General features: G+C 38.9%; 13 protein-coding genes across 20 annotated transcripts; 2 read left to right on the forward strand and 11 right to left on the reverse strand.

The window, feature by feature from the left end:
- The first annotated feature begins 10833 nt into the window (after positions 1-10833).
- Positions 10834-37640, forward strand: sema3b (sema domain, immunoglobulin domain (Ig), short basic domain, secreted, (semaphorin) 3B). The gene is made up of 18 exons (XM_079467462.1): positions 10834-11338; positions 25680-25968; positions 26146-26303; positions 26883-26945; positions 30468-30587; positions 30719-30812; positions 30889-31008; positions 31117-31259; positions 31738-31852; positions 31959-32028; positions 32307-32451; positions 32678-32897; positions 32981-33069; positions 33232-33273; positions 33385-33542; positions 34028-34083; positions 34588-34727; positions 34901-37640. The coding sequence occupies exons 2-18, from the start codon at positions 25848-25850 to the stop codon at positions 35381-35383; spliced, it is 2337 nt and encodes a 778-aa protein (XP_079323588.1). The 5' UTR covers positions 10834-11338; positions 25680-25847; the 3' UTR covers positions 35384-37640.
- Positions 37641-39662: 2022 nt separating this feature from the next.
- On the reverse strand, positions 39663-60520 carry sema3bl (sema domain, immunoglobulin domain (Ig), short basic domain, secreted, (semaphorin) 3bl). The gene is made up of 16 exons (XM_079468324.1): positions 60183-60520; positions 53855-54012; positions 50904-50966; positions 48573-48692; positions 47631-47721; positions 46564-46680; positions 46295-46443; positions 45216-45330; positions 45046-45115; positions 44827-44971; positions 44499-44730; positions 44308-44399; positions 44122-44163; positions 43355-43580; positions 42532-42665; positions 39663-41697 (listed from the first exon to the last, which is right to left on the reverse strand). The coding sequence occupies exons 1-16, from the start codon at positions 60397-60399 to the stop codon at positions 41233-41235; spliced, it is 2436 nt and encodes an 811-aa protein (XP_079324450.1). The 5' UTR covers positions 60400-60520; the 3' UTR covers positions 39663-41232.
- Positions 60521-89299: 28779 nt separating this feature from the next.
- Positions 89300-98500, reverse strand: LOC306900432 (acylamino-acid-releasing enzyme). 5 transcript variants are annotated; one of them, XM_079467413.1, is made up of 26 exons: positions 98334-98500; positions 97752-97923; positions 97245-97570; positions 97094-97160; positions 96427-96830; positions 95312-95444; positions 95068-95194; positions 94915-94990; positions 94734-94809; positions 94125-94264; positions 93908-94042; positions 93670-93761; positions 93419-93456; positions 93166-93287; positions 93013-93073; positions 92841-92935; positions 92631-92700; positions 92450-92535; positions 92221-92359; positions 91888-91971; positions 91728-91808; positions 91412-91500; positions 91125-91318; positions 90935-91037; positions 90707-90813; positions 89300-90085 (listed from the first exon to the last, which is right to left on the reverse strand). In XM_079467413.1, exons 1-26 carry the CDS (start codon positions 98379-98381, stop codon positions 89983-89985), a joined length of 3168 nt encoding a protein of 1055 aa, XP_079323539.1. In that variant the 5' UTR covers positions 98382-98500; the 3' UTR covers positions 89300-89982. The 5 variants fall into 5 exon arrangements, with proteins under 5 accessions (XP_079323539.1, XP_079323540.1, XP_079323541.1 ...); XM_079467414.1 differs by lacking the exons at positions 97752-97923; positions 98334-98500 and having other exon boundaries at positions 97094-97153; positions 97245-97324; XM_079467415.1 differs by lacking the exons at positions 97245-97570; positions 97752-97923; positions 98334-98500 and having other exon boundaries at positions 96427-96901; positions 97094-97146.
- Positions 98501-98583: 83 nt separating this feature from the next.
- Positions 98584-105521, reverse strand: ifrd2 (interferon-related developmental regulator 2). The gene is made up of 12 exons (XM_079467418.1): positions 104892-105521; positions 102206-102319; positions 102033-102114; positions 101740-101864; positions 101375-101532; positions 101218-101271; positions 100961-101139; positions 100678-100786; positions 100446-100580; positions 100196-100324; positions 99983-100075; positions 98584-99752 (listed from the first exon to the last, which is right to left on the reverse strand). Exons 1-12 carry the CDS (start codon positions 104938-104940, stop codon positions 99672-99674), a joined length of 1308 nt encoding a protein of 435 aa, XP_079323544.1. The 5' UTR covers positions 104941-105521; the 3' UTR covers positions 98584-99671.
- Positions 105522-105587: 66 nt separating this feature from the next.
- amt (aminomethyltransferase) lies at positions 105588-110349 on the reverse strand. Its single transcript, XM_079468470.1, has 11 exons — positions 110197-110349; positions 109984-110049; positions 109736-109885; positions 108951-109118; positions 108699-108779; positions 108169-108300; positions 107842-107920; positions 107545-107690; positions 107131-107311; positions 106895-107050; positions 105588-106555 (listed from the first exon to the last, which is right to left on the reverse strand). The coding sequence occupies exons 3-11, from the start codon at positions 109844-109846 to the stop codon at positions 106377-106379; spliced, it is 1233 nt and encodes a 410-aa protein (XP_079324596.1). The 5' UTR covers positions 109847-109885; positions 109984-110049; positions 110197-110349; the 3' UTR covers positions 105588-106376.
- Positions 110350-112511: 2162 nt separating this feature from the next.
- hyal3 (hyaluronidase 3) lies at positions 112512-118394 on the reverse strand. The gene is made up of 4 exons (XM_079468471.1): positions 118299-118394; positions 114500-115437; positions 113438-113527; positions 112512-113271 (listed from the first exon to the last, which is right to left on the reverse strand). Exons 2-4 carry the CDS (start codon positions 115433-115435, stop codon positions 113005-113007), a joined length of 1293 nt encoding a protein of 430 aa, XP_079324597.1. The 5' UTR covers positions 115436-115437; positions 118299-118394; the 3' UTR covers positions 112512-113004.
- naa80 (N-alpha-acetyltransferase 80, NatH catalytic subunit) lies at positions 116033-119381 on the reverse strand. The gene is made up of 2 exons (XM_079468472.1): positions 119302-119381; positions 116033-117121 (listed from the first exon to the last, which is right to left on the reverse strand). Coding segments are annotated over exons 1-2 (759 nt in total). The 5' UTR covers positions 119304-119381; the 3' UTR covers positions 116033-116364.
- Positions 119382-119905: 524 nt separating this feature from the next.
- prkar2aa (protein kinase, cAMP-dependent, regulatory, type II, alpha A) lies at positions 119906-137312 on the reverse strand. Its single transcript, XM_079467498.1, has 10 exons — positions 135307-137312; positions 124529-124564; positions 123518-123654; positions 123225-123331; positions 122916-123069; positions 122617-122718; positions 122383-122457; positions 121427-121492; positions 121169-121307; positions 119906-121058 (listed from the first exon to the last, which is right to left on the reverse strand). The coding sequence occupies exons 1-10, from the start codon at positions 135557-135559 to the stop codon at positions 120934-120936; spliced, it is 1194 nt and encodes a 397-aa protein (XP_079323624.1). The 5' UTR covers positions 135560-137312; the 3' UTR covers positions 119906-120933.
- An 820-nt stretch (positions 137313-138132) lies between these two features.
- On the reverse strand, positions 138133-151354 carry mgll (monoglyceride lipase). 2 transcript variants are annotated; one of them, XM_079467410.1, is made up of 8 exons: positions 151155-151354; positions 150325-150469; positions 147760-147866; positions 146579-146715; positions 144778-144888; positions 143284-143373; positions 142737-142952; positions 138133-139946 (listed from the first exon to the last, which is right to left on the reverse strand). In XM_079467410.1, the coding sequence occupies exons 2-8, from the start codon at positions 150447-150449 to the stop codon at positions 139830-139832; spliced, it is 903 nt and encodes a 300-aa protein (XP_079323536.1). In that variant the 5' UTR covers positions 150450-150469; positions 151155-151354; the 3' UTR covers positions 138133-139829. The 2 variants fall into 2 exon arrangements, with proteins under 2 accessions (XP_079323536.1, XP_079323535.1); XM_079467409.1 differs by lacking the exon at positions 151155-151354 and having other exon boundaries at positions 138138-139946; positions 150325-150806.
- A 661-nt stretch (positions 151355-152015) lies between these two features.
- Positions 152016-161429, reverse strand: slc26a6.2 (solute carrier family 26 member 6, tandem duplicate 2). Of its 2 annotated transcripts, XM_079467411.1 has the most exons (19): positions 160959-161408; positions 159910-160049; positions 159553-159663; positions 159248-159423; positions 158957-159121; positions 158177-158329; positions 157757-157839; positions 157494-157641; positions 156944-157057; positions 156774-156851; positions 156585-156680; positions 155714-155820; positions 155117-155186; positions 153861-153953; positions 153443-153589; positions 153084-153302; positions 152935-152989; positions 152654-152772; positions 152016-152520 (listed from the first exon to the last, which is right to left on the reverse strand). In XM_079467411.1, exons 1-19 carry the CDS (start codon positions 161105-161107, stop codon positions 152497-152499), a joined length of 2247 nt encoding a protein of 748 aa, XP_079323537.1. In that variant the 5' UTR covers positions 161108-161408; the 3' UTR covers positions 152016-152496. The 2 variants fall into 2 exon arrangements, with proteins under 2 accessions (XP_079323537.1, XP_079323538.1); XM_079467412.1 differs by lacking the exon at positions 153861-153953 and having other exon boundaries at positions 160959-161429.
- An 8761-nt stretch (positions 161430-170190) lies between these two features.
- On the reverse strand, positions 170191-176704 carry wdr6 (WD repeat domain 6). 2 transcript variants are annotated; one of them, XM_079467485.1, is made up of 7 exons: positions 176635-176704; positions 175375-175481; positions 172392-175032; positions 172085-172162; positions 171545-171661; positions 171364-171458; positions 170191-170845 (listed from the first exon to the last, which is right to left on the reverse strand). In XM_079467485.1, the coding sequence occupies exons 2-7, from the start codon at positions 175454-175456 to the stop codon at positions 170283-170285; spliced, it is 3576 nt and encodes a 1191-aa protein (XP_079323611.1). In that variant the 5' UTR covers positions 175457-175481; positions 176635-176704; the 3' UTR covers positions 170191-170282. The 2 variants fall into 2 exon arrangements, with proteins under 2 accessions (XP_079323611.1, XP_079323610.1); XM_079467484.1 differs by having other exon boundaries at positions 176561-176687.
- An 81-nt stretch (positions 176705-176785) lies between these two features.
- Positions 176786-180111, forward strand: fsbp (fibrinogen silencer binding protein). Its single transcript, XM_079466954.1, has 4 exons — positions 176786-177938; positions 178026-178131; positions 178244-178305; positions 179168-180111. The coding sequence occupies exons 1-4, from the start codon at positions 177642-177644 to the stop codon at positions 179693-179695; spliced, it is 993 nt and encodes a 330-aa protein (XP_079323080.1). The 5' UTR covers positions 176786-177641; the 3' UTR covers positions 179696-180111.
- Positions 180112-182246: 2135 nt separating this feature from the next.
- celsr3 (cadherin, EGF LAG seven-pass G-type receptor 3) lies at positions 182247-219750 on the reverse strand. The gene is made up of 36 exons (XM_079466882.1): positions 214454-219750; positions 207923-208260; positions 207423-207711; positions 202513-202735; positions 201400-201515; positions 201197-201285; positions 200506-200663; positions 200250-200413; positions 199742-199867; positions 199176-199345; positions 198881-199066; positions 198457-198567; positions 197925-198093; positions 196754-196895; positions 196154-196274; positions 194452-194635; positions 194181-194282; positions 194005-194099; positions 193343-193552; positions 193032-193215; positions 192281-192430; positions 192029-192209; positions 191768-191935; positions 190971-191097; positions 190636-190842; positions 188984-189158; positions 188798-188910; positions 188621-188700; positions 188193-188319; positions 187656-187775; positions 187441-187538; positions 187047-187138; positions 186688-186861; positions 185032-185220; positions 184079-184946; positions 182247-183935 (listed from the first exon to the last, which is right to left on the reverse strand). Exons 1-36 carry the CDS (start codon positions 219498-219500, stop codon positions 183908-183910), a joined length of 11121 nt encoding a protein of 3706 aa, XP_079323008.1. The 5' UTR covers positions 219501-219750; the 3' UTR covers positions 182247-183907.
- Between the last annotated feature and the right edge of the window lie 1009 nt (positions 219751-220759).

Raw genomic sequence — 220759 nt, forward strand, 5'->3', positions numbered from 1 at the left:
GCTGCATTCTGAAAAACTCCCTGGGTCTTTTAGTCAGCTGCTCTTACCTCTTTCTTCATTCCTCCATAGATCTATCTGCTCATCCATCAATCACCTAGCTCCCGGCCATCCTGAGGGTACATGCAAAGACCTGTCGCAAAAAAGGCAAGGGTTAGGCAAACACACATGCACACACACACCCTTTCTTCATCACCAGTCATTATTACATTAGCATACTTATTTGTGGATATAATATTTGTATAGGGAGATAATTATGATAAATTGAAATGGTGTGCATCGTTTTCGATATCTCACAGATGTCGAAGGTTTATGCTTGTGCAAGTCTGTCATACACACACAGTAAACGGGTCAAAACGTGTTTACTAGGCCTTGGGTTGGTCTTCAGGGTGTGTCTTACCCTGACCTGGTGAGGAAGACACCTATGAGCTTTAAAATAATAATGTTAACATCTCATTTGGAATAATTTGAATTACAAAACATTGCGTATTTATACAACCTAATGGATCTTGCACGTCTTGTGATTAATATATTTGACATCTAGTCATGGGACACACAAAAACCGATCAGAATTAAAGTTACGATGTGTTCAATATGCACAAAACTTTAATAGCTCTCTTACAAACATTATATCATTTTTATTCAACTGTTTGCAAAGCACATACATCCCATAAAGTATATTCATTACATCTCATCAGCCACTTTTGTCTCAAATGGAAGGAAAATTAAGATTATGACTGACCCACTTATACTGCTCACGCTCTATCCCTGTCACTCTTAATAAAGACAGATCCTTGAAATTCCCTACTAAATTCACTTACATTACAGTTCCCGCATAACTCATACGATTCACGCTTGGCATGTGTGTGTGTCAGGCTGTGTTTGGTCTTGTCCCTTCCTCAGGAACTCTGTTTGCACTCTCTGGACCAGTGACAAACGCAGTATGCACAGTGCCATGTTTGTGGTTGTTTGTTGGTGTGAATGTGGTCTTGACTGAGGTCAAACTTGTTGTGTTAACACCTGAAGCCACTCACTATGCATTATGACCAGTACCTGTTGCATATCCGAACAACATTTCCTGTGTGTGTGTGTGCTGATCTTTTTCCTATAGATGTCACTGAGAGGCCAAATACAAATTCCATAAATAGTAACGAGAAAGGAAGATACGCTTTTAAATTGACCCTGGTCTGTTTACGTGAGCAGATTTTTTTATGATCTGGTGAATGATAAAGCAGACATGAAATTTGCATTGGAAGGACCAAAGTCATAAACAGGTAGAAACATAAGGGACTAGCAGCTATATAGAAGACTATTACAACTTTAGCAGGCTATAGCAACTTTTTTACAATGCACCATATACTGCGGTGGTGCAAACATATTTTTGAGGATAATCTCTGCAATCCAGCGAGTGATAACTGCAACATTTGTCCATCAAAAGCTTACACCACCAGACATCTAATACAGCCAAGTGTACTAATACCCAATACTGCCCGAAACAAGCCGATTATACCATTATTAGATATAAACCTTCTATTATTGGATCAGCTGATGTTAACTCCACCTCTTTCCTTCAGTCAGCCAGGTAATGTAACGTTCTTGTTTAGAATAAGGAATGGTATTACTTACAGTTCAGTCTCCATCTTTCTTGGCCATTTTTCTCGCTTCATCATACTCTTTAGCCCCTCCTCTTTGGCACCCCATTATGCTGTGATTTTTTCTTCCTTTAATTTCTCCCTCCCTCTGTCCATTCTCACACTCTTATGTTAAGACAAAAGGTTGTTAAAAGAATGCTAGTGCTTGAATGCACAATCATTTTGATTGTTTACTGTATTTTGTTGCAAATTCAAATGCCACCTAACAATCAAAGTTTGCAGGCTTGATTCAGGTTAGATGCTGGTTGACCATAACCAGGTCTTAATCTTATTTAATTTCTCCTTTTTTAATGTAATGCAGATATACAGCCATAGGAAAAAATAAGAGACCATTCCAAATTTAAATTTAATGAGCATTTCTAGGTGTTTTGTGGCCATTCCAGTCCAGCATCTGTCGAATTTAAACTAAATTAAACCTCAGGAGTGACATATATTCATCCAACAGCAATGTGAAAGACTGACAGCATGACAAGACACATAAGAACTGTGACAAAAACGTCACAGTTATCACATATTTAAATATTTTCTGTTATTTTTACCTGTTTTTATTTTTAGCAAATAAATGCAAATAGAAGTAATATTTTTGAAACAAATATTTTTAGTAGATCAGAGAACAAAGCAAAATTATTATTTAACCTAAACACATATCTATTAACAGTAAATTCAGAAAAAAATGAAAATGGTCTTTGAAATGTTCTCTTAATTTTTTCCGCGGCTGTATTTTGAATCTGGCTGCAAGAACTGCATGGCAACTTGAATGTTCATTGTTGGATTTATCTTTATACAGTTATCACATTTTAGTGGTGGTTTAGAAAATAAAATAAGGATCATCCTGGAGCGAAACCAGTTGAAAACCGCACATTTGGACACTTTGTGTGCATATATCAGAGTTGTGGAGGCAGGCCCAAACAACAGGGTACCCTGAGGCTTTTTGTTTCCATGTCCTCTTTCCCTCCGTCCTTTCTCTGTGTTTTCTCCCTCTTCCTTTTACTGATATCTTGAGTCATAGATCAGGAATGAAGAGGCAAAATAACAGTGACAGAACGTGGAAGAGTTGTAGGGAAGTGATTCATAAATCAAAAGTTTGAGAATGTGTTTACCATGTGAGAATACAACTTAATTACAGGTTTTGAGTTGTTGGTCCGTAATGTTCTTGGCTGTCTGTGAAGTTGTTGTTCACACAGAAGGTTTTAGCTCAAGCTTCCTTCAGCGATCCGATGAAAATAACCCGACACTAAATGATATGTACTGATATGGGATATGTGAACCACCAAGGAGTGAGACCATTTAAACACCTTTCTCAGTGCTTGTCCTTCACAACAAGCCCACACCTGTTCAGGTGAACAGCAGAAGAGAGAAGCCAAGGTGTGTACATGAGCTATTTCTTTTCTTGCAACTGTTACCATTCATTTCTTGCATTCTTTAGTAACAAATTAGTAATAACCGACCACCCCGAGCACTGTAGCAGCCACCTAACAATCTCCTAGTAACACCCTAGCAACCACTTAGCAACTGCACAGCCATGTCCTGGAAACTGCCTAGTAATGCCATATTTATACCACAATATAGATCTACCTATTAATTCTCTCTCACTTTCACTCGCCTTATTGCTTTCTCCCTCCTTCCGCAGGCATGTCTGCCAGGTTACCTTCAAACCAATCCCTTGCCCACTGTGCACTGTAGTGCTCCATGTTATGAACTCACAATTAATCACAACCACATTTTAATATCCTTCCTGTTGAGCAAAACTCACAGGGCAATGCACACATCCACTTCCAGCCTTATACTTGCACAAACTACACACACTTTTGCAGATGTAACATGGGCCATTGACATTGACTGTAGGACTTTTTCCTTCTCCTTTCTCTGTGTTTCTCTCTGTTGATAAAAGGTGTGTTGTGTTGGTGTCTCTTAATTTGGCACATTGTGTGTTATCTGCGGTTCAGTGCTCATGCATGAGGTAACCTCAGAAGAGAATACACTTAAGCAACATAGAATGATGCTGAAATATGCATTCTGTAAAGGACAGGATGTGTGTTTGTTTGTCTATTACAAACGTACTGTAGTGGTACCACACTGTAGTGAAGGGATATTATCAGATGGTAAAAACCTGAGACCTTTATTTGATTTAGACTTTAGTTAAAGGTCCAGTCTAGATACTAGTGGTGAGGTTTCAACCAACGGCTCACTCCACCTCTCCGAAGCACTATATGGTGGCTGACACAGAACAAAGATGTCGTCGCTTTTTTGCCGGAGGAGATAACATATTTATGAAATGTGCTCTGTAGAGCAGTTTGCCCGTTTAGGGCTACAGTAGAAACAACCTGGCAAATTCCATGCAAGGGGACCCGCGGTGTATGTAGATAGAAATAGCTAGTTCAAAGGTTATAAAAGCATAATGCTTCATTATGTAAGGTCTTTATACACCTCTGAAGTCATAGTAATGTATATTATATTGCATTCTGTCAATAGATCCTCCTAAAAATGACATACCGGACCTTTCATTCAGAGTAGAGTCCCTTTAGCCAAAAAGGAAAGTAATTGCATGACTATTTCTGGCTTAAAGAGGACGTGACCTTTGATGCTGAAATTATACTGGAAAATGTGTAAAGAAAAATATCTGTCCAGAAATAGATTGCGTTTCATTTAGTAGTTTTCTTAGATGCCAGGCAAAGTTTGGCGAAAAAAGTGTGAGAGGACTATGGGTGTGTTGTCCGAAGCCTACATTCAAATTGTAGCAGAACCGTGTAGACTTAATTGTGAATCAAATGAATCTGAAACAAAGTCACGCAGTTCAAAGGCAGGTTAAACAGACAATCCATCATTCTGAACTCCCTCAGACTCTCTCAACACTTCTTTTCTTCCCTTTCTTTTCGTTTAGTGCTTCTTTTCCTCCAGTGACTCAGTCTGTCCCTTTGTGTTTAGTCCTGGAGACACAACACGAGTGTGTGTGGCCAAGGACAGTTCGCATGGAGCTCTTTGTTTTTGTCTGTGTGGCCACTTGGTCCTTGCACACCTCATTAGCTGTTACCACTGCTGGTTACCACAGAAAATGTGTGTCAGTGTGTGAGTGCTGTTCCATTCCCTGATCTTCTAAAATGAGCAGCTCTGAAGGAGAAAGTGAGAGAGGGAGAATAAAAGAAAGAATCGCTGCGACTATTCAAAAGCTCTGTTCCGTTCTCTTAAAGTTGAACCCACAAAATAACATTGTGCACACAAGCACTCTGTAGGTATTTGGTAGTGAGAGAGAGAGAGAGAGAGAGAGAAAGAAAGGGAGAGAGAGAGTGCACGTGAGTCTAGAAGTTCCTTTGAGCATACCGATCTTTTAGCCACATGGCATTTAAGGAAATTCAATATCCTGATGCTTTAGTTTTTTATTTGGATGTGTACTGAGTACTATACTATGCAGTTGGATGCTTTCAAAATAGTTTTAAAATAAAATTGATAAAAATTCACATTCTGTCATTATTTCCCCGGTTTTGTGTCCAAAGTGCATGAATTTACTACCAAATCATGTCCAAGTCATTTAATAGCTTTTGACTTAAAATACATGAATCACTGTCAATCGTACCCTTCCGATAATAATATACAGACAAACAGATCACTTTAATTATAGTTTTTAACTTTAATTATATTATTCTCTGTCTTTTTGAATGCTTGACAGTTCTGTCCACATTACAATTGTACTTCTTACTGATCTCCAAAATCTCTGAAAGGAATGACATGAGGGTAAGAGAATAAATGAATAAACTTAAATAGAATAGTGTAATATAAACATATGATAATGCCATAATGTTGAACACCTCCCTCAAATCAACCCCTATCCCAAACAGATTTCATACAGATCCAACCCTAACCACACTAATGTGGTTATATTCAGTTTACACTCACCTGCAGCCTAAATCTGTCACCACTCATTCTGTTACCCAGAGTTCATAGCAGCTCCACATGTTCAATATGAAATGCTCAGTAATTTTAGTTTCCTTACACACACAGCAGCTCCCACTAATGGAACAGCCAGACAAGCATCTGTTTTACCAATGAAAAACTGAGAAATAAAGGAAGAGCGAGAGAGAAAGGATAGAAGAATAAAGTGAGTTTGGAGTAAGTGGGCAAATGGTTTAGAAAGGAAACGTGTTTCAACGTTTAACAGGGATTTAAAGACAGAGAGGGATTTATATCAGTAAAAGAGGATGAAAGACAGGAAAACTTTGACTAACTAACCTACCACCTGCTCATAGGTCAATAGGACATACAGTTCTATACTGTTGGAAAAGTTATTCTACAATATAAAAGACATAGTCATGTAAGTAAATGTGAGTGTATGTGTATGTGTATGCAGACAGCTACACCAAGAGCATCTGATATCTGTTTGACAGGCTGTTATTTAAGGGCTAATCTCAACGTTTGTGCAAATCTGAGAGTGATGTGTGCAGATTCATTTTTATAGACGTGGCCAGCACATCAAAGGATTTGCAAATAGATCAGAGTGAGTCAGAGACGTTTCAGACGTTATAATAAAAGGGCTGAAAAATTTGAGAAAAAGTTAACCTGTTAAGTTTTTAGAAGCTCAAACTAAATCGACGTTTTTATTACTTTGAACACACAACAGAACACAATTGTTTTGCAGATATGGAGAGAGTTCTAGGAACGGAAAAATAAACATTGAGCCATTAAGCAAGACAAGAAAGGGTAAATTGCAGATGGTAGGATGAAAGGGAAAAAAATGCTTTGAGAGAGAGCACAGACTCTGCTGATATGAAACTCTTTTCTGAGCTCTGAATTGACTGTTCAATTCATTACATTGTTGTAAGAAATATAAATCATCTGATCTGATGAGTATGTGTGTGCAATGAAAGAAAAATTAGCATTTCAATAGATGACAGTATGCAATATGATGTCACAGTGATGTAAAAGGTCAGACTGCATTACAGTAGTCATACCACATTCAGTAATATCCCACTCACCTCCCACTCATTCACTGTGATCTCTTTATTTTTAATAAATCCCAGTCATTTACTTTGTCTGAGCTTTTAAGGACTTTATTTGCTGTTATGCCATATATGTTGACAAAATAAACCTTAAACAGATATACATATTGTTCACAAAATGTTCTATATTTTTCTTTTGCGTTAATGCACCAGAAATACTTGTGACTCATCTTGCATTCAGAGGTGTATGCATTTTTTATACAAAATGTCAAGCCCTTTGCTATATGTCCCTTCCAAGCTTTCTTTCGTCATAAGAAATACGTAAACACAGTAAACTATTTACAATTTAACTAAACTGGAGTTATTTGTACCTCAAAAGTTAGTACTCGGTATGTATTGGAAGAATCTGCTAATGTTTTTTTCTTTAAATATCATTATAAGCACCAAAGTTAAGTTTTGCTGCAATTACCCAGACCCTCACACGTGGCTACAGCATGTGTGTGTGAGTCAGTGTGTGTCAGGGAAAGCCCAAACCCTTTAAAGTGTCTGAATTACAGTGTATGATGGAGCAGAGGGAAGTCCCGGTCTTTGCACCAACTTCTGTAAAACAGCAAATGTGTATCTTTATAACTGCAATAAAGATTAAGTACAAATCGGAGACAGACATCTGTACAAGTGTTGCTTGAACATGAAATCTACGAATTTCTCTTTCAGTTTTTTCCTTGCTTTACTATAATCTGTGGCCTCGTGTAATGTCTTGCATTATTTTTGCACATCATTTTGGCAGTTGTTTGGTGGACAGCATACATTTATGTGTGTTTTGCACGATCCTCTTCTTTTGAGCAATCATGCAAAACACATTTGTGACGGGAAATAGCTCTGTGGCTTATAACAGACAATTAAGGTTGTAAACTGTTAAGTACAAATAGGATTTGAAACCCATTGAAAATACATAAATGATTAAAACAGGAAATGAACAACGTAATTATTTTTAGGTTACAACATCACACCGACAAATAAGTTAACATTTTTGTGAAAAACACTGAATTTAACATAAAACCTTTTTATTCTTCTGCCGTGCATTTGGGTTCTCAACATTACGCTGTAGTCACTGCTAACAAAGAGCTAGCCTACAATTAAATGTTCCTGTTTTATCAATTTCAGGTTTGTGAGGTTAATAAAATTCTTCTTATCGTAACCAGCTTTTAAACAGCTTTCAAAAGATGCAGGCAGTGCCGAAGTCTACATTTAACAATTTAATACCTGGCTTAAATTGCTTAAACATTTTCGCATAATAGTTCACATATGTTTTTTTTTTAAAGTGTCAGGGTTTGGTTATTTTAAACTATTTGTTGTGGTGGCAGTGGTTGTGAACTTTAAAGCTTGACCTCACAGCATGATAAATATCAACAGACTTGTATGCTGTTGATGCACACACACGCTCATACAGTAGATGCACTGTGTCCAACACACATGCATGCATGCACTGTTCTATAGCTTTTGCCAGAAACGATGCTGTTTTTGAATTTTTTTCTCATTAAGAACCCTTCCTCTCTCTCTCTCCTACTCTCTCGTGTCCCATCTGAGCAAGCATTGATTGATAAACTGTTTTCAAGGCTCAGCCACACTGATAGCAAATGCACCGCAATCCCTGCAAAGACCTTGAGTAGTTTGTGTGGTGTGAACACATTCATCAGTTTGCTAATACGCCATGAACTGTCACATTGCGTTATTGTACTCTGCTGGCAGGTAACAAGTCAAGCAGGGTTTAAAGTATTGTCGCCCGACACTGCCATGCACGCTGGCCTACCCAAATGTCCTGTCTACGACTGTAGGGTCAGAGCAGGCGGAGCTACTTGTCAAAGGTCATCCTGACAGGAACAATACTGACCAGACAGACTGCAGTAAAACAACACAGTCACGATATAATGATGCATTTGCTATCTGAGGTTGAGGCAGATGTTTTAAAAGCGAGGGGGCTCGGCTCTGCATTTTGAAACAACATCAAAATTCCGCTACGCTTTGTGTGAGTGGAAGACTTTGGCCGGAATGCCTGAATTCCTCTCAGTCCGTCAGGAATGCAGGCTGAAGCGAATAACAGAGAGAGGCACAGGGATCAAGCTAGGAACATTATGATAAGATTTTTCTGACCGGACACTGGCACTCTGGGTATTAATTGTCAATACTTATTAACACCATCACAGAATCTGTGAAATTAAAGATAAACTACCATTCTGGTGGGTTTGTTCCCCTCTCCTCCTTCCCACACTTTAACCTCAGTTGTGGTTTTTACACATATGATCGTACATATACATAAGCAATATGAAGTACAGACCTATTCTTAATTATCATGATTTAGATGCAACAGTAAAAGCTATTACTGTAAAAGCTCTTTAATACTCAAACATTTAAGTCCTAATGTGATTTATATTGCCAGGGAATGTACTATGATTTGATCTAACAGTGATTTGTGGCAGGGCATAGTTTTTTTCCACATCACTTTATCTTCAAATAACATTAATAGCTGAAAACATTTCACTGTCAAGACTATATAAATTCCAGTTAAATAACAGATCAGTGATATAAAGGATAGACATTAAGCCATAGTCAATGCATAAAGAGCTCCATTATGAGCTATAGCCAAACTTGGCTACCACATCACTTCTACAATTCACAAACATCTGATTTCGTTTAAAACAGAATAACTTATACAATATTTCATTTGGAATAGCTTGACATGTCTCATTCCCACTAAAAAGCATTGCAAAAACAATTTAAAATCTTAATGAATTCTTGTATTTCATCTTTTAATCTTTTTAATGACTGTAATGTTGATGGGCTGTTACTTCAGTATACAACAAAATATTATTTAATAAGCACAACATTTTGAAAAGATTTAATTTAAAGTTGTGAGTGCCAGTAATATTTTAAATAGCTTTATTTAAATTAATTGAATGCCTTTTGTTTGCATATGTTAGTTGTAAAAGATGAAGCATTATACTTACCGTATAGTAAGAGTAGTAGAATCATACTTTTTATGTGCAAAAATAGTTGAAATGGATTATATTAATGTAATCGCTTGTGTGGTAACTGAGGTCACAGGTTTAATCGCAGGTTGGGGCATCCCAAGCTAAAATAACATGATGTCCATCATGTTCCCTCACGACTCTGCCCTTAAGGAAGCCTCCTGACTCAAGGTTGTACAGAAATATACAATATCTGTAATTACAGTACTGTAAGATAAAAGGAAGCGATTCAGAATTTAATGCAAGGTTATATCTGAAGTTAATTCAAGTTTATAGCTCTCAGATATGAGTTGGGTTAAAAGAACACAGGTTATGTCATTTTGTGTTTAGTTCATGTGGGGTGGTCCTGTCCTTCATGGGTTTGACAGCATCAGTCTTGCTACTCCACCTAGGCAAGAACCCACACACATACACGTAAATTATCGAAAGGGGCAGTGTTTGTGTGAGTTTATACGTGTTCACGCACTTTCATATATCCTACTAAATTAAATTATACAGAAAAGAAAGAGGAAAATACGTAATAGCAGATATAAATGTGGAGGTAAAATAGTTAAATGTTATTAAGTTAATGTGTATGTGTGCTTGTGTGTGTATGTTTGTGTGTGCAGGTGAAGCTAATATAAAAAAAGGATTAACGTTATGGGCTTCTGACGACATTAGGTCTCCACGATAGCTCATGGTAATGTATCATATAACATGGGTCATATCTCTCTCTCTCTCTCCCTTTGAGAGTGTTTGATTTTCCAGATTTTCGATACAGTGTTTGCCAAGACCTAGAAATAGACAGTCAGGTGCCTCACAAGAACAATGCAGATTGAAATATACTGTAGATGTGTTTGAGAACTTGATGGAATTATTCGTGATTACTATTGCTTTCTAGAGCGTCTCATTGGCGCTGTAAAGACGCCGCCGAGTCGAAAGTTTGCAGCGTAGCTCACACTGCTTTGTGCTGTTTGAAAGATTAAATTTCATAAAGGCACTAATATAAACAAACAGTTAATGATTTACCTCATTACAGTCCTAAGGTGAAGCGAAATTAAAGGTGCAGTCCAAAGGAGCACAGAGCCAGGAAGCCATCCAGAGCTAATGAAAACATATACATAGCAAAAACACACATTTGATAGTGTACATCATAATAAACCAAACAGAAAGACTTTTACCTCTGACCAGTCTCCACCCATAATAGCCTGCCATCAAGAATGGGAGTGGCTGAGAGAGGGAGGGAAGAGAGAGAGAGAGAGAGAGAGAGAGAGAGAGTGAAAGCTGGAGCAGTCTGCTGTAGCAGTCACCGTAACAGCCAAAGCCGAGAGGGACTGAAAGGAAAGAGAGAGAGAGAGAGAGAGAGAGAGAGAGAGAGAGAGAAGCTTATAGAAAATAAAGTAAGGTAGAAAAGGTAGTAAGTACGTAAGTTCGAAAAATTAAGATTAACTCAAAAGAGAGAAAACAGAGCGAGAAAGCACAACTGGACAACCAGCCCGGGACAGAAGAGACTGAAGGAGAAAAAGAGACACATGAAATAAATGAACTCTTGGATTTGAGACACATGTTCATGCGTGGACTGTCGCTGCTGTGATCTGTCATTCCCCGGCCGTTAAGTGTGTGCTTCAGAAGCTGAGGAGAGAGAGTGTGTGTGAGCCTGTTGTTCCTCTGGAGTCTACGGGACCATGGCACCTGTCAGAAACGGATGAACTTGAAGCTTGAAAGACTCTCAGAAGAAACGGGATAAAAACAGGTGAGTGTGTTTCTTTTTATTAGTAAGTATGCTTGAATGCAGTGTGAGTGTGTTTGACTAAAGGTGAGTGCATTAAAGTCTTACTGTTGTTTTATAGTGTTTAACTCAAAGGCATCTATATTTAACAATATGTGATGTGTTATGCAATATGTTAAATGCTTCTTGTTTAAAGTTTATATGAGTGTGGATAAAATTATAGTGAGTAGGAAGACTTCCACTGCGACAAGCCGTTTGACCCCTTTGTATGTGTGTGTGTGTGTACAACATATTGTGTGGTGTGTGAACAGATTGTGATTTTGGTGTTGTTTTATAGCTATAAACATTGTAGTTTAATTTAATAGGTTGTACAGTGTGTGGTTGAACTAAGGTCGTCTACGTGAAACCTGGTATGTGTGGACTGACCTAACTGGACTGTGTTTTCTTAATATAGAATGATATTAAAAGATTAACAGGTCTGAGAATGAGAAAGGAAGAGAGAGAAAAAAAAGACAATGATAGAGAAAGACATGTTCATTCTGTAAGAGTGTTTCTTTTGAAATATTTACCCTCCTGCAACCCTGACATTTCTAGTGACACATGGAATGATGTTCTCTGGTTCACACAAAGAGCAAAACACTGTTATCATCACTTAATCATAAACATTTAATGATTTTTATAGCAAAACCATCAGATTATTGAAAAGATGTAAGTGTGCAATTTTTATTGGGATGGACCTTTGGCCGGTGGGGGATTTCGGGTTTTACTGTCCTTGCTGGGACGTTCGGTCCCAATAGCATAGGCAAAACCTGACCCGCACCGCACACATACACTTCATACCGTGCGCTACCCAAAATAGTAATTAACCACACACACACGTGCAGTCACACTAAAACACCGCATGCTGTGTTCTTGGTCAGCTGTGTTTTTGGTGAAGGGAAGAATGCTGTGTTGGTTTAGCGGCGACTTCTGAGAGGACATTGTGCATCAGTGACTTCGTGTGAGTGTGCTGGATAAAATCACAAGCCAGGACTCACGCACAACCATGAGGTCCCATGCTGTCCTCTATTGTGCATCTTCAAGTGACTTTCTCAATTTTTTCCTCTGGCTCCTTGATTCTTGCTCTCAGGATTGGGGCGGGTCGCGAGACAGAGTAGGAGAGGAGTAGAGAGAGATTGAGAGAGCAAGAGCTTTTAGCCTGCTGTCTCAGCCGGTGTGGATCGTTAATTGAGCTGCTCCCATAGGGGGGTATCAGACCCCAGATTAATTTGGCTCCCCCTCCTCACACACACTCGCACAGAAATGCGTTTTGCCTCACACACACTTTCAGGGCCCTTTATATCCATCTATTAGAGCACAATTGTCAGATGCCTTGTCACTGCTGGAGTTTCTATTTTGATATAAGTTTGTGTGCGTGTGTGTCAATGATCTGTAGACTTTACACATTACATTGTTTTCAAATCTAAAAGAAATTCTCAGTTGTACTGCAAATATTTTTGAATATATATTTGATTTGCCCTTCATTTTTTACTTTTTTCACAAACTCAACCTACCACGTCAATTGTTTTTTATTATGTCAGTTCATTTGAGGTACAAGTCATACACTTCGCATTTAAAAAAAGCCTAAACTGGTTACATCATCATCTAAACCAGGACTCATTCAAAGTGTATTCATTAAAATAATTTATAAATAATAATTTGAATACAAAAATTGATCAGAACTTTTAAACCGCATATAATGGTTAAGAGGTGGGGTTGTGGAAGGATAGAGGACTGAGGTTAACTGCATTCTGCTGTCCATGTTCCTGTCCACTCGCTGCCTCCTGAACACTTGCTAGAAACATCATGAAATTAACTGCACCAGAGCTACATTCAAAACATAAATCCTACCTGGTCTTCCTGGGCTTGGCAAGAAGAAGAATTTAGATTCAGGGGCTGTTCAGAAGAATTCAGAAGAGTTCTTTCATAGTAGTGATAAATACGATTAATAAAAGAGAAATTATATTTTCGCGCGGTTTGAACTATTTCATTTGCATAATGTCAACCAAAAGATACCTGTATAAATGTTCTTAATATTAATTCTTCATAACAAACACTACGGCAATGAAACTTTTACAATCTCAATGGTAGCTTAAGCTTTCCTGTGGCTCAGTGGTTAGAGCATACCCTGATAGAAATGTATAGTACAATGCGTCTGCCAAATGCGTAAATTAAAAATGTATTTAGGATATTTGAGTTTCTACTCTAACATTTGTGAAACATGTTCATGTGATAGGATGAACTACATGTGTAAACTTAGAAGGAACTTTATACAGCACATAAACTAAAATGACTTCGGTTTGCCTCTGCACCTGTAATATTTGTTGTCTAATTCAATGAACATGTCCACTTTTTAACCGAGGCTTCAGTATCTAAATTCTTATGGAGCAGCAGAAGTCTGTATAAGTTAATAATTTTGAAATAACAGATTTATCTATAATATTTGATATCTTCCTGTTTTTATTATTAAGATATTGACTCTGCTTATGTTGAGTGCCTCTGACACGTTTTGCCCCTCAAAAGAATTCCAGTTAAGGTTGGTTATGAAGAAACACAACTAAGTCACCAAGTACAAAAATGTTATGTATAGGTCAGTTTACCGAAGGAGGGACTCCCACAATTCACTCGATGGAGAGAGAGAGATAAAAGGGAGGAAGAGATGAAGTGATAAGCATAGAATAGATCTGGCAGGATTGGAGAGCAGTGGAGGAGGTTGTTGATGTTTGTAATGATACTTGTATACAGGTGTGTGTGTGTGATGTAAGGGTGTGTGGATGTGTGGATGTGCTGATTAAGGTTATTGTGACAGTCTTTTGTGTTCCTCTTGCCACATTACACACAGACACGCACACACATTTTTTGTAGTATTATTATGGATTTATTTTATTTTATTTGGTTACGTTTTTTATAATTTATCTACACTTTTACGGCAATTTCCTCCCCGTGATTTACATGTGACACATCTCACTGTTTTCTCTATAGATATGTAGAAAAGTGTTAATTTGGAGCTTTTCGACCCCCTTCTCAGGGGAAACAGTGGCTTGTGTGTGTGTATTTCCGGCGAAAGTATTTCTCAGTTGTTCCATGTTTATTTTTTGCTGAGAGCCTATGGAGGTATGATCTCATTAGGCAGTGCCCGCAGAAGTGTAGCGTGTGGGGGGTGTGTGAGTGTACATAACGGTCACCAAAATGACAAAACATTGGTTGATTAAAAAAAGGGAGGCACATGCTTCTCTAGTGCTTTAAAAAGGGAGTGTGTTTGTTTGTGTTGCATATGTATGTTTGTGTTTGTATGTGGCCATGATTAAAGGAACAACAGGAAAATCACGTTGGCCTCAAAGTGAAAGTAGAGGAGGACATAATATGTGAATGTAAGAAAACAGAGAGAGACTCTAAATACTTCAGCATCCCTCCATTTATCCCAATCGGTCTGTCTGACTTTCAGCCTGAATCAGAGGTCACGCGTGTGGATTTAACTCAAGCTGGTTGTAACTGGGGACGGAATACAGTGTGACACCCTTTTTTTACACTGATAGATTTCCTCTTTAATAGAAGTGGACTTAAGTGTGACCGGGCTGAAAGATGCCACTATGTATATATCCAAACAGAGACAGACAGTTCGAGAGAAAGATACATTAAAAAGGCATTAAGGATTATGGGTAATGGAGCAGGGCCGTCAGTGTGGATTAGCTAATGCTCATCAGAGAGTAGAAGAGTATGTGTGTAGATGTGTGTGTCGAAAAGGGGGAGAATGCAGATCTATGTGCACCCCTCAATAGTAAGCTGCTCAAGTCAGCATGTGTATGTGTGTGTGTGCTTATGTTGCATCCTGGCTCATTACTCTGTAGTGGTCAACTAAAGTGTATGTTCAGCAGCAGCCTTTAAATAATGAAAGAAGATCAGACGTGCAAAAAGAGCTGTGCTGTGTTTGAGAGAGAGAGAGAAAGAGTGTGTGCGTGGGTGTGTGTGCGTGCGTGCATGTGTGTGTGTGTGTGTGAAACATGTAGTCCCGAGATGAGATGGGGTTGGTTGCATCCTCTGATTTGGTGCCCACAAACCCCCTAACAAGCTACCTGTGTGAGTGAGAGAGTGTGTGTGTGTGAAAGAGAGAGAATAATCCTCTCTAAACGTATTTAATTTAGTGTGGGACGATGTTTTTGCTGCAATGAGAACGTGTTTACAGTACATATTGTACTGCAGAAGCTCAATATGCAAGAAACTCATGATCAACTTAAATATAATGACAGCTCTTCTTTCTTACTTACTGTGTGTGTGTGTGTTGTTTTGAATGTCCCTTGCCCTTTGAGATTCTGCCCACTAGCAATCTCAGCACTAGTAAATCAATACCTGTCCATCACATAAACACACATACACACACACCTGGCTGCTGTACACACCCTCAATGGTTATTTGCCCCGGGGTACCTCAGAGCAAAGAGTGGGGCAGTTTTGTCTGTGTATGTGTGTGTGAATGAGAAATGTGGGAGTATTTGGTTTTCTTGTTCCTCGTTGGTTTATCGGTTTCTTTATGTAATTATTCATTATTGGGTAATATTTGCATTCCTACATTTTACCGTCAGTGCAGTCACTTTTTTTAATTTGTGTGTAAGGTAGAACCGACCATCTCCTGAGACCCTCTGTCACTGTGTATAGGTATGAAAGTGTGTGTTGTGTAGGTTCCAAAAGAATGCAAGCAGGAATTTGGTTCATTGTCTGAGCTCCCGCCTCACCCCACACACACATCAGCATCTTGAATACTGTACATGTACCTGTACGTCAAATTTTATTGTCACATTTTTTTGGTCTGGGTAACCCACAACACTTAAGTTAAAGAGCATGCAAAGTTAATTTAGTCCATATGTTAATTTTGCTTAACTGGAGTATTTGTGCTTAAGGAAGAGTATGAGAAAGAAAGATTCAATGTCATTTTAATCCCGTAGGATAAATGAGTGGGTTAATATTGTTAAAGGAATCCAAGTGCTTGAATGTCTGTCTAAGGATTAACAGTTTGTGTATGATGACAGACAGTGAGATGTATATTCGTGGCCAAGAACTTACTAATATTGGGAAGAATACCCAGGCATAATTATTTTTAGCCAGCAAACAATGTTTGCATTATTGTTAAATATAATCATTTTATCCTGATGATTGAGACTTTTTAGCTTTTTACCCCTGCATTTTGATAACCAAAAATATTAGCAACCATATTGTATATGAGTTAAAGGCCCAGGTTCTGAACATTTCTAGCGGCGAGGTTGTGAATTGCAACCAATGGGTTACTCCACCACTCCCTTTCGAAGCACTACGGCAGCTGACACAGAACAAAGCTGTCATTACGTTTTCGTTTGAAATAATGTATTTAAGAAACTCACTCTGTAGAGCAGTTTGTACGTTTAGGGCTACTGTAGAAACAACATGGCGAATTCCATGCAAGGGGACCCACTGTGTATGTAGATAGAAAAGCTCATTCTAAGGTAATAAAAACATAATGCTTCATTATGTATGGTCTTTATACACCTCTGAGGACATCGTTGTGTATTACATTGCATTTCTGCCAGTAGATCTTCCAACAAATTACACCACAGACTTTTAAAGTAGTTTTACAATTTGATTTAAATAAGGTTTTATGTTGCAGTTCCCAATAAGATAAATTCTTGCTTTTTTTGTCAGTTGCTCTATTTATATGGCGCTTGTTCTGTGTGAAAGCAGGGAACACTTGTTTGGTTTTTCTGCAGCTGTGCTCATTACTACAATAAATTAAACATTCACCAAAACTAAACACAGAGTCTTAGATCTGCACACATACACGAGACAGCCATGTGTACCAAAGGAGTTGGTCTGGTGGAATTTTGGTGTCTGTTTCCTGCGTCCCTTTCAGTCAAATTTGTTAAACGTGTTTTGTAATAAACCTTTAGCCTGGTACTTGTTTCTTATTTGGTGTGGTTTATTTATATGCTGTGGGTCCACAAGGTAAAGATGGAGTATATGAATGTGATTGGGTGTTCATCTTCTCTGGATGTCATAAAAGATTAGTAACATGTAGTTTTGCTGTGTATGTTGAATCTAATAATTTACATTTACTGAGTGATAATAAGGGCACATATTGTTCCCTGATTCACACATTCACAACATATAACCAATTTGGTAGTCTTTATTTAGAGATTTATTGGTTTTCCTACCCTCAACTTTGTGTCTGTCTCAATCATTCTGTCTTCATCGTAATAAATGGGTTTGGACTATTTGGCTTCAGATGTGGTGAAAAAGCTTTGAGTAGATAGAAAGTGAATCACAAAGGACTACACACGTTTTAATGTTCATGCATTATTGTGTGTGTGTGTGTTTTCCCTTGACCTGTAAAATGAATCTTCCTTTTTGTCTTTCCAAGGGTGATTTCCCAAGTGGGCGTTTTTGTGGTAACCATAAATGGCCCACCAGCATGGCCCAATCGCAGTTTTAACTGACACCTGAGAAACAAGGTGTGTGTGTGTGTTAAAGCCATCTATCATCCTTAACTGGTCTCCCTGCCTTTCAATTACATTTCTAATAGAGGGGATTTCTGCCACTTCTGAGGCACTTCATCCAAAGCTGTGTGTGAGAGAGGGACGGGAAAAGTGAGAGAGACTGACATGGGATTAAATAAAAGGATGGTCTTTCATAAGTACAGTATGTACAGTGTTTGTCTTGCTCTTGGGTTAGACTAAAGATGGGAAAGGACTGTGGGTCGAAAGGCTCAAACTCCAGCGGTGAACTTCCTCTCTCATCCTATCACAGTCACTATAGAACCAGTCAAACCACTGATAATCTCTCCTCATCCCCATCACTGCAGAGGAATAACATTACTGCTGCTTTTGTATGTGGGTACATCATTAGTATTACACCAGAGGCTCTGACAGCTTCTCGACAGTGTGCTGTGACACACACACACTCACTGTCTCTTTATCCCGACTCCAGAACCTCTTCTGACAGCTCTTGATGGGAACAGATCTCCAGTCTCTACAGGGAGTAAGCGCAGGGAAATGTGTGGTGTGTGTTGTGTGAGGGAAGGGTTCGGGATAGGAGAGGGAAAGCGTTATAATCTCCACTTTTTTAAGACTTCCGTCTTTTCTGACTTCTGGGGAGACAAAAGATGCAGAGAGAAAGGGAGAAATCACAATAAGAAAAGGTTTTGAAGTGATACAAATTTTTGTCATTTGAGTTATAAAGCAGCTGTCAATCATCCATAATCCTACCTGGGGAAAGGGCTGGGGATTGACCCTCTCTGTGTGTGTTTGCTGGATTTCCCACTGGTTTCGTACTGCAGCTGTTTTAGGTCAAAGGCCTAATGGAAGCGGCCAGGGACTGATGTTAAATAAGTCTCCTGAGAAAATATGTGTGTTGACAAAAAGCTTGAACAGAACTTAACAGTTATGTGCATAGTTTTCATATAGTTTACTAGGTTTAAAGGAATAGTTAACCTTGAAAATGAAAATTAAGTCATTATTTACATGCCCTATCGTCATTTCAAAACCTTTTCGACTGACTTTCTTCTGCTGAACACAAATTTAAATTCTGTCATCATTTACTCACCCTTTTGTCACTTTAAACCTTTGTAATTTTCTTCCTTCTGCAAAACAAGATGAGAAGAAATGAGAAAAGAAGAATATTTGAAAAATGTTGGCAACAGAAAACCATTGGTCCCCATTTACTTGCATTGGTTTTGTGTCAAAACAATAGAAGTCAATTGGGGACCAACGGTTTTCTGTTACCAAAATGTTTTCAAAATATCTTCTTTTCTTATTTCTTTTCATCTTGTTTTGCAGACGGAAGATTATGACCACATGTTTGAAATGACAAATGAGAGTTATTGATGATAGAATTAAAATGTTATTGGTTGTTGAAAAAATATCTTAAACAAAGTGGTTTAAGGGATCAGGGCTAAATATCATTATCTCTGCATAAACCAGCAAAAGAAAAACACGATAATGGGTGTGTTAACTGTGATACATTCTTGCCCATTTCAAAGAAAGGAAGATTATGGGTAAAACGGTTTATCCTCATGATGATTTCACACTGGGGGAGAGAGAAAAGAATAGTGTACAGTGGAAACAGCACGGCTAATATTCAGTTCGAGAAGAATATGGAATGTGCGCAGGCTTTAATCACAGGTTCAGATGGGAAGTTTCGTGAAGAAAACACAACCATAAGGAACAAAACTCTTAAACTAGGCTTGAGTTGTGGAGCGTGTAATTTCCACCTTCTGAAAGCTGGTGTGCCTTTAGCTTAAATTAGCACATTTAACTGTCAGCTGTGTGAGTTATGATGTGCTCAGTATTGTAAGTTTCAGCCAATTGCAGCGGTTTGCTCCTGGCCAATCATGTTTGAGTTTTATGGTCAGAAACAGAAGTGGGTGATACAGCGACATTGTCCTGGTGACAATCACGCTCTTAGTTCTGGAATTTGTTTTATGTCATGTTGGTGTGTCGGCCACGGTCATGGTGATTAGCTATGGGTCTTACATCTCAAGGAATACTGTCCCAGAATCCAACACGGGTTGAGATGGACTGATATCCCTGTGCTAGACACAAACAAACACACACATAGATTTATATGGTACTAAATTGTTTACATGGCAAAATGGAAGATTCTGTTATTTACATTTCCTATTGGTTTATGGAACTGCCAATCTGCCGTAAACAAAGAAGATTTCATCACAGCTATTGCTAAACATTTTGGTATTTCTCTTTTAGCACTTACTGAAACCTGGATCAATCTATCTCTTTTCTACTCTTTCTATCCTTAAAAAAATGTTTTTTATACTGTGGTAGGCTATGTGAGACCAGTTTTACTGCTCTTATGCTTTTGTCGTCTTTATGTTTCCATTCCTTCCGTTGTTTACCTCATTTGCAAGTCGCTTTGGATAAAAGCATCTGCTAAATAACTAAATGCAAATATAAATGTAAAGAGTCGCTTCTTTTGCTTTTTGAGGAATGTAGGAAAGCACAGTTACAACCATTGTAATTTTTTCAACTCAATGGTGGCCAAGAACTGTTCGGTTACAAGCATTCTTCCAAACATCTTTCTCCGTGACCATCGGAGCAAAGACATTTAAACAGATTTGTAACAACTCGAGGGTGAGTAAATGATGAAAACTTTTTTATTTTGGGTCAACTGTCCGCTAAGACTATAAAACAAAAAGACATAAAGTTGTCGGCATGTGTCATGCTGTAGACATACATGTGCCTTGAGTAAGGAACAGACTGATATTTAGTGTAATTTTCGCTCTAACAATGCTTGACCACCATTGGTCACCGTTTACTTTCATTTTATGGAAAGAGCACCTTGGACCACTTACTGTAAATACCTCTCTAGAAGAAATTAAAAGGGTTCAAAAAACATGAAGCGATGTGCGTGTGCGTGTGTGTGCGCGCGCATGTGTGAGATGAATCAGCTATTATTGACGTCAGTTGGCCATGTTGACGTATTGCTCATTTGTTCAAGTCGTGGGATGTTGTGGTGTGGGACAACAGCTTATAACTCTGAGAATTCCAGGGTGTGTGTTTTACGTGTTTATCTGTGTGCTCTTCCAAATTTACAAGTGAAACACCCTTCATTTATTGCAAAGCCTATTGAAACGACTTCTTCTCCTGTTTTACAGGGTACTTTCTGATAAAACCACACTAAAAGATCTCACCACTGTATTGCCACTCTGCAGCCAACCATTTAAACAAACTCTGCACTGGCAACGATACATTGCATTGTACTGTATGAGCACGCAGACACCTACACTGAAACACAAACTGTTGTCTTTGAATACAGTATAAGAGTGCCACTTAAACTCAAGGGGTTTAAAGTGTTTAATAGACTTTAAAGACTATACAGGAGTACGCACATCAAAAACCAGTGTAACCATGGTAACCAAAAGAGGATCTTTCTGTTTTTCCCATTTTATTCAAAGGTGTTTGCACACTTCCTTGCAACCATGGATCTTTGCTAGATACCCCCCCCCCCCCCCACACACACACATATTATAAATGACAGATATATTGATAATATATGCTATTTACACCAATGATAATGTCTATATTTGTTTTTCTAAAGAAATGCAAGTGGTGTTTGGTATCACAAAGGTTGATACTGAGAAGGTCTAGGCGGTTGCCAGGTGTTGCTACGTGGATGCTACGTTTTTCTGCATTTTGTGGTGCATTGCTGTGCATATATGAAGGACATTTTTAGGTGGTGCACACAGAAGTTTCTTCTGGGTTGTTGCTTTCTGACTTAAGTCAAAACTGAAGTCTTTAAAGGTGCAGTGAATGAAATTTTGCGGCATCTAGCGATGAGGTTTCGAATTGCAACCAACGGCTCATTACACTGCTCGCCCCTCCCTTTCGAAACACTTACATTGGCGACACAGACTAGGCTCTGTAATGCAGTTTATTTGTCTAGGGCTACTGTAGAATCAACATGGCGGATTCTTTACAAGGGGACCCGCCGTGTATGAAATAGCTCATTCTAAGATAAGAAAAACATAACGCTTCATTGTGTAAGGTCTTTATACACATCTGAAGACATAGTTATCCATATTATATTGCATTTCTGTCAATAGATCCTCCAAAAAATTACACATTGGACCTTTAAATCTTTAGGTCCTTTCATATAAGTGTTGGATGAGCATTTTTTGCTTATTTTGCGATCATTGGGCAAAATAATACAATATAATATAATATAATAATAGAAACTTAATTTTAAGCAATCGTAACTGTGATGTCTGCCCTATAGCAAACACCCCTAATAAAATTACACACCCAAGACACACAGACTTCAGTCCAAAGAGGAGCTCAGACGGCTTTAATTTTGATGGAGTGTGAGAGAGAGTGTGTCTGTGTGTGGAAGCATTGTATTCTGTATTATTCTAAATGGACGAAGGGTTTGCGGCTGACCTGAGAGATCACTGCAGTTACACAAATGCACATGCTGAAACTTGCAGTCTCGCTCGCAACGTGGCTGAGAGCTGCCAAATTCACTCTTCGGACTCCATTTGAAAGGATTTGCATGTGTATGTGTCTTTGTTGTGTGTACACACGGTATTATCTCAGACAGCATAGAAGTGGATCTAAAGGAAGAGAGTGTTAGGCAGTTTGATGTTGTGTCACATCTATATGTGTGAGAGATTTGCAAGGAGAGAGAGAGCTCTGGGAAAGACCGCAGAGGGGAGTGTTACTAATGGTAGTGTGCCAGAATGCCCTTGTTAGACCTGCAGAGACCAAAGTCAAGAAGAGAAGTTAGCAAGGTGGGTTGGCTTTTATACAGACAATTTTTAATAAAGAATAATGTTTCTCTGTTTGTCAGTATGTTTGTTTGTCTGTCTGTGTCTCTATTCTATTGGTTACCTGTGGTTTCTCACACTGTTGAAGGATTAGTTCAGCCTAATTCTTTGACTTACCTTCATACCATTTTGAACCTGTGCGACTTTCTTTCAGCTGAACATAAGATAAAAGAACTTTAAAGTATTGGTTGATATTTTCTTTGCAATCACAATTAATGTAGACTGGAGCTGTTTCAGAAAATATAAAAATGCAAAATAGAAATATTTTGTTAGGATTAGCGTAAGTTATTGGTTTCATAAAATTGTAAAGAATATAGAGTAATGTGAACTTTATTTACATTTCTGACTTGAAAGCTTTAGTCCCTTTTCGTTGTACTTGTTTTAAAAAAGACCAACCAACACTTTAAATATTTTATTTCATAGTCAATGTCAAATCAAAGTTATACAGGTTTAGATCAACAAGAGGGCAAGTAAATAATGACGGATGTTTTGTGGATTTTTGAGTGAACTATTCCTTAAAGTGCTACTTCCCCTTGCAAAGGCCTTTCCTTACACTTTTCTTTCATTCATTCTTTCTTTTCTCTTTCACTCCCTTACTGGAGATTCTGACAATTGGTCTCAGTCCAAAGGAACCGCTCAGTGGAACAATCGACTTCTTTCTCCTCCCATCTCTCTCTCTCTCTCTCTCTCTCTCTCTCTCTCTCTCTCTCTCTCTCTCTCTCGCGTTCTCTCTCTGTTCATGTCTCGCAAACACCAAGCGGCATGGACTTAGAAGCTTATGACATTATAATTATGTTCTCTCGCTTTCCACTATATACCTTTTTTGTCTGGTGTTATTGTTTTGGATTTGAGGTCTTAAGGTTAATTATTGTTTGTTTATTTTGGATTTAGAAGCATTTGGTTTTAGGACCTGATTCCTGTGGAGAGGCCTTCCTCTGTGCGTGTGTGTGCGTGTATATGATTGACACATATATGCATAATGGCATGTCAAACAATGTAAACATGGTTTATGTGAACACTTGCTATGTCCAAAATCACTCAAAAACATACTGAATGGGGATTTTTTTTAATTAAAGAATGCAGAAGTTTTCTGTGATGCTTAGGGGGCGCAATACACAGTTTGTACAGTATAAAAACCGTTATGTCTATGGAGAGTCCTCATTAACCACATATGCCAGTGTGTAAAGGCTTACCCAATTTTTAAAATATAGTGAAGAAAAAAACCCATTCACTTTTTCAGAAATTGGCTAAATTATGAAAATGTAATTATGTTAGAAGGTTTGTATGATGGTTGGGTTTTGGGCTAGTGTATTGCATCTTATCGTGAAAACCAATGTGTCTCCAAAAGAGCCCCTTATTACTAAAGCATCTATGGGGTCCGTGTGTATGTGTGTGTTGTAGTTGAGCTATAGCCTTGACTGTAATGATGATGTATGATTTGCTGTGTTGGCACGGCCTCTTTGCTTAAAGAGACGTGAAGGGCAGAGATGCACTTTTCTGCTGTAGTCTTATATAAATCTCTTAGGATTGGGGGAAGGGGGGAACGAGTGAGAATCTACTTGAATGTGTGTGTGTGTGTGTCATACATAGGCTACACATGTGTCTGCAGTAGCTCATATTAACTGTGTATTTATAGTAAATTAGCACAGCTAATCAGGGTGAAAGCACTATAGAGAAAAACTGTATGTGTATGTGTTTCATTATGCGGCTTCTGCTGTCTGACTGTGTGAATAGATCCATTATTCGCAGTGAGAGAAACAGAAAGAGTAGAAAGAACAAAGCTCATTTATGTTTGTATTGGGATGCTACTGTGGTCTAAAACTTAAATAAAAAAATATCAACTAAAATACAACTTTTGTAATACTAAAAGGATCAGTCGAAGTCCACACACATCTTTTTTTCGGGATACATTTAACAAGTGAACTGAAACAGATGTGTTTGTGTGTGTGTGAGTAAAATCTATATTCAGTGGAGTCAGTAGGTCGCCTTTTATCTTACTGCTGCTGCTCGCTACCACTTATTAAAATTCATCACTGCAGCAAATGGGTATATAAAGTATTTGTGTGTGTGTTACTTCGGGGCTATTAGGCATGTATTTTGTTTAATACATTTTATCATCTTTTAACACTCTTCTGTCTAAAACGTAAATACAGCACCATTTTAGTGTCCTACCTGGATAGAAAAAGTATTTTAAGGTGCATTGTTTCGTACTAGACTTGCAATATACAAAAGGAGGATACAGATAAAAGATGACCACACCAATTTCTCTCTATGTGCCTGATTTTGGTCTTATTCTACATTTTCACACAGGTAAAAAGAAGTGTGCTAAATAGTGCTCTCACATTAAGTTTGTACTAAATATACCAAAAATATAGTATTTAGTACTTCTAATGATGGTAAACAGAAAAGTTGTGACACTTAGATCTTTATAAGTTTATCTTAAAAAGTATAATTGTGTTAAAATAAAGCACTTAACATTTAATCTTGCAATAATTCGATTTTGTTGTTCTGAATCAAGAGCTGGATGCTGTTCTGACCCTGTGGATCTTAGCTTTCACTTTGGCCATTCAGTAAACATGGACCGTTTACATTTATGCATTTGGCAGACGCTTTTATCCAAAGCGACTTACATTGCATTATACTATATATTTGTTACTAAGTATGTGCAATCCCTGGGATGGAACCCATGACCTTGGCGTAGTGATCTAACCACTGAGCCGCATGAAACAAGACTGAATGCTAATGTAGATGCGTTAGCATCGAGTTTTGTGTGAATTAATTTGTGTTTGAGAGAGAGATATTAGATCAGATTTTTCTCTCTCTTTAGACAGGACAGTAGCTTTGTACCATATGCCAGTGTTTCTGCATGTGTGTGTATGTATGTATGCGTGTGTGTGGCTGCAGATCGGATATGTTCTGACGATTACAAGACTCGTGCACTGAACAGTATTTCTGTTTAAGAAAGGCTCGAAAGAAAGAAATATATGAAGTTGTCTCACATTTCTTTTGTTGTTTTTATGTTTAGCCTCCAGCATAAAGAAGAAAATTTCACCGTATCACTGTCACAACGAGCACGACAACTAAGAGCTGTCACGGCAACAGCTGCCACGACAACCAGCATCCCGGTCAGCCATCTGTGTGGCAGCTGTCTGAAGTTTACCCTTGACTGAGAAGTTCTGGTGGTCCTCGGAAGATGATGATGACGGTGCCGATGATGTGCAGTTTGTTTGTTCTGCTTGGGATGGTCAGCATCAGCGTTTCATCCAGTGGAAGTTCTTCAGTGGCCTCACCACGTATGAAGCTGTCTTATAAAGGTAATGTATCTTGCTTAAATCATTTTTGTGACTTGTTGTATGGTGGCCATAAAAACCCTTTTAGACGTTTCAGATAAAGTAATCTAGATAGTAATAAAGTCTTTAAGTCTTAAAGATATTTTTTACAACCAGCATCACTTTCCTGAGCTGATTTTTGCATTTTTGTGTGTTTTCTAGATCTTCAACAGTTTAATGGAGTTAAGCGATTTGAGTTAGAACGTTCGTGTTGTTTTGGAGCTCTCCTGTTGGATGAAGAAAGAGGACGTCTTTTTGTTGGCGGTCGTAACTACTTGTTATCGCTCAGTCTTGACAACATCAGCAAACAGGAACACAAGGTACATTTACCCTTTCTCTGTTTTCTTTCCAAATCCTTTCCTAAGTGAAATGTTAACCTTCAAATAAAGTTAAAATAGGGTTATTGACCACTTTTGAATGGTTTGAATAATCACATCACAAAACGTAAGATCCCATTCTCGCTTGCTTTTAGTGCTCTGCACTTCACCCACTAAACAAAATAGATTTTTATGCTTGAAAGAACGTTGGGAAAGTTTTATCATTGAACTTTAAATTAGACTTAAAACTAAAAGACGTATCTGTGATGGTCCAGATCACGTTGCGTCTGATGGAATTATGGTACGATAATCATTATTTTTTTAGGATGGAAAAAAAAGTAATGAAGAGCGAGAGTTCTCAGTCACTGTGTGCCAGCATGAGACTCACACAAGCCCACACAGTTGCTTTTAAGCGATCTTGTGTCCGGATGTATATGTGTGTTGGTTGCCCCTGGTCGTATTTGAATTGTCTCTCTGATGGGGTTCAGCGAGAATGTCCCTCAAGCTACGGGACACGTCTAACCCTGCAGAGGTGATAACCTTTACCCGAACCTGTTTCTAACCTCCGTCTCTTTCTTTCAGATTATCTGGCCAGCGCCTGTTGATTGGAGGGAAGAGTGCAACTGGGCGGGTAAAGACATCAATGTAAGTGTCTGCAGTAGACAGATCCAGTGGTCACCGGCGCACCTGGTTTACAAGCTTATCAGTAAGATCTCCCCAATGAGATGTTTATACACAGAGACGCACTCTCGGATAATTAGCACTGTTATAACAAACAGCACTCGCAAATGACTCCTTCATTTACAGCTGTAAATCACTGTAGATTGGTTTACTGTGCTTACAACATGGGTTTCGCTTTTTTTCATGCCACCGCCACTGAAATAACTTAAGAGACTACAATAAAATAAAAAATTGGATTAACTTTTTATAAGTGTAAGTAAAAACATAAATTATTTCATTCTGTAAACTACTGACAACATTTGTCACATTGACATTGACAACTACTGTCCACATCCGCAAAGATGTCCCTGAAGATTATTTCTGCTAGCAAGTTAAAAATATGTCTAACCGGTATTATTTTGGTTTACCAGTAGAAGAACCATTACATGGCTAAACTAAAAGTTACACAGCCCATTCAACAACAAATTGTTTATGTAATTAAATATGTATTAATATAGAATATTTGTGTATATATTTTTTACTTAATACCGTTATTATACAATAAATAATACATTCATATTTATATCCATTTAATGAAATACAAATATATTATATTATTAGCCTCTAGCCAGACCGATCAACAAACACAGACCAAAAGTTAACTTCGCCAGGCGTGTGCGTCCGGTAAACGTCTATAGTTTTTGTAGTTGCCATTTATTTACAGACATAAAAAACAAACGTAAAAAATGACATGGTTCTGTTTAGTGTTATTGGTTTCTTACAGTGAGGCTTTCTTACTGTTGTAATGTTTATCAGGTTATGGTTCTCATGCATTTCGTGTGTATTTTAGTGTGTATCTTTTATCTGGTGTGTTAAGCGGATGTGTGTGGGATTCTTTTGGACACTTTGTGTCTTTCTGTGTTCACTGACTGTTCTCATTATTGTAGAGGGTGTGTCTAAGATTGTGTTACTGTTGAATGTGTGTGTGTGTGGGTCAGGGGTCCATCCTGCGGTGGGTAGATGACTGAGGTCAGCTGACAATGAGATCTGCCACACACTCACACAGCTTTCACTGACCTGTGAGTTGACCCTCATTTCATCTAGATGTGTACAGGACGGCCGGGACAGAATCAGACCTCAATAACCGAAGCTCTTAAGTTTTTCTCTAAGACTCTCCTTTGACCTTTGTCTCTTCATCAGTCTTAACTCTTATTACTCACGCAACATCGCATATTCAACTAATCCTCGCACAAAGGTGTACAAACACCTGCTTACCAGGATTAGTTCAAAAACTTTTGTTGTGCGTTCTAACATCACAGATTTATATGATGATAGATGTATGTGATGTTAGTCTGAAATCACACACACGCCAACAGGCAGCCTGCATGTATGAATGTGGAAAATCACTGCAGGATTCAATAATCAAGCTAATAAAAGGTCAAAGTTTAAACTTCACCGCAAGCATCTCAGCAGGAAGTTGACACATTCATAGCCTACCGCTTATTTCTCCTGAGAGACATTGTTCATTTTAAAGCTGCTTTTCTTTTGTTCTGTATCTTTCTTTCTCTCTCTTTGTCTTTATTTCTCTCTGTCTTTCTCTCTTTGCCTCATGGGCTCACTTCAAAGACCTCATCAACGCACTTGCACACACCCCTAACACGTCCTGCCCTTATTGAGGGCTGTAAAGCTCTCAAAACAGAAGCCCCAGTGTGTGTACTACGAGAGTGAGAGAGAAAGAGAGAGACCCCTTCCTGTATAAACACAGTTTGTCAGCAACTTAATTGGTCTTCGGTGATTCTATTCCGCCACCCCCAACATACAACTCTCTCTCTCTCTCTCTCTCTCTCTCTCTCTCTCTAACACACACACACACACACTTCACAGGGTGCGTTAAGCTCAAAGAGAGGCCTTTGTTCTCCACAAGACTTGTATGTGCGTGTGTGTGCCTGTCTGTGTGTGTGTGTGCAGGGTTTAGGGCATGGCAGGAGGGCCTGACTATTGGGCATCAAGAAATGTCAGTGAGATCTCTAGAGGTAGTGGAGCGGTTACACAAAACACAAACTCTGATTCAAACTTACAGTAGTGATTCAAGTGAACTGCCTAAACAGCTTTTCAAGAATGTTGTTTCAGAAGGTTGGCAAGTATTACCAAGATAAAATACCAAGAGTACATTCTTACAAGTTCTGATTGCAAGCCCCATTCACGCGACAAAGCCACATGATCCCATTCATTTCAATGGAGGGCTGACGACTTCCGGCAAAATGAGCTGAAGCAACCGTCGGCGGCCGGATGTGCGTGTCTAGCGACAAAGTTGAGAAATTAAAATTTTCATGCAAACGAGGAGCGACTTTTGGGAGCGACAGCCAATAGGATTGAAGATGGGAGTTAACGTGATCCCTCAGCTCCTGCAGTGAGCATCATCAGTCGTGGCTCGTGGGAACGCCCACTAGCGACCATAACCGCCAACCTCTGGCGACTTGCAGTGACAAAGTTGCTTGTAATGAATGGGGCATAAGTAAAGCATGACTCCACTGAAGATGTAAATAAATAGTTTGATTTATTTTGAACTATTATTCTAAAAAATATATAAGTAAAGAATAAATGACCCTAAACTTTTCAATGGTAGTGTACATATATTTAATTTAACACTGAAATATATCAATACAAATAATATTAAAACAGAAGTTTTTTTATATTTCTGTGTACAAATCACACCGACACGTTGTTTACAGGCTTAAAAAATTTTTTATACTTGGGTGAGACCTCCATGAAATGATGGATCATTATAACATTATCCTAGAAATTAGTGGACAGCTGCTTAATATTAAATGTTGCGAGTGTTTTTGAGAACATTTACACAGATGTTCAGTTCAGGGTTCCTTCTGTTGTTGAGCGCACATGTTACTCCGAGAGAGAGAAGATGGAGTGAGACGTAATTACAGTCCATACAGCAGCAACATCTGCTCCTGAAACTGAATAGACCCTGAGAGACCGTCGTCTCTTCTCCTTCTTTTACATCCTGCTTTATTCTCCATCTTCCATGGAATCCGGACATTACAGCTCCCTCATGTTGTTGTAGCGATTCCCGGCGCTCTGGGAAATGTGGCATGCTCCAGCGAGCACACTTACAAAAGGAGGAGAGAAACAGAGGGACTATATGAGCCCATGTGTGTATGTGTCAGTTTAACAGTTGGTGTGGCTTTGTTGTGGTGTGTGAATGAGAGAGCGTGAGAGATTACAGAAAGTTCCGGGATCACAGCGAGTAAGGAAAGGTCGGTGCAAGTGTCAAGCTGTCGTCAAGGATACGTAATACAATGACGTTTCATTTCTGAGCGGCCCATAATGGGTCCCTTAAGGGACAAACAAAATGTGTGTGTTTTGTTTTTGGGTTTGTTTGGGCTACTGATAGTCAATCCAGATGGGGACAGTTTCTGTGTCTGGCAGATTTACCGGTGAAAGTATGTAAAATATGTTCATCGTAAAACTGATTTGTGTGTGTTTTTGCAGACGGACTGCGTCAACTATGTTAAAATTCTTCACCATTATAATCGTACTCACCTGTACACCTGTGGGACGGGTGCATTCCACCCCACATGTGTGTATGTGGAGGTAGGACAGAAGTTGGAGGTATGTTCCTGTAGCTCGCATGACACGAACAATCCCATGTCTAGATAATACAAATCTGCCAGCAGCAAAAATGGAGTGTTATTCAACTGCGCTTTCTGTTTGCCAAAATGCACTTCTTCCTCTCTTTGTAGGATCACATATTTAGAATCGATACTTCTCTGGCAGAAGATGGAAAAGGAAAGAGTCCGTATGACCCAAGGCACACATCAGCATCTGTTTTGATCGGTTAGCTGCCATTCCTCGTTTCAATGATGCTCTTATATCATGACCAATAAGTAACCAGCTTTGTGTCATTATACAGGCGATGAGCTCTATGCGGGCGTGGCTACTGATCTGATGGGGCGGGACTTCACGATATTCCGCAGTATGGGACGTAGGCCCTCCATACGAACAGAACAGCACGATTCACGCTGGCTGAATGGTGTGTGTGTTTGTGTCTGAGAGATGTGTCATGTTTATTTTGATTCATCTTTTACACTATGTGTTTGGATAGTGATAATGAGACGTGATCTGATGATGTGCGTTTCAGAGCCAAAGTTTATAGCGGCGTTTGGTGTTCCCGAGAGTGAGAATCCAGACGATGATAAAGTCTTCTTCTTCTTTAGAGAAACTGCGGTGGAAGCTCAGGGATTCGGGAAGGTTACCTATGCTCGGATTGGTCAGCTCTGCCGGGTTAGGAGCCAGTTTTTTATTTGACACTGCAAAATGTTTTATTTCTTAGCATTTATGTCTTGTTTTGCAATACAAATATCAATTTACTTCAGAAGCAAAATGACCTGAGATATAAAAATAAATAAACACAAAGAAAGATTTTCTATTGGTTTGACACAAAACTGCATTGCATTAAGTGAATGGGGTCCAGTTAACAATTATTCCAAATATCTTCTTTTGTGTTTGACATTTTTCTTTTAAGCATCACTTATTTGAAAAATCATTAAATTTGTATATTTTCCAAGACAATTTAACTGTCAAGTTAATGTATATTGTTTTATCATTTTAATATATTTGTACTGAAGACAATACAAAAGTATTTTTTTCAAATGTATTATTAAAATATTTTTTTTGCAGTCCAGTGTTACACAGTCACTAAACTTATTGGGGTCTGTTTGTTTATCATTTTGATTGGATTGTGTATTTTTGTTTGTCACAGAATGATATGGGAGGGCAACGCAGTCTAGTGAATAAGTGGACGACATTTCTAAAGGCTCGTCTTGTGTGTTCTGTACCAGGCAGCGATGGCACTGAAACACACTTCGATGAACTTAGTAAGAACCGTCTCATAGTGAACACACAAACGCATAATACTGTGTAACACAAAGCTAGCTGCCAGTTGCATTTCATTTACCACTTGACCTTTGTCCTAACCTTTAGGGGATGTGTTCCTGCTGCAGACCCGTGACAAAAAGAATCCACTGATCTATACTGTCTTTACCACTTCCAGGTCAGAGTTCATCAATATATCTTGCATTTTACAGTATTTCGGTCCAAGACAGTTTTTTCTTTTAGTTTCAACTTAGTGGCCCGATTGAAGTTATCGCTTTATTGCTCCCTGAACTCTCTGTTAGTCGCTTTGGATAAAAGCGTCTGCTAAATGATTAAATGTAATTGTAAGTTCAGCCAGTGTGTGTTTCTTTTCTTTCTCTTCTCTAAAATGTGTTTTGAAGCTGTCCTTTAGTTTAATGTGTTAACATTTTGTATGTTTCTATTTTTGTCCCACAGCAGTGTATTTCAAGGCTCTGCAGTGTGTCTTTACACAATGAATGACATTCGGCGGGCGTTTTTAGGGCCTTTTGCTCATAAAGAGGGACCAAATTATCAGTGGGTGCCATTCCAGGGTAAAGTGCCATACCCACGGCCTGGCATGGTGAGACTCGACTCCCTACCAACACAACACAACACAACACACCAATGCCTTATTTTAAATGAATGGTATATAAATGCCACAAAAGTAAAGGTAGATTTAGATTTGAAGTTATTCAGTTGCATGTTGCTGGTTATTGATCTGAACATGCTGACCTGTGTAGATCAGTTACTGTATAACACGGAAATGCATTTCCGGATTCTACAGATATAATCTTTTTCTTCCTCAGTGTCCCAGCAAGACCTTCGGTAGTTTTGAAACCACTAAAGGTTTTCCTGATAACGTAATCCAGTTTGCAAGGCACCATCCGTTAATGTTTAATCCAGTCACTCCACTGGGGGGCCGACCACTGTTTCTGCGTACTGGAATACCATACAGCTTCACACAGATTACCATAGACCGCGTCAATGCGGCTGATGGCCACTATGATGTAATGTTCATCGGCACAGGTAGGGCAGAGGAGACAAGCGTGTGGGCGCCTGTTTGTGTATACACTGAATGTGTCTGTTAAACGTGATGTGTCTCTCTGCAGATGTTGGCTCTGTGCTGAAGGTGATCTCTGTTCCTAGAGGAAGCTGGAGCAACACAGAGCTTCTGCTGGAGGAACTCCAGGTTTTTAAGGTGAGAGAACGTGTGATGTGTGTGTGGGGATTACTAACCTAAACTAAATTATAGTTGTGTATTTTTCATAGATAATAATAATTTCTTGAAAAATTTAATATTAGGGGCAAACAATATTGCCTGAACCATAATTGATATTCTCATACTGTCTTCTCTCTGCAGGATTCATCTTCTATTATTAGCATGCAGATTTCCTCTAAACGGGTAAGAGTGAATCTTTTCTAGAAAGTATCAGCCGCACATAATCAATATTACAGCCACAAGTGCAAGAAGCATTTTACTAAATAGTGTGATTTTTTCTGTCTCTCTCAACAGCAACAGCTGTATGTTGGTTCAGACACAGGTGTGGTCCAGGTGCCTCTGCATCGCTGCAGTATGTACGGCAAAGCTTGTGCCGAATGCTGCCTGGCTCGAGATCCTTACTGCGCCTGGGACGGACACTCATGCACGCGCTACCTGCCAAACACCAAACGGTACACAACAAGGCTTTTTGGTACATTATGTATTTCACATATGTTTAAAGGGACAGTTTATAAAAAATTCTGTCATTTATTCAGCCTAAAGTTGTTCTAAAACGGTTTACATTTCTTTGTACTGATGAACACATCAGAAGATATTTAGAAGAATGCTTGTAACCAAACAGTACTTGGCCACCGTTGACTACCATGGTTGGAAAATTTGATTTATAATTTTCTTTGTTCTGTTGAACACAAAAGAAGACATTTTAAAGAATGTAGGAAAGCAAACCTTTGACTACCATTGTAATTGTTTCTAATATGGTAGTAAATGGTGGGCAAGAATTGTTTGGTTAAAAGCATTCTTTCCAAATATCTTTCTCTGTGTTTACCAGAACAAAGAAATGTATACAGATTTGGAACAACCTCCAAGGTGGTATTTTTGGGTGAACTGTCCCTTTCATATGATGATAATAAATGTTCGTTTGTTTTTGTGTGTGTAGAAGGTTCCGGCGTCAGGATGTGAGGAATGGGGATCCTAATGCTCTCTGCTCTGGAGGTAAAGCTACAGTACCACTCTGATCCACTAGGGGTCAAACCACCCTACTTAAATTTGAAGGAATTTGACACAGTGGGAGTTGACCTACATGGAATGCTGTAATTGACACTTATCCTGATTCGTTTTAGCTAAAAAGGTGAATAATTGGTTTGTAAAGAATGATTCTAGCAACAAAAAGGTCATGAAATTCCCAGGAAACCCACAAACTGATTAAACGTACACCTTAAAGGCACAGTTACAAATATGTATACATTTATTTTTGATAAATAGTGAAAGATATTTGGAAGAATGCTTGTAACCACCTTTGACTACCATATCAAAAGTGCCCCAGAACTGTTTGCTTTCCTATATTCTTCAAAATACCTTCTTTTGTGTTCAACAGAACAAAGAAATGTACAAAGTAATTTTTCTTACTATGGTAGTACAAGAAAGCTTTGGTTTTGCTCTTTTAAAAGAGAACACGCCCTCCACACATGCCCTGCAGTAACTGTCTGTCCTCTACAGATCACCAGAAGCAGCGTGTCCTAGAGAAGAGGTTATATGCTGTGGATGGAAGCAGCTCGTTCCTGGAATGCATCCCTAAATCACTGCTGGCCCAGATTACATGGACCTATCAGAAACATGCGGAAAACCCACGGGAGGAGGTAAGAGAGATAAATAGAGAGAGACAGAGGATTATGAGAAAGACAGAGGATGGAGACATCATTGATAAGACATGATAAATTAATAAATTAATGAGTTTGATTCTCTCTATCAGTACATTTATGTCGGATGCTCAATGACGTAATTCTGTATTTGCGTGTGTGTGTATTTAAAGGTTCGTCTTGATGATCGCATAATGCACACAGAACGAGGTCTGTTGTTTAGACGTGCCCTGCGAAGAGATGCTGGCGTGTATCATTGTCACGCAATGGAACACGGATTTACCCAAACCCTCCTTGCCATCACGTTGGATATCCTGCCTTCGAGTGCCTCGGCACCTGCTGCTGTCAACCCTCGCAGCCCTGGCCACTCCCACGGCCAGTCCACTAATCAAAAGCTGTGGTACCGGGACTTCATGCAGCTGGTGGATCACCCCAACCTGAGCACAGTAGATCAGATCTGCGAGCAGGTTTGGTCCCGCAAGCACAGCCTATCAGGGAAAAGTGCACCAGATCCAGCCAATGAGGCTCCAGGACATGACCCTCTGAACTCTAATCATAAAAAATGGAAGCACCTGAAGGACGTGAGGAAGGGGCGAAATCGCCGAACACATGACGGAAAACTCGCCCCCCGAGCTCCCCGGAGTGCAGGAGAGTAGCGAAGGGTAGCGAGAGAGACCGAGAGACAAAAAAATCAAAAGAGAGATCACTTGGAGATGGACAGATTCCTACGCAGCATCTCATTAAAAGACTGTTTATCACTTAACACGCCTGTTCTGCTTTTTATAACCACCACAACCCAGCCCCCCCGGACACCTTTCTGTTACCCGATCCACACTATCTCTGCCTATTCCTAAAGCCACTACCTGTTATCAGTCTTTATATACTCTGATGTCTTCATCTCTCGTCTAAAGACCCAATCTAGTGCCCCGTGACCCCAATTCCGCCTTTAGCCCCAGCTTCTATTACTCCAGCCTCAGTTTACAGCGCTGTCAGTTCCTAATGATAACCCTGAAGCTCACGCTTAAGGTCATTTACCCGCACAAACAAGACCAAGAAGACTTTGGCCCACTCTCCTGAATTTAAACTGGAGGACAAAGGCATGCATGCACCATCTAGATCAGTAAACGTTAAACAGACATTTAGTAAGTTCATGTGTGTACTTGTGTGTGTGTTTTAACTGTCTGTTGTACAACCTGTGTTGGGTATATTAGATTCTTCTTTAACTTTGGCCTTGAAACAGAGACCGCATAGAAACTCTGACTCACCAGCACCAGATGAACATCCTCGCCTTCTTCCACTTCTTGAAAACATGCATACTTAAACATTTCAAGCAAGCAAAAGACTAAAAAGAAGAAAATGACAAAACGGTTGTAACTAAAGGTGTGCTTTTGGGTGAAAGTTTTTCATGCCACCGTATGTACATACCTAAAGAGGTTAGTGAGCTTTATATTTTGGCATGGGGTCTGCTAAGTTTTCAGTGCTTTATTTCTGATGTTGTGTGTTGTATGAGACTGACCTGGACATACTGTAGCATTTATACAGTATACAGTAGCATTATGGATCAAATGGTCTAACACCTGAGGACGAAATCTACAAAAAACGTTTGTATTTAACTTAAAGCCCTCCATTATCCTGCTGACCTCTAAAAAAGCAAGAGAAGAGAATCTTCTGTTTGTGACAGAAGATTCCTGATTTTATAGAGTTCTACCATATTCCAACAAAATAATTGTATTCACTGTTTATAAGAATACGTGTTCTATAAACATAAAACATCCCAGCGTATTTATAATGTATGTTGTCACGTAATTTAGGAAACAATCCCAGATCATCTCTTAAAACAAATAACAATTACATAATTTCCTCTTTCATATCCTTGATGAATATTTAATATATCTGATATGTGTATCCAATGATCCGAATTTTGAATGCAAATCCAGAAGTGTTGTATTTGTTATTAGCCTAAATGTATGTTTACAAACGTAATGCCAGTTTTCCAAACTTCATTGAAAATGGGCTATATGGGTGCGAACTCAAACTTCAAAAGTACAAATTTGAATCATTCTACTAATTTACATAATCTATAGATTTGACCAGTAGATGCACAAATGTTTTAGGGAGAGGTCTCACAAGTGTGCGCTTATGTGGTGGTGATGTCGAAGGTTAAGAACGCCCTCTTCTGGTGATTGCCAAGAGTTCATCTTGGCACTGTAAAATAATCTATTCCCATTCATTTCAAACAGATAAGATTGTTTCTGGGTGAAACTGGTGGATTATCATGTGGTAGTATTTATATCTGTTTTCGAAAAGGTTTTATTTTTGCATGACTTAGAAACGTCTTGGTGAGCGTGCTTACAATGGAAAACCCATGTTTTAAAACTTTTAGGTTATATGGTGTTTTCATTGTATATTTATAAGACTCGATAAGCTATGTGTTGTGGTAGTTTGTGCTAAAACTGACCTACATGTGTAATGTCCATTTGATAGAGAAATCATGGTTGTGTGTATATTTTGAAATTCCTTTCCCTTCTTTTCAATTCATATTTAAAACTTACACACTACATTTGTCTACAAAGCCACTTGCCAAATAGTCTTTTAAATGTCTCTTCTCAAGAAAAACATCCAAAGCCTTTCCGACTCTTTAATTAGACTCTTCTCAGTTTTTGAGATAGTGTAAGAGTGTATGTGTGTCTCAGTGAAAGAGTGTACGTGTGTCTCAGTGTGAGAGCGATTTTGTGTGTTTATGGCATTAAATATTAGGACTTCTCTAAATGGGGAACAAGAGCGAGTTTCATTTTGTTGACAGGTCGAAGGCCAAAGTTGACGTGAACACTGTATGACTCCCTGAGTTTCTTTCTCTGTGGATTGTTGCATCAGACTGTAATTCATTAACACAATAAAACATGCAGTTACTTCAAAATATTTAAGCAGCAACGCTTTTTGTGATAAACAAATGTGCAAACCATTGCGTGCACGCGCAATTTCACCCCTCAAATTCCTTGTTGTGCAGGCATATTACAAATGGTAAAGTAGATTATAGTTATTAAAGCAGCAGGTATTGTGTAGTAGCACAATTTTACCACTCGATTGCACTGTTGTGCAAGTGTATTACAGCTGGTAGAGTAGATCATTGTTTCTAAAAATTATGAAACGCACTTTCATAGTTTTCACAGGTTTTAAAACTCACAAGACAGATGCTTGCTCTACGACTGATACGACTCATTTTTTTATGTAGCCCTATAACTTACAGCATAAATTAGGTTATTTATACGACTGAACTGACAAAAGGAACATAACTAAAGAGCAAGCCCCTTGCAGAGCCCATAAAGTCCATGAACAATGTTTGCTCTTTGCTTGCTAAGAAAGGCATTGGCTTTTGAAAAAACATTCAGGGCTGCGAATTCCCCATCCCTGTTCTCTTCTGCTTACATTGTGACAGTTGTAATGATAAATGAATCTAATTAGCCCTAGTTAACCCTTCATTAGGCTTCATTAACCTCTCAGACTCTCATTAGAGGTGTTGACTTAAGAAAACAGGGTCTCAGTGTCAACACCTCTTTCTAACCCCTCACTTCTTGCACTCGCCTTCATTCTTTTATTTCTCTTTCACTGGGTCGCTCAGACCAAATCAAACAAGTATTACATTTAAAGCAAAATCACACAAGCTAAAAAAACCATTGAAAGTTCATATTTTGTACGTTTTCAAGATAACTTTCTTCTCTGATTAACTATTGCTTTGTCTGTTTTAGCTAGCGACTGTCTGCAAACACAAACCATAAAAGTGGATTGTCTAGCTGTTAAAATATCAACGTTCTTGAAACCGTTGTCGGCCAAATCTGAGGACCGACGACAACTTGAACTTGCGAGGATCTAAAACACAAGGTCTGTGGGAAACATGAGCAAGAGAGTGCAGAATGTTTGAGAACGTGAGTGAGGATTTAAACCTGTTCAATGGCCTGTAATGAGGCCCCTTGACAATGTGACTCTGAGAGAACAGGTAATGTTTCTCTTCTGTTTTTCCCATTTAGCTTCTTGCATCTACTAACAACATTATACTGTACGGTATCATTATTCTTACCCAGCCGTGTGATGTGTATACAGTATGGGTATGTTTGACTGGTGTTTCTAAACAGGATGATCATAGGGTGTCCGTGAAAAACTCTGGCCTCTGCTACATTTGACTGTTTACGTTGGTAACATACACTTCCTCAGGCTTTAATGTCAGACAACATGCTGTGGAATTTTGATACTTCAATACAATATATCACTTAAACTTCTTGCTAAGTTTGTAAAATGAGGCAGAAGGTAATTGTTTGCCTTCCTTTCCTCATGACGTAGAAGGAAAAGTGTAAAAGGTTATCATAATATTGTGTTGGCCACATGAAGAAAATATATGAAAATGTTTTGCTTTTCCTTTATCCCACTGCCAAAGTAAAGGGGCTTATTGCATTCACAACAAAGTATAAAGAATACTCAAACTTTTTTTACTTTTAGTCAACTACAGGAGATAATATCTTGTTTGTCACTTATGATGCAAACACATCAACCTGCTAACTATACTGTATCACATTTAAACACACATTTGGGTTTTATCTTTGTTGATTTCTGTAACTGTTTTACTGTGATTTGTTCTCTAGCAGATGTATCATAACGCCGGCATATGTTCTGAATGTCAAGCCTCATACTGACTAATGACACTCACATATGACTTCACTTTGAACGGCATCATTTTTTATATTGAACATTGAAATGCTCAGGAGAAAAGGACCTTTCCAGTCCAACATGATAAACCAGCAGAGACACACCGGAGATTTAGTTAAAAGAAACATCTGTAACATTGAACAGTCACACCCAAAGGTCGCTGTGGTTGGGGGTCATTTTGTACTGACCCAATCTCTCTCTGTGGACCATATGTGAAGCACAAACCCATAAAACCTTCGGTGAAACGTTTTTATTTATGTATCACTGAACCAAACACAGGTTGGAGTTTCTCTGCATGCAAGAATCACTTTTAAATAACACATAAATACATAAGACAACCTGGTAAAAAACGCAGATTTTTTTTATGCTGTATATTTGATCTACAGAGGAAAAAAACAGAGGGCTAAAACCATCACAACCAGTATGTGAAAAAATATTTAATGCAGTAATGTTGCGCATGTTAAATTGTACAGCACCCATTATAAAGTGTTAAAAAAACAGCTTAAGGCAAATGAGCAATACAGTAAGCTGAAAAAGATTTCAGAGCAGTGCTGCTGTACCCATTCACAAATAGCAAACTTTCAGTGCAATTCTATGCAGCCAGTCCCGTCAGGGCACAGAACATGTTATATTAAACGGTTGTGTTTCTTTTGCTTGATCTGGTCCAGCAACAAAAAGGGTTTTCCCTGAAGTTCAGAAAAGATGTCAGAAGGTTTGGGAGTCGAACAATTTCTCCATCTCTCTTTGAGAGATTTTTACAAACAGCAATGTTTTTAAAGAAAGCAGTCAATGTTTCCACCCTTTTATGACTATAAATAAATAAACATAGTTCAAGTCATGCAGGACAGTCTAGTTTAAATAAGAGGGAGCCAAAAGATCTGGGCCAAAAAATGTAGAAGGAAAATAGCCAGGAAAAAATCTTATTTCACATTAAGGCTACGAAAGCCTCTGAGTATGTAGCTTTACACAGTGTCCTAACCAGACACATTGCAATAAAATTCCAGCAACAAGCACTTTATCTATAGACACTAAACGTCACAGCATTGTGTAATTTCGCTATGTGGAGAAGGATTTGGGACCAACTAGATATCAATATGGGCGGGGCTTCCCAGCACAACAACACGGGAATTTTAATGTTAAAACTGTAGTGCACTACGTCTGGTTGAAACATGAATGAATCACAAACCCTGGTTTAAAAAAATCAAAAATCTTTCAATATAAACGGCAAAAAAAGAAGCCTGTACATAGTTCAATAACAATCATGATTTCCTCTAAAAAAGCTCTTCAGTTCTGTTGAAGACCCAACAGTCGTCAGCCTGTGATCTAGTTACCAAAAAGTCTTATTTTACAGCTTAATACACTGGCAACCTAAGTTTTGCTTAACACTACCACTTAATTCAACATTGAGAAAAAGTCCGAGCATTATGCCCAGCTGTATGAGAGCCAGATGTGTTCTGAATGAATGTGTGTTTTTTGGCACCTGTTATTGCAGTGGCAGCCCTCCAATTTACTACTGAAGTCAATGTCTATCCTGCCTCCCTCATCTGTTCCAGTTAAAAGGTTTTGCAGCTGCTTACTACTAAGTGAGACATTAACAACTTCATCCACGGTCTGCTGTGAGGTGATGAGGTGTTTTTGTGGTTATAGTAACTGTTGGAGGAAAACAACCCGAAGATGGACTTTTAAACCCACAGTAATATTTAACATCACCATGAACATAAAATGGTTGCTATCAAAAAAGTCCTTTGTCCACTTTCCATTGAAAGTCCATACCTTCCCTTCACTATGTGATGTGTGTTCATCTGTTTTACTCTGTTGTGTGGAGGTCCCGTGGAGAGCGTATCCGTTCCCCTGTACTTTTCTGGACCCGTGCTTTCTTCGCTGAGTCCTGCGCTTGCCGATATTTGTCCATCATGGTCTTGTGTTTCCTTCTCAGCTTTTCATTACACCAAACACGCTCACAGTATTGCTCCACCTGCGGCAGGTTTGATGGACCTATCAGCTGCAAGACATCCTTAAACCACGCCCTTGCTGGGCTACGATTGGCAGGGGACACGTGGGCAGGGCATGGTGACCACACCTTATATTTGCTGTCACGCGATAAGAGGTCCGACAGGGTGTCGGCATGTAAAATGTCCAACCAGAAGCGTGAGAGGGTTTGTGTAAATCCATGTTCCCGAGATCGACACACATAGATGCCTTCGTCCTGACGGAGTACACGGCGAAACAATAAACCATCGTCTGTCTTGATAATACGTTCATCTAATACCACCTATACAGAGAGGAAAATAGAGGAAAAAGAGAGATCATTTTATAAATATGTATATAAACCAATAATAGAATATAAATTTAATTTAATTACATTAGATTACAAATTAAACCAAGTCGCTTGCAATTGCACTTCAGCAGGCAGAATATGCCCAAATACTTTGTCAATGTTTTACCAGTATACACACTGTTTAATAATTTATAAACTTTTTTGCTACATGGTTTTGTTCATATGTTCTTTATCTAAAACCCCATTCACACAGAACACTGATCCCTAGTATTTATTTGCTTGTTTTTCTCAAAAACGACATTGTAAACATGATGATCATATACCGATCTAAGTGTTTATTTTTGCAGCATTCCATTATACTTTTTCATTAAGGCTGTGTTGTTGCACAGAACAAGCCTGAACAATTTGCTTTTATTTGTTTTCATGTGAAATTTATATTTAGCTTATATTTAGCTTAATGTCGTTGGGCTATAGCCTACATTGCGTTCTTGTGACTCCCTCTTCATTGTTCTGCATTTACCAATAAAAAAACAGAGATTATGTTGGCCTATTTGCCACTTAATAAAAGAAGAGAGTAATAATAACAAATTGCGCTATTTAGCCACCTAAAACCCCACAAGCCAAGGAAATATCTTTCACTGTGACTATTTTCACGACAAAAAAATGCACATAACATTACATTGCAGCACATTACTTCACGTGTCTTTATGGGATCTTCACGGAATGTGCGTGAATGCACACATACATTTCTGTGTATTTACCTCTGTGTGAAAAGGACATTAGTTTAATATTTAGTGTATCTAATGATGTAACATGCATTGTTCTCACCTCCTCTAAGGAGTCGTCTCTCTGTATGTGCCAGGTGACAGTGGCCTGTGGTGATCGAGGGACACACTCCAGAAATGTGCTGTTGTTTTCAGTGCCATAAACCACCTGTTCTTCAGTTATATCCAAATCTTCAACTACACACATACACACGATTGTTAAAACAGAGACTTCAAAAAACAGTGTTTAAAAGACGCAGATCTGAACATAAAGCCTGCGTCCGTATTTCACAGTTTTTTTTCATTGGTCCCCAAAAATTCAACTTGTCAAAAAGTGAGTTGGATGTATGAAGTAGTATTTCTGTGCTCGATACACTACCCCAGTGTTCGTTTAGGTTTTGAAAAAAGTTATTTTCGAACATGAAAATCCATTTAATGAACATCGAACATTTTTATCGGACAATTTTCCCAGAAAAGCGTGCGGCATGACTACGCGTCAACCGAGGAGAGCAGGAAAAGGGGCATGCGCACACATCACAATATAACAAACTCTCAAGCACTCTTAGTCACATCTCATCTCTGTCCTCTGTGATGATAAGACATGGACAGTGATCCATCTCTTCATCTCTCATTCTTTCAGATGGTGAACACAGCTTAGAAGCTTTTGACAGTTTTTAAAGCTCAATAGAGTGGTTCAGGTGACAGATTGCCCTTTAAACACCATTATTCACGTCATAAGTGAGCTCACAGGGGTATAACATTTCCAACTTGAACTGATTGGACAATTTTACTTATCACTGTGATGTCCATGAGTGCTTTGACCTATAAAAGGAATTCTGCAGTTACATTAACATTCACACACATCCCAGTCAGTCTCTCTCTCTTACCGCTGAGGTTTTGGTCCATGCACTGCACCGCAGGGTTTGCATGTTTGATGTCCTGTCTACGGTATCGGCGTTTGGTGTTTGGCAGGAATCGTGTGCATGAGTTTCCATCCCAGGCGCAGTAAGGATCCCGAGCCAGACAACACTCGGCACACGCTTTACCATACATACTGCAGCGATGTAGAGGCACCTGGACCACACCTGTGTCTGAGCCCACGAACAGAGTTTGCTAGATGGGAGAGTAATAAGACTTTTCATTAACAACACATTTTTGTTTTGTCCTTGAACACAAGACTTGATAACTCGTAAAACACTACAGAGATAGTTCACCCAAAAATTCGGTTTTGTCATCACCACAAATGCTCTCATTTTGTGCCAACATGTGTTGCACGAAATAAAAAGTTATACAGGTTTGTTTGGAATGATTTTTATTTTGTAACCAAATAGGGATAGTTGGCAAAATAATTTAAATGATGTCATAAGTTTCTTACTCTTATCTTGTTCCAACAGAAGAAAAACATTTAAGTTTGGAATGATATAAATAAGAAAGACAGAATTTTTATTGTTGGGTCAACTATTCTTTTATTCACTGGGGAATTAAAACGGGCTGTTTTAAATAAATGTTTTATTGCTTTGAAGTCAACAGCATGAACACAGTGGACTCCCCAAATAATAAAAGTCCCTTTAGAAATGGCAACGTAAAATGAAATTTTGTTGTTGCTTATGTTCTTAATTTAAACTAATATGAGATTGCATGACCGTAAACTCACCCTCTTCACCGATATATCCATAGAGGTTATGGGAGTGGGAACCTGCAGAAGGAAAACATAATGAAAAACAAAAAAAGCTATTTTCTGAAAACAAAATAGTACCCAATGTATGCAGAGCCTTTCTAATAAACAGGTTTAGCTATTTTAGGGCAACATTACTAGACAAATACTCATGCTCTCACACACCTTAAACACTTGCAGTTCCTCAAGTGTGATTTCCTCAGTGGTGTGTAAATTACCATTACCCAGTACGATAACCTTTAGCACTGTGCCGATGTCTAATGGGATCAAAGATCAGCATTATTATTTAACCAGTCACAGAGGGTTACAAATACACTCAAGTGTTAAGTGACGGTTCGGAACAGATTTCCTCTCACCAGTGCCAATGAACATGACATTATAGTATCCGTCCTCGGCCTGCGTGCGGTCTACAGTGATCTGTGTGAGTTTGTACGGGGCGCCTGTGCGGAGCAGAAGCGGCTGACGCTGTGACGGGTAAACAGGGCGCCACATCAGCGGGTGTGTACGGGCAAACTGCAGCACTGCATCTGGAAACTCCAGCGTGCTGCGGAACGCACGGCCGGGCTGAGCTGTAATCTTACTAGGGCACTGAGATATGGAGAGATATGCATAAATGTAAATATCTTTTAGTATGTGTGTACAAGACATCCTTCCGAATGTAGGTGTGTGTATGCGTTTTCTCACCACTCCTGGTCGTGGATAGGGAACGCGTCCTTCATAAGGTCCCCACTGATAGTCCGGTCCCTCTTTATGAGCAAAAGGCCCATTAAATGCCTCGCGGATATCAGCCATACTATACACACACACTGCGTAGCCCTGAAACACATTACTGGAGAAAAAGAAAACATCTGTTAAACTTGCTTTTTCACATGGACATAAAAGGTTAATGGACAGTAGACAGACCTGATGGTGCTAAATATCGCATAGATCTCTGGATTTGTTTCATCTTTGGTCCGTAACAAGAACACATCCTCTGCATACACAAGCCCACACTCAGGAATTAAAATGATGCTCAAAGCTTCTACAATACATTATATAAAGAGATGAGTGTGTGGGGAGGTTTATTGCATTACCCAGTTGATGAAAGTGTGTTTGGATGCCGTGTGGTCCAGGAACAGAACACACCAGCCGGGCTTTAATAAATGTGCTCCACTTATTCACCAGAGCCCTCTGGCCACCCACATCATTCTGAAACCACATACACGGTAAATGATGAGCCATTCATGTGTGTTGAATTTTCTGTTGAGCGCTTGCAGATACGCAAAAAGAAGAATCCTAGTGTCAATTACCCTCAGACCACACACAATGAACTCTGGGTGGAGACAATCCATGTGTCCCAATTCATGTTTTATATATCATAAATATAAAGGATGATAAGAAATAGTTAATAACAAGTATTTTAAAGTAACGTGACGTTTAGGTGCAAAAGTCCATCGCTAGAAAAGTATATACTTTTGCCTGAATATAAATGACCCTTCATCTATCTCAGACATTTACAGAACAGTATAGGTAGGGATAGAGTAAAAGAGAAGAGACAGGAAGAGACACTGCGTATGTGTGTGTACTGTATACTTTGAAATTGTCTATTTATACATAACCTTTCAGCGTTACTTTAACTCTTCTCGTGGGAACAAAGACATCTTGGACACCTCATGATATTTCAAAGCATCTAATTTATGGAGATTGCCGCAGATCCCAGAAAGCAAAACAGCTGGATTGAACGTATCAGATACACACATAAAAGGACTTAAATCTGTGTAATCGGTATATGTGAAGATAATCACTCTCTCTGCCGTCTGTAATTGGGGAAAGGGAAAGGGGTTTCAATAGAAGTCAATCTGAGAGTAGTTTGTGATTGACCTTAGGTGCTTTGAACACTGACCTCTGAATGACAGATAGAGATTCCACTGCTCCTCATACACTAAAGACTCTGTATGTGTGTTTTTTGGTGTACGAGTACTAGGGTAATTGTTGAGTATGTGTGTGTTTCAGAGGTATGCAAACCATCCAACAGCTGTGTGTATATGAGTATAAAAAGGTAGGATCAGTATGCTGGTGCCTGCATGTGTGGGATTGTACTGATGGGAAAACTTCACAATGTTGGAGAAAATTTAGGAAGAGAGTGCATATAAGGCATTGTGGCTCATCTCACCGCACACACTCGGCCAATGCGTGTGTATATAGCTCCTTCATCATCTCTCTCTGCCGTCTCTGCTGCTCTCTCAGTGAAGAAGAAATACATTTTATCATCATCTCGGTCCGCGCTGTCGGGAATGAGGTGAGCCGCAACAAACCTGGGCTCTGCACACAAACGAACACGCACACACACACACTTTGATTAATATTAATATGATTGTAGTCACAAAAAAATGCTTTCATTTAAAGTATGTCGTGTATGTGAGGAGATCACGTTTCATTTACCGCGCAGGATTTTCTGATCCGTCTCTGTCCTCATGGGTGAGCGAGTCCCTAAACTTCTCAAAATCACAGAGTCTCTTCCCAGAAAGTCAGCAGTCAGGCCTGTATAAAGCTCTCCACCTGAGAGAGAGAGAGAGAGAGAGAGAGAGAGAGAGAGAGAGAGAGAGAGAGAGAGAGAGAGAGAGAGAGAGAGAGAGAGAGAGAGAGAGAGAGAGAGAAAGAATAGTAAACCATCTCAAATTCAGATGAAAGAAAGAAAAATGTACTGCAGCATGCCTGCTGTAGTTTTCTCCAAAATCATGTAATCAGTTATAGAAAACAGAGACTTTTACACACATGTATCTGTATTTATCAGTTGAGACTTGATATACTGTAAACAGACTTTCAATTCACTCAACACACACAGTATCTTTTAATAAAATGCTTGTGGAAGATGTATCAGTCTTCATTTAGAAAATAGATATTTTGTATGACTTATGCTTTAAATACACACTCACTTCATCTTTTTGCCCTATAAATTATCAGAAACAAAGCTGTGTTTGTGTGTGTGTGGGTGTGTGTGTGTGTGTGTGCGTGCGTGCGTGTGTGTGTGTGCATGCGTCAGTGTGTGAAAGTATGTCCAAGTACGCAATCTTACAAATCTGTCCCAAAACACACTGCATTGGCAAAATGACACAGAATGAGCTGTACAGTGTTGTTACACACGAACACACTAGGAGATGTTTCTATGCCCCAGAAGACTGTAACACACAGTACTGTACACAGAACGCCCAATACACACACAACCTGGCCCAAAGAGGACCATAAATTTCCCCCATCACAGCAGTCAATCTACTGCGGTCCATAAACTCAATGACCACTGACAAGCCGAAACCTCCACCCTACACACACAAGAGCCAAAATACACACACTAACCAAATCTTACACATGAACTACTTTTACAAACTCACTCTGACATTCTCATAAACACTCAGCACAAACATGTTGTGGCATGAATTTTGACACAAAATACAAAACTAAACAACAAATTTCACAATGGCAAAGAGTATAATATTTCCATCCAAAAGTACCTGTGAAGGTGCTTGCAAAGGGTAGTTTGGGGTCATGGGGGCACTTTCCCCTCCCATTCTGCACTGTGGTACGATCCAAACTGAACACATGCTGGAAAGAAGTTAGAGAATCTTATGAATTTCACAACTCAGCAGAAACCTAGTGCATTTGGGTAGTATAAGAACTGATGGTCTGTTTGGGTCTACTGTATTTAATATTTGTATTATTATACACATATAAGAGTAATGTACCACATTTACTAATCTTATAAAGAATCTAAAAATCTCATCTTAAAAATAAACAATAAAATACAATTCTACGTGTAAAACAAAAATTCTTGCAAACATCAAGCGTGAAACATGTCAAATGTTTTTGCTGAGACCAAATTGACCCGAAAGAACATTAAGTTACAGAAATAGATAAAAAATGTAGAAAAGCACATTGTGTGTGTGCAGACAGGTATGGTTTTGATGTTTCATCTACAGTGTAATATTAACAGTAGTGTTGAACCTTTACTGTCACTGATGTCAGATACTATGTGTGTATGGGTGTGCCCACTGTATGAAAAAATGAACCCTTGTTGAACTGTGCCAGTTCCTACAACACACAATGTAGCATTGTGTATCTGACAGCCATCTTTGACGACCTGAGACTCCCTATGGACTAGCAAATACTAGCAAACACCTTAAAGGAACAAGACCAACTCATTAAAGCCAGCACAGACATATAGTATCAAACACATCACTCCTCCTCTACTGAATTAGTCTGTGTGTCTGTGTCTATTTGCTTTGACTTTTCTCTCATGATCTAGTCTTGACCTTCAGGGTCAACCTGTTGGTGGGTTGACCTTTGACCTTCAACTATTTGGTCTCTGATCTACATAAGCAAATTAGATCTTCCTGGTGTGAACACAAAAACACTCAAAGTGTGGGAGTGTAGGGGTCCGTATGCGTGTTTTATACCTCTCCACGGTGTCCGACGTACACATATGCGCACACAGGTTGGAAAGCACCCGTTCCGCATGCCAGGAGATGAGTGCGGTTAAACGGCTGCAACAACCGCACAAAGTTTGCACACTCCGTCTGTAATAAATTCGAAAGAATTTTTTTTCAATATTACTGTGTTTTTAAGCCAATACTAGATTTGTGTGCAAAAAGTGTTTTGGTTGAAAATAATAAGTTACACACTAAGATAAGGCACACACACATGCACTCACTTATCAAGTGTGGTTTCTTATCGTGGATATGACTCATATCCCCCTTGAGTATTTGGACAGAGAGTTGCAACATTTTATGGATCAGAGGAAGAGAGATACTGTAGCGAAAGACATGAAAATTATCTCCACTTAAAACACATCACTGAGACCAATCAGTGCTTTCCGCATGGAAAACATCCCATGGTTCAAATACTAAAGCACACATGTACAAACACAGTCAACATGTACACACTAACTATGGCCACCTGTGTACAGCCTCATTGACAGCATAGGGTCAAAATCAGTGAGGCATAAATGAACGCAAGGTCAAGAGTCATAAAAGATCCATGCAGATGCTCAAACTGTGACCAGATGTGAAGCGGCAGAGCAAAGGGAGAGATCCAGTAGATCAATGTACCAGGCACGTTCGGCAAATAGGGTTCAAAAAAGGGCATGAAAATGTCAAGTCAAACTTAAAATATGAAGTGTTTTATTTTCTATTCTTTGATTTGCGGTTTGTATTCTTATTTGTTTGAGGCAATGCAATGTGATCATTTATGCACATGCTGTAGAATAATGTAATGTCATTTTAATATATCACAATATATTTATGTTTACTGTATCTAACAAATTAAATAAAAATATGGGGTCTATGCTCTACAAAAAAGGGAGACAAAAGTTTTTTTTATATGTATTCGTGGGAAACATCACCAGTGTTTTATTTTATACTGAACAGTGAAAGAGCTTTGTGTGAATGAACATTTGCGTTCATAACTCTGTTGTTACAATGTCACACCAACTAGAGCTTAAATAAAAAACAAATATCCTGTTCAATTCCCTGACACACACTTACACAATGAGCAGAGTTATTAAAACACCGCTGTGAAATCACACCCGCCTGTCACATCAAACAATGCTGCCGGGACAGTCACCAGAGGTTACCATGGAGACACCTCACGTCTCCACTTTATGAGTTAAACAGATGCAGACTGTATTTCACTGTGTGTGTGTGTGTGCCATTCGTGACAGGAAACATTTATTTCGGATCAAAATTAACGTATTCATGGCATGCTGGTAAAAGAAAAGGAACAGGAAAAAAGTAAGGATGAACAGGTACACGTGGTCTGTGTATTGGGGCAGTCATTACTGTAGGTTTTAAAAGACTCATGAGTCTCACATACACATGGTTGGAATAAGGACAAAAATAAGTGAGTGGATCAATTCTCATTTACAGTCGTTTAGCTTTTTTGCTCTGGCCAACTGCAGCACTTTCAAAATATAGCTGAAGAAGGACAGATGTTTTCATTCGAAACACCAGAAAGAGTGAAATGAAATGTGTTACAAATCACACTTGACAAAAGTTCCAAAATAAACCTAATGTCAGGGATTTTACAGGTTTCTGCGATCATTCACTGGATTTAGGATAATCAGGGAATCAATTCAATTTGAAATATGACTGCTTTATAGAGAAATATGGCAACGGTGACACATGCACCTAGTTTTTGAGATTTTTTTGGTGTGCTGTCTTTTAACTTGCTCAGTTTGGTTAATGGTTTTCAAAAGTGACGTGTAACTTGTCTATGTTAGCATCATGCCTTTGCTGTAGATTCCATGAGGAAGATGAAGCCCAAAACGCAATAGAGTGTGTATGAATGCCAAGCATGTAAAGGGACAGTTACCCAAAAATAAATATTCTGTCATCATTTACCCTTGAGTTGTTCCAAATAGAAAGATATTTGCAACAATGGTATTCAAAAGTGCCCCAGAATAGTTTGCATTCCTACATTCTTCGAAATATATTTTTCTGTGTTTAACACAACAAAGAAACGTACAAATATTTTTTTCTTGCTACTGTATGGTAATCAATGGTGTCCAAGAACTGCTTGGTTTCAAGCATTCTTCCAATAAATATATTTTAATACATTTGATTAAAAAAGTTGATAATCCTATTTATGTAGTTACTCCAACTGTACATGATAATCTACTTAGACTAGTTGCATTTCATTATTTGCCTTATCAACTAGACCTGCAACTCCATTTTAGCTCCACTAAGAAATCTACAGTAGTAAAAGGAGGAACCAAATGGTTAGTCGCTCACCACAGGATCTTTGCCTTTGAGAATACAGTCCTCACGGTTACCAGGCAACGAAGGCCAATGGATCTACATATAAAAAGAAAGAATATACAAAATTTACCATTTCATTATATTAAAACATATGCCACAGCTTTGTTACACCCAGACACATTTACTTACTACTGTAGGACTAATTACATTTTCACAAGTCCAGACAACAACAGGAGGAGGAAGACAGTGTGTTACACATGTGGGTGTGTGGGAGTGTTTGCTGCTCTCACAAGTGTTAACAATTAAACTGCAGATTTAGGAAACAATAGATTTATGAAAACAATAAATCTGAGCGTGTGCAAGTCAACAAAAACTCATAATGACACCGTGAGCGAGCGGGCGCTGCCACATTCATGCTTCCCAGAGATTTTCAATTTTGTTCGGACAGATCTGCAAACATGTACAAATGATACTTCCTTCCATTGATTATTGAAGATCAAATTGCATGCAAGTAACATCTTTTGTTTGTTTTTGTCATTTGTTTCCTTTTTTATCGAACCTCTAGACATCCTTGTTTCTCACATTGTAAAACACATTTCTGCAATAACATTTTATTATAACTACAGTACTTTTAAAATATGCGCCTTTTACGCAGTTTGAGCTGGTTATGAGACAAATCAGCTAGTGAAACAAATAAAACAGATTTGTGTCAGATTTTCTCTGTAAATGACATCTGTGCGATATAAATATAAAATATCAGGGTTTGTTGATTGTTTTGACCTACTTTTGGTCGTGTGGAGGATATGCAGTGATTTCTGAAGCATATAAAATATCAGATTTCCCAACACAATGTTGTTTATGAAATAAGCCAGTATGCGTCAGATCTTTTCCAGTCTTCACATGATTAAATCATTATGAGTCACTGACTTTTATTTAGCTTTTGAATATTGAATAACATATGACATCCTGCAATCAACTACATTACCCAGCATCCTTCCTATGCCTAAAGCTATTTCCTGTTTCTTTAATTAGTCATCATCTTTATTTAAAGAAACACTTTGGTACGGGACTCTATAGGCAAGTTACTCTATGTCCATCTGACTGTCATTGTTTCATGCTCCTCATGTTCTTTAAATATTCCTGTAAACTTTTCCAAAAGAAAATTATTTTATGCTCTATATTTACACTGTTAGGGTATTGTCCCTTTTCCATTTTTCATCACCCATAAAAAAACACAACTGCTATGATTTTCAAGCTGTGATGCTGACCTGAATCACCACTTACTGCCAGCTTTCTGATATTAACATGTGAGTGTAAATAGAGTTTAGATAAAGTCTGTTAGTGATGTAACAGTAACTACATACATGCGCAAGAAGGAAGGCTGGTCAGGGTTAAGTCATTTTCTCCACTAAAAAGGTCAAGGGTCATACCCTCTAAAGGTGGCAGCCACTCCCACATGTCTGTCACTATGGCAATATACTTCCTGTTCATATCATTTAACAAGGCCACACACAATGATAAGGCCTTTGGAGACATAGAGTGTGATCTAAGAAAACACACATACATACAAAAAAAAAACGTGCTTGTGGCTCCAGTGACTAGGGTCAAAACATATTCACAGAAGTTTTAATTATGCTTGGCCCACACACACACACGCACGCACGGACCCCCACACACAATTGGCGTGTTGTAAACTCAAGCACTACAAATTAAAGCTATTCTGCCTTTATAGTTAATATAATTCAGTATCTATTTACACAATGAGACAACTTTGTTTATGAATGACACCGCAACACCACACAAAACCATTAAAGGACAGCAAAACATACAGCTTGTATAATCAAGCAAGACCATTTTGTGTTTATATGTCTTTTCACAAGTGAGGCCAGTTATGAGTCTATATGTTTACGAACAGTTGTTATTGTTAAAAATGCTAATGCAGGGGAAAACACTCCAAACTCAAAGAGAAAGACAAGAAAACACAATTTGACAATGACAACAGAAACACAAACATAAACTTTGTGTTTGCACATATATTTTTTACATTAGGATTACACAAACAATTTAGTGGCTATACATGTTCGTACGATCTTTGCTCTAAATAATAGTCAAGTCAATTTTAAAGCACGTTTTACATTTTGAATTGCATCAAAGCGGCAGCAAAAGAAAAACCAAAAATAAAAGATTGAACAGAAAAACATATTATAATATCATAAAAAATATTATTTTATACATACCTTCAGAAGAAAGTGGAGTTAAGACAGTAAAGCATTACTGGGAGATTTATTAGTGTATAGCCTAAACCTTTCTGAGGTACAATAGTTGTAAGGATTAGATTACTCTTACTCACATTCTCTCATTGTAATCGTGTGTAAAATATGTCAGCACATGTAAGTGTCTGCTGGTTTTATCTGTGTCTGTTGATAAAAGTCTCCAGTAGAGCAGACAGAACAACATGACACCTCTCTCTAACACACGCCAACATCATCACTTGCACTTTTCCTTGGATCTTCGACCTGTATTCTTGACAACTTTCTTACCCTTATCACAACAAGTCTTAAATGTAAGACAATCTTTATGCTCCTTTGGTTTCTATTCAACTTGCCCTTCACTGGCATTTAAAGCATTTCAATTTGGTATTCCAAATCTGGTATTTTGTCAAATTATGTAACTTTTTGACAGTTACAGTACTTCCAAAAACACCCTATTGCAGAAAAATGTTGGCATACGATAATACACATCACTGATTGGTTTGGAATTTTAAAATAAACGTTGCTGATGCTTTAAAAACTGTCACAAGTACAACTTATAGTTTCAGCTAAATTCCTTTGTGTCAGTCAGACAGTATTCAAAACATAAATGCTCAATACATCACAGAAAACCAAATGTTTATGCTTGCTAGACATAAAAACATATGTAGAAGATTAATGAATTTGCACTGGCCTCAAACAGTTGGCCCTGGGTGTGTGTGTGTGTTACTGTACCTCTTTAGCATCATGTGTGTGATCCAATCTCAGTGAATAAAGAACATCCTTTCCTCCAAGGAAAAGCCTGTCGTGATATTCATCCAAAAACACAGTCGACAAGTGCAAATCACCACGGAAACCGCTGAAGACCGAGGTACGGTTTGAGGCCAAAAGATCTGTGGGGAAAAGAGAGAGAGAGAGAGAGAGAAAGATACAGAGACAGAAAGATCTGAATTATAAATGACCTGACAACCAAAACCACATTTCAACAGGAAACATAACAGTAAATCTTTCTCTCTCTGTAAAAGCAGACTTGAGAGAACGTTTGGGGCAGCGATGAAATGCAGAAAATACACTTTTCTTAAATCAGCATAAAAAACAGCACAACAAATTGGGACATGTGGAAGTCCTTTTTCAATTTAATTTATTCTAACTGGGATATTATTCATTTTACTTGTTTAGCTATTTTCCTCGAGGAAAATCACATATTTCTGCCTCCCCACACACACATTCTCTTGCTATCTTTCGAATGTATCCTAAAGTACAGCTCAACACTCCCTCCACATTCCCTCATGTAACATGTGATTGGACAGACATGAGAAGCATCTGAGGAGGGAATGAGGCCTCGATGAGAGGGCGGCACGCGTCTGAACCCGCTAATGGGGCGTCGCTGAAAAGACCACGAGAATCCAGACACTAAAGCCAAGTGTTAAACCACAATTATAAACACAAACACACATGTGCAACAACCACAATATACTCCCAAACAAATCAATTAAACTCTCTCCCTCATTTAAAAAGTTTACCAAAAACTTTTAGATTTTTACAATCATTGGAAAGCAGGTTGAAAACACACTGTTCTGGGCGTCTGGGGTGTGACATTGTGTGAGGTGTTTTGATATAAACCTCAAATGCTTTTGTTTCCAAAGCTGATAACTAGAAAGAGAGAAATGTTTTTTTCATTCTTTGTTAGTGATGTTGCGTGCAAGTTTCACAACGTAATGAAATAAAAAGCTTTTAAGGGTTTAGTATCTCAACTAAAGAAACTTACACTCACACACAAAAGCTAAAATATACACAAACTTTTTTTAAATAATAAAAAAATTGTGGCTCAGGGGCATGATGATGTGTGAATTAAACAGGTAGTCTGGTCTCTCTTAAAGCTGTGTCAAAAAAAAACTCCGAGTTAAATAACAGTTTACAACCACCAGTTTAATCAAATTAAACCTGATCAAATGATAACCTGACACTGCACAGGGGTTTACTTTGAAAAGCACACTGTGTCTAACACACACACACACACACTTGTCACCCCCCAGTGTGACGGTAAGACCCTGTAAGTGTGCCAGTAGATGAGTAACACTTTGGAAACAGAACTTAAAATGTAATGTTAGAATGATGTGGTTACGACACAAATCTTCCACCCATCATTCAAGACACGTTTCCTTCATCACTTAATTTAAAGTAACATCTGTGTGTACATCATTAAGAGGAATCGAGAGAAGGGGGCTATGACTAATCTAAGTGTACAGGGTGTGTTTTCCCATCATCTCTCTCTCTCTCTCTCAATTTACTATCTTGCATCAGCAGGCTTTCCACACAGTGGCACTCCACCAACTTTCCAAACAAGCTTTAATTGCTCACACATGCATGCTGGCATATGTTCTACCTTTTAGATTTTCGCTCTTGGGTAATAAAGTGATTGCAAATGAAGGTTTTGCATTAGATCTGTTTGGGCCATTTGCCTCATGGATCGCATTTATTCTGGATTTTGTCTGTGTGCCTGTTTGTGATTAATGGCTGAAATACACAGATTTGTATTAAACAAGAAATTATACACTTGCAGACTTTTTGAAAGTTTCAGATAGAAACACACTAACTGATCAAATCTGCAGACTGGCACAGACTTTTCGCAACAAGTCCAGACTGAAAATCTGGGCAAAATCTGAGCAAAAGTCTTGTAGTGTATTTAAGCCTTAAGACAGATAAATGAATGGAGATAGATCTGAGCTTTAATGTATGAGTTTTACATGTACATGCATTAGATGTATTTTATCATGCACCTATGTGTGTTTCTGTGTATTCTTGTAAGTGAGTTTTGTATGGGGTTCAAGCTTTTGGCTGGTTCTGTCAGTTGCATGGTGGAACTAATTGATTACTGGCTGGTTCAGCAAGCAGTAGGGGAGATTGAAATTGAACATGGAAAGGAAGATCTCACGGTGTCTTCCCCAGGCACTAAGAATACACACTCATATACACAAGAAGTTGCCAGAACGTGTTTTTCTCCTCCGATACCAAATCTAATTTGAAGTATGTCGACACTTAAAAGAAGGTTAAACTCACATTGCCTCTGACTTCATATACTAACACACATTACAACACATACTGTAATCACTGTACTTTTGTGCTCTATCTAAAAGTCAAAAGAAAAACTTGGTTAAATGGATGTTTCTAATTATTTAAACTTTTTTATCTAAAAGCTTTTTCTAAATACGTTGTTCAAATTAATCTTGCAGGCAAAAATAAACCATGTCTGTGCATACATTTTAATTAAGTACAAGAATGGCCAAACGCTTGTCCAACTTTGGACAATATTGACATCTTTGTCTTTTATTTAAACATATTATGAAAGATGCTTTCAGAGGTTGTTGCATAGTTATGCCTGCAGTGTCAACTAAAATCTCAGCTTTGAGAAGAATTTAATGAGGCTTGATAATAAATACAATACATGCACAAATCTTATTGAGTCGACGCCCTGTAGAATAACTGCTGTAGCCAACACAAAAATATTTACAAAATATTAAAGACTGATACAATTGTAGTAAATTTTTTATGCATTTTTGTATATTAAAATATAAACTATATTCCCATATTTAATAGATGAGTTTGCCCACACATCAGTAGTTTTAACATCCCAGGTCCACATAGAATCCAGAATGATTCTATATTCAATGTGAACATTTTTTTGACTGGTACTCGATGCATGTGGTTTTTTATAGCCCAGCATTCTAGAGCAAAAATGTAAAAAAAATTCCATAGAATCACAGTATATTCTATTTCCTCGAACTCTCCCTCTTTCTGTCCGTCCTTAATTCGTCACATTCGTGACATTACTGCAGGGCAAATCTGGCTTTTTCTTACTGGTAAACTTACAAAAGCTCTAAAATTCAACCTCGCTCTCTTTCAGCCTGCCTCTCCTCTTCAATTCCACTTTTTCCTGCTTGTTTTTCTCAGCATTTCCTTTGTCAGTCTCATTCTTTAAGTCCCTCGGTCTTCTACTGCACCCTGGCCTCTCCTGATCCCCCCTCTCCCCGGAGCGAAAATCAGAACGTGAGGGTTTAGATGGACCCCGCTGGACAGCTGCCATGAGAGTCACTGTTTTCCCCTTCTGTACACACACAAACACAATGAGACTCCAGCAGCTAGACAAAACGGCTTGTTATGGCTACACACACAGACTTATAGACTCGTTTGGACATTTCGTTCGCAAAAGAAAGAAAACGAAAAGAAAGAAATCTTTTTCTCCCAAATGGCTAATCTAAGTGACAATGGGTGAAATGCATTTCACTGGCTCTCCATCTCCCGTTAACACTTTAGCTCAACAATCACGTCATTTCTCCTTTCATTCACTCGTTTCTGACACTTCTTTTCTTTGTCCTTTATTAGACTGAATTATTTTAGCAGCCGTATCAACGCATGTTTTCTTGTGTGAGGTTTGTGTGTAATGGGATTTGTTAAGGCTGCAATTAAGTGTACATGTGTTCGTGTGAGGGCTCCCAGGATGGTCATCAGCTCAGGGGTTAAAAAATAAAATTGCAGTTTAAGTGACCAGCAGCTGTTCTGCATGTTATCAGTGCGTGTGATCGACTCAAGAGTTGTGACCTAATTGCGGTAAGCTGCAAACTCCCCTCAGCTCAGAAGGAAACTGCCACAATACAGCATTGTTCTGCAACATTAGACCAGATCCTCTTGACTAATGCCACATGGATGCAGGGAATGTTTTCGATCACGTTACACCTGCATCCATTTTCCACAGTGAAACCCCAGTATTGCTGTCTCCTGTATGTGCATGTACCTGTGTCTATATGGATTATGTGTATGTGCCCCGAAACATTATGTGTCCACAAACATTATGTCTGAAATGAATTTCCTCAATAGCCATGACATTTGATCTAAAACTGCCATTTCAGGGATGTGTAAGGTCTTGCCTTTTCAGATCTCGTTTCTCCTCCATTAAATACTGGTATTTTTGCTGGCACAAATACACAACCTGTGTGAGGTTTGTGTGTAATGGGATTTGTTAAGGCTGCAATTAAGTGTATGTGTTCTGTGTACACAACCTGTGTATTTGTATGTTTGTAAGATGAGGAGGGAGATAAAGACACTAAGCTGTACAAAATTGTTAAAAATATGTGATTCTTGTGATAATGCACAAATCCGCTGGTATTTTAAAAAGTCCTGTTTTATATGATAAAATAATCTGACAACACAATGGTACACCTACAAAAGTTTCTGAGGCTTAGATGAGTTAGAAACAATGGCTTTTACTGTACCTGCCGACACTGAAAGTGCTGGGCAGAAACATATTAATCCAATGTCAAGCCAACATCTGTAGTGACATAAACCCTGCAATCTACAGTAGAAATCTCATGTTAGAGTTTCATTGTATTCGCTTTACCGACACTAAATTGTGTGGCCTTCCCTCTCAAACTTTGGCTTGTCATTAGAGTGGGTCAGCTGGATCTCCTTTACCAAATAAACCATTTCCAAATGGTTCCAGAAAGAATTTTTAGAGAGTGTGAGAAAGTGAAAAAAGGGAGAAACGAAGAATCACCTAAAACTCCTCTGGTGACAGATTCTTTAGCCGGACCTCATCAAACTCTGCACAAACATCTGGGCAACTCTACAAAAACAGTCTCATTCATTCATTCATGTAAACTAAAACAAACACAGCTCTGCCAGCCAATGTGGCTGTGTGTATGTTCAACCGTAAAATAGACTGTGCCATGTGAGGGTATGAATGCATGGGTGTGAAAGTGTAGGAGGGAGGAAAACGGCTTTTCAGCACTCCTTTGAGTGTTTGTGTGTGTGTGTGTGTGTCCCAGTCCAGAACACATTTCACAAAGACCATGCCGCTGGCATTTACAGGTTGTCCTTCATTTCCCATTCAAAACATAACATGCTCCCTCCAGACCAATCCATTCAATTTTGACAGCTTGATGGGTGCATGCGTGCGTGCTCTGCGTGCATACCAAAGCGTTTTTAATATTCATGCGTAATGACGAACAGGCGTTGGAAGATCTCTTTAAATTCTTGACAATTTAAGTACATATAGTCCGAGCGAGCCTACAGCCTGATCGTTATCAAGGTTAATAACGCGTCCACGGAAAAGAACACAGGGCGATTACATGCAATCAGAGCTCCACGCAGGGACTGACTGTGCATTAGATGACCGCACTAAACTCTACGCAGATGCGCCCTTGTCACGCACACACTGCTGGAGGGAAACCCGACAGTTTATAATCATCAATGAAAATAACTAATTTTAATAACAGTAATAAACTATTAATAGCTTAAGCCTTCTTGTTTTATAAGGGTATGCTAAGCAAAGTTTGTCTTAAATATTTTTATATGTAGGCCTATAAGTGTACAGCAGCAAGATCTAACAAGGCAGTTAAATAATCACAAACTCCCTCAACACAATGCAACATGTCTTAACAAAATGAGAGGTAACGGGATTAAACAATAAACATTAACTATCCCAATCGGAAGGACCGTTTGGATGGGTGCATGACTCAGAAAAGCTATGGCTGTGGGTCCCAGAGTAAGGGAATTAGCTTTTCCCACAGTGTAAAAAAGACCCGCTGCAGCACCTGAGTTGATACAGAGTAGCTCACGGCCATGCGTAATCGCGCGCAACAGGGCGCTCGGATTTCAATTTGACAAGATCACCAAGAGAGAAGCTCAACAAAATATTTTAAAATTGTCAAATGCGGCATGAGCTGAAAGCAATACAAATAAGCCTGCAAACATTATTTGTGCACTGCTTGCCAAGTTAAAGTATCATTGCACCTGTGCTAGGATGAAGGCAACTCGCAACATAGCATTACTTACATTGTCGCTTATTGCTCCCCGAACTCTTTGTAAGTCGCTTTGGATAAAAGCGTCTGCTAAATTACTAAATGTATATAAAATATACTGCGGAATAGCAACATCAACCGTCAACTGTGAAAACGTGCAATATTTAATTTTATTTATGCACTTCTCTTCCCTGTAGCCATCATTTAACATGCATTAAATATTAAGCGTTTTGCTCCATAATTTATCATGAAACTAAGAAGTTTACCTTTATAAGAAAGTCGAAGACGCGGCACATTCATTTTAGTGCCCGACGCAAAGGACAAGACCACCGCCGCTAAAACCAGAACCGGCAATTCCATAGCTATTGCCTGGACCGCTTCCTTGAGTTTTTCTTTATTTTTAACTCTAAGGGTAATATACTTTGACCGAGGTTTTCCTCTACAAAAGTGGATTAAGCTCCAAACACAAGCGACGTTGAACATCCGCAGCTGGACCCGAGTGACGGATCTGAAAGCACGAGCCGCTCGCCTGTGCCAGTATGCGCTACTTTCCCACAGACCAACCCAAGTGCGCAAGTCTCTCTCTTTCGGCTCTCACTCTCTCATATTCTCGTATCTCAGACTGTCCAGTAGTCCTGTCTTGAGAACCTCCCCGCCCATAAGAGCCTCGCAGATAAGCCAGAGACCGAAACGAGCATCTCGCACTCAATCTCACTCCATTCGCTTGTGAGGCTTTTTAACACGATTTTATAATAAAGTAATATACAAATATAACTTAAATATAACAAAAAATGTTTCACAGTGGATACAGAAACTTTACTGATATTAAAGAGGATTAAACTGACACTTGAAAGAATGTTGAGAATTTACAGCAAATAAAAAAACATTTTATTAAAAACAGCATGTTCTAACATTTTCAAAATGTGTAAAAACAGTTTTTTACATGAGCATCCAAAAGTGTAAAGCTCAGAGTCGAAATATGTTGTTGTGTGCGTTCAGATGTTTTTTTTTTGCATTTTGACTTAAAAATATATAACATACGGTAAAAATCAGCCTCACCATCTGTCATTACGACTTGGCGCTCTTGTAGAGTTTTGACGATTTTAATTGTTTGCGTTGGGAAGGCGGCACAAAATGTGTCTTTTGTAAAAACTTGTTATTCTGCCAGGGGGGGCTGAAGAGGTCCCGATACCCTGTGAGCGCTGCAGGATCTTCTGATCAGAAAAATATCAAACGCTAAAAAGGTGACCTCATTATTATATGACATCAGCATGCCATTTTCAGGGCATTTACTGTCGCAACGTAATATTGGAAATGACCAGAGAGAGAGAGAGAGAGAATCTGTTAGGATCAATGCAGATATACACTGTTTACATTTATTCCATTCTCGTGTTTCTGCCTAAAATTTGTACATTTAATATAGATATTTTTTATATTTCATTTGCTTACTTACATATACTTAATTTTATTTTCCCCTCTATTTTTATCCCATAGTTAGCTTAGCTTATTTTATTTTTACTCTTTTGTTTGTATTTATTGTCTTTTGTTATATGTTCAATGCTTTGGCAATATTGTAAGAACACACAATCATGCCAATAAAGTACCTTGGAATGGAGAGAGAGCGAGAGAGAGAGAGAGAGAGAGAGAGAGAGAGAGAGAGAGAGAGAGCGAGAGAGAGAGAGAGAGAGAGGTGTACTACTTAGGGAGCAATTTCTGACACAGCATGAATGTTCGCCAAGTGCAAACTGTCTGAAGCTGTAAAAACCTATTTTAACAACTTTTCATATATTGTCTCAGACATTTTGGAGTTAAAGTATGTGCTGGGTACTCAGTCATTCCATGTCCAAACACAACCGCTCACATCTAAATATACAGAAGGATTCAGGAAATTATTAAGACTGACAGCCGTTATGTTGGTGCTAAAACAAATTTGAGTCTGTGTGCTTGCATGTGTTTGTCTGAATGGCTTTATCCCCTCAAAACCTTTCTTAGCCTTCTTTCTATGGACCTTTTGCTTTTATTGGTTTGGACAATTATCCCGTTTGAATCAGCAAACAAAAAATTCAGACATATTTCAGATGTTTGTCAATATTAAACATTAAAAAAACATAACATCTGAAACTTTCTGGTTATAGTCCCATTTTTGCATCAAAAAGTGTGTAACACTTTAGCACCTGCCAAACACGTGCAATGGCAAGGTAACCCCAAAACCCAGCTGGGTCTTGACCTCTGATCCCAAAAGAGGAAAGAGGTCATTTGAAATCCAAAGTCTCGTTTATACTGTGACCCCTGACACAACGCTCATTTCCCTCTCATCTTTTGCTCTTTTTCTCATTAGTCTTCTATTTGCTCTTTGAGAATATTCATGCATCTGTAATGAAAACAGCTCTCCCACTCTTTTCCTTCGCTTAGTTGTTTCAATCGGTCCAAAAACAACTACAACAGGGAGTGTACACATGGAAATAAATGTGATACATAAACAAAGACACATTTAGTGTCCACAGGTTTTTGTACACTGTCTAGTGGCTGCTGTGACTTTACTAGTTTTCTAAGAGAAAGAAAAAGAATGGTTATGTATGTGTTTATGGGAAATCTACTTTAAACATTGTCGACTGGAGATCTCAAGCGTCCTCTACACACACAGGGGCCTTTGTGTGATGACAGATAGATTATTGTGGAAGTCTCTAGAATAGGGTGTATTTATGGCTTTTAGCCAATCGTCTTGACCACAATTTAAGAGTGAGCTCGACACAGCATGACACAGGAAGATTAATGAACACGTCCCAACCTCAAAATGATGAGCCCTTGCTAATATTTCTTAATATTTTCATGTTTAGGCTCTATGTGGAATTATGAAAGAGGCATGTTATGAATCAGCTCGAGCTCTTATCATCTTTTGCTGTTTTCTGAATATAAGGAGGTAATTTGATCACATGAAACTGCGATAAAGTCTTTAAATAAATTTGATAGGAAATTATTACTGATAGAGGTCTATGATAACATTCACGCGAATGGTCCGCCCTAGTTTGAAAAGGGCGTCACGCTTCGCAGTGATTGGTCAAGCACGTTAGGGTTGTGACCCTGACACTGGTGATCACAGTGACATTGACCGTAACTCATGACCTTTTAACTCCCGAGCATTCTGACTGCATTTATTTATTTACCCTTACAACTCAAATGCTCATTAATCATAACTGTCAAAACACTGTGCTTGTCCGAAGGTAATTTTGTGTCTTTGAGTGGCCTGTCTGTCTGGTTGCATGTATGCAGGTGTGTGTAGGAGCAAAAACGTGCTTCGCATAAATATTTGTAAACACAGTCTGTCAAATTGTGAATGTGTGTGTGGTTTGAGAGTGTGTTTAATGTCTGTTTACTGTGATAACAGTTATTAAGCGATTTGTGTTTACAGCAGGGCTACAAGCCAGTTACTCACCAAACATCTACCACAGCCTGTACATACACACAAATACAGTTAAGAACATTGCACAATGAAATTCACGTCAGAAATTTCCGCACGTTAAAAAATAAATATGACCTCACGTTGTGTCAATCACATTTGCACACTTCGGACTGAGTTTGATTTTGGGCGTTTTTCGCAGAAACAAGCCTTTTGAGAGACGTTTTGACAAACGAGCACCAAATACGAAAAAACGCATATGTGTATGTGCAAAGACCTTAACATAAAGTGCTTTTATGCACTTGTGTAATGCAAATCTAATATCCTACATAGCTGTGTAAGTGACTATTATTTGGACTATTATATTATCCTGTTGCTCAATGGTTAGAGCATAGCGCTAGCAATGCCAAGGTCATGGGTTCGATACCAGATATTGCACATATTTGGAAACATTGCTTTGGATAAAAGCGTTTGCCAAATGCATAATTGTAAATATAAAATCAATATAATTACTTGATGGATACAAACTCACCTGCACATAATAACCAGTTCTTCATGTTTTCCTGCCATTTATGCCTTTAATGCAGTACTGTGATGTACTGTTAATATCTGCCATTTCCATCAACATTTAAAAAGACTGCTTAGCACCATTTCCCCTTGACCTCTGTTTCCTCTCACTCAGACTGAAGTTTTCATTAAAGCATCTCTATCACTCGCAATATTTTCTTTCTCCTCTCTGGTTACACTACAAGTATGAACTCTTTGAGGGAGAGTGAAAGAAAGAGAAAGAGAGAGAGAGAGAGAGAGAGAGAGAGAGAGAGAGAGAGAGAGAGAGAGAGAGAGAGAGAGAGAGAGAGAGAGAGAGAGAGAGAGAGAGAGAGAGAGAGAGAAAATAAAGCATATAGCATGAAAAACAATCCGACACCTTATACAAAGCTGACTGTATGCTTTTAAGCGCATGGGGTAAACATTTAAAAAAAGTGTTTTATTCATTCATATCACCAGTGTTACAGTACTCTATCCTGTGGATTAATGTTGACATAACAAAAAAGTAAATAGTGTTTTTTTTATTCGTGTCGATGTGTTGGTTTCACATCTGTCTCGATGTTCGTTTACACACCAGTGTTTGTTCATACGTGCCTGTATATGCTCAAGCCTCCAAACCTGTGAGACCAACTTTGAACTTTTTTCCTTTTCATCTTTCATTCTGTTTTCCTGTCTTGCTTTAAGCATCCATAGAACAGAGTCCAGAATGAGTCCCTGAAATTAACACGATAAAAAGATTTTCCTTGCCTTCTCCCCACCCTGTTTAATCTCTCGTGCTCTCTTCACATCTTTTTCCAGTGTCAGTCTCTTTATTTCTTTCCCTGGTTTTATTTCACTGCTGTTATATGATTGATCTTGTTTCTGCTTTTTGGGCCTCCCGAGTCTGTTGTTTAACTGCAATTCTGTGTCGATAGCCTTACCACAGCTGAGGTTTGTGTGTAAAGGTTTTAGTAGCTATATGAAATTAATGTTTTCATTGGAGAAAAAACTATTTTATACAACATTACTGATCCTACCAAGCAATCGTTTCAAAGCTTAAAAGCTATTTTTATTGTTAGGATACTTGCTGTGTAGTACTTTAATATATTACACTGTCCAAAAATCCATATTAAGGCCAAATGTTTTAAAAACTGGAAAGATTTGACAAGTTCTTATGTAAATGTAAAATGAATCTAATCAAATGTGCAACAGTTTTGTGCCAGAAATATTGAGTTAGGAATGATGATTAGTTTGTCGATTTCATTGAAGTATACAACTTGTTGACCCCACATCAGCAAAAGGGGGACAATGAACTAAAGTATAAAGGATAACACAAAGGTATGGGTAGTTGACAAATAAACCCCACACGTGTCCTATGGTGTGACAACATTCTGAAAAAAAACTATAAAGATAAATCTCTCTTATGCTATATTATCTTATAAAATATTTTTGATGTCACACCACAGGTCACATGGTATGGTTTATTTGTCAACTACCCAAATATATTACACTACGTGTTCTGTTCTGTCTTTTACTCCAAATGAACACAATTTAAGTTAAAAAACAAACTTGGTGTTTTTGTCAGTACAAGCATTTCAAGTGATTCTAGGTTTTGTGTTTAATTCATCTGCTGACCGCACACAAACCTCACCACCATAACAAATACATCACATTGATTTACAACACTACTAAAAGCCATTGCAGATGTCCACATAGGATGTTTGTGGGTGTGACTAAAATGTAAATGTAAATGTGTGTTCACGGAAATGGCACATACATTTGTGATATACGTCTAAATGTGCGGATGTATTCAGCGCCCCAATGCTGTACTAAGGCATTATTAGATTATTCTAAAGAGATTATGAAGAAAACATCTGTAAGTATTTGTGTGTTTCGATCTATATATGAGGAAATTAAGGATGTTAGAAGAGTTTATAAACAATCATGAAGGTTTTATAAGACTCTGGTGTTCTGTCTGAACCCAATGAAGACCAGACCTTATCTTAAACCTACTTTTATTTTATACAAATTCCTTACTCTCTACCTCCCTCTCTTTAAAACATGGGGATTTGCTTTAGATAAGTGTCAGACTTCCAAACCTCCTCTAAACAGACCCTGCATGCCCCCAGTGAACCTCTAAACCTCCAGAAAACTCTACGAGACCCATGATAATATTCCAAACCTCAGACGTGCCCCGCACACAAGCTGCCAAACCTATCCGCTATAGAACTTCAAACCTGCTTTTTTATCGCCAGTCCGAATTATTTTCTTTCCAGTTATTTTTCTACTTTATTGACTTTGATTATTGTTGATTGGGTTTGGGTTTGGGTTTTGCATGGGATAATACGATTCAGACCATGATTTGGCTGCAAACAAACCAAATAACATTTAATGTTTTGTTTTTCCTACTTGTTGGCAAGTGCCCCACAAATTCTGGAGGCATGGCAATTAACAGTAGACACATGCTACAAATATGATTATGGAGATCACAATATTAATCAACAGTATTTTAAGGAACATAAGGAAACCATCCTCTCTGTTCCCAATATACACACAGTCACTCCCTAACCTATAGGTGCACAAGACCACAATAAGTCTGCTTCCTGTCAAGAATCTGGGCGCTTGCCTCAATGGAAATACCAGCGTACTTTCTACAAAGCCTTCTGGACACACACACACAGCCTTGGGCTAATTTCCCATTTCCATATGGCGCCTGGCCCTAATCCTTCAGTGTGACTTTAATGCAACAGCTCCCATAGGCAAACACACACGCACGTATAGGCCCATGCCATATATACACAACCTACACAAAGAGCTAATTTATATGTTGAACGCAGTTAAAGTATTGTTTATAGATTATATCTGAAATGGTCTTTGTGCCTTCTGGCACAAAATACTTTTACTATCAATTACCACCAATTACCCTCTCAAACCAGCCACAGCAGGGACTTTACAGCCAGACACACACACATGCACACACACACACGCACGCACGCACGGACATACACAACCACATGCTCTGGAGTCTATGGCTCCTATCCAAAAAACAGACTCCTCAAAATCAACAAATTACGACGTTATTACCTATTATTAATTCTAAACATTCAATAACATACCTAACTATATAACCACGTATAAAGAAGCCACACATGTACAAAAGTACACACTAATATGTGCACACACACTTATCAAGAACAGACATTGGTCACACACGTGCACACAGAGTCATGAAACCAGACTCCCGAGAGACGAATGGATTAGTTTGAGCCAAACCACTAATCCACACCTACACAACATATACACACAACACATTTGCACTTCTTGAAATCTCAACAACTATTTTTGCTTCAAGCAAGCAAAACATTCTGATTGGTCGAGTCGATGGAGCGCAATCTCCATCAGCATCCCAGAAATCCACTAACCACAAACACCCAATCGTTTCACATCTTGCCAAGCAGCCACTAACAAGGGTCATGGGGTGAAAGGTTAAAACCACACAACCTTCTCAATGGGAATTGTGTTACCTGTGGACAAAGGCAGGAGTGAAAAATAGGGATGGCAGAGTGAAAACAAAGAGAACCTTTTCCATTAATGTGTGATATATTGAAGCAGATGGTTTGTAGGTTTCTCAAAGGCCGAAACCGTGACAATTCTGCTTTTCTGCCAAGGCTACACAAATTAATCCAATCTACTATGAAGAAAAAGGGTTCACGACCAATTTATCATAACAATTTACCATTGAGAGTAACATTAACAGTGCGAAGCAACAGTTGAAAATCTGTCACCATTTCATCATCTTTCCTGTCCAAACCCATATAAAGGTTTTTTCTACTCTGAAAAGAAGAATATTGGTTGCTCATGTTCATGCTTAGGCAATGAATCCATGAACTGAAGCTTTCAAGCATTGAGGAAACACAATAAAAAGTATTAAATTAATAAAAGACGATTTTTTTATCAATAAAAGTGATAAAATACTTGTCTTTTTTGATTGAACTAATGTGCATAAGCCCACATGCAGTATCTTACACACCTGACCATCCACATTCACACACACATTGACTTTGGCATGGACCCAAACAAAATCTGACATTTCCAGGGGCGGCTTTTGATCAAAATAATATCTTTCACATGGCAATGGCCCTGAAATCACTGAGCTACCTGGCCATGATCCAGCAATCATCTGGCAACCCACCAATAAGCATCAGGAGGTTGGCATGGCATCTTTGGCGTTCACCTTGCAGCCAGTGACCTTTAAACTTTTACCATGCAAATAAGAAGCTGAAACTTTTTTGAATGCAGCAATTTCTAGACTCATACTGAGCAATGTGAGAACAAAAGAGAGACAGATGACACGCAAACTGTATTCATCTCTAAGTGTATGTACTTTGACTTTTTCTTATGAAAGTCATTCTTCATTCATATGATGTATGGATTTTATATCTTTATCATTTTCTCACACTGGTCACCCCCCATGAGGCCCGGGGCCCCTGTCTTTCATCTGTTTAAACAGCTCACCCCATTGTGAAGACAAATCTGTCTGTCAGCTCTAAAGCCTCTCTATGAAGTTACACAAATGCCGGACCATCATTCACCTTGAGCTTTACTGCGAGACATCCTTTGTGTCCAACCCAAGTCTGATTTAACAGCAGTGTTAAGAGATAAATTCAGGTTAAACTTCACATAAACACCTCAGCTCTGCTAATTTAGCCAGCGCACTATAAAGTCGTCATTACAAAGTAGGGGAAAATTGTTAATTGTTGTCACTCCTGGGTTCTTTGACCTCTCTATAATATTTTCAGTTAGATTTTATAATATTTTCAGAAGTATTTTACAGATTATTCACTGCTGATTAAAGATTAATGTTGTCAAAAAGGGTTAAACATTATCAGGTCAAATTCATCTTCAATTGATCTTGTCAGTTTTCTCAAGAGAGCAAACAATACAATAGTTTGGGAATTTTCGTTTGCATGTATGCACGCATGTCTGTCATTGTTTATAATGATTTTTTTCCTTATAAATGACCATTTGTTTTTGCTGACTGTGGTCAAAAGTGAGATAAAAAGGGAATTTAACATTTATGCATTTAAAGGTCCGGTGTATGAAATATAGCGGTGTCTAGCTGTGATTTTGTGAATGGCAGCCAACGGCTCATTCAATCCCTCTTACAAAGCACTAAAGCGGCTGAGACAGGGCTAAGATGTTGTCATGTTTTCGCTTCTTTGACGACGCAGATAACGTTTTTTTACATGTTGAATTCCATGCAAGGGGGCCCACAGTGTATGTAGATAGCAATAGCTCATTCTTAGGCAATAAATACATAACGTTTCATTATGTAAGGTCTTTATACACCTCTGAAGACATTGTTGTGTATATTATATTGCATTTCTGTCAACAGATCCTCAGTACATGCAGCACCTTGAAAGAAGCAGTATACCCAAAATTAATAAAAAACTAATTCTGAATGATAGCCCTGAAGCTTAATTTCTAATACATAATAATTGCTACAAAAAGTCGCCAAGATTTCTTTCCTTCTTTTATGTTGCACAAAAAAAGCTAGCATATGGGTTAGGAAATGCATGGGGTAAATTATGTGAATCATTTCATTAAAACACAAAGACTATAAGTGGAAAGCAGTGAGAATGAGTGTTTGTGTATATAAAGGGTGAATTAGTTATATGATGGATGACTAGGGCAGATACTAACCATCACCCCCTCAGTCTAGGGAGTGTGAATGTGTGTGTGTCCCCATTCATTCCACAAAACAACAAAACCTAGAAGAACAGACGTGGGAATATTCAAACAATCCCAACAACACACCGACCACAGGTATGTCTAATGTTCTGGAACAAATTTTCTGCTGTTGCAAAGCCTGGTAATCTACTGAGCACGGTCTGTTTAAACATCCATAATCAACGCAAATCACCACAACGATAGGAGCCTCATTCCCAGACAAGACTGAGTGAATATGAGATAGAGTGTGAATTCAACATTCCCAGATGCATGTTCTTAAGTCTTTGCATTTGCTCTACCAGTATTGTTGAATATTTGTTTAAAAAAAATCATTATATCATTACTATTACACAACCCTAATTAAACAGGTCACATGTGAAGGGCAGCACACCATCTCTTCCTCTTGCACCCCACGACTGTACAAAAGTCAAGCTTGTATTGTCAATTGCCTATGTCTGTGAGAGTGGATATTTCCTGACCACGTAAACTAGTATTGTTTAACAGAAGAGGGACACACCCTTGCGGGAAACTTCAACATTCAACAGTATGACTGACTGAGCTAGCAAAGCTTTGGGATTTCCACACAGAAAACCAAAATAGTCACCAAAATAGAAACAAATATTTGAAATCCAGTTTCATAAGCCTCATATTAAAAGGACAGATCACCCTCAGAATGTGAAACTCGCTGAGGAATAGATCAGCTCTTTATGAACTGCAATTTATCAACTGGTCAATAAGCTTTTCAAATCTTTTGTGACTATCTTTTAAGAAAGAAAGAAAGAAAGAAAGAAAGAAAGAAAGAAAGAAAGAAAGAAAGAAAGAAAGAAAGAAAGAAAGAAAGAAAGAAAGAAAGAAAGAAAGAAAGAAAGAAAGAAAGAAAGAAAGAAAGAAAGAAAGAAAGAAAGAAAGAAAGAAAGAAAGAAAGAAAGAAAGAAAGAAAGAAAGAAAGAAAGAAAGAAAGAAAGAAAGAAAGAAAGAAAGAAACCATTTTGCAATGATTTGGTAATATACACCATTATGCCAGTAAAGCAAACTTAATTGAAAGAAAGACTTCAGGATTCATGTATTATTCATATAAATACGGTAATAAAACAAAGATGTGAATCTATTTTCAGACTGATAGTTGCTGCCCGGATTTGTATTGTATTTAATGATAAATGATATCTAAGCATTTCCCTCTATGTTTCCTGAATGTTGCTGCAGGGTTTGGCAGAGAGATGGGTGTGGGTTTATATGACCACACAGTAGGAGAGAGTGTGGACGTTGGAAGATGCAGACGGGCTGCGTGCGTGTTTACTTTGCGGTTTCATTTCTGTTTTTGTGCATGGTCAAGTTCTAAGACTATTCACACACACACAGCGAAAATCACACATGCATCCAGTATCAGAGCGGATCCCTGCAGGAGCCTGCTGCGTGTGCTCAGGCATCTCTTTGTTTCTCAGAAATCTCACACACACACTCATACTCATTTGCTGGTCTCTATGGAGATAACTGGTGTGTCACTCATCTACATGTTGAAAGAGAGTAAGTGTGGTGGTATGGCACAGCGAAGACATCTGTTGGTAAAACCGTGGTCATTTTATATTTAATTCTCACCACTCTACATTCCTTCCAAAAGTACTTTGCTATTACCACACATGTCCATAAAACCATAAAGCTATAGTGGCACTTTTTTGCTTTTTTCTATACGTGGACAAAGGGTTTTATGAGTAAGTGAGGAGGAGGAGATTACTGAGGATGAAGGGATGAGGGAGAGAAGGACAGACTGTAATTAAACAAATCGCGATGACAAACGAGTCCTGTCATTCACTCGGCACTCCCTATTCAGAGCACACAAACACAGCCATCATCACACACACACACACACACAACCATCCTCACACATACTCCCTTCAGCAATCACATCTCAAAGAATGCATTGCAAACATTCTTACACTCCTGCATGTATTGTGCACGCTTGCACAGAAACCCCACACTCCATAAAAATTAAAGACTGTAACACACATAATCCGACGGTCTCTTTTGTGTTTGAGGAAAATGGTCTGTCACTTTGACTCTCTGCTCTCCTGCTTTATTCAAGATGGAACATTTTCTCCTCTGGGAAGTTTTTTCTCTTTTCTAGATTTGACTAGCACCGTGTCTACACCGGACACATCCAGTGTGGACAAAATGTTAAATTATAATGGGTTCTAATGTGTTATATTGTCTTTTGTCGCGTTCCGTCCGATCTATACACGGTGTAACAGAGGACAAACATGTTTTCGCTTCTTTAAACAGCTGATAACATAAACTCAGTAGAGCGGTTTGTCTGTTTAGTGCTACTATCCACCTTTTTCGCAATGTGCAAAATTACCCATTATGCCTCGCTTATGCTCGTAGGGCTGATGCTTAAGACTTAAGACTTGATCACATTAGCTACAGTAGTACAAAGTTAGCTTCAAAGCTTTTAAATTGATTTTATAATACTTTTTTATAAAAATTGTAAAACAGCATAATGTCAAAGAGCAGTGTCTAAATGGTTTCACAGTATGTAGACGGCCAAGAGCTTTACATTTATAAAACACTTTACATTGGACGAATGATTTGCCATAACCATCAACAGTTCACATTTCTATGGCGGAAGTTGCTGAGTCATAATCTAACGGGAAGGTTTTGATACCCACACCAGATATAAATAAACCTGATCACATTGCGTTGGATCTTGTATAAAATAACACAGTATTGGAGGAATCTGGATGCTTTAGTGTGACTGGTTCTGGTATGTTTTGTAGCGATACAGCTGCTGTGTTGTTAAATGTGCCTTTATTTATAGAGCTACGATGCTGACTTGGCCAAACATAAACTCAAATACATAGATTACACACACATTTTTTTAAATAGTGTGTATTTCCCGTGTCATCCAATGTGAATACATTTGTTTGAATACAGCGCAACTGTAATATTTAACTAAATAATTAATAAATTATCATAATGTAACTTAGCCCTGGATGTATGCTTTATGTGTAGTGATGTACTATGCAATAACAATAACGTTAACAATATGTTGTGGTGGAGAGTCAGAAGTCAGATCTAAGACCGAGCTGTCTTTAAATGTTAGGCTACTTACTTTACGCTCATGTTGTGTCACATGATAACAATCGTTCATAAGGTTTTCTGAGCTTTCTGTGGGTGTTGTGAAAAATTATTCGAGAAATTGAACAGAAATGTCCTCTAACACAGTAACAAATACAAAACGGAAGTGCGGAGTATCAAACAGGAAGTTACTTGCGATAATGGCGCCAACCATGGAGACGTCAAGAAAAAGGTGGACAGAAACAACATGGCGAATTCCATGCAATGGGACCTGCGGTGTATGTATATAGAAATAGCTCTTTATACACAGTAATGTCTTTATACACATCTGAAGACATAGTTCTGTATATTATATTGCATTTCTGTCAATAGATCCTCCAAAAAATACACACTGGACCTTTAATGCATTTATTAATGTTAACAAATACAACCACAAGTGTTACTATCTAAATATGTCTGTTTGCTTTGAAGCCATCTATGATACTGCAACGCACCTAAAAAGCACAAAAAATATTGTTGACTCTTTAGGGACACATGTGTTTGTTGAATCATGATAACGTCCCTCCTGCTTATACAACCTGCAACTAACAATGAGGTGACAGCCTAAACTTACTAAAAAGAGCTTGATAGGCCTATGTCCAGCTTAATGTGTCAGGAAATCAGGAAATATGTCACAACAGGACAGAAAACTGGCAGTTTTAAACAAAGCTATTTGCTGGGTGTACTGTATCTCCAGATCTGTGGTTTGGGCTGCTACTGCTAACATGTCATATGATTTAAACTCGGGCAGCTGTTAGGATTTTCGTCTCAGTGACTCTTTTCGAACTCAGCCAAATCAGATTGAAACGAAACAAGCACACACATTGAAAATTATGAATAACTTCACTCAGCTTAAACAATCTCTCCATGTATCTCTCCAAACCTGCCGTCATTCACCTCTTCAACCTAAAGAGAGGGGAAATATATCCAAGTTTTCCTGCAGCCCAGTGTTTGTGTCCTACTACATTTCCATCCGCTGACTCTCGCTCACACAAACCCTTCTGATTATAATCAAACCCTTTAGATTCATCAGCACACAAACACAGACAAGCACGTAGGTGAGCACGTACACGCACTTTTGTAAACAAAGACCTTTGCGGAAAAAACAACACTTCCGTGCAGACAAACACATAAAAATGGATTTAGCAGGCTTGTAAACAGGAACCTTTCCATGACCGAGCCAACAAACGTAATGACTGCTAAAGAGGTCACCCTGGGTCATTATCTATTTTGTTGACATTTATACAGATCTGCATCCTAAATACAGATGTCATCTTAACCCTATTAGCCCCGTAGCTTATTGATTCTCTAAAAGCAAGTGTTTATATCCGAGACACAGCTCTGCAGTAAGGTAGCGAGAGAAAGCAGGTGAAGTGAGGTCTCTGAGGTGCAAAAGGTCTGGCCTCTCTCAAGACCTTCCAAAAACTCCCACAGGCCTGTCAGAAGCCTGAAGCTGGAGTGTAGCAGATGCCCCAGGGAGAGAGTCTGACCCTGAACTGGCCTCCGGGCCTGAGCGTGGGGGGTTAGCAGGGCGCTTTTGTGTCTACTATGTGCCCTCAGCACCTTCTCCTTTATGGATCCCATTCTTCAATTATAATCTTCCTTTATTGCTTCCACTGGCCTCTAGATTTTATTAAATACATCCTTTCATTTTTGCTTAGTGCACATTCATTGTGGTTCTCTGTTCTTTAAACTACAAATACTTTACTTTCGATTCATTAAAAAAACTATAAACAAGGTTTGGACAATTGTTTTGTAAATAGTTACGATGAAGTACAATGAAACTGATGAACATTTACCACCATGGTATTTATCAAAGTACCTTCCCCGTTGAAAAAAACAGCATATGCTGGTTAGGTATGTTTTGAAGCAAGGTAGCTGGTCCTTAGCAGGTCCCAAGCAGCAAGCTCCTAGCTCAGGACCAGCTTAAACCAGCACATGACCAGCTTAAATCCGCTACCTTGCTTTAAAACATACCAAATAAAACAAGCAAATGCTGTTTTTTGCAAAAGGCTCAGTAATATATCAACTGACAACATCGCTGAAACATACGTGCACTTTGTTTACAAGACTTCTTCGCGTCTCTAAATAAGTTTTGTCCCTATCTTCTGTGATCTTCCATACGCACACATAGAAGAGTCACATCAAAGAAAATCAGAATGAAGCAATACCATAGAGCTAGAGAAAAACAGAACAGTTTTGGACAACTCATTGTTTTGAACATACCAGGGGAGCAAAATGATACTCCCCGTACACGTGTGTGTATGAGCTCAATTTAATGCCTACAGATGAATAACGGCTTCATATTCTCAAAAACACAAAGCACATAATCAAGCCCACTACCAGTGCACTTGCACACACAATCACAACCAGACGCTATTCATGAGTGTATGTGTTGAACAAAAGCTGGTAATTATGATTATGTGTTATTGACAATGTTGGGCAAGTTACTCAGAAAAAGTATTGAATTACTTATTACTAATTACTTTATATATCCTATATCAACGTTGATTAGTTAAGGATAGACATGAAATGTCTCTTTTAATTCATTCAAATAAATAATATAAAACTACGTAAAATAGTATTATTAACTGACCAAAGTATTACAAATGTGAGAATGATGCATTAAAGCACGGATTTTAAAGTTAGAGTTTTAATGTCAATTCCACTATTGCACACACACATATATTACAGTATTTAGTCTAATTACTTCAGCAATAACAGTAATTAAATTACAGAAAAAATAAGAGTAATCCCTTACTTAACAGTGGTTATTTAAGACCTTTTTCATAGCATAATGGTATGATGGATATACTTTCAGAGAGAAGAGAAACGGGGTTAGGTTAGTAATTTCACTGTTTCCGTAAAAATCTGTGGCGTAAAGTGGCTGCCAACACCTGCAAACACACACACATACACAGAGAGAGATTATTATTAGTGTGTTTTACAGATATCTAGCAAAACAACACTGTATATAATAATTAAAAAGGTACAGTGTTGTTCTCCATTTCTACAGCGAAATAGGATAACCAAGGTTTCGGAAGGACAGCGATGGAAGCTATCTTGTGGAAAAGAAGATGCCACTGCACCAACCTTAGAGAAAACAAAAAGTCTTAAAATTAAAATCATATGAGACTGTTATTATTAACTGTTAATAATAAATACAATCTGTTCATTACTGAAAAGAAATGTATATTTCTGTACATGTATATTACTCTGTTAAAATGTATTGGTTGTTTCAACTTAAAAAATGAAGCGGCCAGCCTTTAAGTTATTTACATTAAATTGACTCAAATTTGTGTTATTACATGACTAAATTAACTGATATTTTTAAGTTGAATTAACTAAAATTGTTAAGGCAGCCAGGTAACGTAATCTTTTAAGTTAAAACAAAACAAAAGTGGATTGAAATTATTTCACCTCCAAATAAAGTATAGATGTTTTTCACATTCAGATCACTATTAGTGTTACATGCTGTACACAGAGTTGCTGTCTTTCTTAAGCGTTCCAAATGAATCACTTATGAGATTCCATGACCGATTGTGATGCTTTCAATAAAGGCAGTAGGCCGTGAGGTTTCGCACCAGATTGGGTTTTGGAACAGATCTTATCTAATTGCTGGAGCCTTTGCGGTAAGTGTGGTGAAAGCGAACTGCCAAGCCAACATAAATCTACAAAGTCAGTAAGTCACACATTCAAATACTCTGGGGCATGCTAAACACATGGACACACGCACTTAAAAGACTTGCACTTTAGCTCATTTCATCTTGACAATGTGGAAAAATAGAGAGAGAGGGTGGGGTGAGAAAAAGAGAATGTGCGTGCAGATGGGGGGCAAAAAGACAGATGTCAAATTCAATGTTTTAAATAAAAGGTTCTTCCCTTGGTAATTATTACTTATCCTGTGTGACTGACTGCAATCATGCTGGAGACCTGCTGTGCTTGAACTATGAATTACAACATGTGTGCGTGTGCAAGTGTTGTAATTCAGTCTGGCATGATCTCTGTGGTTTCCTTACGTGGGGTTAACAAGCAGGTTTATTCACTGGGTAGATTGTGCCCCATTAATTTGACCCCTACAATCTAGCCCGGAATAATTATTGGGGTCTGGAGGAGGATCTTAATAGCACTGCCATTGTCATGGTGACAGGACTGATGTTATCATGACATCACACAAAGAACAGAAGTGCATTCTGGGAGAGGCACCTGCAATGACAGCACACAGCATTCCACAGCCATCCTGTCTCCAATCTCACTCTCGCACATCACTCACTGAAATGAACAGAGTTTCATATAAACACATTAGAGAGCATTCCATCATAAAATATTACTGTAGCACTCGATCTCTCCCAAACACATATATATACATGATTTCTGCACATGATAAATCCCTCTCTCTCTCATTCTTTCTTTTTAATCTTTTTTGAAGAGCATTTTTATTGTATTCTGCAGGCCATTAGTGTTACAGTATAAACAAACAGTGGGGTTCAAAGTCTATGACCGCATTGAAAACTGAGAATGTTTTCCATTTAAATCTGGGAATAAACAAAGTTTGGGGATTTTGAAAAAAGGAATTCAAACAAAGTTAAGCGAAGAAAAAATATTTAGGTTTGCGCAGCATTGCAAGGTCACAAGATAATTGTAAGAGATTTGTGACCATGATTTTACTTCTTTTATTTAAACGCATGAACTGGAACACAGACCATGAAACTTGTGGAGTCGAAGCTAACTAGAATGTATGCTGTCTTTAAAGCTATCATGAAATTCATGTTTTTTCCGCCCTTTGCAAAAATTGCAATGCCAATAAACTACATTTTGATATACAAATTGCATTTAAAAAGTATTATAGCAGATGAGGGCCCCGAGTCGAAAAAAAAGTCGAAAAGAAATCTCAATTCAGAAGGAAGAGAAAAGTTAAAACAATTTTGACAGTAAATTAGACGAATGCTTTAAAAATATATATTATTTGAAATAAAGTCCCCCAAACACCATAATGTATATTGAAAATAGGTAAATTTCTTATGTCATCTTACTGTTCACACATGGCAAACATATGAATGACCCCAAGCATCTTTTTCTCCTCTCCTCTTCAACCTTCGCCCATCCGTTTTTCACTCCAATTGAACAACCTCTCACTCCTTTAGCTCTTAAGTGTTTCCACAGCAGGTTGCTCATCAAACAGCGTGCGCTCGATTGAGTGTCAGGTTGACCCCTATGACCTGCTCTCTGTAAGCCAAAACCACCAATCACATCTTTCTTGTCACCTCTGTGACGCTGTCATCTTCTTCACGGTTTTCCCTGTTGTCCTGATGATGACACCTTGAACTGAGGTGTGGTGACCTTTGAAGACCTGAACTTTACAGCAGTTTCCAGAGAGGGCCTCTCAACTCTCCCTGCTTTTATCAAACACACAGACACATACATACTGTATGTTACAAGAAACTAAGTTAGTGAGGATTTGTCATATAGCTTTCAGCTTTCATTGAAGATTTATTACACCTTTCCTGTAACTTTCACACAACGTGGTATGGCTAAGCAAAACTACATTTCGAGCATTTTAAATATTGCAGACTATTTTAAATGTTACCAGAAGTCGACATTCACTATATAGATTTGGTTTTGCGGATTCAGCTTATCTTGACACACATACAGAGATACTGATGTTTACAAAAGAATCCAATACAAAATAAAGAAAATAAAGTTATAAAGCTATAATCCTGGCAGAGGTTAGAAAAGACTCGATTAAACATATAAAGCGTGACCTTAAAGAAATCACAAAGAAACACAATGAAGGGGGAAAATGTTTGTGTAAAGAAACACAGAAAGATATCAAAAGAAAAAGAAAGCGTCATTTCACACAAAGCCAGAAGTCTGTGTTTGTTTCCAGGAAAATACTTTATGTGATAATACTGGGAAACAATGTATACGCTCAAAACACAGTCAATAAATGGAAACTTTTATCACTATTCAAAACATTTTCACATGTTTTCTATGGCATGCTTATTTAAAATAGAGGCCAAATCCCCTTCCATTAACTAACCCTATTGTATCAACGGATATTGACTTAACACAATCTCTTAAATGCACAAAGCTGGTATCAACTTGTCAAACAGAAAAAAAGAGGGAGAGAGAGAAACAGTGAGATCACAAATATAAACAGAAAAGGACTATAAACTGTAGATAAGACAAACAACAGACCAAATCCAAACGATCACGTCCCAAATAACACACCAAATCCAAACCACTGTCAACAAATATAAATATGATCACAAAACATATTAAAAAAAGGCGTTTAGCACAGAGGAAGACACTTTGTGCGTGTGTGTGCAGGCATTAGAATAGGGGCCTCTATATAAAGCTCAGTGGACCCTGAAATACTCAGTGGCCCCAAAGCAATCATATTAAAGGACCCCCTAACATTACATCCAAACCCAGTAACCTTGAGCAGAGCCACAGGCTACAGGACCTCCATGAAGGGGCCAAGCTTCTCCCTACAACCAGGCCAAACAGAGAGAAGGGGCAAGGGGGGTTGGGTTGGGTTGGGGTCTCGGAAAGAAGAAAGCGAAGAAAAACTAAATTGATCCAAAATTAAAGGTGAAGGAAAGGAGTGGATGAGAGATGGGGAGATGAAGGGAAAGTCAGGAGGAGTGATGAGTGAGCTGAGAGCCATGGGATGTGGTTTTAAGTGTCTGAATGAGAGAATGACAGAGAAAGTGATATTAAGAAAAGTAAGAAAGCGTGACATGAACTTGAAACTATAGCAACGCATGCAGTCCAGCTTTATCTTTCTAACACCTTCCATCTGCCAACATTATATTCTCTCTCTCTCTCTGTGTACTTAGTTTCATAATAGGATAACCTTTCTTTCGCTACCACTACAATTTGGCGTGAAGATCAGATCTCATGCACTAGTTGAAATGCAGCAGGATTGTGGAAGGTTGCCAAGCGCCATGTCTGTGATGTGGTCATGCACGGCTTATCTGAAAACCCTAACAAAAACAAACTCAAAACTTATATTTCTTCTGTGCTAAGCAGCGTTTGAAGCTTATCTACAGCAATGATTGTACACTAACAAGCATAAAATGGAGAACCATGCAGATTCATCCAAGGATTGATCTCCCACATCAACACCTCTGCAAACATGTTAGCATTCGCTTTCCATCATAAGCCACACAATCCGTTACACTTTAGATCAGTCAAACAGAATCAACAGGTGTAACCATCATTGAAACAACATTATATGGGAATATACTGCAAAATATAAAGCAATATATCAAATAATACATTACCATATATTGAAACCAAGGCAGCAATTCATGTCCTAGTATGTTATTCAATGTATTAATCTATATATTTTTTAGATGATTTAACATTTTGACAATTTAGATTAAGGACAACATATTTTTTTGCAAACGGGAAGACGATTATTGTAGAAGCACAAGGAGATTGTTTGATTCAATCTTCAGTCTTAAATTTGACAGAGGTAATCTAATCTTAACGTATATTTCAGTGTTAGAAATCGATTAATTTGACTGTTATCTAATAAATTAAATTAACAAATGTTTCAAAACATTTATTTGAGATTTGTTTGTGTGGACCTTTCGAATTTTGGGGTAATTTTGTACTTTAGAGATCTACAAAGCTTGTACAGTCTGTGTACAGGTTTCTATACATACCGCATGTCCCCACAATGTTGGTAGAAGTCTTATCCACTTCAAGCTGATAATGAAACCAACTAAAAGATGTTTATCTGAAAATGTAATAATGAAAAAAGGATTCTGTGAGGGTTATGTTTAGGGGAAGGGTGAGGGTTATGGGATACAATGTACATTCTGTATAGTATAAGAGTAATTATGTCTATGTAAAGTCCCCACTATTTATAGAAACAAACCTTCACTGAAAGAAATTACTTGTAGAATCTCCTTGTTCGTACAAATCGTTACGAGGATTTTATTAAGTAAAATTTGCTATAATTCAAGTACAATTTACTTACCAGAATAAAGTAAATTCTAATAATTAAATGCATTTCGTTCTTGTCAAAATATCATGTAAATGTTACCTAGAATAAAAAAAAATTACGCTGAACAAAAACATGTGTCTGACTCTAACTTCACGTGTCACTTACTTTCATATAGAATTTTTTTACAACATAGATGGTCAAGTAAGAAGAGACTGGTGGTCTCTGTATTGGCATTAGCACGGTGTGAATTAACACACTTCAAGACTAATATATTGCCTCCCTCAGCCTAGGCACAAGCACCGCAACGGTAACAACTTACAAATGATACCAAAACTATTCTAAATTTCAAAGATTAACCAACAAAAAAACAGACTTTCTTTTTATTGAAATTAATTTAAAATGACAGTTAATCTAAACAGCCTCCTGGGAACTACATATATATCTACAAAAATGTATGTAGTCTCAACACAAAATAAAGAATTAAACTTAATTTGACCAATTTAAATGGGTTTAACTAAGGGTATTTACTTAATAATTTGTTCAATTAAAATAATGAAAATAAAATAATGAAAATTTTAACAAAATTAGTCGATTTTATTCCCAATTTTCTTGCGTTATTTAAAAAAAATGTTTAAAGCAGGAACATAATTATACTTAGTATATTTTAATAATTTATTTTCAGAAAATCTAATAAGGCACATAATCTTTTTTTTCAGTGTGTGTATGTAAGAGAGAGTTCACCTTTTTGCATAGGGCGGAGACGACATCCTGGATAGATTCGTGGTCAAGGGTTGTGACCTCCATGCATGAACTGCCTGATTTTCAAGACTCTGTTGCCCTCACATTCTCTGCATGACAGTAGAACATGAAACCAGTGTCGGTTTCACACACACATAATTAACCTGAACCTGACACCCATATTTTCTGTGCTGACAAGAAGACAAACCAGAGATGCATGAATTATCAGGTTGTCAGTACGGGTATACTGGAATGTGTGCGTGCAATGAAACGTTTGGAAAAAAACGAAATGGTAAATTATAATATAAAATTGTAGAGATGATGCTTTTTCTTAAGATTTTTTTCTTAAAAGACACAGTGACATTACACAATGAGCACATTTTTCCTTACTGTGTTGACATATGTGCTGTTGAAACAGAACATTTTAGTTTATCTTAGGACTCATCCTTTTTGTTTAAATACCCTATAGACTAACACCTGAAATTTAGAGCGTGATAGTTTAGACTTCACGTCATGAACAATGATTTGCTACTGCTATTGCTAGTCAGAAGCAGGTGGAATATGGGAGAAGTGTTTTCTTTCTTTTTAGCATTTGACTGGACAAAACTGCAGAACTGTTAAAAGCTATTGTATTATTCAACAAAATATCAGACCTCTAAGCTAATGGGCTAAAGGGTACGTTTACACGATAAGTGTTTCACATACACACGACAACGCTGTCAAAACAATTTGCATTGACATCATTCTGTTGAAATAACTAAAAACATTATATTACTTCGTACAGAAGTCACATAGAATTGAAATGCTACACACCTTCGCACATATGCTTTACCCATGTTATTCCAAGTGTTTTTAAATACCCTTTGTCGGCATATATGCATGTTTAGAATTTGGCTTATGTCAGTAATGTGTGTCTGCTGGTTATGATGGTGCAGTAAATAGTTTGCTGGAAAAACAATAATGCTAATGTTACGAAGCACAAACACACAGTCCTGTTAAACTAACTAAACTAAACACGCAATACACAAAACATCACAAACGTGTGGTTCACCAACATAATCTCATGGCAAAAACGTAACTAGGAGACTAATTTTGGCTCATTCGTATGATCTCATTTGTACATTTTAGATTTGCTTTTGTGCCAGTGGCATTAGGTTTAGGGGATTTTTCTAGAATCATTAATCTTTTTTTTACAATTAACAACGTATAAATTCACACAAATAGTTAAGATGTTAGATCAGATTTGGTTAACAATGAAACGATACAGTAGTATTTTCAGAAATGTGCACTTTATCCCCAGTTTTCAAAAGTATGCATTTTCAAGCCCCAAAATGCCATTGCCATGTAAAAAAAGTCTTGTAAAAGCACCCTAAAACTTCAATATTTTGGGATCTAGGGTTGACAACAACAAAGACATGTCCAAAAGTAATGTTTGCTTTCCATTCAAAAGACAGAGACTCTGTGTACACACACACACACACAGGACACAAGGAATTTCACTCACTGTGAGCCCCACACCATGCAAACTGAATCTGGTCATCTCTTTCAAAGTTGAATAGCATGGAGGTGCGCAATGTGTGCAGTTGGGGCCAGCCATGATCTGAATGGCTTTTTGGAGCTTTTGGATGTGTTTGTGGATGTATTCACAAGTATGCAGCTTGTGTTTGTGCTAGCGTATGTGTTAATGTGCATGAAGAGTGTGTATATGTGTTTCGCCGTGTGGGATTTTGGCATGAATGGAGAGATGAATGGTGGATTATGGTTGCCCCGAAAATAGAAAGAAAAATGAGAAAGAGAAAATGAGGCAAAACAACGGGCGAGAATGACAGACAATATAACCACCGACCCACTTCCTGTTTTTTAACTGATCGGCCAACCAGACAATTGCACAGTTTGAAAGAAATCAGCTTGTCGGACCCCGTCCTACTTTCTTTAGCTGAGATGAGCATTTAGTTCCAGACGGTCTTTGTAAAGCTTCAGATAATTAAACCATTACCCATAATCCATGGGGCCAATGCATCACCTCTCTGTTGCCTCATTCCGCCCCTTCTCGTTTCAGGACTTTGTCTTTTTCACTCATCGCTGTTTTGGTTTCCTCTCTATTTCCCCTTAGGAGGCGGATAATTGAGAACACATTGCTTTGTCTTTGCTGTGGTTCTTCATCCTGTCTACTGATTTATTTCGAGTGAGAGTTGCTTGTCGGGGCACTATGTGAATTGCCGGGTGTTAACTGAGATCTTTTTGATGAACAATGAATGGCGTTAAAGGGGTATGCAAGCGGCTGAGAAAATGGTTTAGATCCTTTTTAATGATTGACCTTCTATAGGTTCCGTCCTTAGCCACTCACTCGATCTCTATCATTTTCAGTTGGGTCTTGTTTGCATTGAGTGTCTGATCTGCTGAGAAAAATGTGTTTTTTTGGGACAGTAGTGAGACATGGATGAGACAGAGGGGAACAGACCCCACTAAACAGGCACTGAGCCAAACCCAGATCTCTGTATTTTCCTAATATTTTATCAATGGTGACAATATATTGCTAACAAACCCTGGCTGCAAGTTACAACCTCACATTGTTCAACCGTATATTTTACATTCCTGATAAATGTTTGTCAAGGCTTTGAGAAATATGATAAAAAACAGTTTATATTTATTCTAGTCCATTTCCATTTCAGTCTTTGAAAATTAATTGGGATCATTTTTCCTGTTCATAGGCTGTTTGTGTTAATTCTCCTTTTTATGAATTATGAAATAAATAACATGGACTGTGGGTTGTTGAGCTATTAGGTCCAATATAGTACTAGTGCTACTGCCTCTTTCCAAATCTGCATTAAATTGTGAAATAAAACAACATCTAAATCCACAAATGTAAAATGTGCAGCACAATGAAAAAGTAGAGTTTCGAATGACTAAACACTTCTAATACACATTAAACTAACATTGTAAGTCCATTGCAAACTCTACGTGATATGCTTTCCTCGTATGAAACCAAAAGCTTCATGCATCATTTTATTTATGATAGATTGAAAGACATCCAAAGATGTAAACACTCAGACACACTCAGAAGTATCCTCAAACCACCTGATTAAAAATCCTATTCAGTCCCGAGCATTCCTGACCCTCTTGTGAACATCACCCACTTTAAGATTCAGTTCTCCTGGGAAACTGAACTCCAACAATACAACACAAGAGAGAACTATGATCAGAGAAAAAACACTCTTTAGACAGGGTGAGAAACGCTGATAGTTTAGGGTGGGGGGGACATAAGAACAGACAGATGATGAGCGATGAGAGGCTGATGGACCATGGTGAAGCATGGAGGACCTAAGAGAAGAGGTGCATAGAGGCTTCATGCAAATTCCTTCACTTTCCTAGTATGGAATCATAAATACTGGCTTTTTCGGATGCCCGACTGGTTTGAAGTACTGCTTTTTGCATACGGCGTGACAGTATGCACATTCCCATGCAAAGAAATAGTGTGTTGTCAATGTATATCTTTAGTACAGGCAAACAGAGCAAAATTGTTATGTTATTAATACTTTTATAATATTTAGATTTATCTTCATTGTTAGTTTTTTTTCCCCAAAATTGTTGCTGTCACACTTTAGACAAATTAGCATATAAGTCTGTCAAATAAACCCATGTGCAGACTTGTAACATTAAGAACAATTCAAACTATAAGAATCCTCCGAGATAAGGTATTGGGGCGTGTTTCCGCATGCGTGTGTGTATCTGTCACCATCCCTAATCTCTACTTTAAATCTTTTAAACATTCCAAGACTTAAAATGTACACACTCCTTTGAAAAAGACTTGCTACCGTTAAGCTTAATGAATAATGTAATGGGAGCCAATCACCAACTTCAACCTATCCTCCCATCTCCCTTTATCATAGAGCTGTCCTGCAGTAGGTAAAGCAGCAGTAAGATATGGGGAATTTAAACATAACACTACTTATACAACATTTGCGGTATGCAGAGTGCACACTGTAGAGATCATCTACATTTTCTGTATGCATGAAATACTCAGATGACCTACGGCATTTGGTGAAATCTATGACAAAGTATATAGGATAACACAGACATAAGTATGAGACGAATGAATCATAAAACAATATTTACCACCATTACTTAGACTGCCGAAGGACATTAATACGTCAAATTGGATTAAAATGTAAAATAATCAAACTGACTCCTCAGATAATGTTGAATGTCTGAATCAAATATGCATCACATAATGGTTATTCGACCACAGGCTACTATTGGATATATATGACTGCATACTGAATACTGTAATACTATTTTAAAGAAAAAAAACAAGCTAAAATTGTATTCAGAACCAGTCTCACATGCAAACCAGTAATGCCACAATATCTTATTAAGTCTGCAGGTCAGGCTTTCAAAGGCCAATGCATTGAAACACAACCTGATCCTGGATAAGTTTTCTACTCGGACAGATGTTTTGCAAATGTAAGTCTTCAAGTTAAAACATTCTTTAAATAAATGTCAAAATAATCTTGAAATGAGTAAAAAATTATATTAAAGTATCATACTATTGTATCCCACTCATTTACTATTTCAATATCTCAGGCCTGACGTAAGTTTACAGTATACGCAGTCTCCTGACGTCACCTGTGTTTAAAAACCTTTCAGGGTTTGAGCTGCATCCATTTCGAATAGGCTTATGGTGGATTTTGTGCAAGTCCCGGATCAGGAACATGTGGCAAACATTACTGCAGGTTTATTTATGTTTACGTTACTTTGATTTGAATCAGTCCTCTGACTGAAGAGACATTTTGTTAAAACTCATTAGAAGTGTTTATCAGACTAAAAAGTTTGCATTGGTAAAAAGGACTTGAACGTTTTTTTATGTATGCAGACAACTGTGGGACCGATTGAAGATAAACGCAGGGCTGCGTTTTTGTTTAAATGTGAAGCTTTTGTTACAAGCAAAGGCATTATTGTAATACCGTGATTTTTTTATTGAACATGTAGCCTACTATAGTATTCTTTGAGTAGTATGTATAATAGCAAATGAATATGGTAGCCTATGCATCAAGTAATAGATGCTAAAATATCTATTTTCAGATTGAAATGTTGAATAAATCCAATAACCGGAGCTTGGTTTATTAAATTACAGAGTTTGCGCCTAAAATGCGAAACTGTCTCTCAATACCGTCTTTGCCGCAGTCAAAACATTTAACTAAGGAATAACACACTAAAATCTGGGCTGGCAACCAAAGTCTATAGTTAAAACACTGGAGGGGGATCAATAAACTGCAGCATTGCTGATTTCCCGGAGTGTGCGCTTATTAAATAAAAAACGGATACAGAGAGACACTCTCTGGACATATCCCACCTTCCGGCTATATCGGTATTAAAAAAACCTTTGTCATGTACAGCCAAAAACCTCTGGTGGATAAACAACATTCTCTGGAAGAGAGGCAATCAGAAATAAAATGAGATATGGGGAGAAACACATCATACCACCAACAACCGGTCAACCTGTGGGGGATGATAAGTGATCTACCGCCTCAATTAAACCGAATGGTAAAAAAACAATCTCTATTAATGCCATCAGGACTACACAAACTTATATCAGTGCAGGTTTCTATATTCTGGGATGAACTGCAGTCCTTACAGGAGTAAGCTTCAAACACGATGTGTCACTAAGGCAATTAGGGAATTGTGTGTGGGTGGTCTACATAAAAAACAGTAAGAGACAGCCTTTTTATACTGTATGTAAACATGATAAATTCCAAATTACTGAATATAATAAACCATAAATCACTACAAAACGCAAACATCAAGGTTGCCAGATCTGCTAACAAAGTTAGCCCAATGCCCAAAATCAAATGATGACACTCTCAAACCTAAAATACATATCCATCAGTCACTGTTATGCACTACCAAAGACTGTTTACGGAAGTCGTGCCACTCGGCGATGATTTCAGTCATAGCAAGACCACAGTCCTATCAACTTAAATACGGGAAGACTATTTCTACAACCACTGGCACTAATCAGAATTAAATAACATATTGTGGATCAACAATTAAACCTGAAATCCACTGTACCACAAGTTTTGTTCTTTAAGCCCTTTTCAACTGCGAGTATGCACAGGATTGCAAGCCCTGCCCCACTGAATTGTTAGTGTCACCGATTGACATAAGCCTCTCTTTAACTAAGAAACTTACAGACCTGCCCACCCTGTCAAACACTCTCACATACACACTTAAACTTACAAGAGAAGAATGTATGCAGTTGCTTATTCACTCCTGCATATAATTTCTCATACGTTTCTGGTTCTTATCTGTTCACTAGAAAATTATAAATTGGTGAATTGCTAGGCCTATATTTGTTTTTTCTTCCAGAACATACACATTGTTTCAGCACCCTGCCTCTCTACATGTCCCAGCCATAACACACAAATGCCGACAGGATCGTCAGTTCTTTAAACGTCACCAGATATTCTATCGCTCCATCCCATAGAAACAACAGAGTTACATGGCAAACAGAGTGTTTGAGGGATGACGACAGAAATGTATAGTGAGAGAAAGTGAGAGAAAGAGTGAGAGGAGGGCGTTAAACATAGTCCATCAAATAAAGTGGTGATGCTTAAGGTTTTTGGTGACAGTTTTGGCCTTTTTACCCAGTTTACTCTCTGACCGATTACTTCCCCTGCCCAGGGCACCTAATGGACTCATCTATTACGGTGACAACAGAGCGGACAAGCCCACGAATGGAAGCGTCAGGGAGGAGAGGGAGAAGAATTGTTCGACTAAACACTAAACAACATTTCACCGAGACGGTTCACCCAAAGCAGTATTGCATTTCCCACCCAACACTAAAACCAAAATCACACACAGGTGGATGCTCTTAATGTTTCTCCTGCGCAAGTAAAATTTTGTCCAGAACCTGCCGTCCAAACACAAACACCCATGGATATTTATTCATTCATGACTGGTCCATTCTGTCTCATTCACTTCAACCACAATCTTTTAAACAATCTCTCTCTCTCTTGAACACCATTTTAATGTTTTACTTTCAACCCATTTATCCTATATTCCATTGGGAGTGAGCACTGGGGTCTGAAGATGTGACCTTAAACCTACTTGAAGTTTCATTTTCTTTCTCTGATTTCATCATGCCTTTTATCTGAGTTTTACCCCCTGGCAGTGATTTTCAGCTTTTTTGGGTGATTGTGTATTTGATTTCTCAAATAGCATCTAAGCTGAGGAAAAAAAGAATGGTGGGATTGTATTTCGCATGTAAATTTATCCTCGTTTTGTAACTTCCTTCCTCACTTCTTTAGGACCCTCGCCCCATTTATTTAACCATTTCATACTTAGACATCCAAGGTAACTGCAGTGGACAACTACAGTTTCTTCATATTTTACAAACTGAATCTTTTTGAAAAATATGTGTAAAAAAGTTTAAATCTTGTAATAAAAGCATTAAAAATAGACAACAAATAAAGAAATAAATACAATTCCTGACTGAAACGGTCAAAATGCATGCATGAAAAGGTAAAATATTCTTTACAATAGTAATGTTTGTATTTAGTACGTTTGGCGTATGACAACTACGCCAATAGTGTTGACTAAGAATGAGAGAGAGAGAGAGAGAGAGAGAGAGAGAGAGAGATTATAGTCAGGACTTTGGTGATATTTGACCCACCTACAGAAACTAAACCCGATCAAAAGATCAACACACACACATACACAGCGGCAGTGGTCTCAGGTGACCTGCCGTGTTCACTCTCTCTCTGGGTCATTAGCATTGCAATCATAACTCTAACGGGGTATAAAGCAATCTGCCCCTAGGGACTGTCAGCGTATTGAAAATCCATATGCTACAATCAGCCATAAAACACTGTAACATTAGGCTGGCTCGTGTTCAACACACAAATCAAGTAAACTACACAAATCAAGAAATTTAAGCATTTATAATTCATGACAGAATTCACGACAGAACCATAAGATATGAATAAATCTGTCAAAGAGGATTTTGTGGTTAGGTCTTCATAGGACCAAACTGTTACGAAACTATGAAAAATAAAGGAATCTTTAACAGAAAGGACCCTTTCTTAGAGATTTTACGAAGAACTAGACTCACCATTGCATATGCACCTGGAATTCAGTTAATGTCACACAATTCTCTCTTGAATCATATAAACATGCCGGAATGTTAAATACGTCCACAGATACATTTGTAATCTATAAAACATTTTTAATCATGTTTTTATATTTTAAAGCCAAAAATAGAATCGAAAAATACTGTCATGATAACCACTATCCATTAAAAAAATTGAGCGGTAAACTTTTGACAAGGTATGACTCTAAACAAAAGAGAGAACGTTCAACATCACAGTACATGAGCTCAGATTTCTTAACATAATGATTCCATCCAATGGCATCTGACCCCCAACCTTTCCATTGACAGTACCATTTACCATTGACAGGTCTGACCCCTAGTGGTCAGCAACATAAATAATCTGTCACTTCAAGTTCGCTGCAACATTTCCATTCAGTTTTGGCAACAATGTCAAACACAATAAGTGCCGACAGAAAAATCCCCTCATGACTATTTTCATGAGTAATGTGTGTCAAGTCAGTTTAAATGCTCTCTGAACCACAAAACGATGTTGAGGAAGCAGTCAGACTGAGTGGTGACTTTAGACAGCGAGTGACCCTCATCACTGTACCACAGTAACCTAAGAGACAGAAAGATACAAAGAAAAGAGAGAGGTTAAGACAAAGTCTATGATAGAGACCAGAGTAAAACTCTTAAAAATGTACTATTGTTTGACTGATATGGGTTTTTATCGATTGCCAACGCTAATCTTAATGTTTAAAGAGTGCTGTATCCATATACACAGTAAAAAGGAAAATGATCCGATCACTTCTTATAGCATATTCATATTTGTTAAAAGCCCCAAAATAATATAGATTAAAGACAGAATATTGTGAGATGAATAAAGCATCTGGCAGGCTTTACAAAGGCATTACAAAAAGTGCCTTAAATCAAAATATTTTTAGTTTATCATTATTATTGTTGTTTGTTTATTTCACTAAACAAAAGGTCTGGAAAACAATCAACACTGATCCATTGGGATTTCAAATGGACAGTCTGTCTGAAGGTGGGGTCCTATGTCACAGCATGCGTTCTTCTATCCTGCTCTCTAAATTATTGGAGTACGAACACATCTGACAGATGTTTTTTGGGATGTTCTATGACTTACGTTTGTCCATTTTAAGAAATGTTAAGACTAATGTATTCTATTCTATTCTGATGCAATGTATACTGTAAAATTAATGTTGATATGTGTGTGTACCTGACAGGTATATTCCTGCTCTTCAGTGCTTTGTAGAGCTCCAGACCCTGGTATGGTGATACTCTTCTGTCTCTGGCCCCCAGCATCAACAACACAGGAGCACGGATCTAAAAAGAACACACAGAGAAGGATCCAATTTAAGGTTAACCCACATCTGCAATTATTAATAAGTATACATGGCATTGACACATGTCATCCAATACATACGTTTTTCGTATGTGTGTGTACCTGTGCAGCATGTATTATTGGGGACTTCTCAAGCATGGCAGTGAGGGATTGCGGTGTGGGCAGCCGGTCAAATGCATACTGAAATCCAACAGAGGAATATCTCCTGTAATGGGTAATACAAATGTCTACAGTCAACATTTCTTAGCAAGATTACTTATGAACTTTAATTTAATTAAATTAATGTTGTTACCAGTCTACAATGTCACTGGTTCCCAGAAGTGTGGCTGCATTGATAACGGGGTTCCTTGCTGCACATGCTTTGTAGTAATCCGGATACTGACCAATCAGGTGGCAGGCCAAGAAGCCTCCGTGAGAGCCGCCCATCACAACCACTCTATCAGGATCAAGACTTGCCTCATTCTGCAAGGCGCACAACACTGCTCTCTGGAAAGCAGGGAGGAGACGAGGACAAATTAACAACATATAAACATAGCAACAGTAATGCCTGAATATGTGTTCCGTATTGAGTGTACACACCTGAACATCTTTGACATCCTGACTGCCGACATTTCCAAGGAGACACTCTATGCTGTCCTGACCAAACCCAGTGGAACCTCTGTAGTTAACTGTCAGTCAGACACATACACAAAAACAAAATTGTGGCTTGCTGATTTGTATTCTCTAACCGTGACAGAAACTTTTAAATGACACACAAAGTCCCTTTAAGGAAGTCAGTAAGATCCATTCCAACCATACCATTCCAACAGTAACCATATCGAGTGCTGTGATTGTCTCTTTTAACTGTACCAAACTAGATTACAATGACTGTAGTCTCTGCTATCTCTACACTCACCCATTAGAACGGCAAAACCCAGTTTGGTTAAAGCAGTGGCTGTGGCGTTCCATTCCGCAGCAAAATGAGCGTGAGGACCACCTACATAAACAAACAATTCACTGATCACTGATGTCTGATAAAAAACATTATGTGGATAAATAAAATGTATTGCCCTTACCATGTATATTCACCACCAGAGGAGTTTTTCTTCCTTCTGGGGGGCTATATGGCTTCAATAAAATCGCTCCAAAATTTAAACCAGCTATAGAGAGGGTGAAGGGTTCAGATGGAAAAAAATCCCCCCAAAAAAGCAATGTGGCATAGTTGAGAAAAGATACTGTTTTGGATTTTAGGCAAGTTATAGGTTACATTACCAAATTCATAAAAGTTAAGTCACAACAATAACTTGGCAATAACTGATAAAACAGCTACTGAGTGACCCACAACAACATAACAGCTACAGGTGTTTATGACACTATGTCTTTGTTAATGATGCATTCATGCTACTCACAGAACTGATGGTTCTCCTCCTGTGAAGGGGGCTTTATCAACATAGGCTGCCAATCAAATCCCCCATAAACATGCGCTCCACCCAGATTACAAAGTTGCATGTCCTCAGCCTGATCGACCGACGAGAGAAAGCCGACTTTCTGCAGAAGAAATATATATTGAAAATATATATATATAAATATATATCGAAATATTCATTTGTACAGAAAAGATGACCATTGTGTGTGTACCAGGCAGGGAGGCTGATTTGGAGACGAGCAGCTCATCACCATCAGATCTTTCTGTATCGTCAACAGCTGCACACTTCCAAAATCATCTAACCAGACACAACACACACAATGACTGTCACCCCGAGTAATAAAATCAAAACACGGCTTTTATCAGACAATACTCATGTAAACACAACATTACCCAGTCTAAGACCGTCTGTCCCGCACACTTGTGTGACTCTTCCTGTGCTCCTCTCCACTGAGAACACAGCCTAATACAACAGACACATTGCTACAACATGAACACACACATTTTGTTGACTGCAATAAGTTTTGAATTTATCATATTTTAAATCAATGCATACAGACAACACTTATATGTTTAATGCTCAATGGTTTGCATTTAGTTTACCTTACTGTTTTCACATGCACTGCTGAAGAAGACTCTCTCGCTGTCTTTAGACCAGCACTGAGTTGGCAACTGTTCATATATACCAGCAAATTGACCTGTCAGAGGATATGACATCAATATCAAAACGCAAACGACTTAAACATGTGGATGTGTGTGTTTTCATCTTCTGTACCTTTTTCGGCTCTCCTGACCACATCAACCAAAACTGATGAGGTTCTGTTTTTCATGTCATACTAAAAGATAAAACAGGGCTTTTAATTAAGACTCCGAAGCTTGTCTTAGACATTCCTTAATTATCTTATGCTTTTATATTTCGTATTCTCACCAGCATCATTTTCAGGCACTGATGATGTGGTCCAAACATCTGTCCCTCCAAGTACACGATCCAGCACATGTCTGGACTCATTCGAGGGCTTGAAACCGAGAGGCGGTCAGATGACAAACACTCTGGTTGTGAATAATAGAGAAGGTAGAGGACACAGAGAGTTGTTTAGTCATCATATAAAGAATAAACAGTAAACAGACATACACACATTACAACTGCATATACACTCAGTATGTGCTATTAAGAATCTTACCACAGTTTCCCTTCATATCCAGGTAGTAAAAAGCTGACCTGGAACAAAAAAGAACAATTAACAACAAATTTTATACTGTACGTTTAAAGAAATTGTTACCCCCAAAATAAGCGTGAGTAAGTGAAATTACATTTTTGGGCTGGGACTGCCATCTTGGTTTTTGTATTTAACATGCCTTATATTTTGTTTAATTAGGAATACTGAAAACACAAAATACCAGCTATTGTTGGGAGTAACAATCTGACCCTTACCTGCGGTTTGAGCAAAACTTCAGGCCCAGTCTGAACGGCTCATTCCATTGGCCCACAAAAACAATTCCCCTTCCATAAGGTGCCCACAGAGCCTGGAAAAGAACAATTATAAGTACAGTTTTTAAGTTATTACAATCTACAAAAAACGTGAATTTTTATATATTATATAACAGCCATTACGGTATAACAGACGGACAAAGAAAATAAAGATAGTAAGATATAAAGATCTCTGGCTCACCTGTCCTGGTGATATATGAGGAGGCACTCCAGCATAAACAATGACAGCCCGTTTACTGAGATCAGCTACACACAACACGGGACAGCTTTTACCCAGAAGCCCCTCTCCCCAGTCTTCGACATAAACGCTTTTATCCTGACAATCACACACGTCCAAACCCAAAGTACTCAGTCTGGAGACAATGTTAAGACAAACTAGCAAAAGTTGCTCATCTCACCTGTTCTTCCAGCAACACCTGGCCTCCATCCTCATTGGTCGATGCAAATGATGAATGCCCTAATGTCTCCACCCTCTTCTTCTCAGCCACATAGAGCAACTTCTTTTCACATGGTGACCAAGCTAGACATCCAAACTGAGCTAAAAATGAATAAAGCATGATAAAACTCGTCCTCGTGTATAGATGTTACACCTGTAGTTTAAACGCTGTGATAGAAAACACGTACAGCAAAAGGGTCATTCTGTGTCACCGATCTCTAATGGTTCTGGAGGCATGCAAATTTTGTAAAAAGAACACAAAAAATGTCCTTAATGCATTTTATGCCAATTGTGACAACTTAAAAATGAATAAAGGATGGCTAAAATGAACAGATTTACTTACAGAATACCAATCTCTCTGTAAAAATAAAATTATAATAAAATTATTTCTCGTGTCATTTTTACCTACCTTTACAAAATTAATTAAATACTTATTAACTATTCGTCGGTGGTATTTTATATTTGGTCTTCTATCACTACTGATGTTGGTCTAGCTTCTGTAAAAGTCAAGAATTCGAGCGAATGACCTCTGGTTGAGTTGACACGGAATGACCCAGAAGTTGTCTCTCACCATCTTCATAAACCTTTCCGTGTTTTTCCAAAGCTGTGAGGTCCAAACTCTTCTCCAAACCATTTTGGCCCCAAATCTACCAACAGTAAAAAAGGAAATATACTATCAAAGACATCAACCATGCGGTCCGCAAATGAGCGGGGTCTTGTAGCACCCTTGCAAAATGTAAATCAACCATCACCTCCAAGTGCTGATGTCCCGCCTCTTCCCTAATGACAGCTCGGGACATCCCAGAAGGAGACATGCAGCTAAGCAACCTAAAAAGTGACAGGTCATAGTATGTTGATTATTAATGAAGGACTCTCTTCCTTCTGTGTGTCCGTGTTTCTCTTACTCTCCGTGTATTTGTGTGCTCATCCCAGATGGTAGCACATGCTCTATTGTGTCACGTTTACACAGTAGATTCCACCTCTGAGTGAAACCCAGTTTACAACCCCTCTCCAAATCACACTGACTCCAACCTAAAGGAATGAGAGAGTTTTATATAAGTGACGTATTTGCATTCACTAGACTATATAAATGGTCCATCAAGCTAAGACAGATTCAGTGTTGTTAGAAGCAGTTGGCATTAGACTCACAGGTCAATACAGTAATGCACCGCTTTTCACCGGCAGCGTCCACCGGCTCATCGGAGACCACAGAGGCAGAAATGGGTACAGGAAACCTGATACAGTGTCTGAACACATCTCTGATCTCACTCTCCATTGCAATCTGCAATCACAAACACATGAAGCGTGAGTCAACACAAACAGAAAAGGACATCAAATAAAAGGTGTAAACAAATGTGAGCCTGGGCTCACGCTATTGATGTAACTTAATTCTTTAACTTATTTGCATAATGTTAAAAACGGTCTATCTTACAGGTAGTAAGTCTTTGAGTATTCAGATAGAGAACTGTCACTTTGATATAAGTTATTCTAATTTTAGGACTCATTTAGCAACATATAAGATAACTCACGTTATCCAATTCGTTTGAACGCACTAATAAGAAAAACGAGTCAGCGATTTTACGCGTACGGAATGCTTATCCAACACATTCATGTGAATCAAAGCAACACGCCAATAAAAGCGAGTAACGTTAAGTGTATCACACAGCAGATCAGATGAGCGCAACCGAAATATAACTCAATACAATAAGCACCGCGAAGAAACCGCAGTCCATGTCACCGAAAGTAATCCACGATTGTCTTGTGGAGTGTGCGGTGACTTGTGACAGAAAGTCGCGACCCGAGATCGGATTTTTGGAGTAAACGTCGGTGGGTTTCATTTCATCCGCGGACCAGACGCGACCATTTTGCGAGCTCGGCGGGGGTTCCGATTTATGAACAACACTTTCGACACTACAAAGTAACGCTCGCCGTGACAGCATTGAGTCGTTTCTTGAGTAATCAATACCGAGTTTAAATGAATAGTGTCAGATGCAAAGCATTCTGGGTGTTGCTTTTGAAAACAGTACATTGGATCTGTCCACCCCGTTCTTTACTTTGAGAATGTCTAAATTAGCATTCAATATGAACACAACACTGTACCTGCTAAACTCATTCATTTGAAACAATGTGCTATTATTATTTATATTTGTTCAAATATTATTTTTACAATATTTATAGTATACAAATAAGTTAACCCCTTTTAAGGATGAAAAACAGAACAGAACTACATAGCATCCCAAAACATGACTTTCTCCTTTTCTCACCTTCCGTTGTTTCCGTAATGGGAGTCTATGTTGTTTTGATGTTTTTAACTGAGAAGGAGCAGGTTTCTCCAGGCTTGACACTTGCTCTGGGTGCCTTCGTTTTAAATGTACCTGCAGATTCTTCCTGTTCAGCATTAAACCACAGAAAGGACACAGATCTTGTGCATCAGATCTGGACCTATGTGGGGCCTTGAATTCAACAGGTGTATGTCCAGAGAAGATCTCATTTACAAAAGTCTGTAAGGCAACATCAGTCTTTGAGGGTTGAGGGTTCTGAGCAGTGTTCAACACACTGTGATCCCCTACAGAGACACGCATATCTACCACTGAGGGGAATAAATGATTTTCTTCATCCATAGGGGCCTTAGCTGTGCTCACATGCTCATCCATAATCTCTCTTTCTTCTATGATGAAGAAGACATTTAGTCATTAAGCAGACGCTTTTTTTCCCAAAGTGAAAGAAGAGAAAGTTTATCTAGGTGGAATTAGATCAAAACACAAAGGCATGCATGAAAACATTACATCCAGAAGGGAAAATCTGTTTGCCCAAAATGTTGGGAAAATCTATTTCTGTGATCTGGTCTCTAGTAATAGAACGTGAACTAAACTCATACATCAGAGCTATGTGATAACTCTCTTTCAGATTCTGTTGGCGGGCAGTTTTTACCTGTTGGCCCGTTGCTCACTGAATGCTCATCTGTTTGTCCCTGGCCTGCCATGTATTCATCTGTAGACTGTAAGACATCATTATTTATATCAAATGAATAGATTTTTCAGTGCATAATAATAAATGAATAATAGAAATGTATGTTTCTAACCTTTTCAGGGTACAAGTGTTCCACAAGATTCTCTTTTCTTTTACAGATGTTCTGAGTGATGTCCTCAATAATCAGGCTTTTGCACCCTTCATTGACAGGCATCTCTTCAACACTGCTAGCTCTATGTGAAACTGTGGTAAAAGGCTCCAATGCAAAAGTACACTCCTCGGATTTAACCTCTACCACCATTATCTTATTTTTTTTGTTCTCGCACATCACCAGATGTTTTAAAAATCCATCTTTCCTCATAAAGGTGGATGTGCAGCTGACACAGTGAAAGTGTGGAGCAGCTCTGCACTTTAAATGACATTTGAATACAAGGAACTCTAGGAGAAAAAAGAATCAAATACAACAAATAAAATAATTGTTTTAGAATGTAGTCAAGATGAAACTTGTAATTAAATACAGAATAACCTTGCACTGTATCCTTATTTTAAATGTACAATATAAATGGAATGTAAAGGAATAATTGTATTCATTATGTACAGTATAATGTTCAATACGTGCCTTTGTGTTGTACTGCTCTTCGTCGATGACCCTGTAAATGTTTCAGACACTTGCTTTTGATGGTGGGTTTGAACATCTCTGGCCCACAATACGGACAATGGTACAGCGAACAACATTCCTGGCATTTCTGAACAACTGGCTGCTGCTCTCCTCGCAAAATAGTTTTGTGTAGCTATCAAATGTCAAATAACCATCACTTGAACGTAGTTAATAAATAAATATGAATTTGTTTCAAGTATAAAACACAGATGTTTTAAAATGATCATTGATGGGTTTTAAATAAACACATTTGGGCAAAATTATGCTTGCTTTGACACAGATCTATCTAAAAATGCAAGAATTTACACTACAAGCTTTAACTTGATTCTTCCTGAACAAAATATAATTAATTGTGGCAATTCATCAACAGAATAAACTTTCTAACAAATTGATCCTTTGAGAGGTTTCTCCTCCAGTCAGAGGCCGATCAGCAGGTCTGCAGCTGGTCGCGTCCTGCCGCTGCTGCAAACTGTGACCTGTAGCGCTATATGCCATTATTGAAATATACGGCTGACATACATTTACAATAGAACTTGAGTTTACCTCTGTGTGTTGACTTGAATGGCTGAACATTTTGACTAAATTTGTCATCTGCTAGTAGCCCCGAGACTTGTTTTGACTTTAATCACGCGAGAGCTCAAGAAATAAGAGACTTCGGAGTTTTCAAAATAGGAGTCCTGCAATTTACAGTCCTGCAATTTACAGTGATCCTGAATAACAATTTAAAAGTGCTGTTTTTCTCGCTCTTTGTAAACACGTTGTATTTCTTAACATCAGTAAATGCACTAGCTAACGTGCAAACACAACAAATCAACCCTCTTTCAGCATTTATTTATCTTTGTTAATGTTAGTTCATTGGGCGTTTACCTGTAATTAACACGCCCCTTTTATACGCACATACTTATTAACCAGTGTTTTGTAATGTATTAAAACGCGTAATAAATCTTCTATAAACCAAGCATGAAAATTTCTGTCAAACTATAGTTCAGTTTCTGTTAGCTTAAACGTTAACAAATATCATCTCACTGTGAAATGTCACCTATTAGAAAAGACATGTGCTTCTGTTACACATTTTCCTTGATAGTTCCTTTCTTCAGCCACCTTACATAAAAAGACATGTGCTTCTGTTAAGAAAGCTTTCAAATCTAAGTTCAGGACAATTCATTACCCCATTTATTTATAGTTTATCTTGCAAACATCCTGTTGCATCCAATACTTTCCATGATAACGTGACAACGATATTTAGAAAGATTTTAAAATTGTACAAAACATGATCTTAGTTTGGTGTAGAAAGTTAGCCAATATAACCACACAATTCTAGCAGCAGTGTTACAATGCAAATGATGGCTAGATTTAGTGGCAGTGAGAGAAATTTAGCAGAACTGTTTACAAAAACTCTGGCACTCTGTAGTCAATTATGTATTTTGCATTGAGATCATAGGTGCATCATCTCATATCATTTATAAAATGCATATAGAAAAACTATAAACAATTCCTCTTTTTCACTGCAGAGTTGTAAAAAGTTGTGATGTTTTCATGATAAAAAAACTTTTTCTTTTGACAAAAACTTCATAATCCAAGAGGTAAAACAGGTTTTAACAGAAAAGCTGAAAACAGCCTTACAATAGGTTGTTATAAAGATTCATCATTTCATGTTTCTTTAAATGTAGAATTCCTAGATTTCAAACACTGTGATGTTAAATAAAAATAAAACACACCACATACACACGTGCACACGCCCAGTCTTTCACACCTGCACATAGTCAAATATTCTTGTTGTCAAGTCTCTGGCTTGTTAGTTCATCTGTAACTTCAAGTGCACCGAAAGGGTTTGGAGGATGTAGTGTTCCTCTCTCTGCTGCTTCATTATCATTGCAATCCTCACATCACATCAGCACGTTTGTCCCTCACTTTGTTCCTTAGCTTAGTCCGAGCTTTGAATGCAGCAGAGTTAAACAGATGCTGTGAAGGGACAGACCAAATTTACATCAATGTGCACACAAACACATACCGGTGCTACACTAATAAGAAACTTTACATGGAACACACATGCTTAAGTTCGCATTTTCTTACCAGATCAAAATTAAGTTCTACGTTGACTCAGACATTGATATTCAAAATAAGACTAGTATCAACTGAAACATTCCAAGCTGGTCACGGATACATTTATATGTGAAAAGCTTAAATATTACCCTCTCTGTGCGGGATATCTTGCTCGATTTGACAGCAGCATCCAGGATGAGAGGCGGTCCAAGCCCAAAAATATCCCTCAGCAGTGGATTGAACTAAAAACAAATTTTTTCACATTAATAATACATTGTACAAAGGGAATAAGAATCTATTTTAAAGCAAAGGTAAAATGATAACCAGGGAAAATTGTAAAACTTGCAGATGGTCCATCTAACCTGTAGGTGGTGTCTGACTCCAGACTCAAGCACCTCCTTCAAGGCATCATAAATCCTGTGACGCATCCAGCCATCAATGTAGATTGCCTCAGTTCCAAATTGAATCTTTTCCTCTGTGAAATCATCATTCTAAAAACCAGATTTTTCTCTTAATTTTTTTATCATAGTATTGAAAAATATGAATTGTTCATTTGAAAATAGAAAAGCTAGAGTGTGATCACTATGAGGTCAGGGTTTGTTGTTTGCGTACCTCAATGTAGTTCAGCACCTCCCTGAAAATGGACCGTTGTTTCCTCCGGTCATTTTTAGCACGATGCTTATTTCCATCAGTCGCTAGACTCTTCAGACTGTCACACAACGCGTCACAGTCCTCGTACTCAAACTCCTAAAACACAACCAACAATATAAACAGAGCTAACATACACCGATTTTGGCAATTATAAACATACAGTCATAACATTCAACCCTATTTTGAAATGCACCTGATCGATGTCACGTCCAAGTTCATAGAGTAGAGCGATGGTCTCCCCTACAGCAATCCTGAAGTTCACGTCACTGCTCACTAAACATGCATGTAGATGTGGCAAGTGACTGAAAACGATCAGATTACAGACAAAGTTATCATTTGAAGCCATTATTGTAATGGCTTTTGAGACACGACATGGAATTTAGACTTGTTTAAGATTACATTATCTTGCGAAGTCATCTCACAACAAAGCCAGGTTACAGACTGTTGACGGTGTACACACAAGTATGCAAACTCACTGGTTAAGAATACTGTTGATGCGTGATGCAGGGCAGAGGGTAGCGAGCAGTGCCCAGGATTGCAGGGCGGCGCTGTGGAGAGCAGGGATTCCAGCTTTAACTGAAGGCAGGGAGCCATCACCCAGAGGATATGCACCCACAAACACTGTCTCCAAATGACCAATAGATTTTACAAGGTCCTGAAAAGAAAACTATAAATATTAATCTGCAATTCACAAAATGCTTAGGATTTGTCTGGTGACCACAACTGATCATACCTCTGCATCATCTGATGCCGACACATAGCAGCACATACCAAGAGCTCGAGCACACTGACAAAACATGAAAAAAATGTAAAGTATTTTAAAAAGATCAAATCACTGCTATGGATCAAATTTAAAGCAAGCATATAGGCATGTTTTAGACATCACTTACACTCTGTCGTGCTGACAGGCTTGCTGAGCTGTCAATCAGGATGGAGCTGAGGACGGGGCGGAGAATCTTAAAGCCCTCCTCACCTTCCACACCTCCACCGAGTTGCAAGCACAAGAGAGAACAGACCGTAGCAGCAGCTGCCTGCTCATCTCCTCCACCTAGAGAGTGACAGCAGCGAGACTGCTTCAAATATGTTTTAGCTGCCCTTATCATACATTTTACAAAAATGGTTCTCAGTATTTAGCAAGGTTGATGAAACTTCAAATTCATCTTCAACGTAAGACAAAACATGTAGGGGGAACATTGAGTTGAATGTCAAAAAGCGTCCCAATCAACCTGAATTCCCCCTATATCCTAATGCCCACCTTTCCTTAAACTCCTATCCAGACAGTCACTGATGGTGAAGCGCCTCTCCAATAAGAAGTCGTACAGGACTCTGGAAGAAAATGCCAAACGCAGACTTTCTAATGCCGCCATACGGTTCTTAGCACTGAAACACAGAGACAGACAAGAAAACAAACAAAGAAAAAGAGCAAGTCACGACTTGGTTTATTTTGCACTTGATTTGACCTGCACCAGACCTGTGGTTTAATGTCTGCATGCATTGCATTTGTTACAGGCTATGATATTTATGCATTTTAAAGGTGCGTGTTGATACCTTTTGTCCATTAGATTGTCAATGCATTGCTTGAGTTTGTCTTCGGTTTCCTCCTGAGCGGTTTGCTCATCCACCACCTCACCTACGCAGTACAGCACAGTTTTTCATTTTCCCCATGATGCACTACAGCCATACATCATTAAGAGTATTTTTAAACATGTGTAAATGTGTACCCGAGCCCTCCTCCAGAACGGATGCGCTTTCACTGGCACTGCTGTAGTGACTGAGCACATCAGATGCTAAATCATCATCACTCACACCAGACTCGCCTCTCACCCCATTTTTCCCTAAGACAGAAAGAGAGACACAAGATGTAGAGATGCAGATACTTAACACAGAAAATGGACAATGAGAGGGTTTTTAATGCGAAGTGCGAAGGCAATGTATGTATGTGTTAGAGAGAGATGACGTGTATTTCAGCTGTCCACACAGATCATGTACCTCGACCTTCTGCTTAAAGTCACTTTAGCACTCAGAGAAAACAAACACGCGTGGCATTGCAAAACACCATGTGCCATTGAATTTAAATTGAACAAGAATAGTTGGATGTAAATAGTAAGTTTACAAAAACTAGGCAAGACAATGTAAAACCATTTAGATGCGTGTCCTCTCAGACACACAGAATTAATCCTCTTTGAAACAATCATGATCTCTCTGTCTCCACTGATCCACTTTACTGAATCACATCTTTTTAGTTAATGATCAACTCAATCTTCTGGAAAGATGTGCAGTTCAAAGTTTGGAAGAGATTCAATGAAATCCCTAGAATCACAAAGCTTTTAGTCTGGATTTGACTTTTTAATCAAACATAATGTTAGTGTAATCTTAGATGATTTTCATAAGTGGTGTCATAAACTAAGAACAATGTGTATTTTAAAATGGGCATTGTAGTAGTCAAAGATCATTTGCTGTGGGCAATTTATCTTCTTTAATAACACAGAGATATTGGATCAGCTGCGATATGATGGGAAGCAGGCGTGCATGTAGCATAAGAAACATGTGAAATATGTAGTATAGAAGGGTGGGGAAGCAATGAAAACAAACCTGACAATGTGAATTCAAAAGGGGGCGAAAATGTTAGCTTAAAAATTTTGACTTGAGCTCCAGAACTCTCCAGAAGCTGTCACTAAATAAAGACCTACAGAGAATGTGTGACATGATGTCAGCACTCACGTAAAATACATCACAGCTTTGGAAGTGATGGTTGCTTCTGGGGAATTATAGTTCTCTCAAGTCATCTGTGACATCCAGACAAACATGGGAATGGGAATGTGAACAAGCAGATATGAATGGACATTCACATGCAGCTCTTTTTAATTATAAAATAGTTTTTAAGGGATGAGAGGGATGAGGTTATATTCAGGATGGCCAGAGGTCACGCTACCTGAACGTGACAGGGCAGTCTTTGACAACTGCAGCTGAAGCACTTCCTGTCGAAGTGAACCTGCTCACAATGAACAGGAAGAAGACAGAATAAATGACGATTTGAGTGTTTAAGCGTCCCCATTCATTGTTTTTGCACTAAGCAGCAGTTTTATATTTAAACGTTCTCCTTCTGTGGTCCAAAACTATAGGTGAACCATTCGCTTTAAACTGTGGGGGGGAAGTCAGTCGACAACAAATGCTCCTGGAATTATAAGGTCTCAAATGTCTTTCAAAACAAACCATGGATATTCATATTCATGGTGGATATGCATCACACACCGTGCTACAAATGCACCAAAAACATTTGTAAACTTCAGTCAGAACCAAAAATTGTGACAAATACACTGGTCAAAATGATGTTTCAGCACTCTGCCACAAGACACATCGTTTTGGCCATGCCTGCATTTGCCAGATGACTTCACACAGCTTTTCAAATCCAGTATCTGGTTTGAATAGCTCTAGTGTGGGAACGCAGCACCTGACAGGCACTATTGACCACTTCAACTTAAAGGGATACTTCACCCAAAAATCTGTCATTTAGTCACCTTTGAGTTGTTCACAATCTATGTGTTATCTTTGTTCTGATGAACACCCGAGAAAGATATTTGGAAGAATGCTTATAACCAGACAGACTTTGCTCCCCTTTTGACTGCCATAGTAGGAAAAAATACAACGGTTTGGCCAAGAACGGTTTGCTGTCCTACTTTCTTCAAAATGTCTTTTATGTTTATACAGATTTGGAACAACTCGAGAGTGGGTAAATAATGACAGGATTTTCATTTTAGGGGGAAGTATCCCTTTAACGAGAACCGTAGAAACAATAAAACATCCATTTGATTGTATAGCCCGTTTACGTCGTGTAGGGTGAACTAAAGAAGGCCTCGCTTCGGTGTTCGTGACGCTCGGGCTAAATATACCGGGCTGGCGTGAGCTTCATCTTTCATGCTGTAGGCTGGACTGTGACAGTCAATCACTTTTCTTCTATTCGTACTCTTTATGGATATAGGCTGTGCAACAACTACTAAATAACACCATCAACAACAGAACGTTCTAGCATACTTTATTGTAAACAATGGAAGTCTAATGGCCATTTAAATAAATTATGCGAAACTTGCGGGGTGCAGAGCCACAACAGCAAGTAGACCACATGTGGTAACCGTATGCTTGTAAAAGTTGCAATTTTAGGCCTACTTGAAAATGGCTCACTGTTTCGCTCTTTCACGCCTTTAAACTAGAAGGCAACAAAAAGTCGAAACTACTAACTTGGAGTACGGCGTGGCTGGTTCATGGTTTCATTCAAGAATGACAAAACATGGCTAATTTTAAACACGACGGTACATTCGAACTGTCTATACACATTGTTATTCTTAATACATGTTGCTGTACAGCGATAGTTATATGGTTACTGAATGAAATGACACAGGTTAAACTCACCTTTACTTGAACCGGTACCGCCGCGTTTCCCTTTTTTGCTCCGTGGCATGCTGACAGTCTACACAGTTAACTCCAGTAAAAAAACAAAGCTCAAAAGATGGAAATATTATAGAATAACGATTTGTAGTCAGAATCTGATGGTCAACAATATTTGCCGATATATCCTTCCCAGAGCATCAAAACACAGGTCTGTGCTGTTTGGCCCAACGTTTCAAGCACTACAAATGTTATGTGTACCTCGCTTCGAAATAAAAATCTTAGTTCTTACGAGTTTTTGGTAGGTATTATCTATGATTGTCCCCAGGTAACCGATATCGAATGCCAGGTTGTGATGGAAAATGTGTTTGGAAATGTTTGGGAAGGAGTATCGTGCACGTTGCTGCTCCAGATTCCACCATCTTCCTCGGTAACGGCTCGCACACACCCGGCACGCTCCACCTCTCTGATTTGCCAGGCTCGTGTCCGTTTTGGGCAATGTAGTTCTCTGTGGGGCTTCCGGTTGAGGGTCGCAACGAGAGCACAGGAATTAAGAACTACAACTCCCAAGATAACAGTGAAATAATCAGCTGTTTAGAAATGTTTGGCTTGCGCAGACGGCAAAAGAAAGTTTGTGCCCAGACTGCGCATCCCACAGATTTTCATTTGAATATCTTACACATAAAATAATTTTACAAAAAAGTAATTGAGTGCAAATAATTAAACAATTCCGACTTTATTACTCAAAATAATTGGGTAATTACAAACACAAACAGTACTTAAAACACTGTTAGGTATAAAATACATTTTTACTGTTTTTGAAAAACTAACAATCAGGTAAAGATTTATAAAAGGATATAAATGTTTAATTCGGCATAGGAAACTCACATGAAAATGTTTTTTTTACAAAAAGACTTGATAAGTTAAACATGACGATCATTAATATTTCAACATATAAACTGAGAAAGGGGTCACTTTTTAAATTATATTTCAGATTAATTGTCTTATTGCCATACACACAGCACTAAAAATAACACAGGAAACACAATTAATGTGGCAAACGACACATCTAGAATTATTGAAATAAACTTTTTTTCAGTAGTAGTTAAAACAGATGTCACCTTCCCACACCCACCCAAATAAACATGTGCAAGTGCTTTATGTTAATGTGAAAACACAATACAAATCTAACTCGCACACAAACAGCAAATGGTCAAATACCACTTCAACTGTATCTATATTCAACTGTAGCCTATATTTATTATTTTACCATAATCTAATGAAAGTTTTACAGAGTTTAAAACAATTGTGGAATTTATTTTTCTTTGTTACACATGTAACTGCTTAAAATGTGCAATTTCATGGAATGTTTATATGTCGCTCTTTACATAATCTGTCATTTTGGTTTTGTATTCAGTGGCATTGACTTTTACCCCAAATACTATCAGCAGGCAGGTGACTGTCCGTCCCGCAAAAACAGGTCGTGTAATCAGTTTATAGTCTGTAAGGCTACTGCCCGGTGTAGTAGTTGGTATGCACAAAAGGCATCTTGCAGACAACAGCTGGTATTGCTTTTTTCCTCACTTCCACCTGGATTGGTGTACCTACTTTACTGAAGCCAGCTTCCACGTAGCCCATGGCAATATTTTGTTTCAGGCAGGGGGAGGGGCATCCACTGGTGACCTCACCTAAATAAAGTGGGTGGAAACATTAAAGTGGAAAAATGAGGTGGCGCTCAAGAACTGAGACTAATAATGGCAGCTGAGCTACAATGCTGATTCAATCTTGTCACAATAAATATAAGAACAAATTAAGTTTAGTTTCACTGAAGTCGAACCTGGCCTAACATGTAATAAATTAAATTAGTTCTGTTCTGTAAGTAAAGGGTATGACCTTATGCAGCATTATCATACGGTGCTTTTGTTATATAGAATAAATAAAGTTATCAGGGCATATGAATTAAAAGGTTCTCGATATTTAGGGTAAACGGTTACTTAAAATTCCAGCCATTGTGAATGCATTTGTACCTATAACCCTTCCATCAGAGGAGAGTATGGGCGTGTGTTGTCTGACAGGCGGTCCTGTAGAAATCAGGCCCACTCTCTTTCTCTGAGTCTTTGCCTTTATTTGTGGAACAATGATGTCAGCACCAGGGAAATCTCGTGCCTGCCGACGGCGCTTACCTTAACACAAAATCATAAATGGATTGACACACAATTTAAGGTTTGAAGGTGAATTACAGAAAGCATAATATATCATGTACCTATTGTCCAGACAAGAGTTGCTTCCACAGGTGTGGTGGTCTCGTCAATGTCATTGCCATAGAGACAAAGCCCCGCCTCCAGCCTTAGACTGTCCCTGGCAGCAAGACCAGCAAGTTTTACTTCACTGTCGGCTAACAGCTTCACAGTCAGTGAAACAACATCTGCACCTGGTACGGATATCTATATACATACACAGAGCATGTCAGAAATATCACAAGGCTGGTTTTGATTTAATGGTCAGCACATGTGTAATTTATAGGAAGTTTGACATTTTAAATAAAATACTTGCATATCAGAAAAACAAAAAAGATTTAGGATTTAGTATTGACATGCAAAAACATCATGTCTGTAAAAAGTTTTTTTTTTAAAAACTGCATTATTTTATCTACACTATGAATTGCATTTACACTGACCTCAACTCCATCCTCTCCTGTATATCCACAGCGTGTGACCCTACACCCCTGGATGCCAAAGACTGGGGTCAAAACACTGGTCATAAAGGTCAACTTAGTAAGGTCATCACAGACACGTTTTTGCAGAACCTGAGCCATTGATGGACCTGAATTCACATTATTAAACACACACAATCAAAAACAAGAAAATGTATTAAGTACTTTTAATAACATACATGTGGGTTGTTTTTTCACAAAAGTATATCACAGACACATAATGTGCATAATGCATACACCATGTATGATCGTCTGACTTACCCTGCAGTGCAATCAAACTTTCTTCCATAAACTCCAGATCGACATCATGACCTGCTGATTTAAACTCGTGCATTCGGTCCTATAATCAAAACACACAAACTGATATAAAGAGCATACGATTCTCACAATACTATAAGCCGCAATATCAGTTTTAAACATCCTCTTCTGGCATCTAAGGTAACTGCTTCATAATGACTTGTATAACAGAGAAAGGGCTTATTTAGCAACTTCCACATTACACATAGTATTCATTTTTGTATGTCACAAATCAGCCAATCCAAAGCAAGCATTCTGCATACATGTACAAACATGAGAACTGTTACTGACCAGCATATGAGCAGAGTCTTTGTCTGCGCAGCCAGCATTTGAGACAACATAAAGGTACCCCTGATCTGTCTTGGTCACAATAAGATCATCCATGATTCCTCCCTTGGCGTTTGTAAAGAGGGAGAGGGTGCCCTAGAAGAAAAAGTATAGCATAAAAAGTGTAACATTGCTAAATATTATTTATTAAGAAAATGAAAAGTGGGAAAAGTTGACAGGCAGGGCTAATTTATAGCATCACATAAAACATTTTATTGCTATTTAATATTAGATAAAGGTGTAATATTTTGTGATATTGTCTAAAAAAACAAACACATTTGGCTTTAATGTTTCACTAATTAAATTAAGACTTGAATTGTATTTACTATTATGACTTTTCTGTATGCCTATGATGCTGTCTGTGATAATGCATCTTAATTATTACAGAAAAATAAATAATTTATGTATAAGCTTGACATCTCCACAATGCCTCTGTTAAGCATCAGACTCTCACACAGAAAGGACATATTCTGGACTTTCTCTGTGTATATTACCTGGTTGTCTTTTAATTCAGCAACGTCTCCAATGATCAGAGACTCCATGAACTTAACTCTGTCTTTTCCATAGACTTTAGTCTGAGGAGAAAACAACAAATATTTCAAACTCACAGATCCGATTAACAAGCCAGATAATAAGAGATAAAATAAAACTCTTAAGCAAATATCTCATTTGAAGATTACATTTAGCCAAAAAATAAATTACCGGTTGAGCTCCAAGGCAGTACAATTAAAAGTCCACACACTGACCTGCAGCATATGACTGACATCAAAGATGGAGCAGTGCTCTCGTGTGTGCATATGGGAGGCAATGTGGCTGTCTTTGTACTGTACTGGCATGCTCCATCCCGCAAACTCCACCATCTTACCACCCTGAGCCTTGTGGAAGTCATGCAACTGGGTCTTCTTCGTAACCACCTACAAAAAGAGAGTTTGCAATGCAAATGGAATCCTCTCATCATTTAATGAAGCTGTATGAAGTACAAAACCAAGCGTTGATTTCATAATACCATATTATTATACCAATTAATTATACCAATCCTCAATGAATCAGCTAACTGTACTATGACCTTTGACCTCCAGAGCTGGACTCTGTCACCTTGCACAAAGACGCATTAGCTATTAAAAGTTCACATACCCAGTCCAAAGTCAACCAAGTAGCCTAAGTCTCTGAGAGCGAGAGAGAGAGAGCGAGAGAGAGCGAGAGAGAGACTTTGACTTCACGGATGGACGCTTTCGTGACGTTAAAATGTCCTCGTGTGGATGAGCTCGAGCGAGAGGATACAGTGTTCCTCGTGCATGAACAACACACAGTCCAATAAGACACAGTACAAATGGGACTGCAAATATCCCAAACCCTAACAATTAACGATCACATCCCCCAAAGTCTCAAAGAGTCAAGTGAAACCATTCCTGTAATAAGTACTTTATAGAAAACACATTTTATACATTGTTAGGTTTTGATAAACGGGTTATGGTCGTTTCGATGCGTTTTAACAGTCCGTGAAGTTTACGATCCCAGTTCCGTGAGTTACCTCTGTAGAAGCTTGCCTGTCCTGCCGCCCCGTTACACCGAGCCCGACAGTCCGTGGGCTTTCTCTTAAAACTCGATGTCCGAGTCCGTTTGCAAAAACCCGAGCAAGCATCGTTGATCAGTTTCAGCCCAAGCTCGGTTCAAATCAACCCTGCGATGAAATCACGCTCAAGCCGTCAGCTCGTTTGAACTCGTCCCTGCAAAACAAGGATTCGGAGAATTCTGGGAAATGTAGTTGGAATGCCTTACCTTCACGTGCTTTTGAAACACTCCACTGTAGCAACTTGTATCTCAACGGGAGGATCCAATAAAACTCTAGCGCGTGAAAGCAGTGACAAAAAACAATACTCAAACCCGATTATACACGTGAATCTTTTTAGTAAGGAGAACGATATAATTTTTTATTATACAATTATACATTTTTAAATCATACCGAATGCACGTTAATAATCTTAAACTCACTTGTGGAATATTTTGTCCGTTTCTTCTGTAGTGTATGTACAGTCCGCATGTTACTGAACGATTGTTTAGCCCAAAATCTATAAATAACAAGCTTCTCGTTCATGAGGCTGCAGCTATTTTAGGTGTGGGGACTTAGAACTGTGTTTGGGGGATAGAGGTGCCAGTCGGACGAGACGGACCCAGATCGTTTTAGACTATATGAAACAACTAACTAACAAACAAACGGACAGTAGAGTTTCAAAGATTGTTTGTCAACAACAAACACGCATCGTTTAGCGTTTGATGAAGACACCATATGAGAGGGTAAGTGTAAACAAAGAGGTACCAACGGTTTACAAAGTTAAAATGTATAGGCCTACTACAAAATTGCATGAAGTTTCAATATGTATCTGGGACAAAGGATATAAATGTGACCAGATCTACGTACATTTTTACTTGAGACCACTTGTTTTTTGGTTTTGTAAATAATGGGATCTTCAAGGTGTAGAAGAGAAGTCTTCCAAAAATTATTATCACACGAAGCAAACAATGTATGAATGGTGTATATAGTCTTGGACCATATTTCACTTTTAAATAAATAAAATCCATGAAATTGTACTTTTCTGTTGATATTATTCAAACATGTTGTAATCACCTTTTACACGCATACATGTGTTGTTTTCTTTTAAGTGGTGGGAGTGACCATGAAGTCCACTCCTTCTCCTCCACCAGCATTTGTTAGTGACCGAGACCTGACTGAGATTGAGCTCCATTCAGTGGAGTCTATCAGTGATCTGCATCGCACAAACTCTAAAGGTATTTCACTCTATAAGAAGGTATATTAGTCTATTAGAAGGTACACCATCTTTATTTTTTTAAAACAATAACAATATAAATAAACTTCAGTGAGATATCTAGAACTCAAAGCTACTTCTCACTCACAGGTGTGCTACCACCCCGTCCACCACCTCCATCCACCAATGGGACCCTCCAGATGCAAGACAGGATAGTTGTTTGTCAAACTGGGCAAACTCAGCAGAGGCCCTGTGTGAGCAGACTGAAAGACATTTGCACTTCCACTAGGTGGTGCCATTTTTTAGCATGTGCGGCCATCATCGTATTCCTCCTGATGCTCATTCTTATCTTCGCTTTTTTAGGTGAGAGCTGTTTTGTTGTTCTTCTCTCTAAACTTTTCCATAAAAGTGCTGATAAAAACTTTTATAAACAATATTTGTTTCCGGTTACTAACCTTTAGTCCATCAGAGCAATGCTTTACAAACGCTCTTGGAGGTGGTGAAACAGAAACAGGAAACATCTGAGGAAATTTCCCAACTCTTACAAGGGATACAAAAGCTGCACTTCAACCTCACGACAGTGGCCGATCAGCAGCGACCGTGACAATGTACCACAAGAACCCACAGCAGATCTGAGATATGACATCACTGAGAGAAGTGCCCTTGTAATGACTGAGATCATCATTAACACATCAGCATGTATGATTCCGTAGCTTATTTTCTTGTTAAATGTACTTGTGCTGTGTTGTAATAAACAGATTTTCCAATAGGTTTAGGGTACATAGAATCATTCATCTGTTGTTAGCTTGCTAAATATCCTAACAGCAAAAGATCATATAAAACAACAGTAAGAGAATCTTGAAAGAATATGTCTAATTAAACCTGTTATAAGATAGTATTTTTAACTGCAAGAAAAAAGTAATATAAAAGTAAGAGAATCTTGAAAGAATATGTCTAATTAAACCTGTTATAAGATAGTATTTTTAACTGCAAGAAAAAAGTAATATTAAAGTAAGAGAATCTTGAAAGAATATGTCTAATTAAACCTGTTATAAGATAGTATTTTTAACTGCAAGAAAAAAGTAATATAAAACACTCTTGATCTATTGTGTGTTTTTAAAGGAACAAGATCTGTGTTTTATTGCTAAAATGTCTCATACTGTGTTGCACCTATTCATGAAGAAATTGTGAGATCTGATTCAACATAAGTAAAACTGGTATCTTACCATTCCACTCTTGTTCAATGGCATACCCATTATCTACACTGCTTCGAATGCTGCCTGAATTGAATGACTGACACAGAAGATTGTTAAAGAAAAAAAGGTTTTGTGGACATATCTAAGCAGCTATGTATCACTCATCATAAAACCTTAGTCATAATTTGGTAGTTCATGGCATAATAGGTTCTTGCAGGTGCGAGGTAAATGTTTTGTGTTTAAGTGGACTGTGGTGAGTTTTGAGGGATTGAATATTGCAGAATGAAAATATGATGTGTATATATCACAAGGAGAATGACAATCTATTAAAAATGACAACATGCTTGCAAACTAGTTGTGGGGTTTTTAATGCACTTCAGGTTTCTTGGTCTTACTGTGAACAATTCATTGGCACACATTATTCCAAATGAAAACATATTAAACTTTAATCAAATTAATTTCATGTTCCTTCTTCAGTTGCACTACTTAGGCTAATTGGAGAAGAGTCATTAGCAACTAGCTATTCCTATATTTTAAGCTCAGGCTTTTCCAGCATTCCAGAATTGTCACAGTCAATCCGGAGACATTCACTACCCAGTTTCACTCTGAAATATGTCATAGTAAGCTAAATTCACATTTAGTCATTTAGCAGACGCTTTTATCCAAAGCGACTTACAAAGAGTTCGGGGAGAAATAAGCGATATGTCATACAAAAAGAGCAATAGTACAATAGGTGCTAATACAAAGTTACTAGCTTCAACAAAAGCTAGACCAATACCTGTTGAGAGAAGAGGGTTAGTGTACCGGTTTTTTTTCTTTCGAATTGGGTTTCACACTGATTAATTTGCCAATTCTTGCTTTTCACACTGCTGCCCACTCCATCCTTCATAACACACACACTTGAACTTTGTTACCATGTCACTGAGAACATCAGCTTTGTAATTGTCATGAAGAGGGATCATGTAACCCGAGTGAGCATCCTGTCGTGCACAGCGCCCTTGTCCATTACACAGTCTCTTGCTGCAGTTCACCACACCAGCCTGCAGGGCGGCAACATACTCGCCTAATACTGAGTGTAGGTAGTCTTGCAGGAGAGTACATTGCAACTGAAGAGAGATAAACACGTATTATAATACAATTTTGCCTGTTGTGTATTTTAGTTTAGTGTACCAAAGGCAGCGTAAACAATAAAGCAATGGCTTATCACACAGAGGCACGATTAACCAAACTAACTGTAAGGTCTCACACACATACACACACACAGGTACTGACCTTTGACTTGGCAAAACTCAGCTCACCCCATAACACAACTCCAGCTGCGCCTAAAGCAGCGCTCTCACCTAGTGTGTGCACCAAATCTGTCTGCAAAGACAATCAGCCAAAATACAAATAATTTTATGCAAGTATGTAAATCCAGCGTTACACAAGATCGATTTAACATCTGAACAAAAAGTTGCGATTAAAATAAATATGTTCTCAAAATTTTCTCACGCTTATGCCATCCCAGATGTACATGACATGGTTTCTTTAATTAAACACAAACGATTTCATATTAAAATGCTGTCATAAAGTTCAAAAATGAAAATTCATTATTTACTCTCACTCTTGTCATTTCAAACTTGTATGACTGACTTTCTTCTGCAGAATGCAAAAGAAGATATTTTGAAGAATGTTGGTAACTGAACAACGGCGGTACTTTTAATGTAATTGACACAACAAGACATCTATTGTATGGGTACAAACGTTTTCTTTTATGTTATGCAGAAGAAAGTAAGTCATACAAGTTTGAAATGTAAATGACAGAATTTTCATTTTGGGGTGAACTTTACCTTTAAAGCAACAATGTAAAGTTAAAGCTACAAAAAGCAGATTAAGCACCAAAGACAGAAAGTCTGGGATGGCATGATGGTGAGTAAATTATTACAATGATTATAAATTAATTATTATGAAGATAATTATTATTTAGGGTATTAGGGTATTTCATTCTTAGAGTTGCCACAGGGGATGCATTTGTGAAAGCATCACTTCTCTTTTAGTTTGGCTCATAAAAGAGCATGTTAGGTTAGTTTATAGCTAACTGCTTGGCCAATATCACATCTGGTTTAAAAGAAAAGACATTTGATTTGACTAAGCGCTCAGTGTGATAAGAGATTGTGCTGGGCATGAGCTCAACATTAATTTATTAAAATGAATAGTCTGGGTAGAGGACATGAACTCACTTATGCATGATGAGAAAAGAGCTCAAAGCAAACATCAAATTTTGACCTTGAAAATGTGAGACAGCATGTGTAAGTGGTAACATTATTGAGCAGAAAAAGACCAACTTATATGTACCTGATTCAGGAACGTTAACGTGTGTGTGAATGCCACTCTGGCATACGGGAAAACAGGGAGTGCTTTACTGCCAGGTGAATGCTGGGATGCCACACGAAGTGCCTCTAGTACACGGTGTCTCACCATAAGTTGAGTGTGTTTGTGTCCAGCTAGCTTATGCCTCAAATAAATGCTTGGATACAGGGCAGTGGACTGTTGCCATAGTAACGCTAGTCTGTCATTCAACTTCTCAGTACCATTGTGGCACTGACCCGTGTAGCCACTCTCTCCTTGACCATGGTTGTTGTGGCAAGTAGGAAACCCATAAAACCCCCATAATCCTTTAGGGCAGAGGTGAACTCCAAGACGCAGAGTCTTTGACATAAATGTTGTTGCTCCTAATTCAAATTCTGCCTTTGCCTCTGATGTCACTTCCTCTTCCAACCACTCTGGATGTTTCCACCTGACGAGCTCTTTGGAAAGCTTTCGATATATCATTTTGCTTCCGAAGTTCCACATCCATATGGGGTGCCACGCTTCCCAATCCAGCACAGCTAACCCAAAGAATGTACTTCTAAAGACGTTATTGATCTGCACCTCGGCCAGTGAAAGATGAGATTTTAGGTGTCCTTGTTGAGGTAGACCACCATTAATCTTTGACCCTTTACGGTTGATGTAGGGGTAGAGGCCCAGACGACGCTGATAGAATATGCTGATATTGGGACCTAGAAATCTCTGCTCTGAGTTATGTATGATGTTGTATTGGCGCAGTGGCAGAGAGACCCCATATCGCCTCTGGCATCGAGCTGTAGGCATATTCCAGATCACTGAAAAGACACGAGAATCCTCGACAGACTCTACCCCCTTCGCCATATTTTGTGAAGGGCAGAGGGGAGATAAAAGGACTGAGAGACCTGAGATGAGGATGAAACGTGGTAGAACGAATCCAAAAAGCATGCCTATAAAATATACACAGACAGACGTGTGTTAATCAAATATCTGAAAAATGTACCATAGAGCAAACATTTAAAAGGTAGTCTGTGACTGTTTAAATAAGATCAGCACAGCGTAATTCACATAGAAGTCTATTTAGGTTTTGTTAACATATATTGTACTACAGTATCACCAAACAGAATCTAAAATGCTAAAACGGAATCTTAAAACAGCATTTTGCTAATTATTGTATAATATTTTTTGCATGTAGCTTTTACAAACCCAAAGTAAGGACCAAAACATTTAATAATCTGTCACATAAACCAGTTACAGGATGCAAGATATAGAGTTGCTTAAAGATTCATTCAATATTTAACTTGTTTTTGCTTAACATTAAAGGGATGAAAATTATGTTATTAATTACTCACGCTCATGTCATTTTAAACCCTTTTTACTTTCTTCTGCAGAACACGAAACAAGATTATTTTGAAGAATGTCGGTAACCGTACAATGGCGGTACCCATTCAGTTCTAGACAGTAAATGATGACATAATTTAAATTTTGGGGTAAATTATCCCTTGAAGGATCAAGAATGGTACAAATGTAAACACGATCCTCTTAAATGAGAAAAGTTATAAAGTTTTTATTTTGACAAAATAATTTTCAGTGACTTCAAATAAAAACTTAATTCAATTCAATGCAATTGTATTTATGTAGCGCTTTTCACAATGTGCATTGTTCCAAAGCAGCTGTACAGGGGAATATAAGATCAAAATGAAAAACACAAAACAGCTCTTTTTAATGAATAAGTTACAGTAAAACTTTGCTATTAAGGCACAGATTGTCACATTATTTGGAGTTAAAATAATTCAAACAGGTTTACATGATCTTCTTGTCTCTTAAACACCGCTTGTGTATCCCTGAATTATTTATTTTCAAAGTATGTTTTAGTCTCAAATGTCCTTGTGCATCCAAAAGATGGGCAGACCTCTGTTGTCTGTGTATGGCGTTTGCTCCAGAGTCTGATTAACTGGAGTCCAGGACAAGGGAGGAGGAGACGGAGGGGATGGATGGGCAGGGATGGAGTTAGGAGGGAGTGGTGGAGGTGGAAAATGGGAAGGTGCAACTGATGCACAATTGTTTAGCAACTTCAAGGACAATTTATCGCCATCACTCTTCACCTTTCCCTCCATTTCTTCTTTCTCGTCATTCTCTGCAGTCCTACATAATTTGTGCAGCACCTCCATAGGCATGAAGGAGGCCAGTGTTCCAACACTTTGGACTGGTTTGGACAGCACAAACCCCATGTGGGTGTAAAAATGTTGCTTGTCATGGGTGGTTAGGCACAATCGGGTGCAGCCCCGGGCCTTGGCATATCGTTCTACACCCGCCATAAGGATGCGGCCATATCCCTTCCCTCGCAGTGTGCTACACACCACAACCGACTCCACAAACAAGCTACGGCTCCCCAGTACACGGGCCAAACGGGCGTGGCCAATTAGCTTCTCATCTTGACTCCGCCTCTCCCCCTTAAGTAGGAGAAGACACAGAGGATAGTTGTGACCAGATTGGCGGAGGGAGTGAATTCGCGCTCCCATGCTGCGTTGCCATTGGGCATTGAGTAGCTTTGCGCACGCTTCCTCCAAGTCCCAGCGCTCATGAAGTGGTTCAATTCGAACTGCGCTGCCGCCGCCATCATCATCATCACACCTGTACACACGCCAAGGGCAGGAGTCAACATAGAGGTCAGTCAGTCTCGCTTTAAATACCACATGACTGAACAGTTCTTGGGTTATTACTGAAAAAAAAATATTAGCAGAACAACATTTGCTGTACAAATAAAACAATAAACAAATTTGATAGAGATCCATCCATCCATCCATCCATCCAGCCAGACAAGTGTAGCAGTGGATTATGGATAGTAGAGATGGATTTGAACGCCACACTAGTCTTAAAACATTACGACACAACATGACACACACATTCCTTGTAGCAACAGTTGTCAGTTATTTTCAACACAAGCAGTATGGTGGTTATCAAGACATCCACATTTCATTTTATCACAAGCAAATGCTAGATTCATAGATTCCATATAAATAAATTATCAAATGTCAATATGAGCGACAAAGTTTATTTTATCACATTGTCTAAGGAACAAACACAAGCAAAAACAATGACAACAATTCATTTCATGAGTAGATTTCTTTCAAAATATAGTACAAATAAACATGTTAGTTCTGATAGCTGAGAAAACTGTGGTTTGTATGTGTGGCAGTTGTGTTTTCTAAATGTGTGATACCCCGCTAAACTGTGTTCTGATGTGAAATTTAATTGTAGCGAAAAACGACTGATGATGTCTAGAGATATAAGACAATTCATTATTAAGTTATATACTATAACATCTTACACACGCATATAGGCAATTCAATGCATAGGTCAACCTAACCATGAAAGGCTTTTATCAAAGGTTTTGACCATACTGATAGCTCAGAAGTCAATATAAAGTTGAAGCCAATACCCATGTACAGTTTGTTTTAAAGATTTACAAGCATTTTTTATTTTTAAATACAAAGTATGTAGTCTCTCAAAAACCTCTTCTTTTTGTCACACCCATGATGGGTGTTTATTTCCCTTTTTTATGAAAAGTTGTGCATAGACTTACAGGAAAATATATGACAGATGACTCAATATATTCATAGTGAATACATTCTCTGAGAGAAAATAGGTCACGCTTTGACCGATTATACATGACAGCTGTACAAAACATTCAACAGACAACTCTGTTAAGCAAACCCAAATAACCGTCACATTTAGCACAATAAAACACACACACGACATAAATCTGCCAAAGTCACCAGTTTAGTTTGTAATAGAGAAATAGCCTCACCTGCAGAGTTAAGAGATAGAGTTTAGTTTCAAGACTTGCTCTTTGGGGAACAAGATGATTTAATGATAATGATGTAATTGCTTAGGCTCGAACACTGACCTGGAATCTGTTTGGCCAGTTTTCATGTTTCATCAGTTAGTGTTCCTTTTAAGGAGAAGAGGCGGGCTGTAGATCACTAATGAAAAGGAAGCTGCTTTTAACAGCTTTTTTTGTCTTGAGCAAGTGTGAAATGTGTGAGTTTAACAAAGGTTTGAAGGTCCTACTTTGGAGAAAATCTGTATTTTTAACTGCATTGTGACATGTATACAAAGTGGATGCAGCTTATAGATTTACAGATCAAAGCAAACTTACATTTAACTAGGACGTTATGCTTTTCATGCTGACAATGATTCACAGCTAAACAAAGCATTTTGAATCGGTGTCTAGCGTTGGGGCAGCAGGTCTCAGACCCTTGAGTCATTCATTCGCCACCCAGATAGCACAATCCATCTGGCCGACGTCTATTTGACATCTGCAAGACATCTGCAATACACAGTTTGTTCACCTTCAATACATCTCCGAGACGTCTTTAATAAGCCTGCTAAAGATCTGGAAACATCTGCTGCGTAAAAACATCTTAGAAAGAGCTGTTGCTCATCCATTGTAAATCATAAACATCTTCTAGAGGTCTATATTACGCCTGACAGCAAACTACGTCTTGCAGACGTCAAACAGACGTAAGGCAGATGTATGTGTGCCATCAGGGCACAGGACGAGCTATATGCGGACAGGTGTTGATATTACATTTCTGAGCATGCCAATAACGTATTTTATACGATCATCACAGGCTTGCATCTTTAAAATGAATTAACACCATGCAGGAACACGTATAAACAACCTTGCAATTCAGAAAAGTAAAAACATATACAGCCACAGCAATAAGGCAAGTTGGTTCGGATGCAAGTGAGAGACACGAGCATTTCATTTCTAGTTAATAATTTAACTTGATTTAACGGATACCTACATGCTGATAACTTTCACGCTGGCACAGCAGAAAGAGCAGCTGTCTTTGCAACTCCGTCTTCTTCTATTGGGCTCGTGAACCGGATCACAGTATGACGTAAGGCGACGTACTGCCACCTACCGGACACTTTCACTTCCAACACTAAACATGTTTTTTTATTAATTGTAAAAACAATTTATAAATGAAATATTTAAATGTGAAACGTGCATATATATGGCGGCATTTTTGTCACCAGGAAACCTGAGAGGTCAACATGATTACTATGATGACGCGCCATCTAGCGGACGACGTTTTAATTCAGAAATATAGTATTTATCAATTGTTATCGAACCTTGAATTATAATAAACATTTGACATTGTTAACCCCACTCAAACATGTAATGACAATAAATTACAACAATGCAATACAATAAAATCACATTTTCCGCATTATTATCTGACTGTTGAACATCCACTGGAAAAAAATCCCTTGGGGCATCGCCGCTTTTGTCAGGGTTAATAGAAACAATGGCGCATGCTTCAGTGTACTACCCTTTACCCTTTAAGATACAGTCATTTCGTGGAAAAATAAATACTCACACACCCCCAAATAAATGCAGACATCCTGATTTATCCAAAGTTTATTAAAAGAACAATCAGTAAATGCTGTAACTAGCCAACTCTCAGAGGTGATAACCAACTAACAATCACCAGCTACAACCTTAAACAAAAAATACTCCATCCCACAACACTTTCATGGTGCCTCCGTTCCAAGGTTTACAAACACAAAACCGATTCCTGACATTTAAATGGCACTGTTCCTGTAATTACAGACGGAACATTTGGACACGCATACGCACACGCGCTCACAAAAACATTCGCAACATAAGAGTCTCAGCAGGTTACCAAAACGTCTGCATTATTTTAACTTTCAGGACGACTCATTCATAAAGGCTAAAGGGAAAATATGCACTAGATTCTGTCTCGCATCCTCCAATCGGCGGGGCGGTGTAACAGCGAGTCAACCTTCAACAAAATAATAGCAATAATAATGATGATGATAATAATAATAGTAATAGATTAATCAATACCACGTGGAGTTGAGAAGAAAAATCGGTCACTGTGGATACCACCAGAAAAAAACTTTTATGCACCAACAGCAGGGAAGAAAACGGGTCATATTTAAACCAGAGTTTATCAAAGCTTTGCATTATCATAAAATGCTCTTAAACTCTAAATTTTTGCGCTTTTTTGCATTTTTTTATTGAAAGATATCAACTTTTTCTTGTTTAAACATAGCTTTTTGTTTTTTTATCTCATCTCTTTTCTTTGTTGTGACTGCAGATGACCATGATGAAGGCTGAGTCCTTGGCTGGGGATTTTTGTGTAAGTGAATGTGTCCTGTGTACATGTCCTCTCCACGCTGTGGTTGCTTCAGGGTCACAGCAATAAGGTTGTCATGCTCTTTTCGGACTGAGCAGCTGACACATTGACAGTAGACATGTGTGTTGTGTGCGTGTGTGAGGTATGATTTTAAGTGTGTGTTGTTTGCAATATGGGTGCGCATAAAAAGGAATGTGCCTACAAAATGTCTGTGTGTAACCTATGTGTTGTATTTTGTGTGTGTATGTCTAAGGCACGGCCAAGTCTGTCTCAGTCCCTCAGGTCCACGCTGGATCCAAACAGGGCCACCAGTTGCTCCTCGTAGTGGGCAATGTTTCTCTTCATGATCTCTTTACATGGCCCCAGCAAACGCTCGAAGGCTTGTATGTCGATCACTACAACACACAACCATACACGTCAGCTATGCAACGTCATTGTTACAATCGTTGTTTTCACAGAAAAGTCTACTTAACTAAAGTATAGTCGGACGCAGACACACACGTACCCAAGCATTTGATGTCCCCTATAGCGTAGGCTGAGGCAGCTCGTGGTTTATTGGTGAAGAGAGCAAGTTCCCCAAAATACTGCCCTCGGTTGCAGCGAGCAATCTCTACCTCAGCGTTATCCTGTCTGTCTGCTTTTGTCTGAGAGACAGAAATGTGTATATCAAACCCAAATCGAAGTCTAAACTTGTTATTTAACCAGTAACAAACAGAGCAGATAAAGAGGCGAGATTTAACCGAGGATCAATAAAGATACTCACTTTACTCTTCATCATAATCTTCACTTCGCCACACTCCACAATGTAGAAGCAATCAGCCTTATCGCCCTGAAAAAGTGGCAGCCCATAATAATAATGATGGTTAATGATACAATAGCATCAGTCGGAGCACTTATCTTCAGTCGTGCTCTATTATTAAAGTGCTATAATAACACCTGCTGTGAGTGTGTATGCTGGTTCATTTAGACATGATTCAGCTTCTGTGAGAGAGCTGAACCGAGGATATTAAGACTCTCACCTGCACCACCCACAGATTCACTTACAATAAATCTGACATCTACATGTATTTGGATACTTAAGCCACATTTACTTGTTAAATATTAATACGTAGACATTTATAGTAAAGATAAATCCAAATAAGTTTGAGATTTTAGAAAAATATTTTGGAATCATTTAAGTGTGCATGTGCACCCTGCCTATATAAATCCCACTATAGTTTTGTCACAAATGACAAATAGTGTCCCATACACCATGTACTCCACCATCTAACGTATGCATTTTTGACGGGTATTATTGTCTCAAATGGAATTCTTAACGGTTTTATTCTAATCAGAAATGTAAGTGGTTTCCCAGACAAGGGCAAATGACGTCGAACGCATAACAAAATGCACATGATGCATTGTTTTGTTCAACATCACCATAAGACCGAAGTACAAGCATCGGGTGAACTTTGCAAGAGAAGCTGCGACCATTGAGTGCATGGCGTGTGTTGTGTTTATGCACCTCCAGCTATTAAAGCATTCATGCATCACTCGGGTGCTTTTTATTACGAACACACCATTCACCCATTTACACTAGATAAGTTGCCCAACAGTATAAAATAGTGCTTAAGTATGCAATTTGAGGCACTCCATATTTGATAGTTTGTTCTTTAATGCGATCACATATTTCAACATTTGGAACAATTTTGAGCTATTGTGTATAAATACACGGGTCACCTGCATAATGATCCTCTCTCCATCCTTAAATGATTTTACACCCAAGACATCAACAATCTTCATCCTCTCTGACAGCTACCAAAAAGAAGTTAACATTCGATCATTTTATTGGCAGTTTAAAAATACTACAATAACACATTTTCTAGAAATGTCCATAACGTTAAATAGCTTTGCAATTCTTATACTTTCTCACAGAATGTGTAGAAAACACATTTAAATAAAGGTTCCTCTCACCTCTAGTGATTTGAGCAGCGGGACTGATTCAATGAAGCATTCATACATCCTCCTCTTCTTTGCGTTGTTCTTCACTACAAGTCTACGAAACGTTGCCCGGTCCTTAAAAACATACGCACACCATTCATTTGAAAACGATCCATATCATCTTGTTTCAATGAAACATAAACAAGTCTAGCATTGTAGCTTTGTAAAAGTGTATCTGCAGTTATTTAGTGTTTAAAGTGTGTGGTCACAAGGTGGCGCTGTGGTAGAGCAGTACGTTTTCTGTCAGTTGACTTGCTCTTTTACACACTCACCAGTGCCCACAGCGCTCCCTCCCCTTTAGCAATGATGGTTGCAGCACGTGGAGTGTTGTACATGAGGGCCAACTCTCCAAAACTGCCCTTATTGTTGTACTGACCCACACAGCAGCCCACCCTGTCCTTCTGTACCACAATGTCATACACTCCCCTGCAAACACACACAAATGCATTACATAAACGCAACAAAGCATTTGTAAAGATTTGGAATAGCAAGGTTTTTCTCACTGTTTTTCTGTGGTGTCTCTCTGTGCAAATACAAATTTTTTTACTTTTTACTTACACAACATTTTAATAAAAACACACCTCTCAATTACATAAAAGTTGTCTCCATCGTCTCCCTGGTCAATGACATGTTCTTGTGGCTGTACAAGAACCTCAAACATGGCATCTAGCACCTCTGAAAACTGCTCCTGTACCAGCAAGAGAGAGACAGAGTCTTTTGAGGGAATGGGTTTTTGTGCATGTTATCTTAGCATATTATCATATAATAATAGAAAAATCATGATGAATAGACAGTTGCTGGTTGACAAGCGCACCAAACCTGTTTGACTGACACAACCTGGGTGACAACAATCTGTTTACAGCTCTGTATGTACCTGATCGAGGGCCTTGAACAGAAGTATGTCCTTGCAGGCCTCCTGTAATCTACAGCGCTGCTCGTCTGTTTTTGGATGCACGACTCTCGGCTCTGAGTCTTCATCATCTTCATCGGGATTAAAGGCCTCCGCACATACTAAGAAACGATTTACAAAAACCATTTATTGACTCAATCATAAACAAAATTAACTTTAAAAACAAAGACGCCAAAATGTTTTTTAATTGGAGTCTGGAGACCTCCAGGGGGACCACCTGAAAATTTCAGAAAACATAGAAACATTTATTTATGTCTACTAAACTAACTGCTTTATTTCCAAGTATTTGTACTCACTTTAAGTTAAGTTAGTTAATGTCGATCTCTTCTTTCTTGGTTCATAAATACTTTCCAGAAATGTATTGACGTTTTGTTTCCACAGTGTTTCTTATAGAAACATGTTTATACATCCAACATTACTCTAAATGTAGCCAATAATTTAAATTCTAAAACAATATTTATAAAATCACACTTACTATTGTAACATGGCTTTTTGTATATATAAATATCAAATCATAAGTTATATTTATAATATTATATTTGGGAGTCCTTGGCAAAATTGTGCTTCTGATGACTATGGTGTGTTTTCAGACTTGACCGAAAAGGAAGGACAGCAGGAAATGGAAATGCACCTTGAAGTTTTTGTAACTCTGTGTTTGGAATCATTTTCTCCACAATTAACTTTGGATTAAACAGGAAGTTTACATTCTTTATAGGTGGTACATCTTGATATGCTTTTATTTATGTCAGATCACATGGGACTCCTGAGGAAAGGACTTTGTATGTTGAAAGAGGGGAATTTTACTGAAACACAATTGAAAGTGGCAAAAACAGTGGGCATGCAGTCAGGGTGGCGACGTAATTACTATAAAAAAAACTCAGAGGAAAATGACGGAAAGGCAGGGCACTTATCTGACACACACACACACACACTTTAAACCACATGATTAGTCTAATGACGTCAAACAGAACTCACCCGACACTCTTCGGTTAAATCTGCTGGGGGGAGGAGCTAGAGAGAGAAAGAGAGACATTAAGAACAAGAGTTAATGAAGGTTTACATTCTCGTGTTCACAATGGACCACAACTGAAAACACGCACGCACGCACGCACGCACCATTCAGACTATGTTAATGATCAAATTCAGTCTCAAAATCTCACATGTGCCCTACAGTAACCATGTGGGTGTGTTAAATATTCGGTAAGGTCAGTCAAAGACCTGTCCTACAGGCTGTACCAGTTTCAGGGGACTGAGATTCTGTTTGTGTGTAGATCACAGATGAGTGCACTAGCACAACTGTGTGGGGAACTCAGCCTTGCAGGTCTGCACACCCCCTCCTCTCTCACTGCGCTGTTACAATCCATCAGTCCATTAACTCTTTGGTGTAAAACTAGCAATAATCTCTCTCATACACAGACACACCCTTGTAAGTGAACCATAGACTTTATAATGGGCCCTGCTCATCATATCTAATGGCTCTATGATAAACACACACAAGCGCACATATTACATGTTTGTCTTCATAATGTGTCATATATTTAAACACACTGTGGCAATAATTAACCTGCATCAAATATTGAACACACCGCTCTATAATTGCCATTACTATGTGTATAATATTCAGATAAGGCGGCTTAATATACAGACGTGTTGGAAGAGTAATCAAATGCACAAGTGCGTGTGCCTGAGCGTAAAGTATCATGAGATGGGGTTCTTCAACCTCACGTGTAGGGGATATCAAGTGGCCAGAGTTGCCATGACAACAAAATACAAGGAAGACCTCCTCATCACTATAACAACTATCCCCCAAATACACGCCCACTCAGGCTCTCTTAGCAACTAGAGAGACAGAGACGCACAGGAAACAGAGAACTGATGGCGATTTAAATGACTAAGGATAACATTTCTAGTAATACACAAAGTTGCTCTTCTTTGAATCATCTACGGTGGTAATTAGGTGTTAAGAGACGGACGATGTATAAATGAGATTTTTACATTTTCGGAATGCAATGCAAGAGGGATCATCTGTGCAGATGTTGCTACAGTGATGCAAGGATGTTGCGAGTGGTTGACAGGTTGTTATGAATGGGTGCTTTCTGCCCACACAGAATGATATTCCAGTCCCTAGATATCTCTCCCTCATTTAATTTAAGTCTATGGAATTGTTGTCCATTTATCCCCGAACAGGCAAAAACACAAACAACTTATTAAAACACACCGTTTGAAGTATCATGATCATAGTAAAAAATGTTACAGGACGAGTTATGTCATAAAATTTGAAATTACAGTTCACCCAAAGAGCTGTACAGTGCTACATACATGGTACAAAAAAAATCGGTCTGTGCCAAGAATTAATTTTATAGTGTAGCGAGCGTGTGCTACAGTTTGGAAGGTGCATTAGACAGAGCCGCTTGTTGGTGTGAAGTGCGTTTGTCGTTGTGCTTGTTCATGTGTGAGGTTAACTAATGGCGCACGCCTATTTATCTTTATTTAGTTTTTGCAATTAAAACGTGTTTTCCAGCAGCATTGAGTCCATTGATTCTAGAGCCCTATGATCTGTGCGATGTGGAAAAACATGGAAGGAATCACGAAAGCAGAATTCTACGATTTAAATAGTTATGTCATCTGCTTGTTCTGTGCGTCAATGAGTGAATGAGCTGCACACTTTAACATGTTACAAGCATGATACTCGTGGATTTGTCTGCATCTTACTATACAAGGACATGAACGTATGAACTTCATCCACAGAGTCGTTCTGTGTTTATTTTACGAACACTTCACTGTTTGAGTGAAGCTTCTGTCAAAAACTGAAACTCAAGCGTCTTCGTGAAAACCTGCCAAAATAAAAGTCCCCTTAATTTGAACCAGATGATAAAATAACAATAGTATCCTTTATTATACCACAGTATTTTTATGGACAAATGTATTTACTACTGTACAGAATTCCGATTATAGGGCGTTAATTCATCCATTTGTATAACGTTAATGTCCTTTTTTCAGTTAACTGTATACTTGTGCTACAACTGTTTGGCCTGTTTAAACCTCTGTAGCAACTGTGCTATGTGCAAAAAAACTACCAACGCTCTTTTGTGTTCTGCAGAAGAAAAAGTCATACAGGTTTTAAACAACATGAGCAGTGTTCGACATTAACGCATGTCCTTTTGTCCGGGACAAGTAAATGTTTTGTATGGACAAGTGAGAGAGAATTTGGATAGAACTTGAAAAAAAAGCAGTGCTATGAAAACATCTGTCAGTGCTAAGAATAAGAATAGGTGCGTGTTTGTGTGAACTGCGGTTGTCGTGGTTGTGCTTGTTTGAGTGTGACAATAATCAACCGCATTGAGATCATATAACTAGATGTGGACGCGGAATCCTGTTATTTAAATATGTCATCTGACTGTGAATGAGGTACACCGTTTAATAGACAACACGAGTAACGGTGCACAATTACTGCTTGTCTTTGATCTATAGCAATCATGGAGAGTGCTGACAAGTTTAGGTGGCCGCAGCGGACACAACGTAAAATGCTTATAAGCAAACTTGACCAATCGGGATCCGAAACAATTATATTGACACTTTAAATGAAATATCATTTTTTATCTTCGGACAAGTAATATTTGTACTCCGAAGGACAACTGCGTGACAATGCTTAAAAATTGCAATCTATTGTCCGATATAGATATGGCCGATAGTTTGTGCATCCCTAGTTACAAGCATTCTTCTAAATATCTGTGCTCTTCAGAACAAAGAATAATAACTTGAGGGCGAAGCAAATGACAGAATTTTCATTTTTGGGTGGACTGTCCGAACTACTATAGTTTAAATACAGTATATATATACAATAGCAATATTGCTGCTTGACTATAACACGAACTGTGAATTACGAAAGGCAAGGCTCATCTTTTTATCTCACTCTATGGTATTCTTGATAACCCTGTGCACAAACTCTTATCACTCCCTCGCTGCTGGCAAATATTAGCCAGAGACAGAAAATGGTAATTCTACAAGTAAACAGTGCATGTGTGTGAGATCTCTGTAATGCTATAGTTAAACTCAGCCTCAGCCTGACCCATAATGCACTGCTCATTGACTGAAAATGAGCCATTCAGCAACACATGGGCTGTTTTGTGTGTTGTGCGATCTGTACTTGTCATGTGAGAGTCAGCCATTTGCACACACTAAATGAGTGAAGAAAGTTCAATAACAAGATTGCTGAATTTGAAAGAATGCTGCTTTACGTACAGTGAGTATATATAATTATTTGATCCCCTGCTAATCTTTTAGTTTGCCTGCGTAGAAAGAAATTAAGGGTGAATAATTTTTATGGTATTTAAATGAAAATCTGGGGAAAATGTTATATAAAGGTTATAAATTGATTTGGATTACAGTCAGTGAAATAAGTATTTTATCCCGAGCTAAACATAACTTTGTCCTTGGTGGAGAAACCCTTGTTGGCAAGCACAGAGGTAAGACATTTCTGATAGTTGGTCACCAGGTTTGCACATGTTTCAGGATTCATTTTAGTCCACTCCTCTGTAAATCTATAAGGTTTCTTAGCTGTCGCTCAACAAATTGGAGTTTTAGTCTCCTTAACAGATTTTCTATCGGATAGGGTCTAGAGACTGGCTAGGACATTTAATGTGCCTCTCCTAGAGCCACTCTTTGGTTGCCTTGGCAATATGTTTTGGGTCATGTTAAAGGCACATCCACGACCCATCTTCAGTGATCTAGTAAAGGGGAGGAGGTACCCGTAGCAGTGAAAAAGCCCTAAAGCATAATGTTTCCAATACTGTGCTTCTCTGTAGGGATGAGGTTCTTGGGGTCATAGTCAGCATTTCTCTCCCTCCAAAAACAGGAGTAAGTTTTGGTCTCAGCACTTTCTCCAAAGCCTTTTTCTGAATCATTTTGATGTTCATTGTCAAACTTCAGACTAGCCAAGCGGGCCTTCTTGGGAAAGAGGACCTTGCGGGTGCTTCAGGATTTCAATCTATTGTGGCATAGTGTGTAACCAACTGTCTTGAGATCATTAACATCTGTGTAGTTCTGAGCTGACCTTTAACCTTTCTCATGCTCATCTTTACCCCATTGAGGGAATCTTGCAGGGAGCTCCATGTAGCCTATTCAAGGTTTGTGCAGGTCTACAATCTTGTCCCAGACATCCTTTGAAACTGATTTGGTCTTGGTGGAGAGGTCGAAATGGAAGATACAGAATCTGTTGCCAGGCATATTTCATCTACATAACAAGCTGATTTAGGAGTACCTTATTAAAGTAACAGGACTAATTTATGATCCACATAACCAATCTTTGGTGCCAGAAATCTTGCTGATTGGCACTTTCATTGGTTGATATTCCGTTTCTATTAGTTAAAATAAACGTACCATACAAATTATAGACCCTTCATTTCTTTGTAAGCAGGCAAACTTACAAAATCAGCAGGGGATCAAATAATTATCTCCCTCAATGTATTTACACAAAATTCTCCCAAAACCATTTTAAAAACAGAAAATGTGAATTATCAAGGGTTGGCCAGTTGGAAGGGAAAATGTCACAATTGCGGGCCAGTATCAAACTAGCCAAATATTGGCCATTATAATAAACATATAAATATTGGGATTCATTGGTCTGACTATCGTACAATCACCATCTCAAATACAGTCTACACTATAAAACAGCAGCAGAAAGCTTTAGAACTCATTAAATGACACTTTTCAAACAACACACACAGATGTCTTCGCTTGTGTATTTTTCATGAGTATTTCTTGCTCCTCAGGGGTTTGTGAAGCTTTGGATTACAAAACCCCACTATCCAACAGAGCTTACTGTGTTTTCTCTCTCTCTCTCCATCCTGCTGTAAGCTATCAATCTTGGTGCTTCTACCCCCCCTCTGTTCAAAACTTTGTCTCTTTCTGCTGTGCTCTGTGTCTCCCTTTAGCCCATATAAGGCAGTGTGGATCAGTCTAGCTCAGTGCGTGTAGATTTAACCCTTTACTGAAAGACGGAGGCTTAATTACACAGATACAGAGGGAGAACGTATGCAAGATCTTGTTTACTTTTATTCACTCATGGGTGTGAAACATATATGTGTATGATATGACCATTAGAAGCAAGGTCAGTTCTGTCTCTGATTAGACGAGGCCATCCTTCTGCTTAATCTGCACGCTGGCTGGACAAGGTCACTGTCTGTTCTTTTAACTCCTCTCTGATTGGTGGATAAGGTATTACAGGCTGCCGGCTGAAGGGCAAGGCACATCCAATCAAAACGTTCACCTGAGACTTCTTGTTGGTCACTTCACTCATCCCAATGACCTCATCTCCTCAGGCCAACTCCATTAATCAGACTGACCTGAACACAACTTATAAAGTTGCATTACAGTATGTTTGTGTGTGTTGTCTCCAGAAGAAACATGCGGCGAGGGGAGGTCAGAAATGTTCCCCTTTCGTTTGCCAACTTTGTGCCAAAAAAGTGGGAAAGAGAGAGGAAACTAAAGATTACAGTTAATAGGAGACGAAAATAGTGTAGGCAACAATGTAGATAATGTGCAGCATTTCCACATCCTGCCTAACCTTTGGCCTTACCCACGATGCCTTGAGAAGAGAGAGCTCTGGTGCTTTGCTCTAAGAACAAACAAATATAAGGTCACTAACTGGAGCATTTAGGCGGCGTTTACACTACTGCGTTTTCCTTTGAAAACTCATAATTGTGCCTACGGTTACGCATGAAACGCCCCCGAATGAAAACTGTGGGGTTGCGTTTATGTGTAAACGGCTGAAAACTGAGACTTTAGAATACTCAGACGTGGTTGCCCACATTCGCTTACTGATTGGCTCATCTGTATCATTGCGTTTGCTTCCCTGACTCGTTAAGCCACTGTCATATGATCCATTACGCTACCTGGTGGCGACAATGACCAGCCTCATAAGGACCGTGTAAACAACCAGCTTGATTAACTTCAAGCTGCGCTGCAAACACAGATCGACACTGTGACATTACAGCAACGCAAGAGAGAATCGAGAGCCGTATGATTTTAAATAGCTAATTCAGTACTACGAAGTCATCCTTCGATCGGACTGCAAGCCGCTGAATGAAATCAAACAAGTCTAATAACATGGATTACCTCATCTAACGTTATCAACACGAAGACCTCCTCGCTTTTCCTCACCATCGTGTTCATTTTATACTGGTCGGTCTGTGACCAGTAACCAACTGTCATCAACAGCCAACGAATGTATGCACTTATCAGAATGGGCTTGTGTCATGCGTTTTCGTTAGTGTAGTGTAAACGCAGATTTTTCTAAAAGAGCATGTGGAAATGGCAGTTTAAGCGAGGATTGTTTTAGCTCTAAAATGCAGTTTTTGTACGACAACAGGCTAATGTATACACCACCTTAGTTGAATCACTAGCCAGTCTACAATTATCATTCTGGGCTTAAACATTAAAGTAACATGACTATTTCAACTAACTCATTTTGGCCTCAATGGGGTAAATGCACATGGCGCGATGACGTCCTTCCCCCAAAATCTCTGCCAGGTCAGTTACATCCGGCGCTTTAGGAAAAACTTCGCCATACGTCGACAACCAAAAAGGAGAAGCACTTCAGGCTATCCGTTTCAAGGTACATCAACAAAAAAAAAGTGAACGTAACGTTTGCACTTACTAGAGGCATGATCACAAAAGGTACAATGTTCACCCCTAGAGCTGTCGGTTCAGTGAAATTGGATTGTGTTCTTACTATACACATCTTTATCACTTTGTGAAAAATCTCCTTAGTGCTATGTGAGCGGAAGTGACCTAGCTGGCAGAGATTTTAGCTGAAGTACGTCATCGCCCCGTGTGCATATAGCCTATTTACGAGGCTTCTGAAGTCATTGCAATGGTTGGTGGGAAGATCAAGCTGGTCCAGGGATGAGTTGGTAAATCACTGCTGATAGACACGAGGAGGAGGAAGTGCTAAAGTCCAGATTCTTATCAGAACCCCTAACACAAAAGAATCATATATAGTCATGCACGGCATAAAAAAAACACACAAACAATACAAACTAGTAAAAAGAATCAACGCATATTCGCTAACAGACAAACTAGCGAGTGGGTTTTTGTTTTTTAAAATTCTAAGAGGGCATGTATTTAAAGTAAATTCAAGCTGGAAAAGAAATACTCTTGACTCTTAGTGCCCTGTGAAGGCCATAAAAACCTGCTCAGATAAGCATTTAACTCGATGGATAGGGTAATATTTGAAACCCACTCGTACCAGGCCTCTGAAGAGCACTGAGCAGATTGTCTTAAGTTTTGAGCCTGTATGTTTTCACATAAAAACACGTCCAAGTACAAAACACTATCCAGTATACAGTATTTACGACCAGCGACCACATCGTGGTAATGAATGGCAATATTTTTCAAGTCATTTTAACCAATAGCGATAGCGATAAACTGTAAGCGTATAAATCTTTTTTGATGATGATAGAATAAATGGTACGTCTCAAGTTTCTTTCTATCGTGGCATGCTGAAGTTTGTAATGGAGTTGTACTGTTTGACAGCAATAAAACAGCACATAGTCATAATGTCTGATTAAACCTCTAAAGAAAAAACCCAACAAATAGATAACAAGTGATTTCCATACAGACTTATTGAGAATCGTTGAGAAATGATCAAAGAAATAACTCTTAATGGCTAATAGGTTTAGCTGTAGCTTGGCATCAGTGTAAATGAATGCTGTATTTACAGTGATGGGCGACATGGTAAGCCTTCTCACAGCAATCTGCCATACACAATGAGCTTTTGTCCTCATATATACCTGCAGAGACCGTGCTGACTGATTATGCCACACTGAATGTGGCGAATGTGGATGGACACGATAAAGAGTACGGTACTGTGCTATAGCATTAGCCTACAAACTAACGACATAGCTGTGAAATAATAACTGGCTTAACCTAAAACCTTGTGCGTTTTTAACACAGCACTGTGTTTATATGACTAACCCTATCAGATGCAATAAGACACGAAAATGAACTTTACTACTCATCTGCTAGTGTGATAGCTGGTGTCTTTGCGAGTGCACGCTCATATCAGAACGCCTTCACATAATCAACACGTATTTTATCGGCAAAGTATATCGCCGTAATTTTTCTATATAGGGTTAAAAGATAAAAATATTTAATTCATGAGCCAATTTTGGCTGATAATATCTGCGTGTTGATAATATAGTGCATCCCTAAAATTAACAGACAGTTTGTTTACAGTTCGGTTTCTGTGTGCTTAATTATTTTACATTTGTAATGCGACTTACTTAGACCCATCATGTTTCAGCGTCACATCAACACTGACAAAAGACAACCCAGCAGTGACAAAGAGCACAAACAAGTTCTTGGACACATTGCTGGGGTACTGCAGGTTGTAATGTTGTGAGTAAAGAAAAATCACGTGTATATATAAAGTTTCACATCAATATATACATTTAAAACAAAGACTACACTCTTCTCTCTACAAAGGAGCCACAACTCAGTCTGAACGCTTTTCCACCATCGCGCTGAATCGGTGCTTAATTGTTCCACTCCATGCCGATCCAAGCCAGCCGGTACGTAATTGGTACGTTTTCCACCGCAATGCTGATAACGGATTTTTTTAATGTAAACACAAACGTGGCACGCACTGCCTTGGTAACACAACAGACTGAGCTACAATACCTCTGCGCGCATTCATTCGAGCGATTCAGCACCGTTAGACAACCGAGAACAGTTTGTAATCGTGCCGTGTCGAACCAGGCTCACGTGGAAAAACATTACTGTAACAGATTCAGACTTTGCTTAGAACGGTTCGGTGCGATGGTGGAAGAGCGCACACTGTATCTCTGTAAAAAATACACACAAACGCTTAGAATAGCTTTAGACCCATTTTGGGTGTTCATGTGGGATGCCATTAGGTTTGCAAAGACATCTTTGTAAGAGTTTTAGAAAGAGGGCTTAAGGTTGAATGTGTGGAACCAATTCAATTCAGTCTTGCAGAAGTGAGGAAAAAGCTGATCATCTTTACCCTAAACCACCCTTGTATGTGGCTTTCCTGTAACTCAGTGGTAAGAGCATGGCGCTAGCAAAGCAAAGGTCATGGGTTCCAATGTATAGTATAATGCAATGTAAGTCGCTTTGGATAAAAGGCCAAATGCATAAATATATGTGGAACAAATTCTAAATGAGCAACAAGCTGTGATACAGTATCTAAGCATGGAGAAGCAGTCATGACGGTATACAAGTTCTGCTTTGATGTTCAGATGTCTTTTCTTAAATTGTACGATCATGGTGGGATGGTCCTTACGGAGCGTGTAAAGACAACTATGCCCCAACATGCTCAGGATTCCTCAGCTCACTTAAGATCTGCTCTGGAAAAACAACACATCTGTCACGCAGAACCCTTCCTGCTCTCCTCTCAAATCTCTCCTGTACATTAATGATGCTCTGAAGACAAACATTTCACTTCGTTGACTGATTTACCTTAACGGAATTCGTTAAAACTTTAACGGGAATTCAAGAACTTTCCAAAGAGGCTGATATGAAGAAACTTCAGGCCATCTGTGATCTGACCACATCTGTGCGTTCCACACACACACAAACACAGAGAGAGAGGGTAATGAGGCAAATAGGCCACTATTTCTGAACCCTGAACAGAGACACCTGCATAAACCCAAATCACTTACACAAACTGACAAAAACATGCGCTCGGTCATCACTCACTGATCTGATATGAGCTTTAGCACACAGCCTGAACTTGACTTTCCCATCTGGTTTAGCGAAAGTACCAGGCAAGAATCTGACCATAGCTATAGCATTTCTACTAATCACAATCAGGTAAACATGGGATATAATAATCACAATCCCATCATACACAAAGAGGTATTAGATGTTACACAACTTGATCAAATATGATTAAGCCATTTGGTCATGAGTGATAATCCCTCTATTCATTTCGACACATCCAGTGTCCTCAATGCTTCACTCTCCCTAGCCCTCCCTGTAAAATATCGATTTAAAAAAATCGATATTTAAAGAAATGTTTCAAACGCTGACCTGGCTTAACTGAAGTAATATCTCGCAGTGAATCCGCTTAGTTCACAGTGCTCGATTCATGCCATAAAAGCGCAGCTGCTCGCTGTGTACTACATGAAAGGGAAGGGGGTTTCTTTGATGTGTGCGAGCGCACCTCTCTCCATTATGAAAAATCCCTGTTAGCATTCTCAATGGCCGCTCCGCATCATTCATACAACCAGCTCATACAGCACGAATGCAGCCTACGCTGCCAAAACGATCCCACATCACAAACCAGATTATACATTCCAAAACGACATTCGTATGAATATTATAATACAAATGAGCATCTATTAACCGAGAACGACTGTCCATCTTATATATGCATGCATGCATCGCGGGTTTGATCTACTGGAGACTGGGATGCCTTGTGCAGGCTGCTTCTCGTCCTTTCAATCAACCCGCGTGGACAAGAGCTCGAGTGAGCACCATGGCAACAGCGCGAGGCTTTGCCTACATCAGGCGCTTCCTCCACTCGAGCCTTTTCTCACGTTACCCATCACAAAACGCAATTTGACACTGTTGTTTAACGTGTTATTACACGAACAGCATGCACAGCCCACAAAATAAACACGCGCGCTTCAGAAACGCCGCATTTTACAGGTTTAATAAGCACAAAGCGATGAACACCACCCCCGCCCACATTCTTAAGATCTGCACATTTAATACAATGCACTTACGTTCAAAATCTGAGTCATCGTCCTCGTCATCTTCGTCACCGTTGGACTCTGTCTGCATAGGCTCGCCATCGAACATCACCCCTTTGCCACCAGTTTTGGCGACGGCTCCAGATCCGTCCTGGCTCCTGGTGTCCCGCAGGCGGGTGAAATACTGCACGGCAAACTCCACCAGATCCGGCGGCCTCTGGCGCAACACCTCCACGGTGTAGCCTTGCAGCAGCTCCGTCAAACCGACTGGAATCTCAATGCTCATGTCTACGCAGTAGTATGGGTTTCCGCAGATATCTAACCCTGTTCTATATGGCTCTTGAACTACGGTACAAAAATACAAGTCAAGTCTTTTTCCGTATCAGTGCATGCAGCTGGGATTTAGTTAATTTGGTACAGAGCAAAGGTCAGCTGAAACCAGCCCAACACATAAGAATGGTTTCCCCAAAACTGGGAATTAACTGGATATCAGGCCGATGAGTTGAAAATAAAGGCTGACAACTCTATTTCCTTCTTCAGCTCAAGAAACAGCTCAGCAAGCATGCCATGCAATGATATTACTACACTGTACGTCGAACCAATAACTTCAGATTAAAACCACTACAATATTATGCAGAAAAGTACAAACCAAACGTTGAATGGGAGTCAAAATGTGCACTGGTAATACGATTAGAGGTGCCGATTAAAGCAAGGCTGAGTTAGCGATGGAGCTATCGGAGTTAGCAGACGAGGCCTTCCCTTTGCACAAAACGTGTTCAGTTTATACGTTTGACGGTATTTAAATCGTAATAACGGATACGCACGAATGCATTAAATACATACAAGACTAAACTCGAAATACGTCAATTTAGAGACAAACGAGCTTGGATTTTTCAGCTTTGCCTAGTTGATATGCTGTATGACAGCTCCGTCTGTCTGTATCGACAGAGTACAGATCCGACCGTCTCCTCCGTTTTCTTCTGGTGTCCTCCGTGTTGTAAACACGACAGGTGTTTTTGTGGAGAGTGTACAAGGCTCTAACGGAGATGCAGATGTGTTGTCGCCGGGGGCTTGACAAGGAACGAGGCCGCGCCGGCCAGGTTGAATGTGCAACCGGCCGGACGTTGAGAGGAACACCGGGCGAACCGGAAAGTAGACAGAAGTCACCTTGTAGTTTTCAGGAACGGAACGCACGGGTGTCACCAGCAAGCACGAAACGATGCTCGCCGAGATACTTGTGCTCACGCGATTCCAAGCACGAAAGTGCTACGAAAGCCCTAAAAAAAGACAAAACTCCAACCACCGAGAGATGCGAATATTGACTTTGCCTTTCGCTGTCAGAGGCGCGGTCCGGAACGGTTACGTGTCGTGACGTCGAATAAAACTCTTTTCGCCATGTATCTGCTCAATTTATCGTTTTTGCTCTAAGAACAGACCGTGTGTGCCTCTCGTCGAAGCGCGCTCTCCCTCCTTCTCCGCGAGCCGCTGAGACTCGGGGGCGCGGTCACGGAGTTCCAGAGTGAGCCAGAACGGCAAGCCCTGACGGACGTCTGAATACACCAATCGTAGTGAGGATTGACACAGTTGGTCACGCCTTTTAAAGCGCCTGTGCGAGATTTAGGAAGTGGGTGACGATGAGGCTAGTGTGGGGCTCAGGGCCCAATTCTGACCTAAGCCCGATCGCGTTTTATACATAAGGACGACGAATTGAAGTCTAACAAAGAAGCCCGTATTTGAGAACTTTTACTTGAAATCAGCACCACCTTAAAGCTTTAGTTCAAGTAGTTAAATTCACATGTCTTTCATAGCAATAGGCAGTGAAACCCCTCTAGTGCAAGAGACGACTACCATTGAAGAATGTGAGGCTCCTTAAACTAATTGTAGGCTTCCTAGAAGGGCTCAGTAGGGTCTGGATAATCTCAAGGGGACTAAACGCAGATCATAAATGCCAAGAGAGATGGAGTTCCCTGTTGCGTGTGTCAGTAAATATAGAGCAGCCGATCTATTCTCGTGCCTCCATTCAGGTCGCAGGTAAAGCCGTTGCTATGGCCACGGAGAACCTACCTTTAAATCCTACAGTCATCGCTTTTTTTTCTGGGGATCTCTGTACGCCCCCTGCCGATTGAACAAGCTCCCTGTGACAGTGGGATTTCCTTTCATTTTACGAATTAAATGCTGAGGGATGGACATGCCAGTATCTCTCACTTCAAGCAAACCCATCAAGAAGATAAAACCGTCAGCTTCCTTTACCCATTATCTTGGACCACTTAAATTGAAACCATTCATACATAATCTCACGCATTGGATGGTTTGACACATCCTTTATTTATTTTATTACATTAAAAGGATGCTGTGTCGTGATTTGTTGGGCCTACATGAGCTATATAAATGGAATTTACTGGACTACCTACCCATCAGGCTAAAGACAAAAATAGTCAAAGCCTCTTTTCCTTAGAGAAACTGGGACAGAGGTGCTCCATGGGAAATCAACCCACTGGAATAATGGATGTGTGCCTCTTAAGAGCTAATTTAAGTATTTATTTTTTCTGGTTACTATAAAAATCAACGTAGTGAATTCTCACTGGAGAATATAGACTGTTTTTCCAAGCAAAACCCAGTGACACATATTTATAGACGCCTAGTAAATAGGAGGCCCAATCATTCTGCTAGGTACTGTAGGAGGGATTTCACATATGTGATTTTGATGCTTTAGCTTAAATAACTTCATCATAACTCTCTGAGATAATAACAACAAAACCCTATTTTATGACACATAAGGGGGCTGAGAAAAATCAAGTAATACAGTATAAACAACTTGAAAGTGTAAAAAGTTGAAATAATTTGTGACAAAACAGAAGGCATTTCTCAAAAACAAGATTAACTTTACTGTAAAGGGATCAAGCATGAAGAATTAAGAATCCAAAATCCTTTAATTTTTACCACTTTATTTCATAATATTAAACATTCATAAAATACGTAAAATAATAAAATCAGACAGTTATATCAATATATTTAATATATTACAGCATTTTAGTATAAAGAATTAAAAAACCCTATAGTGCTATGTGCTAGAACAGCGCAACCGTATGAGAGGTTCTTACATTAATACATATGCAATAATGCATTATTGCGCAATGTAATTTACTTCATTTCAATCACAGTGCCTCTAGCACTTCCACTTTAGGAAGATTTTTACAACAGTTAGAAAAACAGTCAGTCACAAAAAATCATTACTAAGATTTAGCTGCTTTGTTCTATAAATGCTCTCCATGTGTTTAACATGTTATGCATGTTTAAAACAACCAAACGACAGCATATTTGACATGTACATGTGAGATGAGATCCATTTTTAATGTAAAAGAGCCAGCAGAACATGTTTTGCATGTGAAAGAAATATCCAAACTATATCACATCTCTCTACAAATTTCAATCTCTCTACAAATGTGCCGGCCATATCAGTTCTGCATACATATCACAGATAGGAGTGTTTTTTCAAACAGATCTTAACTGCATGGCTCAAAGACAATATATAAAAATTCAACAATCATGCTTTGTGTTTCTTCTATTACAATTGTGCCACGGTCAGGAATAGAAAAACCTTTATTGATTCACATTCATTGATGAAAATGCCTCTACAGCTTACAAGCAAATCTCTGTAACAAATCCCCCCTTTGTCTGAATCAGAACAGTTCTGAGTGAGGCGCATTAAATGTTAAGATGCTGTGAAAGACTGACCTTTAACAACTGTATGTTTATTTAGAGCTACAAAACCCACGAGCACCCTAGCTGATCTCTCTATAACCTGAGGTCACAAAAGCTATTGTGAACATACCATCATTTTAACAGTAACCATAGTTTTACTAAGTGACATAGTCAACAAAACCAACACTAGTAAAAAATTAAGGAATGGGATATTACAGCCCAAGAAAGAATCAGCTATAAACAGCTTTTATATTTATATTTGTTAGCCCAAAGAAAGGGAACAGTCTCTTTAAAACAGTCAAACCTTAAGAAATTTGTAAACTAACTTTTTATTCTCTCCTGTTTCTATATGCTTCTATAGACCGTCTGTTTAATCTCTATGTAGTGTCAAAGCGCTTGGCAGACATTTTGAATCTTTCAACAGATAACCATCACTTTAGGTTCAATTTGATTTTCTGCCAATGCAAGGCAATATATATTGGAGTTGGAGTTTCCTTGGTAACTGAGCAAGACGCAATGTCACTGTTGTCCAGCAGGGGCAGCACTGCATCTCTAAGCAAGCACTGGACATAACAGACCAAATTGCAGCTGTGTTCTATTACCAGGCAACCGGGTTCATCTTATCCCTCATTTTAATTACTATGATAACATATGAGTAATGCCCTGGGGTGCTCATACCTTTGAAGTATGGGTTACAGTCTTAAAATCATTTTACAAAACCTTTACATTCCCATATTAAAGAACTTTAGGGACAAAGTTCACATATCATTGACCTCTTCTCTTAGATGAATCATACTGAGTGTAGTTTTGTGGGCATGTAGTGTAGTCAGACATCCTCATTTAGGGATTGAAAGCTAATACCCATTAGGGGTAGGGACTCTCTCAAGAATCCATGTGCTCATCTCCTTTAAGACAGATTCAGCCGTGTCGGGTAATTCATGATGTAGGGCATGGTAAGCTCCTTCATATACCTGTTTATCACACAAAAATACAGATCTGTGGGTTAGCATGTATACTGAGAGAGGTATGCCAACATATCCCTAAGTATAGACCCCTTTTTTGCTAGCAAACATTGGGACACGTTTTCGTGGGCGGAGCATAGGTGGAGGCGGAAAGATTCCCCTGGCCGCTTTACTAACACTAGTGAGCACGTTTTGATAGCTTTTCTTTTGACAATGACTGAAGAGAATCCGATTTAATTTGAATATGTAAGGTCAAGCCCGTTACTGTGACTGTTGTTGAAAAAGTAAACTTTAACGGAAGGAACCAGATTGGCTGACCTGAACACGCTCACTCGATGGATGGACGAACTGTCAGGATTACGTTTCCTCCAGTTAAGAGGTCTGACATCCACACATAACATATAGAGAAAGAGGCCAGGCGAGTGTAGTCAAGACAAACTGAGAGAGAATACATCTTTAGTACTATAAGTGGCAAACGTTAGCACTGTAAGTGGCAAACTTAGCAAATGCAGCTTGAACACACACACCTGACACATAACATCAGGGGCGCAACTACTCAGTGTTAGGGGGGTATGCAGAAACAGTTTTGGCGCCCCCCCCTAAATAAAAAAGTGTGCCGGACATCATCATGTATGGGCTTGAAATAATAAAGGTTTATTTTAAAAGTATATCAGACAGCTACTGTAAGCCCACCATAATTATATGGTATATGGACACAAATATATAAAAATGTATTCATGGCAATCTCTCTGCCATTTCTTTCTTTTTGCCGTATCTAAAACATACCGATCCATACCGAAACGTGACACAAGTGTATCATATCGAACCGAACCCTGAATTTTGTGAACCATTACACCCCTACCTTTTCCATATTAATAATATTAAGAAATTAATCTGTTGGTATCAAGTATCAAGTTGGTATCAAGCTCCCTCTACACTTCCACCTAATGTTAGACCTACCTGTTGCTTTCCCCTGTCTTTACTGATCCACCATCCTCACACCTGAATAAAATGAACTTTGCTGTTAAATATAGCAGCCTAAATATTTTTTTTTAATCAGCCTAGGGATGGCATCAGATAAGACAACTATTATGCAGTAAGGTTGTGCTGGTGTTGAAATTACATTAACATTTGGGATTTTACAAGTACAAATATGACACACACACATACATATAGAAAAGTAATTACAGGGTCACATCTCTCTCTGTTTAAAGGTCTGTGCTGATATATATACATACATACATACACATATAGCACAGATCTTTAAAGAAGGAGAAATGTGGCCCTTGCAGCTTCCATGTCACCCAGCAGATGTAAAGTAGCCTGGATGTCTGACAGCACAGCTGAGCTAACATGAAGCTAATGGTAAAATAAAATCCATGATAAACCAGCTTTATTGCATAAGGAATGTTTTCCAGCTTCTAGTCATTTATTGTGCATGCTACCCTATATTTACCGGTTCTTATTTTACTTTAATAAAATTTTGATGTGCCATGCATGGCATTGGTACAATAGGGTTTAACCAAAATATAAATGTAGATATCAGCAGCAACATTATTTTGCATTAAGTTAGCAAACACTTGCCAGTCAATATTTATATTTGCAAGCCTCCAAGTTTGGTAGCAAATCTATTCATGATTCCACGGTCGGTTGCTCAGCAAGCTCGCTAGCTAACGTTAGTCTGTTAACATGAATATTGTATTTGCAAGAATAGACGTCACATTTTGAATCCTACCTGTTGCCTTTCACCATCCACGTATTTAGCTGCTGTCGCATCTCTTGACCGGACGTCTCCTTTTTCCATCTTTCTTTTTCTATTTTTAGCCCCCGACAGCTTTTTTGGTTTATCCATCTTTTTCAAATTCAAATTTCAACGACAACTCACCAACGTTACTGCGTACTTAACGTAACTCACGGCGCCCCGCCCACTCGCGATATTACCCTTCTATGTCTAAATAAATTATATGATGGAATCTTATGAGGGCACCGGTGCCGCCTAGCCTGTTAGTCCTCTTAAATGTATATAACTTTTTATATATACACTAACTTATATAAATTGTATTAAAATGTATATAACTTTTATTATTTCACATTTTTAAACCATCGCGTTGGCGCCCCCCATGGTGCGGCGCCCCCATGCGCCGCATATAGCGCATACCCACTTTTTGCGCCACTGCATAACATGAGCCTTCTCACTGTTCCCTCTCCCGGGTTTAACACCCTTATGAATGCTGTGGAAACAGCAACGACAAACAGATTTCTTTATGTTTAATCTCCGGTGGTTGGCTAACTGCCAGTTGTACAGCTAACAAAGTTAACTTGTATATGCGCTAATAAAAAGGTTAATGTTATGTGAAAAATAACTTAACTCGGGTCCCTAGGTGGGGATACATGAGAGGTCTTTAGACATATCCATGCCAACAAAAGACAAACGTTTATTAAGTGATATAATGTGTATGTGTAAATGCAAGCATCTTTGATGATCGTTTCTGTGAAGTCCGCTAGTTTTATTTTGTTTAACTACAACTGTATAACTGCCTATTAGATGAGGTGCAATATACATTTGTTATTAAAGCTCTTTGTTTAATGTTATAATATCTTGTGCATTGTTGACAGTTAATTTTATGAACAGTATATGTAATTATTTACCATGAATTTAAATTAATTTTAATCAAAGTGGTAAAATGCCCCTGCAATTAAGCAATTGTGTAAGTGAGAATTTTACGATATACGTAAAATACACGTAGGGGCTGTACATATTATTTTTCAGGGGCAAATTTGTGAGTGTGCATGATTCACCTTGATTTTTTTATCGGTGCTCTTGGCCTCATTATACATTAGATGAGAACCTCCGATGTCACAAAGCTTGTCAGCATCTCCATGCAGAATAAAGAAGGGCCATGTGATGTTGGACAGTTCTTTCTCAATGCGAGCGGCCGTATTTATCAACTGCATTCCAAGTGAGACACGCAGCCCCCCGTGATGGTTTAGTTCATCTCTGTCATATGCATCCACCTACAGAACAGAACAGGATAAATTCACACATTGGGTTTTATCTAATGTTCAAGATTATAGCTTCTTAGTTTGCACAAACATTATAAATGGCTAAAAGGGAAGTGTTTTTGTGAAAATAATCTAGAATCAATCACTTAAAAATCATGTTATTATACTGCATGCTTTACATTGAAAGAGTAGGATTACAGTGTAAATACTCTTTAATCAGTAAACATTACAAACACATCTAGTGGATTTTCTACTTAACCCTATACAAAGTGTGAAATATGCTTTACATGCACACACACATACATGGCATATTTCTACAGAAGACCTTTTGCACAAATTCTACCTGTTTGGGATCCCGTGAAATCCATCGTGCGTCAATACTGCCGAGACAAAGCTTAGGAGCTAATCGGTTTAAAACTTTAGCCATGAAAACCTGCAAACATTCCAGCAACACACATTTTTCATTTGCAACAGTGAACCAGAGACCTAAAAGCGTTAGTGACATGGGATGTAACCATACCTCAATATCACAGTACGATAATACATTGCGGTATAATATTTATTGAGATATTTAAAAAGACAAATTAAGTTTGGGAAAAAGTGCCATGAGTGTTTAATAAACCATTATTGAACATTTCAATAATGTACAAATTAACCATGTCATATCCTGTTCTCTTTTCTTTATCCTTTAATCATAACTTTTGCTTTGAGGTATAGTATGATGAGACTGTTTTAACTCCCTTATAAAATAAAAAACTGCACCAGCACGATCTTAACAGGGGTAATATCTATTATATTGTTTAACATTCTCTATGTTAAAGGCCCGGAAGACCTATAATTTCAATCATGTGACCACGATAATATTCAGACAATTTTGCTATTGCTTTACCATGAAATCGATAATAATGTTACATCCCTATTAATGACATAACTATGCATCACTGAATTTAAAAATATACAGAACAACTTTTCTTTTCGAATAACAAATGATGAAACAGCAAATGTTCCCATCACATGCTAAGGCCCTAGACTGGAAGGTAGATGTTTCTAAAAACTAAAAATGTCTCAAACTTAAACTAGTTTTCTCAAAAGCAATGTTTTCATTAACAACCAGAAATAAATGAGAGATAACATTCACTTAAACAGTGTTTCCTTTCACAATCTTTATATTTACATAACATACAGTGGCCCCAAAATTTATTTGGACAAATCAGCCGCTCCTATAATGTAGCCCAAGTACAATGGCCAAGCAAGACATCTTACAAGAACAAGTTTGTTAGTTATTAGACTATTTCTGCCGGTCAAACTAAGTGAAAAATGATTATGTTATAAAACTACATGGTTGTATATTCACTCGAGGGGACATAAATCCATTAAAATCACCTTAAGGGCAGTTGGTTAAAAGTAGAAATAACAGAGTAATGGGAACAAAGTTCTTGAAAATGTCTAACATTTTTGTTCATAGGTGTCACTTACATGGAAAAAGAGCTTGAATGGCTAAATTTATTTTAGGGAGATTGTATAATGTACTTTCAAGCACTGATTTGCTACATTTCAGAAAACATAAACTTGAATTAAACTCCAATGAGAAAGGAGGAATAATGATAGAATACATAAAAGGACAGCACTGCAGCCGTGATGGAGAGGACTGCTGGTGTTTTTTGACGGCTGATATTTGAAAGCAATTGTTAATTGATTAGGTTAAACAGCAGGGGGCAGCAGATCTAGCTGACAGCTTCAACTGCTTCAGTCGAGAGCTATAAGAAAGCTATTAGAAACCGACAACAGGAAAGAAAGTCACTGGATTGTGTTTAGTGGTAAATGTAAAAATGTTTACCTTAAAGGGTGTAGCAGACTCTGCGTTCATTTGAACCATTGGGGCTATAAGAACCACACCTGCAAAGTCCTGGGGTCTCTCACAAACAGTCAGAATAGAAATGGCCCCTCCCTATAATGACAAAAAATATAAACAGGTACACAGTGAGGACCGAATGTCATAGATCCCTTACTCTGTTTTAATAAAATATTTGAAATTATTTAACTTAATGATATTTGTAGAATTAAATTAAATCTAACATGGATTCTTAATAAATAATATGCATCCTTGAAATCATTTTCCCTATATAGTCATTTTAATAACAAACGTTTACCTCACAAGGGTAAATTTGGGGAAGCATACTCTACTCTGTTCCATTGGTGTTTTTCTGTTCTACAATAAAACTCTTTATAAATATTCATGAGCAGAGACTGGGAATCAACAGATGTGAAGAGATTAAAGGACGGTTCCCACCACATTTCTAAAAGGCTCCAAATAAAAGGCCTTTTTAAGGTACACCACCACATTAAATCTGGATATACAAATGCAATCACAAATGCAGTCTAGAGACACAGAACCAAATACACACAAACACTCAAAGGTTCATTAAGAGGTGTTCTGCTTTGCTTTCATAAGGCAACTGCTACTCCCCGGGAGGGAGTAACTTGAAAGGAAAGCCTAAAAATGAACAATGTGTGTCTGAGAATTTTCTCTCAGAGTCAAATCATTACAGGGAGTATTTAAGGTAAGTGGCCGAAATACACAAGTCTGTCATCTCAAATACACACACTCCATCTGTTCTACAGGGACCGCAGAATGCAATGTTATGGTAACTTACTGAAGACCTATGACTGGGATTATATAAACAGCCCGACATTACATAAGAAATCAGTTCAGACAGAGAGAGAGAGAGAGAGAGAGAGAGACAGAATTCAGAAAGACAATGCTAGTGTGTGAAAAGACTAGGTACTCTGAATTTTCCCTGGACACACACATACATTTAAACCATATAAATATCTCAGAAACATCACCATCACAAGATACAGCACAGCTATACATCCCAAGTATATATGGTTTATAGAACATCACTATTGTCTATCTGTCAATTTGTCTATATTCAGTCGAGCACACACATTGAACATAAGTTTTCCAGGGGGCTCCACCCTATGAATCACTGACAGATTAAAACAACATCAAATAAATTAATCCATTTCACTTTTGTTGGCTTTGAATAGTTGTTAGTATGAAAGTCCAAGCAATTGACTTGTGCTCTAAACATTATAACATTACTCTTGAGGTCTCTTTTTCTCAGAAAGAATGTCAATATCAACATAGAAAACATGTTAATGTTATATACATGACATACCCACATATCATAATTATGTATTACTAATGACAAAAGGCTACAAACAGACAGGAGCGGCCAACAAAATGTTTAAAAAAATGGAATATCAAAAAATAACAAGAACTAAACATTTTCTTCAGTTATTATTTGAATAATACAATTTTGTCATAGTTTTCATTTAAGTTTCAACAGCTATTACATTGTGAATGTAACAAATGTGAATAAAACAACAATGAAACGGGGTGGCTTATTTGTACAATGAGAATCGTTTATAAACATATGGTTACTAGAAAAAAAGCAATATCGAAGCCCCACCCCTAACCCTTAAACCAAAATGTACAATACAGATTTTCTTCAGAATGTACAAATTAGCCTAAATTAGCCACATCGTGAAATTGTTTCGTTTTTGATGTGAGATTGTTTTGTCATCTCTTTATTTATGAAAAAAGTCAGGGCACTGATTAAAATGTATCCTACCATTGAGTGGCCAATGAGGAAGACTGGCAGGTTGGGGTACCGCCCCTTCATCATGTCGATGTGCTGAAGGGAATCTCTGATGTAAATCTGGAAGTTATTAATAACCATTCTTTCACCTTCACTCTGACCATGACCAACTGAAAGAGAGAGAGAAAAACCCTAAGAACAATATTTCCCATCATCCAAGACTCTGCCTCCCTTTTATACAAAACAGCTTAAAAGGCCTGACACTCACAGCACCATGCCAGCATCTTACAAACAAGAGCTCCCGAAATTTGAGGGTACAAGTGACATGAATTTAATCAAGTAATTGACCCAGAATGAAAGAGGGAACAAACTAAGAGTTTGGTTCCAAAATGAGATATCTCATTTATTTGAGAGAGAGAGAGTTTTTACAGAGAGAGAGAGAGAGGGAGAGTAGCTGCGTAATGGTTTCTGTTTGATGTATTTCAGTAAAACCAATTACTCACAGTAAGACTCCAGACAGTCAAATCACACACCCCAACTGCTAATCACAAGACAGATTGGTGTTTCTCTGTATGAATCATTAGTTACCATGGCACTGCCACAAAAATGTCTTTAAAATTCTGTATGCATAGCACTTGCTTTCTTCTATATTCTTCATGTTACATTTTCTATAAGTTCTTTCCCTTCTTCAAATGCCCCCACACAGGATGCCATGTCTGACATAAAGACACAATAACAAGGTGTTTAGTTTTACTGTACTAAAATGAAAATTATTGTTTACTTTAAATAAATTATACGAATTACCGCAAATTTTCTTAGTCAGCGAATTTTCAAATTGAAACCGACTTCTCAATCAGATTATTAATTAAAATGTTTAAAAAACATGTCTTAACTTAACGAACAGATCATTTTTTACTGTGAAATAAAAAAAATTATTCCGAAAGCTGAAGAAGACGGGGTGCTGTGGGAGGCCTCCAAGATAAATTTGGATGGCCTAAGGACTCTTAATGTCTAAAACTGCCCCTGCATACACTGTAAAAATAATTTTAGTTAACAAGTAATTTCAACTGACATTACATTATACTGACTCAAAAGTATTTTAGGATTTTTTAAAAGTAAAAGTATTTGAAGTCCCCCCCGGGCTCATGGTAATCAAGGGCCCCTGCGCACTGGCCACTGGCCCAGTCGGTAATTCATCCCTGCTTGTCACTCACCGTGGTCGTGGGAGAACACCAGTATGCCATGTTGGGTGAGACTGTGAGCAATGTCGGCATATCCCCCACAATGTTCTCCGACTCCGTGAGCAACAAACACCAGCGCCCTGATGCAGAGAAGCATTCATGTAACTCACAAATACACCAATAGATTCTAACACACTCATACCAGAATGACATGTTACATTTTTTAATAGCATACAAACTGAAATCTAAAGACAGAAAAGAAAACAGGAAGAGAATTCGGTTTCATTGGGTCCAAACTTGTGCCAATTTGGTGACCTTCATGCCGCCCTCTATCAGTGACAAAAAGGCTCTTTGTAAATGTATAAAGGCTGCACATAGTCAGAGGACTGACAGTGCGTATAATCCTTTAAAGGGATAGTTCACCCAAACACGTTCACTCAAGAATGTTGTCGACGCTTATTTCCGTACAAAGAAAGTGAAATGAGACTCGGCTTCGCGATTTGAGGCATGCAGTAGAAAGTCACAAAACTTTTGAAATGTGAGAAAATTATTTTTGGTCTGTTTATCTGTTTTCCTGATTCTCTCCCTCTCTCTTACTCAGACTAGATGCATTACCAGAACTCAATCGACCTGTTAATGGTAACAAGATGTGTGTGAAATGTAGGCCTATGTGTGGTTACGATCGTCCTCGGATCAAATAGCTTTAGTCTTTGAACTCTGGGAATGGAGAGAGCAAAGCAGACAAACAAGAGACTACAGTGAACTGTTGCTGGCGTGTTTTTGGATTTCCAGAATTGATCTAACAAATACAAGCTAAGTACAGAGTTAAGCAGCAAGGACAGAGCAGACACACATAGAAATTTAAATATCGTGTTTGTCTCTGAGTATGTGTTTTGTTTGACATTGAACAGCCAGCTGTATACATATCCATAAAAAATGCGGACCAGTATGACCTTATTTAGCCGCAAGACTGTGTGTATGTGTGCGTGCCACTTTTCATGGGTTCAACGCCCAGATCATCTATTGAGCGATCCGTCAATCATTACAGGGGTCATACAATGAGCTGCTGTGGTCTTTTCAACTTTCACCCACTTCCTGTCTCACTGGCCAGTAAATGTGACAGCATCAGTTATGGACATGCATGTTTCATGGACTATAAACACACAGTGTGAGATGATGTCTGTGCAACTGTACGATACGAGCAGATCTGTTATATGTTTATATAAACTATATATATATAATTTTAGCTTCAACTCATAAAACTATATTTTAGTATTGGAGATATTAATTCTCTATATAATACACTGTTTTTCCTTATGATATTTCCATGCACTGCAGCCCCAAGATGAGTTTTGATGGGCTGCTTTTTTTGTCATTCCAACCCACTTTAAACTTGTTTCATACTGTTTTAACCACCAGTTATAAACAACCAGTAAACATCACTACATAACTTCAAACACAGTCTAAATATATCACTATAAACAGAATGAGAAAGTGAAAGAAGTAGAGGATCCTTCTGGCTTTTCCTCAGTTTCATACTGTATAAACATCTCTGCTGTGTGCACATGAGCATGTCTCCGCACTGCATTAGCTTTCAAGTTAGCTGCCCCGAATCTTTCCAATTCTGTCACATGGGAGATGTTGGATCTAACTGTTGCCAAACCAAAAATAACTGTGGTTTTACTGCCTTAGGCTGAGGACTACACTGTCTGTGGTTAACTGGTTCATTCTTAAACTCTTATACAGTATGCACACACAGGTATCCATATACTCATATCATACTTACATGCACACAAACACTTCAAATTAAATTAGTCTCAGAGTTGGTAACTATGGTAACGGCACGCTCCCATGGACCACGTGACGGCCACTTCAGGGTTAATAGCAAAACAACAGCTTTGTGACCGTATAGGCATAGAGAGATGCCGTCTTCATAAACATACACACAAACGTATATACACGCCCATGTTGGAGTGAGTGTAGTCCTATAGCTGTGTGTGACAAGAAGAAAACCACATGATCTTAAATATTACCTATTTTTATTTCACACAAACATGTCAAATGTATGATGGAATATTAGAGCAGATGTATACTGTGAGTATGTGCGTGCATATTGTGGTTATATGGAGAATCCAGAGCACATTCATGCTGTGCCTCATTCTCATTCAGCTTAGTTTATTATAATTATATAATTATTCATATATCTATAATATAAACTATTTATATAAACTATAATACATAAACTATTTTCAGTTATGATCTTGTTTGTTTCCGTGTTTATTATATTGATTATGTAAGAGTGCTGACGTTTGTAGTATAATAAAGGGGAACCTGTATAGAAAACCCACTGTTCAATTTTATGGTATTTGAATCTATTGCACATATTTGTTTTGTAAGTGGTAGCCTATGAAAACGCGCGCTCCTTAGAGTAGGTTATAAATAAGCTTCGTTAGAAACTATTTTTGTTTATGCTTATCAGACCTACGTCCTGCTCTACCGGAGTCTGTAACAAAAGAACACACCGCGCCGTCCCAGGAGGCCTGACCCGATGTTTGTGTATCTATTGCACATACTGTAAATGTCCCGTCTCGCACTTACTTCGGCGGACTGTTGGGCTCCCAGTAACGGCAGAACATGTGCAGTCCGTCGGCATTGACGATGTGCGGCATGTCGCTGTAGGGGACACCTTGCGGTGACCGACGAGTTCCCTCGGGTTCCGGCATGTCCCTGCCGAGGCTCGAGTCTGAAATGAAATAACGGAGAGCTGTCAGAAGCTCGCCGCGGTACAAAAATGAAACAGCGGCGGCTAACAAGCAGGTGGCTATCGCGTGCATTCCGATCATTTCCTTCAGCTAATGCGAGCGGTGTGTGTTTTCAATGACAGCCGCTGACGTCAGGGGGACCGGAGAGGAAACACTGCATATCCTGACCTTTTCGAAGAACAAACACGAAATCGCACGCACGCTTTTATCCGACTGTTAAAAAGACAGTTTCCGAGCGCGCACGGTCCTGGAATGCGGGGCTGACGGACCTGCCAGTTAATCTAAGCCAAATGTATGTATTTGGGTCGATGAAGAATCGAGGATAACATTGACAGATTTGCGTACTGTTTGTTACACTGTTACAGCGATGAGATCTCAATTAAACCATGACGGGACGCGTTTGATGTTTATATTAGCTCTGAAAGTTTTGTCTTTGTGTTTTATGTACATGACAATTGGTTATACATGCATACCCGGAGCCAACGATATAAAACAACTGTTTTTATGTGAAACACATTTACTACAGTGAACACACACCCTAGTATGTCAGTTCACGTAATAGGTTCGAGTCTTTGGCACAAACTGATTCTGTAGAAAGACTACGCAGATTTTGTTAATATTAAATAAATAGAGCGTTTTAGTGTGAAAATCTAGGTAGCCACTTACCAGAAACTGTGACAGAGTCTGCTAGATGAAACAAGAATAAAGTAAACTTTCTGAGTCTGCGGTCCGGTAACTGTTACCGGAGCCGGTTGGTCACAGCGACGCTCACTCTGCTGCTGTTTCTCCGCACTGGGCTCTACCCTGATGCGCGCGCCCCACAGATGCTGAATGGGTGGAGAATGAAAGCGGAGCTTTGTGAGAGTGACCGAAAACGCACACACACTTTCTCTCTTATATTCGTTAGACTGCTAAAATAGATAAACAAGTATTTGCATGTCAAGTGTAAATGTTAGACTCGACTCGATTTAACATATTTAGATGGAGTGTACTGATAAATGATGTAGGCCTACTGATACAAGAACTTGAAGTGTGTGTTACGCACTCTTTCTGAAATCTTTCTTGTGTGAATAAAAAAAAGTATTTTATTCTGATCTATGTTATACATTCTCTCTTTCTTTTAAGCCAAACACAGTCCATACTTTGTGATCATGTTTTACGGAACAACAGGTTAGTAGTTTAGCAGGTTTTACAACATTCAACTTTGTCAGACCAGTTTCTATTCTCTGCTTACATGATGAGGTTAAGACAGAGAACAAGACCAGCATTTACATAAAAAACTAAATGACAGGTCACACCCATAAAATACAGAAGAACACCAATTTAAAAAATGATTTGTTTTCAATACCAAAAATATTTTCAATAAAGGAAGAAAAAGTAACATCTGATACCTAAAAGATAATTGAATTGTATATATTATTGGGATGCTAACATAATAAACATTTTAGGGATATTTCTGCATTAAATAGGTCAGATATTCATTTTATTGGTCAAGTAATACATTAAAATTAAATAGAAGAGCATGAATAAGAAAAAGATTGTTTATTAAATTAATTCTTAATACACATGCATGCAAAGTGGCTCACATGACACACATAACGTTTACTCACATATGTTTCAATTCCTGTAAACTTTCTAGTAGTCTAAATGTATTGTGAGAACCTGGTTTTATAGTCGTGCTTAATTATCCATTTTAAAATACACATACACACAACATCAGATAAAGGATTTACTACATTTTCATCTCTGAAACTGTAACTATATTTAGAACAGCTGATTTACATGTTATTTTGCATCTCTGCTGCAGATCTATATTTACTCAAAAACATAATTTAACAAAAAAAACTTATTTGATCTTTTTCACAGTGAGAAATACTTAAAATGTTTACTATTTGCACAATAAATAACAACCCAGCCTTTTACTGAATTTCCAGTGTATAATGCAGTGTCTCTCCTTAGTCTGTCATTTTTCCAGAGTGTAATGTATCATGTCCTGCCGTGTTTGGATTTAGAAATGTGTTCCCGGCATAGCCTGAATAAGAAAATGTTTATTATGTTATTTGCATGTTTTAAAGGACCATACAGCACACATCTAATTAAATGCAACTGATCCTAACTTATACAGTATGTCTTTGTGTGAGTGAGTGTGTAAGAAAAGACTGTACCTCCTTATTACTTCCTTGCTGGCAATAAAGAACAGCATCATGTACCGATGAAAAGAGAATTGATTTTGTTACTTTTTCATTGAAGAAATCACCTTTCTCCATACTCTCTACAACACCTCCTGAGAGAAGGGAGTAAATGGAAAGGAAAGACATGACATTATTACTGCAAATAGTGATGAGCAACATGCTGGCATGATAGGCTATTTTGCAGGTGGTATTACAGACATCATTGGGCTCATTATAACCCCCCAAAAAAGGAACATATGATGGAAGTCACTCACTCTGACAGCCACATAGGTACACCTTCACACCAGCCTCTCCATAATCTTTATAGATCTGCCAATAAAACACACAGTTATAACACGGTTCCACATGTTATAAGTTACTGTACATATTAAAAGTAGGCCTACATATATCCATGATGCCTTACATTGCGTAGAGTCTTTACGCCCACTGTATCCAGGAAGTTCACAGGGCTCAGATCCAGAATGATGGCCTCTGGGAGGGCGGAGTCAGTGTCTGGGCCAGACCCCGCCTCCACAGTGAAGACATTTATTTGCTTTTTGACTGACAGATCATGCGTATTTCCATTTGCCTCTACATCTGAAAAATCAAGCTCATCCTCACTTATTTCTGACAACTCCGCCCCCTAGTAAAAAAAGGGAATCATTCAAATATACCAAATAAAAACATAAGAATGTAAACCCAAAAGGAGAATCATCAACACAAACACATCTCACACACATGCATCATACGTACATACACGGTGTCATTAAATGCAGTTGTTACCTGATTTTTATAAACGTAACCAGCAGCTTCTTTAGCTCTCTTCTTGGCTTCTTTCTTCGCTTTCTTTGCTGCTTTCTTTTCCTTACGGAGTCTCTTTGCTTCTAATTTCTTCTTGTGTGAGAGAAGTTTAGCCACGTCGACCCCGGTCTGCACACAAACACCCTTTGCTATTAATTCTCTATGAATATCTGGAGTTGGAATGCATTGGATTATGTTAACGTATGTGTTGTATGTAGCTTACTTAGGCTGATCTCATAATGAATGTTTATATGAGCTTAGTTGTTGTCTACATGTTTGGAATAACAACCGGCTGAGCTGTAATTGCTGCCTGTGCGATGCTTGTAAAGGCTCTTTATTTATGTGTGTGAATGAATGTTTGTGTGCTGTTGGTTTTTGTTGCTTTAGTGAGCATGTGGACCTTGTCGTAGAGGGCATCTGTGTACATTTCAGCGTTGGCGAAATACAAAGTTGCAGATGAGCGAAAAATCACAAGGCCAGGAATCTGATTCACCTGCAGGGGAGTTGAAAGTACAGGGAAATTATATGAGGATTAACATAACAGAATAATTGTCAAATTGTATTCTGTAAAATGAAACCATTTGTATCAATTTATTCCAATGTGTGTGAGTAGGGCACTCTCTTAAATTCAGGTAAATCTAATAAATACACCAGAGCTAAAAAAGTATCCAAATTATTAACAAATATAAATTAATCATATTAAATATTTTTTGTTGTGACCAAAGCCTTTTAAATGTATTTTTAATTGAGAGCTTTCAAGGTACAAGCAATATTTTTGCAATAAAATTGGTAACTTAATTTTAGCTAAATAATATAACAATAATTAACAAAACGATATATGCCCAAAAATGTTCGTAACAATACCATAACAGCAAATTCCATCTATGATATGCTTGCAATAAAACCAGGCCTGTTACACCTTCATTTGTTATACACACAATACACAAAACTACCCCACCCACTCATTCAAACTCACCCCGAAAACTGTAGGGCAGAATCTAACACAAAGATACTTAAGCAATAAGAGCTGCATCAGATCAAGATCAACTGTTCACCTACATTCCCAAGACATAGAATCTGATACAAAGATAATCTTGGAAAAGACACTCGTTTCGTCTCTTTACCAAAATCGTGGAATTATGTCAGACTATAATTAATCAGATTATATCCATCCTTAGGTGTGTTTCAGAAATGTTGTGAATCAGGTTTTTAACCGTGTGTGAGGCATTTCATACGTTCAATAGTACAATCATTTCCCTAAACTAGCACCTAGACCTGTTACGGTGAATTAAACGCGACTCAACAACCTGAAAACAAACACAATAAACAACATTTGTTGCTTGTGGCTTTTTTAAAACGTTGGCGACAGCAATATGATGAGAGATAATGTTTAAAAAACAGATCAAATTACTTGTACTTAAAATGGTCTGAATAGGCAATTCATCCTCCAAGCAGTATAGTTCATTTTTGTAGACTTGTTTGTGGTTGCTAGGAAACATACTTGATGCATTACTACAGAATACGCTATGCCAGGTGTGCTTTTACAGTCATTATACGAAGGCTTCAAATGAGGCTAATGTTATCCGAATTTAGGGTCGGAACTGTTTTTATAAATTGTAATGCTAATGTGTGTGGTGACGGTGTTGTCAAGGTCACCTGGTTGTAGTCCTCAACTGGTTTGTAGATGTCAGTGCCAGGAACCTGGCCGAGGAGAGAGTATTTTGGTCTGTTAAGAAAATAAAAACAGGTAGAGAAAACAATGAAAATCAGGAAGGAACTGATGAAGGGAAATTTTACACATGTGTGACAGGAATTCGATGTTAAACATGAGTTGGTGGTACATGGAAAAGTTTATGAAACACATTTGAGCATGTAAATATTTAGGAAAGTACGCAAATGTATTTGGTTGTAAGTTTACTTAGGGTTTAGGTTATAAAAGGTATGGGGTTCAGTAAATTCAGGGAATGTGCTGTATTTATTTCATCCCTGGTGAAATGCGCAGCCAGCCTTCACGCGATATGCGGAGACCACCACAACCTTAAAAAAAACTAAAAACACCTTTTCTACAGATCTCCTCTGTTATGTTGTTCATCTTTCCATAGTTGTATCTCTAATCCTACTTGCAGACATGGCTTTGCAAACAATAGATTGCTTATTATTGGCTCTTTGGTCAAAATGCAAAAAACTTTAAGACGCTTTGGATAAATGTCTTGGTGAATTACATTTTTTGGATTTGTGGGGTTTGATACTCACAGCTGCGTTCTGAAGACAACAGTGAGGATTGAAAAGGCGATAGATGCAGCCAGTCCCAGATCAGGGTTAAGTAACAATGTCAAGATCATAGTCATTACCCACACCACCTAACACACAGAAATAAAAAGAAATTAAGAAATGTCTTCTTGACTCAATATTCTCTCTCTCATTCACATACCTGTACACTCAAATACACAATGTTCTGCATGAACTGATTTATGCGTGTTGACTGTTGGGGTGATTTTGCCTGTTTGAGTATTTTGTAATTTGTTTTAATTTCCTTTCGTTTGTATTATTTCTCAAGAGTATTATTTTTAACAACTATCACTGACGGAATGACAATGCCACACAGGGAACTGAAGTAAACTGATGATAACTTATGCAGGGGTGAACGTAGGAACAGGTGACAAGTTAAAATCCAAAGAACAGGTGATAGGTTAAAATCCGAGGAACAGGAGACAGGTTAAAATCCGAGGAACAGGTGACAGGTTAAAATCCGAGGAACAGGTGACAGGTTAAAATCCGAGGAACAGGAGACAGGTTAAAATCCGAGGACCATGTAACTCCCACGGTTATCAAGCATTGGTCTAACTAGTGTACAGAACATAATACGACTAGACTTGACAAACAAAGCAGCACAACACATGGTAAAAATAGTGTCCGGGAAATGAGGTACAGGTGCAAGCGATTATGGGGAGTGTAGTCCGTAGTGTTTAAGATCCGGTAAAAGGGAACGGTAAAACTTGGAGAAAGCACTGATGCTGAGGGAGCATGGCTTACCGACGACAGGGGATGTTACATTATTAATGTATTGCATAGCTTCACTTTCTTGAAACCCTCCCACACGTTTTTCAGTCTCTCATTCTCTCACCATATCCACTTTGTTGGTCTTCCAGAGGGAGCCGATGTCGCCAAACTGCTTCATCATGCCTTGCAGATTTACATAAATGATTGCAGCCAGCACTGCCTAAAATGTAACATTATAATTTATACACAAAAGTCAAATACATATTTGCACCAAAAGGTTAATTCTATACATGGGGGTAGATTTTGTGTCTACCTTTGGAAGCTCCTCAAAGAGTTTACCAATCTTCAACAAGATCACCAGAATTACCACAGCGGAGACAGCTCCAGCAATCTAAGAGATGACACCAAAGAAAAAAACACCAGAATAAAAATGTCATAAGAAGAAATAAAAATGAAATAAGACCAGATTGAAGATGTTCTTACCTGTGACTTCCCACCTGTGCTGACTTGCACCATGCTACGAGACATCGAGCAGCTAATGGCAAAACACTGAAACATCCCACCGACAGAGTTGGACAGACCCAGCGCTATAAGCTCCTGAGGCAGGGATTTTTTAGACAAAAGCATCAAAACAAGTGGTTTAGATCAATGGTTCTTGGCAATCTTAAAGGGACAGTTCACCCAAAAATGAAAATTCTGTGATCATTAACTCATGCTCAAGTTGTTTAAAATATGTATAAATGTAGTTGTTCTGCTGAACACAAAAAGGATATTTAGAAGAATGTTTGTGATAAAAATGGAACAAATCTATAGTAGTCAATGGTGCCCCAGAACTGTATAGTTTCCCACATTCTTTAAAATATATACTTTTGTTACCATCAGAACAAGGACATTTATACAGGTTTTTAACTTGAGGGTGAGGTTGACTGTATTTCTGGGGGAACTATTCCTTTAAGGTAAAAACTAGCAATGTCATTTAAAACTGAAAAACCATGTCTGAACATTTTATACATTTGCTGCTTGTTTTTATTACCTGGTTGCTGTCGACTTTGTAGGCATATTTTAGAGCGAAAATTCGACCGAGAGAAATAGCAATGCCATATCCAACAACAGCCAGAGCAAAAGCATCACCAATCATTGAACCCAGCAGGGAAAAAGCAGGAAGCACAGGGGCCTGTAGCCTGGATGTTGAATATGAAACAGATAAGTGTTATTTTGAGATTCTGTGAATGTGTATTTTATGTGTCTCGTGTGTGATGTTCTGCAGTTGGATGTGTGTTGCTCAGTTAAACTCACCCTGATGGAATTTCTCCAACTACTTCCACTTTGTATTTGGTTTTTAGATTGATCTGCCACGACGCCACAGTTGCTATAATAATCTGCACATGCACATAAGAATATTTAATTTGGTGCATGCTATAATTTCATTCAAAAATGATGAAGATTGTTGTGCATGTGTGTATTCCTTAAAATAAGATGAGAGATTCTCAAAATAGAAATGGCATGGCACTCAATATTAGTTTTAGTATAGTAGTAATATGACATATACATTTTTTTTAGTTTTCATTTTTACAAGTTAAAATGTTTTTTGTGTGTGGGGGGGGGAGGGGGGTGGAGAGAGAGAGAGAGAGAGAGAGAGAGAGAGAGAGAGAGAGAGAGAGAGAGAGAGAGAGAGAGAGAGAGAGAGAGAGAGAGTTGAAGTGTGAAGTAACTCACAGCGATGAGCTCAACAGGAATAGGAATAGGAATTTTCTTTGCCGCCAAGGCGCTAAGTTCCTTGGCAATGACCAAACCAACGATGGTTACAATGCTAACTACCAGAGTACCGATGTTAGTTTGTCCAAGCAATGAACAAATCTCTAATATCGTCTGTGGAAAGAGAACATGAAAGTCACTTTTAAGAGAGGAAGAAAACATATTCCACACCACAAGGCAAAGGTGTAAAGACCTGAAAACCATACTTGAGTAAAAGTAAATATTCCTTGCAGCGAAAATTACTCCAATACAAGTTAGAAATCACCAATTCCCAAAAAACTTGAGTAAAAGCACCTATACTTTTTAAAAAATGCAGTCAATCAGAGAGTACAATTTGCTAATATCTTTGATACTTGGTTAAACTAAAAAGATATAATATAACTAATCACATTTACTCCAATACTCTGTTGTTCTTATTTTCTCCTGAAAAGCTGCTTTTGTACAATGCACATTGTGAATAGCACTATATAAATTAAATTGAATTGAACTTCATGAACAGCATTGCCACTAGGGGACACTAAACACAAATTGTACACAAGAGGAGGAGACAGATTGTACTGAATTGTTTATGGGGTTAAGGTATGGGGCTGGTAAAAGCTTGAAATGGACATGTGTTTCAGTTGCTGGCTTTGATCTCACAGTCAAAGAGAAAGTGCACAAATTGACATTTATTTTGATAAATAAACTATAATGGCATTTAAATGCACAACATTGTGGTTGTGTATGTGTGTTCATACTCACATATATAAGAGACAGTGGTCCACTGTACCGATCTGGATTGATTCCAAAAGTGTATTTAAGCTGGGAGACGATAACATGGATGGCCGCCGCTGTTGTGTAAGCTCTCACCAGTGGCTCTGACAGGTACGTCACCACAAAACCAAACCGAACTAGACCCAGCAGCAACTACACATAGGCACAAACAAACAAAGACACAAGACAAAAATATTCATGACCTTCAGTACACACATACACATCATCACAACTACTTACATGCATGTGCTACTTATTACATGAAGTTACAGAACCTACCTGAAAAATGCCCGATAAGAAAGTTACAGTGGCCGCGATCTTCACCCTCTCCGCATCACGACTGGCTGTGTCTAGGATGGTGCTGTTGGTGTCGTTACCCGGCAACATAAAGTCTGAGTCTGGAGCCATACGCTCTGTCACGCTGCCAATCATTACACTCATTACTGCATACGTACCTATAGACACACAGAGATGGAATGGTGTGCGTGAGTCACTATATGGGGGCCAGATGTAGCTGGAAGAACTACTGAAAATGGTATCCCTTACCATTAAATAAAAATTAGCCTTTCTCTGCAAGAACTCACCCACAGAGATGTGTTTGGATGTCCCAAATATGAAGTAGATGAGAATGGGGTAGAAAGAAGAATAAAGACCAAACACTGGAGGAACTGCAGCCAGTAAAGCATATGCCATACCTGCACACACAAACACACACATTGCATTGTGATGCAATGATATTTTTTATATTCAAAACCAACAATCTTAATGTTGCTAAGCTACATAAAAATACATTAAAGCAGAGGTATACAGAATACTATATTAAGACTTAAAATGCAACACCCTGGGTCTCTTATCACCAAAGTGTCCTTACTTTTTTTATATATCTCACACAAGTGTCTGTAGCTGTGTTTTTGATAATATGGATGTGAATGTGTTAAAACCTTGTGGCAGGTGCATGATTCCCACACTGATTCCTGATATCATATCTCCTACAAGGTTTTCTTTGAGTGGGTATTGCGGCAGCCATGACAGGAGCGGAACGACAGAGAAGAAACAGCTCTTAAACTTTGGGCCTGTACACCTGTTGCAAAAGAGTGAATAGGAGATAGAATAAAGTCCTTAATAAACACAGACATTTTGTAAACACAGCTACTATAACAGAAAACAGATACTACACCTAATGTACAACAACAGCGCTGATCTGAGATAACTGTCTTATAATATATTAACAAAATGGGGTTCAGGAGTCTACATTGCATTTGAAATCTTAATCTTTTGAAGTAAACAGAAAAGTTTGGTATTGTAAAAAACATTAATTAAAGCGATAGTTCACCCTCAAAGAATCATTATTTACTGACCCTTACGTCAATTCAAACCGGTTTGATTTTCTTTCTTCCACAGTGCACAAAAGAAGATATTTTGAAGAATGTTTTCACTTGCATCACAAGCACCCCTTCTCTTGCATTGTTTTGTGTCCTCACAAAGTAAGTGAATGAGTGCCGGCGCTGTTTTGATGCCAACCTTCTTCAAAATATCTCCCTTTGTGTTCTGCAGAAGGCAGTCATACATGTTTGAAATGACAGGGTAAATAAATGATGACAGAATTGTCATTTTTGGGTGAACTACTTTAAAGGTCTTCTAAGAAGAAAAATCTAATGTATGCAGATTCATGAATTAATCATGTTAACCATGTTAAGAATTCCTATTTTGTTGCTTCCGTTGAATCACAAAAATTAAGATAAATTGATCACGGTGCAATAATATGCGTCAAACCAGCATAAGTGCATGCTTGTAATCACAAAAAAATACAACACATGAAGTATTAACGAAATCAAACATTTTCAAAACTTCTTCCTCAGTTTGTGAATATCATGTGTCATGGGGAACAGCATTAACATGAAAAACTGTGAATTTGAACCCCATGAATAATGTAAAATACAATCTGAATTCAGTTCAGTATTTACTTTCAATAAAGGCCACAATGACACACCTGACAGCATTTTTGAATTTTTCCTTCAGTGGAATTTTGAAATCCGACTTCTCGGCTACTTTGTCGACACTGAGTTCATCCAGAACATCTCTCTGGACATGATACTTCACTCTATTCCTGAGCTCTGTTTCTTGTATCTCTTCATCCATTTTAAATCTTCCCTTTAGAGTTCCTTAAAACCCGAATCTCTTCTTGCATTCACTGTTAAGTCCCAAAATTGTGTTGTTCCAGAATTATCACTTCCTCGCAGTAAAAAATCTATCCATGTGATGGTAACTGCGTAAAAATCATTAAGGTCTGGGTTGTGCAGGACGTTCTTTTTCAGTGAATTCAATGTAGGCGCTCCACAGCCTTGCTGACGGTGTAGGAGGTTTTAGACAGCAGTGCACTGATTTACGTTCCTCTTCTATCACAGTTTGTTAATGTGTACACGTGCCCTGTCTGATACTCATCTAATCCATTCACACATTCACCGATAGAATTCTAATGGGGAGCAAAGTCCTGGAGGGGGGGTTCTACAGAGATGACGATGGGCACTTCAATAGTAGTTGGCGGCCATCTTATCTTGACTTGATTAGATAGGAAACTTCATGTTGCATGTTTTTTGCATGTTGACTATGTGGGTACCATTACTCTCTGCAGACTTACATAAGGAGATTTGTGCTGAACATGTGTAAAGTAAAGCAAAATTGAACTAAATCCATAAAAAACCTTTGTGGACATTCAGGGATTCTCTCAATTTGAAAATCAATTTCAAATAAAAAAATGCAAAAGCTTTTCATTGCATGGTGGGTTCATGGTTTATATGTTATAATTACCTTTATAGACAGTGAAATACATAAAGTAAATGTGTGTATTTTTTGTTTCAACAATCAGATCAGGTATGTTGAGCAATATAAAATATTAATGTAGCCTCTCCCCAACTCCAGACTGGAGAACAAAGTCTCTTCTAATGATCATTTACAAAACATGTTTCTGGGACTTCAGACAAGAAGATATCAGCAATACCCTTACGTGAACTCAATAAATGGGAATTCAGATTTCGATTGACATGCACTAAACTATTCATTAAAAATCCTAGTCACCAAGACAAAGCAAAATGGCTGACATCATCACCATTATTTAAAAAATGGTTACATGTAAATTATGGATGCTGTGTCGAGGGTAGATCTATGTTATAAAAATGTTCCAAAGCTGAAATCTGACGTAGTCATGTTCAAAGCAGTTGCAAAATATCAGTATACAGGCGGCCATAACCTGCACACTTGGATATATGAAATTTCTATGAACAAAGTATTACCTGGCAGAAGATTTGCAATTATTTACTAATGTTTTTTGTCATAAGGCTTTTTTTCTAATGTTTAATGAAACCGAATGTCTTATTTGTTTATTTCACATCTGTTCATTTGGAACCGTTCATCATGAAAATACATTCTGAAAGTCACAGCTCAGTAACATCCATGTCTGCGTCTAAATCACAAATAACAGAAAGAGACACACACACACGCACGCACACACGCACGCACGCACGCACGCACGCACGCACGCACGCACGCACGCACGCACGCACACACACACACACACACACACACACACACACACACACCTGGTAGTGCAGAACACCATGGTGTCCTGGAGGGTAAAATTAAAAGAGAGGTAGCAAAACTGGAACTAAATAATGATTGTTGTTACCATCTATAAATAAGATCATAAGACTACTCATTAATATATTAAGTTTCTGTGTGACCCAGATTTTGGTGGCCCAAAGTAATACATGTACCCAAATCTGTCAAGTTAATTCAAACGCTATCTAAGTTTATGATTATCACAAAACCTACAACCTAAAAGGAACAGTTCGCTCAAAAATTCACATTTTTATAAATGTCTTTGTTCTGATGAACACAAAAAAAGTTATTTGGAAGCATAACAAATAGTTATTGGCCACCATTCACTCCCATAGTAGGACAAATCACTATATACATTTCTTTGTTCTGTTCACAGCCTGCCGTGAACAGACTACCTATGACCCAACAAAAACACAAAACACTGCATACGAAACAAAGGGTCACGCAGAATACAAACTGCTGTTCATTAGTTAGTGATTAAGAGAGAGTAAGTATCAGGTAACGCATTTTGGGTTATTAGCCAATCTAAGATGGTTCACTAGGTGATTGAGATGGACTACCAACAGATTATTTAGCTTGAGATGGTTAACCATGTCCTAAAACAGTGTTTCCAAACTTTTTGTCTACCATGGCACATTTTGATAAGAAAAAAACCCTATGGCACACTACTACTATTACAAGCATTACAATATATAATATATATTTTATATTAAACTTAATACTCAAATTGAAAAGGATAGGCTATATTACTTATTTGTAGGAACGCATGCAGCAGTAAATTGTCTATTTTGCAAAGAAAAATATTTTCAGCCCAAAATCTGAATTGTTGGGTCAAATATATATTTCTGGGTAAATTGAACCTTGTGGCTGCCTTTATTGTCCTTTCTCAAGTGCTTGGTTGAAAATAATCCAGCATTTTTTACTGAATAGCAGGGTGGGGTATTGTTTGACTAGAAGTTGTAAAAAGATATTAACTTGTATGGTAATGAAGCCTGCTTATTGTCTGGTTTGCAAACATTATATTTATTTATGAGAACTGCTTTATAAAGTATGTAAAAATATGATACATTTTCATAAAGACTTGTTTTCAGCAGATAACAAGTTAAAAATTGACATTACTGAAAATATACAGAAAAGGAATTGATCCGATTCCTAACCTTTCGATTCCAATTCGAGAACTGAAATTCACTTGTTAATCCCAATCTACTGAATAGAAACAATCTCTTGAACACATGCAGGTTAAACTGTCTGCACAGTATACTAACGTAGGTTGGTATAATCCTTTTTCCATCACATTTATTTGTAGGTTCAAAACCAGCTTTACCCTTGAGTACTTCTGCAGGTCTCTGTAACAGTCTGTACCCATGATATGCCTGAGAGGACCTGAGAGATTTACAGTAAACTACATATCAACCCTGGGACGGTAAGGAGAGTAAATGCAATTGTAACACCAGAGCACTGAGCATGCCTAAGTGAAGCTCCAGTGAAACCATTGATACATACAATTATGTCCAAAACATGTCATTGGGTCATTCACATTAAGTTGCCCTCACCAGGTCTAATCGATTCGTATTCCAGATTTTACATCTTTGACTTGTGCGAATAAATCCCAATGCAGATTCACCAAGACTGTCTGTAACATGAAAGCATAAAAATCACAAGAAAACACTTAATTGGCCATACATTTGTGAAATGAGGTGGTTTAGGACCATCTGGTAGCTTCTGAAAGAGGGGACTAAACTTCATAAGAATCAACAAAATTATGAAGGCGGATACCAAAGAAGAGATAGAGGAAGAAAGAGAGACATAAGATATGGCAGACAAAATATTTACAAGTGATTCAGACCGTCTCATAGTCCCCACCTACACCTTAATTAATTTATTGCGAAATCCATGGTGTTCTGTTTCTTATCAACCTTTGTTGATAGGAATGACACAGATGTTTATGATCAATGTCTTAACCTGTTACTTAATGACAACTTAATCATTTACAATGTAATGTTTTGCATATCATCTGAATAAAGCCTGTAACACCTGTTCAAAGACTTTCATGGTATATGATTCCAGATATTCATACCCGAGTTTGTCCAAGTGTACTTTCCTGCACCTTGCTTAGAGACATGAATCCGTTCTCTGGAAAGCACTGAAACACCCCTCTAACTGAATATTCAGGTATTCAGGTAGGTAATGTGCATTACTTTTTTTAATGTAATGGCACTTAGATAATATCCCCTAGACATTATCAGTTCTGCTGTGATCCCAAAACCTTGCTGTGAAAGGACACATGTTTATGAGGCAACATCAAGCCCAGATGCTTTAAAACCAAAGCCCATCACTGCAAGCGCAAGAGATCGCAATAAGAGCTCCCGAAAGGCGACAAATGGTAAAAGAGAGGGGGTGAAAGTCTACAGACAGAGAGAGGGAAATATTAAAATAGTGAGAAAATGAGTTTTAAAGCCAAAACACTTTCAGCTAAATTGTATTGTAATGAAAGTCTACATTTTGCTGACCCAGTCGGTATGGGGCCAATGATTCCATATCGACCAGACAAATCAAACTGCACTGAAGACAGGGTGGCAAAGATAATCTAAGAACATGGACAAAGAAACAAATCCGGTTAAAAGACATTCAACATTTACAAAAATTGTAAGGTAAAAACAAATCACATATTGCTTTTGCACTCAAATGGAGGGAAATTGAGTGCTCCAGCGTGAGTTCAGCATCTTTCCTCCACTATGAATAAAGCAAACACATTTATTAGAAGGCTAATACAAAGCTCTATTGATTTAAATATGATGTCTAATAATATGAACCGGCTTGGTAGGTTTAGGGTGCTATGGGTCAAAAAGTGTTCATCTTAGTATGGAGAGTATTGCTTCTATTAAGGGCTTTTTAAGGTTTGTGTGTTTTATCTCCATTAGACCACAAAAAAACGGTCAATTAAGCTGCAAAGGCAACTCTAGAGGTCTCTGCCTCATCTTTCATCTTCATCTGCTCCGTTGCCTGGCAACACCGCATCACCTGTCACTGTACTGACCATGACGGAAAGGACAGCGAAAGTACCTGTGAACCAACAAGTTAGAGAGATCTGTATGAAAATTCAAACCACATCTAAAAAAAGTGAATGGATCAGAGATTGTTTAAAAAAAGTATAGATACAAACATAATATCCTTTTTAGACAGACAGAGCAAGAGAAGTGTGTTTCTGTATATGTGTGTGGGTGCTTACCCACAGAGATGTGTTTGCCAGTTCCAAATATGAAAAAGATGAAGAATACAGAACCAACACTAGGAACTGCAGTCAGCCGAGCATTAGAAATCCCCACAGAGAGAAACAAAAGAAGATTTGAACAATAAACAACAAATCCTTGTAGACGAATGCTTGATGTTTAGTACAATGGAAGTTGTCATTTCAGTCACTTTATTTGTCTGTCATCACACTCAAAATGGAAATTGTGCATTATGAAATGTGCTAGGAAAAGGCTTCAAGGTGACAGTAGTTCTGTAAATGTCTTCAACGAGAAACAGATGAAAATAAAATCATGATGGACGCTCATGTCCTGGTCATTTTCCGTTTATGTCATTTCCGAATTAGGTGCATGTTTGAGGCTTAAGCTCAGGACATACAGGTATTTTGGAGGTGTGCTGTTGGTAATACAGGTGTGCATGTGTTAAACAAGGTGCATGATTCCCACACTGACTCCTAATATCAGATCTCCTACGAGGTTTTTTTTCTCATTTGTGTATTGTATTGAGTATTGTGGCAGCCATGACAGGAGAGAAGAAACCGCTCTTTAGCTTCAGACCCAAACACCTGTCATAGACAAATACATTAAGGATGCATTTTGTTTTTACAAATAATACTCAACCATATTGATCAGAGTTCTATCTTCAACTATTCCACTGTCTGGGACTTGATTCCACAGCACTGTCCCAGGATATCTAGCTGTGCTTCATTCACCCCACAGCTCTGATCAGGATTTAAATTTTTTGAAGGTCTTTGATTGTTCATCTGTCAGAATGAGAAATAAGAATATATCACTGTAAGTGTGCATGATTGTTTTCGTGTGCACAGCTACTTTGTCCTTGAACTGAAAGCAAAGCCCATTATCACTTCTACTTCTACACCAATTAATCCAGTCTTTTATGCCGTGAGAGAGAAGGACAAGAGGTCTTTACCTTTCATTTACCTTTTCTAATTATCTACTTATTATTATTACCTCTTAAATATTTGGAACAGCCATCGTATGACACATGTTAGATCAGTCCAATGAATAGGCAATATGGCTGCATTCGCCTTGGGATTATCACTGATCAAAGGTTAAAATTTTTCAATCTACCACTCCTGAGAACAGAGAACATGTTACACAATGTCCCTCAGGTGACGGCTTTGGCTGACAGACCTTATGCTAATTTAGCTTTTGTTTTGTCTAGAATATTTCCCCCTGACAATAATTACATGATTTCCTTATTACGGGCAGAGCTTTATGCCGAAACATTCAATAATGCAGTTGCCAGTCAAACTGTGGAGCCCCTTCTGTACAGCAGATAAAAGGCTGACATGCTTTATTTGTACGTTTGACAGTATGTGCAGAAAAAATGTAAAAGCGGATTACAACACCACATGAATTTAACTGGTCAATAAAAACTCACTCCGTCCGTGTTTTTTTTCATTCAGGTTTCTGTCCTTCAATATTTTTATTGTTTACAGTACAATGATATACAAATCGTGGGACCTTATATAACCCTAAACCAAAATACAAATCACCATTACAACTGTGCACAATTAATATAAATCTAAAAAAGAAAAATAGAACAAACAATTCAAAGTGGGGGAAATTTTGATTTTGTGTTACTTTTTGGGGTTTTGAGCCTATAGAGTGCAAAAATGTAATAATAAGTGAATGACCCAAAGTGTAGATAGAGATAGAGAGACATGAAAATTCTGTCATCATTTATTTGCCCTCTTATCATTTCAAACCTGTATGACTTTTTTCTGCAGAACACAAAAGAAGATTTTTTGAAGAAAATTAACCGAACAACGGCATTGGGTACCAATATACCAATATTCTTCGAAATATCTTCTTCTGCAGAAGAAAGAAAGTCATACAGGTTTAAAGTGACAAGAGGAAAAATAAATGACGACACATTTTTAAAATCATTTATCATTAAAATGTTATTGTGTTATTGTACTGTCCCTTTAACGCGTGTATTTTGTTTCCATTAAAATCTTTACAAACTTGCACCTCAAACAGGAAATAAAGCAAAAAGGTTTCCAAGATTCAATCCAAAGAATTAGACATTCACACCGAGTGTAAGATCATGGTAAATTAATTTCCTCATTACTGAGCATCAGTACTGAAACTGCTTTAAAAGCACAGTAAGATCTTTGAGTCTCTCTGCTCGGCTCTGTGCAGACTGATGAACCGGCAGCTCAAAAAATGAAAATGTGAAGCTCCGAGAGAAGCTAAGATTTGTGATTTGCCTCAAAGGTGGTAACCTAGGAGGTCTAGGTGGATATCTTGGTGGGAGGGGCTTACGTTTTACCCTGCCACTCTGCCCATTCTCCGGTTTAGTATTTTTGATTTGAGGAGGGGGTGGTGGGGGCTGGGTCTCCCGTGAGATGATTGGCTTATTAGAGTGAGCAGGAGGAAGGGGTGAAAGTGGAGTGGGGAAACTGGCAAAGGAGGAATCGGAGTGGGAGGAGCCTTCCCAGGGTGCCATGCTGTCGGGGAGGGTGGCGGAGGAGATGGGGGGAGCAGGCCTCGCTAAAAACAAAACATGACAATACACAAATTACGATTCAGAAACAGACAGATACAATGTAACGTTGTACGGACAGAATCAAACAGTTCAGCATTTTGCCACATGCATCTGTTATCCAGTCAAACAAGCTAATATTACATCAATTTCCAAAACAATCTTTTTACAGGTATACACAATCAAAAACAAGCATGTCATTATAATAATATCCTAGATGTGTTCAAATATTCTGTCAATTTGTAGGCCAACCGAGTGGTTCTCATTCGGCATTGGTTACGCTCTAGAATTTCTAATAAGTTTTAAGAATAACAGCTTTCAATTCAAGTTTTAAAATATTGACTGTGGTTAATACTTGAAAAGACTTGCCGTCTTGCTCCAGAACATAAATTAAACAGTGTCATACCTCAAACATGAATTTTTAAACCACTGTAAGTCTAAAGTTACATAAAAACAACAATGACCTCAAGGGTATCAATGTATAAGCATGGTGAAATCGCACAACCCTTGCAGTCTGGGTGACTAGTGAGCAAGTTATGCATTACCTTTACCTGCAGTTCTGCCACCAGATGAACCAATCAGAGGAAACCTCGTGACATCATCCCTCCACCGACCTGCATGGAAAAATATAAACAAATCATGAACTTGACTGACTGTCAGTTAGTGGGGTTGTATAGCATTCACATGTAAGGGTATTTGTCTTTGTAAATATAAAATTATGATCTGGACTTACTTTCTCAACTTCAGCATTTTTCTTCTTTCGTTTTTGTGGCATCCTGCTGTTCTTCTGCTGCTTGTTCTTCAACAAGCCCTGCTGAATCGTGACATCCTTCACCAAAGCTCGGGACACATCGGGACCTCTTTATTCAGGATAGACCCAACGTCATTTAAATTGAGCACATTTACTCTACATTGCAGAGGCTTTTTCTAAAACAGATTATGAATTCCTTGGGCTTTGAACCCATGACCTTGGTGAGCAGTTAAGCAGAACAACATTCGCCCAATTCGTCATAATTTCCATCATAGGATGGCTTAAGTATTTCCATAGTTATTTCATACTTACCCCTTTCATTTCCCCAGAAATCTTTTCTTTTAAAATTGATCACGCCATGTCACAGCCATTTAATCCAATTATTACAATTATAACAATATTATACAGATTTAAAAACAAAAAAAAATCTTCTTTCACATTGTGTAAACCCTAATAGAGCTTTTGTAGTTTATATCTCTCCGATGTCTTCTCTCTCTGGCTTTCATTCGTTCTGCTGTGGATTAAAAGGGGTTGGCCATAGTACAGCTATGATGAACAAAAGGGAATTGGAGACGGAGGTGAAATATTTATACTTAGTTACACAGCCAAAGCCCCCCAACACTCGGTGTACCCTCTCTCTCACTCATTCACCCACGTGGATATATACCTGCTGGCCTGGAGCCCAGAAAAACTTGGAAACATTATACACCTATGAAACCAACTTTAAATTGTGGGCCACATGCACTTATAAACACATATGCAAGTGCAAAATCATACATCATAAAAGAATTTACTTTTTGAAACACCTGTATTAAAATTAGAGGAAGTACCAAATGGTAGTACGAGTTGCCTAGATCACATTCAACCAACCTGGACCGACTCCAGATCCATTAAAAATGAACAAATCATACATATTTATACTATTGTCAAGATCTAGTAGATCAGGTTTACATTATCATCAGAAAGATCATTAGAAACATTCACACATCAGTCAGATGTCCATACATTTCAGTTATAATGTGTTAAGACCTCACAAGATAAACAAAAAAAAAAATTCCTATCAGCACTAAAGTAGACAAAAAGAATGTTACACGTACACATTAATTCAAAACTTTTATTGAAAAACTTTACGGTTAAAACTCTTTGGTATCTTAATTTATAAATATGCAATGTAAATTAAAGTCAACATCAAGTCTTCAAGAAACGATGCGAAAACATCACTTTCCTTCTCTCATCACCTCTTTGCCTCATTTCAACATTTTTATTCTGTTTATCCATCTCTCCCTGTGTTAACTTAAACATCTGCAATCCCTGTCCACACACAACAACCCAGGCTCCTCCTACTGGTCCAGGATCTAACCATGCCCACAAACCAGCAGCATCTGCAGTGTGTGAGAACAGCACCTTCTGTGGGTTCATCAGTCCATCACGGCTCAAACTCCACAAACACATGCGCTGGTCCGGTGAGGTTGACACCAGCAAGGTAGGGCTTATCAAACACAACCCGGTAACGGGGGAAGAGTGTGCTAAGGGGACTGACCAATGAGAACGCAGCTGTAAAGACAAGCCTCCATTTTCCCGCTGTTCTTTATCTACCATGATATGCAGCAAAGATAGCTGTCCATCATCTCCACCACTTGCCAATGAGATAAGATTTTCTTCTGTTTGTCCAGGGACTGTCCACTGTGATAATGCAAGAGTATTGACACCACTTTGATGAACCGGTATGGAAAAGAATGGGGCAGGTGGACCTAATGCACACACAGAATAAATCATTATTCGCAGAAACATTTAGCACAACTCTCTGGTATCAAACAATGTTATTATAGTTTAGTAAAACTATTATAACTTTATTTTAATTAAATAATAAATCAAATATTGGCCTAAATATTATTTGAAAAACGTGTAAATGATAAAACGAGGCACTAAAATGATTAACTGAAAATAACCAAAAACCAAACTAAATAAATAACAAATAAATAGTGACAATCGCAAAAGCACAAAACAAAATTGATTGAAAATGCATTCCTTGCCATTCATTGAAAGGGCAGTGGCACATCTTGTTAATATTAATATATTTTACTTAACTTTTTGAACATAAACACAATATAACAAATTCATAAAACTAACAATAATTTAAAAAAAATTGTATTATAGGCAAAAGACAGAAACAAGAACATCTCCTCCTCACATACAATTAATCTTACAAAAATAAAAAAATAACCACTTAATTAAAAAGTGGTTACGGTCTGGTATGTGTATGACTCACCCTGCCAGCTGACACTGGCCTTACTGTTCAAAACTGCTGTTAAATCCCACACAGATATACAACCATCTGTAGTGCCACTGAACAGCAACAAAAGTCTGAGAAAGAGAGAAAATACGTGTTCAAAATAAAAATATGGAAACATAAAATGTTTCTTAAAAGTATTTGATAAGTGTTTTCTCACTCTTTGCCCTGCGAGTCCTTCAGCATGTGTGTGGCGACGCTGAGCACACACCTCTGATGATAAAAACATTCCCATAGCATCTCAATTCTTCTGTTGCTCTCAGTCACACCAAACAGCCTAAAAAACAACACAATATATTAAACACTAATGTTAACAACATTTTTCTTTCATTCATATTAGTGGTATCACAATATACCCTTGTTGATAATAACTATGGTATTAATAACTGATGGCTGACATCATATTGACACTACAAATATGATTATCATAAACAATTCAGTGTTAGTTTATGGTCGACACTTCAACTTAGCAGATGACAGTCTGCCTGTCCCCACACGAGTGTAATTCTTTGGCCAAAAAACACAAAATAAACCAAATCAACAATGATTTGCCTGATAGCATCAATAATTTATTTTAATAGATTTCAATAGGTACAACAATAATATTTTTACAGTGAAATATTTTGGCCACAATAATCGTGAAAATCTGATATTGTGACAACCCTAATTCATATCTTTTAAATCACAAAAATCAAAGCACCTTACTGCACCATCACTACAGCCCAAAACTAGGAGGACGCGTTCTTTCCCATCATGCACCACAGCCATAGACATGTACCTGCAATAATGGAAAAGCATTTGAACAAATTGCTCTTTAACAAGAACACAAGGATAGTGATCTTTACACCACATGTGGGTACGTTAGCTTTGTCTGACCTCTAGTGGTCAGTAGCAGGTTGCAAGAACCCTACTGGGTTCGAAAAACCTTTTTTTGTGAAAAACTGTCTCTCATCTGACAAAAAATACATAAAATTAGAGTACTATTATAAACATATACAGACACAAACCTAGTCTCAGGATCCATTTTGACAGTCTTGTGTCGGTTCCGCTTCCGTTCCCACTGCTCATCCAATCTATGGCCAGCTATCTGAGTCACCTGACAGACTGGCTGACCCAGCAGATCATCCAGACGAATCAGAATCCTGTAACATTGCAGCTGGGCCCGTCCTCCTGCCGAGAACACCATAAACGAGAGGGCTGAGGTGTTGTCATTCATCCCACTTTCATTCCCTTCTCCTCTATTGATTGTAGCCAGCGTGCGTACATTCGAGATGTGGTCTGTTAGAACAGCGAGCACCTTCACAGTTCCACTCTGCGGTTTAATGGCAAGTACACTTACTGTGGTGTCCTCCCCACCAGTAACAAAAACTTCCCAAAGTTCTGATGATGCGTTTGTGAGACAACCAAGTCGGTGCACACATCCGATGCCTCGTCCATGAAGCCCCTCTTTAAGCGTGTGTCCATTCCCATCTGCTTTTGCGGACGCTAATGAACGAGACGCGATGACGGCTCCTTGTTTGATGAACACTAGAGTGCCCTGTGCGAGCGTGTGCAGCTGAGGGTGTGTGTGTGTCGGGAGTCTGTACACCCAGGATCGATGGCCTCCTCCACAGGAAACCGATAAGAGTTTCTCTTGTCTGTGTGGGTCCCATATAACAAAGTTTATGGAGTGGAAGCCAACCATGACGAAGCGAGCCTCAGCGATGCTTTCAGTATTTCTTACCTCCTCCCTCTCCTCAACCCTTTCAATCATCTCTGCTAGTTCTGGTCTGTGAGAGTTCAGAAAAAGAACTTTCTCCAGCCAGTCCATTCCTCTGCAGGCTCGCTGAATTCGACGGACAGTCAAAACCTTTTCTTCGATAGTTAGTATTCTTACACATCCATCTCGACCTGTAGTGTAACACAAACCCTGATGCTCACACACAGACGTCACACCCTGCTTTCCATGGACACCGAAGAGGGTGCTGATGGGAGACAGAGAGTCAATGTTTTCCTTTAAGCTAATTATATTTTCAGTCTTGTTGAGTTCTTCTTGCTCTGCTCTCTGTTGGCTTTTCTCAGCCTCTGTATCTTTCAAGTCTTTGATTCTTTGGTCATTTCTCTCCGTTTCAGTGTAGAGCAGTAGTGACCCTCGGCGGTCACCACACAGGTACAACCCCTCTTTGTGTGATAGAGCAACGGCAGCGGTCAGCCAGCGTTTGGCACAAGGTGGCAACAGAAAGGGAGGAAGTATTTTCTTCTCTATTTGCAGACCTGTCTCACTTTCTAACACTGTTATTTTCCACCTATACACCAACCCTTCAGAGCCCGATGCGAGAAGACACAAACCCTCGCACCTGTCAAACACACTCTTTACCCAAAGCACAGAGTGAACTTTACCGTGACCGGCTTTTAGCAACACACCCACATCTGGCTGTCCCACAGGGAACAACTGGACACCTCCGTTGAGATTACCCACAGCACAAATCAACACAACAGAACTGGATTTCTGGATGCTTGTGACCTCCATTACACAATATGACTGGAAGTCAGCTCCCCCTTGCCAAATGACATCCCAGTTTTGACTCCGATTGAGACACACCTCTCCCTGATCAGTACAGACTAGAATTTTTGCATCCTCACCTTCACCCACTAATCTGATCACTTTAGGGCAACCTTGTGCTGTGAACCCCAGATCCACCTGAACTTCTTCATCTTTCTTATTCTCTTGCGCCACTCTCCACACTCTAATCTCTCCATCAGCCCCTCCAGTTGCGACCCACCCCCCTCCACAGCTGACAGCCAGAGACCTCACCCCACCTGACTTATGCCTTCTTAGAGTACGTCCCACCTTTCCTTCGCCTCCCCATTCCCAGAGTAAGCACGCTCCATCTTCCCCAGCGCTGAACACACGGGTGGGCGTAAGCCTGACACAGAACACCCGGGCCTGGTGCCCGTACAGCACCCGCAGACATGTGGGCGATTCCTCTCCGCAACCAGCATCTCCGCTGAGCGAGCCAAGATTCCACACGCGAACGCTGCGGTCATCCGAGGCTGATGCCAGCCATCCGGGTTTTTGGAGGTAGCAGAGGTTAAAAATGACTCCACTGTGGCCCTGCAAACGTCTCTCTACTTGGGATTGGCCATCAGGTTTGCTAACTCTGGGTCTCCAAAGCACCAGCTGGTTAAAAACAGTTCCGCCCACCAAAACTAAAGAATCCCAGTTTGAGCCAATTATAAGTGCAGAGTAGAGAAGGCAGGTCTCTACACAAGAGCAGAAGGAAAGAACATTACCGGATTCTGCCTCTAGGAGCAGCATGGCATTGTGAGCCAAGGATACAGCCAAACGTGTGTGGGGTTCTCCTTCCAGCCAATGAATGTCTAGCACCCAATCTTGCAGCTCAAAGAGAGGGCCAGACGGCTTCAGGCACTGCCCTTGAAAGCTGAAGGTGATGAGACGCACGCCTTTACCTCCAAAAACAACCAGCCGTTCTTCCTCGTTCCAAACAGAACCTTCAGATGAAATTATGGTGTTGGGTTGTCTTTCTTCAGATTGCGGTTTCTTTCTAGGTCTTATCCCATGGATACGGAAGTTATGGAGAACATTCAAAGACGCACATTTTGTAGGTAATGTTTTAAGACTGTACACAGACAGGATTGGTCCTTCACCTGAAAAAGAACCAAGAAGCATTCATCATACAAAAGATGGGCATTTACAAAAATGCTATAATTACAAAATAGCTCACAGGTAAATTAAGGTATTTTAAAACTGTGCATATTAAAATGTGGTGGTTACATGAAGTAACAACTGATAATAAACCAAATCTGTGCATGTACTATAAACAAATGGTTATAAGCATTCCATGCTTGGAAAAACATACTGTAGGTTTACAAACTTTTAAGGATTAACCACAATGTAAGTCAACCCTAATGCTACTAGAGAACTGGAGATAGTGTCACACCGGAGTCCATTAAACTGTAATATAGTAAAGACTTATAAGTGTCAATCACCTGTCAGCAGGAAGTCATCGTCCAGAAACTCCAGCGCAGTCACAGGGGCAACAAGCACAGCAGACTCCCCAGAGAATGCCATTTAATACAGTGGCAACTTCCAGACCCTAACACAAACATTACCGAAAACATGTTAAGTTATACAATACAGTAACATAAAATCTTCTTATTTTTCTGATGTTTGATTGCATAGAATTTTTTATAAATTGTTATATTTCATAAAAAGACACAACATATGTGGCCCCATGGAACCATCTTGGGGAAACCAGTTTGAGAACCACTGCTTTAAAGTCACCATGAAATCAAACAGGGAAATTCAAAGGGTTTTACGCAGTGTTGCTGTGGTTTTTATAAATGATGTTTCCGTGCACACCATTCATTTTTTTATCCATTTGCACTTGTAATCCTTAATCAAAAACATTAAGCTCCTCTTCCTTCCACCTTCGTGGTGACTTAAAGAATCATTTGTACAGACACAAGCATCAAATAAACAAACCTAAAATAATAAGTTATGTTTTCATTTACGAAAACACTGTATACCATTAAAACCTAAACAGTGTGTTTAGCATTATTCTAGTAAGATTTATTGTAATTCTATTGGTTCTCATTTGCCACATAACATCTCACCAATAAAACCCAACATTACAAGCAGAGACAGCTACACTTTCCATTAAAACCAATACAATTCCCATTATAACCATTAAAGGGTTAGAGAAAGATATTTGGAAGAATTTTAGCAATTTTCAGTTCAGGAAAACTTCAATGGTAGTTAAATGTGCCCCAGAACTGAGATACTTAAAATTTCTCATTTGTGTTCAACACAAAATATACAATATTTTTTCTATGGTAGTGGATGATGTCCAGAACTGAAAATTGCTTACATTCTTTCAAATATCTTTCTTTGTATTCAACAGAACAAAGACATTTTAGTTTGAAACAACCTGAGGGTGAATACATGATAACAATTGTCATTTTTGGGTGAACTATCCCTTTGAATCCATTAGAATGGTGTTTCTATTTTTTCCTCAGTGACAGTAGTTTAAATCAAATATATGAAAATGATATCAGTGCAGGACTACATTCTCAGACACATTAAGCGCTGAATATTACAAAGAACGTAATTTAAACAAACAAAATTCCTGTACTACACTTAATCTGTCAAAATAACGCAACAAGTTCAGTTTACCTCAAGTCTTCACTGTAGAGATCGTGACATTATTCGGGGTAAAATTAAAGAGAATATTTGTATATTTTGCTCACGTTCAGTTGCTCATACTCGTGTTCTTCACGCTTCCTCATTGACATCGGGCATCGGCCAATCACATTTCACAAAACTGCACACGCTGCACCATAACTCTTAACTATTGGCTGAAACGACCAGCGCTCTCTGCTGCTAAACTCTGACATCTGTGCATCTTGCCTGATGCATAAACCATATGTCTACAGTAGAACTCGGGAGAATTGTATACCAATCATATGAAATGCACAGTCTATTGAACTGCCAATTTTATACGCCCGGAGCGTCATTTTGCGCATGTGTCTCCTGTCTGTTGTTTAAAATTTATACGCACCGCTCAAACCCTGGAGGTTAGGGATTTAAGTATATTTTCGGAATAAAACCGTCAGACTGATAATTGCATGTAAGTAGGGAAAATAAAATAATAAATAAAGCAACATTTGCTTATCTCACACTCTTGTGTAAATGCAGAGGAGCATAACGTTAATCTCGAGCTCCGGTCTAGACCGCAGTCCGGGTTGACTGCTCTAGTGCGATGCTCGGGTTTCGAGCTCTGGTTAGCGGGTGAAAATGACTGAAATGCCATCTGCTTTACTTGTTATGTTACCTTAAATGAATCAAAGGATTTGCCGATTGTGTTCGTGCGTTGAATTTCTTGCGTTTAACAAAAGCGCAGTACGTGTGTGATTTAATATTCTTGATGGATAGTGAACCAGCCAAGGCTTTGTTCCCTCATGAATTCCTCCGAGAGGTGGAGCAGGTTTGGATGTTAGGAGCAGTGATCGGATGATTCTTGAAAAATGTGACTCAGTTTCGCTTTCTGTCCATTAAAATACAGTCGCACATGTGACACACATGCGTGACCCTTTGAGCAGCAGACATGAAATTGTAAAAGTGACTGTTCTTTTTTTAAAATAGTGTCTTTATAAATTCTATATACATTTTTGTGAATAAATTAAGTTACCCAAACACCTGCAAGTCTTAGTGTGCATAGGCTACACATCAAATCGCAAACTCGGTGCTTGTCACCATGACATACCGCATGCCAAACTTCACCTTGGAACAGAAGCTGTTCCTGCTTAAGAGAATTCATGCTGTGGTGGACACAGTTCAGGATTTTCGGAAGGACACCAACACTACTGTTCACCGGAACGCTGTGTGGGCAGAGCTGTCTCAGGCCTTTAATACGGCGTTCCCTAATCGACCACCCAGCAGCATTGGGTCCCTGAAGACACTGTGGAAGCGGCTGAAGGTGGAATGTCGTGTGGCTCTTCAGAAACGACAGGAGCAGCAGGCCGGTGGGCTTCCTGTGTCCACACTTACTCAGGTAAATGTGTGTTTGTAATTCTGTGAGATTTAAGAATCCTTATGGATTTCCAAACATTATCTACTGTATGTCTCTGGTGCCCGGCAGGTGCAGAGGCAAGTGATTGCTCTGGTTCCAAACCTGACCTCCTGCTTGGAAGAGATGGATGGAGACGGTAGCATTGCCTCGGGTAGGAGCGGATCACCTGGAGCAGGTAATTTAGAATCATGTGATTTCTTTTACTGGGTAAGAAACTATTGCTCTTCCAATCTGTAATTTCTGTATTGATAGAAAGGAGATTAATTGAGTTTCTTTCTTACCTGTAGTGAAAGGGTTCTTGGGCACTAATGGAAGTGAACATGAAGATCCTGAGCACAGTCAAAATAATGTAAGAATGTTTTTTTAGGTGATGGTTGGAAAAAATATCAGAGTAAACTTCATTTTGTATTTTATATATGGTTCCGGATGCTGATTGGTCAATACTGCATAATATAGTAATATATAGTACAATGCTAAACACCTATAGAGGGTATGGACGTGTTGTCACTTTACCACATGAACACTGCTAAAATGACTGCTAAAAACATTTCAGTGTCCAGGAACACCCGATTCCTTTGTCAGTCGTAGGGAAGTCTAAAGGATCACCGTCGAGTCCAGCTGCTTGTAATTTCAGCAAATAATTGCATGTTTTAGTCCCGGTTTCTTTGTTTCTCCTATTTTCCTATTCATTTAGCTTTTTGCCACCCAGGGGAGCGTGTCCCACCATGTTCACCTGGGAAAGTGACGTCAAAATTCACACACTCTATTCATTGTTTTACATGATTTATTATGACCTTTTTTGTGAAGTATCTCATGTTAGGATTGAGAAGGTTATTTGAAAACTTCCTATTTAAACAGGAAGTAAACATTAAATCTGGTCCTGGATGCTAATTCGTCAATATCTCACAACATAATAATATAGTATAGCTATGATGCAAAACACCTATTCATTATTTACATACTTTATTATGACCTTTTTGTGAAGTATCTCATGCTAAGCTTGAGAAGGTTATTTACAAACTTCCTACTTAAACAGGAAGTAGACATTAAATCTGGTCCTGGATGCTAATTCGTCAATATCGCACAACATAATAATATAGTATAGCTATGATAGAAAACACCTATTCTTTATTTAACATTATTTGTATTACCTCTGAGTAACCCATGACTGGAGGGTGGATGTGATTTGCAAACTTCCTTTTTTTGAACAGGAAACAGACAGCAAGGAGAGCTTAGCCATTGACCTTGGCCTGGCCTCACATACCCAGCCACCAGTCAACTCTGGGATTCCCCGTGGCCATGACTCCTCTCCACCCCTCCCAAAACGTTTCCGGTCACATTCCAGATCCAGTTATCCCATTCTCCTCTATCCCAGCCATACCGGAAGCACCTCAGGCTCAGCATCAAGGACTCAGGCCATGAACTCTGACACCGTACACAGAGATTTTGCAGTTTCACATGTTCCTGCTGGAGGATCAGCTGAGAACTCATCAACAGTAACAGATTCCACAAAATGGGAGGCTCGCAGACAGGAACTGTTTGAACTGGAGCATCAGCAGACAATGAGCCTGTTGCTCCTGCAGCAGTGTGTGTGGGAGGAGAAGAGAAAAGCTGTGAAACAGAAAGAGAAAGCTGCACAGGCCAAAAAGAGATATTATCAAGCAAAACTACTGAAGATGGGTGGAGAAGTTCCGCTCTCTAGCAGTGACAGTGAGGATGATGACAATCCACAGACCTGAACACTGATGTTTATGACATCTTAGCTTTATTAACTTTCTTTTGGAAAGGTTTTTTAGCTTTGCTGTTTATTTATAAAACAATTGTCTTGTACATTATGAATGTACTGTAAATGTACAGTATGTTGTGTATTTCTATTTTCACATCCTTCAAACAAAATCAAAATACATTCTCTTGATAGACAAAATTAATGCAAAAAATGCTCTGAGAATTGTTAACTTTTTTTATGCCTTTGGAATTTTATTTTGTATCTTTTGCATAAATCTCGACAGATTTCACATTGGGGAAAGAAAAGAAATTCATTGTAGAAATCAGTTCTGTTATTTTTACTGGCAAACTAGTCAGAAAGAATGCCAGTGTTTTTTATCAGATGGAGGGGATATTGGGGGCTTTAAAACCCATTAAAGGTTTAATTTCTCTTCTTGTCCACCCTCTCATCAATACTTCTGTCTATTCAGAATTTCATTGAGGATTTGCTCACATTCAGATTTGATTAACACATGCCGATGAGGAACAAATTAAGAGATTATCTGCAATATTAATGAATTAACATTAATTACATGCTTAATTAAAATGTGCATTTTGTCTGCCTATAGCTAGCTGTAGCTGTAGTGGACTTGCTGTGTTTGCAGTGAACTGGACTAGTAAGTGTTTGTTAGCAAAGGACTAGTGATCTTCCTGCACTGCTTTTAAGGTAAATTGTTGTTGGTTAAGTACTTGTTAGCACCTAGCCATCAAGCTTGAGTTTTCACCTGGCACTTTTAATCACTTTGAAGCCATGAGCTGTTAATTGAGTAGGTGGGCTTAGCTGTGAAGCAATCACTGACCCAGTAACCAACCAAGGAGCCTGTATTAGTGGGAGAAATAATGATTTGATCCCCTGCTAACTTTGTAAATTTGCCTGCTTACAAAGAAATTAATGGTCTATACATTTTATTGTTGGTTTAATTTAACTGCTAGATACAAGAATATAAACAAATCTGGGGAAAATGTTATATAAAGGTTATAAATTGATTTGTATTACATTCAGTGAAATAAGTATTTGATCCCGAGCTAAACATAACTTTGTCCTTGGTGGAGAAACCCTTGTTGGCAAGCACAGAGGTAAGACATTTCTGATAGTTGGTCACCAGGTTTGCACATGTGTCAGGATACATTTGACTCCACTCCACTGTAAATCTATAAGGTTTCTTGGCTGTTGCTCAGCAAATTGGAGTTTTAGTCTTTTTCAAAGATTTTCTATAGGATAGGGTCCAAAAGACTGGCTAGGACATTTAATGTGCTTCTCCTTAAGTCACTCTTTGGTTGTCTTGGCAATATGTTTTGGGTCATGTTAAAGGCACATCCAGTGATCTAGTTAAGGGGAGGAGATTCCCGTCCAATATTTTGCAGTACATGGGCCCGTCCCACAGCCCCTCAATGCGGTGAAGTCATCCTGCACCTGTAGCAGAGAAAAAGCCCTAAAGCATAATGTTTCCAATACTGTGCTTCTCTGTAGGGATGTTGTTCTTGGGGTCATAGTCAGCATTTCTCTCCCTCCAAAAATAGGAGTACATTTTGGTCTCAGAGCACTTTCTCCAAAGCCTTTTCTGAATCATTTTAATGTTCATCGTCAAGCTTCAGACTAGCCAGGTGGGGCTTCTTGGGCAGGAGGACCTTGCGGGTGCTTCAGGATTTCAATCTATTGTGGCGTAGCGTGTTACCAATGGTTTGCTTGCTAACTGTGGTCCCAACTGTTTTGAAATCATTAATAAGCTTCTTCCGTGTAGTTCTGGGCTGATCTTTAACCTTTCTCCTGATCATCTTTACCCCATTGGGGAAATCTTGCAAGGGAGCTCCAGACCAGAGGCAATTGATAGTTATTTTGTTTTTCTTCTATTTCCAAATAATCGCACCAACAGTTGTCTCATTCTTACCAAGCTTCTGTCTGTAGCCTATTCAAGGTTTGTGCAGGTCTACAGTCTTGTCCCTGAAAGCTATTTGGTCTTGACAATGGGGGTGGAGAGGTTTAAATGGAAGATACAGATTCTGTTGGTAGGCATCTATTATATATATAACAAGCTGATTTAGGAGTACTTTCTTAAAGTAACAGGACTAATCTGTGGTCCATATAGGCACATAACCAATCTGTGGAGCCAGAATTCTCGCTGGTTGGTGTGGGATCAAATACTTATTTCACTGACTGAAATGCAAATACATTTATTACCTTTATATAATTTTTTTTCCTATGATTTATTTTTGATATTCTGTCTCTATCAGTTAAAATAAACCTACCTAAGAATTATAGACCCTGAATTTCTTTCTACGCAGGCAAATTTACAAAGTCAGCAGGGGATCAAATCATTGTTTCCTTCACTGTATATCTTCTCTCAATGTTCTGGCAATGACTGAAACATGGATCTGTAAAGAGAACACTGCTACTCCATCGGCCCTCTCCGACAACTTCACCCACACTCCTTGTCCTTTGGGCGGGAACAGGTTTGCTTGTTTCCAACCTTTGGAAATTCACTCCTCTGTCTCTTTGTGACAAAAAGAAACAAACAGAAGCCTGGAATCAATTAACGCGTTTATTGACCAATGGGTCTCTGGTCTCACCTCCCATTGGTAGCAGATTTTTTTCAAACCCCCTAATAAATAGGATACAACACGTCCTTTAATAAACATGTTGACCAATTTTACATTCTCCTTTTTCTCACCCACCAATCATCTTCTTCCTCTCTCTGTTTTTGTTAACAGAAGAGGAGGGGGCATATCAGACAAAACATGTACAAAAGTTTCACACGAAAAAAAACGTTTTGAACACATGAAACCTCGCTCTTATAAAAACAAAGCTCATACACTTCAAACACTCCAGAAAGGAATATGAATAAGAAAAATGAACGTAATAAATATTACATTAAATAAAATAAATTAATTTCATGTCTGTACAAGATAAAGTTATGCGATCATAAATAAACTATAAAAAGATTAATATAAAAAAATCCTGGAGCACTTTTTCACAGGTAAGAGGTATAAAAGGATGTCGTAGGGCACTCTTTTTGGCAAAAAATCATGATAATACTGTTAAAGACAAATTAAATAGTCACATGAAGCATGATTTTCCTTTTAAACAGGAGCCTGATATGATCTATGATGATCTTATCCCATTGACTGCATTTCAGCATGTTTCTTCCCCTGAAGCACCAAGATTATTCAATACTTCACAGAAATTTCACTGACATTTAGATATGCTCTTTGTTAAAATAATGGATATATTAGGATCTCATCATTAGCTGGAATCAGCAGCCTTTCCTCAAGCAATATTTGCGATAAGCCTGGTTATGAAATTTGATTATGCTAAGAAGTTTTGAATATGCTTGTAGGCTACTTAAAAAAATATCCATTCATTTAAGTCTCTTCACACAGCTATAACCAACTCCAATGTGTGCCTCTTAGGACTGAGGAATGTATTTTTACACTTTCTAAACCAAATACCTCACATATTCAATCTCATATAGGAGAATATTGGCGTCTGTTTAAGTAATGTGTTTAGATCAACACAAAAACCTTTCAATCAAGTCACATGTCTCAAAACATAATCTCTTGACTGACAATCATTACGGTCCAATCATATCCTTTGTTTCATAATTAATTTTAATTACAATCACAGTCTCTGGATTTTCGCACCAATCCAAAGGGCCAGTTGCTCATTTCCATAGTCCAATCCTTTTCCATGGACGCTTTTATGTTCATGTCTGTCAGTGGGCGTGGCTTATGTTGCATAAACACAAAGTTGGCGTACAAGGATTGGAATGAGGATGTTGAGGACTGTTTTGGCTTGCGATGGGTTTGAAAATGTTTTTCGATTCTACCCACTTAAACACATATCCACACAATCTTCAAAAACATCACTAGAGATTTTTCTTCTTTGATCTTTGTTGAAAAAGATACAAAATGTATAAAAAGGTATTATGTACAGTTACTCTCCAGTCCTCTCAGCTCAGTGTCTGAAATCTGAGGTTTGCAGTTTGGATAAAGGATAAGCATAGAAATCAACACCTTCCCTTTGTGTTTTGGATTTTCAGGGTGATATCTCAAGCCCTTGATGAACAACTTCACTCTCAAGTCTTAAGTTTTCCCAGGGTGAAACAAGTAGTCCCGAACGCTCCAGTTGACTGTATTTGATCCTCTTCAGCCCATCAGCAGAAATGCATTGTGGGGCTGTGAGGGTATCATCAAGATTGTCCATCACTTCTGTTAACTCTAAACAGAAAGAAACGGAGTCAACCAAGGTTGTCCATAACATTATGTTTATATTATAACATAATTATTAAGTTAAGGGGAAAAAAGCATTTTCACATATAAATGGACATACAAGTGAGGCAGAAAGGGGGTACTGGACTTACTCAGAGTCAGGTGACACTTCAGAGAAGCTCTGAGAGGTTGCAGAGAGAGGAGGCGGGGAAGGGGAGGGGCCTGCTGAGACTGGGTTAGGAGGGGGGGTTAAGACAGAGGAGCTGAAGGAGGCAAGTATAGAGGAGAGGATATCCAGATGTTCGCTAGAAGGTGGGCGACTAGATGGAGCTCCAGGTGCAGCTGCGGATGAAGGGTATCTACATGGGGGGGCGGAGTCTAGACGCCCACGACGAGAGGGCAGGGTTTCTTGGGGCTCCTCTGTGATTGGTGGAGGGGGTGAAGAGGGTGGGTGTGGCTCGGGGTGTGAGAGCTGTCGAGGCGGCAGGCTTCTCAACCACTCCCTGCACGGTTGCGCTCCGCCGTTCGACTCCAGCTGCTCCCGAGACCTACTGCTCATGAGAGCTCCTCCGAGGTGCTCTCTAGAGGCCTGTTGCCTTGTTAGAGTGTTGAGCTGTGTTCTCGAACCACTTAAAGAACCCTCCGCCCCCATTAAACCTGTCAGACCACCCCTAGCCATCAGATCTTCCCTGGAGCCATGGATGCTGTGAACGGGGCCAAGCCTCTCTCTGGATCCACCCAGTTGTTCTGCGCCGAGCTCACGTCGCCGTGGCAACAGGTCAAGGTTGTCACGGGAGCGCTGGCGTCTGGCAAGCGAATCCAGGTGTTCGCGGGACGAGTGCCGGGAAGCGGGTTGGGACAGTGAGCCGGTGCCAGAATACATACGGCCGTAGGAGGCGGCCGGGACGCCCCGGTGACCCAACGTGGAAGTCCTGTACCAAGACATCTCACTGGGAGCACGACCCACGGCAGAGAGCCCTTGCAGGGCAGGTGGGCGGCCCAGACGATTCTTTAGGATTCCTGGGGAAGAAATTCAGTTTAGAATAACTGTGAATTACTAGCTCAAAATGTTTGAATATGTTAAGATACATAAAATGAGTCTTACCCTTGCGGTGTCTGTGTGTAAGACCGTTTTCATCCCCGCTGGTCAGCGCTGCTTCCTGCTGGTTATTATTAGCTGCATCCTTGCTGTAGTCTCCCCCCAGGCGGCGCTCCGAGCCCCATTTCTGTAGCGAGTGAGCCTCACACCCCTCCAGCGCTGGCCAATAGGAGAGCAGATCATTGCCATCCAGATCTGACAGATAAACACAAATACACTAATAAGCTGTCAATACCAAAAACAACCTGTTTTATTCCAATTAGCTTATCAAGTATGGGCATTAGCAAGGGACAGTTCACCCCAAAATGTCATCACTTACTCACCCTCGAGTTTCCTCAAGTTTTTGTTCTGATGAACACAAAGAAAGATATTTGGAAGAATGCTTGTAACCAAACAGGTCTTGGCCAGCATTGACTACCATAGTAGGAAAAATGACATGGTAGTCAACAGTGCCCCAGAACTGTTTGCTTTCCTACATTCTTCAAAATATCTTCTTTTGTATCCAACAGAACAAAGAAATGTATCAGGCAATATTTCCTGCTATGGTAGTCAATGGTGGGCAAGAACAGTTTGGTTACAACCATATTTCCAAATATCTTTCTCTGTGTTCATCAAAAACAAAGAAATCTATACAGACTTTGAACAATTTGAGTGTGCGTAAATGAAGATGACGCGAATACATGTTTTTCTGTGTCTTTGGTTTGTTATAAGTTGCCCATGCATGTATTAGACACGTAAAATTGCAAAAATTAAAGTGTCGGAACAAAAGATGCATTCTATCTAAAACCAAATGCTCACCCAGACCTGCCTGAAATGCCTCGTGTAACCACACAACCACAAATGTACATCAGTTCGTGTTATGATTTGACTAAGACCACTCAAATGTGTACACGGGTAAGGTGGGCATACCTGTCTGTACAATTGCTTTGGAACCTGATGTTCCAAATATGGTAAGAGGTGTTACATTTCCATCACAAGCTTGGAATATTCGGCCTATCACTACGCACTGGTTAATTGGCCAATCATAGCACCCCTTGCTTTTCAGAGCGATGAGCCTTAAATAAAATCTGTGCGTTTCAGAGAGGCGGGGAAAAGAGGAGATACAAACATGCCTTAAGCAACCTTAAATTGTGTATACCAATGCATTACATCTAAAATAAACGCTTATATTCGTTTAAGCCGTGTCATATGACCCATTTAATACAATTAGGATGTTGTGCATTTAAAAAATTAAATGTTGTGCATATTCATTAGCTATTTAAAATTACAGTGCAACAATAACATTTGTGCTGGAAACATGACAAATATAATGCATACAACTTAAAGTGATAGTTCACCAAATATATTTTATTCTGTCATCATTTACTCGCCCTCTTGTCAATTCAAACCTATATGACTTTCTTTGTTCCATAGAACACAGTAGAAGATTTTTTGATGAAAGTTGGTAACCGAACAGCGTCGGTACCAATTCACTTGCATTGGTTTTGTGTCTATAAATTAGAAGTGAATGTTGCTGTTGAGTAAAAAAGTTAATGATTTTTGGGTGAACTATCCCTTTAATTATGATTACTTCAGTACCAACGTTCAAACATTGGAATGAAAAATTTACATTTCAAATTCAAATTTCGACACACAGAAAACAGCAATGGATGATAACAGTACCTTTTCCACCATTGTGCGGTGGTTCTGTGAGCAAACGCTCACGGTGAGCGGTACGCTTGAAGCGCCGATGGATGCGTCCACGCAGACGAACGTTGTCCTCGCTCTCTGAAGACGGGATGGACAGACTTCTCTCCTCCTCCAATGAGAGATCAGAATCAGAGTCTGAATCCTCCCCTGAGTGAAAGACATGCAGACATAGAGAATAAGAGACAAGAAAATATTCAGAATACATTTTTCTGACAGAGTTAATAAAACAGATGTGCTGAACAGCAGATATTTGAATAAAAACAATTAAGTAATGCAATTGTTGTGTATGTGTGTAGACGTACAGGCATGCAGGTTATTGTGTGTTAGTGTACCTCCGTTACGGTGGAACATAGCCACATCCAGATCAGTGGCCCCTGTGTGTGCTAGAGTGTGTTCTAGAGCCTGCCGTGCCAAAAGATTCTCCCTAAGAAACACACATACATAATACATTAGCTTTCAAGCTTTTAGTTTTTCAATATAAAACAATGCACACAGATTCAGTGTTTTAACTTAGAACAATGCACACTGTGCCTACCTGTAGATTTGGGAATGGACTGAAGGGACGTGACAATTTAAATAATAAATGAAAAGCTATTTCTGGGCTGCTTTAATAGCAAACACGCAGAAGTAGTTTCTTGTCACGATCCCCACCAGAGAGAGTATGCATAACTGTCTCTTTTATTATTGTAGTAAATATGCTATTTACTTTACTTTATGTTCACAGACCTTGCACTGCTGACCGATGAGATGGTTGAAGTTCCGAGTGTGATACGGTGTAATCCACTCTGCTCCAGCAGGGAGGCACTGTTGTATGGGTTTTGGCCCTGCGCACACATATATCAGGTTAGAAAGTCAGATGCTTATCATCCCTTCATGAGGGAAATATAGTTTTAAGTTGTAGATTTGTGTGTGAGGTGGGGGTCATGTTTGTGTTCACTAACCGTAATCTGTGGGGGTCTGGCAGGTTCGTCACTGGGGCTTTTCTTGCCCAGGCAGGCCAGTTTCCAAGCCTCCTGCACCTCTGAATTCAGCAGTGTGAACACCAAAAACACGGCCAACCCCTAAAACACAGGCACACTTTCTTTAATACACTGTAAGAGAATAATTAGACTGTCTATGACAAATGTCAACATTTACTCAACCTCTTGTCATTTCAAACCTGTATGACTTTCTTTCTTCACTTGCATTGGTTACTGTTACCAACATGGCGGTTCTGTTACCAACATTTTTTTAAATATCTTCTTTTGTGTTCTGCAAAGAACTACAAAGAAATGACAAGAGGGCGTGTAAATGATGACATAATTTTCATTTTGAAGGTGAAGTACTTCTTTAACAAACTTTATTGTACTTTGTTTATTGTATAATGTTTCTTGTGTAATTTTGGCAGAAGAGCAGGCCATTTATAAGTGATTTATAAGTGAGACAAACTATACAATAAAACGATGCACTATATACAATATATACTTATAAACACTTACTTGTACACAACAGAGGACAATGAACATGTAGTGGAATGCCAGGACACTGTTGTTAACAGCCATCAGACCAAATAACCAAACGCATGTACTCAACAACAACAAGAGGAAGGCACTGCGGATAGTAGAACTGTGGGAAGGAATAGGAGAAATGAATATAAAATGAACAGTATAAATGTCATTATTATAGTTTGACACTTTTGGCAGCAGTTTGTCTGGTGCAGATGTGACCAAATGACTTGAATGAATGTTACACATTCAAGGGTAGTTCACCCCCAAAAAAGTCCCCATTGACTTTCCATAGTAGGTATAAAAATTACTGTGGCCAAGTCAATGGGGACCATTTTCAGTTGAACTATTCCTTTAAAGTTCTACACAACACATACATTAGCAGTACATTTAGTCAAAGCACTCATGCATGTTGAACTCACATCACAGGCAGCTTTTTTATCTCCTTCTGAGTGGGGTTACAAGTCATACGCAGGACCGTTAAAAACATTCCACCATTCAACTGTGAAAGAGACTACGAGTTATCAACTCGCACCAATATTACTGTACTGAACATTACTGTGATCCATATGTAACACATGCACACATAAATGTAATACCAGTATGACGACGCTAACTGGTCCCGCAAAGCTCCACATGAGCTTGTCATACATGGAGATCCAACAGAAATCTGGGTTTCCGTATCCCTCAGGATCCAACCCCACCGCCAGACCTGCAATGAACACACACGTCATACACATGCCTACACGAAAACCATTTATATTTGTGTGTTTGTGTCCACATACCTGTAATGATAGCAGGAACTCCCCAGCCAATAGCATAGTAGAATCTCATAGCACCGTAGTTGATGTTTCTTACTTCTGTCTGCATGCGGTAAATATGCAGAGCCTCCACAAACAGCCATGCAAAAGCCGACATGAAGAAATAATGTAGGAGGATGGCAACCACCGTGCACAGGAACTGCACAGAGAACAATAACAAAGAATATAAAATATATTAGCAGAAATATAATATATATCATATAACAATATATCATGTAACATACAGTACTGAGAGCTCAATGAGCTGTGGTGCTCATTCAGGTGCTGAGAGTTCAAATTCAGCTCACATGTTCCAATCCCATTCCCTACCTCTTTTTCTTATCATTTCTTTGTGATGTTATACATTATAGATAAAAATAGCAATGTGATTCTAAAGACAAATCAATATACCAAAGCAAAAGTGAATTATGAATGAACCCACACATGCACATCCCAGCACAGCAGTTGAAATGAATGAACTCGGCAGTAACAGGCTTTTATTGTGAGTGGTTTGCACTCAGGAGAATATTGTCTGTTATAGATGGTGTTAACCTGCTTTGGAAAGAGAGACGTGTGTGTGAATTTGTCTGAGGAGGTGGAGAGAGAGAGAGAGAGAGAGAGAGAGAGAGAGAATGTTTTTAAATAAAGCCCAAGTCTCAGCTCACAGTGAGGTTTAAGTGGCTTAACTACCACTGATGCTAATGGCTGTAATGTCATATTCTGAAGGACACAAGTCATATCTAAACTGCCTGGTAATTTATCCCAACAAAAAACACGCTTCCTACTGAGTTATTCATAATCTGCAGTGCCCGCTGTTACAATTGACTTTAAACACCGAGTATACAGTGGGATAAAAAAGGTGTGTTTTTTTAAGAAACAGACCACTGTAAACCCTTGAAGATTTTAAAACGAAAACTTGGATAATTTGGCAGATTTTGTACCATCTCTGAGATACAAATAAAATGTAAATGCATTTGTGATGTTGACCATCTTAACTTCATGGTACAAATAGTCAGATTTTCGTGTAAGCACTGAAGCACACAAAGTGCTCTTCAAAATGTATACTGTAAGTCAACAAGAAACAGAAGTTGCAATCATTTTTTCTCTTATTGTGACATATAACCAATGAAATAGTTTCTGGAATGAAAAATTGCTGTGACAGGATTAGATTTAATTTCGTCCTTAATTTGTAGTTGACAAGTAAACCGTACCATGTGTCCTATGGTGTGAAAGCAACATTTAGAAAATAACCTGTTAATAATATATTTTGTATATTATTTATATTTATACAAAAATATAGTATATGAGAAATTGATCTTCATTGTTTCTTCATTTTTGCTACGTCACACAATTTGTCACTTACCCATATTCAATATTTCAATAAATTTCTATGCTTCTTTAATTTTTTTTATAAATATTATCAATGGAATACATATTAATAATACAAAACAGAAAAGATTTTAATTTTTGGACTTCTTTTAATAATCTCCTATGTGCTGAATCTAGATTGTCTGATTTACTGTGCATTTGTCAGTGTTCTTCTTTCTTCACACCCGCCCACGGTTTCTTTGTCTCCATCACTAGCCCACACGCACGCACAAGCACACACACGCACACACACTTGTTTTTTTTCTGACCTGTTGTTCAGTTTGGTTGATGCCCAGCAGGTATGTGAGGTGTGACAGTAGAGTAGCAGCAGCCATGTTGGAGTGAATACTGCGTGTGTTTGATTTCAATCCTCTCAGACATGATAAAACCACAACCGTTAGCAACAACACCGCCATGGAAACTGAGAGGGAGGAGTACGTTACTATGGCGAGTGTCTCCAGGTCACCCTCCAACTGCTGCTCGGCAAACAGAGAGAAAACGTTTTAAGCAATGATAGGTCCACTAGTGAATAATTACATTAAATGACTAATTGATAAAGTCTTTTTGTGTGTTTTCTGCATGTGGTATACGATGTGTGTGTTACCTCTCTTTGTGAACTATCCATAAGCACTCCGAAGGTTCCCAGTCTGTGACACTGGCAACGGACATGTGATGTGTTTCTATAGACCACACTGCAGTCTCTCACCGTCCAGCAGCCTCCCGCTGATACACTATACACACACACATTCAGAAACCTATTTTGTAATTCTCATTCCAAACCCACATTACTTTCTTTCTTGTGTAGAACACAAAAGAAGATATTGTCAAGAATGTTCCTAACCAAAAATCAGAGGAACTATTGACTTCTCAGTGTTTTTGTGTCTATACAATAGAATGGGTGACACAGTAGTATATAAATACCTGTATATAATATTTTCTTCATACAATACATACAATTTAAAATATCTTTATTCGACTTATTAAAATATCTTTATCTTGAATATGGGTAGTTGTCTTTTGCAAAAATATAATATTTTGAAATATATATCTGCTGTATATTTTTTTTGTCAAATACTTTGTCACTCAGATCAGATTCAGAACGACGATCGAAACATGGTATGCAGTATTTGCTGCTTTTGGATCTGTAGATGCTGTACTCTTTCAGAACATGTGTAACAGCACTCCCTATTATATATAGAAAATGGCAGAAAAGCATTTTCTTAGCAATTTTAACTAATTTGGTCAGTAATGTGATTTTGCATGATTTATATTACTATACATGACTATAAATTGTCTATAAACATAGGTCCAACAATATTTACATTTATTAAAAAAATGCACATAGGTGGACGTTGAAGGACATCAAGTTCACTCCAGTTCAATGTGAACCCCTGAACTTACGGGCTGCTGTGATTCCACTGTACACACAGCGGTTTGCTGCGATTGCTAGTTTCCAGCAGACGAAACTCCAGCAGGACTGGTGTGTCCAGAAACCCCTCCACAAACGTCTGATTGTTATATACAGACACACTCACTACCGGGGAGTTCAACACAGGGTGTCTGGGTAACCTGCAGGAAAGAGAGATACGTGCACAATATCAGACATCACATGTGATCTGTGGCGTATATTTATCTGACATGTACACAAAGACGTTCTCATACCTGACGCCACGGCGATCTGTGTGAAATTTTGGGGGGAGTGCGGCTCCCAGGCTTCGATAGATAAGCATGATGACGATGGTGACTGGGGCCTCTTGTAATGCCATTGAACGTCGTGCCGCTGTCGCTTCGACCGTCTGATTGGCCAACAGGTTTACAGGGCCGGCCGGAGACGGAGCTGAAACTACAGGTTTGAGTCTTACGCGAAGTCAGAGACAAACCAAAAAGGGATGTTTAGGTGTGTGTGTAACTTACGAAGGTTGCGTTGTTGCACGAATGCAATAGGGGGTAGCATAACATGCGTGTGAGCATCCCAAAGCGTTTGACCTCGAAACAGAGTGCTGTGATAACGTGGAAACCGTCGCCGCACATGCGTATGGTTGTCAACGCGATCCAAAGTCATGACTGCAACACAAACACACAAACAGTGTAAACTTCCTGCTTTTTATAGCACAGATTTAGTGCTTATGAAACAGCAGGTGGTGGTCTCATGTGCATCTACACATTTATCTTTTTCAGCTTTATTGCACACTCTGGTATTTCAGACTTTGCTGTAACTGGGAAAAAGGAGGAATAGGTGGTCACGGGAAAATGTTGCCATGACAACGATCTGGGAGCTGATTTTGACACTTCTGTTTTTCTCATTGATCAATACAGATGTGGACATTTACAGAATATTAAACATGAACAGATCAATCGCTTTCAAAGAGCAAGATATCTGATTTCTTTAATGTTGTGGTGTACACTCAAACGCATGACTGGTTACACCTTCACATTCACAGCACGTTTATGGAGCTAGAAGACAACAATTTTAGATTTTCTTGAAAAACAAGATACTCAATTGAATGCCCTTCAACCCTTTAGTGTTGCTTTAGAAAAATGACATTGTTTACATTTTATTTGCTTAAATTTTGTGCTGTTGAATAATTCATCCATATCCATACATTTCTCAGAATTAAAATGCAATAAGAAACTGCATAGTGTGTTTTTGTGTATAGATGCTGACCGATATTTGGAGCAACGAGTGCCACGGGATTGAGGTAGGTCTGTTTCATGTGCTGGGCAAGCGTGCGGGCGTACTGCTCCAACAGATCAGCCAATCCCGACGCGCCGCTCTGACCTGAACTTTGACTCCTCCACAACGTAGCGCAGCCAGGACCCAACAAAACACTACAGCCTTGTAACACATTCTGAGAGAGAGAGGTAAAGAATGGCATCAAAGAGAGATAGAAAGTTAATAAAGAATTCTCATCAAGATCCATTCAATTTGAATCACAAATATCCTTCTATTCGTCAGCTCCCTGAAGTAACACACACCTCATTGAAATGTGCATCCTGAGTAGCTGTCAAACCGAAGCCTGACTGGAGGCTCTCAAAGGTCAGGAGGCGGGACAACAGGCGCTCGGCGATCTGAAGGTCGTTGCCGTAGAGACGGGTTGTTGCCTCTGTGACATCCCGAAGCTGATGGGCCAGTTTTTTCTCGGTGATGGTGCTGAGCTCGGTCTCGTTTCTCTCCAGTGCTTCCAGCTACACAAGGGTTACGCAATGGAGACAAGCATTTATTTTTCTGTGAAGATGACTTTTTTGGACATTTGGGCAAAGCCATGGACATTTGATTATTGTTTAAACAAGTACAGTTATGCTCATAAGATGCCACACCCCTGGATGTAAATCAAGAAAATAAGGGGAAGTGAATGCTTTTTATTTAGCAATGCCCTTTTCAAGCTATTTAACATAACAGATGTACATATATTTCACAAGACAAGTTACAAGGGCATGTAAACTTTTGCCTTGAAGAATACATACATATACAATATCTGGCGTGCATCCTCCTCAGGGGAGTAAAAGATTGTAAAAACTATTTAGTTTTTTAAGCTAAACATCATACAGATTACATCGCTAATGACTGAAAGTTCTAGGGGAGCTGAATTTTTTGGCACAGGGTGTGAACAAATGTGCATGTGTATGTAGTTTCTTACAGCAGTGTTCAGCTCCACAAACAGAGGAGAGGTGCAGTTGTACAGATCAGGCTCCAGCCAGCCTCTATCTCCATCACAGTGACGAATTGCAGTTCCTTCAGGATGAATGGTAAGAATCAGGTGGATGGACTTTAAAAAAATTATGCAAATGGGGAGAAATGAGGATGCACACTCACCCACTGATCCTTTAGGACACGGAACAGCTGAAGGCAGATTGAACTTCGTTCTGGGCCACCAGATTCCTGATGTAATGGTCTTAGGACAACCATCATAGATCACTGAAAAAAAGAGAAGTGTGAGTATGAGAAACAGGATCGTATGATCAACCGTGGATGGATTGCTGGATGGACGGACACAGAATTCTTAGTTTTATTTTCAGTTTTATTATTTCAAGAAAAGTGTTTTAATAGTTTAAGTAAACTATAACAACTTTGGATGGATGCTCACCTTCACAGCCTGTTTGTGTTACTTCAGCAAACGGGTTGTCACACATGTTGCACTGTTGGCCAATCACGCCGGGTCTGCACTGGCACTGGCCGCTCTCGGGGTCACATGACCTTGAGAACGAACCCACTGGGTAGCAGTCACATGGCAGACAGACGTCGCTGCCCCGTCGTTGGTAATGAAACTCCTAACACATACACACAAAAAACAGACATTAAACATTCACATAATATATTTGAAACATACTAACTAATCTTAGCTGTGAACGTTTCTAAAATAATAAATAAAGGAATTCATTTAACTGGATGTTTCAGGATAAAGCCTGATAGGTTCATATGTTTGTTTTCCATTGGGAGCAGTGCAATATACAGTGGAAATAATGAACAGGCCTGGTGTAGTAAAGCGTGGTGTGAGTAATGCTTTATTTTACAACAGCACCCCAGAGGTAACAGCATCATCTTTAATCTCTCTTAATTACACTTAAACATGCACCCACACAAACAAACCAATTACTGCCTCCCAGACCAGCTATACTTCCAAGCACAACCTAAGTGAACACATGGGAATTAAAAGCAGGAGTCAGGTCTGTGGTCTGGCATTTCATGCATGTGCTGGAACATATTCATGGCTGTAAATTGTGTGTTTTACGTTTTAAATTCACCACAGCCTTTCTTGAGGTGGTCTGAATAGACAGAAACTCCGAGATAGACAGGAACATCAAGTTTTCTCAGGACACATTGTGAAGAGCCTCAGGTTTGTGTATGAGCGGCGTATGGTTGTTAGTGCTGATTTAGTATTTGTGTTAGTACTTGCAATAGCAGTGCATTTTCAGGCAAGAATCATGTCAAGAAGTATGTAGACAGGTTTGAATACAGATCAGAACTTTACAGCACTTTACTCAGGTTAAGGTAAAACAATATGGATTAAAAATCATTGGGTTGAAGGGATGACTGTATTAGTGTATGATGTGACTGTTAAACATTGCTGATCTGAACCCAAGTAACATCAAAAAAGTTTTAGGATTTCATCTCAACAATGATTTGATAAATATGTTGGTTATGTTTAGGCCGTAGTGACAATGTGGTAAAATATGGAATCCATTGGCTAACTGTACATTGTCACTAGTGTGAAGTGAGCAGAGTTGCAATTTCAAATAATTCCCTGTTGTAGCTGAACATCAAATTTCTGTGGGGGACTGTGGGATCGACGGCTGAATAAAAGAGGAGAACATAAAAAAGAGGTCCTCAACTTTATGAAAATGAGAGGTAAATAACACTCTTTGGCAGCCAATCTGCTGCGAGATAAAGGCAGTGATCTATGTCATAAGCGTTTCAACATCAGGCAACAGCTCTGGAGTTTCTCGAACATTCAATGTTCATGTCACATTAATATGTATTACTATTACAAAAAACACACAGACGATAATTTACACAGTCCAGTCATTCAAAACACATTAATCCCGTATCCTTTATATTTGTGGTGGTTTTATTAGTGATTTCATCAAAACCACAACCATTAGCATTACTAAGCAGAGACAGATTACTAAGTCTGCTAAAATGCTGCTCCCAGAGTCATTTTCTCTGCTTACTGACACAGAGTGAGATTTTTCTCAGAGCACCTCTTTAGTCATATTTGTCATTAATTTGCCTGGTATTTCAAGTAAATCACTTACAACATACAGGTGTGTGTGTGTGTGTGTGTGTACCTTGCAGTGACAATGTCCAATGGTCTTATTGCAGTCGGTGTCGAAGCCTTTACCGGCATCACAGTGGCAGGGTCCACATGTTGGGGTCCCCCACCAACCACGAGGGCACTGCTGTTCAACCCTAGAAACACAAACACAGAGTTTATCTCTCTATCTAGGACAGATCAGACAGAGATTGAAAGAGAGAGATAGAGATAGAGATAGAGATGTTGAGCTGATAAAAAGGGGCAGATGATATTGCTGTTGTGAAGGATTTGGCCGAGTGTGTATGTGTTTGAGGTAAGGGTTGAACTAAGCTCACATGATTTATTCTACTTTAAACCATTGAAAGGCCAAACCTTAATCATTGCGACACACGGCTAAACAGAACAAATGCATTACTAACATGAACATGAACATGAAGTCCTGCCATATACGTATCTCCAAGATAAGTTTAAAACTGTGACCAAAAAGCCATTACACAATCATAAATCTTGATTAATCAACAACAACCTGTTCATCAACTTATTAAAGCTTCAACAATAAATCACAATTGAAGCTTTAACTACAGGCTTCAGGACACATGGAGGCAGACTGGTTTTGTATGTGTGTAGCATGTACCTGTGTTGGCAGTACTGTCCGTAGTGACTGTCCTCACAGTCACAGATGTATCCGTGAGATGAGCTGGGCTTCCTGTGACACTTCGCTTGATTTTCACATGGGTTCAGCTTACATGCATCCACACAGCTCTTACCATAGAATCCTGTTACACAACAATATAGAAACCATTAAAGCAAAGCACAGAGGCGTGTATGCATTTCAAAGACACAAAAATGAATAATCTTTTAAGTGAGTGGGCAGGACTATCGGTTTGTCCAGAAAATGGAAGACCCAGTGAATGTTTTAGATGCAATAGAGTCTCAAGTATAAGAAATGAAAAATTAGAAAGTATGTGAATGTTTTTTGTAAAGGACTTTCTTCTGATTTAATATTTTCTTAAAATAATGTATAACCGATGCTGCAGTAATTGCGTGTGTGCTTCTTACACCTCATATATACATATTCAAAGTAATTCATTTCTCTCTCCACTCTAACTCACAATGCAAGAGTATAGCCTTGATCTCTGCATCGCTAGATTCATAGAAAGATGTTTAAACTATAAAAGCAGCATGTGCCTAGTATAATGAACAGATCAAAAATGAAAATGCAACAATAAAAGTAGCCTCCATTGACACAGATTCAGTAGAAACAAAATTACAGTTTAATCGAATTAGTTAAATTCTCAGAGAAACAACTACATTCACCTAGTACTCATGCACACGTTCAACCAGAACTCTACAATGGGTATGGGAATTTAACAAACACCAGAGTAAGACAGGAGCAGAAAGAGATATTTCTGTTCTAAAATTCAGACACTCGCGTGCAGGCAGTGGTTGTAAAGTGTGTGGGTTTATTCTACCAGGAGGAGGTCTAAGAAATTAATTCAGAGTTTATTAGGGGAGTCTTTGATATCTCTTACTGCACAGAGCTATTAATAACAGTGAGGCTGATGCAACCCTAGCAGCATAATAATGAAGTCATCGTGTCTGTGAGTATCTTCATTTAGAAGTGAGAAAAGCTGATACAAAATGATAGGAGATCTTAGCACAGAGGATGCATCCTAGCACACAGTCCATCCAGGGGTTTCCAAACAAACCACCATCAGCGTAATTTTGAAATTATCTTCTACTTGTTTGTGTTAAATCCTTACGCCTCAAAACACAATCCTGTTTTCTGAGCATACAAATCCTACCTGGTTCACAAACACAGGTGTGCCGGTCCCATTCGTCAGTGCAATGGCTGTGGGTGGGACAAGGGGAGGAGATGCATGGGTTGTCAACATTACAGCCAATCTCCACCTTGATGGTTTTGGATGGGCGGGGCAATGCTGGGGAATCGGGACGGACACCCAGACGCACTCCCTAAAGTAAACAGATATATAAATGCATTTCATTCTGAACATAGATTATACACACTATTTAGACACCCAGATCAGATATAAGTAGTACATTTAAATAAAAATACTAACATCTATTGCAATAATACCTTTAAATTCCAACAAAATAATAACTGGAATCTTTTATAGCTGTCGCCATGTGTGGTACGAAATTGCTTTCTAACTGTACAAGAAACTTTGCTATCTCTGTTCTCTAAGTTCTCATTAATTATTCAGTAAACTAATGACTCCATTAGGAATAGATATGGCTACCAATCATTCATAAACTTCAGAACAGTGATTAAAGCAAGTCGCTGAAGTAAATGAGAAATACTTGGCAACAACGCACCTGAATACAGCCACGTATCCCATTCTGCACCTCTCCTGAGCCAAACACTCCGCCTACATGCAGGTGCTTTACCTTCACACCATTAATCTCATTCCCAACAATTACTGTCCCCTGAGATGGAGAAAGAGAAACGTGAAGAAAGACAGAGAGAGAGAGAGAGAGAGAGAGAGAGAGAGAGAGAGAGTAAGCTAATTTTAATGACCGTGGGTATGTCAGTGTTTGTGTGATCCACCTTGGTAATCTTTATGTATGGCTTTGTTTGTTTGCAAACCTTGAAAATATCATTTTCCAAGTGATCTGTGTATGATTTGTAGTTTAATCCGCAAAAGATTAGATTAAATTTCAGATTACAGATTACAATCAGGATTATATCAATGGTACAGTGGACGGAATGAGGGTTTTAGCGAACCCCTTCTGTGTTTACCTGATACAGTCCAAAATCCAGTCTGACAGTAGCAACATATCGAGTCTCTCGCTCGCTCCTGACATCACGGAGCTCCAACTGTAGGTCATGCCAGCGTCCATCACACACCTGAACCTGATCCAGCCTCAACCTTACTGGCCGAGTAGGACCTCGAGCCACAGAAAATACCAGCTGACCGGACACCACCTAAAATCAAACACAAACATAATACAGGCCACTTAAAGAAATTGTCTCCTCCTGGTTGTTTATTTGACTACTAATGAGAGATCTTCAGACAAACTGCATGTGTGTATACCTGAAAGATTAAATTTGTGTTTTGTCCAGCTTGAGCCTGCAGCAGGACTCCTTCTTTCGACCTGGTGCGGAACACAAGCCCCATGTACCATGGTGTGTTGATGGTGACGTCATTCTTTAGGTCCCACCACAGTGCACTGTAACCAAGGAAACGGTGGGGGTGGGACATCACTGTGGAAGAACCATTGAAGCAATATTATCATCAACATTTATATAGTTTCAAGGTCGGTGTAGCAGAGCAAGATAGAAATGGTGGTATGTACAGTATGTACTAATGTTACAACCCATAAAACTGTATTTTGCTAAATATTATTTAACGTTAATTATTTAATATTATTCCTATGACAAGGAAACATTGCCTATTTGTGATAAACAGACCCAATTATAATGTCATTTCAACCACTGGCAAGCTGAGCCACTCATTGTCTGTTGGAAATACTGCATCTGCCATGAAAACATGAAGACACATTGTGTTTTTCTTCATCATATTTTGGTTTGAGATTTCCATTGAAGGCGCAAGTGAAATTCATTCATTCACAACACTCTGTACATCTGTGACGGTCTCACCTAGACTGCAGTCCTTCCCCCCAAATCCAACGGGGCAGTCACAGGAGAAGGTCTCCCAACTCACCCGACACGTGCCTCCGTTTTGGCACGGGTTCGATTTACAGAAAGGCAGTTTGGCACTGCAGCCTAATGAAGATACAAAGCTTTAGAGCTGCAATGGTGCCTTCAGCCACATTTAATTTGATTTAATCAGGCACAATGCACATTAAAAACATATACAATACTAAAAATGCACCAGATTTAGCCAACACTTACTAATTTTCATCCAAAGTCCCTTTTTTGGAACATAAATCACAATCCAATGACAGGCCAAGAACATTAAAGCTACTAACACTAACTGTAAGCATAAGAGCAATAAATTGTACTAAAGATTTTTTATTTAAGCTTATAATGTGTAGTCTTCATAATTGCTTACTTAAGAACAACTATTTACTTACGAGGTAACTAAAGATATTTTACAGATTTTCTTTTTTTAGGAAACTTTACCACATTGTCAACACACACACACCTGGTAAAGTGCCATTATTAGCAATGAATCCTGCCATGTCCACAGGTCTGTTATCAATGTGCAGGTCCTTCATGCAGCCAATAAATTCTCTTGTACTAAATGGAAAATTTTCCGGCAGGTTTGGAACTCCACCCAAAAATAGTGGACCTGTCAGATCCAAAGACCTGTACGAGCGAAAATACAGAAGGAGAGAATCAGAGAGATACTAAACATCAAATCTAACCCCATTGCAAATTTAAATATGATGCACACTCACTTCTTGCTGCTGGTTTGCCTCCCCTGAGCGGCACAGCTGTAGTTCCCCAGCTGACTCGCAAATCTCAGAGAAACGGCTGTATCGCAGTCATCCACACTCATGACCGCAACCTTCTCATCAGATGGACCCTGAACATCACCACTCACACTACGTTTGGGCTGCGTACACAAACACATGAAGTTTGATAAGTATTTGCGCTGACACCAGTGCAAGCTTATACTTGAGGTATGTGGACTCCCGTTTGAAATAGCTGGTTTGGTTAGACTTATACATGTATAAAATATACAATATACAATAACATTCTATAGGAAAAGGTTTGGAGAGGGCCCATTTCTGTTTCATTACGACACTGTCCGTGTGCCCAAAAGTAGGTCAATAAAAATTGATAAATAAAATATAGTATCTTATGTAAATATATAGCTCTATAGTGTCTGAATTAGAAAAAATCATGCTAAATCAAGTAGATGCTGCAAGAAAGTAACAACCAACTTTTGAAGCCTATGGTTTTAAAATGAAATTCTGATCAAGCATACTGTTTGGGTTGAGTGTTCACATACTTCTGGCCACATAGTGCTTTAGTGCTTAAGTTCCAGCAAGGAGAGTAATGGCTAATGGTCAATGCAAAAAACAATGGTTTCCATGAGATCCAGGAAAAAATAATTGCAATAACTTCTTCTGTAAATTTTCTCACCTTATTGTAGTAATGGATGTGAACGGTGTGCCAGTTGCCATCACTCACTCCACCGGGCAGGTATGGACTCACCTGAGTAGATGACTCACCTGTGGCAAAGGTCACACAGGGATCAGGACTAGATATTATAGAGACAGCCTCACAAAATTCTTATCATCAGAAGAAAAAATATTTGTCCAACAAACGCACAAATTTGTTTTTACCTGTGGAGTATTTAAGAACCACTTGTCCATCTAGTATCTCAAGTGCAAGGAAGTCATGTTTCTCATTAAACCGACCATTGTAGAACAGCAAACCATTAGTTTCCAATGTGGCAAACCTACAAAACATTTAAACACATTTAAAGTTCAGCAAAGGTCCAGAATGACTCATTACTGCTCCATTTGGAGTTTAATGATGTCTGTAAATGGTTTTTAAGTACACTTAGCACAAAGTGATGATTTAAGTAATCTGGAATTAAGACCCAATTTGTTTCAGGGCAGGAAGCATGGCAAGTTTATAAATTATATGATTCAAGCATATTGCTGAAACAATCTGTTCTGATGTGTATTATATTCACATACAGTGGGGTATTACTGATAATATAAAAAAACATTAAGCATTAAAATTAAATTTAGAACGCCCCACTTTTGTATTAGTTGGCATGTTTGTAAAAAAACTATGAGTTTCATTTAAGAATCTCAATTTATAGATGACATGCTTCTAGATGTCCTTTGAGTTTACATCTACTCACTTGAAATAGCTTTTACTTTGACAGACAAAGAGCCATTAAAAAGCTTTCTCTCTTTTACGCTCTTCTGAGCAAATTCTTTTAGATTTTAGTTTTATATAGGACACGGCCAATCTGTAAACCTGAAACTGCTATGTTCAAAATAGACAGCTAGGCTTTAAAAGAGAGAGAAAGAGCAATAAAGAGAGAGAAGGTTTTGTTATTTGAGGATCTAGGGAGATGTGAGGTTGCGACCTTTTCTGAATGTGTCAATATTTGACCATGTTTATAAATAAAATATCTCTGTTTCAGTCACTCAGGAGATTATAAAATACATTACATCCATTATATTACCTCTGCTCCTTAGCAACCAACCCCTGACCAATCACAATACAATATGACGAGAGCAAGCTCTCACAAGAGGAGATAAAGAGAAGAGAATGAAAGAGCTAAGGAGCTTTTCTGATAAACAGAACATGAATTAAAGAGCAGGTATTAAACATGTCACAGATGGGCAAAAGATGATTTAGAATAGTTAAATATTTCATAATATTTAAAGATGAAGCGTGTAATTTTGTGAACAGGTGTTTCTGTGCATTTGACTCACGAGAGAGAAACAGAGAGGTGGAATCGCTGGCGAAGACCTCTGAACATGATGAATGATTTTGGCGGAAATGATCTAGTGGTCACGGAGCAGTATGGCTTCTCATAACCTCCTGCAGGACAATCGCACCTAAACCCACCTCCGGAGAGCTCCCGGCACGTACCACCATTATGACAGACGCCTGCCCCGCACCGTCCAGCACGCCGGTCGAACTCACAATGCTCGCCTGACACAGATAAAGAAAGCACAATAAAATACACATAAACTCCAACATAGTGAACCCCAGTTAAGATTTAATTCACAATCAAGAAAGAATTCAGATCAGATTCAGAGTACAGACAGCATGAACAGATGCAAAGGTTGATACAGTGGATTCTTTTAGTTCAATCTGTTACTTGGAAAATGTAGACTGCTCTTGAAATATTGGCATTCTGATACTGTTTTTGCATTGAGAGTATCAATTCTCACATTATCTATTACTTCTAGTATCGTGTTGAAGTGAACGTTTTATTATCCATTTAGTGTGAAAATCGTTTTGCATCATTGACTTGGAGGTGGAATAATAAAAGCTCTGTTCCAGTTTCTATTTCTGCTATGTTTTTTTATCACAGGCTGAAGTGCTACAACACTACAGTCACAAACACAGTTCCCTCAGAAACATTTGGAGTTATTTCACACTATATTATAATGAAGCAATGTGTGACAGCTATTGTAATCTCTGTCATATTTGCAACGAGTTCAATTTAAACTTAATCTGTAAAAAAGATTAAAAGAGACCATGTTTAACAAGTCAAACAAAAGTCTGGTAGTTTGCAATTCAGATCTATTTAAAGGTATAGTTCAACCAAAAATGAAAATCCTCTATAAATGTATTCACTCACATGTCATTGAAAAACTGTATGACTTTCTTTCTTCTGCTGAACATAAAATATATTTTGAATAACGTCGGTAAACAACAACATTGGCCCCCAATAACTTCCATTGCATGGATACAAAACAACAGAGACATTCCTTAAAATATCATCTTTTGTGTTCCACAGAAGAAGAAAAAAGTCATATACAGGTCTTTGGGGGTGAATAAATGATGACAGGGTGTTTAATTTTGGAGGAACTATCTATTTAATGTTAATAATTCATTGGGAGTTTTGAATGTATAGTAACAGATTTTACTGACAAACATATAAAAAGCATTGGTATTGATATAGGCAATAATGGATGTGATAGAACTTGGTTGATGGTAAATGAAAAATCTAAAACCAAATTAAATCTTAATAAAACATACTTATACTTATATATAATATAGCATGATCTTCTACAGACAGACAGACTCAAGCTAACATATTATTCACGCCAGTGATCTGTAAAACACAAGTAGCGATGTGTCTTAGTGGACTAATGCCACACACAGACACACAAACTCATACATAAAGCAGTGTCTTGTTTGGGTTTAAAAAACATCAGTGAATCCTGCCCTCAGGCTTTATGACACTGAGCCAAATGTGAGCCAGACTGGCACTGTGATGTTCCAGCATTATGATGGTGAGCCTCTGGCAACACTTAAATAAAACACATTAATGTGGAAACCTCTGACAAAGAATCACATGTAGACAGCACCATCTCCCTTTAGTGGGAGTACAAAACTGCTGCTTTAAAAAGCATTTCAAACTCTGACCTACCTAAAAAAATACTCATATCTCCAAAATGCCCTGAGACACAAAAAAATATATATTTACACTAACCACTGGACGAAAATGCAGACCAGACACATACACCCACACACACCAATTTCCTACAAAACACATAGGCCTAAAAAACCCAGCCTTGTACAGGCAGCTTGAAATTATTTGCATATTCAACATAAAATAGAGGTATTAGCATATTCATCATAGTTTACAAGTATATCCCCTGGGGAGAAAAAGGGTTTGAGGTTTTCTTGACAGCACCAGTCCAACTGAATATTCAAAAGCCTAATAAAACAAACCGCTATGTCCAGAAAAAAATAGATATATTGTATTTTCTGAAAGAAAAATTAATCTTAACATAAAAACACCATAAATCATTCATCTGTAAGCAGGTACCAAAAAGGTGACCAATAGCAGCCTCAGGCAAAAGACAAGACAGATATACAATTTTTCCTTAACTTGAAATCCCTGTCTGAAAGAGTGAAACTTAATTCAAACGAATCTGATGTGTGCTTGTGTGGCTATGACCAATATAGTGTGATAAAGATATACCTGTCTTGTGTCACAGACATATTTTACTAAAGGAAAGCACACCCAAAAATATATTTCATCAATTGTTTGCATGTCATATAACTTTCTTCAACAATACACAAAAATATGCTTGTCCCATCTGCCGGGACAGCCATCTTCACATTTATTTTGAATGCATGGAAAACATCAAGGTGAAAATCCTGCATCCACCATCGCTATTTGCGTTCAACGGAAGACAGAAAGTCACATGGAATGCAGATGAGTAACGATAACATCATTGTTATTTTTAGGTGAACTGAACAAAACCTTATAGACCCTCTGACATGTACACGCGTACCCAGCAATTTTGAAAAAAACTCATCTGCCTGTTCTGACAGATCTTGATATGCACACCCAACCACACACACAAACACTTTCTGCGAACAACATGTACATAGGATAATACAATAAACATATAAGGCTAACATCAAGGTTTAAAATCTCTGTACCCACTTAATCTTAAAAGCTCCACAACCACAAAATGTGATTAAACATATTGATAATCATCTAATTGTACACAAAGAGCATTTAAACACAGTTATCTTGACATGGGCAAAATGTGAGCTTCTAAATACACACATGATTTTATACAAACCGACAGACTTAAACAAATCTCTATTGATTCTCGGTAGACTCTAAATCACTTAATTTAAAACAGCATGAGGAAAACTTTTAAAACAGCTTTCCATTTCTTGCAAATCTTTTAGTCTCCAGAAACATTTGTCTTTGTCTAATGTACTCTCTCTCCATTAGTTCTCCAGCTGTTCAAATTTTCTGAGTAGCTGAACTTCCTGACTTTCTATAAAGAGAACATCACTGATGTTATCTTCTCTCTCTTCCTCTCTCTTCCTTTCTATCTCTATCCCTCCATCCCCTTCAGAATATTTCATAATGTATTCTCTTCCCCTTCATTCATATTTAATTCATCAAAGCCATTCTTCTCCTCTTGGGCTAAACCACCTTCTCTAACCAGCCAACCTCTCTGCCCAGCCCCCACACTTTCACAAACATCGTACGACCCTCAGGGGATCCTGCATCTGCCCCTGCTTTCATCTTTCCGGTATATCTCTCGCTCTCTCTAACACAGCGGCTTTTGTTTTACTAAAAGTTGCTCATTAATTTTAAACAAGCTTAAATTGGGTTAACCGTACTCGGCACACACACAAATTGAAAGAACTACTGTAATTGTAAGCGGTTGTAAGTTATCTCCAGTCACCACCATCCAGTGGAACCATCAGATGGCACGCCCACGAACAGCTCACAGCCTGATCACTGGCCATCTGATGCATACCGCACATAAATATGTCAAGAACCTGGCAAGCTCCAATCTGGTTGGCTGTTACACAATTTATTCTACATTTCTGTAATTTCAGGACTAGCAGAATTTGCAAACCTCGTGAGTCCTGACACTGAATGTTTGACAGATATTCTTGTTTCTTGTAACGCATTGTGTAGAAGATAAAGTATACCCTCGGGCACAACAACTATATTTTTAGAGCTATGTTCCTTTTAAATAATAAGTACTTTTTTGAAGAAACTTGAAATCTTCATAGCCATAGACAAGTTCTCGACTGATTTTCGTGGGTTTTATTGAAAGTGTTTCTCAGAGACTCTCAGATGCATATTTATTTTAGTGACAGAACTACTCGTGTGACAGAACTACTCGTGTTTCCGGCACACCCCACGGTCCAACACGATCTCACCATCCAACTGGCAATTCCACTTTCACTCCCTCCGAATCAGCCAGGAACCTCAGAGTCATAGTTGATGAACAGCTGTCCTTCAATGATCACATTGCAAAGACAACGCGATCATGCCGATATGCCTTATTTAACATTCGCAAGGCCCTACCTCACTGAGCATGCGGCGCAACTCCTTGTCCAGGCCCTGGTAATCTCAAGGTTGGACTACTGCAATGATCTTCTTGCTGGTCTTCCTGCAAAGGCTATCAAACCACTCCAGCTGGTTCAAATGCAGCAGCACGCCTCATCTTCCAACAGCCCAAAAGGGCTCAATTCACTGATGTTTGCATACAGGACTAGCACTGGATCTGCGCCGGCATACTTTCACACCCTACTACACTCCTACACCCCATCAAGAACCCTGCGTTCAGAAAACGAGCGGCCCCTTGTAATGCCTTCTCATAAGGGCCCTAAATCCCTTTCCCGCTCATTCTACTTCACTACTCCTTCCTGGTGGAACATTCTTCCCAATGTGGTTCGGTCAACCACATCGCTCACAACCTTAAAAAACTACTTAAAACGCCTCTTCTGTGAATACTTGACAGACAAATGAAAAACAAAAAAGTATACTTACCCTCTTCTCTCAACAGGTAGTGGTCTAGCTTTTGTTGAAACTAGTAACTTTGTATTAGCACCTATTGTACTATTGCTCTTTTATGACATATCGCTTATTGCTCCCCGAACTCTTTGTGAGTCGCTTTGGATAAAAGCGTCTGCTAAATGACTAAATGTTAAGGTAAATGTAGTGAGTTTCAAGCCTATTACTCTCTGTTATTGTGGCTAAAAGTCCCATGAAATAAAAATGAGAAGCAGTTGTTCTTTTCATCTGTCGATCAGACAAACTTGAAACTTCTTGTTTCTTACCAGGATAAACAACCCAAAAATGTTGTAGTTCGTAAGACTACACAAACGCGCTCACCTGTGTAATCCTCTCGGCAGATGCACGTATAGCCTCCCTCCCTGCGAGCGCAGACTCCTCCATTCATACAGGGATTCGAGTAACACAGGTTTATCTCAATTTCACAGTAATCTCCAGTAAATCCAGCTGGACAGCGGCAGCGCAGGCCTGTGATTGGGTGGATGGGCCGGAAGAGTGTGGACGGTGAGGTGATAAAGGGGGCGGAGCTGTTGAAACGGAGAACGCTAATGCACTTCATGTAGTTTTGACACGGCTCGCGGAGGCACACGTTATCATCAAATGGGAGAACCTGCAAAATACACAATGTATAAATTGTACACAATAAATACACAATGTGTTTATATATATCAATTTTCAATTTTATTTATTTAGCAAAAAGCTTTAGCATCATTTGTTTCCATGTGCTTCTTGATTTAATATTTCTTAACTTATGCAATGACATACATAAAGTATGAAGCATAGCATCCAAATATTTTTTATGTTAAGTGTATGCATTTTACCTCCATATGTGCAAGGGCATTGAGTCTGGGTCTGTTGAGGTACAGCTGTTCCTCCAAAGCCTCAGATGGGAAGAACTGACCTCCCGGCAGCGCTGCAGAGAAGCTCACGTTGAGCACCCTCCCTGCATCCGCATCCGGCTGCACGTTAAACACAAACACATCATCGGGAGATACTGACAGCACCGCTGACACTCCTTCCAGAAAGTGAGTGAGCAGCGGGGACAGGAAGTGCTCCTGGGACATGTTCTGCAATCGCACAGTAACGCTGCTGCTGAGCATCTCCTCCGTGATGATGAGAACCCGCAACACGCACTGAGCGCTGACGCTGTGAATTCCATCTGAGAAACACAGAGAAAGGGAGAAGTTAGGCCAAAAAATCGATTTCATTACGTTATTAAAGCCAATGGGTTTAAGTTAGAGCTCAGCCATGAGCCCATGATTTGCCACTTGTTGTAGTTTAATGTAATTGTAACATTGAGGATGACATACAGCTCAATAAATCAAATCAACATCACTTATATTCTTCTGCAACTGATTTTATCAAATCGGAGACTCTTATGTTGTAGCTGTTCTCAGATGTCCATCTCAACAAGTGCTATCTATGATATCATCCACAGTTCGCTGTCTGTGAAATTAGGAACATGGTATAGAATGAATCATGCGTGTACATTCAATGCACACATTCCCGCATGCATACACACAACCTCACACTACACAGCAAGTTCAGAATTCTACTTCTACAAAAAATGCTGGGTTGTTTCAATCCATAGTTAGGTCAAATACGGAAAATGTTTAGGTTTATTTAAACCAACAGTTTGATTTGTCTACATTTTTCCAAACCATGGTTTGAAACAACCCAATATTTAATAATATAACTGAACCTCACAACAAAATTGGCTGTTACATTTTTTTTGTATTATGACATTATTTCATTGTATCATTTAAGCATAAATTGATAGTGGGATATTAAATACTACTATATTTTTATTCAGGGTAATGCATTTCAGTTTTACTATAACAGGAATTGATGGGGAAATGTGCTTAACTGTCATGAAACAAAGAAAATATATATTACATTTACATGTTTATATATATATTTTTTTTTTTGTGAAAAATTAACTGGGCATGGCTTTACACAAAACCCACTGGTTTACATTTACACTTCGGGTTAAAAGTTTGAAAATGCACACCGATGTAATATTATCATTGAAGAATGTGTCAGTAGCTGAAGTATTTCTAGTTTAATGTTTTAGTGCAAATAACAAAAACAATGTCAAACCAATTCAGAATCATTGTTCTTTTCATTTGTACATCACTACTGTCTGCTTCACTGTTGTTTTTCAATTGTCCTAAAAAATTTGAATACATTACAAATGCCTTGCTCATAAATTGCATAGTGCATTGTGGTTTTGGCAGCCACTCTCTTTATAGTGAATCTAAATTGAGTGAAAGAAAATTACACAGAGAGAAGGAAGTGATTCAGCAGAAAGAGAGAGAGCGAGAGAGATGGGTATGGGGTGTGGGGCGAGATGGCTGGTTGCTGGTAAGGAGAGATGGGAAGGTATAAAAGCATTGAGGATCAAATGGAAGTGGGGGTGCAGTGAAAGAAAGATGTTAGATCATAATGTCAACCCCTTAAAAGTGCTACCCTTAGTGCTGATAAGCTTTTTCCCATTTCATTCCTCTTCCATCCCCCCACGCCTCTCACTCATACACAGACAGAAAAAACAGCCTTTCTTCATACCTGCCATTTTACAGGTAACTCATAACCCTAATTTACAACCAACTACCAAACTGAATATTTGCAATTAGAGTTCAAGTCTAAATATTTATACATGTTTGTTTTTATTGCGATCTCAAAGCGATGCTTTGAAATGTATAACTAAAGCTGTCCTATAATCTGAGCTGTTACTTGAATTTGCACAACGCTTAATACAATTATAAGGCTTGGGGGACCCGTCCTGAAACAAAATGATGAGGTTGGGTCCTCCCTGGGACAAAATTACAAGGCCCACCCCCCATACACTTGCCAGCACAGAAGCACTTAGTGTTGGGTTTGTCAGTCACAACGTTTGAGCGCCTCCAAGAGGATGACAACTACGATGTGATTTTTTTAATGTCACTGGATGCCTCGGTGTCTAAAGAGATTACATCCTCCTTTGATGAAATGCCACCCAATGTGAGCGGGAGGAAGAGAGAAATAGGGAAAGCGAGAGAGGTTAGAGAAGAAAGGGTCGAGACAGGGAAGCAGGAACATGGAGTGTTTACCTAGACGACAGAAAGATGAAGGCAATATCTGAGAAACAAGAGACCTGGGAGAGTGTTTGACTGCGTGTGAGACAGAGATGAAGAAAAGGATGATGGAGAGGAGGAGTGGGAGGTACAGCGGGAGTGGGGGAGGGGTGTGAGGTGGCAGCTGGTTTGATTACGGGACTCTCTCCCTACTGACCTCCCTAAAACACTCTCCCTGCCCCTCTCTCTCTCTCTCTCTCTCTCTCTCTCTCTCTCTCACTAACATAACACACATCCATTAAAATCCCATTGGAAATGCTTTGCAAGAGCAAAAGCATTTGTTGCCATATTTTCAATAGAAACTGCAAAAAATCTTAAAATGGCCTTTTTTTTCTTAAATATTCAAAGGAAACGTCCATTATATTGGAAATAAACATAGCTCTAATACACATTATGTCACATCATTTATATACATCATGTATAAAAAGCATTTAATAAGACTAAAAGATCTGGTCCATTTACCAAAAAGAGAAAAACAATATTTTCAATGCTAGGTACATGCATTCCAAGCACTGACCAAGCAACAAATAATATATAAATTATAGGAAAGGATGTGAATAATTACAATTAATATTCTATAAACAGTAAGAGCTTGTGGATGGTGTACACAGTCTGGTTACTCAGCACTACAACAAAAGTAAAGAAAATACATTTATTTTAATGATGAATGTAGCTTACAGCAGGAAAATATTATTAGTCACTTATGCTCATTAAATCAACATATTTGTCTCCCACAGAGGGCAAAAATACAAATGCATGTTTGTCTGTTTCCTATTTGTTTATTATCTGTTTTTGTAATATATGTAAAGGGAAAAACCCATACTCAAGCTTTGACACAGCTGGTCACAGATTATGACGTTGTATTTTTTGAGGTGATGTGTCTATTTTAGGATTCATGACTAGCTACACAGTAGGACAGTGCTGGCTATTACAATAGCATGAAATGGTGTTGTAATGGTTCCCATTCCGCCAATATAACCCAAAGCATTACCACTAGAGAGGCCATTTTCCATTAAAACCAATGCAATTCGTACTATAACCATTTATATTTATAACATCGAATATTGTATTCGTTTTTTATCAGGGCTGCATCGACATATCAGTGAACCGGCATGATAAGCACAATGAGTCATCGCTGATTTCATACCTTGACACGTGCGGAACCTAAAGTAAATGCGGATTACTGCTATTTTTCTTTTTGTTCATATTTCTAGAGTAAAAATTCTCAAGTACTTTACACCAATGCAATTTTGACAAAAGAAGTAGATAATAGTTGTTAAATGACAGAAAGATATTGTGGAAGTGTAATGAATTTTAACCTGATCTCATGGGAATTCATAACTATTTCACAAGGTTTCTTATTCGTATGAATTCGACCATTGTGAATCGTACAAAAAACATACAATTACTAGAAAACAAAACAATACTGAAGCCCTACCACAACCCTGCCCATAAAACCTAGAGTCACTGGCACAAATGTAAGTCGTACTAAAATATACAAATGAGATCATACAAATTGATACAGATTTTTGGGGTCATGAAAGTGCAAAAGAGTGTAGTCCAGTTGACAGTAAGAAATGTGGCAACAACTGTGCGTAAAGCCTTTATTTTGTTTTAGAAATGAGGTCATCTCCAATTATTTAAAAAAAGTCTGATTTTGCTGACTTCTAGGCTGTTAGGTAGGCACACACACAAAGTAATCCCGTACAAAGCTTATTAAGAGTTTCAATCTTCCATTGTTTGATCTGAAAAAAAATATTTACTTCAAAGGGAAGGCCGCTCTATGAAACCGGAATACTCACTGTCATCTCCCTGCATCTCCTGAGTCTCTATTCTTGTTTCGTCTTCTCTCTTTCCACCATCTATTTTGCTTCTATTTCACCTTTACCTTATTGTACTGTCCATGAGCCTATTAAATGTTTTTAATATAGTTCATTTTCTCAGTCTAAAGTGAAGTTTATTTTAGGTTCTGTTTGCACAAGGAGATAATTAAGAAATAGGCAACTGTATCTGTATGTGGGTGTGGGGCAAATTATTTCTTTCCCAATATATTCTGGTATACTGTCATACTGTCATATTTTCATAGAACATACCTACTGCAAAATATTTTTTATAGTCCATGCCCACTGTATTATATTCTCTCATATTGTATTCTGTATTTATTCTAACTGTATATCCTACACTTGCTAACTGCACTTCTGGTTAGACCTAAACTACATTTCGTTACACTGTACTTGTATATGTGTAATGACAATAAAGTTTAATCTAATCTAATCATCTAATCCAATCTATCCTGATGCATACTGTTTGAATGTTTAGAAGGGCATGAAAGTAGCCAAGACTGGCCCTAAAATTACTCTGTACACAAATGCTAAAATCAAAAGCAACTAGAACTGACAATGAACAGCACTTGAGCCCAATATTTGGCATGCTTCTAAACATTTGGATTACTAGCTTTGCATGAGTAAAACAGGCTCTGGGTCTCACGGGCCCCTGGTAAAATGCTTAGGTCTATTTGCCCTTCATAGTTGAATTAGTGACCCGAAAATGTATTCTTCCCCCATCAGCCAAGAGGCAGAAATAAACAGACTCCTAACATTAGCACACCCTCATAAACCCAGTGACTAACACATCAAAATACACAAGCAATCAGTTCATACCCAAATGTAGGTATAAACAAGGTGGATGCCTCTGTGAACGAATATTAGACCATCTGATAACAAACACACACAAATCTTATGCACTGGTTTGACAGCAGATTACTGTGCTCCGATTGTTTTCAAAGCCAGGCTTCCCCTAAGGACGTCCTATTACACTCAAAGTAGAACAGAGAGAGAGACAGCGTGCAAGATTCCTGCCTGTAATCCTCTATTAAACTAAATTTTTTACAAATGTGTATGCACACGGACACACACGCACAGGGATATTAAATGATTCATGCATTAGCCCAATGCTGCTTTGGCCACATTGCAATTGAGTTGCATCAATGTAAACAAACATGTTCACAATGTCAGAGATAAACACAACAAAAAATGCTGAAGAAAACACAAACACATCTGACCAGCTTGGAGAATAACAACATAAAAAATTCAAACTATGTAATTTTCCTCTTTTTAAGAACAAGATCTGTGCTCATTTAAAAACTGTAACTGCAGTTTCTCTGGTTGAATAAGAATAGAAAGGGATTATTTAATGGGAAACTCCTTTAATCCATATTAACTCTCCATCTCCCTCAGGACATCAATACTCACAATACATTCTCACAATACGGAAAAAAGATGCTCCGCCTGTTTAGATATGTAAACACACATACACATTCTTTATTCATTTTAAGACTTGTGTTAGAGAAAAAGCTAGATAAAGGAAGAAACAGAGCGCAAAGAAAAATGGAGGAGTGAGGCATGGAGAACAAGAGGGGGATGGAGAGAGAACTGTGTTTTCCTCTGTGGAGTAAAGAGGGAGAGAGAATTTTACCAGAGGGAAACTGGGCTAACACTGCAGTCCTACGAACTCCTCAACCTATATGCATTGACCACACACACACGCACGCACACACACGTTTGTTTCACAATTTTAGCAGTATAATTGATCAGCTATATTGTTCACCATAATCCAGTTGACCATAAAATCAAAAATTTTCCCTAGTGCAAACAATAATAAATAACTCAAAAAGCCACAAAACCCCACAGATCCTGTTAAATTTATAATTATAGCCAGCATATCTGTAAGTAACAAATCACCATTTACAGCCTCTCCGAAACCACAATAATATACCCCTCCCATCAAAAACCATCACGGAAAACTAGCCGCTGTGACCGAGCAATGCTCTCCTCAGTGCTAATACTTTCTCATGTTACCAACGAAATGCCATTAAAGGGTTTTGTTTCTTGCTAATACCAGTAAGACATCATTATAGGATAAGGTAATTCACATTGATCCACAAATGTTTTAGAGGAAAAAGGCCTGCCAGTCAGTTAAGAGTCTCTGAAATCATCTTTGGTTTCTTTCCTATTATCATCTTTAACCCTCTCTTATAGATTCACCACACTGACACATAGCCTTCAGCAAAATTTCAGGATAGAGCACTGAGCCATTTACATTGCAGAAAAGCGTTAGCCAAACCAAACCAAACTGACCTGACCTGACCTGACCTGACCTGACCTGATTTGATTTGATTTCATCCTCATGACCTTAATAGCCTCATTTGCCCATCCTGTTTTTCAAAGATATTGGTCTTACCAGTAACCGTGATGAGCATGGTGGCCACCAGTGGTCGATTGTTGTCCAGTTTTCGGCTGAGGCGGATCTCTCCGCTTGTGTGGTTAAGCAGCAGCAGGTGCAGTTCGTTTCCTCTGTCGATAGTGTAGTAGAGACGGTCTGAAACATCTGGGTCATGGGCTGGAACTCGTCCAATAACACCACTTGGGAAGGTGTTGGACCGATTTGAGACAAAGTTGTTGAAGATGATTTGAAAGTCTTGCATTTGAGGCCCATTATCATTCTGGTCGACGAGTCGGATTCGCACCGTGGCTCGACTCACCAGTGGCGCTGATGTGGCCTGGACGACGATCACATACTCATTTCGTGTCTCATAGTCAAGGTCAATTAAAGACGTAAGCTCCCCTGAAAAAATGTCCATCTGGAAGATTTCTGGAATGTTGCCTTCCACAATCTGATACATAATCTGAGCATTAGGGCCCTCGTCTGGATCCGTCGCTGTAATCTGAGCAACAACAGAACCGACGGCACTGTTCTCTTTTACAAGAACAACAAAATCATCGGCAGGGAACACAGGGGCATTGTCATTGACATCCATGACACTGACTTGAATGTGAACAGGTGTTCGTTGGGGTGGAACGCCGCGATCTACAGCGTATGCAGTCAGCTCGTAAAATGGCACGCTTTCACGGTCAAGTCTCCTGACAGTCCGGACGATTCCAGACGTTGGTTCGATGGTGAAATCGCCATCTCCGTCCTCTCCGTTTTGGAATGTGTACTGAACACGACCATTGGCGTGTGCATCACGGTCTGTAGCGGAAATCTGTAGAACGCTAGTGAAGGGTGGGGCATCTTCACTGACCCCGCCCTGATACCTGGTACTCAGGAACTGAGGTGCATTGTCATTCACATCATTAACATTGACTTCCACATACGTAGTGTCAGATTTTTGTGGAATCCCATTGTCACGAGCAGTGATGGCAAGCGTGTAGGTCATCTGGTCTTCATAGTCCAGTTCAGCCTGGAGTGTAATCGCTCCAGTCCCAGGATCGATACGGAACTGTGGAATGTTGTCCTCCAAGTAATAAGTAATGCGTGCGTTTTCTCCAACGTCTTCATCCGTAGCACTTATTAACACCACAGTGCTGCCGGGAGGCCGGTCCTCATTTACACTTACTGAATAATGAGCGCTCTGAAACACAGGACGGTGTGTGTTGGCATCTGTGATGTTGACATGCACCTGACAGGTGTCGTGCAGCGTTCTGTCAGAAGCAGTGACTGTTAGCACATAGCGACGCTCTTGTTTGTAGTCCAAAGGCAGAGCAAGAGACACAAGGCCAGCTCCGCCAGCTGTGCTAATGGCAAACCGATTACGAGTGTTTCCGCCAGTGATCTGATACGTGACTGCGCTATTTACATCACGGTCCACAGCGGTCACGCTGACTACACTTGTGCCAACAGCTGCATCTTCATTTAGCCTGACATAATACTCTTTTTGTAGAAATTCAGGCCTGTTATCATTAACATCCATTACTGTGATCGTAATGCTAGCTGTGGCGGAAAGGGGCGGGGCACCATAATCCCTTGCCTCAACGCCAAAGAAATAGTGCTCTACTGATTCACGGTCGAGCTCTGAACTCACTGTGACCCAACCAGTGGCAGCGTTAATAACAAACGGTGTATCTGAGCCAGTTCCTGTTAAACGGTATTCTAGACGTGCGTTGTCACCATTATCTGTGTCAATAGCTTGTATGTGGAGAATGGAGTGACCAATAGGAGAACTCTCCAGCACTGTTGCCTGAAAAGGTGTGGATACAAAGATTGGTGGGTTATCGTTGACATCTGTGACCTGCACGCTTACAATTCCAGTGTTGTTGGACAGTGGTGGGCGGCCGTTGTCTTGTGCCCGCAGACGTAGCGTGTACTCACGTTCTGTCTCAAAGTCCAGCGGTGCCACCACCTGTATCTCTCCAGTAACACTGTCAATAGCAAACTGTCCTCTGCTGTTTCCACTAATGATGTTATAATGCACAGCAGCATTCACATCTTTATCCAAATCCGATGCAGTAACCCGAAGAATTTCAGAATGTGGCCGAACATCCTCTCTGACAGCAACCACGTACCGTTTTTGACTGAATTGTGGCACATTGTCATTCTCATCCAAGACAATGATATGAACGCTAACATTAGCCGACCGTGGCCCCGGCTCTCTCCCTTGGTCGCTCGCTTCCACCAGCAATGTGTAACGCTCATTTGCTTCTCTGTCAACAATGCCACGTGTTGTGATCAATCCTGACCGTGGGTCAATCTCAAACGCGGTACGTGCGACAGCCGCGCTTTCTCCAACAAACCTGTACCGTATGTTTGCGTTTGCTGATGAGTCGAGATCAGTTGCACGCAGTTGTAAGATGGGATATCCCTCCTCCACGTTCTCTCGGATCGTCTCACGGTATTCTGTTTGCTCAAACACAGGGGAGTGATCATTACGATCAGCCACAGTGATGGTCACCATAGTTGTTGCAGAAAGACGTGGTGAGCCGTGGTCTGTGGCAGTGACTCTGAAATAGTGCAGGTCCATGTACTCTCTATCCAGAGAGAGTGTGGTGGTGAGAAGGCCGGTAATTGGGTCAATTTGGAAGTAGTCCATGGATCTGCTGTTCATTAAAGGGGCCATGCTGTAACTGAGTCTGCCTGCCTCACCAGCATCGGCATCATCAGCTGTCATAGCTATGACTGAGGTACCAAGAGGCTGGTTCTCAGCAACCTGAACCTGATAGTTATACTGGGGGAAATGGGGATGTCGATTAGCAGCTCTACGGGAGCGCCCAACAGGAGGGACACCTTCATTAAATTCCTGTCTGTCTCCTGTCTGCGCTTGATCACTCTCTCGCTCATTTTGTTTTTTGATATACTGATTTATCCATATTCCCTCATATTTATGCCATTCTTTATTTTCTTCATTCTTTAAATGAGAGGTGTCTTTTTCTTTTATATCAGGTAAATTAGTGTTTTCATTTACTGACTCTTCCTTTGTGTCCTCTGCAATCACCCACTCCATGCTTTCTTCCCTTTCTCTCTGTGCACGCTGCCAGTCACCCTCCCCCCTTTCCTCCCCTTTTACTCCGCCTTCTCTCTGTCCTGCCCTCCTACCGCACTCAGGATCGGTTTCCAGCTGCTCCTTTGCCTGACTGACACCCTCAGCTTGTAATGACACCCGTTTACCGGATTTTAATTGCGGTCGCGCGGCTCCCCCATCGGCGCTTAAACTCTCGTGGGCGCTGTAGTCATCATACCCCGCACGCGGATTTTCCACCGGGGCGGAATCCCGCTGAGCACTCGAGCATGGATAATGTGAGCTTTCCTTTCGTGTAAAGTCGTTCTCTTCACTGGCAGAATCGTTTTGTGCTACATTTCCATTTTGACCATCAAGACTGCTGCTGTTGGTGTTATTTTGATTTTTCGCCCAGTTGTTATTGTTGTTGTTGTTACTATTGAAATTCCACAGAAACAAAGTTTCAGTAAAGTTAATAGAGTTTGCACTTGGAGCTGTCCACTGAGCGGCTGGTGCTGAAACTTTTCTCGCGCTCTCTGTGCGATCGCAAGCCCCAGTGAAAGAGTGTGAGTCACCGGATCGTTTAGTAAAGTTGAGTTCAACTACGAGGTAGATGTGTGATGGAGTATGACCCCGGGCAGTATCAGTAGAAGGTGGTTCAGATTTGCGCTCATCACTGAAATTCGCGTCTAGGCAATGCGCGCTCATTTCTGATGATCTATGATAATGAGCGTTTTTGTCATTAGAGCCCGTCTCGGAGGATGTTGCAACAGGAGAGATTCCATCGAGCCAGTCAGCCTGTGGCATTAAATCCTCAGTTGTTTTGCCTAATACATCAGTCCGTTTGAGTGACTTGGGTGAACAACACATTTCAGACTTTTCACACTCTAAACCTGTCAGATCTTTTGCGTGCGCAGTGGAATTTACAGATTGCAATATTAAGTTGTAAAATGAAAACGCAATCTTTGTATTTTCTCTTGTCTGTCTTCCACAAACAGCACAGCTCATGCCTCCTGTGCGCTTCGGGGAGATGTTGAACCGGTGCCAGTCAGTGCTGTGCCAGGCTGGATGTCTTTCAGAACAACCTGTGCACACGACAGCAGATTCCGTGATACGGTGTGACTCGAGACAGCTGCTTGCTTCGCTTGGAGAGAGGTGCTGCGCACATGGTTCCGAGCACCCCCGAGTATTCCCAAAGCCTGTTTTCAAAGACCCGTTCCAGCCCTCTGTGCTGAGATCGATAACATCCAGGGGCACTGAAAGGGGACGGTCCGTTGTCGCTTTGTCAAATTTATTGGCGTCCGAAACATAGCAAGCCACATTAGAATGACAATAGCATTTTGATAACGCACGAGCTGGTCTCCTGGCAGCGGTAAAATCCTTTTTTGAGTGACATGGGCAGTGATTAGGCCTAGATTTCCTATCCACGGATTTACTTTTATCCAACTGCGTGCGAAACAACGCGCAAATCAGTTCCAGGTGCTCGCTTTGTGTAACGACCCTGTCCGTGGTGATTTTAAGATGTGTCTGTATCCGCGAGTATGCTCTAGTCCTTTGTATAGTTCTCTTTTTGCCATACTGAACTGGAGAGTCGAGAACAGGGGAAACAACGCCCTTCTCTCCGCCGCCACTCCACACTGGCTGGTGATGACAGCGTCCGGTGTGTGGCGCCGGTTCTGATACACATATTGTAGAATTCCGGTAATCCGGACACCACGGATATAAGGGGATTCCCACTGAACTGGACCGTAAGCATTGTTCATACATTACACATTTTATTCGCCGTCCCTGTATCGTCCGGGCAGGGTGGATCTTCCAATTGCCCCCAGCCAGAGCCCCCGTTAGCGTTCCGTCGGGTAGTCTTTCGCTTTGAGTGTCTCCGGGGGCTGGGTGGGAGCGCAGGGAGCGGCAGCACGGCCCCGCTGCACTCCCCGGGATAGTGGTGAACAAAGAGCTGAGGAGCAGGTGTAAGAGCAGCGGCGAAAGCGAGCCCAAGTCCAGCAGCAGTGCAGCCATTAGTCTGGTGAAATCCTTTCTTTCTCCCCCGTTCTCCCCTCTCCCTTTCAGTCTCTCGGTCACTCTCTAAGAACAGAAGTCTCTCTTTCTCTCTCCAAACGCCGGTCAAGTGGCCAACTCATCTACCACCGCCCGACTCCTTCCGCCGTGCTCCCCGGTCGCTCGGTGATCCCGGGAAGCTCGCATCTACTCTCGGTGTTTGGTAGAGCTCCGGCTAGCAGAAGCACGAGCGCAGCATCTCTCATTCACATCCAACATGGCTCACAGCGAACCCGGTGCTACCCTCTCTCCTCCCCCTCTCGACTCTCTCTCTCTCTCTCTCTCTCTCTCTCTCTCTCTCTCTCTCTCTCTCTCTCTCTCTCTCTCTCTCTCTCTCTCGGAGACTAGAATGGTTCGTTCCAGTGTGCGCAAGTCTGTTTCTGCAGACTCCATGTCCACCACTGGAGAGATAACATAAACGTGACAACCTGCTATCAGTATCAAAGTGAAAAAATGCAAAACCCCACGACATCATTAATAATGTGCCTTTAACACATTGAAATAATAAAAAAACATCTGAAAGTATCAATGAATTTAAATGAACATTAAACTTATGTAAATTATTTAATATAGGCCCTTTTAAATAAAAAGAAAAATTCGTTGAATTTCTGATTGTATTTTTGATAAAACTAAATTATCTTTGCCAGTTTAGGGTCTCGGAGCGCTTTGTGTTGTATATTTAACAATTAATTGGAGCCTACCAGTATTTTTTATTCATTGAAGGACTGCATTTATATTAAAATTTGTACTTTCCCACCAGTTCTCATTCCTACTCCACATTCACTGTTTTCCATATACCTGTATTGTTTGACCCAGGGCTATGGTCTTAGTTATTTTCATTTTATTTATAATCACAGTAGCTACATGTGGGTGAATTATGAGGCACGTGTCATAGCCCTGCAAGGCGTATGTAAAAATCCATGCTTGGTCAGAAATAGACTTGCACTTTACAAAAACCAATCTGTGTCTCACACAATCTGTCTGCCACTGACACGGTTGGAGTGAATCCACGGATGTCAAAAAATGAATATGTCTGCTCTCTATCCCCCTCTCTCTCTCTCTCTCTCTCTCTCTCTCACACACACACACACACACACACGCAGGCAGATAAGCTGCCCGCTGTTCATGTGCTCTCATCTGAGCGGAGCTGACTAAAGGGCTTGTGAATTTACCAGGGATGTATAAGCAGAATAGAATAATTCGCAATGTGTCCTCGATGA

This window comes from Barbatula barbatula (genome assembly GCF_947034865.1).
Source record: "Barbatula barbatula genome assembly, chromosome: 11".
In the NCBI taxonomy this organism is placed as follows: Eukaryota; Metazoa; Chordata; class Actinopteri; order Cypriniformes; family Nemacheilidae; genus Barbatula; species Barbatula barbatula.

Excerpts from the sequence above, each read along its gene's own strand:
- sema3b (XM_079467462.1), top strand. The coding sequence starts at position 25,848 with ATGATGATGACGGTGCCGATGATGTGCAGTTTGTTTGTTCTGCTTGGG. Across the intron at positions 25,969-26,145 it reads TATGAAGCTGTCTTATAAAG|ATCTTCAACAGTTTAATGGA; the intron begins GTAATGTATCTT and ends TGTGTTTTCTAG. Across the intron at positions 32,452-32,677 it reads CATACCCACGGCCTGGCATG|TGTCCCAGCAAGACCTTCGG; the intron begins GTGAGACTCGAC and ends TTTCTTCCTCAG.
- sema3bl (XM_079468324.1), bottom strand. The coding sequence starts at position 60,399 with ATGTTCAACGTCGCTTGTGTTTGGAGCTTAATCCACTTTTGTAGAGGA. Across the intron at positions 48,693-50,903 it reads TCAAAGGCAAAGATCCTGTG|ACGGAGTGTGCAAACTTTGT; the intron begins GTGAGCGACTAA and ends AATTTATTACAG. Across the intron at positions 44,972-45,045 it reads GCGATATTTAGCACCATCAG|TAATGTGTTTCAGGGCTACG; the intron begins GTCTGTCTACTG and ends CTTTTTCTCCAG.
- LOC306900432 (XM_079467413.1), bottom strand. The coding sequence starts at position 98,381 with ATGACAAATTTAGTCAAAATGTTCAGCCATTCAAGTCAACACACAGAG. Across the intron at positions 94,810-94,914 it reads CGGGACATCAGCACTTGGAG|ATTTGGGGCCAAAATGGTTT; the intron begins GTGATGGTTGAT and ends TACTGTTGGTAG. Across the intron at positions 90,086-90,706 it reads AGCAGGAATATACCTGTCAG|GTTACTGTGGTACAGTGATG; the intron begins GTACACACACAT and ends TCTGTCTCTTAG.
- ifrd2 (XM_079467418.1), bottom strand. The coding sequence starts at position 104,940 with ATGCCACGGAGCAAAAAAGGGAAACGCGGCGGTACCGGTTCAAGTAAA. Across the intron at positions 102,320-104,891 it reads CGGTACCGGTTCAAGTAAAG|GGAAAAATGGGGTGAGAGGC; the intron begins GTGAGTTTAACC and ends TTTCTGTCTTAG. Across the intron at positions 101,272-101,374 it reads GCCTGTCAGCACGACAGAGT|TGTGCTCGAGCTCTTGGTAT; the intron begins GTAAGTGATGTC and ends ATGTTTTGTCAG.
- amt (XM_079468470.1), bottom strand. The coding sequence starts at position 109,846 with ATGCTTGCTCGGGTTTTTGCAAACGGACTCGGACATCGAGTTTTAAGA. Across the intron at positions 109,119-109,735 it reads ACAGGCAAGCTTCTACAGAG|GTGGTTACGAAGAAGACCCA; the intron begins GTAACTCACGGA and ends CTCTTTTTGTAG. Across the intron at positions 107,691-107,841 it reads AAGTTTGATTGCACTGCAGG|GTCCATCAATGGCTCAGGTT; the intron begins GTAAGTCAGACG and ends ATGTGAATTCAG.
- hyal3 (XM_079468471.1), bottom strand. The coding sequence starts at position 115,435 with ATGCTTTTTGGATTCGTTCTACCACGTTTCATCCTCATCTCAGGTCTC. Across the intron at positions 113,528-114,499 it reads CGTTAACGTTCCTGAATCAG|ACAGATTTGGTGCACACACT; the intron begins GTACATATAAGT and ends TTGTCTTTGCAG. Across the intron at positions 113,272-113,437 it reads TGAGTTTTGCCAAGTCAAAG|TTGCAATGTACTCTCCTGCA; the intron begins GTCAGTACCTGT and ends ATCTCTCTTCAG.
- prkar2aa (XM_079467498.1), bottom strand. The coding sequence starts at position 135,559 with ATGAGCATTGAGATTCCAGTCGGTTTGACGGAGCTGCTGCAAGGCTAC. Across the intron at positions 121,308-121,426 it reads AGATTATGATGAAGAGTAAA|ACAAAAGCAGACAGACAGGA; the intron begins GTGAGTATCTTT and ends TCTGTCTCTCAG. Across the intron at positions 121,059-121,168 it reads AGGGGACATCAAATGCTTGG|TGATCGACATACAAGCCTTC; the intron begins GTACGTGTGTGT and ends TGTGTGTTGTAG.
- mgll (XM_079467409.1), bottom strand. The coding sequence starts at position 150,569 with ATGATCGGAATGCACGCGATAGCCACCTGCTTGTTAGCCGCCGCTGTT. Across the intron at positions 146,716-147,759 it reads GGTGTTCTCCCACGACCACG|TTGGTCATGGTCAGAGTGAA; the intron begins GTGAGTGACAAG and ends TCTCTCTTTCAG. Across the intron at positions 143,374-144,777 it reads AGTCTGCTACACCCTTTAAG|GTTTTCATGGCTAAAGTTTT; the intron begins GTAAACATTTTT and ends GAATGTTTGCAG.
- slc26a6.2 (XM_079467411.1), bottom strand. The coding sequence starts at position 161,107 with ATGGATGAAGAGATACAAGAAACAGAGCTCAGGAATAGAGTGAAGTAT. Across the intron at positions 155,821-156,584 it reads AGACCAACAAAGTGGATATG|GTGGTGTGGGTAATGACTAT; the intron begins GTGAGAGAATGA and ends TCTGTGTGTTAG. Across the intron at positions 152,990-153,083 it reads GCGTAAAGACTCTACGCAAT|ATCTATAAAGATTATGGAGA; the intron begins GTAAGGCATCAT and ends TTTTATTGGCAG.
- wdr6 (XM_079467485.1), bottom strand. The coding sequence starts at position 175,456 with ATGGCATTCTCTGGGGAGTCTGCTGTGCTTGTTGCCCCTGTGACTGCG. Across the intron at positions 171,662-172,084 it reads TGTAGTGATGGTGCAGTAAG|GCTGTTTGGTGTGACTGAGA; the intron begins GTGCTTTGATTT and ends GTTGTTTTTTAG. Across the intron at positions 170,846-171,363 it reads GGCCAGTGTCAGCTGGCAGG|GTCCACCTGCCCCATTCTTT; the intron begins GTGAGTCATACA and ends TGTGTGCATTAG.
- fsbp (XM_079466954.1), top strand. The coding sequence starts at position 177,642 with ATGACATACCGCATGCCAAACTTCACCTTGGAACAGAAGCTGTTCCTG. Across the intron at positions 177,939-178,025 it reads CTGTGTCCACACTTACTCAG|GTGCAGAGGCAAGTGATTGC; the intron begins GTAAATGTGTGT and ends GGTGCCCGGCAG. Across the intron at positions 178,306-179,167 it reads CTGAGCACAGTCAAAATAAT|GAAACAGACAGCAAGGAGAG; the intron begins GTAAGAATGTTT and ends TTTTTTGAACAG.
- celsr3 (XM_079466882.1), bottom strand. The coding sequence starts at position 219,500 with ATGGCTGCACTGCTGCTGGACTTGGGCTCGCTTTCGCCGCTGCTCTTA. Across the intron at positions 201,286-201,399 it reads GGTTCTTAAATACTCCACAG|GTGAGTCATCTACTCAGGTG; the intron begins GTAAAAACAAAT and ends CCTTTGCCACAG. Across the intron at positions 188,320-188,620 it reads ATAAAAAAGCTGCCTGTGAT|TTCTACTATCCGCAGTGCCT; the intron begins GTGAGTTCAACA and ends TCCTTCCCACAG.